The sequence below is a fragment of the Agelaius phoeniceus genome, chromosome 24 (genome assembly GCF_051311805.1).
Source record: "Agelaius phoeniceus isolate bAgePho1 chromosome 24, bAgePho1.hap1, whole genome shotgun sequence".
NCBI classification, from domain to species: domain Eukaryota; kingdom Metazoa; phylum Chordata; class Aves; order Passeriformes; family Icteridae; genus Agelaius; species Agelaius phoeniceus.
In genome coordinates, this window is record NC_135288.1 from 7,555,140 (window position 1) to 7,789,875 (window position 234,736).

Below are 234,736 nucleotides of genomic sequence, written 5' to 3' on the forward strand. Positions count from 1 at the left end.
TCACTGCAGGGACCTTCAGAAGGAGCAAAGTGCCCACAGTGCCCCTCTCCCAGCAGCTCATCACCTCTGCTCTCTGAGTGTAAGAGTGATGATGGGAGCTGAGAGTGTTTCCCATGAGAATGAGGTTGATTTTTAAGGCAGGAAGACAACATGAAGGAAATTTAAATCCTACTGTCTGTGTTGTACCTGTTCTGTGGCAAGAGGATCCTGCTTGATAACTCTTATGCTTTACATAACTATTTTGCACCCATTAAGGAAACAAATTAGTTGGTTTTGGACTACTCTTTTTTTTCCAGGTTATCATTCAAAAAACCCCAATCTTAAACACCAAAAATCAATTCCTAGCTTTCTTTCCCCTTTATAGTGGAATATATTTCAAAGAGAGGGGGAAGACCCTGCTCAGCAAGGAGCCTCAGACACCCTGAGAGAGGCAGTGCAGGACTTGCACTCTGGCCTCCACAGAGAGGATTACTGCATGGTTTCAGCATGGTTTCAGCATGGTTTCAGCATGGTTTCAGCAAGCAGCTGTGGCCTTTGGATCCACTACTCCTGGCAATTAATGTCCAGCTGGTTCTTTCAGTCTCCCTGCAAATCACCATATCAGATCATCAGCTCCTGGGCAATGTTCTGTTGGTATCAGCATGCTGATTCATGCATTGGTTCCCTTCCAAATGGCCATTCCCCGTGCCCTGAGAATGGATGTGGCACTTGTAAATGTAGGTTAGCATTTCCAGTAGTAAAGAATATCCTGCCTGGTCCTGAGTGTCTCCCACAGCCCTGGAGTACTCAGGGAGGCTGATGATGGAGCCACACTGCACAGACCCACACTAACCAGCATGGACTAACCAGTCCTTCCCCACAGCCCTGGAGAAGACAGCATAATGAAGACTGGAAGTTAAGAGCATTAAGCAAGCTGGAAGTGGTGGGGGTTAAGAGCATTAAGAAAGCCATGAGGTCTGTCACCTCCAGCCATTTCACTATTCATGTGCCTAAAGGTGCCTCACTGCAGGGTGAAGCCGGGACACAAAGGCACGGCAGAAAATGGGATGAAAAGTGAGGGAGAAGGATGTAAAGTCAGAGGAGGCTCTGAATGCCTGGAAGAAAACATCTTGAACAGTCATTCCACAATGTAATAGGTACCCAGAAAGAACATCAGTCAGACTCTGCCATTACCTTTTCAATGAACGTTCCTTAAACACACCAGGCTCTGCAGGGTCGATGAAGAGCAGAGTGACAGAGTGCTCCCGTCTGCATCCAGTGGCTTCCCTCTGGAGATCCCAGCTGGACTGGAGTGAGGTGCAAAGCTCCCTGAGATGCAGAGCTGCCCTCCCCAAGGAACCTGCTCAGAACACAGGCAGGCTGGCACTGGCTGCAGTGGAAGGAGCAGGGGAGGGAGGTGCCCACGCAGCCACCCAGGCACATCTTCAGGTGCTCTGGGAGGCACTGGGGGGAAAGAGAAGTCCCAGAGCGTGCAGGAAGTGCTTTCAAGGTGCTCAGAAAGCTCACGCCCTGGAATGTGCCCTGCACTGCTGATGGTTATTAGCACTTGAATGCATCGCAAACAAGTCCTGATCTGTGGTGGTTCTGCTCTGCCTTGGCACCCTCAGCTGCCTGGAGCAGCGATTTCACTCTCTGCAGAGCTCACAGGGCTCCTGTCCGACTGCTCTGAACAGGGCAGGGAAAGGCTGCCCTGGCTGGCTTCTCTGCTCATCAGCCTGTAGCAAGCCACCAAAAAATGAACATTTATCACGCTTCCAATTTTACCTGTAAAGCACAAGGAATGTGAGGCCTCGCAGTGGAGGGATTTTGCTCCTGAGGGTCCTTCTCCATTTCTGGCTGGTGGGTGGGTGCCTGTGAGCCAGGTCTGTGCCGTGGCTTTTCTCCTCTGCTGTGTTAGTGTTCCTGCTGGGAACACTGGCTTTATGTATCCCCAAACACTCTGTCCTGAAACTCTCTGTCCCCAGTGTCCACCCCATTAACCATACGGGCCCCTTCCAAACTGTGAAATATTTTAAGAGTGTACTGAGTATTTGATAAACTGGTAACAAGCTTGGATTCCTAAAGAAACTTAGGCTTCCTAGAAACCTCACAGCCTTGGGGATGCTCTTTAAAGCAAGACAAAAAAAGAAAAATCAGGCAGGATACACGACTGAGCAGCAGCACTTTTAATACCAGCTCTGAGTTTAATTTTAACATGCATGCCACAGTGCGAGTTTAAATCTGCTGATCCAGGAAAAAATTATACCAACACCTGAACAGTGCCAGGCTTGTGCTCATGGATGCCTAAGCACTGCTGCCTGCAACCCCAGCGTCCTGTGTGTGCCTCCTGGGGGTCCTGCTGGGATGGGGAATGCAGGCTCCAGCCCAGGAAATCTGCTTTGTGCTGCCTCTGTGCCCACAAAGGAAGGAGGGTGAGGCAGGGGACAAGTCCTAAACCCCTCCTGAGGAGTTCTGAGGGAGAGCTCAGTGCTCCAGGCAGGGGGGTTTGCTTTAAACCCCACCTCTGTCCCCCACCAGGCCAATTATGACCTTTCAGAAAACGTTTTGTCCCCAAAGAGCACCCTGCTGTACATCAGCCTTTGCTGGCTACTACAGTGTTTAATTTCCCTCAGCCTCAGGCTTTCTTGTGCTCCATTTTCTTTAGCTCATTATGAGACTCGACACCTCTGTGTGATTTTCCTGCATGGCAATAAAGGCACAGATAGTGAAGCATCTCTAATCCAGCAGTTAAAATGCAGCATAAAAATGCAGCTTTAGGATTTCCAGCATCTGGAATGTGTTTTTACAGGGAATGTGCCCTCACACCAGGAAGGGTGAGGCTGCAAGACAAGCCAGTGCTGCCAAGGGGTACAATAGTGCTATAAGGGGTACAATGTGCAGTTTTGGGGGGGGGCTGGCACTCCAAAAAATTATCTACCAGTTTAATTCCAAGGGCTTTAATTCCAAGGGCTTTTCCTGCCCAGTGGTGCCTTATCTCAGCTGGGTAGGACCCAGCAGCATTCCGCCCTGACTGGTGGCTGTGCAGCCACAGGGATGTGCAGGGAAGGCACAAAACCCTCACACAGCGGGCACAGGGGACACAGGGCACTGCCACAAACCAGCCTGGCTGGCACAGGGCTTGTCCCTCTGCTGTCCCAGCCGGGGTCACAGCGGGTCTGAGGGCACTTGCAATGCCTGGGGAAGCTCAGTCCAGCTGACTTCCTTTGTTCTTTATTGGACTTTAAGCTTGTCCCGAGGGGATGTTCTCAGGAAGGAAAGAAAAATGTGCCCAGAAGGTACATCAGGCACAGGCTGGCAGGGCAGGGCGAGGCAGGGCTGAGGAGCACAAACTTCACTGATCTGTGAGCAATAAAAACTTCACTGATCTGTGAGCAATAAAACGGCTTTGTTGGGGCAGTCAGGGTGAACTGGGCACTGTCACATCCTCACAGATGGAACACAGAATGGTTTGGCTTGCTGGGACCTGAAAGCTCAACCCATCCCAGTCCTGCCATGGGCAGGGATACCTTCCACTATCACAGAACTCCGGGCAAAGTTTGTGTTCCTGCTGGCACACTGCTGTGGGGTGTCACAGTCACCATCAGGGCTCCTTCTCCCCCATGCCCCAGGAAATGTGATGGTTATTCACTTCAAAATCAGAGTGAGTATTTATTGCGTTTGGAATTAGCCTTTCCCCGGAACTATTACAAACACACACATCTGTTCCAGCCTTCCTCTTTCCAGGTTTACTCGTTATTCCCACACCCTCTCAGTCTCCCTGGGATGACCCAGGCCCAGCCCTGCCATCTCTCCTCAGCAGGGAGATGCTCCAGCCCCAGCTTTGTGGCCTCCATTGGACCCTCTCCAGTAGCTCCTTGCCTTTCTTGCACTGAAGAGCTCAGAACTGGGCACAATTGTGGGGCAAGGCTGAGGGAATTGGGATTGTTCTGCCTGGAGAGAAGCTCTGGGCAGCCTCCTCACGACCTTCAATGCCTGAGGGGGACTCAGAGGAGAGGTGGGGAGGGACTGCCTACAAGGGCGAGTAGTGACAACTCAAGGGGAATGGGTTCAACCTGACAAGAGGGCAGGTTTAGATTGGATATTAGGAACAAATTCCCTGTGAGGGTGCTGAGGCTCTGGCACAGGGCACTCTGGATGGAGGATAACTCTGAAAGCGTGCAGGGCCAGGATGGACAGGGCTTGGAGCAAGCTGGGGCAGTGGCAGATGTGGCTGCCCACGGCAGGGTTTCGGACCCGGCTGATGCCCAGTGTCCATCCCCAGCCCGGCCGCCCCTCACGCCATGCCTGTCCCTCACGGCTCCCCCCGCGCCCCGCTCCACATGGTCCCGCCCGCATGCGCCGCGCCGGCCCCGCCCCCTCGCACGGGGATTTTCCACGAGGCCCCGGCCCGGCCGCACGTAGCGCACGCACGCGAGCCCGCCGCTGGCGCGAGGCGGCCGCAGCCAATCGGAGCGCGGCCGGGGACGGCGCTGGCCAATGGGCGCGGCCGGGGGGCGGACCCTGTGCGCGAGGGCGGCTATAGGCGGGCGGGCGCGGAGCCGTTGGGTCTCAGTCAGAGCCGGGGCGGCGACAGCGGAGCGCTTGCGGAGCGGGACTGCCGGCACAGCGGTGAGTGCGGCGGCCGCAGCGGGCCCGGAGGCCGCGCCTCCCTTCTCCGGGTAGAGGCCGCGGAGCCCCGGTCGTCCCCTTGGCGAAGGGCCGGGCCGAGGCTCGGTGGTCCCCGGGGTGTGCAGGCCGCTGTGTTCCCGTAGCAGCGGCGGGGAAGGGAGGGTCTGAACCCCGGCAGTGTGCGGGGGTGAGGGTTAAAAACCGGGGATGTGGTGGGTCAGGGCGGGGGCAGAATTGAGGGGATGTGGTGGGTCAAGGCATCCTCAAACGCAGAATTTAACCTTTTTCTTTTAATCATTAACAGTCGCTCTCGGATTGCGTGTGGTGATTTGGACCTTCCCCTCTTTAGTGGATGTCCTTCAGCTTCCCATCTCAAATATTTAACGTTTGCTAGCAATGCGTCTGTGCCTGAGGTCTCTTAGTGGGTATTTAGGTGCCGGTTATCCCAAGGCAGCGCTGGTGGGGAGATGGATGTGCAGGTGTGGATAAGGAGCTGCTGTTATAACCATCTTGCCTCGTGTAGGGCTGCCAGAGAGGATCCTGGGCTCTCTCTTGCTCCGTTACTTGCCTGCTGAGTCACAGGGTAGGGCCATGGCTCGCCGAGCCTGGCAGGAAGTACTGAAGTTTGTCATGCAAACCCACAGGAGATGAGCCAACGCAGTTTCAGGCCTCCATCTTACTAAACACAGAGAGAGAAAGTGGTTGAACGTGTCTGTGATTTGCTCCCTGCCAGGCATCCTTTAGAACCCGTTGGATCATGTTGTAGAGGTGCATTAATACCCCATGGAGTGCAGAGGAGCAGCGATGGAATGTGCCCATTTGTCCAGTTTCTAGGAGTGCTTTGGCAGGGGAATCAATACGTTGGGATCTGATAGAGTGCACTGAAAGGTCTCGGCTTTTTTCAGAGCACTGGTGGTATGAGAGTTAGGGTCATGAGGACCTTTAAGTGTCAGGAGAGGCTTCCACTGATAAATGTGGCAGGCCTGTAATAGGACACTCACTAGGGCAGTTATTTCTATGGCTAAACTTTAGTGTTGCTTTTTAAGTCTCCATTCAGATGCTTGCAGTGCTCAGCCTTAACCCGATATTGATTTTAGAGAAGTGTGGCTGCAGGATAGCTCACAAGGACAGGGTTTGGTGGTAGGGTTGGCTATAAGAAAAAAATCTTTTGATTTAATTGAAATAATTTTCAGTTGGAGTAATCTCCAGTTGAGAGTACTACATTCCCTGTGCAGGGTCAGGTGAGAAATAAGTGGTGATTTCTTAGACCTGAGCTGGTAGTGAGGAAGCTCCTCAGAGCTGGCAGGGGTTGTAACTTACCCTTGGATAGGCCAGGCAAGCTAGAGTATGTGGCTTCCCCTGAAGGGAGACAGTGACCTTGTCAGCAGATTATGCTGCAAAAAAAGGTTTAAGGCAGTGTGCTCGTTAAATACCACCGGGGTGTTTGTGTGCTTGGAGAGGACAAAGGTCTGGGCAGGCAGTGCTCCTGTGACCTCTCTGCCTGCAGTCAGCATTTCTGTGGTTCAACCTGGGCACACAGGGGCTGACCCTTGTGCTCTAGGTGAGCTCACTGATTCCATTGAGGCAGAGTACATCGTGGTGAGCTAAACAGCATCAGTTTTACCCTGTAGCTCAAAGGGAGAGTTGTCCCTTGAGCACAGGAGTGGGGAGTTTGCAAAAGGAGCATCAAGGATTTCTGGGGAGATGCAGTGCTGTGAAATGCCTCTTTCTGCAGGGAAGGGAGGGACTTGTGGTCCTTTGTCAAGGAAGCTCGAGTCATGTCTGACCTGGCAGACATTTCCAGTGCAAGTTCTTGCAGCGTGTGTTCCTGAAGGTCAACAAGCAGCTGCAGCACTGCACTGAGGGGTCCTGGGAACTGGCTGTGCTTTTAAAGAATGAGCCACCTCTAGTTGTGTGGCAAAGCCAAGGTTCTGAAAATGAAAGTAAGGTTTAGCAGGTGCCAGCCTGATAAACTCTGAAAGCTCTTTTTGGATAAGTGGGCATTCTTCCTGTTAGCCATTGCTCTGTGCATTTGCAGAGAGCTGAGTGTTGGTGTGGGTGGGACTGATAAGCAGAGCCTTGCAGGGATTTATTTCTAGCTTGTGTGTTCCCTGATTGAAGCTAGGTAGTGGCAGCATGAAGGTCAGCTTGAAGAAGCTGTCTTGGTTCATATTTTAGTCCTATCGTGTGTCAGTGTGGGGGTCTGACTGAAATCTTAGACAGCGTGCAGGGGCAGGACAGCTGGGAAGGGACACGGGGGAGCAAAGGCTGCCTGTGCCTCTGACCTGGGGAGGGCAGATTGGCTCTGGGGGAGGAACCAGAGCATGCAGCCACCCCCTCACAGACTGTGAACCAGCAGCAGCATTGCTAAGGTCATGTTTTTGTAACTTTGCAGTAACTGTGGAAGGATTCATGACCATTTCTGTAAACAGGGTTGCCACCCACATTGGCTTGCCAAAAAACTGGCTTCCAGATAGTTCTGCTTCTGAGGCTGAGCTTTCTTCTGTGCAGATGGGCTGGGTTTGGTGCCAGTCAATGGCTTACAGGCATGTGTATGACTTGATTTTTAAAATGTAGCTGGGCTTACATAAGAATTCCCTTACTGCAGTTTTCTGAAGTGGATAAATGTGAGAGGGGAGAAAGGAAGTATTTAAAAGACATGGGAGATTTTTATTCCTTTTAAGATGGAAAGTTAAGAGGAAAAACTATTCCTGTAAATGCTCAACAGGGTGTAACTATTAATGCAAGTTTTTAATGAGAGCTGTGGCTGCTTCTCTTTCGTCATTGGTTCCGTTTTGCTCTGAGCAGCTGCTGTGCATACTAAGAGCACTCTGTGCATGCTGAGAGCTGTTGCACTCGGGTCTCTTATCAAAAAGAACTCTTAACTGATAGCAGAGAGTTGCTGTTTTGGGAGCTTTTCGCTGCTCTGACATGATGAGGTGAAGTTCCTTTGGATTTGTCATCTGCTCCTGCTGCTGTCTAGGGTCTGATGATATTGCAGTTTGAGTCATTTGGAATCATCAAGAGATTGTCCCTTGCACATAAGGAAGTGATTTTTATAATAAAAGTCATAGGACACTGGAAGAGCTTGCCCAGAGAAGCTGTGGCTGCCCTATCCCTGAGAATGTTCCAGGCCAGGCTGGATGAGGCTCCTCCAGCAACCTGGTCTGGTGGGAAGTGTCCCTGCTCATGCAGGGCGTGGGATGGATTAAGCTTTATTAAGCTTCCAACCCAAACCATTCAGTGAGTAATTGTAAGCTCCTTTTTTCAGGTACTAAAGATGTCTATCACCAAGATCCATGCCCGTGAAATCTTTGACTCCCGTGGCAATCCCACTGTTGAGGTAGACCTCTACACCAACAAAGGTGAGTCCTCAGCTGCAGGTGTTCATCCCTGGCTTAGAGCTGATAGAACTGGAGCAGGCAGAAGTGTACAGCCACTTCTGTTCTAGCAGTGGAACTGTGCTGAATTCTTCCTCCACACATAAAACTTGTAGGGACTTGCAGAAAAAGCCTCTGCCTCATTCTGTTGGATGAGCTTGCTGAGCTCGAGTTCCTGGCCTGGGCAGTGCAGGGTTTTTTGGCAGGTGCTGCTTCTTACAGCCCAAACTGTGGGAGAGCTGTTCCAAACCTGCCCTCCTTCCCTTGCCCCAGTATAAACTGGGACAGCACCTGGAAACTGTTCTTGAGCAGCTGCTAATGCCCTGGTTGTCAGTGCTCCCCACACTCTGTGTGAGTACACTTGAGGTTTAATTCTCAATTTGTCTGCAGTGCCTTTCTGTAATGACACAGTCTTGTGCTGCACAGTTGAATTTTGGGTAATGGTTTCTCCTCTGCCCAAGTACTCGGGCATGATTGAAGAACATGCCTAATTGGGCTTTTACATGTAACATCTTATATTTTTAATTATTGTAGGACTTTCCCTTGGTTTGTTAGCTGTTCATCCCACATCTGATAGGATCTGACAAAAGCATTGTGCAAGCTCATACCAATGTGGTTTGGTGGAATGAGCAAACACAATGGCTGTAATACACTGACTAAAGAGCTGATCTTTCTGCCTCAAAAGATTAATGCAGTCATTTAATGAGACTGCCCCCACTAAGCTCTTTGATTTAGTGGGATAAGGGAGAGGCTGGAGGCTGAAGTTGGCATCTTGAACCCCAGGCAGAGCAGGCTCCAGTGTGCAGATTGGCTCCAAGTTCAGCATCCTTGGCTGAAGGAATGGGCTGGCTGGGTGGCTCTGCTGTTGCCAGAAGAGCTCAGAACTCCTGTTAACAAAATGGGTCTCTGAATTTAAGAGCTTGCTTTGCCTGAGCTCAAAAGCAGATCCAGTGAATGAAGCAATCCTTTTTGGAAGGGGAATGGATGCCTTCCTTAACTCTTGAAATGCCAGAGCAAGAGGAGGAGTCAGTTTGCTATTGGTCAGTGGGCGTGAGGGAGATGCTGATAAATTGTGATGCTGTAAATGAGCAGAAAGCCCTGGTGGGATCACTGTGTATGTGAGCAGAGGTGTGCTTTGGAGACTCCCTCTGCAGCTGCAGGGCTGGGATGCTGTCTGGCTGGGGATGTTTGGTGTTTGGTGGAGTGTGCTGAGTTGTTTTTTCCTGTTGTGAACAGGTCTGTTCAGAGCTGCTGTTCCCAGCGGTGCCTCAACCGGAATCTACGAGGCTCTGGAGCTCCGTGACAATGACAAAACACGCTACATGGGCAAAGGTACAGCTGGGGCTGGGCACCCAGCGTGCCCTGGGACAGGCACTGGCACTGCTGGGCTCCTGTCCCACTGGCTGTCCTGCACAAGGGAGTGACAGCAGCTCCTGGCAGGCGTGGGCTGAGCTGGGCACAGGCCAAGCAGAGGGGGCAGGGTTGGTTTCCTGGGCATGACCTGCAGGGTGACAGCCTCCAGCTGCCTCGTGCTGCAGGGCAGGGCACCTGCATGGGGCTGGGCACACCCAGCCAGGTGAAAATGTCTCTGGTACAGGGTGTCCAGGTGTACTTTGTTACCCTGCTCCTCTCGTGCTGTGTGTTGGCATGTGGCAGAGTGCTTTACCAGCATGGTAAGGGCATCTGAGCTGCCAGCTGCAAAAGCCTCAGTCATCCTGCACTTAGTCACAAGGGCTTTTCATAGACCACATTTTCCCAGAGCCCTTAAATCTGTCAGCTCTGAGACTGCAGACTCCTTACATCTCCCAGCATGTTGAATCCTGAACCTGAGGTTTTATGCCAGCTCTGTCCATTGAATGTGCAGCTCTGCTGACTTGCCAGTCAGCTGAAAAGAAGCTGAAATATCTTCTGCCTATTAAGAAAGAACAATTAAAGTGGATAGCTGAATTGAACTTGGAGAGCCTTGTCTTAGAAGATTCATGACTGTTAATACCTTAACAGGGAATAAATGCCTGGATGACTGAATGCCCCCAAAACCTGAGGCTCTAATGCTGTTTACCCAGGGCACTTTTCTTGCAAAGAATAAATGTGTATTTACCTCACTGTGCTAAATGTGTGTGTGCTCAGGCCTGTTAAGTCTGATCCTATGGGCAGTTCTTAATGGCATTTAATTAGACTGTGGTTAACAGGCTGTAGCTGAAGGGCTTTGTCAGCTGGGAAATAACAGGAGTTATGAAAAAATAATTATCAAATGGGAAGAGTTGCAGATAGCTGCTAGGCCTTTTGTAATAGAAGTCTGCAGACTTAGACCATTTGGAAAAGCAATTAATATTGTTTAGGATGCTGTCAAATAGCATTCATCTTTCTGAAGCTTAGGCTTTTGAAAGTCTTTAAACACTGCACAGTAAATAAGGTGATGTTCTAGCAGTGTTACAAAATAGTGTCAGGTAGTGAAGTGCCTGAGCTGCTGCCTGTGTAACTGCTGGGGAAACCTTTTCCCTCCCCTTACTCTCCTGGATTCTGTGATTGGGTAGGAGAGCCCATCCTAAGACCTTCCCTAAATGCTGTTGTTCAGGCCCTTGAGGTTTGTGCTGGCAGAGTTACAGAGACCTGGGTGTGGAGCCCAAGCAGAGCCTTGCAGCTTCCTCTGCTCTTTGAGCCCTTTGTCTCTGGTCCAGTGCTCAGTGCCAGGCTCCTGCTGCCTCTTGGTGTCCTCTGCTGCATTCCTGTGGGTTGCTCAGAGTCTTCACCTGTGCCTTGACCCGGGTGTCTGTTTGGCTTCTGTCAGGTGTCTCCAGAGCTGTTAAATATGTTAACGAGTTCCTGGCCACGGCACTGTGCACACAGGTAATGGATGTGCTCCCAGTGCAGCCCTGGCACACTGGGATGAGTCTCTCCAGTGCATGGCCTGGCAGACTAACTGGCATTCCTGGACCAGTCCTAGCCAATGCCTCCTTCATGTGCCTCCCAGTCCAGCCAGGGCCTCTGTGTTCACACCTGGCCATGAGCTGGGGCTGGGGCAGCATGAGGTGGTTTTCCTGGATGTTCCTGAGATCCCCTACTAATCCCTGCATAACCTGTGTGTTGACCAGTGTCTGATTTGCTTGTTCCTTCCAGGTGTCTCAAAAGCTGTTGAGCACGTCAATAAAACGATTGCACCTGCACTGATTAGCAAGGTAGGAGCAATCTGTCTTCTCTTAACATCTCCTACAGCCAGGCAGTGTCCAAACCATCCTCTGGTGGGGTGGCACCTGGGGGTGTCAGCCTGTGTGTTGGGGTGCATGTGAACAAACTGACCACAGCAATGGTTTTACTTAATTTACTTAATGAGTGCACATCTAACACGTAATGGAACCTTCTCCAGCTGTTGTGGTGTGCAGAAACACTTCAGCCCTGGGAGCTGCAGGGGTGCAGCTGGGCTACAACCTGATTCATGCTTCAGAGAGTGCCTGAATGATGAGGAGGGGCCAGGTTTTATCCAAGCAGGGTAATTGGAAGGGAATCTGAGAGGATCTAGAAAAGTCTGCTTGTATGAGATTCCTTTGTGCTTTGTGGGCACCCAGCCCGGCCTACAAAGGCTGGTGCAGAACTGAGTGCTAGTTCTAGGTAAAGTGATGGCACATCAGCTCAGCTATCAGCCCTGGGCTGCTGCTGTGTGATAGTGGCAGGAATTGGTCAGGTCAGCTCTTGGCAGCTGCCCTTGAAGTGTTGGTGCCTCCAGGGCTGTCAGTGCCATGGTGGGCAGGTGAGGGTTTGTGGGCCTGTGCTCGGTGTCAAACAACTGTTTGGTTGCTTCCCTCTGCAGAATGTGAACGTTGTGGAACAAGAGAAGATTGACAAGCTGATGCTGGAAATGGATGGGACAGAGAACAAATGTGAGTGGGCTTTGTGTTGCACTGAGGGGGGGGAAGATAAAGATGGGTCAACAGAATTCTATTTACCAGAACCAAGAGCCAGTGTGTGGCCATGTGCTGTGCACTGCTGTAATTCAAACCATGGGCTGGTATTGCTGAGTCTCTTTATAAAAGGACACTGCTCTAATCAATTTCTTCCCGTTTCAGCCAAATTTGGTGCTAATGCCATCCTGGGTGTGTCCCTGGCTGTGTGCAAAGCCGGTGCTGCTGAGAAGGGCGTTCCCCTGTACCGCCACATCGCCGACCTCGCTGGCAATCCAGAGGTCATTCTGCCAGTTCCTGTAAGTCCCTGGGTGGGGCAGCCTTGCTCTGCCTTTAGCCTGGTGCTCCTGGACCCTAGAGAACGAGCAGTGGGGTGTAAGGGCTGCTACCCTGTTCCAACCTGGCCTCTCCTGCTTCCTCCAAGGCTTTCAACGTGATCAACGGGGGCTCCCACGCTGGCAACAAGCTGGCCATGCAGGAGTTCATGATCCTGCCCGTGGGGGCTGACAGCTTCAAGGACGCCATGCGCGTCGGGGCTGAGGTCTACCACAACCTCAAGAACGTCATCAAGGAGAAGTATGGCAAGGATGCCACCAACGTGGGGGATGAGGGTGGCTTTGCCCCCAACATCCTGGAAAACAAAGAAGGTGAGAAGGAGCCAAGTGTGGGAGAGATGTAACTGAGAGCCTGCCCAATATAATGACAGGCAGGATCAATAGGATCAAAGGTGTAGAACTTCCTGCTTTGTCTGTACTCTGTTTCTTACCCTGGCAGACATCCTAAGATGCTCCACTGATGTGGTCAGGTATTCCCTTGGATATCAGTTTGTGCAGTTGGACAGGATGGTTTTTACTTCAGTGCCTCATTGCTCTCATTCCTGTAGCAGCTTAAGGGAACCTTGTTCCCCTCCAGTTGAAAAGTGGTGTGGGAACTTCTGTGCACTGCAGGTGTTGCAGAAGTCAACATTCAGATATCGGTGGAGTTGTTTTTCTGCAGCCAGAGAGGGAAAACAGTTTGTGCCCTGCCTGGCTGTGTGTGGGAGGGCACAAAGACTGGGAAGCTGAGGCAGTTGCTGCTTCCATGGCCAAACAGTTCTGTTCAGGAACCTGTGGGAGAGGCAATTTGTCTGTGGGAAGCAAAATATCTGCTCCTACAAACACTGCACCAGAGGAGCTTTCTGTGCCTCTCCAGAAGTGGAGCTGCTCACAAGGCAGTAGGACACGAGCTCAGATCAGTTGATTTTTGCTTTACAGTTGGTTGTGTTATTGTGGAGGGGACTGGTGACCTGCTCTGCCTTTTTTGAAGCTCCTGAGACAGCACCAGCAGTTGTGCCATTTCTGAGTCCCAGTGTCACATGCAGCTCTGCTGGGTCTGTGCCCTTGCAGACATCAGTGAAGATGACCTTGAATGACAATTACATTCCAAGGAATTTTTGTTGCTGGCTGCAGCTGCTTTTGCAGTTTGTGCTACATTAGCATCTTACAAAACACAACCAAACTCACTCAAAAAGAACCCAAACAAAAAAAAAAAAACCAACCCAACAAAAGAAAACACTTGGTCTAAGCTTCCTGCTGCAAACAGAGCCCAGCTGCTCCCCTGCAACTCGGGGTCATTGAGACTCTGCCAACAGTAGCACAGTGGGCAGCATCTACAGACTCCTCCTGGGTGGTTCTGTCCCCTCTTGTGCAGGTAAAGGTGCACGTGGAGAGCAGGTGGATGCCCAGGGGGGTGTCCTGTGCAGAGGAAGGAGGCTCTGTCTCCCTGCTGCCAGGGTTTGGATGCTCAGCACTTGCATGGTCAACACCTGCTCTGGAGCTAAAAGGGATTAGAGTGCAGGCACTGCTTCCTGCCCACATGCATGAAGTTGAAAGAGGATGTGGAATCATCTAGTATTAAGCTTTCTGGGCTGACATGTAGTCCTGCCTGAAGAGATTAGGAATCCCATAATGGTGTCTCAAGGGTATTACAAGCTAAAAGCAGTATTAAAGTAATATCTTGTTCCAGTCAGTTCAGGAGTGGGAGAATTTAAGAACCCTTTCCTCTGGGCTTTCTGAAGGGTGAGGGGGATGGTTTGCCCTGTGGGTGTGCTGCTGTTGGGCAGGGGGAGCTGTGGGCTGGGGATCCTGCAGGCCCTCAGCAGCTGCTGTGTGTGTTGCAGCTCTGGAGCTGCTCAAGACAGCCATTGCCAAGGCTGGCTACACTGACAAGGTGGTCATTGGCATGGACGTGGCTGCCTCCGAGTTCTACCGGGATGGCAAATACGACCTGGACTTCAAATCCCCCGATGACCCCAGCAGATACATCACTCCTGACCAGCTGGCTGACCTCTACAAGGGCTTTGTCAAGAACTACCCTGGTGAGTTGCTCATCAGTGGGAGCACAGTGGGGTGGTGAATCAGGGTTGATTGCTGAAGGAGGGAGTTGCTGTGCAGCCCCTCTTACAGGAGAGACCGAGAGCTCCTGCCTTGCTCAGCCTCTTGGGGTCTCAGGAGTGTTCTGGGAAGTGGGTAGCACCTGTCTGCAGCACTTTGGTGCCACTCACTCATCCAAACTGGGCCTTTGTGCTGGCATTGTCCTGAAGCTGCTGTGTCCCTCTGCAGTGGTGTCCATTGAAGACCCCTTTGACCAGGATGACTGGGGTGCCTGGAAGAAGTTCACTGGCAGCGTCAACATCCAGGTGGTTGGTGATGATCTGACTGTGACCAACCCAAAGAGAATTGCCAAGGCTGTGGAGGAGAAGGCCTGCAACTGCCTCCTCCTCAAGGTCAACCAGATTGGCTCTGTGACAGAGTCCCTGCAGGCGTGAGTTCTGCCCTCTGGGCCGGGCCAGGGTGGGGCTGGCTTTACCTGGGGGACATGGAGGTCCAGGGCAGAGCCCTGTGCTGCCCCTGCTTGGCACAGGGCATGCTCTGAGCTGCTTCTCTTGGTCTCTTGCAGCTGCAAGCTGGCCCAGTCCAATGGCTGGGGTGTGATGGTGAGCCACCGCTCTGGAGAGACAGAAGACACCTTCATTGCTGACCTGGTAGTGGGTCTCTGCACTGGCCAGGTTGGTGTCTGCAGCTGCTGCACTCTGGCTCTTTGCTTGATGGGATAATTTGGGGGTGAAGCCAAAGCCATGGTGCACTGCACTGCCTCAGGGGTGCAGGTTTGCTGTGTCTGTTTGCAGGGAGCTGATTTGTTAATGGACTGTGACAAGGGAACACCTTATCTTTTGCAAACTCACCTTTAATCAGCAATGTCAAAGGTCTTGGCTCCAGTGGCTGTACTGGGCTTTCCTGGTCCTGCAGCTGATAGCAAATGCACAACCTCTACTGCTCCCAAGACCTGTTGTGTTTGCTTGGGCAGACACTGAGCCTGGTGCCCAAGCAGAGCTTGTGATGATGCTCATGACCCTGAGCAAGTTTTGTGTTGGCACTCAGAGTTCTTCACTAACTTGGTGATTTCCCTCAGATCAAAACCGGTGCCCCGTGCCGATCCGAGCGTCTGGCCAAGTACAACCAGCTGCTGAGGTGAGCCTGGGCTGGGGAAGGGCCCTCCTTGTGCCTTGTGCTGGGGCTCTGCCCCTCACAAACACCTGCAGCACGTGGCAGAGCAGGGGCTGGGTGGGTGAGGTCCAGAACAGATCACACCAAGCATCCTGTGGTGCTGCACTGAGACTTTGTCCTCTGCACGGGGCCCTTGTCTTGGCAAGCATCTCAGGCATTTGGGTTGAGTTGTGTCAGGTGTGTGGCACTGTGCAGGGGCTTGGTGGGAGCTGCCTTGTAAGGTCTCCAATGCCAGGTGGGTCAGGAGTTTCAGTGCCACATGGAATGGGTGTTTCAGGACCAGGTGGGTCAGGAGTTTCAGGGCCACATGGATTGGGTGTTTCAGGACCAGGTGGGTCAGGAGTTTCAGTGCCACATGAATTGGGTGTTTCAGGACCAGGTGGGCCAGGTGTTCAGTGTGAGGCCTGTGCTAGTGCTGGGGTTCTCTGCTGCCTGCTGACACCCAGTGCTCTCTGTCCTTCACCAGAATTGAGGAGGAGCTCGGCAGCAAGGCTCGCTTTGCTGGGAGGAACTTCAGGAACCCTCGTGTCAACTAAGTGTGGAAGAGTCCCCTCTGTTCTGGTTCAGCACTAGATATTGACTTAGATCACAATTACCTGTACTAGAAAGATAAGGGCAGCTGAAGGAAAAGACCAGTCTGCAGGTCCTCTTATCCTCTAGATGATCCCTTCACCCAGTGTTTTCACCAACTCTGGTCTGTTAATTGTAATGCTCTGCTGCTTCTATAGAACAGTCCCTGGGGGTGTTCTGTGTATTTAACACCCTCAGGGTCATGACATTGTGATTCTGGGCATAAACACTTTAGTTCCCTTCTCTGTCTCATCTTCAACGTTTGGAGCCGTGTGATTTGCAGTGCAGCAAGAGGTACCTGCAGACAGAGACAGTAGTGTTTTTACATGTGATAAATAAAAGCATCAAACAACTCAAATGTGTGTGGCTTGGAAGTATTTGGAGGAGTCTGGGGAGCAGGGATTCCCACCTTAGCATCATGGACTCATGGAATGGTTTATGGTGGGAGGGACCTTGAGGCTCAGCTTGCCCTTTTTCCTGAGGTTTGGCAAAAGTTTTTGGGGTGTCTGTCCCTGGAGTGGTTCTGTTACTGTGTGGGCACTGTCACAGGGAGCACAGTTGTGACCTTAGTCCATTCCCAGACAGGAAAAAACAAATTATTACACAACTGAGCGCGAGGATGTCTGCGCCAGTTCTTGCTGCTTTTTTCCCGTAGTTGCAGATTGGTAGGAAAATCATTAATTTCCCATTCCGTTAATGACTCCTGCGGTGCCCGGTGCTGCCCCCCGGTGGGCGCGCCAGGTCCTGCACGGCACTCGCACAAACCAATTCTTGTCTTGAACGTTCCAAATCCTCCCCCTGGGGCTGGCAGTGCCCGTGCTGCTGCAGGGCCTGTGCCACCTGCTACCTTAAAGAATATTCTCAGTTCTGGAGTGGCAATAACAGGGAAACGACCTTCCCTGGGCTCCTGGCACCTGTGCGTCCTTAGAGGTTTATCTCCTTTGTCAGGCTGCTCTTAAGAAGAGCTTTGCTATAAATACCAAATTTACCAGCCCCAGCTCAGCACCGGGCCAGGGCCTCCTCTCCCACATTTGTCCTTTCCCCAGGCCTTGCTCTGAGCTGGTTGCACTCGTGGCAAATTTGAAGCCCACTGCACTTTTCACACTTAGCTGATCTCTGAATTGGACCTGTTAAATGAATAAACCAGCTAATTACACACAAATCCTATCAAGGGATTTTTCTTCTCTCAAAGAGGCAGCTTCTAATAGCTGCAGAGTGCTTTAGGAAGCTTTTTAGCAGAGCTATGTTCAGGAGCACAAGTAAGGCTGCTCCTCACCTGGCACTTCTGTAAGTGAGGCCAAATGTTCAACCCCTTACCTGGGCCTCGATTTCCACCTGGTCATTTTCTTCTAATAAGCATCAGAAAGCAGAAGGAGCTGGAAAATCAGGTCAGTGGTTGCCATAACTCGAGCAAAGCCCGAAGGGCAGTGAGGCTGTGATGAAATGAGGGACATGAGCAGGGCCTGGCACCGGGGCTGCTGTGCTTGTGTGCAGCCACATCATTGTGGGGAGAGCCAGGCTGGAATCCTGCTCTGCTCAGAGCAAGAGCTCAGTCCCAGCTCTGACAAAACCCCTTCCACTAACACTGCAAGTGAATTCATTATCGTTCCCACCTTGTCAGAGCAAGGCGGAGAGAACACTCACAGGTCAATTACCAGGTGTGTGCTGCCTGAAAATAACCAGGCAATGGCAGGGTTGGAACATTGCTGGGGCTGTACAGCCCCGAGCTGGAGTCAGCTGCCATTGAACCGTGTGTTCTCCTCTCTGTGAATCAATCCTGCCGTGTCAGGTGCTGTGCTCACCTGTCCCATCAAACCCCTCACAGAAAGCTTTCAAGTTCAATCTCTGAGAGTATTTGGGCCAGATCAGCAAGGTGCTTCCAGCTGCAGCGGATTCAGGCTCTCCCTAATGAGGCTGCAGCGTTGAAAGGAGTCCATGCAAAGGAAGAAAAGAGCCCCGAGAGGGGAAGTGCTGGAACGTGGGGCTGGGGGTTGGAGATAAGGATTTTAAACATGTTAGAGAAAAGTGAATGATTGGGAACGCTGTGTGTGTTTGGAGTGAGGGGAATCAGTGAATAGGGAACAAGATTTGATTGCTGAAAATCAAGACCTGAACCTGCAGAGCTGGAGAGGGGGAGCTGTGTCTGCTCCTTAATCAGGGCTCAGCTCCTGCTGCACAGCTCCTCACCTTTCCCTGCTGTCCCCACGGAGTTGGACTCGAAAGGCTGTGCTTTATAACAGAGAGCAAATGTGGCACAGCCAGTGCCTTTATTACTGCAATAATTTGCAGGGATGGCACTCCTTGGAGCAGAGGAGGCATCAGCTTAGCAAACACGAGCTGGGAGGCTGCTCTGAGAGTAGCAGCCAGGCTTAAAAGCAGAGCTGTGGTGACTGATGGGCAGAGGGGAGAGGCAGGAGGTGCTCTGGGAGCTGTTCAGGAGCAGGATTTATAACAGAGTGATGCAAAGGAGTGCAGTGGGAAAGCTCTCCCATTACCCCTGGCTGTGTGTAGGGGTGTGGAGGGACAGAATGTAAGAAAATAAAGATAGTGCAGAAGGCAGTCTCACACCTGAGGAGCTGCAGCTGTACCAATCACCAAAGATTAGGAACAGGCCTGCCCTTCATAGGCCACAGCTGTGTCCAGTAAGAAGCAGAGTGCTACAAAAGAGTGGGGTAGCTGGGTGAGAAGGGAGAGCTGGAGTTTGTTGGCTGTGCTGTGAGGAAGAAAAAGGAGTCAGTGCTGTGAGGAGATGCCCATGAGAAATCCCCGAGAAGGTATGGGAGGTTTACAATGAGATGACAACATAGGGGTGCCTTTTCTGCCTTGTAGCCCAGCCTGCTCTTAGCACTGACTTCCTCACGTTGGTTTCTAGGCCTGCTCCAGGCCCTGTCCCAGTGAGTTTGCTCTGGACAGGAAGGAATGTTGCCATCCCTCAGTGATCTTGAGAAAGCTGATGATTCAGCACTTGGCTTTCCTGTCAGACGTGAGCCCCTGGTGCGAGTGAGGACATCGCTCCTGACCTTCCCTCAGCAGCTGAGGCTGGGCTGGGCTCTGCCAGGACACCCAGGCTGGCTGTGCCACTGGGCCGGGGCTCAGAGCCAGCCCTGCCTGCCCCAGCAGCCCTGGGGCTGTGGCAGCACTGAGAGAGCTGTGCCAGGCACAGGCTTGGGCCAGGGCTCCCCTGGAGAGCTTTGATTGCTGCTCCTTTGTGTGGCAGGGTGAAATGATTTCCCTGCAGATAGGAGCTGTGGGTGGGTGTGAGAATGCAGGAGCCTCCTCTGAGCATGAGGGAATGGGGCCTCTCCCTGCAGCTGCTCCTGGGTCACCAGGCTGGGGCTGGAGCTGGGGCTGGCCCTTTCTGCAGGGAGAGGGACCCAGGTGCCATCAGATCTGGGGCACTTTGCGTGCACTTTGTGCTCCATGGACAGACACCCTCAGAGACTGGGAGTGCGGGTGTGGAGAAGCAGAACAAGGAGAAGAAATAAAGCCAAAGCAGCTGCAGACCTCAGTTCTGCTAGGAAAGCCTGGAGGTGAAAAAAGAAGGAGGAAAAAACCCCACAAAAAACAACAAGGAAGAGAACTGAGGAATGGAGGAAGAAAAGGGGTTGAATAAGAACTCAGATGATAAAATGACAGATACAAAATAAACTATGAGGAAGAAAATAATCACAATGCCCACATGATTTCCTTGTGCCACACTGGAAGTGTGTGGTGAAATCTCAGGCCTGAAGCTCAAGGCACAGCTCAGTCTGGAACCACACAGGTTTAATCATCCAGGTGCCAGTTACAGGCTTCAGTTACAGCAGATAGGAGGAATGCAGGCTAATTCTGCAAAAGAAACCCCTTGGACAGGGGCCAGGCAAGCTGACACCGTGCTGACAGCAGTGTCTGCAGGCAGGAGCATCCTGGGGCCAGCCCCGGGTCAGTGTCCCCCTGCTGATGGGGCTGGCAGCAGCCACGGGGGACTGGGGGTGCCTGTGAGGGGCACAGGGTGTGGGGTTCCCTTGGAAAAGGAGCCAGGGAAGCGCCTGGGCTGGAGCAGCCCCAGAGCAGGGCACCTGCTCCCAAAGGGCAGAGCTCAGCTCTGAGCCCATCCTCAGCCCCCAGGCAGGTCTGTGGTGCTGAACAAACCCTGATGTGCCCTCCTTGCCCAGCTGCTCGGGGTGAAGGGTGTTAGGAACGAGGCTCTGCAGTGGAGAGAGGCCCGTGGGGAGCTGCAGGTGTGAGCCCTGCTCAGCCCCAGCCACGCGCCCAGGCCTGGGCTCTGCTGGGCCATTTCCCTGCTGCTCACCTGTCCCCAGGCACGGGTGACACTTCCCAGGGCGCTGGGGAGGATTCCTCCGTCGGTTTTGTACAGTGATTTGAAGATAACAAGTGCTGAGGGGAAAAAGGACACGGTGCTTGAAATGGAAATGTTCCCATTGCTGCAGCTCTGTTTTCTCTCCCTTCAGAAAAGTCCATTCAGAGGTGCCATCAAAGGCAGCAGTGCTGCAACAGCAGGGAAAGAGCAGCTACAAGGGGGAGGTGGGAGCCAGGCACTTCCTCCTGGAGGAGCAATTTGCAGAGGGAAGGATAAAAATGTAAATCTGAAATCAATCCACCTCTCCCTTGAATGCTCTGGTGATTTATATCAGCTCAAAGCCAAGCGGGTCACTTAGGACAAGAAGCTGGAAATGCATTTGCTGCTCCCTGCACTGGAGGAGTGCATGCAGTGCTGCATTTGCAGGGGCATGCAGGAGGTGCCCAGCTGAGGAGTCAGTCCCACCTCGGCAGGAGAGGGCAGCTGAGCAGTGTCAGCCAAACCTTTGAACAGGCAGGGAGCAGCAGCCCAGCCCTGGCAGCAGCCCCTGCTTTGGGCTCCTTTGCCTCCCCTGGATGTCACATTTGGCTGCTCTGACATCTGCTGCTATGGCGAGGGCTCAGTCGATAATTGATGATGAGCAATCAATTGATATGAACTGTAGGGAATGTGGAAAGGAGCCAGCTCTGTGCTGTGCTTGTGGCTGACAGTGGAATCCCTTTAGCAGAGCCCAGGAGTTTGGAAGTATTGGAAATACCCTCTTTGAGCTGTGTGAGATCCCTCTGGATCTGCACAAGGACCTTGTCCTTGTCCCTGTGCATGGCCTGCTGGGGAACTGCTTTGCTGCTGGAAAGGAGATGGAAAAGCTTTGAGGTCTGGGCTGTGTGGCCAAGGAGCTGGGGGTGAAGGAGCCCCTGGGGCTGTGTGAGTGAATGGGCATGAGCTCAGTGTCCAGTGGCTGCTCAGACACCAGCCTGGGAGGAAAAAGGTACCAAAAACCACACCAGAACCTGCCCCCAAATCCTCCTGTGCTTGGATCCCTTTTCCATCTCCCTGCTTCAAAGGGCTGCTGCCAGTTTGTGATGTTGGTACAATCCAGCTCTGGTTGGGGCTGAAGGCAAGTGAGTGCTATTTAATTTGTTTAGCAGGTTTTATCTGGTATGTAAATCCAGAGAGGGCTCCTGTGCCTGTCCCTGGGTGTAAGCAGGAGCCAGGGCTGAGCATCAAGGGGTGATGCAATTAATCCCACTGCTGAGGAAAGACTCATTAGTCATTTGCAGCTTCAGCCCCGCTGCCTTTCAAGGTGCACAAATCTCTTGTTAGACACGTTTCATGTTCTGCAGATGCCATTTTGTCCCCTCTCCACATGCACTGGAACATGCCCAAGTTTACAGAAATGAGAGGAGCGATTGTTAGGGCTGAAATTTTTTTGTTCCCTTTCAATGGGATTTTTTTCCCTTTGCACGGTGCACATCCTGGGCTTTGATAAATGAGTCTCACCAGACACTGTGGTAAGCCAACCTCTGCTAATATTCATTATGCAGAACCCACTAGGAAATGGTCTGAGTCAGGGAAATTGAAAACCTTTAAAAGATAAAAAGGTTTTAAATTTTTTTTTAATTTAATGAGGAAACTAATTTATAACATTTTACATTTCCAGGATTTAAAATATTCAAAATATGAAACCCAGAAATGTTGTGGTTGTATGTGCTGTGTGTCAGAACCCTGAGAATGGTCACACAGGAAATGGAGCTTTTCCCCCCAAATTCCTGAGCTGTTTGGGAGGTGTGCAGGGACAGTTTGGTGGTGCACAGGGTGGGGTTAATGGTTGGACTGGGTGATGTCAGAGCCTTTTCCACCTCAGTGGTTCTGTGGCCCATGCTTCAAAATTTGCTGGCAAAACAGAAGGACTGAGCCAACACGGAGACTTTGAGGTGGCAGGAAATGCGTTAGGAGGTGGCTGAGGATGGTCAAGGATGTGCAGGGAGCAGCTGATCCCACGGGCTCCTGACCTCGGTCCCAGCCCTGGCAGCGCCCAGAGCTTCTCCCTGTCCCAGAGGGACACCAGGGTGGCTGTGCCATGGTCACCTGCCCACCCAGAGGGACACCAGGGTGGCTGTGCCATGGTCACCTGCCTGCCCAGAGGGACACCAGGGTGGCTGTGCCATGGTCACCAGCCTGCCCAAAGGGACACCAGGGTGGCTGTGCCATGGTCACCTGCAGCCCAGAGCTTCTCCCTGTCCCAGAGGGACACCAGGGTGGTTGTGCCATGGTCACCTGCCTGCCCAGAGGGACACCAGGGTGGCTGTGCCATGGTCACCTGCCTGCCCAAAGGGACACCAGGGTGGCTGTGCCATGGTCACCTGCCAGCCCAGAGGGACACCAGGGTGGCTGTGCCATGGTCACCTGCCAGCCCAGCCTGTCCTGCTGAGAACTTGTTCCTCCAGCCTCAGAGAAGTTGCATCAGCTCAGGGAAGGGTGCTGGGCCTTTTCAGGGCTCTGCTCAGCCCCTGGCACTTGCTGCTCCCTCCAGTGGGTGTGAATATGCCCAGGCTGATTTGAATCTCATTTCCATGACTTCTGCTTTCATTGCAAGCCATACAGCCACTTCTAGGCAGAGATCGCTGTGTCCAGGAGGAGTTCACACATATCCAGAGCACTGGCCTCCAAGTGGGATGAGCCTTCCAAAAATTCCCTGGTAATATCTGTGGAAATGAGATTTTAAATTCCTGAGATTTCTACAGTAAACAAAACAAAGCAGAAAACCCCCCAAAGCAAACAGTTTTCAGCTAAAGGGCTGGTATTCAGCTATGACAAAGGGAAAGAAAGAATATAATCCTTTTTTGTGAGTGGAGTTAGGTCATCTGTAAAAGCCTCTCAGAATATTATCTCCCGAGCTAATCGCTGTATTGACATTTGCCTGTTTCATTAGAGCTGAGTTTTTACTGCATTGCTGAGGTTACAACCTGACTCATCTGTCATGGTCAAGGACTGGTTTGTAATTTCATGACTGGAGAATTAAAAACCAAAAACCCCCTCCATTATTTTAACCAGTTGGGCTGAGATGGTGTTCACAAATTTCTCAGTATTGATGTGGTTTGACTTCATAGTTTCTAGTTAGATTTTTTCCTCGTAGATTTTTGTTTCAATCAGTTGGCAAAATGTCAGTTATTTTAAAAAGAGCCATATTAAAACAGATTTGTAAAGAGGTAATTAAAAAAAGTTAAATACACCACATAGGGATGGATGCCAAATAAAATAGGTGCAAGGGTTGGCAAAGGGAGAAAGAGCCCCCCAGTGGAATTTTGCCCCTGTTTGGTTTTGTTCCCCTGAAATGAAGGAGATGGAATGGTAACAGGTGAAACGTGGTGTGATTTTCCGTGACGACAGCAACACCACCACCACAGTAACAGGAATAATTTGAGGCTGCTGCTGTTTCCTTCCTCAGTGGCTCTGGGGTGCCCAGAAGAGCTGAACCCTGTGAGTGAGGGCCCCAAAGCCCTGGGAGGGTGTGGGAGATGGGGACCCAAGCAGGGGCAGGGAGCCAGGAGAGCTCCAGAGCCAGAACACTCAGCAGAAACTCTGCTGCTCAGATCCTCACAAACATCCCGGGTAAGGAGAGGAATGTGAGGATTAACATTCTGTGTGGGTCCCCCTGTGGCACGCTGGAATTTCGGTGTCTCTGTGGATTTGGCCAATTAGGCTTTCTCTGTGTCAGCAGTTCCCACCTCCTGGGAGTGCTGCGAGACAGAGGCACCAAACACCCAGAGAGTCCCACTCTGCCCTGCCAGGCTCCCCCAGGGACAGCCTGCATGAACATCAGACATTTCACACACACAGAGTGTGCCCACTCCTCCCACCAGTGACCTCTCTGCACGTGGGTGTGAGCCACAGAGATCCCAGTGACCACCCAGAGGAACAAAGGTCTCCCTCAGCACCATCTGGGGGCTCCTTCATCCTCCTTGTGTTGACTGAACCCCGTGGCTTTAGCTGGGAGAAGATTATGGGACAAGCTCTGTGGCTTTGTTTATTATTGTCCACAGGGAGAGCTGCATCTCTGCCAAAGGAAAAAAAAAAAAAAAAAGACAACCCAAAAAAAGCAGCAGCTTCAAGTGCTATTCCTGCAGCAATCCCCTGGCCATGAACCAAACTCATAATTGGATCACTTGGTGGTGGTGTGAGGATGTGGCTTTGCCTGCTAGGACTGGCCAGGGATAATTCTGGGGGGTACAGATGTGTATTACACAACAGAAGAATCCCAGACTGGCTTGGGTTGGAAAGGACCTCAAAGCCCACCCAGTGCCAGCCCTGCCATGGCAGGGACACCTCCCACTGTCCCAGGCTGGCCTTGGGCACTGCCAGGGATCCACAGCTGCTCTGGGCACCAGTGCCAGGCCTGCCCACCCTCCCAGGGAACAATTCCTGCCCAAAATCCCACCAGCCCTGCCCTGTGTCCTTCCAGCCCTTGGAAATCCTCTCTCTCCATCTTCCCTGCAGTTCCTTCAGGTCCTGCAAGGCCACAATGAGGTCACCCCAGAGCTTCTCTTTTCCAGGGTGAGCAACCCCAATTCTCTCGGCCTCTCCCTGTGCCCCATCCCTCTAACCAGGGTGGTGGCCTGCTCTGCACTAGGATACACACGTTATCCATAGATTTGTGAGGCTGTCCACCCCTAGGAGTGCTTGGGTTTGTTTAACAACAAAATCTGGCATCAGAATGTTGTGAGTAAACATTTCTCATCCTTGTGTGGCCACTCCCTCAGCAGGGCAGAGGAGAGGAAAGGGGAAGAGACAGGGGGAGAGGCTGCTGTGGAGAATTTCCCCATCACAGAGAGAGAGACTGGGAAAAGCTGAAGGCAAACCTGCCACCGTGGCAATTCATGGAGATTTTAATGCAGACATCCAGAGGCCAAGGAACATGAAATTGTAATTAGTGCAGAAAATAGGAGAGATGGAATCAGGCTCCATCAAGGATAGCCGAAGTGCAGCTCCGAGATGGCTGTGGCAGCCACTGAGCTGATGTGCATTTCCAGACCCTTATCTAAATGAGTTATTAGAACACAATCTGCTCTGTGTCTCACCCTCTGGTGCTAATGCCCCCGAAGTTATGCTGGGGATAAATTTGTCCTGTGTGTGCAGGGCAGAGAACTGAATTCCTCTGATGTGCCGAGCTCAGATCTCCTTGTGTGTTCCCTTCTCTTCAGTGAAAACAGTTCCCACTTCCCCCTGCTGAAGGCAATAACAGCCTCAAACTTATCTCTGCAGCACCACTGGAATCGACCACGGAGACAGTTTACAGAGACAGCAAACAGTTGGGGTTACACGGGTGTAATTGAGGGCAAAATCTGCCCTGACATATCCGAGTGCCTTTTCAGAGGGAAGATATAATTCCACATGAAAATGCTCAGATGCCCGGGAAGAATGTGACTTTCTTTACAGCCATGTGATTTATTTTGCTGGCCTGTGGAGGAGAGGTGAGGTTAATGTTAAATAACAAGTTTGCTCTATTTTCAGCTCCGGTACCTTCGTGTTATCTTGTCTAAATATGTGATAGCTTGGAGATGAAGAAGCTTAAAAAATCTCCTAAGTGACCAAGTGTTTTATTAATTGCTACTCGGTAATTTGGAATTCTGCTGTTGTGTCAACTTCCTCGCTGCACAGAGCAGCAAGAAGCAGCATCAGCTGTTTATCCAGCAAAGCACTTATGCATAATCTGAACGTTCAGTGCAGGGCCAGCAACAGCAGCTTAATGTGACTGATCCAGAGTGTGAACCTTGGAGGGCTGATGGGCTGTGGAGCTTCTGACAGAGCCACACAATTCTGCACCTCGCCTCCCATTGAAGACACTTCACACACATTTACTCCTAAGGCTGATGACTGTTCACTAATTCATGAGAACGAGCCAGCTCGGGGCAAACAGGCATGTCAGGCACGTCCAGGACAGAGGTACTGAGTACAGCAGGGCTCTCAGCCCGGGGCAATGGGGTCCCCTCAAGGGTTGGCCATCCCTGAGTGTCCCAGGCCACCCTCACTGGGCTGGCTGTCCCTCAGAGTGTCCTGGGCCAGCTTTGGGCACCGGGGTCACCCTCATTGGGTTGACCATAGCTCAGAGCGTCCCAGGCCAGCCCAGGACAGGGGAAGCTGTGGGATGGATGGTTGTAAGATCCTTTGATGACTGTTCACTAATTCATGTCCCTCCAAGCCAAACCATGCAGCGGCTCTGTCCATTCCCACTCCAGCCTCTGTCCATTTCCACTCCAGCCTCTGTCCATTTCCACTCCAGCCTCTATCCATTCCCTCTCCAGCCTCTGTCCATTCCCCCTTCAGCCTCTGTCCATTCCCCCTGCAGCCTCTGTCCATTCCTCTCCAGCCTCTGTCCATTCCCCCTGCAGCTTCTGTCCATTCCTCTCCAGCCTCTGTCCATTTCTACTCCAGCCTCTGTCCATTCCCTCTCCAGCCTCTGTCCATTCCCCCTGCAGCCTCTGTCCATTCCCCCTGCAGCCTCTGTCCATTCCCTCTCCAGCCTCTGTCCATTCACCCTCCAGCCTCTGTCCATTTCCCCTTCAGCCTCTGTCCATTCCCCCTGCAGCCTCTGTCCATTCCCCTCCAGCCTCTGTCCATTCCCCTCCAGCCTCTGTCCATTCCCCCTCCAGCCTCTGTCCATTCCCCCTGCAGCCTCTGTCCATTCCCCCTGCAGCCTCTGTCCATTCCCCCTGTAGCCTCTGTCCATTCCCCCTGTAGCCTCTGTCCATTCCCACTCCAGCCTCTGTCCATTCCCCTCCAGCCTCTGTCCATTTCCACTCCAGCCTCTGTCCATTCCCCCTGCAGCCTCTGTCCATTCCCCCTGCAGCCTCTGTCCATTCCCACTCCAGCCTCTGTCCATTTCTACTCCAGCCTCTGTCCATTCCCCCTCCAGCCTCTGTCCATTCCCACTCCACCGGAGGGCTCAGGTCGGACGTCTGAAGGTCTGGGCTGTCGGGCCGGACCTTTGGACACTCAGGATTCCCTCACGTTAAGGGCGGTCGGACACTGGCAGGGGCTGCCCAGCGGGGTTTGAGCCCCCATGGCCGGAGGTGCCCAGGGAACCATGGAGGGGGCACTCAGCGCTCTGGGTGAGGAGGACACGGTGGGCACGGGCCGTGAGCTGTACTCGATGTCCCACAGCTCTTTTCTAACCTCACCGATATCGCGATTCCACAGCCGGCAGCCGGGCTGGGAGCGGCGGGGGACAAAGACACCTCAAACCATCTCCGTGGCGCTCGGGACAGCGATCATGGAACCGGCCCGCAGAACCGGGGGGAGGGAGGGAAGGAAGGAAGACGGGGAAGGAAGAAGAAGAAGAAGGGGCCAAGCCGCCCGCCCCTCCCTCTCCCTCACAGCCGCCTTTGTGCCCGGCGCCGCCCCCGCCTCCCCTCGCGTTTAAATGCCCTCCATCCCGCGCCGCCATTGGCCGGCGGGTCACGCGGCGCGGCGCGGCGGCCAATGGCGCGCGGCGATACTGGCGGGGCGCGCGGCCGGCGGCGTTGCTGGGTGCCCGCGGTGCGTGCGTGCGCGAGGGCCGGGGCGGGCGGGGGCAGCGCGGGACCGGCGGCCGCTCCTCCTCCTCCTCCTCCTCCTCCTCCTCCTCCGTCCCCTCCTTGTTCCCCGGGAAGATGCCCCTGGGCTGCCGCTGCTGAGGCACCGCACCGCGCGGGGTCCCCGCCGCTCGCTCCCCCCCGCGCCGCCGCCGCCGCCGCTTTGTCCCGGCAGCGCCCCGGAGCCGCCGCGGATGGTGTAGAGCCCGCCGAGGTGGGTGGGCCGCGGTGGCGGGAGAGGCCGCGGGGAGGGAGGAAGGGAGGGAGGGGGCGAGCCCCGCCGGGGCCGCGGGGATGCTCCGGCAGCAGCGGGAGTTGTGCTGCCGGGGCTGGGCTGCGCGTTCCGCGGTTATTTGTTTGCTTCGGCCGCGGCTCTTGGTTTGTTTCTTTATTTTGCTGCTGGTCTGTCGCGTCTGCCTGATGCTCCGTAGGGATAATGTGCTCAGGGAAAGGCTTAACTTGTTAGCCATCCAAATAAAGGGGGTGTACGACTTATATGTGATTTAAATGCGCGCACACGGGTGAACGGCTCGGCTGTTCAAAAGGCTCACTTGCTTTCATGTGTGTAGGTATGGAATCCTGAAATGAAGATTTTATGCAAATTGATTTAATCATAACATTTTCGGTAGCATAGGAAGGGGTGGGGTTTTCTCTTTCTTCTTTTTTTTTTTTTTCTTTCCCTCTTTCGTTTGTTTTGTTTTGTTCCCATTTCTCTTTCTAAAGCGTGAAAAGAAGATGCCCAGAATCAGGAAAGTAGTAGGAGGTAGACAACATTGGAGGTTTCATTGCTGAAACTGACTGCTCAAGAAATTGCTAGGAAGAAAACAATATGATTCATTGTTGAGGTGTCTCTGCCCTTAGATTTATTTTTACAGGCTGCTTGCAGTTATTTTGGTTTGCTGAGTTCTTATGCTGAGTTTTTCCTCGAAGCAGCAGCGTTCTTGGAGATGAGGAGCTCAGAGGGTTTTTATGCAGTCAGCAGGCTGCTGTCTGATGGCTGTTTACTCCTGGCTTACATTGGCCAATTATTGAAATCAAAGGTGTTATTTCACCCGTGCAGCTGAATTGAGGAGCCTCACGCGGTGGTTCACCCTGTTAGAATTCAGTAAAAATGCTTTCTCAGAACAGATCTGAAGTGACAATTCAGGTACTAAAATGTGGGGTTTAACCAGATAAAAATGAGCACTGTGTCAAAAGAAGTAGTTCTTGGTCGTGAAAGGCGCATGTCAAATTTTTGAATAATGTGCAACGTACAACATATTTTTTTGTTGTGCTGGTATTGCCAGGCAAACATTTTGGGGTTTTCTTGGTTTTCTTTTTTTTTTTTTTTTTTTTTTTCCTTTTGATGCCCAGCTCCCTTAGAACTGAGCAATCCATGGTGGTTAAGAGGCGTGGAACCGTTTCTACGATAATAAAAGCACTTGTGCTAAAGCCGTCTCCTGCCGGTTTCCGTGCTGGAGCTGGCCCCAGGGCTGCCGGAGGGGGCTGCTGGCCGTGCCCGGCGTGCCCAGGGCCGGCTTTGGGTGTTGAGGGCGGGCAGAGCGGGAGGCGGCTGCACACAATGCCCGGGCTGCGAGCTCATTGTTCTTGTGCGCCCGCCGCCGCCGCCGCCGGGGCTCCGCTGCTGCACGGCGCCGTGCTCCGGAGCGGGAGCACGGAGCGCAGCCCCGGCGGCGTTCCTGCCCTTGCCTGCCTGCCCAGGACGGCCTTGGGTGCCCGGGAGCGGGAGAAGGGAGCACCGGAGCCCGCGTGTGCGCTGCGCTGCGCGGGGCGGATGGAGCGGGAGCACGCGAGGTGAGGCTGGGAAGTGCAGTGCACTCCATTGAACTTTGCTTCCTCTCCTTTTCCTCTCCTTTTCCTCTCCTTTTCCTCTCCTTTTCCTCTCCTTTTCCTCTCCTTTTCCTCTCCTTTTCCTCTCCTTTTCCTCTCCTTTTCCTCTCCTTTTCCTCTCCTTTTCCTCTCCTTTTCCTCTCCTTTTCCTCTCCTTTTCCTCTCCTTTTCCTCTCCTTTTCCTCTCCCTCGTTCCCTGAACACCCCCCCTGCCTGGCAGCCCCCTGCTCCTTTGGGCTCGCTCCGTGTGCGGGTGAAACTGCTGCCAGGGGAGGGCAGGTCACAGAAAAGCCCGGGGATGACAAAAGCAAGAGGAAGTGCAGAGCTTGACTCTGGTGTACACACGGTTTCCCTTCCTGGTGGTTGTTTCAGGCTTTTGTTTTGCCCGCAGTGTGTGTGGAAAGGCCCAGAGCAGCTGTGGGATTGAGGGGTGTCTGGAGCTGGGGCCAGCCCTGGGGTCAGTGAGTGCAGCCCCTTCCTCTTTGCAGGGCTGGGGATGGAAAGGAGAAGCTGCTGCACAAAGCCTGGAGATTTGGGGTGGTGAGGTCTGGTAAAATCTCAGCGGGCTAGCTGGTGAGGCTGAGGTGTGCAGAAGGGAGTGCAAAATAACGTGGTTGTTGAGCAAAAGTTGCCAGTGCTGGATCCTTTGGAAAACAGGAAACAGTGACTGTCATGGTTTAATCATGAGCTCTCCGAGTTTTGGTTTTGACTCCTTTAGCTGACTTCAGTGTGTAATTGGGGCAAATGACTTAATTTTCCTCACCTGAATGAAATGTGGTGGTTGCCTCTGGCTTGAGGAGACTTTTTGGGTATTTGTCTCCCACTCCCAGCTTTGGTGTGGCCGGAGACTGTGGCTATTGTCTGCATGAATGCTGTGAGGTCAGGGAGGTGCAGGGAAGCACTTGTGCTGCCTCTCTGTGCCTCTGGGGTTCCTGTGCCCTGTGAATTTGTACTCTGCAGGGACTGGGATGGGTAACTCTGCCCCTGGACAAAGCTCCTGTGCAAAACAGGGAGCATTTCCTGGGCAGAAAAGGTGAGTGGGACCAGGACAGGCAGCCCTGCCCTCGCCAGTCATCCCTGTGGCTCAGCAGGCAGTGATTTCTGTGCATCCAGGGTTTGTTTTACCTTGCTGGGGGTTATTAGCAAGCAGTGGTTTCTGTGCATCCAGGGTTTGTTTTACCTTGGTGGGGGTTATTAGCAAGCAGTGATTTCTGTGCATCCAGGGTTTGTTTTACCTTGGTGGGGCTGTTTGCCTGCAGAGTCCTTCCTGTGGAGTTGTGGGTGCAGATTCAGGGCTGCCACAGCAAAGTGAGTAAGTGACAACATTCATGGGTTCGAGGAGATGTGTGTGTGATTTTTGAAGCTGTGAACTTACAAAGCTGTGCTGGGGAAGGTCAGGTTGGATTTCAGGGAAAGGTTTTTCTCCCAGAGGATGCTGGGCACTGCCCAAGGAATGGGCACGGCCCCGAGGCTGCCAGGGATGCCCAGGGTGGGATTTTGGGGTGTCTGGGCAGGGCTGAGAGCTGGACTCTGATCCCCATGGGTCCCTTCCAGCTCAGGAGATTCTGTGATGCTGTAATTGTTAACACCGGTTGCAGCTTAGGTGAGAAAAAGGGCATTTTGATGTTGTGGTTTAATAGCCGACTTTTTAAAATAACGCTCAATCTGTAAATTTATTCTCACAGCTCCAAAATGCATCTTTCTGTGGAAGCCACGCCGGGTGGCTGTGTCAGCCATGAAGAACTTCTTTCACTTTTGGGACAGGAGGGGCCCCAGGTGTGCCGGGCACAGGGAGTGCAGGGTGTGTTGGTGGAGGGGTAATGGCCCTGCAGAAGGTGCCGTGCCCTCCCAGCAGGGCTGTTCACAGCCTGCATTGCCCGAGGGGCTCTGACTTCATGCGAGCTCTGCGAGGGACCCTGTGAGCCCCAGTGCCAGGTTACACTCTGCTCCTGCTGTGTGAACAGTGCCCGGATTGTGCTTCATTTCTAGTCGGCAAAATGATGACAATTGGAAAACAATTAGTTATTATGTGATTCTGAAATGAGATGAGGGAGCAAGGACATAAATTAAAAAGCGGTGGCTGGGGTTGGAGTTAACCATTAAAAAACCCAAACAAACTCAAAACAACCAAGTCTAAGTTTCTAATGAACTGGTATTTGGGGTTTTTTTTAAGTGGCATCCTGGCTAGACTAACTATTTTTAATGTTCAGCTATTTTTCACTCTGGTTTTACTATATGTTACAGTTGTCTCAGCTGCATGAAGTCTAAACAAATCATCCTGCTTCACTTAAAGGGATGCGTGCTCTCTGATTTTAGCTCAGAGCTTAAATTTAAATCAATAGGTTGAAAATGCAGCGTATTTTTAAGTGAAACCTATCTTTGAACCATAACAGAACAAACCCCCTATTGATTGGAAACCTGTTTATTCAATGTGCTTCTTTTTAAAGCTGCCTGAAATGAAGTTTGCAGGTTCCTGCTGAGGAGTTGGTTGGGCCAGGGGTGTGGGGAGGTGCGTGAGGCTGGGGCACTGAGGGACCCCACTTTTGGGGATGGCTTTTCCAGCAAGCCGCTGGGAGAAAACCCCTGCCCTCCTTGGAGTGACAGAGGTGTGGGGAGCAGATCCACAAGGCAGCTTTGTGCTCTGCCTGTGGCTTTGCCAGCACAGGCTTTGCTCATGTTGGTGGCTGTGCCCAAGTGCTCCTTTCAGAGAGGCTGATGGGGGAACAAAGGAGCAAACAAGATATGAATGCTGCACTGGCTCCTTGTGCCTTCAGCCCGCGGGGCAAGGGCTGCCTGGAAGGGACTGAAAAGCACAAGCAGATCGGAATATTGGCCTGGCTGTGCCTGCCTCAATAGGTGTTGTGTGCTTGGCTTCGCGTTTGTTTTTTAATGCAAATGTTTGTTAGTTCACTGAGCGCCCGGAATTGTACACTGACCTGGAGAAAAGTGAAACGAGCCAGGATACAAACATCACATTTCCCTCTGTGCCCAGCGGGGGGAATGGTCACCCGTTTGTGTTTGGGGTTTTTTCCTTTGGAATTCTTAGAAACGTGTGTTTGGAATGCGCTGTGTGGAGGTGCTGGTGTTTCTCTGGGTTCCAGACAGAAAGGGTTCTATTTGCATTTGGCATCTTAATTATGTTAGAAGTGCACTTCTGAAAATGTGGATCACTTTGGGGATCACATAAATTCCACAGATGAAAAAGCAAGTTTTGATGATTGAGTTAGTGAAAAATGGGCTATTCTCTGACTGTGTAGGTTGTCTTTTGTTCTTCCTACAGAACACAAATGAGAGGCCAGTTCACATTATAAGATTCAGGATAAGTGGAAGAAAATGAGTGCTCGTTAATTTTGAGGTCTTAGTTAATCTATGCGTTTAATCTACTTGTCTGTAATAAAAAAAGTTACCGTGGTATTATTAATCCCTGACTGAGAGTCAATTTTGGCCTGTTTCAGATATGTAACAGGATTTCTCTTTTATGGTGATGGGTGTTCATGATCTTTTCTGGTACAGGCAGCGAGGGCTGGAGTGTAAATTTATTTTCCTGATCAGCAGGACTAATGAAGGTTCTGTTTTAGTGTTTCTGCCGAGGTGACAGGAGCTGATAAGTCCTGAAGTTTGCTCCCTCCATCCCTGTTGCCAGTGAAATCCTCTTTTTTCCTCTGTCCTTCCTAGCAGTTGAGTGGGCAATAACATGGCTGTGCCTACGGGCTCCTGGCTGCCAAGCAAAACCCCAAATGCTGCTTTCTGTCTGGCCATGCCTTACTGGGGATGTAATTAATTAGAGAGTTTTTTCCTATCCATCTGCTGGCTTGCACAAAACTTTCAGGAATGTTGGTTATTGCTGAGATGACTGTCGTGGCAGGCTGGTTGGAAATTCATTATGCACTACAAGTTACTGGCATGAAATGAGAGAAGGAGGGAATTGGGGAGGGAGGGAAGGGGGAACTGAGGTGAATTAGGGAAGTTTGTTTTCTCTGAGGAAAGGGGATAAAGAAAGAGAAAGGAAGTTGTCATCCAGTGCTAATAAATATTTCTGTCTGGGTGATGAGCAGTGGCTCCTTTATGTTGGTCCTTTTCATGTGGCCAACTGCTTTGGGCTGGAAGCAGACAAATTATTGGGCACCGGGCCCATCTTCCTGCAGATTTTCCTTCTTATTTTTTTAGAGTTCTTTAGAAGTGCTGTAGTGTCAGCTGGTCTGGGAGCAGGCATCTCCTACGACTGTTGGTAAAATACACAGGGGAAACTTCCTTGTCATGTAGTAAAAATGAGTAAAACCAGTAAGGAGCAGAATTTCTTAGCGGCGAGAAGTCACTGTTTAAACTTTCGGGAAGCCCAGCTTTGGTTTGCTTTGCTGTGTGTGTGTGTTTGTAGCATTTTCCCCACATGCAGCAGGGGGAGGGTGCCCGTTCTCCTGCCCTGAACCACAGGTGACTTCCAGCAGCCCTTCTGTGTCTGTGCTTTAGGAAATGGCTCTGACTCCTGGCATCTCAGCCCTGCACTCAGCAGCCTTTGAGCCCTGCCTGTTCCACAACCACCCGTGGACTGCACAAACTGACACATGCTCTCATTTGAGCTCACGTCTTTAACATTTTAACAAGAACGAAGCCAGAGAGGCCTTTTCTCTGTTGCTGCTGAGGTCACAGTGGTCTGAAGGGAGCTGGTAGGGCTGCCCCATGTTCGGAACCTGAGCACCTGCAGTAATGATGTGGTTGCATTGCAAAGTAAAGCAGGATGATCTAGACTTGAGTGTTTTGGTGTGGTGAAATAGAGAATTAAACCAGAATATTATGGTTTCTGTCAAAGCTTACTGTTTTGGCAACCAGTTTATTCCCTGGTCTAAAGAAAATGGCAAATTCAGTTAATAATTAACTATGCATTATAGGGTGTTAGGGGATCAGCAGCTTTGTGCTAAATATCAAAGCTATTAAATATATGTGTTTAAGGATTATGAATCTTCTTAAACAAGTGCATATATGGCAGTAGTCTGCTGATGCCAGCATCCACAAGGGACTGGAATATGTTTACATGAGAAGTGTCATGAATATGAAAAGAGAAAGTGCTGTAGATCATGGAATTCTGGTGCTTTAAGGGTTGTATTTCCCTGAGAAATACCCAGTAAAAAACCAATGGTGTCAGACAATTGGGACCTTCAGAGGGGCTTTGAATGAAGAAGGAGCACAGGTTCATCAGAGCAGTTGCTCCCTGCTTTCAGTGAAGGAAACACAATTTACCAGTGGCTGTGTGTCCTGTGGTGCCTGGTACTGCCGTGCCAGGGGTGCAGCCTGGCCAAGAAGGAATGCAGTGTCTCCATTAAAGATCCTCTAATGAGGTCGGTGCAGGAGACTTAAACACTTAATCCTCATTTCTACAAACTGGGAGTGAGATGCAGGAAATCTAATTTATGTCTCTAAGGTCATTCATTTTCATGAAACTTAATAGACCTGGCTCTGACTGCTCCTTAAACCACTGAATTATGTTACTTGCCTTCCAACATGAACCCTTCAGATGAGAACCTTTACTCCATCATTCAACAAACCTATTTACCTGGACACTTAAAGATCGCTGTGTGTCAAATGCCCAGCTAGCAACTCCCCAGGAAATCACTGGTTTTATCCCCTTGATGTGCCCCTCCTGTCTGTGGTTGATCAGGGAAACCAGTAAGGATCCAGGTCTGTTCTGCTCTGCTGGAACTGTCCTGGCTGCTGTTGGAATGCTTGATCAGAGTTCTGAGCTATTGGAGGGCAGTAGGTGAGAAGGCAGTGGTGCACAAGGTGTGGTAATCTGAAGGTTGATTTTAATTGTACTAATTCACAGGGAGGTTCTGGATTTCTCAGTTCCTGTATCTCACTTGTCCTTTAGCAGGTCACTAGAAATGTATGTGACTTGTAACATGTTTATTTTGTTCCTCTGCTTAGGTGTTTTTCATGCTTCTGCCCATTTCCCCGCTGTAGACTTTGAGATTCTCCCTGTTCTGCTTTTTGGTGATTAATGTGAGTGTTTGAGGATGTTTCTTTTCCCCTGAGTCTCAGTCCCTGTGACAGCTCACCTTCCAGGGCTGGCTTTGTTAAACAGCCTGTAAACAGCATATCTGCTCATTCTCCTGCCTGGAAAAAGTCATTTGATTCTTATTTCCTGCTTGTCTTCATGCTGAATAGCCTCAGTCCTTCCTTGTTGGGTTTTATTGTGTAAGTGCTTCTCTTTGGAGCGCGAGCAGCGCTGGTTCTCTGGGTGCTCGCTGCTCTCTGCAGCCCTGCCTCAATTAACGGGCTCTTCCCTGCGCTAATTAGTCAGCAAATAACTCCTTCCACGGCTTTTGTCCCAAAGTACGAGTTGGCAAGATGAGGAATGTAATTACTTTTGTGTGTGTTTAGTCAAGGCTTCCGAGTCCCCAGAAGTTCCGTCCGCGCTTTCCTCGCTGTCCTGTCCTGGGGAACATCTGGGGAACATCTGGGCTGTTCCTGAGAGGGGCTGGGAGGGATTCCTGGAGAATCCCTGCTCCAGGAGTTCTGTGTGAACCTGAGCATGTGTCCTGTGGTAGATTCCCAGCTTATTGCACTTGGGTAATATCTTTCATTCCTGGAGGTGATAAAGGGTCGGGTACAAGCAGGCAACAAGAGAGACTGGGGAGATTGCAGGCTGTGAATTCCTGACAAGAATTTAGATGTTGGTGCCACAATATTTGGCTTGTGCTCCAGACACAGAAAAAAGTGGCCAAACCCATTGCATGACCTTGAGCCAAGTAACTCCTTGCAGTTGTGTTCCTCTGCTTACAGGAGGGGTGTGAGGGTGCTTTGTTATCAGGGAGCTTTATAGCTGTTGGGCAATAAGAAAGTGCCAATTTGCTGTGTCTGTTTACTCTGCTAATCTCAAAATGTGTTTAACTTAGTTAAACACCGTGTTTCCTTTTCTCAGTGATTGTAAACCAGGTGGTTAATGAATAAAGAATTTATATATAAATATATGCATATAATGGTATATTTACATCAAAACATCACTGAGCTCAGTTCCATGTCACTGCAGATCACCACGTTCTCAATGTACCTTTGAGTTTAAAGCATTTGCTTTTCTTTTACTTAAAGGCCTAATTCTGATGGCAAGTGTATGTTGTATCTTTGCATTTGTTATTTAGTGTCCCAATGTATCTATTTGGTATTACTTGTCCATAGCAAAGTAGTTTAGGGTTTTGCCACACCAGCAGCTGTAGAGAATATCTAATTCCTTGGTATTGAATGGAAATTATTCTTATTGTTTTTTAAATGCCTCTTCTGTTAGATGCCAGATTTGAGTTATATTATTTTTCTTTTCCTTGAAAGTTTTAGAACAAATTTCTGGTTTGCTGCTTTCCGTGGTTTTCAGAACTTTTGTCTTGCTGTGGATCGAGTTTGCCTTTAAGATAAGCTTTGTAGGGATAATCTTGCCCTTGGTTTAGGTATTTGTGCATTCAGTGGAGCAGAAGGATGAGGCAGGACAGCTCTGGGCGCTCCTGGTGCTGAGTCCTGCCCTTGGTGTCCCTCCTGTTCCTGAGGGGCTCCTGCAGAGAGCCCTTCCCAACCCACGCTGGAAATGCTCCTGAGGAGCCTTCTCTGCCTCCTCAAACTGCAGGGCTTGGGATTTCACTCTCAGGTGCACAAAGGTGAAGTTCTGAATGTTGAATGAGCCTGCCAGGATGGAAGGAGGTGGAGTCACCCCACCGGAGGCTGAGGAAAAGCCAGGGGGATATTTCCTATGTACATGTTTGGTTTTAATAAAAATATGTTCTGCAGAATCCAGTTCAGTAGGAACATAATTTGCACCTCATTTAAATAAGGTTTTTCAATCAGTCTGTGGTCCAGTGGGTGTATGAAGAATCAAATCTGTGTTCTCTCTTCCCTGGGGAGAGGAAGGGCGGGCTCCGGGGAGGAAAATGAGGCAGAAGAGATTAATACTTGCAGTGCAGGAAACACTGATCCCTCTGTGATCTAAAGTTTCTGTTTGAAGTCCAAGCAGGTCTATTCTCTGTGTGCCTGGATGTGTTCTTGAGCTGCTCTGGCCTTTCTGTCTGGGCTGTGATTAGAGAAGTGGTTGTGGTTGTAGTGGGCTGGTGTCACAAGTAAAACCAAAATAGTCCTTAAACTCTACAATAAAACTCAAACAATTATCAGGGAGCATGGCTGGGGTGGGAGGGTTTCCTTCTCTTGTGAGTGTACTTGGGCATGTGCATGAGTTTGCCTCATTTCCTGAATCTGACTTACTGAGTTTCATTGCATTCATTTTCCACCTTATGTTGACACAGAAAGACACCAGACTTAAAAGGTACCTTAAAAGTACCTCTTGGCAGCAGCAAAGCCCTTGTCTTCAGTGCTCAGGCAAATGCCTCAAAAACACTTGCAGTTTTGAGAGGAGTGGATTTTTGTGTGGGCAGAGCCTATTTGAGCAGCATCCTTAAGCATCCCTGGGAGATTGCTGCCTGCTTAGTTCCTTGATGTTCCCAGTTCTCAGGGTCATCAGTTCCTACTTGCAGAAATAGGGCTTCAGGGGCCAGCCATCCGTGGCAGGCTCTGGCTCCTGCAGCTGTGGGGAGATGTTTCTGCAGTTTCAGGAGGCTGCAGATGTTAAGTGTTTGTCAGGAGGAGCTGGAGCGTGCCACGTGCCTGATGTGCCTGCTCTGGTGACTTGATTAGCTCTGGATTTGGGCTGCAGATAAATCGGCTGTCAGCGGGGGCTGCCAGTGTTGTCTCTATAGCACAGCACAATTTTTAGGTGTTTTGGTTTGTTTTGAAAGCCACTGGTATCAAAACAAACCTTGAGTGCTCTGGGGACCGAGCGCTGCCTGAATTGGGAGCTCTCACATTTGTGAAAAACTGAGATGAGGGGAGGGAGCGCTGGAGTCTGGCATTTGGGGGTTCCCTGGGTAGGGACACGCATCCAATCCTTTCAGAGGAGGGAGCTGCTCAATGCTGTCAGAGTGCAGCCTCTCCAGGGCTTGCCCATGTGGAATCCTGAGCCCCAGCACCCTGCAGGAGCTGGGAATCCAGGGGAATTGCGTTTGGCTGCTGCCATCAGTGCAGTGTGCTCCTGAGAGGACAAAGCCTTTGTGTAGTCTGGCTTTTTGATGATCCCGAGCTTGAGGGAACCCACGTTTCTCTGTAGTGGTAACTCATTCAGCTGTGTCTAAAATCTGATTCTCTCTTGTAGGAGGCAAAAATATTTGCTATGCCTTTGGTTCTCAGTGAAGTGTCAGAGCTGAAACACGTTTAAAGGAATCTCTGTTAGATCACAAGGTTTAATTTTGCTTGCTTGTGCACTTTTTTCTCCAGCATGGGATTTCTTGCTATTTTCTTGTTGTGAAAAAGAGCCCTTAGAGTGCCTTTCACCATGGCACAGCCCCATCCAAAAGGAAAACGGAAAAAAAAAGTGGAAAACAGAAGGGACTGGGGAATGTGCTTCTCAAAAAGAATGTGACAGCTCACCTACACATCACTTCATTCTGTGTGTGTCAGGAGAGTTCATCAGACATGGATTTGCTCATCTGTGTTAAAGAGAACTCCTTCTGTGACTGAGCAACTGCAAAGCTCAGAGTTCCACGGCTGGAGGTTGAGGTGAGAAAGTGGTTCAGCTTTGGGCCACAGGTAGGTGCCACTCCAGTGTTTGTGTGGCAGTTTGGCTGCTGGAGCGAGAGTTGGATTTCATTATTCCCAGAGCAGGGAGGAGCTGGGCACATCCTTGGGCACTGACTGGCCCTGGAGTGGCCACTTTGGCCTGCCTGGGCTGGCTGGTGCTTGCCACACATTTCAGGCAAGCAGAAAAAGCTTTCTGGAGGCTCCCAGGCAGCTGGAAACATTCCTGCCTGGGTTTAGGAGAAGGGGAAAGAGCTGTGCAGATGATTATTAGGGGAGCTTGGGAGTGCAAATTGTATTTATTGGAAAGAAGCCAGCTCTTAAAAAGAACTGTAAAGACCCGTGCTCTGATCAGCTTTTGAATGTGGAAAGAGCTCCCCGGTCTGAATTACAGGGCTCTGGTTAAATGATTACATGAGGTATGTTTAAAAATAGCAAATGTCTTTTATGTCCAGTCAAATAAGGTTCTTGGCAGTCAAATGAAATCTATGTTGACTTCCATCTGACAGCCAAGTGACTCAAATTCTGTGTTTCCTAAAGGAAAATGGCTTTTTTATTTTTAGTTTCCGATTAATTCCATTGTAGCCTGGAACAATAAATAATCTTGTACTGGATTTTCTTTATAAAAGTAGGATCCATAACTCTGCAAGCAAGCTTTAGTTCAGCTGTTTGAAACAGGGGGGGGTTTAAATGCTGTGCTAAGGCAAGTTAGAATTTGTGAGGGCTCTTTTTTCAGTGGGAAATGGTCTGTTGAATGCTTCTCTAGCATGTTCCTGTGCACTTCAGCTTGCCAGATTAACAGAGCCATTAGTAATAGCCACTCCTGCTCCTTCAGCCTGAAAGAGTTGGTAAGCATGGAGCTATATGTAGTTTGTATTTTTAATTAAACTTGTACCGGGATTATCTTGTATTACCAGCTACCTTCTAGAAGATTATGTTCATAAAAGGTTCATGAGTTGTTAAGTGGAAGAGATTAAAGTGATTGTTGGCGTGTTAGTAGAATTATTTGTTGCCTACGCAGCATTTGTTCATAGCTTTAATTTGCCAGTAATGGAAGACAAGTAAAATGCAAGCATCTGACTTTTAAAATCTACACTAGCTGACAAAACCAGGCCGTATTTCAGAGTGATTGCCTTTTGTATTATTATTCTTTTAATGTGATGTTTGCTTGCTCAGAAATATCGAGTGCAAGAATATTGTTTTCAGTGTTTTCGGTGCTCTTACATTCTGGTGATGCTCTTAATAGTGTGACCAGAAATGTATTGTATTAAAAAATGGAAAACCACTTAAAGCGTGGAGGGGATAAAGGAGCACAAAGAACTGATGAGCAGATGCTGGAGGAGATGGTTTCTATTATAGTGGACTTGTAAATCCTCGCTGTGTTGGTCATTTAATCAATACAGGAGAGGTGTTGGAGGGATCCTGTGCTTAGGGAGATAATGTCTCTAAACGCAGTGCTTAGGATGATTTCATGCATGCAGACCTGTTTAGAATGAGCTGTGGGATAGGTCGGGCAGCATGAAGAATGCAGCGGGTGTCTGTGCTGTTATCAAACCCCATTAGCGAGTTGTGGCTGCTGAAAGGGTCCCTTTGTGGGGCTGGGGTCCCTCCGGGGCAGGGGGTGCCTGGCCCCCCTGGGCCATGAACGGTGCCTGTGTGCTGCAGCCACAATGCAGGCACAGTGGGAATAAACATCTGCTGCCTTTAATAATGGATGCCAGGCGGCCTGGGCAGCTCCAGGCTGCACTTGGTGTGTTTTACACCCAGCGAGTTCAAACAAACAGGGCAAACTTAGGCTGTGCCATTCTGCTGGGGAAACAGGAGCTGTTCCTGTGGGATGAATTTCTGTGTGCAGGTAGAGTAAACCCAGTTCCCAGTGCCTCCAGTGGTGCTGCAGGGATGTGGTGCATGTTCTGCTCTGGATGTGGTGTAAAATAAGATATTTTCCCCTCTCCTTTTGACAAGCAGCTGCCTTGCAGTTGTTTGTGTCTGTGTGGCTGGTGCCCCTTGGCAGGGCTGTGCCAGAGCTGCAGTCCTGGCTCTGCCCAGCCTGGTCCCCAGCTCTCCGGCGTGGGGATGCTCGAGATGATTAAGAATTCTGATGGTAATTGCTCTTTGCTTGCCAAAAATGTGTTCTGTTAACAATATGTCCAATTTCACTGCCTGTGCCCAGGGTGAGGCTGCTCTGTGCTGGCACTGCCAGCGTGTGCCTGCCTGGTGTAGGGGCCATGTCCAGGGTCTGGGTTTAACTGGAAAGTCACACAGCACTGACCATCCCCAGGCTGCTCTCTGGAACTGGGAAACCACAACTCCTGTCTGGAGCTACCTGCAGACCCAGATTTGCATGGCCAGGCTGGTGAGAAGTGCATTGCTGTGTTTTCAAACCCAGCTCCCTGGATTCCCAGTGCTCCTCCAGCCAGGCAGGATATTCAGGGAGCATCCAGTGTACAGGCCAGTCACCACATGGTGGCAATTTTCTCAGGAAAGGAATCTGTGTGCATAGAAAGCCTGAACTTCCCGTGCTCAAACAGGAAGAATGCGAGTGTGCTTTCAGTTAGGATGTGAACTACATTGATGGCTCTGTTTTGCAGATGTGGTGAGTTTGAGAAGGTCCACAGATCACAGGAGACTAGAGGGAAATTACCATGAGCTCTGCCCTTGAATTTAGTATTTCGTGCATGTCTAGCTGGTAAAATGCTAAATGCAATTTTTTCAATTATAAAGGCTTAGCAAGGCTTAGAGATGATTTTCTGAGATTCTGAAATATGTACTATTTAATACATAATGCAAAAGGAAAAGCTGGTTTCTTAATGTAAGAACATGAAAATGGAACCAGCTGCAACGTTATGCCACCCTGATGCAGCTTTGATGCTCCACTTTTAGCAGTGGATTAAATATTGATACCTCTTTCTGCCCCCTCACCTCCCGTACACTTAAAGCTTTTGCAGTTGTTTTCAAGTGTTTAGAGAAGAGCTGGTCAAGTTTCTGTAGTTTTCCCCACTAGATTTTTGTGAAGTATTAAGGGTTTATGTTTGTAGTTTAGGGGGAGGAATGTATGAGCGATTCTCTTCCATAAATACAGGGGTCTGTTGGTGAGCAGCAGAGCTGCAGGACTTTGTGAGCTCCTGGTTTGTGTGGGCAAGGAGGAGCACGATGTCCCTTGGCTGCAGCAAGATCAGACCCCAGGTCGAGTAAACAGTATATGAAATTAAACTATAAAATGGAAAATAAATGTGTGATTATATCCCAAATGAAAGACAGATGTGAGGAACCCAGGGATTACAGGGCTGGTATGAAAACCATGCAAGAATCTGATGCTTGTTTGAGCTGCATATTAGCTCTCAATGTGAGTTATATCCCTCTGAAACTGCTCAGGATGCTGGGGAAAAGTTCCTGTGCTGCCAGGGATTAGGAACGTGGGGAGGTTAAGAGGAGATTTGTAAGGCTGTTGGAATATTCAGCTTGCAGTGGAAACTCTGAGTTCAGCTGGACAAGGAGCAGGGTTACACCAGGGCCAGTTCTCACCGTGTCACTGGTGCCTCTGAGGCCCCTGGGCTGAGCTCAGTCCATCCCCAAACATCTCAGCATCCATGAGCTAACTTGTGTTCCTGACACAGATTCACTGAAGGAGCTTTCCCTGCTATCAGAGGAGCAGGAATTTCCCCACAGGTAATAGAATCATCTCAGTGAGCTAAAGGTGGCTGCAGCATTAAAGCTGGAGTTGGATCAGGATCACTGAAAATGTTTCTAGGTCCTACTGTAAGCTCTGTAAAATACACTTGGTGTGCTAAATTCTGATGTCTTTATTTAGTCCTTACTCTGGTGGAAATGAAGTCAGTGGCAGATGTTGCAGGACTGGTCCATACTGACCCAAATATCAGCAAGCTAAATTTATTCTTTTTATCCATTTCTGTACATTGCATTGCCTTGTCTTTTTTTCTACGCTGGAAATGGAAATTGTGCCTGACTTCCCTTGCAGGATCACATCATTGACATTCCAGGGAGGGAACACAGTCGATATTCCCTGGTCCTAATAAAATGTGGCAGCTTTGCAGTGACAGCCCAGGATCAGCCTGCAGACTCTCACATTTACAGCCCTGCCGGAAATTCTGACCTTGTTTTCCTGGAGAGCCGTGAGCAGGGCTGTGATGCTGTGGGTGATTCCTGTAGGACAGGTGGTTCCTCTCCTCCTGGCTCCACACTCCTGGGTGTTCCTGCTGGAGCAGTGGGGAGCACTCAGTGCAGGAGTTTGGGTGTTCCCCACAGTCTGGCTGCTTCTTTGCATTGCCTCTCCCGTGTGCTGGGGTGTGTGAGGAAGATTTATCTGTGCCCAGCTCTGCTGGGATGGAGAGGGGTGGTGCTGTGAGAAACCCCTGCTCCAGAGCTGCTCTGGGAGACGGGCAAGGCAATAAAAGTGCAGCTCCACGGCAGAATGCTCTGTTCTGAAAAGCAGCATGAGGAGAGAACAGTCATATTCTGTGACAGCAGAATCAATAGGGCCTCTGTGGAAACAAATGAGAGTTTTATCTCTCCAGGCTATTGTTGAGGGCAGACTGAGGCAAATGTCTAATGGGTTCATGCTTTTGAAATCATTCTGTAACTGTAAGGGAGAGGAACAGGCTTTTAAAAATGGAGTGAGCAATTATGAAAAGGAGGTTAGTCTGCACTCCTGGAAATGGTGTTTAGTCGGGGCTGGGTGTTGGGTGTTTGAAGCAGTCACAGCTGCCCAGAGTGGCTCTGTGTGTTTGTTCAGCCCCGTGTGGGTGGATGGGAGTGAAACCTGGATTCTGTGCTCAGGAGAACCTGTGAGGAGAGGCAGAGCCCCTGGTTTCTTTCCCAGGGAATACCCCTGCCATTCTACCCTCAGAGAAATGGGGTGGTTGGGCAGCATCCCTGTCACCCTTGAGTGCTGGCACTGAGCTTGTGCCCCAGGATGGCTCTGCAGAGGTGCCTGTAAATGTTTGGGAACAGGAATGGGAACAGGGATTGCTCACAGGAACGCTGTGCTCCATGGGAGCAGGGAGGAATGGGCTGTTCTGAGCCTTTCCTGCTGCAAAGCAGAGGAACAAATGATTTGAGAACACAACATTGACGTGCACAAAGTGTTACCATAAGCTGCGCTGGGGTACTGGGAAGCTGTGATGCTTCTGCCAGCTCGTGAAGTTCTTGGGTTGTGGGGTTTTGGATAGAAAACCGGGAACGTGGGGATGCTCTGTGTTTGTTTTTGATAAAATAACTCCATAATGGGGTGTTTTGGCCAGGCACACAGCTCCCTTTAACTTGGGAAGGAAGAGTGAGAAATTCCAGCTGGGATTTCTTGTTTATACAACACATGTGCTGGGGCTCTTGCCTCCTCCTTACATGTGTGTGTGTGTATATATATATCTATATATATAGATAGATATAGATATATATATACACACACATATATATAGCTGTGGTGCTGATTATGCAAACAAGGAGAGATGAGCACTCACTGGATTGCCAGGGTTGTTTGAGCCTCAGCAATTTATTCAAACTTAGTAATTTCATGTGAGATGGGAGATGTTTGCTTTGGCTGCTCGCCAAGTTTGAAACTTACTTGTTTTGTTTTTAAAACACTTGGAGTGCCAAAAGCCTTTGTTACATCCTCACTTCTGTTACTGGAGTGGGAACCAGGAAAGAAAAATGCCTTTTTTTTTTTTTAATGAAAGAATAGCCTGAGTTTCAGAAATACTAAGCAGAAGTGATTTTTTTTCTCCCCCTTTTACCTTGTCAAATTAACATGATTGCATGTTTCACTTTTTATGCTAAGGAGTTTCTGATCTTCAAAGACAATTTTCAAAAAGACATGCTGGTTCAGCCAAGGAGACTAATATTTTAGAAGGAATATTACCAGTAATAAAAAGACAGAGTTATGATAGTTTGCATTAATTTTAATAACTTTTTGTGCAGCTCTCGAGTCGAGATGTGAGAAATTAAAGGGAGGCAGTTCTGGCTTGGCCTGCAGTGCGTTTGTTCCTGCATTGTCTCACTCAGACATGGAAAAGGCTGCAGGGAGCCTGGGGGGGCTCCTGGGGGGTCACCTCAGGATCCCAGGGCAGCAGTGGCACCATCCTGTGTCCCCCTGGGCAGCTCTGCCCTTCAGATGGGACAGCACAAAAATTCTCTTGGACTTGAGGAGCAGCTGGGTTAGCAGAGGGTAAAACAGAATGTGCTCTGTGCTGCCTGAATTGTGTGCTAGTAATTAGCTGTGCAAGTCGATTCCTTTAAAACAATGGGGTCAAAAACACCAGTTCAATATCCACACAGTGGGTGTTTTCCAAAGAGATGTAAAATCAGAAACACTTTAAACGTGGGGTGTAAGTAGAATATCTAATGAGTTCCTGTGAAATGTCAAATCTCATTTATCATGGTAACCATCAATAATGCACCAGATGTTTTGACTGCATTTGGTTTTGTATTAAATTAAACATAGGCAGGGGTGCCTGAAGTTCATCATTAATGCTGCCAAGGCTGCTGCTGTGACAGCCACTCTGTGTTCTGGGGCTTTGGTGCTGCTGGTGGCTCTGGGTGTGATGTGTGTGTTTGGGGGTGCCTTGCTTGGACTAAAGAATGGCTCTGAAATTGGTTCTCTTCATTCAGCTGAGCTCATACTCAAGTTAAAACTGCTTTGAACCGATTTTTTTTTTTCTTCCATCCTGTCAATCAGGTCTTACATTATTAGTTTAGTGAGTAATTACATTCACTGTTTGCATTTTCCTCGCTGAGATGGAGGCAAGGTTCTAAATGGTAATAATTAGATATAATACCTGTGTTGTGAGGTAAGCAGGAAACTTCAGATGCCTGGGATGTTGCAGTTAATGGCACCTGTGTCTGGGATGCAGCCCCTGGGGTTTGTGAGCAGGGAGGGAGGGAGGCACTCACTGATTCTGCTGCTCAGAGCTGGCCCCAGCCCTGCCCTGGCTGCTGGGGGGACAAGGACGTCTGTCCTGCCTCTGAGCCACGTGTGGGAGAACAGGGGAATGAGGATGGCAAACCTTGGAGAGCCAGCATATCCCCTCCCTCTGTCCTTAGAAAATCAGCTACATCACTGAAACAAGGCTTGAAAAGCGTGCTCTGAAGCCAGAATAAACACCCTGAAATTTTTATCATAATGTTGCTTTTAAAAGTCCTAAATGTCCTCTATTTAAAATGAAATTCTTTTGTATTAACCTGCTTTCATATGCTAGCTTTCACCAGACTGCAGAATTGCCTGATTTGACTTTCTAATGGAACTGTAATGAATCTTCTGGGAAATGGAGCGATTGAGTGCATACACTGTGCAACTCCATTGTGAGACACCCTGTTAGATCCGCTGGATTCCTGATTTTATTTTTTCTGAGGGGTGGGGTGTCCCTGTCAGGTATTCAAATCGGAACCAAATGCATTCTCCAGGGCACTTGGGGAGCTCAGGCACTCCAGTGGGGAGCATTGCCTTGATTAAATCTGTTTGCAGCATCACACACACAAATAGGCTGGGTGATGGTTGCACAGTTAGATTAAATTCAAAGGCATGCATTTGGAGAGAAAAGAATAAAGATGAAATTTATTGGCAGATACCCATGTAGCTCCTTTGAATACCTACAGGACAGATTATTTTTAAAAATGTATCAAAGTGCACACAAAACTCTGCACAGGGAGTGTGTTTTTGTGTTAAAATGCTGCCTTATTCTGCAGCTGTACTTGCACAGTGTCTGCCTTGTGAACAAAACGAGCCTTTGAAGAATATTGCATATATGATATGTGAAAGGGAGGGGAGAACCCGAGTATCCAGTGCTCAGCTTGGCACCCAACAGCCATTCCTTTCATACTTTGATTTCAGGGCCAAAATGCCCATTTTTTTGCACTCTTTGCAGCCTGCTCCAGGGAAGGCCATACCCAATTCTCTCGTGTCTTGCTTGTCTTGATACCTTTTAAAGTGGTATATGGAGTCCTGGGGTTTTTAGTTTCTGTTCTTTGGGCTTTCAGTTTCTTTTTGCCATTTCTCCATAGATTTTTCCAAGTTTACAAAAACACTGGGAGTACCATTCAGCTTAGATCTGGTCCTTCAAAAGGCCATCCTTGAGACAAAAACTGTCCAGCCCTTCACACCTGGGGCTTGTTGGCTCTTTCAGGTGTGTGGAAATCCCATTTCCAGGGCACTGCTGGGTGGAATCTCCTGCACATCTCTGTGGTGGCTTTGGGAATGGGGCCAGGATACAGCCTAGAGCAGGGAGGACAGCAAATATTGGCAGCTGGAACTTAAGGTAGCAAAATAATAGAAGAAAATTATCTGTAAGTGCCAACTTCCAGCTCGGTGGCTGATACAGCTTCTCCTGGGAGGTCAGGGCTGCTTAAAGGGGGATTTCCCCACTGCATATTCACCTGATAAGGGCTGATCTGTTCATTCAGAGCAGCTCTGTGCAGTGCCCTTTTCCTGAAAGTAATGGAAATTGCTGTGAATAAAACTAGACACAGTTTATATATCTGTGGGGAAAAAAATCAATATTTTCTTTGGGATCTGATGCTGAGTCCACTTAAATCTGTTTAACTTCAAAATGCAGGTAGTATATTGTAAGATGAAGACAGATAAGTAGAAAGCAGGTTCTCAAGCCTTGGAGAATGTTAAAAATTCTATATTTTTCCTGCAGATAACCTTTTTCTTCTGTCAGCTGAGTTGGGCAATTGAAATAAAGGCTGGAGGTGCACAGAGAAGATGTTCTGTGGGCTTATCTCCAAATTGTGTCAGCGTTTTCTGCTCCCCCCTCTCTCCCCTGCCTGGTTTCCTTCCATATCAAATAATAATTCCTTAAATCCATTGTAGTAGGTGGGTTCACGTGTGTGTGAGAGGAGTTGGGGACAGGATTGGGGACACAGCAGAGCAGGGGCTGCCACCCCGTGTCCCTCCCCATGTCCTGGGTGGCCGGCGTCCCTGGCGTGTGGCTGCCGTTCCCTGCCAGCTGTTGCCATTTTGCATTCTGTTTTTGTAATCAGCCTCTCTAAAATGGCTTTATTGTTGGCTGATCAGGTGTATCCTGCCATAAATAAAACATTGGCAGTAATTGGCTGTGACAGCTCCGCCGCCGCCGCCCCGAGCCCCGGCCCCTCTCCCCGGGGTAATTGGCTTTGACGGGTTCTGGTAGCTGCAATAACACTGATCCATGAGCCTGTGTGAGCTGCATAATGCCTCGAGGATTTTGTACCCATCAATATGTCCTCAGCTTGAATCATTTTTTTCATACTTTTTCCGTGGCAGTTTATTAAAAGGAATGCTTGCTGCATTTACTGTGTGTTTGGTATCTACACAGCCTCAGCTGTCATGGCAGATGAAAACACCATCCTGCAATTCCAAACGCTCCTGTGTGCCTGCTGCTGATACAAAGAAAACCCCCCTGCCATTGCCCAGAGACACTTGCAGCTCGAGTCTCTCCTTTCTGTAGGTACACTGATGCTTTGGAACGATCCCTGATAATAAAACACGATAATCTGTTGGCAAGAGCACAACTGCTTTTGTTTGCAAAACTTAATAAGCTGTGAGACAAACACAGAAATATGCAAAGGCAGAGCTCTACGTGCTAAGTGAGGCCTGACAGTTTCGGTTCTAACCACAGCTGAAGGCGTGCTGACTTGTTTGCTACCTTGGGTAATAACTCAGATTTCTTTTGTGGTGTCTGGTGGAAAAAAAAAAAAAATCAAAATCTTGTATTTGCTGCTATTGGATGACACTTGATCTTATTAGGGCATTCTGAGAAATGTAAATGGCAGCAAATCCAACTCGGTTGGATCCTAATCAGCTGCAGCACCAAAGTTATTGGGTTCTTAACCAGAATTGGCACACAGAGCTGAAATTCATTAAAAGTAGTTCTTAAAGTGGGATTAGTTTTTCTCGGTTACAATTACTGCTGGCTCATCACGGAGAGCAGAATTTCTGTGGGTGAAGTGTGCCCAGAGCAATTCACTATCTCAACAGGAGTCGTGACTCTTTGGGAAGGAAGTTTGTGTAAATATCCCTGGAAACTTTGCTCCCTGACAAGCTTAGGGCTCTCTCCTAGGGAATAATTTCCAAAGGATTCCAGGAATGCTTCAGGAGCCACTCCAGAGCAGAGCATGTCTGCAGTGGCTGAGAGGAAGGTATTACTGCTCCTGAGGAAGGTATTACTGCTCCTGAAGAAGTTTATTTTTTTAAAATGTGCTGATTCTGACATGGGTTATGGGTTTGCAGTCGTGCAGTACCACAGTGCTGATGGCTCTTGTGGGGAAATAGCAGATAACTCCTAGTGGGATGATCTGCATCTTTATTTTTAGAAACAAAGCCCTTCCCAGAGAAACAACCCCTCTGCTTTCGTTATGTCATTGTGGGGACGTCTGGCGAAGTTTTAGCTCCTTGTTTCATGGACTCAGCTGTGTCTTGGTACTGGAAATAAAAGTTGTCTGTTTAATTGTGTGCTGCAGAGAGGAGGTTGTTGATCAATGCCTGTTCTCTTCGGATTCCAGCTTTCTGTGACAACAAATAATGTTTTCTACTCAGCTCATACTTTGTTTTCATAATTGTTTGTGTCTTGAACCTTCAGGCAAAACCCTGAAGCAAAGTGTTCCTCACTCTGTGTTCCTTCCACTGGTGTTTTGGAGGAAAAGGTACTGAAATGTCATTCTTTCCACCAGATGAACTCACAGTGCAAATAAAATTTCAGAATGGGATTTCCTTTATTTTTGGTAGATTATCTCCCCTGAAAATTACAGTAATCACTTGGGTACAAGCTTTTCTGAGGCAGAAAAAAAAAACCAGTTTCAGGAGCTCACTTCTGCATTCAGAAATGTACCTAGAAACCAGAATGTGGCAGGGTAGTGATGGAATCCCTTGTCAGCTTGTGTGCACTGTGAGCACTCGTTCTGTCCCTCTGGCCACTGCAGAGCATCTGCTGTGTTCCAGGTAAACCTGAATTTGAGAGCACAAGGATATTTCCAACCATTCAGCCTCTTCTGTAGTCTGGCATTTTTATCCACCCCATCCCAGGAACCAAAACCAGGGAACATCATCAGTTTGTCAAATATACCCAGCTAAGTCTTAGGAATTAAAAATAGCAAAATGCAATTAAAGGCTAATTGATGAATGTAATTAGATGTAGATTTGACCAAAACTAGGTTCTGCAGCATTAGCAATTTAATTACAAAATGCCTTGTGATTGTAAAACTAGCAAGAAATACTTTGCTGGTAGCTGTAGCTGCTCTTTCACATCCTGTTTTTCACAAAATCAGCTTTAGGAGCCATCGGATGAGCAAGTGAAATATGTGAATTTGCATCAGAGTGAATCTTGCTCTGGAAACTTAAGCACAGAAATTGCTTACCCAATTTAAACTTCAGGAAGGTGTGGCTTTGGTCTCCTCCTCTCACCAGGGCAGCAGTGGCAGTCCCAGGACTTGTTCAGGAGCTGACCCTGCCCAGGTAATTTTTTAAAAGCTGTTTCTAAGCTCATCTTTATTGGCTTAACTAAACCCCTTGGCTTGGAACTCGGATTTCAGCACTGGTGTGGCTGAAGGCCTTTGTACATGGGAGGAGGAGGAGGAGGAGGAGGATGGTGTGTGTGGGTGCAGAGCAGTCCCTGCCCTGTGCTGGCTGGGGGTTTGATTGATTTTGTTTATTGCCAGTATTTTGGAAAGGCCTCGTGAAGCCCCTGTGGGCTTTCAGAAGCTGCCAAAAGTGGCTTTTTGGGGCAGCCTGTGCTTGGTGTGCTGTGAGGGGAGATGCTGCTCTGGCATTGTTATGGGAATAGTGTCAGCAAAGGGCACAGTCCTGCTGAGCCCCTGGGAAAGCCCCACAATCTCGTTAGCAGCCTCTGTGCACCCCAGAGAGGATTACCCTGGTCCATAGGGCATCTTCTCGCTGCTTCCAAAGGAGATTGATTTATTTGTCAGGTGTGGGAATGACAAAACACAAAACTTGAGTGAACTTATTCTCTTAATAAAATGTACATTTCACGTAACACTTGAGATGTGCTCTTCTAAATAACCTCATAATGATCTACAAGCTTGCCTTGCCTTAAGAAGATTAAGGAATTAATGTCAAATTACAGACACAACTGCAAATAGTACTTGCTGTGTTCAGTGTGCAGGAGGGGTAGACACTTGATAAACATGAAAGATATTTTTAAATTTTTTGCTTTCTTCGAGGAAGAATGCCAGGTGTTAGGATAATTTCCTGCTGTGAGTGTGTGAGGGGAGGAGATGCCCTGGCCAGTGGCACTGTTGTGTTCTGAGGGGTTTGGCTGAGGATCCAGGCAGAGCTGCCCAGCAGCTGAAGGTGTCAGCTCAGCTCTGCATCAGGCAGCCCCTGTGTGTGTCAGCTGTGGGATCACAGCCCCACAGTCAGTGCTCGTGTGTGCAGGGCCAGTTTTGAGTGAGACAATGACAAAAATGCCTAAGAAGATTGTCTGTGTTACATAATGCTAATGGAATTATGGCTGGATAAACACATTAATATAAGGGAGGGAGGAAATGCCCAGACTTTAGCTGTGGGAGGCATAAATGTTGCTGCTGAAAGCCATGGCATAATTTCTGGAAATGGTTTTAAGTTCGGTGTAGCTGGTTAAAAATAACATGTAATAAGTTTTCCTTTTCCGAGCTGTAAATGGCTTACCTTAATCTTTCTATTTTGGTCAAGTGAAAGGGAAATGAGGTCTGAAGAATTGCTCTTTAGCAAAAGATGTGAGAGGCACCGAGATTGCTGCTCTGTCAGTGGAATTGCAGGTAATTTTTGTTAGGTGCACGTTCAGAATCACAGCAGGGTGGTTACAGAGAATGGGTTCTGCTAGAGCAGGGGCTGCACATTGATCCTTTTGGGGAAGAGGCTGTACTGAGGTTTGGAGCTGTCAGAGGCTCTGTGTTTGCCTTTCAATAGACGAGGTTTTAGCTACTGTTCTTAATTCTTGCTGATGTTCCAAGGTAAAGAAACTTGTGAGAAGGCTTCAGCTTAAAACTTCACATTGCTTCTTGCACTGAGTGTTGTAGAACTGCAGATTCTGTGAGCAGGAAGGCTGGGAGATACCTTGGCTGGCTGTGACACTTAATTTGGCCTTAAAAGCTGTGATTCTCCTGCAGCAAGTATCTCTGAGGAAGGCAGTGTGTGGTGGAAGTGTGCTGTATCCTTTTTGTACATCAGTCTTTCCGCCTGTTTGTGTTGCCAAGAATTTTTCTGACCTTTTCCAAATCTCTGTTTTCCTGGCAGTGACTTTGTGTTGAAGAGACAAATTATTTTCTTCTGCCTCTTTGGCTTTATGTTGAACTTGTTTAAATATTAAATCATTTTCTTTGAGCTCCTCATTTTCCCTGTGATTTACTTTAAAGGAATGGCTGTTTGGAGGTAGCCCTGAGCTCTCAGAGCTCTGAGTCCAGAGGAGATCCTCAGGAGATGCCTCTGAGTCCCCTCGGGTGAGGGATGAGTGTCCTCACAATTCTCCTCATCAGATGAGAAGGATAATTGTAGATTTTCTGAAGCACAGGTTCAGGTCTGAGGGGTGAGCTGACCTTGTGTGTTCCCCTGCCTTCCCGTGGCCCTGAGTGAGGATGAGGGTGGTGGGATGAAGGAACAACATTGCCCCTTGTTCCAGGATTGCCTGCACAGCTCCCTGGGAGCTGCTGGGCTTGTGTAACTTGTTCTGTGTCAGCCCTTGGAGTCTGCCTGATTTGGGGGATAAAACCAAAAAGACATCATTACATTCTGCACTCTGGGTGTTCTGTGGTCCTTCTCCTCCTAAGGGCTCGATTTGGAAGAAATGAATGCCTAATAATTGAATTGATTAATAGTTCCTGATTAGAGGCTCTCCGCACAGCTCCTCCTGTCACTGTTATCTTTTAGATGTACCTGCTTGAAGCAAAAAGTTTACAGTCAGTGAGTGACAACTTAATGGCACATTTGCAGTTACCCTCATTTGAGGCTGCAATGGGTCTTTTGGTCATAGTTTGATAACTAAGTGCGTGTTAATTAACAGAAATCCTATGCCTTCTTTCACTTGCAAATGATAATTAAAACCTCCAGTTCAAGGATGGCTCGTGCAATCCATACTCTGCCTGATATAAAAAACCTGGGAAACAGAAAAGCTTCTTTATTCACTTCAGGGAAAGGTGAAGTCTTGGGAAACAAAGCTGAGTCTTTATTCGGGGTGAGGTGGTTGATTCTCCTCCAGCTGAGAAACAGTGCCTTATTTCTAACAGCTTAGCACTTTGATCAGAGGTGGTGTCTAATTTTGTTACCAGCACACGGATGGGACTTTAGGGAGAGCAGAGATGAATGTAGCCCGGGTGTAGATGTAGAAAATGCATTTATTCCCTGAAGCATGCCGAGTGCTGCTGAGTTTCCCCATGTGCAAAGGTAAAATATTGCTGATTCCAGAGCCCTGCAGGGAGCAGGGCTGGGCTGGCTGCGAGGGGACCCCGGTGGTGTCAGGGATGAGGAGTTGGCTCTAGAGGGTGCTCTGAGCCAAGGCAGCGTCTCCTTCCCCTCTTGAACAGCCACTGGTGACGTTTTGCTGAAGGAAAACAATAAAAATGGCTCTGCCTCCCTCCTGCCCTCCTCCCCGAGCACATGGGCTCACACTTTATTGGAAACCTGAATATTACTTTGGCCTGGAGAGTTTTTCTGCAAGATGCTGCTTAATTATTTAGCTCTAGGGGGATTCCTGCACTGTGAGCTCCAACATCCTTCGTGTGTTCTCGTGCTGATTTAAATAATTTGGATGTTTAAGTATCTTTGGAGGTCGTTAGAGAGCATAAATAAAAGGATGAATGGTTCAGACTTGATGGCATTTTCTCCATTTCTTGGACAGGAGGTGAATCACTGCATTTTTGCCTCAATATATTAATAGAGAAAGAAGCAGTGTCTTGACCTGCTGTGATTTTTAATATCCCTTTCTAGCAGCCAGTAATAACTGGTAGTAAAACATGTAATAACAGACAAATTCCACAGTGAGGTTTCACACAGGGTGTTTTTTTTTTTTTTTCCTGTTGGCTGTAAGTGTCTGTGTGACACTTTCATCTTTTCCTTTCATTTTCCAGCCCTGTGACCCTGCCCCAGACGTCCTTGGGAGGGAATTTCCTGGGCTCTGTAAAAGCCTCCAGGTGCTGATGGTGCTCAGGGCTGCCTCCAGCACAGGCTGACGCCCAGGTCTCTAATTTAGCTTGAGTTTTAATTGATTTTTTCCTCCAAGCATGGCAATTGTTTCCTTGATGCCAAGAAAAAGTTTAAAGCTGGAGTTTTTGGCCAGGGAATATTTACACCTGCAAGTGTCACGTCTGTGCAGATCTCTTGTCTCTGTGCTGGTTTTTGGCTGTTGCTGTTCTTTCCTAGCTTAAAAAAGCCTTGAGTGCCAGCAGTGGCCATTGTGGCACATTAAAAACTGGGCACTGTGGTTGTTTGGGCTCCCCTTTTCTGTTCCACTGATGGGTTCTTTGTGTTTTTCCTCTGGAAGAACGTAACTGTTTCCCCTGAATATGCAGTTGGGTAATAGAAATCTCGTAATTTTTACCTCTGACTTGAGTGGTTATGAGGACAGTAATTGTTTCAGCCTGATGGAGATTAAAACTTGTCTCCCATGTCAGTTATTAAATGTGGAAATAGCTGCAGGGTGTGGAATAAAATATTTGATTTACAGTGCAACCCTGTGAAAGGCTGTAACACAAGAACTGTATGGATTTGTTTGGTATAAAAGCTTCATTTGAGAGGAGAAGCAGCAGCCTCTGACCGTTTCTGGTTGTGATTTCTATTTTAGTAGGTGGGAGCCCGGCGTGGTGATTTGTGTGGTGGGATGATGGTAATTCTGAGCTGGAAGATGAGTTGTCTGTAATTCTGAGCCTCTCAGCGCTCCAGCTTCGTATCAGCAGAGTTAACTGGGGCTGAGCTGTCTGTAATTCATGGAGTTTTCCTGTTCCTGAGTTAAAGGTTAAAGTTATTACAAGCATGTGTGTGAGCTGCTGCTGGCATTGCACAGTGCTCTGGATGCTTGCACATTATTGCTGTGGACATATTTTTCTACTTAACATGGTGAGCAGTTGTTTAATTGGAAAAGCTGTTACTTCTCTTGATCCTGAGCATAGTAAAAATCAATGTCTTCTCTGCAGTCTGAACTAATAGGAATCAAACTCATTGAAGGATGAAAATGGTTTAATCAACAGAGGGATGTCTTAAAGGTTATTTAAAAAACAAAAGCAACCACCAAGCCCACAAACAAACCACAGAGCCCAGCCCAGGTCTGGAACTAATGAGGAAAACACAGTGCTTGCCACCTTCAGCTGGACTGGCAAGGGAAGGGAGGAGAGTTTCCATCTGCCCTGGATGGAGGGATGTTCTTGGGAGCCATTTGATTTCAAAGGCTTTTCTTTTAAACACCTCTTGTCTGTATCTTCAGCCTTCGTGTGAACTGACAAAAATGAGCTCTAATGATGGGTTTCTTTGTAGTGGGAGCCATGAAAGGGACTTTGTCTTTTCATTCCAAGAACTGAATCTAAGGCCATTGTCAGCCTTGTTCTTGACCTCATTTGTCCAGCGAGCTCTGCTTATTTCAGATGCATTTCAAATTCAGTCTCCTGGCTGGCTCCTGGTACCCCAGAGGGGAGATTGCCTTGGGAAGGGATAGAGAGGAGTGACAGCTGCATGTTTACCTGCATGTGAATTACACAGCTGCATGTGAAGTTACACAGCTGCATGTGAAGTTACACTGCTGCATGTGTACCTGCATGTGAAGTTACACAGCTGCATGTGAAGTTACACAGCTGCATGTTCACCTGCATGTGAAGTTACACAGACGTGTTCTGCAGCAGAGAAGTGATTTCAGAGTTTCCTCCTGGAACTTACTTGATGGCTGAAGGTAATAAAGAATGAAATGGATAACCTGGCATGTGTTCTGTGACTGCTCAGTGCTGATTCTGTGAAACTGGAACAAAGTGTAACCTTTAAATGGTGTTTTTACCTCTTGATGTGCCACACCAGCATGTTCAGATCCTAAAAAGCAAAGCAGCAGATCTCATTTCAGGAGGAAGTTGCCTGCCAAGCTTTACTACAGGTCTTAGGAATGGATTGTTAACAAGCTCATGATGTGACATGTATACTTCTTTCTGATAAAACATTAGCATGGAAATCGAGCAGTTCCTGTCATTCACGTCTCCAAACCCTGACAGGGAGAGCTCAGAAAGGGAGGGAGCAGACTCAGAACGGGAAGGTGCTCGTGGTTTGCTCTGGGAATCACAAGTTGGGATCTGCCTGAGCCCCCCTCTGGGTTCCTGAGGTTCCTGAGCCCCTCTGAGCCCCCCTCTGGGTTCCTGATCCTCCCTCTGGGTTCTTGTGCCCTTTCCATGCTGGCTCAGTTGTTTCCTGGTCCATGGCTCAGTCCATGGGGGCACTGGCAGCCGGGCACACTCAGGGGTTTCCTGGGATGTGCTTTGTGGGTTTCTGTGCTTTGTGGGTTTCTGTGCTTTGTGGGTTTCTGTGCTTTGTGGACTCTCCCCAGTGCTCTCAGTGGGGCTCCCAGCAGCACTGACATTGCATTTCCAGTTGCATTTCCAGTTGCAATGTCCTGGTGCCTCCGTGCAGCCCGGGCACAGCTCGGGCCCCTCTTGTTCAAAGGGTTTGCAGTGCCTGCTGCCTCTGAAGCTGGTTGTTGTTAGGTGGGGAATTGTCTCACGTCCTCTGGAGCTCCCGCGTTCCTCTGCTCCAGGAGGGTTTGTTTTTCCTGTGGGGTTCATGCAGGATTCCTTAAGGAGTGTTTGTTTTCTGGAGTGGCCCTGTGTGAGCGTTTCAGGGTTTGCAGTCTGCAGGAGGGGATTTCTTCCCAGCTGTAGTGCCTGGGACGTGGGTTGCACTGGGGGAATGGCACTCAGGGATTTCACAGCTTCCTGCAGGGACTTCCAGGGAAATTCCACAGAATCCTCTCACACATCCTCACTGCGAGGATGCCTTGGATTATTTGGTTGCCTCATGCTGGTGGGGGTTATGTATTTGAAGTTTTTGCTGTTTTATCTCCATATCACAAGAAGCTAAATAGAACACCTGGGATGCCTTTTGTGTTGAATTCTTTAATAGGCCACTGAAGGAACCGTGTAAAGGAAGAACTGATGTGTTGCAGGTTTAGCCTTCCTAAAAATACTGAATTTAAGCATTCTGTAGTAGCTGAGGTACACATGAAACCAACATAAACGGAGTTAAGACCATTGTGTGTTTTACTTGGGAATTTGAAGGAAGTTCAGAGTCAGAACACAGCCATGAGAATGGGATTCTTAAGCCTTCAGAGTGATTCTGTTGTTTTGTGTTGGGTACTGACATAAAACGTGCATTGTGTTGACAGGCAGCACAGAGCTGATTTCTGCTGAGATATACAGCAGGATCCTTTGCTTCTGAGAGTGTTTGCTGAGCTGGTGTAAGCCCTGCTTAGCTGTTGCCACCTCCTCATCTCCAGCGTGAGCAACATTGTGAAACTCGTTTTGAAAAGCTTTTTTGGCTGTTAATTGGTTGATAGCAGCTATCAAAAATCTGCTGCTTCCTTTCAGTTGACTCAAAGTTCCTGTGTAGGTGGTTGCAGACTGAGTGCTGTGTGAAACACAGCCCTGCACCAGTAAATCCCTGTCTGCTGGAGAAAAAACAAATCAAAACGAGTCCAGCAAACTGCTAAAATAATAATGCTTCCTGTGGGAGTGGAGCTGGCTTGTCTGCTTACTCTTGGAAGCTGTGGAGGGAAGAGAAGAGGGATAAAATGAGAATTATTCCATGACTGGGGGTTCTGGGAGGTGTGGAGGAGCAGTGCTGGGTTGGTGCCCTGTGCTGTGACTTTGGGAGGTGAAGAGTTCCTTCCTCCTGGGACTGAATGGGACCCGAGTGCTTTCAGGCTGTTGATATTGTCTCCAGATTACACTGGAAACTTCCTGTTTTGAGAGCTTATCTCCCTGTCTGGAGGGAGAGGTTATTCTAGGTACGGTCACATCCTGTGGTTGTTGTCACTTGTAAAGAAAAACAAAAAAATCTTTTGACTTTTCAGAGGCCTTTGAATGTGTGAGTGATTACTGCTCCAAAAACCGAGCTGCAGCCTCAGTTCCCATCCCCTGTGTGATCTCAATAAAAGGCTGCAAATCCATTGCAAATGTTCCATCTCTGTGTGGAGGAAATCCCCCGGTGGAGGCTCAGTCTGGCTCTGGAAGGGAGATTGCAGAGGAAGCATTTGGGAGTCATTTCCTTCAGTGAGTACGAGCTCGCTTTATGCTGCCACGGTTTAAACATTCCACAGGCTCTCGATGGAGGTAGCAAGTTTTCCATTCCCAGAGTTACTCTTAGTCTAAACTGGAGGGAAGAGCAGGCAAACTCCCATTGTTTTACAGCTGCTTTGATAGAGCTGGGAAAGATGCATGTGCTTAGTTCTTCCTTCCCTCCTTTGGCTTCACCCCTCCCACACACATTTAACTATTGAGAATTTTATTTTGTTTACTTTTTTATATTCATCTGAGAACAAAGAGCTTCTTGTTTGTTTTAATCCATTTGTTACATTTTCAAGTATGTAAATTTTTCCTTTTAAATGACTTTTTTGGACAAATATTTGGATTTTTTTTTTTTTGTTCTATGTAAGATAATACGTTCTAAAAGGACTTGTGTGCATTCCTTTGTGTTAAATTCAAGAAGCTGCTGAACAGGTTGGTGTCTTGCCCTAAGTACCACAAAATCTGGCAGACACACTGCATTTTGTTTTAATATTCTTGGCTTACAGTTTACCATTCTGTAATCTGGAATTTCCCAGGGCAGGGATTTTTTTACAGAAACACTTTTGAATTTAAGTGTTGGTCCCTACAGAGAAGAGGAAACAAACCAGATGAGAAGAACCAGAACAAAAAAAAAAGGTTTTTTTCCCCTTCTGTCTTCCCAGAAAAAGCATCCTGTACTTCTAGCTGAATTTTACCCTTTTTGAGGTGCAGTTATTTGAGATCATTGCCCTAGAACTGGGTTTTAACCCTGCTGTGCCTCAGGTTGCTTCTGCTTGGCCACGGGGGCTGCAATCAGGGGTTCCTGTCCTGGCAGAATTCAGGAGGGTTTGGGCTCAGGGTTTTAGGATGATTTGGGGTTTCTGTCCTGGTAGAATTTGGTGTTCAGAAGGGTTTGGGCTGAGGGTTTTAGGCTGATTTGGGGTCTGGGGTTTCCATCCTGGCAAGGTTGGGTGTTCAGGGGGGTTTTGAGTTTCTGTCCTGATAGAATTCGGAGTTCAGGAGGGTTTGGGCTCAGGGTTTTAGGATGATTTGGGGTCTGGGGTTTCCATCCTGGCAAGGTTGGGTGTTCAGGGGGGTTTTGAGTTTCTGTCCTGGTAGAATTCGGTGTTCAGAAGGGTTTGGGCTCAGGGTTTTAGGATGATTTGGGGTCTGGGGTTCCTGTCCTGGCAGAGTTGGGTGTTCAGGGGGGTTTGGGGTTCCTGTCCTGGCAGAGTTGGGTGTTCAGGGGGGTTTGGGGTTCCTGTCCTGGCAGAGTTGGGTGCTCAGGGGGGTTTGGGGTTCCTGTCCTGGCAGAGTTGGGTGCTCAGGGGGGTTTGGGGTTCCTGTCCTCGCAGAGTTGGGTGCTCAGGGGGGTTTGGGGTTCCTGTCCTCGCAGAGTTGGGTGCTCAGGGGGGTTTGGGGTTCCTGTCCTGGCAGAGTTGGGTGCTCAGGGGGGTTTGGGGTTCCTGTCCTGGCAGAGTTGGGTGCTCAGGGGGCAGAGCAGGCAGCAGGGGCTGGGCTGGCACTGCTGGCAGCATTCATTTCATTGTATGGGCACCTGGAGTCAACTCTGACAGGGCTGGGCTCTTTCTTGTTGGGCTGTGGTTGGTTGGTTGGGCTTTTTCTGGTATTTTTGGTTTGTTTGTTTTCCCCGACACTTCCTAAGCCAGGCCTTCCTGTAAACCCTGCTTTTCTCACTGTCATCATGTGAATTGCCTGGTGTTCACAGCTCCCCGGGGAGCCGCCGTTGCTGTTTGATGCCTGCTGTGGCAGAAAGGCAGCGAGCAGCCAGGATGCTCACACAGCCCAGGGCTTTCTCCCAGCACACCCGGAGTGCAGGGAGGCGCCCCTGCCATCCTGCCCTGCTCTGCCTGTGGGTATCCTGGGATATCCTGCATCCTGGGATGCTCTGCCTGTGCCACGGGCACTCTGGGGCTGTGTCCCAGCTCCCAGGCTCAGGGCCAGGCAGTCCCAGGCAGCTTTTCCCTCCTCACAAGCAGCAGCAGCAGTGGGCACAGGTGTTGGCACTGAGCTGGGTTCATTCTGTGGCAGCCTTTGGTTTGTGCCCGTGTGCTCAGCTGGGCTCTGTCAGGGGTGGCCCCTGGGCAGTTGGTGGCAGTTGCTGGTGGCAGTTACAGGAGGGCTTTGCCTGCAATCCTGGGGCCAGGGGTCGTTAAGAAGAGGCTGAAGTTGCTCAGATGTTCTGTGCCTGGGAGGGCTCTGTGAGCCCAGAGTGCTGCTCTGCTGCTGGAGTTTAACAGGACCTGGGGGGACTTAGAGCTTGGCCAGAGTCACTGGAACATCCTGAGCACCAGGTGGGTACAGGGAGGGAGCCTCAGTCCCTGAGCCATAAAATGTGTGACAGTGCTGGTAATTCTGTTTAACAGGGGAAACCTCACCCCAGCCCAACAAAACCTAACCCAGCAAACAGAAACAAACCTCTGAAGGGCCATGGTCTGTAAAGGTGCAGGTTCCTTTTGGGGAATGAGAGAGGCAAAGAGATGGCTCATGCCAATGCCAGCAGTTTCACTGGAAATGGCATTAACCCTTGGCACGCTGGTTTGTGAGAGGTGCTCTGTGTGTCACTGTGGTGCAGTGGAAGGGGCTGTGGCTGTTCAGCTGTGAGCTGAGTTTACAGATGAATTTAAAGCAGTTTGCAGCAGAGTTTACAGCAGTTCACAGCCTCCCTGGGCTGGGAGTGCAGCACCAAGTGGCCTTTGGGTTGTGCTGGGGCAGGAGCAGCAGTGCCCTGGCTCTGCTCCTCTCGCAGGCTGTGTTCAGCAGTGTGGAGGAGCAGCCTGCTGTAACTGTGGAGCAGGAGCTGCTTGGTGCTGTGGCTGCCACAGCTCAGAGCAGGTTTCCTGTGGGTGTCACAGATCTGCAAGTGCAGGCACGGCTCCTGCTGCGAGCGGATTTGAAGCCGTGTGTGTGTAGACAGCAGTAAGTGTCTTGTCAGGAGCTGGGATCAGTTCCTCTTGCTGTTTGCGCCAAGAAAACTGCATTATTTACAGGAACAGAGCCTCACCTCTCACCTGACCAAAGGTTTTGTGTCTAGATAGAGCCAGGTGCTTTGATGTCCAAGTGCAAACAGTCAGAAATGGGTTACAGACACTCAGTGCTGCTGTGGGAGCAGAGGGAGGTGACCTTTCCTGCTGGCAGCCCAGCCTGCCATTCCTCTCCCCTGCTGAGAGATCTCCAGGTGACCCCTGGAATTCTCCAGCTCACTTGCAGTTTAAGCTGCCTCTGTGTCAGGTTTTGTTTTACTGGAGGTACCGTGGGGGTTTTGGCTGGGGTTACACCCCTGGCCCAGACTGGGAAACTTGTGGTGAGCACTGGAACTGATGACACACAAGGAAACGCGGTTGGGACAACATTAACCTGTAAGTTTGTTCTCCATCAACCCCCTCCCTTCCTCTTCCCCCTGGCTAAGGCCAGATCCGAGGGGAGAGCTTGATTTAGTGGAGCTCTGAAGGCAGTGTTGTGTCTCCTTTTAAAAATAGGTCCAGCTTAGCAGGGGGTTAGCGCTGGACAGGGAGGTTGTGTTGGATTGGCTTTTAGGAAGCACTTGTATTGGTGTGTCCATGTGCTCTCAGAAGGAGTTTAAGGCTCCTTTGTGTTCATTCAGTCTGTGTGAGCCACTGGTGCTCTGAACCTGACTGTGGGTGAGCTGCTCCAAGTGCTTGTGGCACCTCTTTGTCATCAGCGTCTCTTGGAAAAAAACAACTTAATGGACCCGTTTAATCTGTATCATCTCATTAAGGCTGTTCAGGGCTAGTTTGTGCTCCAAGTGTTTGCATACCTGGGAGAGCAGGAATGGCTCCTTTGGGGCTGTTTTTCCAGGGGTGGAATGTTTGTGTGCGCTCCACGGCTCATTCTGTCAGAAGTGGGGAATGCTGCTGATTGATGGGTCTTGTGTCTTGGAGAGATTACATCTTTATTTAATATTCCTCCAATTTGTGCGTCTGTGTTTAATATTCTTCCAATCGGGTCGGAGTGGTGTGAAGTTATGAATTATTCGCGTTTGTTATGAGTCGTGTGTCTCGAAAGCAGCGCATTTTCCAGCCCTTTGAAGATACACTGTCTGTCACTTCTCAGTGCTCAATCTTTCATGAGCTGAAGTGCGTGGGTACAGGATACAAAGTGTTAGAGCGTTCGGGGAAGCGCTGAGAGCCGAAGCTGTGAGTTTAACAGGTGCTTCCCAGATTTTAGCTGCCACAGGAGAAGGTGTGCAGGGCTGGATGTGCGCTCGCCTTTGAGCGGTGTCAGGAGTTACTGACAGCAAGTCAAAGCCTTATTTCTTCACATTTCCAGCTTCTGTTGTTTATTGTCACGACCTTAATGTTTCTTCAGCTAGGTGTTCTATTTAATTATGATGTTTATAGTAAATATCAGCTCCCTTGGCTGTGTGCTCAGGCCTGTAGCATGCGGAGTGCTTTGCTTGTAACTGCATCCCTTGTCTCAGTTCATTATCTGTTAATGGTACTCGACATGACAGGCTTGTTTTGATAAATGGAGCCTGCCAAGAAAGCTGGGATGGATTTTGCAGGCGGTGGAGTCGAGCTTTGTTTCATTGTGCAACACCAGAGGACTGATGCACGCTGGACCAAACACCACAGAGTGCACTCAGAGCTCTCTGGGCACTGGTTCCAGCCCTGCCCATCCACCCAAGGTCTCCTCTTGCCAGAGTGTTTTCCTGACCTGTGTGGAAGCAGATTTTTGCCTGGTCTTGATGGGCTTTGTGAATGTGTAACTCAAATTTCCCCCCCCACCCTTTTTCAGATATCCAGCTTTCAGAAGGGATACAAAAAGAAATGCTGTTGTAAGTTTATAATGCTGTGGCTAGCAAAGATGGTTTTCATGGCCAGGAAAAGATCTTTTCTAGTCCATTTTCAAAAGACCAGATCAAAAGTCCCTATTGCAAAATGGAGCTCGAGGCTGTACTCTGTGCATGTTTTTTATTTTAGTCTCTGAAATGGGGGCAGATCTCCATATCTCCTAGGAAAGCCAATTAGTGAAAGTTGAGTTGTCTCTGATGTCGGTGATTGAGTGCTGTGGCTGTTTTGCTCACTCAAGGATCTCCAGAATGCTGTATACAAACAGATGGGACTCGAGATGATTTCTCTGCCATCTCCCACACTGCTGAATTGGGAAGTTGGTTTGTGTTGGATTTGCAAGACAGTGTCTGAGATTCAAGACTAGGCTCCAGTTCTGTTGCTGTGCTCAGACTGCCAGCTCTGTGCTCTGCACTGTTTGGACAACTTTCATCCTAACGGGATACAAAGAAATCCATGCATTTTGAAATTATTATTATTATTATTATTATTATTATTATCTGAATGCCTTTCCCCAATATATACTGACTTTAGGGATTTGTGATCCCAGCTGCCTGAGTCACCTGCCCCAGAGGGATAAGGTATTTCTGAACAACAACCATCAAACAGGGTATTTTTCAAGTGATGAAACCAGGCCTGAATTAACTTCCTGCTGGAAAGCTCTTTTGGAAGTCATTAGGAACAAAGCTGATTTAAATACACTCTGGAGCAGTGAGTTCCCTTCTGCATGTGCCAGGTGTTGGGCCAGGTTTGATGAGGAGATGGAGGAGTGAGGCCGAAGGCGCTGCGGTCGCTTTGTGCTGACTGGAGCACCGAGCTCCAGCTCTGGCAGGTTTGGGGCTATCACACAAAGTGTGTTTTGCACCAGCTCTGGCCAAAGCAGGCTCCAGTTGAGGAGAAGCTGTGCCATGAATATTGCAGGAGTGCAGCTCGTGCTGCACCGCCTCAATTTGTATTGATCACAGCAGCCCTGCGACGCTGGAATTAATCAGCTTTTAGGCAGCTATTTCTAGAAAGTACAGGATAAATTTCAAACTTAGATCTTTGTCTGCTGAAGGACTCCTAGGCTCTAGTATGAAAATGGTGGAAATGGGTATGGATAAATAGCAGGAAGATACACAACTACAAATAATTAGCAGCCTCTGGAAAGATGAAGTTGGCAGGCAGTACTTGAGGGTGTTGCTCTAATTAACCGGGTCTGTGAACCTTAATGATTATCATTTTTTCCCTATTTTTTTAAACTTGGCTTTGTAAAACTAGCTCAGAGGTGGTGTAGTCCCACATTTATTTTATAGGTAAAATATTACTGTACAGCTAGGAAATGGATTTGCTCGGCAGGGATAAAGTGTATGTTGCCCCAAGGTAATGGATTACACAGATGACTTGTTTTGCATGTTATTCTGCAAGGGAAATAGCAGGGCTTTGCTCGAAAATTAAGGTGGTACCAACAACTGAAAGGTCATGGTTGTGGTGTAGAGGAACAACACAAGAGATTGGGAGATGAGTTACAGGTTTGTGTGGAGATGCACAGTAAGACAAATACTCCTTCTTTATAAAAAATCCAATTAAAAGCAGATAAATTTCTGCTCCTAATGGGGGGAAGGAAGGCGTTGCAGGGAAGATTTTGAACAAAATGGCTCACTAATTGAAGGCAGGGCAGCCAAATCCCTGTGCAGAGTGTGTCACAGCATGGCCCTGGCCAGGATGGCTCCCTGGCTGTGCCCGGTGTGCATTTCCCACCCTGAACTGCCCCATGTGCATTTCCCACCCTGAACTGCCCCATGTGCATTTCCCCCCGAGCTGCCCCCTGTGCATTTCCCACCCTGAACTGCCCCCTGTGCATTTCCCACCCTGAACTGCCCCCTGTGCATTTCCCACCCTGAACTGCCCCATGTGCATTTCCCACCCTGGCCGTGCCCCATGTGCATTTCCCACCCTGAATTGCCCCATGTGCATTTCCCACCCTGGCCATGCCCCCATGTGCATTTCCCACCCTGAACTGCCCCCTGTGCATTTCCCACCCTGGACAGCCCCCTGTGCATTTCCCACCCTGGCCATGCCCCATGTGCATTTCCCACCCTGAACAGCCCCCTGTGCATTTCCCACCCCGAACTGCCCCATGTGCATTTCCCACCCTGAACTGCCCCCTGTGCATTTCCCCCCCTGAACTGCCCCATGTGCATTTCCCACCCCGAACAGCCCCATGTGCATTTCCCACCCCGAACAGCCCCATGTGCATTTCCCACCCCGAACAGCCCCATGTGCATTTCCCACCCTGAACTGCCCCCTGTGCATTTCCCCCCCTGAACTGCCCCATGTGCATTTCCCACCCTGAACTGCCCCATGTGCATTTCCCCCCCCGAACTGCCCCCTGTGCATTTCCCCCCCTGAACTGCCCCATGTGCATTTCCCACCCTGGCCATGCCCCATGTGCATTTCCCACCCCAAACTGCCCCCTGTGCATTTCCCCCCGAGCTGCCCGGCCCGGGCGATGCTCCCCGCTCCGCTCTCTCTCGGATCGCGCTGTTCCAGCGCTGCCATCAATCACGGGGCTCCCGGTTCCGGCGGGAGGCGGAGCGGGGCCGGCCGGGAGCCGGTGCCGAGCCGGTGCCGAGCCCGCCGGAGCAGCGGGGCCGGCCGGGGGCCCGGGACGCTCCGCTGGGCTCCGGCCGCAGCTGCTCGGCGGCGGAGGGGCCTCCTTTTGTTCAGCAGCTGCGCTGCCGGCCCCGCTTCCTCCGTGCCTGCCCTTCCCGGAGCCCTCCTCCTCCTCCTCCTCCTCCTGCTGCTGCCGCCGCCGCTCCTCCCGCCGGGCTCCGCCGCCGGAGCGGGGCCGGGCTCGGGCTCGGGGCTCGGGGCTCGGCCGCAGCCGGAGCGCGGTGAGTGCCCCCCGTGCCCCCCGAGCCTTGCAGTTCTATTCCCGGCAGGAGAATTAAGGCTGCTCTGCAAGTTGATTAATTGTTACCTGACTAACGATATAGCTGCCTGGATGGAGGAAAGGCTTGGCTTAATTCTCTTTTCCGCTTTGGGTTGCTCCAGTTTTTTGGCTTTTTTTTTTTTTTTTTTCCCAGAAAAAGTTGGATCGACTTGGTATTGGTAGGTGAGGCGTGCGTAGGTTGTTATTGGCCTGGGAAGTTCAGAACGCTCTAAAGGCTGCAGGGTTGTTGGTTTTGTTTGGTTTGGTTTTTTTTCTTTTTCCATAACAAATGCTTTACCTCCCTGTTCTAAGTATAAACAGTTGGGGTAACCGGACTGCTGTGTTTAATTCTGCTTTTTAAAAGCGAATGAGATGAGGAGATAAGGATTGCATTTTCCTTATCCTGGAAGAAAGTACTTTTTCATTACGCTCGGTACAATGGAATGCCTTTGAAGCACTAATTGGGACAGTGTGTGGTGTAACTCTTTAAACGACGTTTAATGGTGTTTTAAGATAGTGACAGGAGACCTGCTCGGCCACTTTGTTTCCTGAGGAAGAAACCAGCTCTGCTTTGTTTTGCAGTTGGATTTAAGCTCGTCTGGGTCCATGCGGCTTTGCCCTGCGTGGGGCATTGTGTGCCTGGACGGCTCCTCCAGCCATATGGGGCTGCTTTAATTGTCGGGGAGTGGAAATGGCGCTTGACAAGGCCACTTAATTCCTTTCTTTGTTGGTTTAAACTTAACGTGACTGCCGGGCATGAAGCAGAAGGCAGTGGCGATCGCAGCCCGGCGAGTGCAGTTTCAGATGCTGCCCAGATTTGTTTTTTCTGGGAGCCCGGTTCGGATCCGCCGGGTTCCAGCCCCACAGACAGCGCAGTTCCATGCACAGCCCTTAATCTGCAGGCAATTAGTTCCAGACGTGCAGCCCAGCCCGCATTTGCTCAGTTTTTGTTCTTGCAGGCGTTGCTGAGTCCCTGTGCCCAGTGACCATCGGCAGACAGACTGACAGCAAGCTGCGAACGGTGCAGGAGCAGCATTTCCAAGCTTCTATTTGTTTTTTTCCAACGCTGTAATTTGGTAGTGTTTAAACTATTTTCTAAAGATCTGTGGGAGCAGTGAAAGGTGGTTTTCAGTCCCGAGCACTTGAGCGCTCATTGTGCTCTGGCAGGCTGGGTGCTTGGCAGGCACTTCTGGAAATGTTATTTGATCTGGCAGCGCGATAGAATTCACTTGGATTACACAATTTTTTTCACCCCCCGGTCGCTGTTTGAAAGTGATGCATCAGCGAGTGTTGTTCGAGAGCGTATTTTAAGACCCGAACTGCGTGTATTGGCTTTAAACAGGATTCCAGAGAGAGGCAGCTCAGAATTTGTCTTGTTTTGTGGTTAGGATTTATGAATTGAGGCGAGGGCTGACGTAATCTATCCGACCACTTCCTTTGTGTGTGTTTTAGAGTTGATAGTGCTTTGTTTTGCTTAAAATAGCCAGGACTGCTTCTTGAATACTTTTCTATCTCCTTTCTGCTGTGGCCTTCAGTGTAAGCAGGGAACTTGTTCCAGTTGTGTGCGATTGTGTCCCTTTGAGGAAATGGTGCCTTCCTTTTGTCGCTAAGGTTCAGTGAATTGCTTGTATGCTAAGTAGATGAGACTTTAATTTTAATTAACATAATGATGTGTACAGCTGTTGTGTCAGAACTGTCTTTGCAGTTTTCCTACAGGTTTGGAGAATCCCGTGATGTGCCCCTCAAACCCTCTTTTGCTCACTGTTGTTTGTATGAAGGTGACAAAGATGGGGCTTTGTCTCCTGATGAGTGGTTAACAGCTCCCTGCCACAGCCTGGGTTTGATTTTTGGGTGTGGGGAAGGAAATAAGCTGTTTATCACTGACCTAATCCTAAACTCCTTGTCTTTCTTCATGCTACCTATTGTTCTGCTTCAGAGCAGGCAGAAGTCACCTCTACATTTCTTACTGTTTAATTCTTTAATGGCTCTACAGCTTTAAAGAGCTGGCTCTGAGTGTTAGGTCAGTGTGCACGTGTTAATTGTTAATTGTTCTGGGACTTGAGGAGATGTCGGGGGGTTCTGCTGATCTGGTGTGTGTTGGATTGGAAGGCACACACTGTTTAGTTTTAAAACAGTGCAGATCAGCACTTTGGAACTTGTTGATATATGTGGCTACCAGGATATTTCTGAGAGCCGGTGGCTGGTGAGAAAAGCAGCTGTGAATGAAGGCCGGGGGCAGAAATAGGTGCAGATCACTCGGATTGGGTTTTGTGAGCTCTAATGGTCTGGCCAAGATACCTATTCCCGCTCTAAAGTAACTTTTCTTTTCGCTTGAACCTTGTGTAGTTGAAGTGCCAGACTCAGTAAATGACACATGAGAGCACTGAGTAGTTCTGGTTTGTGTTTTAAAGGTGAATAAAATGAGAAGTGGTTTCTAAAGCAGGTAGTCCTGACCAGCAGGCGCCCTGATGCTCTGCCGGGGTGGATAGAAACATCCAGGAGCCTTACCTGGAGCGACCAGCAGCCCCTGACAGCAGATTAATGTGCAAATCTTCATCAATGTGTGTAAAATCGTGTCAGGAGGGGACCGGGGGAGCAGGGCTGTGCCAGCAGAGCTGGATAATCCAAATTCGTGTCACCTGGACCTTGCTTAGCCTCGCTCCTTGTTTGGCTGCTGCTCCAGATCGTCAGAACACAGCACGAATTTCTCTGTACTGCAGGCTGGAAAAGCCTTTAATGATGTATCACTCCCAGATAAATAAAGGACCCATGAAATGCACACTATCAGAACAACGCCATGAAAAATAATGTCAGGCACCTTGGAATGAATCAGAGGGAAACCTGGTTTGTCATACTTCAGCTTTCTTAGCAGAAGTGAAACTCTTCTAAAAGAGTGGACAAAAATAGTATTTATTCCAAAGTTTGCCTGGGGTAGTGAGTTCTGACCTTTGGATACAAAGTGAGAACAAATAGTGTTGAAAAATGTAAATGATTAAAACAAGCTGGCCTTCCCTAGGAAACATTTGTGTCAAGTTTATCCAAGAAAAGGGCTTGGTAATTGGATTAATGTTTTACTAGTGGAATAGATAGTGTTTGATTGTGATGTGTAGGTTCTCTCATAGTGTTTTTTTTGTGTGTAATTGGTGTGTTTGGAATTCAGGCACTTTCTAATGTTAGCAGAAGTACAGAAGAAGTGGAGGCTGTAAATTCAGCATTAACGATGTAGCTGTGCTCTTCTCTGGGGAAGGAATGGCAAATTTTGAAAGGAAACTTGGTTTAATTAGTCTTCTGTGAATGGATATCACTTTCATTTTTGTAAGATGACAATACAGTGTGAAATAACAAATCTGGAATGTGGTAGTACTGGGACCTAAAAGTTTAGATACTTGCAGGTTTTTCATCCCTTATTTCCCCCTTTTTTTTAAAGTGAGCTGACTGTAAAAAGCTGTGATTAGGTAAACCTTTTACTGAAAGCAACCAATTTTGGTGTGGATAATTGCTGCGTCTGTAACACCAATTTTGTACATGAAATACGTTTTGTCTTAAATGCTGATTTGAATTTTCTTGAGACTAGCAAGAAAAATTGCCTTGGTTTTGGCAGTGTTTCCTTGGTGGATTTGCTTATTTGTAGAGATCAGAATTACTCGTTCTTTTGAAATAAAACTGAATTTTTGCTAATAGGCAGTAAGTGTTCCAGCAGCATCTGCAGTTCTGCCCTTGCTGTGGAAAGTTCTCTTGCATTTCTGGTCCTGCCCACAGCAGGCTTTAAAGCCAGGCACAAATTGAACCTGTGGTTTTTGCTGTTGAGAAGTTTCCTGGCTTTGCTCAGTGCCTGATGAGCACGGTGAGATCAGTGTGGGGATGACTGAGCCATAACATGAGTCAATACAATTCAAGCACTTAAGGCTGGGGACTTTTTTCCCCGAGTTTGACATAGTAACAGATCCCTGCAGAATTTATTCTTCCAAGCAGTCAAAACACTCTGTATTTGCTCCTTTTCCTATTGAAATCTAACAAAGAAGCCAAAAATCAGATTTCCATTTCCTGGTAATAAAGCTATTCCTTCGAGATTAGAGCTGGGGATGGATTTTATATGTATATGGCAGTTCCTGCTTCATAATTGAATGTTCTTTGGTGTCTTGTGTGCTGATGTGTGAGAGTATCTGAGACAGAGCTGTGTTTAATATCAGACTTAAACTGGAGCCGCAGCCCGGGCTTGTAGTTGAAGCTGGTATTAAAGAGTTAAGAGCAGCCCGGGGTTATCAGGCTGTTGGGAAAGCGATTGCCCTTTCCCAGTGCAATAAAGCGGAGTGTGGAGATGGGTGCGGGCTGTTTGCACGTTCTGGTGCCTCTGGAGCGGGCATTGCATTGTCCCCTTTGTGCTGAGCTCGTCCTTTGCACCTTCAGAGCATCTTCAGCGCCTGCCCCTCGCAGCTGGAGCGGTGCCGTCTGTTTGTGTGGGGCTTTTCCCATTCCGGGTTTCACCTGGGTCTGCTGCCCTGCCCAGGGAGTGCTCTGGGTTAAACTGAAGGCATGGAGGAGCTGCAGGGCTTTCACAGCATCGCCCCTTGGCGTTTCTGTGCTCTGACAGAAGCTAAAGCGGGGTTTGGAAAAAACCCAGTGCTGATGCTCAGTTTGTAACTCAGACAGCAAGTGACCAATGCTCCTGTGAAGTTTTTAAGATAAAAATAAAAATTAGGTTTTAGTCTTTAGTGCAAAAAATGAGATGTGTGGTTTGAATTACTGTAGTTTGTGACTGTAATAATGTAAAAATAAATATAGCTGTGATTTTAAATCAAACTAGGCCTGATTTACCCTGGGGTTGGAGTTGCACTGGAATTCAGGAGGGTTGGGACCCCCTGTGTCAGGTCAGGTTTGTCCTCTGGTGCCTCTATTTGCCCTATGTACAAAATGTACAACCTCCATGGGCTGGTAAAAGCTGCTCCTGTGCATTATTAGGGCATGGAGTCAGCAGCATAAATGGGAATGCAGCTAAGCATGCACATGCTGAACTTTAGACTGGGGCTTTTTTACCAAACACTGCTGGATAATGTTCTGTTCTGGCACAAAACCTGATTGGATCCATGGTTGTGGCTGGGCTCTTCTCTTCTCAGGGCTTGCTGTAGCATCTGAGGTGCAAAAGGTAAATATAAAAAATATAAAAAAAATAAATATAAAAATATATAAAATATAAAAAATAAAAATATAAGAAATATAAAAAATATAAAAATATAAAAATGTAACCCTTGTTCTGATCCCTCATGGGGGACTCCACAGTGGTTTAGGATTTCAGGAGGTGACAGAGCCCTGACAGGGAAATTGTTCAGTGCACATCCCAGTCTGAGTGCAGAGAGTTGCTGGGGATGGATTTCAAGTGCTGTGTGTCAGGTTAATAAAATTCAGGGCTTTTTCTGCTCCGTGGAGCCTCCCTGGGATGGATGTGGATCTGCTCTCATGGGACAGCCCTTCCATGGAAGTTAAAATGTTCTGCCTGTTCTTTTTGGGCACATAAACAAGTGCTTCAGCCCCGGAGAGATCAGGAGTAAAATAAATAATAAAAACTTCCTCGTGGTTATCCTATGGAGAGGGTTGAAATTTCCCTGCCTCTTCCAGCCTAAACGGTGCTTATGACAATTTCAGTTTATTTCTGTTTTGAAGCATGATGTGTGAGGAAGATAGTGGTTATGTTAGGGGATTTTTTTTTGGTCTAGATTTATATGGGGATTTTTTCTTAGAACTCTTGCTGTGGTTTTTGCTTTGTTTGGGGTTTTTGCTTTGATGTGTTGTTTTCTGGAGGTTTTGGTTTGGTGGGTTATTTTTTTGTCCCCTCTCCAAAAAGACTCTTATGGGAGGGTTTTGTTAAAACTGAGCAGCAAGTGTGGAGTTATCCCTGTCTGGGATAATACAGAAATAATACACACAGCACTAGTGGGAAAGAATGGAAAAGTTTCTCACTTGGCTGTTGGGCTGAGAGCTTGAGAAATACCCTTCTAAAAGTTTCTCTTTTCTTGGTCTTATCCACACCATTAGATACTAAAATGCTCTACATTACTTCTTATTTCATGTTTTGAATAAAAACCAGTAGATAACTCTGAGAACAGTTTTGAAATGTCACTTCCAGCCAAGTTCACTCTGATTCAAAGGCCAGCTCAGCATATGTGAGGAGCAGTCAGCAAGTAATAAATGTGAGCAGAGCCGTGTGTGTTATCTCAGGGGAGAGGCTGGAGGAGGCAGGAGCAAACTGCCTTAATCCCTCAAGTGCTGCCTGCATTTAATTAGCTCCCAGTTGCTTGGGCAACTGGCACCCAGTGAATTTTGCTGCAGTGTTTTGGAAGTAGCTCTGGGCTGGGGTTTGTGTTTCAGAACCCACTGCCTGCCAGGACATCCTCACTGCTCTTCTTCCCCTGCTCCTGCTCACGTGCAGGGATGGGAACTTCACAGGCAGGAGCCTTCAAAGCTGAGCTTTTACAGGGGAAAAAAAAAAAAAACTTCAGTGCATCACATCCCTAATAAATCATGTAATTTGTTTTGCTGTCTTTGGCTGCTGAGGGATCACAGGTTTTCATTTGGAAGAACAAGGAGATATGGTAACCCCAGTTTGTTATTGTGGGAAGAAAAGAAGGTCTTGAAAGGCTTTCCTTGGCCAGAGGTGGATCAAACACTGCTCTGAACAGTTCATGGTGCTCTGCTCAGTCTGGTGTCTCCTCCACTACAGGCTGCAGGTTGCTTTATTAAACATTTCATGTTGTTTCAGAGCTGTTAGTGGTGTCTAACCTTAAAGCTTCACCTTGAAAATACAGTCAGGAGTTTCATATGGCTTCATTTCAGGAAAATAGCCTCCATTTGGAGACATGGCTTCTGTGATCTTCATTTGCATGTCATGGAGTATTAGTGTGTCATTATGAGAACTGGGAAGGTTTTCCTTTTTTTTTTTTTTCCCAATTTTATTTATATTTATTATGTGTGCAAGACCACAAACCCAAACTGCTGCCCGAGGAGCTGTGCCATGTCCTGGTTTTGCTGGTGCCAAGTGATGGGGTGTGGTGGTACCACAGCACGAACAAGGCCACCCATTTCCCGTGTAGCTTAGTGCTTATTTGCATTGGTTACTCTGTGCTTAATGGCTTAAGCTCTTACTCTGCAGCCTTGTTCTCTCAGCAGCTTACAAGATCAGCCCCAAATGCAGGATCCAGCTCGTGCTGCCCCAGCAGCTCCTGCCTGAGCCACCCTGCAGTTCAGAGCCCTGCCAGCAGAAATGATATTAATGTCTGAAGCGTGACCACAGCCAGAAGTTATTTCATGCAGTGTTAAAGTATTTCCTCTTGGTGTAGATTAGAAGCAGATTAATCACTCGGAGCATTTCTTAATATATTTTTTTTCCCCTCTTCTCATGGAAGATGGGGCCAGTGGTGAAGGCCCTTGCAGTGGGTAGTGAGCACTGATGGGGTCACTGCTGTAGCAGAGGTGTTGCTGTTTGAACCTAATTTTATAGAGTTGAAACACCCAATCTGTGAGAGCTGACAGCTGGCCCTTTTTAAAAAAATACTCTTAATACTTAATATGAAAAAATAGTGCTTAAAATGTGCTCAGGAAGTGGTCTGGTTGTAGCCCAGGAGCAGTGATGTGGCTGCAAAGAAGGTGAATTTGTCAGTTGTCTTTGAAACCATGTTCTCTTTTTTTAGAAGGAACCTTTGTGACTTCCAGAAAAGCAAACCAGACTGAGGGGAAAAGGCTGTGAAAGTCAGTGCAGTGAGCAGCCACTGGGGGCCCTGGGGCACTGGAAATTGGGGTTGGTGGGGTTGGGCAGCGTGGGCTCCTTTGGGAAGCTCACCTCGGGCAGAGCGATGTGTGAGAGACTCTGAGATGCAGCTCTGGGGTGAAAATATGTTGGAAGTCAAAGGCTGACATTGACAGCTTTGGTTTCTCTCACTTAAGGTCATGCAGGAGCTCATATGATCCCTGGAAACACAGACCCTCTTTGCAAATACCTTTTAACACGTGTTTGGAGCCCTTCAGCAGGAGCCTGGGGGATGAGGAGCTCTTGGGTAGGGCTGCTGCTGGCCAACTGCTTTTTCAGGGGGACTCCTTTGGCTGACAAGTTTGTGCTTACTCCTCCTCCTTGCACAGGACAGTGTCTGTTTGCTTTTCAAATCATTTTCCTGCTGCCTCATGGCAGAACCTGCTCGTGCAGCAGAGATTACAGATCAGAGGTCAGCCTTGCCCCAGCCAGGTTTTACTGCTTTAAATACTGGATATTTCTGTGTCTGAGGTTTTACTGCTTGAAATTCTGGGTGTTTCTGTGTTTGAGGATTTACTGCTCTAAATGCTGGGTATTTGTGTTTTCTGTGCGTGCAGGAAAGGAAGCCAGGTGTAATTGAATCCATCTCAGTTGTTAAGGCTCTGAGCTGATGAGGAACAGGCTGCAGCCAGGCTCTAATGTGAGACAGGGCTCAGGCCTGCATTTCACACATGAATAAGCACACTTAATCTCCTGATTAGAGCAGCCAGGCTCTGCCCTGGGCTGGGCAGCAGCTCTGACGTCTGCTCTGTCATTAACCAAAATAAGCTGCTCCTTGGAGAAATGAGACCAATGGCTGAAATTAAAGGCAGCTTCTCCAGACAGAAATATCATCTGTCTTCATGCTTATGCATCAAGTGTTTTAAAACAGTGGGCAAGAAAAAGCGTCCTCTTAATATCTCTTGCTCATCCTGATAACCTTGTGCCATCCTCTGCCCTTTGGCTGGGAGCAGGATTGCTCTGTTTCCTCTGGTAGGGAATTTTATGGAGCATTTCAGTGGCACAGCTTTAGTCTTACAGATAGGCTCTAAATCTCAGGATGCTGCTTTCTTTAGAGAGAAATAGCTTTAATTATAGGCACATTTCCCTGGGAGTGTCTGGCCAGGCAGCTCGTGGTGGAGCCCACCCTGCAGTTACTCTTCCCTTTTGAGAAGCTCAGATGCACAAGTGTGTCTGCAGTTAAATAAAACAGCTCATGTGGCTGAAGAGCAGAGGTTTTGCCTTTCCTGCTCAAAGGGGTTTTCCAAAAATAACCTGATCTAGTTCTCTTTGGGGTGATTTAAATAACTATAGTTTGAAGCTTTCTGGAGGATGAAAGGATTGCGGGGGGACAGCTGAGTGTTCAGCCATTTAAAAATGAAACATCCAGTGGGGGAAAGCTCAGCTAAAAACATGCAGGGAGGGACAGTTTGGTAGATATTTGTAGACATGTTCCAGAGATGGAGGCACCAAAATAAAATTTAGAATGGAAACTGGAATGAGTTGAGAGCTGGAGATGGGTCGCACTTGCAGGGCAGCAATGGGCTGGTTCTATAAACACACACAAAAGTGAGTGTGGTCAGTATCGTGCAGAATTCACTTTTGTCTTAAAATGAGTGACCTGCAGGCAGCAAAGGGTGATATCCTGGTGGCTTCAGTAACCAGGCATGCCATAAAACCAGGGCTGTTCTAAGAGGGACACGTGGTCCTGTTCCATGGAGGGATTCTTTCCTGTTACCATTGGCTTGGCTGTTACTGTGTGCCAGGAATTTCTCTTTATGCTTTGATTTCTTTGTTGGTATTTCCCAGATCTGAATTTACAGCACTTTGGAGTGTTTTTATTTCACCTATTTTAGTAACAATACTGCAGACTTCTCTTTTTTTGCCACAGACTTGCCTGTCAGGAAATCCATCTGCATGCTTTTTCAGGGTTTACCCTTGTTGCTTCTCAAAGTCTGTCTATCTGTTCAAAATAATCTGCTGTGTACAACAACAAGTTTTTGTTCGACTTTTTTTCCCCCCTGTTTTAAATGTTAAGCAACCTCATAATGCAGATGTTTTCATGGTTCCAAATGACTTCAGGTTCCCCAGAGAATTGTTTTTGTTTTAACAGCAGCTTCTGCAGGTCCTATGGGTCTGTTCTCCCCTAACAGGGGAGTTATCCTGCAGTATAGGAGGGAGTTATCCCACATTATCTGGTCATTTTTTAAAGTTCTGGTTTTTAATGGTGTGATGGGATGGCTGCTCCACAATGCTCAGCCCTGTGTTGTGGTAATCACTTCCATTAAGGCTGAATGACTTCAGAGCAGGGTAAATACACTGCTCATATTTATTGTCTGTTTGCTGCCATGTGTTGTGAGTACAGAGGCCATTAGAGCAGCTCTGGAATGACAGGAGGAGCTCGGAGCAGCCCCTTCAGGGCACGGATCAGTGCAGTGGGCTGGGAGTGAGGGCTGTGCCGCCCTCCTGCCCCTGCAGCTGGGCTCTCTCTGCTCCTGGGTCACCCCAGAGCCCCCTTGGGGATGGGCAGGAGCTGGGAAGGGTTTGGGGTGCTGTGTGTGTGTGTGTCACAGCCGGGTGACACCTGAGCAGCAGCCCCGTCCCTGTCCCTGTCCCAGTGAGTGTGCAGGCTGCCCTGCTGCTCCTGCCCTCCTCACCAGGCACTAATGGCACAGAAAGCCTGGCCAATTGATCTGCTCGTTTTGGCAGCGCAGAAACTTTCTAAGGCTGCATTGATTTTATGTTGCTGCTCTTGAGCCAGTGTGGAGAGAGAATGTGGCTTATTTGGGATGGCATTCCTTTCATGGCAGCCTGTGTGTGAAACTGTCTGAAGGCAGGTGGTGGCACTTCACTGCTGTGGATGTGGTGCAGAAAGTGCCCATCCATTTCTGGAGGAGGCAGGAGCTGATCTGTTCACTCCAACCCTCACTCCCAGCCCTTCAGTCTGCTCTGTGCTCAGAGCTGACTCCTGCAGAATTTCACTCCCAGTCCTCACTGAATTCCTGACCTCTCACAAATAGAAAGTTGTTCTGCTTGTCCTCCCTATGCCCATTAGAATAACACAAAGGGAGATGTTAATTCGCTGTCTTGGGTCCTTAAAAATCCTCAGGATTGCCTGGTATTCCCTGGCAGTTTCCTCCTGAGAGGTGGCTGCAGACACAGCAATAACCTGGCCCTGTTCTCTCCTAAGTGCTGGGGTGTTTGTGCAGTGGGAAATCTTGCTTTGCCTGTTCCTTTGAGCTGTGCAGCATCAGGGTTGTGTTGAATAGAGAGCCTTAGGATCCTCTTTGAGGTGTCAGCCTGCCTGTCTGGAGTGTCCCTGGAGTGTCTCACAGCCCCTGGCCCTGGTGATGCCACCATGCCCAGCCAGGGCTGCGGCAGCGTGGCTGGAATGTGCAGGGGAGCTGAGCCCTGGCTCAGAAACGTGAGATCTGCTGTTGGCTGTGCTCGGGTCAGGCTGGGTAAACAGCAGAGGGGCAGGGGAGGTCAGTGCCTGTCACGGGAAACACCTGGGGCTGAGTGCCTGCAGTGGCAGAGACCTCCCAGCCCCGAGGGCTGGTGGAGCAGGGCTGCCCCTGCCCTGGGGACGGTGGGCACACAGCACAAGGGAGCAAACCCCCTTCAATTCATGCACTGGCAGGGCTCACAGGGCTGGGGAATGGAAAATGGAACTCACCCTGAGCAGTGCTGGCCACAGCCTGCCAGGGCTGGGTTTGTGTTATGAACTCCAAACAGGAGATAAGGGAAACACCTGATAAGAGGCACATCAATCACCAGAGAGACTCCTCAGGGCTTTTTAAGACTTGAAGCAAATCTTTTTTCCCAGGAGGGTCCCAGACTTGTCCCATTCCAGAATAGGCAGTGGGACCCCTTCAGCACCCACTGGGCACCAGTAGGATTGGCACAGAGCAGGAAAATGAACATTTTTACTGACTGGGGCATTCATGTTCTGGGGAAAATTCTGTGTGTGTGTCTGTGTACTGCTGGCAGGGAGAGATCTGTGTTCTGGCTCTGTGTGTGGTGGTTGGTTGGAAAATTCTGTAGGTAAACCCAGCAGGATCTGGATTTTCAACGTTGGGGTGAGTGTCTTTAGTACAATCTCACCCCAACAGTGAAAAATTGTCTAAGAACCGTGGGGTAAAACTCTTACTGTATTTCCTCTTCCTTTTTTCTTACTTTTGCCCCCTTTTCCCTGCCCTCCTCTGCTGGTGTCTGAGCCTGCCCTCAGCCTGCCCTGCTGGGTGTGCTGCTGGGAGATGATGATGGACCCTGGAGTGGGGAATATTCTGAGGGATGTCCCACATGAGCTCCTCATGCACTTGGTCCCTCTGAGTATCTGCAGCTCCCATTTGCCGTGGCGAGCAGGAGATAGGGGAGGAATGTGGGAGGAAGTTGATAACAGATGTTCCCAGTCTCCCCTGAGAGCTGGAGGTTAAAGGTGTGTGGCTGCCCCGCAGCTAATGAGCTTTAGCAGGGTGGAAATGCCCAAATTCCCCTGCTCTGAGCTGGGTGTGAGGGCCTGAGCTCCTGGATTCCTGGGGTTCAGCTCTGCTTCCATTCTAATTTGTGTCATTTTCCACAAATTATCTCAGGGCTTTTCTTAAAGGAGTTCTTAAAACCTTATAAATATATGGGGAAACCTTTATGGGCTGTTTTCTCTGTTTCCTTTTTGTTTTTGGTTTTATTTTTTGGGTTTTAATCCCTTGCACTTAAACTGAGTTAAAATTCTCCCTTGACATCAAAATTAGAAAAAGCTCTGTGGCAGGAACTCTAGCAGTGGCAGCACATAGTTCCTTTAATCTGGCATTTGCTGAAAACAGTGCCTTTTTATCTGGCAATATGAGACTAAAGGCTTACAGAAGAATGGTCCTGTTGTGTTTATTAAGACTGGTAACACATGACCAAACAAATCCTGTTAAAAGATTTATCTGTCTAGCTTAAATAAGAAAAAAGAACTCTTCTCCATATTTTTAGCTGCCCTGCATTCTGAGATGCCTTCCTGTTACAGTCCCGTAGCATTTCTGGTGGAGTTGCTTTCACGTTGTCTTTAAAACCTGACTCTTTAATTCTGGTTAAGAGGTTTAAGTGCTTAACGTGCAGAGTGGTGCTCTATGTGCCTTTTGCTCTGGCAGGGGTTTCCAGGTGTGTGACCTGCTGTGGAGCAGGTCACTTGTGGGGGCAGCAATGTCCTCCTCTCCAGGCTGGGACTGGAGTGTGACAAGGGTTTTGTGGCTGTAAAAAGAGTCGAAACTTTAATTGGAACTAGATTGAAAATGCTGGGGGGTGGGTGTGGGGAAATGAACCAGGTGAATATGGGGTAATGATCAGTTGAAAATAATGGTTATGAACTTCTGCACTTGAGATTATTAGATGAAGTTAAAAGTTAAATCGTGCCTGCTGGATTTCTCCAAAATCCTGGTGGGAAATTCTTGCTTCCTCATCACTGGAAACCTGAGCATTTTAACAGGAATATCAACATCTGAATATGATGGGATGTGGTCAGTATCTGCATTTTCTGCTCCAAAGCAGAGAACAGGAGACTTTAGTGAGTAACTCTGCAAACACATTTTTGGCTCGTGTTTGATCTCTGAACAATTCAGGATAAAAAAGACCTTGCAAGTCTGACAGCAGAGTGGGTGGAGATCAAGAAAGTTATCCCAGAGTGCATTTAATAAACTTATTGAAATGGCCAGATCCTGAGGCTCCAGTTAGAAAACAACACCAAAAAGGTCTTGGGGTGTGATTGCAGTGAAATAAACTGCAGTCTTTCCTCAGGTTTTTCAACTTGCATTGAGCAAATAAAGGACAGGGGCTGTTCTCCCTCTTCTTTGTATGGCACACTGAGCTGTTGTGATGTGATGGTTCCCTTTGAGCTTCCATGGCTTGTTCCTGGGATGGATTCCCCGTGGGGGAGAGCGAATTACCCAAGGCAGTGATTGCCCTGCAGCCCCTGGTGCTGTGCCCAGGCTGGGCTGGGGCGAGGGAGAGGAGCAGCTGCTTGGAGAACCAGCAGCTGCCAGGGAAAATGCCCAGAAAGCCAAGGGCCAGAGCTTGGCCAGCCCCACTGCAGATTTTAGCACTGCCCTAATCCCAAATCCAGCATCTGTGTGATTGCTGCCCAGGGGTGTGTGAGCCCAGGCTACTGCAGGGAGCAGAGAAAGCTCCCAGTGCTTCTGTGGTTTCTGGCATGGTGCTTTGGGCTCCTTTGTCCATTCCTCATTGCACAGAGAGTGGCACAAATGCTCATTCCTCATTGCACAGAGAGTGGCACAAGTGTTCCATTCCTCTTTGCACACAGAGAGTGGCACAAATGCTCATTCCTCGTTGCACAGAGAGTGGCACAAATGCTCATTCCTCATTGCACAGAGAGTGGCACAAATGCTCATTCCCCATTGCACAGAGAGTGGCACAAATGCTCATTCCTCTTTGCACACAGAGAGTGGCACAAATGCTCATTCCTCGTTGCACAGAGAGTGGCACAAATGCTCATTCCTCGTTGCACAGAGAGTGGCACAAGTGTTCCATTCCTCATTGCACAGAGAGTGGCACAAGTGCTCAGCCCACTCAGCAGCTGGAATGGTGAGTGGTGTTGAGTCAGCAGAGGAGTTTTCCTAGGGCTCACATTTTGGTAAAGAGTGATCAGGCAGCTTCCTGTTCTGTGGTGGGTGACGAAGGAATGTGTGAGATGTGGATTTTTCCTGGTACAGCTCACTCTGAAAGTTGTGGAGTGCTTTATTCCTAGACAAAAGTAGTCAGTGCTTCATGGTGATGTTAGTTTAATCCTGCCAAATCTTTTGAAGTTGAGTATTTGGAGTGAAATCGACTTGGAAATGTGATATATTTATGTAGGAGAGCAGTGGCTGTGAAAATTATTTTTTATGGGATCCCTGAAATGGGAGCTGGGAGGAAAGTGGCCATTGGAGTGGAAATTTCACAGCTGAACAGGCTGAGCAAAGTGTGGCACACACTGCCTCTTGCACAGCCTTCCAGTAAATGAAATAATCTGAACGTGGTGTTTGTTTATTCAGCATTACTCCTCTGTGCAGAACCGTGTTGTGCAAAGAAAATAAACCCAGGAAAAGGATCCCCATAGCAATTGTAATGCAAGCACTGCAGGCTGGTGTGGAGTGCTTCACCCAGCAGGCTCCCAGGGTCTGCTGTGCTGGCAGCCTCAGGACAGGCCCCACTGCTGCAAACTGCTGCACTTGGCATTTGCTTTCTAATGAAAGTTTAGCAAGGAGCAGCCTGCTCTGGAATTGGGGCTTTCTCAGAGCTGTTTGCACAGCTCTGGCTCCTTGAGACTTACACAGTACGAGGTGGAGCTCAGAGTGTTTCAGATGCAGGTAAAATAGGGATGCATTATCTGTCAGCTACTAATCAACTTTTTTATTTGTCCTTAAGACAGGAACTTTAAAATCATTTTTCCTTGAAGCTTAGAGGTGTGGGGAAGTTGCCACCTTCTTAGCTCTTCATCCTGAGGCTTCAAGGAGAAGCCCTGGAGCTGGCCAGGTTTTAAACTTGCTCCTTCTGTCATTTACTACCCATCCTCAATAATGAAATGGTGACTGATGGGGATTTTTTAAACTGGAGGTGATTTAAAGGAAAAAAAAAATGGACATTTTGCACTTGCCAGTCCAAGGAAGGTGCTTGTGCTGCAGCTGTGCCACAAGAGGGGTGTGATCCTTTCACTGAGGTGATCTTTGTATGAGCAGCAATAGGAAAAACCCCAAGCTTTGCTGCTGGGGAATTCCCTCCCCTCTGGAACTGTAGGAGTTTTGTCCCTGAATCCCTGCAGGCTCTCAGCATTCCCTGGCAGGTCTCTGAGGTGTTCTCCCCTGCCATCAGTTCCATCACATGCCCTGGGAGCTGTCAGAGCTGCTGGGGGCACAGCAAACAGCATCATTTCCTCCCCTGCCTTCACTTCCTCCCCTGCCTTCACTTCCTCCCCTGCCTCCACTTCCTCCCCTGCCTTCACTTCCTCCCCTGCCTTCACTTCCTCCCCTGCCCTCATTTCCTTTCTGAGGCCAGGCACAGCCTCACAGCAGCAGCAGCAATTTGTCTCTTCTGTTTGTCCCTCTTTTCTGTTTGTCCCTCTCTTCTGTTTGTCTCCTCTGCTGCTCCCTCTGCTCCAGGAGCAGCAGGGACAGGAACACTGAGGGCTGAGATCTCTGTAGGACTGAAGGAATTTCCAGTGCACAGGATCAGGGACTCCTCAGCTGACTTCTCAAAAATCAAACCAGCCTTTTCCCCTCTCTGATGTGGTTTCAAAAGCCTAATGCATGAGCAATCAATGTTCTCAGGTCCCTGCCTTTCAGACACCCTACACCGTGGGCTCATTCTGAGTTGCACCATGTAGTAGCTTCCTGGAAACTGAGGAACTGGATGTGGGCAGATTCAGCATTATTGGTGAATTAGGGGAAAAAAAAGATAATTTACCTTTTGTGAGTTGAATGCCTCCTTTTTGAAATATCCTCCTTTCATGAAAGGTCCTGTTTTTATATATGGAAAAGCAGATTTTGTTAGTGCTGTTGTAACTCCTGTGGTTTGGTTCGATTTCAATTAATTAATTCCTGTAATCTGTGGATTACAGGTTAGCTCTATTTTTGGCAAAGCAGGATAGGGGCAGGACTTGCTAACAGATTGCCCTGGCCGTGGCAGATGGCATCCCTTACCCTGCACCAGCTTTGTAGGGCATGGCTTGTGAGTGGTGCTGAGATGTGAAACAACGCTGCCATTTGCTCAACTCCCTCATTTGCTTCCAGAGGAGAGCTGGGGACTCTTCCTCTTTGCACTTGTCCTCTCTTCAGTGTTTGATGGGATTTGTTTTTGGCACTGGCATGCTCCCTGTTAGCTCCAGCTGTAAAGTGGTACCTGTTCTCAGTGGGCACTGCCCATCCCAGAAGTTATGATGTGTTTGCAGCCAGCTGAAGAATTTTTTTAAGGAATTGAGGGATCTTTTTTGAGGATGGAGCAGGCTTCAAACATTTCACAGAAATGGTAACTTCAGTGTCTGGAAGTCTTCAAAAGGCCTCTTTGTATTTTACTGCTTGTGCTTTCCACACCGAATTGCTTTAGGATGTGGGGTTTTGTTGGGTTTAAATTTTTATCTTAAGGAATTGAAGGAATTTGGAATACTAACATGGGCTTTTTCCCTCTTTTCTCTCCCCTCACCTCCTCAAGAACCTTTTTAAAACGCCGGGGTTGCTGGAGTGGTTGAATTTTTCCTGGCTTTGCGTGAGAAATTCAGAAGACTGAAGCCCAGGCTCACTGTCTACCTTTCACGGAGGCCCAGCCGTGAGAGGACAGAAGAAGGCACGTGGCGAATCATGACGGCGGACAAGGAGAAGGACAAAGAGAAGGAGAAGGACAGGGACAGGGACCGGGAGCGGGACAAGGAGCGCGACAAGCGGGACAAGGCGCGCGAGAGCGAGAGCTCGCGGCCCCGGCGCAGCTGCACCCTGGAGGGAGGCGCCAAGAACTACGCGGAGAGCGAGCACAGCGAGGACGAGGACAACGACAACAACAGTGCCACCACCGAGGAGTTGGCCAAGAAGAGCAAGAAGAAACCCCCCAAGAAGAAGTCGCGCTACGAGAGAACCGACAACGGCGAGATCACGTCCTTCATCACCGAGGATGACGTGGTGTACAGGCCTGGAGGTAAGGGGCAGCCTGAGGTGACATCATGCTCCAATGGCATCATCCTAAAGCTGCATTGTCCTAAAGTGACATCATGCTTAAATGGCATCATCCTAAAGCTGCATTGTCCTAAAGTGACATCATGCTTAAATGACATCATTTTCAAATTGCATTGGTCTCATTTGGTGCTGGCTCTGGTGGCCCAGGGCTGCTCAGGGTGCTCCTGGGAGCTGGAGTTATCCCTGTCCAGGGGACTCAGGGTGCTTATCCCTGTCCAGGGCTGCTCAGTGTGCTCCTGGGAGTTTGGAATTATCCCATCCTGGGGGTCTCAGTGTGCTCCTGGGAGCTGGAGTTATCCCTGTCCAGGGGACTCAGGGTGCTTATCCCTGTCCAGGGCTGCTCAGTGTGCTCCTGGGAGCTGGAATCACCCCTGTCCTGGGTGCTGCTCTTGGGAGCTGGAATCACCCCTGTCCTGGGTGCTGCTCTTGGGAGCTGGAATTACCCCATTCTGGGGGGCTGGCTCAGTGTGCTCCTGGGAACTGGAATCACCCCTGTCTTGGGTGCTGCTCCTGGGAGCTGGAATTACCCCATCCTGGTGGGCTCAGTGTGCTCCTGGGAGCTGGAATCACCCCTGTCCTGCGTGCTACCCCTGGGAGTTTGGAATTACCCCTTTTCTGGTGGCTCAGTGTGCTCCTGGGGACTGGAATTAGCCCATCCTGGGGAGGCTGCAGCCTTGCCCTTGCAGACACATGTGGGTGTGCAGGGAGAGCTCCTGGCTGCATCAGCATGCACTGAGTGCCATCCTCCTCCTCCCACAGGAGCCCTGGGCACTCTGGTTTGCTCTTAGCTGGACCAGTGTTAGTCAGAACAGCTTCTCTCTGAAATGCCTCAGCTTCAGTTTCAGCTGATTTCATCCATCACTGCAAAGGAGCTGCTTTTGCCATGGTGTCAGGAATATTTGTTTTCCAGCAGGGGCAGCTGGGAGCCTGCGGAAGCGTCAGCTTTGGTGGCAATCTTATTTTCAGTGTCAGAGGAAGAAAAATAATTCAGAATCTGTTGAGAACAGCTGTTGTGTGGGCCCAGGAGTACAATGTGATACACTGGCTTTATTGCAAAAAGGTTTTGCTTAAAATGAAGATGGGAAATCAGTTTGTGGTGTCAATTTTATTCTGTAGGAGGATGGGGCAGTGGCTGTGGCTGATCCAGGGAAAGAGCAAGGAGATCCATACTGTTGGTGATAGTGGGGATATTTTGTAGCTGTTCTGTAACTTAAACCCCTGCTTATGAAATTTTACATTTTGTTAATAGTAATCAGCAGAAGAGATGTACCCTGGCATTGAAACTTTTCTGTTGTGTTGGCTCTATGTGCTGTTGGAAAACTTGTCTTGGAAACTGCTGAGAGTGAAGAGAACAAACATGAGCTCAGCCCTGGAGGGACCTGAGCATGGCTGGGACCTGAACTGAATATACCCATTTTTAAATTAGATTTTAAAGGGAATTTCTTGTCAGGAGTGAGATCTTGACTCCACATCCCTGTGCTGGGGCTGTTCTAAACCAATGTGAGCATCCATTGCAGAAGGAGCTCTTCCAGCTCCTTGCATACAGGGAGATGTATTTGTGGTTAAGGGTGAAAATTACAGAAATTCTAAGAGGGATTAGAGAGTTTAAATTAATGAGACACAGCAAGGATTACAGAGATGAAAATTAAAGGTGTGTGCAGAAGGGATAGCCATCTTCAGCTTCCATCTTCTGGGCTTTAAGGAGGGGAAATCCTTTCCAATCATTTGATTCTTTCTCTTAAGTGCTCTCGTCTGACGTGGATGAAAGTTCAAGGTCTGCATTTCTTGGTTAAAATCTCATTCAGTGTTTACCCCATTGCTGTAGAGTACTTAATCCAGCACTTAATTCTGCTTTTTTTCCTGTGCTGAGCTCAGCAGCTGTATGGGAGTAATAGCAAATAAACTGTAAATAAACAGATAATCAAGATCATTGAATTTTTTTCGAGGGAAAGGTTTCACTGTATTGTTACCATGTAAATACTGCTCTTATTAATTTGCATAGATATAATGAATGCTGCACAGCTTTAAATAATGTATTAAAAAGAATTGAGCAGGGCTTAGACAACACTATGCAATTAATCTTCTCTACTTTGCTGGAAATCACACAGGCCTAGCCTAAAAGCTTGTTGGCCCAGTTCCCCATCTGTCCTCTCAGTTTCCACACCCTCCCTCCCATTTCCTTCCAAATCTGCTCTCTGGGGTTTTCCTTCTTCTTTCCCTTGCAGTTCTCACCTTGCTGTTGTCACTTTGCCTGTTGGAGTAGCATTAATTTCTGTTGCACAGTGTGTATTCAAATTTGCTTTAGGCTTCCTTAGCCCAGGGAGATGGCAATGAAAGAGAGTTGTGCTAAAACTGAGAGTTGTTTTTTTTTTCTCCTCTTGGATTTCACTTAGATCATTTAATGCTGATTTTCCTTCCATTTCCCACGCAGACTGATCCCTTCTATGTCCCTGGCTTCTGCCAAAATCCACCTGAGGAAGGGCTGTGATTGAATTAAGGCCACAGGATCGGTGCTGAGGATATTGTGGTGATATTGCTAAGGATATTGTGGTGCTGTGGTGGCACCGGGAGCGCTGGGTTAGATCTGCCTTGGTTTGGCAGAGCAGGTGACTGTCACCTGCAGCTGGGGACAGCATTGCTTGCTCTGCCTTGCAGAGCCATTTAAAAGGATCTGCAGGAATTCAAGGATTTGTGGGGCTCTGTTTCTGCAGGGACATCAGTGGCTGCACAAGCAGCAGGAGCTGAGGCAGGGGAAAGCAGCAACCCCTGGGGCTGGGCTCTGCTCATCAGTGGCACAGCTGATCTCCCTCCCCTGGACACCTCTGTGTGCTGGGCTCTGCTCATCAGTGGCACAGCTGATCTTCCTCCCCTGGACACCTCTGTGTGCTGGGCTCTGCTCATCAGTGGCACAGCTGAGCTCCCTCCCCTGGACACGTCCCTGTGCTGGGCTCTGCTCATCAGTGGCACAGCTGAGCTCCCTCCCCTGGACACGTCCCTGTGCTGGGCTCTGCTCATCAGTGGCACAGCTGAGCTCCCTCCCCTGGACCCTCTGTGTGCTGGGCTCTGCTCATCAGTGGCACAGCTGAGCTCCCTCCCCTGGACACCTCTGTGTGCTGGGCTCTGCTCATCAGTGGCACAGCTGAGCTCCCTCCCCTGGACACCTCCGTGTGCTGGGCTCTGCTCTCTGTCTGACCAGCAAGGGCACGGGAGGGGTCACTAGCAGGGAAATGGGGAATGCTGATGGTTTGTTTGCTTGAGGGTACACAATAAAGCCCATGCCCATGCTGATGAGGCACTGTGTGGGTCACGCTTTAGGGCAGTTAAGGAGCCCCACTTGGTGTCTGTGGTGGGCTTGGGAGCAGCAGAGCTGTCTCTGAGCTCTCTTGGTGTGCTTGAGGCTGTTCAGAATAAATCAACGAGGTCCTGCAGTCCTGTGGTGCAGTTCTGGTGCTGTTTGTCCATGAAGAGCTTTGGGAGAGGTGGGATTTCACACGGGCATTTGTGAGACATCACTGAGGAGCACTGGGACAAGTCTGGCAAAGTTTCCTGTGGCCCTAAAAGGGCAGGGAAAGCCTGTTAGGAGTGGCACACGTGCAGCAAAGCTTATCTGTGCTAGAGGAGGAGTTTCAGACTATCTGGTTATTGAATGAATTTCTTTTATCAGCCTGGATTCTTGTTCCCACCCCTCCTCCCTTTTCATGTGTTTAATTGAAAAAACAACTCCAAGGCAGGAGGAGCCCCTGGCAGGAGGTGGGGCTGAGCAGCCACGGGGTCTTTGCTGGCTGTGTGGCATTTCTGGGGACACAACTTGGTGTAAAAAGGTGTTTGCATTGTACAGATCTGTTAATGAAGCATGTGTGGGTGCACCTTACAAGGAGAACTGTGCAGTGTTGTGGACATGCTTGAAAAGTGCAGGAAAATAATTGGTGTGGGAAATGATGTAGCTGGGGGCCTGAGCTGCAGAACAGTTGCTTTTATGAAATTGGGAACTGCAGAGTACAATTAGCTGTCATTAATTTTGTTGAATAGAAATATGTTCCATTTATTGTACAATCAGGAGCCAGGCTTGAATGAGTTTAAATAGATGAAATCTAAATTATACTGACAGTCCATTAAACAGCAGCAAAACCCCTTAAAGAAAATGGATTCACTATGATACCGGTTTATAATAAAATCATTTGCCAAATAAGAACTACAGTCCAGGCACTGGGAATACTCCTGTGAGCTTCAAATGAACACAGTAAATTGGTTGAGCCATTTATTGCAGAGAGGGCTCCAGCTCCTGTTCCCTGACAAGGAGCCAGCAGTGCTGCCTGAAATCTGCTCAGCAGGAAGTGCCCCTGAAAGATCAGCCTGGCAATTTGTGTGTTGTGAGGCACGTGGGGAGGAGAGGCTGGCACAGCCCCTGCCTGTGAGGGGGGATAAACATCTACCTGTGAGTGGGGATAAACATCTCCTGCCTGTGAGTGGGGATAAACATCTACCTGTGAGTGGGGATAAACATCTACCTGTGAGTGGGGATAAACATCTACCTGTGAGTGGGGATAAACATCTACCTGTGAGTGGGGATAAACATCTACCTGTGAGTGGGGACAGACAGCCCCTGGCTGTGAGTGGGGATAAACATCTACCTGTGAGTGGGGATAAACATCTACCTGTGAGTGGGGACAGACATCTCCTGCCTGTGAGTGGGGACAGACAGCCCCTGCCTGTGAGTGGGGACAGACAGCCCCTGGCTGTGGGTGCCCAGCCCCTGGCTGTGGGTGCCCAGCCCCTGGCTGTGGGTGCCCAGCCCCTGGCTGTGGGTGGGGACAGACAGCCCCTGCCTGTGAGTAGGGACAGACAGCCCCTGCCTGTGAGTGGGGACAGACAGCCCCTGGCTGTGAGTGGGGACAGACAGCCCCTGCCTGTGGGTGGGGATAAACATCTACCTGTGAGTGGGGATAAACATCTACCTGTGAGTGGGGACAGACAGCCCCTGGCTGTGAGTGGGGACAGACAGCCCCTGCCTGTGAGTGGGGACAGACAGCCCCTGCCTGTGAGTGGGGACAGACAGCTCCTCCCTGCCTGTGGGTGCCCAGCCCCTGCCTGTGGGTGCCCAGCCCCTGCCTGTGGGTGCCCAGCCCCTGCCTGTGGGTGCCCAGCCCCTGCTGTGGGTGCCCAGCCCCTGCCTGTGGGTGCCCAGCCCCTGCCTGTCCGTGGGGACGCTGCTGGAGCCCCAGCCTGTGTTTGGCACTGCCACCCCCCTGGCTGCCCTGTGGGTTTGTCACTGAGCCCCTTCCCAATGCATTGCTGCTGCTGCTGCTGCTGCTGCAGGTTTGTCTCCATCCAGTGCTGACCTTTGTGTGCAAGGGTTTGGCTCTTCTCCTGAGCCTGGGGTGCAGGCAAGTTCACAGTTCAGCCTTTAAACCCACCGAGTGCTGGAAATGTTGATTCTGATCCTTTGGGAGGTACCTCTTGCTCATTAATGATCTGTGACTGCTGGCACCCTGCTCCTGATCCCATTTAACTGTTCTGGGGGGGCTGGCATTTAACCCTATTCACATTTAACTGTTCGGGGGGGGCTGGCATTTAACCCTGTTCACATTTAACTGTTCTGGGGGTGCTGAGGGGGGCTGGCATTTAACCCTATTCACATTTAACTGTTCTGGGGGGGCTGGCATTTAACCCTATTCACATTTAACTGTTCTGGGGGGGCTGGCATTTAACCCTATTCACATTTAACTGTTCTGGGGGTGCTCAGGGGGGCTGGCATTTAACCTGGAGCACCCAGGAGGGTCCTGGGCCTCCCACCAGCTCTGTCTCAGAGCAGTTTCTGCAGAAAGGGCCAGGTCAGGGACTGGCACAGGGCTCTGGGACCACTGAGCCTTTTCATTTCAGGCACCAGGATGGAGGAATGTAAATATGCCTTAGTTCAGGAGTGTAAATATCCTTCCACTGCTGCTCCCACTGCTTGAGCTCAGGGTTTATCCATGTCTGTACACACATGCAGAGAGTGAGCTGTGGCTGTAAATATTCCTTAATTCAGGAGTGTAAATGTCCTTCCCCTGCTGGTCCCACAGCCTGATTTCAGGGTTTATCCATGTCTGTACACACGTGCAGAGGGAGCTGTGGCTGGTGAGGCCTGATGGGGAGGGATTGTGGAGAATTCCTTGACAAAGGCTTTCCAGGAATATCCTCCCTGTGGAAGCGTGTGCTGTGCACAGAGCCCGTGGCTTTGTTCCTTGGATGATGGAAGTGTTGACTCATTAGGTGAAACATGAAAGGATTTAATTGTGAGGATGGCTGCTACAAAAACTGCAGCGTTTAGGCTGCTAAAGGTTCAGAAAATGGGGCTGGTTGGGGTGGTTTTCCAGGAGAATTTTTACATCCGTGCATTGAAGCTCTAATTTAAAAGCAGCTTTTAGTGTGGGAATATTAATGTAACCCTTCAGAAGTAGGGCACATCTGGTGAGGATCACAAGCCCAAAGGCAGAATGACTCTGTGCCATGTGTCAGGGAAATGCTTCATCTCCAGTGGGACGTTTGACACGAGATAGGGAAGTGAGCAATGCACTCCTGGCTCAGGCTGGCAGGGAATGCAGGGGCTCTGCAGGGCACTCAGCATTTCCTTACTCTGTTCTGCAAAGCTTATGGAAAACCTTTTAAATTTTATTTTTAAATTTTATTTTTATTTTTAATTTTATTTTTATTTTATTTTTTATTTTTATTTTTAATTTTATTTTTATTTTATTTTTTATTTTTAATTTTATTTTTAATTTTATTTTTAATTTTATTTTTAATTTTATTTTTATTTTTATTTTTATTTTTTATTTTTTATTTTTATTTTTTATTTTTTATTTTTTATTTTTTATTTTTATTTTTTATTTTTATTTTTGTTAATTTCCTTGCAGAGCACTTGCTGGTTTGTCATTGCTAAACTCAGTGGTTGAACACATCAGATGTTGAACTTGTCCGAGTTTTGGGTGGCTGATGTGAGTGCCTCTGTAAATATTCTCCTTTTCTGGGGGGCATCTTCCGAGTTCCTGCCATCCCCAGCATTGCTGTGCACCTGGATAAACTTGTTTTTATTATCTGCCTGGCCTCTGGTGCTTTGGAGCCTTGTAAGTGGATGTCATCATCGTTTTGGGCTTGGCAGGCAGCCAGCAGTGCCTCCCTCGGTGCAACCCAGAGTGAGATTTTATCCACAGGAGATGCCACAGCCCCTCACTCTGTGCCAGCCATTTCACAGGGATGCTGGCTCTGCCTGATCAGCCTCTGGAAAATGAGGCTTGCACAGCCCACATACCAAGGGGAAAAAATAAAATAAAGATCTTGCAAGTTGTGGTGCTCTGTGTGTGTGTGTGTGTGTGTGTGTGTGGAATCTCACTCGCTCCTGGAGGAGCAGAACGTGCATGGATGGTCCAGCTGGTCCTGAGCAGGCACTGCAGCCTTGGCCAGGAAATCTGGGATAACCAGGGCTGTGGGAATGCTGGGCTGTGCTGGAATTGCTGGATTAATTCCTGATCACCAGGCAATCTGGGATAACCAGGCTGTGGGAATGCTGGGATGTGGAGGAATTGCTGGATTAATTCCTGATCACCAGGAAATCTGGGATAACCAGGGCTGTGGGAATGCTGGGCTGTGCTGGAATTGCTGGATTAATTCCTGATCACCAGGAAATCTGGGATAACCAGGGCTGTGGAGGAATTGCTGGATTAATTCCTGATCACCAGGCAATCTGGGATAACCAGGGCTGTGGGAATGCTGGGCTGTGCTGGAATTGCTGGAGCTCTCAAATGAGCTGGATTTGAAATGTGTCTTCTAAAAGTCAGAGATTTTGGAGGTTTTCTGTGGAAATCCAGAAAAGCCCATGGAAAATCCCTCCCAGGACAGTGGTGTTTGTTGTCCCTGCTGTGTTTTGAGCAGCAGCTCCTTATCTGTGTGTCACAGGGGTCACCAGGACGTTCCCTTCAATATTTGCTCGGCTTTGGGGCTGGCATCTCTCTGTTTAGTGAGCTGTGTGTGAGCCTGCTGAGCTCCAAGGTCAGGATCATTAATCAGGCACTTCTCTCCCATCCGTGCTGTGTTTTCATTCCGAGGGCACTGCTTTTGTTGTAGTTATTGCCAAGACTGTTTTGAACACAACAGACCTTATGTTACAGCAGCCTTGGAGAGCGCAGTTGTCAAAAGCAAACAAAAATAATTACTGTGTTTCTGTCTTGTCAAATGTAACTCGAGAAAGCGCAGGCCTTCCCTGAGGTAAATCTAATTTAAGTTTGCTGTGTTTCATCTGTGATTGGTTGCCTTGGTTTTCTTCACAATTAGAAGAGAAAATATGTTAGTGCTCGGTTCTTGATGGTGAGCTGACCACGAACAATCTGATTACTTTCCTCTCTTATTTTGGTCTGGTTCACAGGCTGTGACCTGGTCATTGTTATTAACTCAATCCAGAGTGGTCTTTAAATTCCTTTCTTTTTGTTTTCCTAGCAAAATGTCTATTCAAATCAAAGTTAATTTTTATGCAGTTAATTCCCTTATTTATCATCATAAATAGTTTCTATTTTTAGATCACACTCAGAATAAATTACACAATATGCAAATGCAATGGTGGTTCTTTCAAAGTTTAAGCTGTATTTGAATTTATCCTGTTGTTATGCTCTTTCTTGGAGGCACAGAAGTTAATGCCCATTATTGTAAAATCTTGTGTTTTTAAAGATTGCGTTTATATCGAAAGCCGCCGGCCGAACACGCCCTATTTCATCTGCAGCATTCAAGACTTCAAACTGGTAAGGAACATTTTCAGCTCTCCTCCTTTCCCCTGCCCCAGGCTCCGGGGGGGATGTTTCTTAGCCTGGATCCCTTCCTGCAGCTCCTCTGAGTGAAGCTTTACCTGTGAGCCAGGAGCCGGTTCTGGTTAAACCCCAGCTCTGTCTCTGGGGCAGCCTCAGGAGCTCAGGCTGAGATCCCTGGCGTGTTCAGCTCTACAGAAACCTGAGCTTTGAGTTGTGTTGTGGGGAACTTGGGGCTCAGGAAGGTCAGTTTGGCTGTGCCTTGTCCAGCACAGCTGTGGGATGAGGCAGAGCCCTGGCAGCCCGTGCTGGCCATGGGCAGGGGGACACCCACCAGGACGGCCACTTCAATGGGGAGAAACAGAAACTAACACTGAAGGACTGTTAGCACTTCATTCTCTAGCAGTGAGAGTCAGGGAGCTGAGCAGGAACGATCAGAGCAGGGTTTGGAGGCTCATTCTGCCCCCCTGTCCCCCCTGGCTGCAGCAGGAGCTGCTCACAGCCAGGGCATGGGGTTGGCACCTGGCAGAGCTCTGTGAGCAGGGGATTTGGGCACCTCTGGGAGTTTGTTTCTGCTGCTCCTTATTGCTGTATTGAGTCCTGAGCAGGTCATAAACTCCCCTTGTAAATGTATTGTCCACAGCCATAGATCACCCAGGTGCTGCTATCAGAATAAACCTTCCTTCATTCCTCCCAAGCTTTTCCAATCATTCTGTGAGGAGCACAGAGATGTTCCTCAGTGCTGCTGTCCCTGCTGGTGCTTGGCACCTGTGGGTTTGTTCCCTCTTTGCTCCCCCTGGGTTTGCAGTGCCCTGGGCCCCTCCTGCCCATCAGCAGGGTCTGCTTTGGGTCTGCCTGGGTTCAGTTCCTGTGGGTGCTGCTGAGCTGCAGGAATTGCTCAGGAGATGAACAAAAGCTGCAGCCTCTGGGGCTGGGCTGCTCATTTCAGCTCAGGGAATTGCAGCTTTAGTACCTCTGGATGGTTTTGAAGTGGTTTCTCTTCACTTGTGTTTCCAGCACACAAAGGACTTGGCACCAGGGCTGCTGGCAATTCTGCATAATTTTTGACATGGAAACAGTGTCTCTGTTCTATGTTTACTTTTGCCTGCTCAGAGTCTCGAATTTCTCTGTTAATTTAATTTTTCTTACTGACATAATGCATAAAAGGAACTTGTATAAATGACAAAACCAAAACCCTCTTGATGCTGATTATACCAGCAGAACTAAATCCCCAGTGTGTGTGTGGCTGTTGATTTTCCTGTTGGGGAAAGGGAGGATGAGCAGTGGAAAGGACACTTGATTTCTCTTCTAGTGTGAGATACCAACAGGAAAACAGCCTTGTTTTGCCTTCAGCTAAATATGTCAAGTGAAGCAGGAAAGTTAAAGTCAACAGCTTTGAAATGTCGCCCACTAATTAAATACGTTATGTGTTGGTTGTCACAAAATAAAAGTTTTTGGCTGAATGTGTGAGCCTTACCTTATGCTTCCCCTGGTTCTAGGTGCAGTCTGGGGGCAGGAGTTGATGGGGGTGTTTCACTGATGAAAACAGGAACATCAAGTTATATTTAATAAAATGAGAGGGAGTTAGAGATGAGCCACTGAAAAGCAGGATGTCCTTGCTGGACCAGGATCACTGTGGTGGTTTGGGTTTGTTTGGAATTTTGCAGAACTTTGAGCAGTTCTCTGGGAATCCAGTGGTTTATTTTTGCTCTCCAGCACTGAAATGTGTGAGTGTTGGCTGGTTCAAGTGCAGCTTCCTTTTCCTCTCCTCACAGGAGGATGGGGTGGCAGGGCAGGTGAGAAGGTGTCATATCCATAAATGCTTTTCTTTGTTGGCTTCGCTTCACCAGTTTGAATTATTGAGCTTAAAACATTTTAAGAGTGAAATTGCTGTTGTCTCTCAGAAGAGAATGAGATAGTTGTCTGTATTTAAAAAAAAGGCAGTGGAGGATTTTTTTTCTCTACTGATTGGGTTATTCTGTGCTGTCTGTGTCCCAGAACATTTTATTAATCTCTTTTTGGTGCTAGTTCATTTTCTTTGGATTAATGCTATCCTCTTTCAGGATTCAAGACCAGATTATTCTTGAGGACTTTGATTAGGAGCAAGCTGTGGTGAGGCAGGATTCAATCTGAGTTTGCTCTCTTGCCTTACATGTTTTTATTGGTTATCAGCTCCCCCTTCATTGCTCATATTCAATATTTGCTCTCCCTCCTCTCGGGGCAGCTGAGCCAGTGCTTGGGTTCAAGTGGTCTCCTGGAAATCTGGATTATGCAAGGTCCAGATTGGCTTTAAAGCAACTTTTTTCACCTTGTTTTTCCCTTGGGGAGCACTTCTTTCCCCAGTTTCAGCCTGTCCTATCCAGCTTATGATGTCAGTTACTTTAAAAATGTTGTTTTTAAAAAAAGGAAACAGCACAGTGTAATTGGGAAGCTGGAAGGTGGAGAAAGCCTGTGAAGGGGCAGAGAAATGTGGCTTTAATACTTTCCTGGCATTGCCTGCTGAGCAGCTTTAAGGAGGAAAATGTTGTTTTCAGGATGGTGAAAGTGGGATCCTTAACTTGGGATTCAGGCTTTGCTTGCTCTGGGTGTTTTTGTTCCAGAACAATCTTACAGCTTGGGGTTTAAATTACACAGGCAAATCAATAAAATGGAAGCAGTAAATGCTCTGCTGCATTAAAAAAACATAAGTTTCTCTGATTATTTTTTTCTGTGGAAAACGTTCAGGTTGTTTACATCAGGAATTGTCTCCTGGATGTCAATCTGCTCTTTTCCCTTCATTCTGCAGCAGCACCAGGGCGTTTTTAACAGTGCAGTTGTTCCCACAGCAGGCTGCTGCTGTCAGAAATCCCCATTTCCTATTCATCAGCAAGTTAGGGAAGCATGCTTCTCCTTCATTTTCATTTGGCACGAGTCAAACACGTTCAAAATCCACAGGCTTGACCAAGTGTTCCTTAAATGCTGTGTGGTGCTCCAAAAGCCTGCTCAAAGCCCAGGCAGCAGAGCGGGGCTGGCTGAGCCCTGGGTGAGCTGGGAATTGGCTGCAGCTCTGGGGAGAGGGGGTCCAGTGCTGCTTCCCCTCCCCTCCGAGTTCATTTTCCCCAAATTGATCCCAGCTCCACTCGTTCCATGTCCTTCAGCCTGGCTGCAGCTGCTGGTCCTGCTCTTGTGGGCTCTGGGCTCTGCTGGGGATTCATCAAACCCGGCCCAAGAAGGGCACCTGGAATTCCTGGGGGAAATGGCCAAGGGTCTGCTCAGCCAGCCCTGAGTGCCCTTCACACCCAGCACCTTCTGCTGCTCCCTTGCACCCACTGCCCCCCAAAAGGGAACAGGTCCTTCTGTCAAAAAATTACTTTGAATTGGACAGTGCTGGGTATTCAAAGTGGAAATTCATTGAGAATTTCATTGAGAAATTCATTGAGAATGGCCTTTCAGATCAGGCCATTGGAAAAAACCAGATTTGTATTTTCTTCAGGCTGAGGGTATGGCTTCAGAGCTAAAGGGGTTTTTTTTAATCAAATAGTAGTATTTAATGTGTTTCTTTTGTAGTTTACAGTGATTGTAATACAAAGAATTATAAACAGTGAAATTTCCTTTTATCTCTTTGTTTGTGGTTTACCAGTCCTAAAATTCTGTCCATTCTCTTTATCTTAATTAAAATGTTGATTGTGATTACTTCTGGCTGATGAAAACACACAATTAAAACTCAGCCGAGTGACTTGTGTGAGAAAATCCAATAAATGTGCAGAAATTCAGTTCCTGTGTGCACCCAGTGGGTTAAGGGACATTTTATAACCCCACACCCAGATACAGAAATTAAACCTGATTAAGGGAGGGCTCTGACATGCTGTGATGGAAAATCCAACAGGAATCTCCCTGTGAGTCCTTCAGGATCTCAGCAAAGCTCTCTCATTGTTTTATCCCCATCAAAGTGTCTTCCTCACCTGAATAGCCAGCTGTTGGCTTTAAATATATGATGCAACAGCAGTAATTACATTTCAGATATGAATATATTAATTATGTAGTGCCTGTAAACCCATGCGGATCCAGCTTTGATTAAGGCTCAATTTAAATATCAAAAGTAGTGCAGAGCCATGTCTGTGGGAAAAAAAAGGGCTTTATCTGCTGCAGAGATCAGAGTGGGAGAAGTTCACTGAATTTTGGTGTTTGGGAGAGGGGCAGGAGCACAAGGTGGGATTGCCTGAGAGCTGAGCTGGGCCAGGGAGGCTCTGCTGGTTTGGGAATGGCCCCAGAGTGGCTCAGGTGAGCTCTGTGCTGGTTTGGGAAGGGTTTGGGACTGTCCTGGAGCTCAGGTGAGCTCTGTGCTGCTTTGGGAATGTCCTGGAGCAGCTTGGGTGAGCTCTGTGCTGGTTTGGGAATGTCCTGGAGCAGCTCAGGTGAGCTCTGTGCTGCTTTGGGACTGTCCTGGAGCTCAGGTGAGCTCTGTGCTGGTTTGGGAAGGGTCCTGGAGCAGCTCATGTGAGCTCTTCTGGCTCTGCTGGTTTGGGAATGTCCTGGAGCAGCTCGGGTGAGCTCTGTGCTGGTTTGGGAATGGTTTGGGAATGTCCTGGAGCTCAGGTGAGCTCTGTGCTGCTTTGGGAATGTCCTGGAGCAGCTCAGGTGAGCTCTGTGCTGCTTTGGGAATGTCCTGGAGTTCAGGTGAGCTCTTCTGGTTTGGGAATGGCCCCAGAGCGGCTCAGGTGAGCTCTGTGCTGGTTTGGGAATGTCCTGGAGCGGCTCAGGTGAGCTCTGTGCTGCTTTGGGAATGGTTTGGGAATGTCCTGGAGCAGCTCAGGTGAGCTCTGTGCTGGTTTGGGAATGTCCTGGAGCAGCTCAGGTGAGCTCTGTGCTGGTTTGGGAATGGTTTGGGACTGTCCTGGAGCTCAGGTGAGCTCTGTGCTGGTTTGGGAATGTCCTGGAGCAGCTCAGGTGAGCTCTGTGCTGGTTTGGGAATGGTTTGGGACTGTCCTGGAGCTCAGGTGAGCTCTGTGCTGGTTTGGGAATGTCCTGGAGTTCAGGTGAGCTCTGTGCTGGTTTGGGAATGGCCCCAGAGCGGCTCAGGTGAGCTCTGCTGGCACCAGCAGCTCCAGCTCAGCCAGGAGGGGAAGGGGACTGAGGCACAGGGCACTGGCACTCTCACCCAAGGGGCTGCTGTGCATTTTCCCTGGGACAGCAGGTGCAGGTGAAGGCAGAGGTGGAGAAGGAGGCAGCAGAGGCACGGGGTGAGCGAGGAGTGCCAGAGCAGAGGCAGCTGCTGAAGGCTCTGTGGGAGCTGGGAGCAGCTCATTGCTGCAATTACACTCATTTATTTCTGCATTCCTACGAACACAGCAGAGCTGGCAGACCTGCCCTCCCATCCTGCCGTTCAGACCTTTCCTGGTGCGAATTTCCAGCTTGGATAAATGAGTCCAAATTGCCTTTTTAAGGTTTTCCTGTGTTCCAGAGGGACCCAGAACACCACCAGCAGATGGATTTCAGCAGCCTGTTTGTGCTTTCTGCATCCTGCCTTAATTTGATGTCACATTTAAAATGCTAATGGCCACACTCTGAATGGGAGCATCAGAGGGAAACTTTACACCGGGAAAACGCTGAATTTGCCACACAAAAGGAAACGTTATTAATTGTGATGCAGTTGCCCTTTGTGCCTGTGTGTTTACTTGATTGAAGCATCTTGACTGTGGAGCTTTCTCCTTGAAGCCTGATTTGAATGGAGTGTACAGCTGGATTGCCCCAGGGCCTTGTAACAATTTATAGTCTGCATGGAAAGGCAGAAGTGCATAAAAAGACAGTTGTGAAATGCTGCTAGTGCCCTGTAATAGAAAATCTGGCTGTGATGACCTTGGCTGCCTGGGCCCCTGGGATGGCTTTGCTCCCATCCCAAGGATTAAAAAATGGAAAGGATTGCACCTCACCTGCAATAAAGGAGGGGGAAAATCACAAGAAATTTGTTTTTTTTCCAAATTATGCAGTTCATGCTTCCTCTCCTTTGCATTCCTCCTGCATATGGCCTTGCATTTTAGCAAACATGTTAAATTTACATCTGTTATTCTCTGCACTGTTACAGGAGCTGGGGTTTTTGCATGCAAATATCTGGGTGAGGTTTCTGTAGCCACAAGCATTTATGTATTTAAAAGCCTCATTCTGTTTGCAGATGAATTGATGTTCTGTTCCTGAACTGCAGCTGAATTAATTTGTGGCAAATTTTTCCTGGCCAGTTCCGAGGCAGCGTGACCTTTCCTTTTTGGTGTGGAAAAAATGCTGATTAATACAGATTTTTTTATTTTTTTTCCTGCTCCTCCACATCCATCGCTCTTTCTAGGGCCAAAAAAAGGCAAAAAAGGATTTTCTGCTTCCTCCAGATCACTGCTAAACCTTTCCAAGGCGAGGTTGGACAGAGCTTGGAGCAGCTCACAGTGCCATGAAGGGCCAGAGCAGCCTTGCTAACGGGAGCCAGACAAATGAGGCCTTTGAAGGGACACTGAATAATTTAAAATCAAAAATTTAGCCTGCAAATGAGATTGGCTTTTATGTGTGCTGTGCAGCAGATGGGAGCGCTGCTGTGGCTGCAGTGGGGCAGGGCAGGGTGGGGATGGGGATGGGAGCATGGGCGCAGGCTCTGCAGGCAGGGATGGAGGCAGAGGTGACACTTTAGGGATGGCAGGGCAGGGGCTGCTCAGTGATTAAATCCTCTGATGCTGTCACTGAGCCGTGAGGCTGCAGATAACATTCTCTGCCTGAGCTGAAAACAAGAATCAATACAAACTCCTTGACAGGGGCTAAATTATTAAATAGAGCCTTCCTTACAATGTTTCATTATCTGGGATTTACCTCAGCTGGTGATTTGTCAGCAGCACAGGGAGATTTGCTGGGTGTTTTGTATTAAAATCATTCCAGATGCATATGAATCCATTTTGATAATTCCCCTCCTTTTTACAATGCCTCTCTGTGTATTTTTTTTTTTTTTGGTTGCTATTACCCAGATGCCACTTTGAATTCTCACACAGATCCTAAGCTGTGCTGCACAGTGAGGTTTGGGCTTGTCACATCTGTGTAAAAATAAATCCTTTTTGTATGGCAGGCTGTTCTCTAAGTGCTGCTTTCAGGCTGTTAAATTAGCAGGGGATTTGCAGTGTCTCTCAGGTGAGCCTCAGAGCTGAGGCACGAGGCTGCTCTGAGGATTTATGGGCACTGGAGTTTCACTGGACTCGGCTGAAATATAGAGCAACATTCTTTTATTCTGTTGTACATCTTGGGAAGGAAGCAGGAGCAGGATCCATCCATTCTAAGCTGCTAACCCAGCATATTTTGCATTCCCAGGGTGCTCAGGGCTGTGTGGAGATGCTGTGTTAAGACCTGGCTCAGTTGTGTCATTTCATCAGCGCCATTATTTTGTCAATTAACCAATGTTTCACATTTTTGTGGGGTTTTGGGGTTGTTTTTCTGAGTAGCCTTGACAGGGTAATGCAGCAGTGCAGGTGAATGAATTCCTCCAGAGCTGCAGAGCTGTGTCACAATTGCACCATGGTCCTTTGGAGAGGCAGTGTTCATGTTTGGGGGTGTAAAGCAGATGGCAGCATTGCTCACAGTGAGGATTAACAGCTGGAACTTAAGGCTCTATGTGTGTTTTGGAGAGCTCAAATCCAGCTCTGCCTCCTTTCCTCCCATATGGCCTGGATCTCTGCAATCCAGCCCTTACAATTTAGGGGCTACATTAAAAAAACCCCAAACAAATACACAAAACACTAAAACAAACAAAAAACCCCCACAGAATCATCCACAGGGGGTTGTTTTGATTTTTTTTTTTTCCTTTTTAATGTGATTGCCCTGTTTGTTTTTGCCCCACTTGGCATCCAGCAGTTGGAATTCTCATGGCTGGCTTGTTGGCACAGGAGCACTGGAGGATTATTCCCCCAGGAAAGGCTCCTGGGCTGTTTCCCTGGGCTGATATTTATAATTTCATGAAGCCCTTTGTCATGGCAGCGTGTCTTCACCACCCTTAGCTTTCTATTTTACCTTTCTCCTGCCTCATTTCCTCCCCCTTAGCCAAGGTAAACCTGTTTCCTACACCTGTGCTGAGATAATTGAGTGCTAAATAAATCATTGTGTGCCAGCTGGAAAATACCCAGAAAAAAAAATGTTATCTCTGGCTTTTAGGGGGAAAAAAAAAGGTATCAAATTGTACATTAGCTGGGTTTTATGTAGCAAGAGAAAATGGAGTTAGGATAAATGTAGCCATGTCCTCTGGTGTTGAATAGTGGGAGCATCTGTCATGTTTAATAATGCTTCTGACCTTTAGGATTATTGAAGTCGAAATTTTCTCTCTGGTCATTTGGGGCTACTTGAGCACTGTCAGATTTCTTGTGGCTCTGCTCAGCCTCCAAAGGCACATTGTTATGCTTGGTGAGCTGCTGAGGATAATTCATTAAAGGAATTTGTTTTCCTGCTTTCCAGAGGGTTTCCTTGAGGGATGTGAAATGTCACTGAATTCCAGAGAGTGTCCCAGCCCCGGGGATGTGCTTGGGATTGCTCTGGGGGGTGGAGGTGATGCTTTTAGTGCTGCTGTGGAATAAAGGCACAGCCTGAGAGGGACAGAGGAGCACGGAGGGAAAAGGTGTGGATGCTCTCTGAACACCTCTTCTGTGCCTGAGGGGCAGGAAAGGCAGAATTTCCCTTTTTTGAGTACCTGAGTGGCAGGAAAGGTAAAATCTCCCTTTTTTGAGTACCTGTTCTGTGCCTGAGGGGCAGGAAAGGCAAAATCTTCTTTTTTGAGTACCTGTTCTGTATCTCAGTGTCAGGAAAGGCAGAATCTCCCTTTTTTGAGTACCTGAGTGGCAGGAAAGGGAAAATCTCCTTTTTTGAGTACCTGTTCCGTATCTCAGTGTCAAGAAAGGCAGAATCTCCCTTTTTTGAGTACCTGAGTGGCAGGAAAGGCAGAATCTCCCTTTTTTGAGTACCTGAGTGGCAGGAAAGGCAGAATTTCCCTTTTTTGAGTACCTGTTCTGTGCCTGAGGGGCAGGAAAGGCAGAATTTCCCTTTTTTGAGTACCTGTTCTGTGCCTGAGTGTCAAGAGAGGCAAAATCTTCTTTTTTTTGAGTACCTGTTCTGTGCCTGAGTGTCAAGAGAGGCAAAATCTCCTTTTTTTGGGTACCTGTTCTGTATCTCAGTGTCAGGAAAAGCAAAATCTCCCTTTTTTGAGTACCTGTTCTGTGCCTGAGTGTCAAGAGAGGCAAAATCTCCTTTTTTTGAGTACCTGTTCTGTATCTCAGTGGCAGGAAAGGCAGAATCTCCCTTTTACTGAGCAGGGACTGATGGAGCCCCTTAGGAAAACCCCTCAAGTCAGCTCCACCTTGTGCCTGGCAGAGCTTCAGATGCTCTCAGGCTGGGTTTTGTCCCCTGGTGCCAGCTCTGGGGACGGGTCCCTGCCTGGCACTCACAGCCAGGGATGTGATGGATCTGCATTTTTGACACTGCAATCACTGAACACCAATCCATGGAGAATTTGGACTTGTAGTTTTGATTAAAATGATTGATTTTTAAAGCGGCCTCAGTTCGTTTTGGGCCATTAGAGGGTATTTGAAAGGAAAATAACTCTTTAATTAAATTAGTAGTGTGTAAGCATCCTGCTCTGCTTTCTAAGCAGAACTTCTGGGGCTTTTTAAATCATATTCCCTTCAGTTGGTTGTTGGCACATTTTAAGGTTAAAAGCGATGCAAAATTAAGACCAACAAAGCCATACTGAGGGTTTAACTCTTAAACTCTTAAACTTCCAATCAAGTTTTTCCTTTGGGAAAACACCCAAGTTGTGTTGTTGTGTAAAGCAATTCTTGTCCCCCCACCTGGATGTGATATATTAATGTACCCCACGGAAGGAATGCTGTGTAAACAGCAAAGTGCTTCCCTTTTATTTGTAAAACATCCTTTTCAGACTACAAACACGTCTAAAAGGTTCAGTTTATGGAGAGAATCACATAAGTGAGATAAAAGAATGTGTATGTTTCAGTGCTGTGCAATAGAAGGAGATAATTTATGCTCTGTATCTGCGATTAGTGACCCGAGGCTGTTGAACTTCCTCTTTATGGATTGGGAAAATGCTGTGACAGTTTTCAAGGGAATTGCTCTCTTTGAGTTTAAAGAGATGAAAATGGGTCTGCTAACAAGGACCAGCTTCAGCGGGTGCTTTCATATTCCTCGTGTTTAAAAAAAAAAAAAAGGGAGGCAAGAAAAGCAAAGGCAATTGGGTGCTTTGATATGTGTGACCCCAGAGGCTGCAGGCAGCAGCAGCAGCAGCTGGGGATGGCAGCCAGGGCTGCAGGAGCTGTCCTGGGGGATTTGTGCAGTGCCTGTGGCTGGGAGGAGGCAGAAGGGTGTTCTGAGGAGGGGAGCTGCCCTTTGGTGCTGGTTTTCCTGCTCTCAGGGGTTGTGGTGTTTCCCATATTGATATTCCCAAACCTGGGAATTCCCTCTGCCTGTGCTGGGCTCTTGATCCAGGGTGGTGAGCACCAGCCTGGGCCGGGATTTAGAGCTGCCCTCCCTCAGCTGGGGCAAATCTGGGAGGAAATACCTGAAAAGTGCCTCCTGATTCAGGTGTGGCTTTGCTGCACCCTCAGAACACGATCTCTGGGAGGTTTGAGCTGCTTTGGGCCTTTCAGCTGCAAAATTCCATTTACTGTGGTGAAATATCCTCAGCAATCTCTGATCTGGAGGTGATTAAACCAAGGGGCTGTTTGTTACTAAAGACTGGGCCAGGAAAACAAACAGCTGGGAGCACATCTGGAGCATGGCTGCCTTTGCAGCAGGCACAGTAAATATTGAAATTGGAGCTAATGCTGCCTCCTATTGCAGATGAATTTCTCATGTGCTCCTTGGGAAGCACTTGTGGGACGAGTGCTGCAGTTTACACCAGTTCAAGTGCTGGGAAATGCCTTTGGATTTGTCAGTGTTGCTGGTGCCAGTGCATGAATATTTGATTTCACTTTTCCAAGGTACTCGGGGAGCTCCGGGGCTTTTTGGGGCAGGTTCCCAGGGAGATGGCACAGCCAGAACTGCAGACAACTGCCCAGGCAGCTGAAATGTGGGCCTCAGTATGGATCCAAAGGCCTCTCCCCTAACTTGTGTGTCACACAGAGCTCCTCATTTGATTACACAATCCCTAACACTCCCATTTCCCCAAAGACGGGCAGCTTGCACAACCAAGTCCATGGAAGTGTTAAAACCTTCCTGGGAAGATTCTCTTGGGTGAAAGGAAGCTGATGTAAATCATGAGCTCTCACTAAACTATCACACCAAGTTTTATACAAATTCCCTGAATGACTTCTGGTCATTTTGTGTTTTGGAAGGGTCCCTGCATTTCTGGTAGCTCAGAGAATCCTCCTGTTTGCAGTGGGTCTGGAGGGAACTGGGCTGTGCTGCTTCCCTTGGGGTGAATCCTTGTGCCCAGGCCAGGGGAGAGGCATCAGCCCTCATCATCATCATCATCATCATAATCCTCATCCTCAGGAGGCTTCTGGAGTCAGAGCCTTTTGAGTCTGGCACTGGTGGGTTCCATCCAGTGCCTGCAGTAATAGAGGAAATTAATTTGGGTTCTGCACGAGGGCTGAGTGCTTTCTGCTGCTTGGGCTCTGAGCTTTCTGCTGCTGGACCTGGCAGTGAATTAACACCTTGACTTCTTTAATAGAAGTTATTAGTGGCTTCATTTGTTGGAGTTGTAATGCTGTGCTGATTATATGGCCCAAGACAAACGATTAACTTTGGAATTGTGCATTAGCTTGGCTGGCTGTGTTCACTGCAATTCAAAGCAGAGTGCACATGGTGGCCATGGGATGTGCTGGAGGTTTAAAAACCACATTTCTCTATTTCAGAACTGCTTTTCTTGTGCCCCATCCCAGTTGTCTGTATGTTCACACTTCCAGCACCCAAGAAAAGTTGGGTTTTTTTTTCCTTTGTATCTCTCTCCCAGCTTTTCCTTTGAGATTTTTTTTTTCTCTTTCAGCAGGTAAATGCATCCCGTTTATTCTCAGTGTAGTTATTTCTGATTTTAGTGTTTTCAATATCTGGCTATTTCCAGCTGAATGGAGAGCATCTTTGCAATCTTTCTGTTCAGATTAGATTGCAGCCTGTGGAGCTGCTTTGGGCTATGTTTATTTAGTCCTGATTTACATACAAACACAAAGAAAAACTCTAAAGCCCGGTGTTGCTAATTCAGCTATTGACACCAGGGCAGGCAGCACCAATCTGTGTTAGAAATTCCCTGTGTGCTGAGATAGAGCCCTGTCTCCTGCACATTGACATTTTTAAGATTGCTGCTTTGTTTCCTTGATGAGCTCTTGGGTGTTAATTATGGGCACGGTTTTGGTGGGGCTGTGTCTGGCCCTGTGTGCCCGCCCTGCTGAATTCTGTGTGAAAGAAAAGCTGATTTTGCCCTGGTCCCAGCCATCAGCTGGTCAGTGGCACACATGCTAGAGGTAAACATTTCAGTGAGTGACCATTTAGCAGTGAATGGCATCCTCTGGGGAGCTGCACAAGGAAACATTCACTTCCCAGGCATTCATTTCCCAGCACACTTTGTTTCCTCCCAGGAGCAGCGTTTGCTTTTGTGGTGAAGCAGCCAAGTCTCAGGCTCTGGCTGCTCAGTTTATTTTCTTTCTTTTACTTTTTGTAATTTCCAACCCCAGCCTGTTGGCAAAGTGCTTCAGTTTTTTCCTGTTGTAAATTCCCTGCCCATGAGGTGATATTTTAGCAGGCAGTGACTGTTCAAACTCGGGGCTGGGTTTGCAGAGCAAACTCCTGCTTGTTTTATCCTCCAGCTCTTGGTGTGTCTTTGTTCAAAGGTAAACCCCTCGGTGAGATGGTAAAGAAAATGTGGCCTCTTGATATTTAAAAGGTGAGAAATCTATTTAAACTGTGGATGATGGCTTTGAATAGCCCCACTGCTGAGTGCTGCTTGTTTTAATAGAAGTGATAAATACTGTGGCTGGTGCTGCTCTGCAATTAGATCTGAGCTATGTGCTATAAATGACATTTAATGGCAAATGTCAGGCGGGGCCCGAGTGCTATCTTCATTTCAGTGTTGCACTTCTTTGGCACAACGCTAAAAAAACCTTAATGGAATTTAATTAGCAGAGCATCCATTCAGTGCTCAGTGAAAGGCATTTGTGATGCCATGAGGTGGTGCTGGCTGCTGGCTCCTGGTGCTGAGCTGGGCAGGGGATGCTCAGGAGGGTCCAGGGCACTTCTGGCTCAGCAGCTCCCTCAAATCTGCTCCTGGAAAAGGCAAAATCGGTGGAAATCTGTGAGCAGGGTGGGCTGGGAGAGGCAGCCAGCAGGAGCAGGGATGCTGTGGCCAGAGCCAGAGCTGATTTCTCTCTCAGGGGTGTTAATCACAGCCCGTTAATGACTCCGGGGTGTTGGTGCAGTTACAGCAGAGCCGTGGCACCCCCAGGCCTCACTGGGTTTGTGAGTTTATGTGAAATTGGTGAGTTTGTTGTGCGGGGGATTTGGGTGGTCCCTGGGGAGGCACTGATGGAGGGGCAGCAGCTCTGGGGGCTGGCAGCACCTTCACTGCACAACCTGGATGGGAAAAAGGAAACAGAGCAGAAAGAGACCACAAAGGGATTAAATGAGGTAGTAAGCAATGACCCATAACCTTCATGGAACATCTTATCATAGCTTTATTTTAAGCCAGTCAGTTTTTAAGCATAACTGCTTTTTTTTTTTTTTTTTTAACAAGATGAAATTATCTTTTGTCGTTTAGGATCACAGTGAGATTTTAAGGATATTTTGTACCTAAGTGTATTTCACTTAAATGAGAGCAGGTAACTTGCTGCTTCTCAGCACAGTGAGCAGCTTTGTTTTGGTAAAGCTGGAAAGCTGATGGGATAAACAGTAGAGTTTATTTTAAATACAGACATCTCTCATGGCCATTACCTGAAATGAATCATGTTCTTTGTCTCCTCTAAAACCCTGGATGAGGCTGGCTGTGCTCGAGGTGAGACGTGAGAGTGACACTAAATGAAATCAAGGGCTGACACTTGCTCCACATCAGTCAGCATTTGTAAAACCTGCTGGCTTTGCTGAACTTCCTTAGAGCTGCACTGTGCTTGGAGCACTGGGAGCTCCAGTGCTGCTCCTGCTGGGGTGGCTCTCACTGCTGGCTTCACCAGAATCAGTTCAGTGCATTTCATTTTATTGCATTTCCTGTGAGGTGGGTCTCATTGCTGGGTTCACCAGGCTCAGTTCATTGCATTTCCTTTTATTACATTTCCTTTTATTGCATTTCCTGGTGAGGTGGATCTCAGGATCTCCCTGCTGGGTTCACCAGGCTCAGTTCATTGCATTTCCTTTCATTGCATTTCCTTTTATTGCATTTCCTTTTATTGCATTTCCTGGTGAGGTGGATCTCAGGATCTCCCTGCTGGGTTCACCAGGCTCAGTTCATTGCATTTCCTTTCATTGCATTTCCTGGTGAGGTGGATCTCCCTGCTGCCTTCACCAGAGTCAGTTTGGTGCTGCCCATTGCATTTCTCGTGGGATGGGTCTCACTGCTGGGCTCCCCAGGCTCACTTTGGTGCCTTTGGTTGCCTTTCCTGACGGGTCTGTCCTGCTGCAGAGCTGCCACAGCTCCCCTGTCCCAGCGGAACACGCCGTGCTCAGGGCTGTGCTCTCAGGGCTGTGCTGAGCTCAGGGCTGTGCTCTCAGGGCTGTGCTGAGCTCAGGGCTGTGCTGAGCTGTGTTTTTCAGCAAGTCTGGCAGCTCCAGTGCCAAACTCCCACGCTGGGAGACAGCAGATGGCATCTCCTGGGCACTGACTGCAGGGAGGGCGGGCCCCAGCGCTCTGCAGAGCTCCAGCCTGGGCACTGGGGCTGCCTCACGGGCACAAACAGCCCTGAGATGATGGGGTGCCCTGCTGGAAGAGTGGGTTTGGGCACACTGTGCAGCTTTTAAAGGTGTGCACAGGCTGCTGGTTGGTACTGGGGTGGCTCAGTAGGCTCAGGTGTGTTCTGGGGCTCTGGTGCCCCAAATGCCCTGTGTGTGATGTTTGCAGCCAGTGCTGCCTCACATCCTGTAGGTGCAGAGCAAACACTTGTGAGCAGTGTCCCTGAGTGTGCCTCCATCCCCTGGGCTGGGCCAGCTGCGTCCCTGCAGGTGCTCTGAGAGCCTGGAATTCAGGGCAAGGTGAGTGTGAGGAGCGTTTTATATCTCAGTGTGTGTGAGGAATTCAGGGCAAGGTGAGTGTGAGGAGCGTTTTATATCTCAGTGTGTGTGAGGAATTCAGGGCAAGGTGAGTGTGAGGAGCGTTTTATATCTCAGTGTGTGTGAGGAATTCAGGGCAAGGTGAGTGTGAGGAGTGTTTTATATCTCAGTGTGTGTGAGGAATTCAGGGCAAGGTGAGTGTGAGGAGTGTTTTATATCTCACTGTGAGGAATTCAGGGCAAGGTGAGTGTGAGGAGCGTTTTGTATCTCAGTGTGTGTGAGGAATTCAGGGCAAGGTGAGTGTGAGGAGCGTTTTATATCTCACTGTGAGGAATTCAGGGCAAGGTGAGTGTGAGGAGCGTTTTATATCTCAGTGTGAGGAATTCAGGGCAAGGTGAGTGTGAGGAGCGTTTTATATCTCAGTGTGTGTGAGGAATTCAGGGCAAGGTGAGTGTGAGGAGTGCTCTCCACCTCAGAGCTCCTCCTACACCAGGCTGAATCCATTCCCAGCATGCTGAGGTGACTCAGTGGATTCCAAAAGGAGTTTTGTTGGTGAATAAAAAGGACATGTGAAAAATTCTTGCTGTAAACAGTCAGCAAAAGTCAGTTGTGAAAAAATCCGATATTGTTTTGTCAATAAATTACGCTGTGCCCTGCATAGATCACAGGAATGGGCCTTTGCCCTGCAAACAGCAATATTTGCTCCCCCAGCAGCTCATTCCCAGCTCAGCTCACACTCAGTGCATCCTCTGATCGATTATCACAGCTTTCCCAGGGCTTCTCATTTCCTGCCTCCATCAGTGCCCTCCATCAGCCCCAGCCTCTGTGCCAGACCAGCCATCCAGGCACGTTTCCATCAGGAAATCCCTGGAGATGGAGCATTAGATACCAGCAGCAGCTTTAGGGCTGCAGGCTCTGCCTTGGCTGGGGTGAGGGCACAGCCCTGCCCTGGGCAGGGGCACAGAGGGTTAATGTGCATGTGCCCACATCTCTGCTTTTATTTCACATTTGTGTTTCTTGCTGAACACTGACAATGCTGCTCTGTTTGCAAGGAGTAATTATGTGTTGCTATGCAGGCATCTGAATTAAATAATCAAGCTGCAAAAATAACATTCATTTGTAGTAATAACCTCTGCATTTCCAGGCTGGGTTTGCTTGGCTTACAAACAGCTGATCAGTTTTCTTAATTAATTAGCAAACAGCCTACAAAAAGATACCCTGAGAACATTGGATTACACGTGCTGCTGTGGAGAAGGAAGAGAAAGAATCCTTGCTGTGTCTCCTTAGCTCCTGATTTCCAGATAGGTTCATTTGTCCCCCCTCTGGGGGGAAAAAACCCCAACAAAACAGTGAATTTGAGTGGTGTTTATTGTTCCTTTTCTCTCTTGGACTGTTAGCAAATGTCAGAATGGACTGAGAGTGAGGAGGAGTGAGGTTTCATGTGGCAAACAGGTTGGGAAGGGAGATGTTCTGTTCCTTGTCCCGTTTGTTTCTCTGGGATTGCTGCCAGTCTGTGCCCATCTGGCATCCCCAGCCCTTGGCACGCTGTTGCCAAAGCTGGCTGGGCTTGAGCCTGGCTCCAAAGAGGGCAGGGTGTGGTTGTTCCTGCCCTCAGAGATTGTTCCCCCTGGGAGGAGCTGCAGGACATCTGTGCTGATGCACACTTGGGCTCTCAGCCCTGATGGAGAACCAGGGAACTCTGTCCTGAACCTCTGTTTCCCCAGGGAAAAGAGGCACCTTGGAACTGTCACAAATGCTGTGAAATCAGGACATCCCTGCTTTTTCAAGAGAACTTGCAGCATTATTTTTTTCCCCTTCAAGGCAGAGGCTCATTTTAAATAGAAGTTGACCAGATGCCTGTGAACTGAGATGCTTTAATCCATTTACAGATCCCATCTAATTCTTGTTCAATGTCCAAAACTGATTCATGCTGTTTAAAAGGAACGAAACCCAAAATGTCAGCGAGAATAAAACCCCCAAATGAGCACTTTGTGAGCGCTGCAGCAAAAGACAATATTTTCATTAAAGGGGAGAATGTGGTTTTGCAGCACAGGGAATCGTTCTGAGCTGACACAAAGACACTTGAAATTTCAAGCTCTTGCCATGGCTGCACTTTCTGCAAGCCTGGATTTGGCATGTGACTGTCTGCAGCTTTTCACATGTGAAGGTGTAAAAAAGGAAAATAAAGAAGTCACACTTTTAGGAGGGAGGGGAACACTTCCTTTGTGTGCACATGGTTTGGAAATAAAGAGTCTGCCACAGGAGTGGGTGCCTTGACACCTCTGAGTGCAGCCTGCTTTATAAATGACATGAGTATTTAGGAATTTGGCTGGCAAAAGAGCATGTCTAGGAATTTCTGTGCCATGAGGGATGGAAATGTGAAAAGGGAGACTCTGACAGACGTTTTGTATTTTTAGCAAGATTGAAGCTTCAGGTTAAACCCCACAAAATGCTCTGTGCTGGAGAGTGGGCACAGAGGAAGGGTTGTCAGGGTGCAGCTGTTAAATGAATTGGACCAAAATGACCAATGGTGGTAAAAAAAGGTATTTAGGAAGGAGATGAGCTCATCTTCCCCCCAAAGAGCACCCAGAGAATTTGCAGAGAGATGCTGGGTTGATGTTTCCCATCATTGCTGCAAGCTCCACTGAGGGAATTTATGAACTCTTAGCGAGAGGGTAACAGATTATTTACTTGGACTTTTTAGTCTCCAGAATTCAGAGAAACTGCCCATAAAAGCTGTGGTGCACAGAGCATTATTTCAGCAGAACAGCTGAGCCTGCAGCCCCAATTTCTGAGCAGCAGGCAGCAGAAATCAGAGCCTCTCACTCACTGTCCCTTTGATTTTTCCTGTTGGCTCTGATTGCAGCTGTGATGTTTGAAAGGCTCCAGCCCTGGGATGCTCAGAGGCTCTGGGGATGGGGATGTGGAGGTGGCTGAGCTGGGGATGCTCAGCCAGGGATGCTCAGAGGTTCTGGGATGTGGATGTGGAGGTGGCTGAGCTGAGGATGCTCAGCCCGGGATGCTCAGAGGTTCTGGGATGTGGATGTGGAGGTGGCTGAGCTGGGGATGCTCAGAGGCTCTGGGGATGGGGATGGTGGAGGTGGCTGAGCTGGGGATGCTCAGCCCGGGATGCTCAGAGGCTTTGGGATGTGGATGTGGCTCAGCCCGGGATGCTCAGAGGCTCTGGGGATGTGGATGTGGCTCAGCCCGGGATGCTCAGAGGCTCTGGGGATGGGGATGTGGAGGTGGCTGAGCTGGTGATGCTCAGCCCTGGGATGCTCAGAGGCTCTGGGATGTGGATGTGGAGGTGGCTGAGCTGAGGATGCTCAGCCCGGGATGTTCAGAGGCTTTGGGATGTGGATGTGGCTCAGCCCAGGATGCTCAGAGGCTCTGGGGATGGGGATGGTGGAAGTGGCTCGGTCCCAGCTTTCCTGGCACAATGCTGCCACTGGCAGTGGCCTGCCGGTATTACACAGCTCTGCTCAGGAAATGCCTTTCCCGGGAAGGTTTGGCTGTTGTTTATTCAGCAGAAAAGCTCTGACACCAGGCTGCTGCTGCTGCTGCTGCTGCAGGGGAGCCAGCAGAACCTGCCCACAGCCCAGTGACCTGCGAGGGAGACCCAAATGGGTTTAGGAGCTCAGGAGCAGTCTTAGACCAGCCTAGGGGATTGCAGCCCAGAGGAAAACAAGGCTGCAGTTGCCTCATGCCAGAAGAATGTTCCCTTCCCTTCAGGCCTTTGTTGTTCTCTGTTTTGGAGCAGCAGGGAGAATTGCAGACCAGGGGGTTTGGAGATGAACTGAGCAGAGTCTGGAGTGACTCGATCTCAAAGTTCTCTTTAAGTGGTGTTTATGCTTCAGGTTCCTTCTAAGAAGGAACAAATTGGTGGCTGGAGCCTCAATGAAAAAAGAGCATTTGGGGAAGACAGTTTTGTGTAAATTTTGCTGTGAGGTTGATGAGCAGTCAGAGCCTGTAATTATTGTGATTGAAGTGCAGTATCCTATTCTTTTGTGTAATAAAGAACATCTATGATTATGTCTGGATCCATCTGTCCTTGGGGGAAAAAAACTATTATCTCTTGGTTCCCACTGCTCAGAATGCTTGCACTGAGTGGTGTTACTGTGGATATTCTTTTTTGCGTGTTTGGCCATAAATACTTCTTATTTGTGGAAATCAGCAGCCTGCATGAGGCCAAAAATTGCAATCTTTTTCTGATCCCTGCCTCTTCCCTTGGGTTAATTAACATGAGTCAGTAGATGGGGGTTTGCTGGTCAGATGCAGAGACACAACTGATGCAGGAGGGTCTCCCTGCCTTTGTCTGGGCTGGAAATCAATCTGTCACCAGCACAGGCTGCAGAAATGCTCTCCTCCCTCTGGGTCTGGCCTGGGGGCTTTCCTGCTGAGGGCTGTGGGGCTGTGGCTGATTTCCCTGTCAGTAACACCCCGGGGTTGTTTTTCAGAGCAAGAGGGACCATCTGCTGATGAACGTGAAGTGGTACTACCGCCAGTCCGAGGTGCCCGACTCGGTGTACCAGCACCTGGTGCAGGACAGGCACAACGAGAACGGTGAGTGGGGTCAGCCTGGCCTGATCCTGGCTTTACAGGGCCAGCCTGGCCTGATCCCGGCTTTAACAGGGCCAGCCTGGCCTGTCCCAGTCCCAGTCCCAGCTTTAACAGAACACTTCTGCACAGGGGTGTGGAACCAGGACATGGTGTTAAACAAGGCCTGGTGGTTCCTTACCTGCCTGCTGTCACTGCTCTGTGTCCTGTTCCTGTCATCAGGGCCATTCCAGGTGTGCTGGAAGTGCTGGGCTGCACTATTAATAATAATTAACAACAACAGCAACAACATTAAAAATAGCATGACAAAATTATTATCGTTATTACGAGTATGATGATGATGATTATTATTACTATTATCTCCTTGAAGGAGAATAGAAAAGCAAGATCACCCTGGATCCTTGGTAGGCCTCTGGCCACTGTGCTGATGATGAACTGAGCACCAAATTATCTGCAGATATTGGGGATCTCCTCTGGTTTTTGTGGCTCTGCCATGAACAACGCCATGAGAACTCTGTCTCTCAGTCGTGCTCCCTTGCAGTGAATATTCACTGTGATTAATATTGCAGTGAGGGATGGAACTGAAGCACTTGGAGCTGAGTTTCCCCTTTTCTCTTTGCAAAAACAAGTGTGATCTTGGCTTGCATAGAAGCAGAAGGAACTTTAGTACATATCCCAGTGTCATTTATCTCCTGCCTCCAGGGAAGACATAACATTTGCTTCTGTTCTTACCAGGAAATTTCCTTGAGGCAACTGTTAAAAATTCTGAAGATACTCCAAGGTGAACCGTGCTGATAAAAGTTGATGATTGAAATGTGAAATGCAGCAACTTTCTGGTGCCTGACAGAACAAAGTTGAGCACACGCTCCCCTTATAAAGGACATCCTGTGTGTGCTTTTAGCAAGAGCTCCACAAATCTAACATTTCTGTTATTAATTTATTTGAAGCTTCTAACAATGAGATTACAGGCACAGTGTCAAAGAGTATTTTTGATAGCCTGGCTGCTTTTAATGCAGTCTCCTGTGTGTGGAGAAGTATTTTTGTGTCTTCCTCAAAGGTATTAGAAAGAAGCCATGGAAAAAGTTGTCTTCCAGTTCTTTTGTTAACACTCAGAATTTCCTGTGTTTGAACATGAATGTCAATATTTACCTCAAAGCCAGAGCACAATGCAGTTACCACTGTCAGGATTTTGTTGAAGATTTGACATTAAATATGCACAGGAGCCCACACCTTATCCTGGAAACCAAACAGATTCATTTCCTTGGTTCCTCCCACCCGGGAGTGGCTGCTCCCAGTGGTCGGGATGAGTCCCAGTGCCCTTAGAAGGTTTTTCCCTTCAGAAGTGCTGGGAGAATTGATGGATGAGAATAGAAGTGATGTTCTTCCACATTCATTCCTGCAGCCCACACGAGCAGTGTTTGTCACCTCAGAGTGCATCTGAGGAGCCCCCTGGGGCTGTGCCCTGGTGGCCCTGGTGGCCCTGGTGGCCCAGCTGCTGTGTCAGGGCTGTGCTGCTGTTTGTCTCTGCAGACTCAGGACGGGAGCTGGTGATCACAGACCCCGTGATCAAAAACCGGGAGCTCTTCATCTCCGACTACGTGGACACGTACCACGCTGCTGCCCTGAGGTGGGGACACCTGGGGGTGGCCTGGGGACACCTGGGCATGGGGGACAGCCTGGGGACAGCCTGGGTCTGTGGGGATGGGCTGGGGACACCTGGGGACAGCCTGGGGACAGCCTGGGGACAGCCTGGGTCTGTGGGGATGGACTGGGGACACCTGGGGACAGCCTGGGGTCAGCCTGGGTCTGGGGAACAGCCTGGGGACAGCCTGGGTCTGTGGGGATGGGCTGGGGACACCTGGAGACAGCCTGGGGTCACTTGGGGCTGGGGACACCTGGGGACAGCCTGGGGTCACCTGGGGCTGGGGACACCTGGGGCTGGGGGAACAGCCTGGGGACAGCCTGGGGGATGCCCTGGGGTGGGACAGACGTGTCAGGGGCTCTGTGGGGACAGCCAGGGGGGACAGAGGTTGCTGGGGTCACTGCCCCAGCCCAGCTGTGTCCCCTCCCTGCAGTGCTGTGTGCCCTGGTGCCCAGCAGGAGCTGTTTTGCCATCCCTGGCAGCCCAGGGCATGCAGCACTGCCCTTCCCTCAGAGCCCCTCGTGCAGCACTGGCTCCCTGCTAGGCTGCATTAAAGGCTTGTTCTGGGTGCTGTCCCTGCTCACAGCTCAGCCCAGGCTGAGGGAGATCCCTGGTGTGTGCCCCACTCTGCCCTGCCACCCTCCAGGCTTCTGGAGCTGCCCATGCTGGGGGGACACCCTCCCTTGAGATGTTCTCAGGCCCCAGCAGCCAGGCATTATTTGTCAGCTGATTTTCAGCATGCCAAACATGCATGGATATTGTCAAGATGCAAATTGAATAATCTCCCTGATAATGGAGCTCAGATGGTGTTTCACCACAGCCATCTGGAGACATTTTTTGTTCAGAGTCACTTTGCTGAAGCCACTTACTTCAAGACAAACTGGCTTCTGTTCTGGTGGGGGAAAGCCTTTGATTTACATATTAAACCTTTCTTATAAACTCAGAGCATTGCAGGGTGTGCTGGGAGCCCCTGGGACTCCCAGTGTTACACCAGGAGCCAGGCTGGAAACCTGGAGATCAAGCACACAAACTCAGCTCTGTGGCTGCAGGTTCCCTGGGACTGCTCTAACTCCCCTGCCACATCCTCTCAGTTCTTTTTCCCTTAAAAGAAAAGATAGGAACAGAAAGATAAAAATGGAATTTCCGTGTGTGCCAAACAAACTTGGGAAATAACCTGGGAGTGCAGAGGATGAGCAGAAGGATAATTGCACATGGTGTTCCTGCAGAGAGCATGGGGGAGGCACAGTGTGTCGTGATGCATGAAAGGTTAACATGAGATTCTAATTTATTATAATGCCAGATTATTTCTCTGCCTTCTGCAAACAAATGGCTCTGGACACACAGTGGATTGATGACAAACTGGAGAATAAAAACCAGTGCTTGTAACCAGCAATATTCTGCTCTAAACAGTGGAAAAATTTAACCAGAGGGTAGTTGTAGATCTCTGTGGAGGTGTGTAACAAACATGATGTGCTTTTTACCTGGTGAGATGCAGAACTCCTGGTCTGGAGTGCTGGGAACAGGAGGTGCTGCTGCCATCCACAGAGACAACGCAGCTTAGCTGCAAAATGCCAATTAGCTGCCAGGTGAATTATTGAAAGGAAGCCAAACCTCTTTCCCTAAAATACTTTAAAAATGTGAAATATCAAAAGAAACCCCCCCCCTGCTCATTTTCAGTCTCTCTAAGTGACCAAACTTGGAAAGCAGGGTCAGCCTGCAGGGAGGAAATGAGTGTGAGAGAGCAAGGCTGGCACTCAGGGTGTGCTGGGGCCTCAGACCTTGGACAGGGGAATTTTGGAGGCTGTGACTGTGCCTGTAACAGCTCTGCACGTTGGAGACTGTCAGCATTGCATTTTGGGCTCTTGTTGGGCTGAGGGTGTTTGGGCTCCTCAGGACTGTGCTGGCTGGAGCAGAATTAATGAGAGTTTGGGAGGAGAATTAATGAGAGTTTGCAGAGCAGCATCTGAGCCACTGTGACTGCATCGCCTTCCCCTGGCACCGTGGGAAGAGCCCACACTTCTGTTAAAGCATTTTTGTGAAAGGATTTTTGTATTTATGGTGCTTTGGACATTTATGAGAGCAGGGATGCCTGTGGCTTCTCCCCAGATTGCAGTGGCACTTAATTCAAGTAGCTGTTACTCAAGCTAGAATTCTAATGCCATTTTCTCCTCTTTCTTCCTTGCAGAGGGAAGTGCAACATCTCCCATTTCTCTGACATATTTGCTGCTAGAGAGTTCAAGGCACGAGTGGATTCATTTTTCTACATCCTGGGCTATAATCCAGAGACAAGGTAAGTGAAAATGGCTTTTAAACTCCACTTCACCACTGACCTGAGCTGGTGTTCACTCAAAGGTTGGGCTCGATGATCCTGGACGTCTTTCCCAACCTTAATTCTATGAAAATCACTCAGGGGAAGAAAGGTTCACATCCAGCTGGCAGGAGGCTGGGCTGGAAGGGATGCCAGGGACAAGCTGCAGATTTCTGAGTGTGTGTTTATACAGGAGAAAAATAAGAGCAGAAAATAAAATTATGCAGGGAGTCCTGATATCCAGGTGCATCTCTGGGTAAATAATGTGCTGCTTCTCAACAGCTTCTTGGAAACATGGAAGTTTTTCAAAACTTGCAGACTTCAGCAGGAATTCTTGGCTGTACACTCCTGAAAATATTTTAAAAATCATTTGCATATTCTAGTCAGCAAAGTTGAAATTTAGACACTTCTAAGAAAACAAATTGAAAGTTTTAACATGTGGAAATTGCTGCTTTCATGTGTAAATAATTGTCCAGAGCCCCTATCAGGAGTTCCTGGTTTATGCCTTGCTGGCCTAGAACCAAGAGAGGCACAGGAAGGATATTTTTGGGATCAGCTCATATTTGAGGAAGGTGTGTCCATGCTCTTCAGTCTGCCTGGGGTTTGTTCAGCCAGCCTTGGGCAGCTCTGGTGGCAAAGCTCAGTCCAGGCTGTGGCTTGGTTATTTCCTGCATTTATGGGATTTTCTAGCACAGAAAATGCCCCACAAATGCCCAGCCTTGAGCAGTTTGCTGTGCAGGGGGGTATTCCCATGGGTGAGAGATGAAGAATTTGGCTCAGGTCTGTGCCCACTGAAGGCAATTGTTCACTGAACACAATCAGCTGTGCACCTTGATTTCCAGAGATACCCTGGAGAAAAGTCTCATTTGAACTGGGGGTTAGATAAGCATGTAAATAATAAAGATTTGACTCGTTCTGTGGTGGATTTACTGTGTCTAAAGCAGATCTGGATCTCTGTGCTCCAGGGCATTGCCAGCCACTGGGTGCCTGCAGTTAGGAGGAGCTCCCTGAGTGCTGTTTATTATGAAATTGCCTATTAATGAGGCTTCCTTGCCTCACTCTGAGCTGTCCCAGGCTGTCTTGGTGGGCTGGACTGCTGAAACTCCCTCCCTCAGGCACTTCCCTGTCTCTGGGAATTCATGGTGCTGAGCCCTGGGGATATCCCAAATCCAAACACCCAAAATACCCTAAAATGCTTCTGGAACATCACTGGTGTCTTCTTCTGAGTGGTCCACGAGGCAAGACCTGGGGAGGTTTTCATGGGTGGGATTTTCCTGGTTGGAGTTTTCACTGGGGAGGTTTTCATGGATGAGGTTTTAATTGCTAAGGGTTTCATCATGAGGTTTTCATGGATGAGGTTTTCATGGATGAGGTTTTACTTGGTAAGGGTTTCATGGGAGAGGTTTTCATGGGAGAGGTTTTCATGGGGGAGGTTTTCATGGATGAGGTTTTAATTGATAAGGTTTTCATGGATGAGGTTTTACTTGGTAAGGGTTTCATCATGAGGTTTTCATGGATGAAGTTTTCATGGATGAGGTTTTACTTGGTAAGGGTTTCATGGATGAGGTTTTCATGGATGAGGTTTTACTTGGTAAGGGTTTCATGATGAGGTTTTCATGGATGAGGTTTTAATTGGTAAGGGTTTCATGATGAGGTTTTCATGGTGCCCCTCTCTGGTGTTCAGCACCCTCCCTGACCCCTGTGCTTGTCACTGTGCTTCAGTTTGGGCTTGGAGTGTCGGTGTTGGTGCCTAAGGGATGATTTCTCCTTGAAATGGCATTTTTGGCGCTGTCTGTGTGGTTTTAAACCTCCTTTCTGGGTAGAGGTACCTGTTAATTCTTCCACGTGTTAGAGGATGACTGAGCCTGAAAGGATCAATGAAAGGGCAGAGCAGAGCACTTAGTGATCAGCTAATTACTCCAATTAGCCAGCTCTGCAAGGTCTCTTTTTCTTGGTTTGTTTGCAGCCAGGTTTCTTTTTCTAAGTCAGGCCTGTATTTTGTGTTGGAGCAGGGGAGGTTCAGAGACAGGAGCCGCAGGGCCTTGGTTGGTGATTTTTGAGCTGTGTTTTGGTGCTCGTGGCTGGCTGTGAGTTTCTGCTGCCGCATTTCCTCTGCTGTGGGAAGTGAAAGTGTTTGGGGCACATTTCAGGGCAGCTGCTGGGGTTTGTCCGTTCCATCTTCCCCTCGATCTGAAAGTGTTTTGGGTGCATTTCAGGGCAGGCTCTGGGGGTTTGTCCGTTCCATCTTCCCCTTGCTCTGCTTTCCTAAAGAGGTGTTTTGGTTCCATGGAGGGTGAGAAACGCCCCTGGTTGTGTGAAATTGGTGTAAGAAAGGCTCTGAAGGCTGCAGTGAGCCCTGCTGGGGCAATGTGGGGTGGGACCCCAACAATCCCGAGCTGGGCACTGTGTGTGCAAGGGATTTGTGCCTGAGACATCGTGGGCTCACCATGGGAGGCTCAGAAACTTCTGCAGCACTCTCAGATGCAGCTCAGCGTGTTTGGGATCTATTCTAGCATGTTTATATGTTTGCAAAGAAGCTATTTTTGTGTGTTTGTATTTGCAAAATAATTGAAGAAAACCCAGACTGCAGAAACATCCCCAGCACTGGGGAGGATGTGTAGGATGAGGCCCTTTTGTTGTTGGAGGACGCAGAGCTCCAGGAAAGGTTGTTTTGTCCTTTCTGTGCCCTTTGAAACTTGTGAAACACAAGGAAATTGTGTATTTAGCTCTGCTACAATGAACATTCCCCACTGGATTGTTACAAGAAAATGAAGGATCCTTCTGGGGCCTGATCTGTTTTGCTTACTGTGTCTTTCAAAATACAATATTTGGGGAACTTTTTATCCTTCTTTAGCCTCATGGTAGGTGGAGGCATCTCAGAAACTGGAAACCAGAGGGATGTGTCCCAATTAAAGCCGTATGTGCTGGAGGGGACATTGCCCTCATGTAAATGGGTACCTAAGAGCATGTTTGGAATCACCCAATAAATAGAAGGGTCAGAGATGCAGGCTGAATATTCCTTAAATGGGAGAATACTGTGTGCCTCGCAGATCCTGGCTGAATTTATCAGTGGATCCCTGGCTCTATTCCTGGATCCCCTCTGCATTTATTGGCAGATCCCCAGTGTACCAGTGGATCCTGCCTGCATTTATCAGAGGATCCCCAGTGTACCAGCAGATCCCTGGCTGTATTTATTGGCATATCCCCAGCTATATTTATTTACAGATCCCCAGCTATATTTATTTACAGATCCCCAGCTATATTTATTTATAGATCCCCACTGTATTTATTCACGGATCTCCAGCTGTATTATTTTGCGGATCCCTGGCTATATTTATCAGCAGATCCCCAGCTGTTTTTACAGATCCCTGCTGTATTTATCAGCAGATCCCCAGCTGTATTTATTCACAGATCCCCGGCTGTTTTTGTGGATCCCCACTGCATTTATTTACAGATCCCGGCTGTTTTTATGGGCGGATCCTGGCTGTATTTATCAGCAGATCCCCGGCTGTATTTGTGGATCCCCTCTGTATTTATTCACGGATCCCCGCTGTATTTATTCACGGATCCCCGTCTGGTTTTGCGGATCCCCGGCTGTATTTATTGACGGATCCCGGCTGTATTTATTGACGGATCCCGGCTGTATTTATCAGCCGATCCCCGCAGTATTTATTGAGGGATCCCCGCTGTATGTACGGACCCCGCCGTACTCGCTGCCGGAGCGGCGGCGGCGCGCGGAGCCGTTCCGGAGGGAGGAGGAGGAAGGAGGGAGGAGGAGGAGGAGGAAGGAGGGAGGAGGATGAGGGAGGGTCACAGCACATGCTCAGTGCCGCCGGTCCGAGGGCGAAGTTTGTGCGTTCTGCGTGCGGGCTTAGGTCACAGCACAAGCTCAGTGCAGGCTCGGCAGCTCGGGCAGCCCGCATGTGCCTCCATTTTGAGCTGCGAGAGGGCAAAAGGCGCAGCTCGGGCCGGGAGCGGCGGGCTCAGCGATCCTCCCCGGCCCCGGGCGCCTGGCACAGCCATGGACGATCCCCTCGGGCCCTGCAGGTAGGCAGCGGCAGCCCGGGCACTGCCGCTGGTCCCCGCGGGGCTGGGGCATCGCCCCGGGGCTCCTGCCGGCCCTGCCAGCCCTGCCAGCACGGCAGCGGGCACTGCCGGGGGCACGGCGGGCACCGGCGGGGCTGGGGGCTGCAGGGCAGCCGTGGGCACGCAGCCGTGGGCATGCAGCGCCCTGCGGCTCAGGGATGCTGTGACAGGAGGGGGATGCAGCAGGATGGGGCTCCTGCATGGGTGGTACCTGCTGATGGAGGGCACTGAGCCTGGCACTGAGCCTGGCACTGAGCAGGTGTGAGGAGCAGCGGCTGCTGTGGCTGTGCTGGCCTGTCCTGCCCGTGCAGGTGGCACTGGTGCGTCTGAATGGCAGCAGCTGTGCAGGGCAGCATCACTGCCCTGTGCAGGACTGCAGCTCAGGACAGCTGTGCAGGACAGCATCACTGCCCTGTGCATGTCAGCAGCAGTGCAGGGCAGCAGCAGTGCAGGGCAGCTGTGCAGGACAGCATCACTGCCCTGTGCATGTCAGCAGCAGTGCATGTCAGCAGCTCAGGGCAGCTGTGCAGCACCGCAAGGCTCAGCAGGCACAGGGTCAGGCTGCTGGGATGAAGGGCAGGGCTCTGGTCCCTGTGGGACAGCCAGCAGTGTCCCTCTGGATGGAAATGGGGGTCAGGGGACCTGGGGGCTGTGCTTGGCTCACACCTGTGTGTGTGTGTGTGCTCTCATTGCCAGGGTCTGTCCCTGTGTCTGTCCCCCCTGTCCTGCAGAGCTGGGCTCACTCAGGGCCTTGTTCTGGAGCTGGGCAGGCTGTGGGTGGAAAGGGGACAGGACTGTGAGTGCTGCTCACGGTGACACTTGGAGCAAGGGTGGCCCTTAGCCCTGCACACATTGTCACTCACCTGGCAGGGCTGGGCTGGCCTGGGCACGGGGGGACACACAGGGGAGCAGCTTCAGACTAACAGAGCAGAGATTGGGATGAGAAGAGAGGAAGAAATTCTCCCCTGTGAGGGTGGGCAGGCCTGGCACAGGTGCCCAGAGCAGCTGTGGATCCCTGGCAGTGCCCAAGGCCAGGCTGGACAGGGCTGGGAGCAGCCTGGGACAGTGGGAGGTGTCCCTGCCATGGCAGGGGTGGCACTGGATGGACTTTAAGGTCCCTTCCAACACAAACCAGCCTGAGATTCTTGTCAGAAGCTGAGGAATGAGTGATGGATAAACCTGCAGAATTCTGCCCATGTCAGTGCCACGTCCATGTCTGTGTCCTGCCCCAAGTGTCATTCCTGTAACCATCTCCTTTTATACCTGCAGAGCATAAAAAAATCAAGGGCACCTCTTTGATGTGGATCACTTTGGCCATTGGCTGAACAAAGTCCTGCCAATGATGACAGAGCTCAGCCTGGCAGGACCTCCTCATGGTTAGAGAGGAGTCTCCATAGGCCTGAGCTTTGGACACATTCTTATTCCTAATAAAGGAGCTCCCTGAGTGTGTGCAGGCATCCCCCAGTGCTCTGCAGGAATACAGGGAGGTGGCAGCTTGTGTCCTTAGCACTGGTTTTAAATGTTCCCTTCTGGACAGAAGAGAAGGGCCTGGGCAGCCAGGTCATCAGCAAGCAGCTCCTCAGGTTTGTGTGAATTGGGTTTAAAAAACAAAACCAAACAGCAAAACCAGGAACCCAACAGGGAAAGCCCCCAGAGCCCCAGCCCTGGGGGGCAGTGGGGCCAGGCTGGGGGTGCAGGAGCTGCAGAGGCTCTGAGCTGCCCTGGGCAGTGCAGCTGGGCTCTGCAGCCATTCCCCTCTTCCCCTGGGACAGCTTTGTCCTGGCTGCGTGCCCAGCAGGTGCTCCCAGCTCAGGCACTGCTGCTGGGTGGTCTGGTGAGTTAGTGCCACTCCAAACAGCTGTTAGAAATTGCTGATATATCATGGGAAGTGCTTGAATATTGGCCTTTGCATGAGGAATAGTCTCTTCCCTTTGTTCTGCCTTCATTTCAGCTTTTTTTTTTCCAGGCATAAATCAGCAGGATTACCTCTTTCCCCTTCCTTCCAATTCTTCAGGATGTAATTTGTTTTAATTAGAGCTTGTTTCCAGGTGCATGGTGGAACTAGGGATACCTCCCAGCTCCTTTCATGCCTCCCATTCTTCATGCTTATCACCTGTGACACCTGTGAGCTGCTGCCTGTGCCCCGGGTGCTGCAGGTTTGTGTTCTCAGGCAGGTTCAGAGCCCAGGGCTGGAGCACTGCCCCTGATCTGATGGAGCTCCATGGACAAGGCCCCGCTGGCCTGCACAGGAGCTGGGGCTGTGCTGCTGCTGGGGAGCTCAGGCTGGTTCAGCAGTGGATATTTGGCAATATGGGGAGTGCAGAGGCACGGCCTGGCTGCTTTAGGAACTGTACAGGACCAACACTTGAGCAGCACCAGCCCATGCTGAACTCATTCACACATCACTCCCCAGTGCCAGTGCAGCCTGTAAACAACACTCTGGTTCTGTTCAAATCAGTGTGAGCAGATAAAAACCTTGCATTGTGCAGTGGTTCCCAGTAATTCATTTATTTGAACTTTTTGATCAAAATGCAAAAAGGAGTGAGTCTGCCTTATCTGGAGGTGAGCAGGTGTCAGAGAGGTGCCCATGGCACCTGCCAGCCAAACATTCCCCTCCCAGGTAATTCCTGTGTGAGCAGAACATTTCCTTCCTTTGGCTGAACCTGGCTGAATTTCTGTCACCTCCATCCACCTTTGGGTAGGGGACAGCACTGGGGACTCTGTGTAGGCTTTTTTCCCCTTCCTCCTCCATAACCACGATGAAAGAACAACTAGATGCAGAGAAAGCTTTTCCTGTGTGTGTCTCTGTGCAAGAGCTTCCTGCTGCAGGCAGCCCAGGGCACAGAGCAGCCTCCAGTCCCTGCCTGCAGCAGGAGCAGGCTGGGGCTCGCTCTGCAGCGCAGGAGTTGGGGCACGTCTGCTGCCATGGCTGCTCTGGGGAGCAGGCACTCACAGCCTGCCCTGGGAAGCTCATCTGCTGGAGGACAGGCTGGATTTGTCACCCACCAGGCAAAATTGCTTCTGCTTTTTTCTTTTTTTTTTCCTTCTTTTTTTAAATTATTGCAACACGCAGTTACGGCAGGTTTTAAATGAAGTTAAAGCATATAAGGGGCAAGGGTATTTTCTGAGCATTTGGATACTATTCCTGTAAAATGAAATTTAAAATCTTGCTTTAAAGATGAAGGTTTAGGACACAGGTGAATTCAGGGACTTGCTTCTCTTGTTTCTCTGATTTAACTCAGGTTTGAGGCAGTGGTGGAGTTTTTTGGTTAAAGGTGGTGCAGCCTGAATGTGTTTGTCCCTGTTGTATTTTGGAGTGTGCAGTGTTTGAACATGACATAAGATAATTTGGGGTTAAAATGACAGATCCCCTTGGCTCAGTCTCCTGCCTCCCAGCAGTGACCATAAACAGATGCTCTTGGCTGCAGTGCCAGCCACTCTCAGCCCTGATAAACTGCTTTTTAATCTGCTCAAGTTGGAGCGCAGTCATTTTGTTCTCCCCCGTTTTGTCCCTCCAAGATGGAACAAAATGATCCTTGCCAGATGTTTTTAGAGCTGCCTCTGAAAAGCAGGAGTCCTTTCTTTCATCTTGGGTATTGGACTCTTCAAATTAAAGGATTCTTTTTTTAAGAAAAAGCCTTTTCCTGGGACTTCCTTGGGAGTTTCTCTGAATTTTGCAGAAATCACAAGTATCTAGGAGTTGCTTTGCTGTGTCCCACTCTCAGTGGATGTAACTGATTGTCTGGCCATTCATAGTGGCTGGTTGGTCAGTGCCCAGTGTGGGACTGCAGTTTGTAATTATTCTATAACACACGTGTCTAACTTGGGCCTGCTTTATTCACTAAAGCCACTGGTGTTGGTACCAGGCTTCACACAGAATCCCAGATCTCCTGAGATTCATTGTTCAGCCTTTCCTCTTTTCATCTTTGGCTATATAGAAATAGTGACCTTTTCAGCTGGTTTTGGACACCTCCTTAGCCTTTGAGGGGAGGTTTGTGGCTGAGTGAAGTGGCTGGTTTAAAAACCTTCTTCTGTTGAGGCATCCCTGTAATTTAATTTGGGATCACCTCAGTCTGCAGAATCAGGGAGGGATGCCCAGGGTGGTTCTGTGGGTGGCACAGAATGCTGTCCTGTGTGTGATGTGGGGTTCTGGTTTTGCTTTGGGGTTGGTTTGGGTGGTTTTTAACCTGAATGACAGCACTGAATTATCTGTGGGGCTGGAGCTGTTCCTGGATGGCTCCAGAGGATGGCAGAGAGCACTGAGGGCAGGGTGGCCACAGCAGCACCAATAAACCCAGGCAGCTGCAGAGGGTGAAAAATGTGCCTGGCACTGGCACCAGGGACCTGCCTGGCACTGGCACCAGGGACTGCCTGGGACTGGCACCAGGGACTGCCTGGCACTGGCACCAGGGACTGCCTGGCACTGGCACCAGGGACAGGGCTGTGCCCAAGCCCCCAGGGCCCTCGTGCCATGGCCCCAGCCTGGGGAGAGCCCTGCTGTCAGCCCCCAGCCCTGCCTCCTGCCCAGCTCTGGGTGTTCTGGAGCAGAGTCCTGAGCCCAGCTGCTCCCCAGAGCTGTTCTGCTGTGCTTGGGGCACCTCTGGTGGCCTTGTCCCTGTCCTTGGTGGCACTGTGTGCATGGACAGGGCTGCCAGCTGTGCCAGCCTTGGGGAGCTGCTCAGTGGTGGGGACAAGGCAGGTGGCAAACTGAGGGTGAAGCTGATTTTTGTGTGGAAATTGTGCAGGCTCTGCTGTGCCAGCCTTGGTGAGTGGTGGGGACAACAAGGCAGGTGACAAAGAGAGGGTGAAGGTGGTTTCTGTGTTGAAATTGTGCAGAACTGCTGTGCCAGCCTTGGTGAGTGGTGAGTGGTGGGGACAGGAGGGCAGGTGACAGGGAATGAATGCAGCCCATTTCTGTGCTGGGAGTTGTGCAGGCTCTGCTGTGCCAGCCTTGGTGAGTGGTGGGGACAGGAGGGCAGGTGACATGGAATGAATGCAGCCCATTTCTGTGCTGGGAGTTGTGCAGGCTCTGCCGTGCCAGCTTCCTGCCTTTCTCATTGCCAGGCTGGGAGAGCAGAGCTGTGCCCCAGGCTGGGAGAGCAGAGCTGTGCCCCAGGCTGTGCCCTCCCTGCTCTGCCCTGTCTCAGTGCCCTGCAGGCTGCCCTGCTGGCTCAGGAGGGGCAGACAGGGGCAGCTGGCCCTGCTCCCTGCCCTGCTGGGGCTCTGGGCACTGCCCTGGCCCAGGATGTGCTGCTTGCCCTGCTCCCCTCCTGCCTCTTTGATATTCCAGCTCTGGCTCCCAGCTCCTTTCTGACCAGCCCCTGTTTACTTTGCAGAACACAACGTTGCCATGGCAACAGGTTACTTTTCAAAGGGAACATCTTGTCATTATATTTAATCCACTGCAGCTGAGGAGGACTGAAATATTAAGTTGTTGTTGCTATGGATACTGCTTTGTTACAGCAGTTTCTTTTGTGTCACATTTCATATCCAGCCTTGGCTCCTTTTTTCCCTTTCCCATGGAATAAACAAGGGTGCCATTCCATTCTTGCTGTAATTGCCCTCACCAATATGATTTAGCTTCAAATCTGCGCTGCATTTTAGTTTCCATAGCAAGAATTTTCCTCTCCATTTGAAAGCCAGGGCTGGGGCTGTGGAAGCAGCAGCAATCACAGATTGCTGTGTCCTTGAGCAGCCAGGGGCTCTGTGTGTGCCCTGTTAACATCAGGGGGGAAATGGAGCAGCTGAGCCCAGCCCTCCCCTCCTGGGCAGGGCAGGGAGCCCCTCGAGGTGGGGATGCCCCCAGGCAGTGGGGATTGCTGGGGGAAGGACACACAGAAATGTTTCTGTCCGTGCTGCATGGGGAGTGGCTGGGGAGCCCCACTGGGGTCCCACAGAGGCAGCTGGGGGCAGAAGTCCCATCCCAAACTTTGATTTTAACTTTGCAATCACAGGATGCTCCAGGTTTGGTTCTTAGAGGTCTGTTTGTCCTATTGAGTGTGGTGCAGCTGAAGACATTGGGGTCTGGGGCATGTTTGGCTCCTCCTGGCTGAGCTGAAACCAGCTCAGGGTGGGCACAAGCCCTGCACTGAGAGCAGGGATGTGCATGGCCTCAAAATGAATTCTGGGAGGCAAGGAAGAGCATCAGCATTTTCTGTTGTCAGCTTCCCCTTTGCTGCTCACAGGGAAGGATTCTGACACCTTGTAGGAACCTGGTATTTAATGTATGACTTTGTAAATAGAAAATTGATTTCCTAGTTCAGTCATTTCCTTGCATAGCCTGAAAACAAGAAAACAGTGTCAGGTTGTCTTGCACAAATATGCATTGGGGGAAGACATTTTGACGTGTTCTGGTTGTTTCCTGGGGGCTTTTGGCTCACGTTTGGAGTGGATTTGTTTCCTGGAGGGTGGCACTGCCCCACAGGTGGAAGGGTCACCTGCCCAGCTTGCTCAGCACACCTGAGCACATCCCCTCCTGTTCTCTCAATGCTGTTTAATTTCTGCTCCTGCTCCATTTGTATCAGAAATGCAATGACAGAAAAGAGCATCATCCTGAATTTCATTAATTGCAATTCTTTCTCATTGCTGTTTGTTTTGTACCTTAGGAGGCTGAACAGTACCCAAGGTGAAATCAGAGTGGGACCCAGCCACCAGGTAAGGGCTTTGTTTGTGTTCAGTGTCCAGGGATGCTCTGGCCTCTGGATGTGTGCAGTTGTTTAAATTGCTGTGCTCAGACATGGGCAGGGGTTTTAGATCCTCTTTAGGTGACTCACTTGAGTGAGTTCTTCAGCCTTGCTCAGCTCACTTACTGAGCTTTCTCTGTGTCACATGTTGGTATGTTCATGATTTTCTGCAGTTGGGTTAATGCCTGAGTAAGATTGAGGGAATGTGAGTAACTTCTGGAAGTTCAAGAAGGGCTTTATGTCATTGGGATTGTTAAAACAGAAATTGAGGGAGCTGCTGAGTGTGTTCACACACTGGGAAGCAGAATAAGGTTAAGACTCTAGATGTTCCTGGTATGTTAATTCTAATTTGAGAGAAATCCTTCATAAGCATTGGAAATAATCTGTTCTTAAAGAGCATTAGCATACAGCTTGTTCTGGTTCATAGGGCCAGATCTGTCCCTGGCAGCTGGGGCCTCTCCTTTTCCTGAGGAATTGACTTTGTAGTGTCCAAGTGCTGGAGTTTGCATCCAAGTGATGAATATTCATTCAGACCCTCTTAAAAATCCTGTTTAAGAACTAGTGAAAGTAAATATTTATGGAACCTGATGTCACATTCTTGAGGATGTTTTGCCTTCAGAGGAAAAAAGTCCTTGTCAATTAAACCTGTAGTGTTCTTTTCAGTAGTCATAACAAGAGTACAGTAAATGATACCTTCAAAACAACTTTCATCTCAAATTGTCATCCAATATTTTGGCAGGCATTAGTCACCCTGCTCTGAGGTGTAATTACCACGTGCATTTATGGATGGGGAGGAAGAAGGTCCATGGATTTAGAATCCTGTTAATTCTTGCTTGAGACTTGCACTGCTCCCTGCCTCATCCTTGGTTCTGACCAACCACCACTGGCACCCTCAGTGGGCAGCAGAAGGCAGAGCCTGAGCTCCCTGCAGGGGCTGTGCTGCCTCTGGAGCCCTCCTTGTGCCCCAGCCGTGCCCGGGGCATCCTCAGAGCTCTGATCCCCACACTCCTGCCCACAGCCAGGGGACACGGCAGGAGCCACACGTGTGTGCCATGCGTGTGTTCTGTGGGACTGCAGGGGTCTGGGAACTCACCTCCCTCCTCTGAGTGTGCCCCTGGGGCAGCCAGGGGGGTTTGGGGTGCTCCAGATCACAGCCAGGGAGGTTTGGGGTGCCCTTGGGACAGCCAGGGAGGTTTGGGGTGTTCCAGATCACAGCCAGGGAGGTTTGGGGTGCCCTTGGGACAGCCAGGGAGGTTTGGGGTGCCCTTGGGACAGCCAGGGAGGTTTGGGATGCTCCAGATGACAGCCAGGGAGGTTTGGGGTGCTCCTGGGACAGCCAGGGAGGTTTGGGGTGCTCCAGATCACAGCCAGGGAGGTTTGGGTGCCCTTGGGACAGCCAGGGAGGTTTGGGGTGTTCCAGATGACAGCCAGGGAGGTTTGGGGTGCCCAGGCCTGCGGGAGGCACTCGGTGCTCTGGGCTGGGGACACTGGCCACAGTCACAGCTTGGTTATCCTGGGGATCCCCTGCAGCCTCAGTGGTGCTGTGGGGAGGAGGAGGAGGAGGAAGCTGCTCCTGGGGTGTCATTGAACAGTCCAAGGGTACAGGGGGCTGAGGCTGGGCTGGTGCAGCCCCTGCTTGCTGCAGTGGCTCTCACAGAAATCCCAGGGCTGCCTTAGCCCCAGCCAGAAGGGAACTTCAATGCCATACCCATTTTCCCAGGCAAGAAGTAAAATAAAGTACAGATTAAAGAGCAGAACATGAAAGACATCTGAACCTGTGACTTGTAATTACTGGTTATGTATAAATGTTGCCTCTCAAATACGTTTGGCGTTGTGAGCATAGGAGGTAATTATAGGGCTTAAAAGCTGTTTCTGAAGAGGCTCTCAGCTATCTCATCTCGGAGCAGGAGATGACTAAAGATGCTAATTGGGTCTCTGGATAGAGTGTAATACTTATTTAGAGGCAGTGTTCATTTTGCTGAGCTATCTCCCTTTCAGGAAATGTCTTTGTTTCCCTTCAGAGTCCCAGTGATTTACCCAGCATTTAATTTTAAACTTGGTGTCAGATCTGTGGGGTTTCTTGCTGGTTTCAAATGGGACCCATCTGGTAGCTGCCTTCTTGCCTTGCTCCATGTGTGCTCTGGGAGGGTTTCAGGCAGCAGCTGGATCAGCATCCCTGTGCTAATGCAGCTGCTGTGTCTGAGGGGACTTGTCCAGCAGCTCTGCAGCTCCAGACCAGGGCTGTGCATGCCAAGTGCTTTCCTTCCCCTCTCTGCTGCTGCTGCTGTGTCCAGAAGGGCTCCTCTGGCAGGGGCTGAGGTGGTGCTAGCCCAGAGTTATCAGCAGGAAAGTCCCTGCCCCTCTGAGGAAGCAGTGCTGGATGGAGGGGATGGCTTGGGCTCCATGCCTCAGCATCCCCCGAGTTCTGAAACTGGGAACCAATCCTTCAGCAGCTGTTGGAGCACCTTCCCCCTGCCAGCTGCCAGCACTGCAGACAATTCCAGGGCTGAGAGTGCTCCTGAGCCAGGAACAGCTGCTCTGTGTGTGTGACATGTGTGTGTGTGTATGTGCCCTGTGTGTGTGTGCCGTGTGTGTGTGTGTGTGTGCCGTGTGTGGGTGTATGTGCCCTGTGTGTGTGTGTGTGTGTGTGTGTGTGCCATGTGTGTGTGTGTGTGCCCTGTGTGTGTGTGTGACATGTCCCATGCATGTGCCACGTGTGTTCCCTGTTTGCAGGCCAAGCTCCCAGAGCTGCAGTACCATGTGTGTGTATGTGTGCCATGTGTGTCCCATGTGTGTGCCATGCATGTGCCACGTGTGTTCCCTGTTTGCAGGCCAAGCTCCCGGAGCTGCAGCCCAGTGCCGTGTATGTGTATGTGTCCCATGTGTGTCCCATGCGTGTGCCATGTGTGTGCCACGTGTGTTCCCTGTTTGCAGGCCAAGCTCCCGGAGCTGCAGCCCAGTGCCATGTGTGTGTATGTGTGCCATGCGTGTCCCATGTGTGTGCCATGCATGTGCCACGTGTGTTCCCTGTTTGCAGGCCAAGCTCCCGGAGCTGCAGCCGTTCCCGTCCCCAGACGGGGACACAGTGACCCAGCACGAGGAGCTGGTGTGGATGCCAGGAGTCAATGACTGTGACCTGCTGATGTACCTGAGGGCAGCCAGGTGAGCTCTGCCCCTTCCTGCTGTGCTCTGGGCTGGTGCCTGCAGCCCCTCCTTCCCTGGGGATGTGTGTGTGTGCTGGGGGCATCAGCTGAGACCTGGGGTTTGAGAGAGCCCAGCAAGAGAACCAACAAAGGAACTCTGAGATTTGGCCAGCACAGCATCTCCCATCCTCTGTGGCTCTGGAGATGCAGTGCAAGGGCAGCAGGGTGGGATGGGATGGGATGGGATGGGATGGGATGGGATGGGATGGGATGGGATGGGATGGGATGGGATGGGATGGGATGGGATGGGTGGGTGTGAGGGAGGAGCTGCTCTGGGTGCAGCAGCAGAGCATCCCTGCACGGAGTCAGTGCCCTGGGAGCTCAGTTTGCACCTCAGCTCTTCCCTGGTGGGTGCAGCAAGCCACTGGTGGGCTTCACAGAAATCCAGAGGCTCAGTGAGTTACTTGTAGCTTGCAGGAATCCAGAGGCTGGGGAATGTGCAGTTTCAGTCAGTTTTCTGACATATTAAAACCAAGATGACAGCACAAAGTTTGCTGTCTGCTGAGACTGTTCTGTCTGCAGGTTTCAGCTTCTGTAATCCTGCTCAGGCTCTGCTGCTTTGGCAGTGCAGACTTGTGGCTGATGAAAGCAAATGAGATTGGATTGTAATGCTGGATTTGCTGTATGTGCTGGGGTGACTCAGCTTTGCAGCTCTGTGCTGCCTTATTTGATGCACAGTGGCACAAGGCCCTAAAATCCAGGATTTGGGGTGTGAGCCCAGTGTGTGTGTGGGGGGGCCCTGTGCACCTCAAAATGCAGGATTCGGGGTGTGAATCCAGTGTGTGTGTGTAGGGCACTGTGCACCTCAAAATGCAGGATTTGGGGTGTGAATCCAGTGTGTGTGTGGGGCACTGTGCACCTCAAAATGCAGGATTTGGGGTGTGAATCCAGTGTGTGTGTGTGTGGGGCCCTGTACACCTCAAAATCCACAATTGAGGGTGTGAGCCCAGTGTGTGTGTGGGGCCCTGTGCACCTCAAAATGCAGGATTTGGGGTGTGAGCCCAGTGTGTGTGTGGGGCCCTGTGCACCTCAAAATGCACAGTTTGGGGTGTGAGCCCAGTGTGTCTGTGGGGCCCTGTGGGTGCCCCCAGCCCAGCTGAGCTGTGTCCCTGTGCCCTGGCTTTGCAGGAGCATGGCAGCCTTTGCAGGGATGTGCGATGGGGGCTCCACAGAGGATGGATGCGTGGCTGCCTCGCGGGACGACACCACCCTGAACGCGCTGAACACGGTGAGTGCCCTGGGGGACACGGCCCTCCTGCCCCTCCTGGGCTCCCCAGCAGGCAGGGAGGGCACCCAGGCTCCAGCCAGGCTTTGGGGGCACCTTTCTTGTCTCAAATGCCCGGTGGTTTTTGGAGCTCTGGGCTGCAGAAATTCGGCGATGAGCTCGTGGGTGGTGCCTCGAGGGTGACCCCAGTGGGTGTTTTTGGGAGGCTGCTCAGCTCAGGGCCACCAGCTGGAGCTGGGACTGGCTCAGCTGCCCCTGAGCTGGCTCTTGGGGCCTAGGCTGGGTTTTAGCTGCAGTTGAGATGCCTGCATTCTGCTCCCTGTGCTCCTTTCCCTGGGATGGAGGCCCCTGAGTGCCTCGCCCCTCTGCACTTGGCTGAGCACTTCCCTGGCTCCCTTCTCAGAGACTCACATTTCTGTTGAGGTCAATAATCATTAAAGAGCTTTTGGAATTGGAATTTCTTTGCCCTTATCTAGAATAATAGCCTAATGCAGAAAATTCATTTAACTTCACTGCTTCTCTATCTACTTTAATTACTCCCTTTAATCGCTTGGCAGCCCCAGGATCTGCAGTTGCACTTGTGGAGTTCTTGCTTCTGAAATGAGATTAGTCCCAAAATATTTTGGTTTTGTTCTTCTGGTTCTTTTCTCTTTGTGTTTCTATTGCATGTCTATTTTAGGAAATGCTTTAAATGCTTTCCTTGTCCACTTTGAATTTTTCTAGAAAAGAGTTTCCTTATAAATAATAGTTCTGTCAGGGATATTTTAAGAAACTTTGACTTATTTCTGAGACCCTGCTTTTTTGACTCGACACAGTTTAGATAGCTCACCTGTTGTCCTGACAAAATGGCACATCTTTTGTCTTTCAGCTCACCACCAATTTAAAAGAGATCAGATTTATCTGATAAATGATTTGTGAGCCTCTTAACCTGCACTAAGTTGTGTCTTTGTTTAGAAATTACCATATGCAACCCAGAAGATGAATGTAAAAGAAAATGGTGTGCTATGATTTCTTATTATGGAAATCCAATAAACTTCAGGGCAGCACTTCACATAAATCAGTCTTGACAAGCTCCTTTGCTGCTGTTTTATTTATGTAATAACAGGTGCTGTAAGCCCCCAGAATGATTTATTGTTAATTATGCCAGATAGAAATGAAGATCATGGAAGGCACAATGCAACACACAGACATCACATACATGCATTTATGTCTCAGCTCACTGCAAGCTTGTTCACTCAGCACTCCAGGTGAGCTCCAGCTCCTGGTCCTGTTTGGCTGTTGCTGCCACATTTGTCTCTGCAACCCTTAGGAGGGAAATTGAGTTTTCCTTTGGGGTTTGCTGCCCTCCTGACGGTGCCCCTGTGGGACTGGGAGGGCTGGGGTGGCACACAGCAGCTCCTGCAAGTCTTTCCCATCCTAATGGTGAGGAAATGATCCCAGAAAGCTCCTCCTGCCCGGGGGGAAGGTGGTGCCAGGTCTGGGAATGCAGGGAAGGAGGGAACCAGGTGAATATTGAGCACAGACCTTGCTGTGCTGGGGAGGCAGAGCTGGGGGAGGTTTGGGAGTGGTTCCCTCCCTCCTCTTTGCCCTCCAGACTCTGATTTAGCCCCAGATGTGGTTTAAGATCCTTTCTGTGTCCACAGCAGTGCAGAGGCAGGAACTCATGACCTCTTTCCTCCTTCTGACCCGTGCCTGCTGCTCAGGGGCTCTGCAGTGCTGCTCCCAGGCCAAGCAGGGATCCCTTCCCTGCTTTGTGCTCAGATTGGACAGGGCTGCAGGGGCAGAATTCATTCCCAGGGGTCAGCCTTGCCTGGGGTTGTGTGCAACCCCAAAGCCTGGAGCAGACCCTGGGGCAGGCAGGCTGCAGGCTCAGTGTGGAGCTCAGAATCTCTGGGGTTTGGTTCGTGTTTCTGCTGGGGAAATCACAGCCAGCCACTCCTATTTATCCTCAGCAGATGAAAAAATAGCACCATTAAGCTCATGTAGTGGCACATGGAGGAGAGCCCAAACAATGATATGCTAATATTGTGTAAATCTCTCTTTACTAATAGTGTTGTTGTGCCTTCTCATGGCTCTGCTGCATGGGAACGTGTCATTATGAGTGACAAACATGACAGGCTAATCTCAGTGCAAGGAAATTCACTTCTAACTAAGATGTCACCCAGACAAATTACTCCCTGTTTTAACTTGCCCTTAGACCAGATTTTCTTGTTCATTAACTACAGACGAGGTTGAAAGCATAAAAAAAAAATTGTATTTAAATATATGTTAGCATTTCTCCTTGTGACTGGTTTTGCTGGTGGGTGATGTTAATGAGCAGCTGCTCTCCTGGTTCACACAGGCAGGGCCAGGCTCCCTGCCCAGGCCTGTCCCAGTGCAGGAGACAATTCTGCCTTGGAGCTTCCATTCATCCTCATCCTCACTCTTACAGGCAGCTCAGAGAGGCCCAAACCCCACTGCTGTGATTGCTGATAGAATTCTGGGAGAATATGCAAAATAGTGCTGGTTTTGAAGGTGTTTTTAAAGTGCTGTGGTGAGTTTTGCAGGTAATTGGCATTTCTTGCCCTGGCCCTGCCTGCAGTGCCCCACAGCTGTTCTGCAGCTGCATTTGGGCTGTTTGGCACAACAAAGTGGCTGCATCACGAACATCAGGCTTTGGAATCTTGAGCAGCAGCTCTTTAGGTGCCTAAAATAGATTAGAGCTGGGGGAAAGAGATGGAAGTTGGGTTTTTTTTTGTTTGATTTTGTCTGATACCCAAATTATACCCTAAAGGGCTCCTGTCTTGCTGGGCTTTAGAAATGATAACAGTTAAAAGGAGCATATTCCATTTTCACAGTGGGGCAAGATGATGTCCATAGCTGTACAGAACATCCACAGCCACTGAAATTTGTCAGCTCTGCTACTGAAAGAAGTGGCCTGACTTACATTTTGTATTAGATCAGGTATTGGGTTGGAGTTAGCACAGCCAGAGATGGAGCTGCTCATGGCACTAATGCCCATCCTGCTCCTCATTTTCCTTCTCCCTCACCTGGGGGTGTGGGCCAGGTCACCCTCCCATGGCAGAGCCAGGAACTGGGGAACTCTGGAGTTCAGGGCTGTCCCAGCAGTGCTGGGGGTGCTGCAGCCCCATTAAAGTGGCTTTGGCTGAACAATCCCCCAGGCTGGGCCTCTGCTTCTGAGGCAGTTCAGTCAAACTCCCATGAGATTGCAGCAATTTTTCCTTGGAGGAAAAGGCTCTGGGATCTCAGTGCTCCTAATGGAGTGCAATTATTTAATGCTGAGCCCTGGATGCAGCCTGCCTGAGCTGGGCTTTGCAAGGCACAGCATAATGGCTGTAATTGCCAGAGGAAGCCTTGCTGGAGCAGGAGCTGCCAGATGCAATGGCACTCTGCTCTAAAAAGGTCACAGGAAAGGGACATTTAAATTAAGTTATAAATTACAATTGAAGAACAATATTTTGATGAGCAAGCCCAGAGATGTCAGAGCTGCAAGATGTAATTCATGGGTTCATTACAGACTGGAGGTGCCTGACAGCTGAGCCATGCCAAAGGAGAATTTATTTGAGGCATCACCCAGACAGCCATGGCAGCTCTGCTCAGAGGCTGCAGTGGGAACTGGAACCTTGTGGAATGTGCAGCCTTGATGTGAAATCCCTTCCCTGGCTTTCTGTAGAGCAATGAATGTAAAGGAGCCTTTTGGGCACGTGCACATCCACAATTGTGCTTTAATCCTGCCCTGTGGTGCAGAAGTTGCTGTATTTTCTGTTCCAAGGTACATTTGTGGTGGCTCCCTTTGTTGCAGTTGTTCACAGATCAAATCTCGCTGTGGTGCCAAATTTGGATGCAGAGTTAATGCTAAAAATGGAGATTCTCTGGCTGGCTGGACAATGATGCAGTGTTTATAGAAATACCTGCAGAAGTTCAAGCAGAAGTTAATGAAAGCAGAGGCAGTCATCATTAGCTGTTATTTATACTCTGGATCTTGCCAATAAAGTGCTCAGCAACACTAAATGGCTGAAAGTAGAGAGCAGAGAAGGAGCCAGACTGGAACATGTAAATTTAACTCCAGCACTTAGAGAAAATATTTTTCCTTTCTGCTGCATTATTCTACTCCTGGCATTTATAAAACATTGTTTTTCCACTCCCACCTGCTAAAATTGACATTTTTCAGGAGACTCTCAGCTTGTATCATGTTTTCACAGGGGTCTTCCCTGCCCCATGGCCCTTCTCATGTCTGTGCTGATGGGGTCTGGGGTTGTTATTAATGAATTACTTGCTCAGACGTTCACCCCATACACTCTGTGGCTGGTCTGGGGCAGCCTTGCTGGCCTGTAAACTTCTCTTTTTCTGGAGTAGCTGCCTGTCAGCCCAGGCTGTTCTTTCTGGGCTTGTCTGGTTTATTTTCCTTGCAGATTGAGCTGCTGGGGCACTGGGGCTGCCAGGGAAAAGCACGTGTTGTCCTTGAGCAGAATAAAGGTGCCCTCCAAGCCACAAAGAGCTCTGGCATTGCTGCTGCTGCTGGGGAGGGAGACAGGGGCCCCATTCTCCTCAGCACTGCCACATCTCCCCAGTGAAAAATCCTCTAGGTAGTGGCATGCACAGGAAAGAGGCATTGCAAGGTGAGCTGGCAAAGCAAACAGTGCTTTTTGCTTTGAGATGGATTTGTTCCCAGTGCTGGAGTGCAAACAGGGAGGAAAATTAATGTGTGCCCAGCAGAAAAGGCAACATCTTATTTTCATGCTTGTAAGTAGGCATTGCATTCCACGGGAGCCTTAGAACTATTTTGTTTTAAGTTTGTTTTTGTTTTTTTTTTAATTTTTTAAATTTAAATTTTTTAATTTTTAAAAATTTTTAAAATTTTTTTAATTTTTTAAATTTTTAAATTTAATTTTTTTTCTCCTGCTGACGACAGGGACTGGAGCCAAGCTGTGTGAAGTGTCACCCATCCTGTAGTAATTTTTATTTTGTCGTGGCTGACATCACACTGAGCCCTGTGAGTGGGAGGGAGCAGTGGGACTTTGGGGTGAGCATTACCTGGGGCAGGTGGAGGAAGGAGGGGGATCCCTGCTTGGTTTGGTGCTGCTGCTTCCCCTCAGAAGCCTCAGTTCCCCCTCAGGTTGTTTACACTCACCTCATACATCAACAGGAACAATAATTAGGCACAGAACATCTCATGTGGGCTCCCTGAAGTGGTTTTTTTTCCCCTCCAATATCAGATCACTGCTAATTCCTTGGGATGATCTATTTGTCTCCTTTCTTTTCAGCTCCATGAAAGCAACTACGATGCTGGGAAAGCCCTGCAGCGCCTGGTGAAGAAACCTGTGCCAAAGCTGATTGAGAAGTGTTGGACTGAAGATGAAGTGGTAGGAAATGATTTATCTCCTCCAGCCTTTATGGTTCACCTTGCTGCTCTTGCTTTTTTATGTTTTTGGGTTTTTTTTCTTTCCTAAAGAGGTTTTCTTTATGAGCAGGAAGAGGGTGGGTGTGTAAATAAAAATACACATGCATGGGGTATAAATGAAAGAACCTGATCCAGTGCATGACAGAATCAATTACTCATGGAAAAGTGGCAGCAGAAAAGTTTGGATGATTTTTTTTTTTTTTTTGCCTTGAGTGGGTCAATTTTGAAGCTGGTTAATTGGCGAAGTGTTTAAAGAAGTAAACAAAAATAAAAATGTGATCTTGTTAAGCTACTCATAAAGCTGGCATTGGTGTTAGGAAATAGAACTGATTAATGGAGGAAACTCTCACGTTCTCTTAGTGGCTTTAATTATTCAGGCAGTGTCTGGAGAGGTTTCTTGAGCTGTAGCTGCAGTGTGTGCTCTGCTCTCTCCTCATTCCAACCTTGCTGGAGAGGCTGGGCCAGCCCAGAGCCCTGTTTGGGGCTGGCTCCAGCCCAGCAAAGACCCTTTGTGGCTGCCTGGGGATGGAGGGAGGATGGCAGGGCCTGGGGCTCTCTCCCTGCTCAGGTCTGCTCTGCTCCCACCCCAGAAGGGAGCTCTGTGTGGGACTGGCCCTGCTGGCCCCAGCTCTTGCAGGGCTCTGCCCTGGCCTTGCTGAGCCTGGGCTGAGGTGGCTCCAGCCTGTGCTCTCTGCACACATCAGGGCCCCATCTGCCAGCCCCTCTCTTCTTCTCCCTCTGTAGCTTTTTCTCCTTTTTTGCCATCAGCTGCCCTGAGCTGTGAGCGCTGGAGCTGCTGCACTCAGGGCTTTGGGTGACCCACGTTAAACGAGAGAGAATTGAGCCTTACCAATGGAAAAAACCAAAGTTTATTGAAAAGTGAAGCATTACTGCAGGAGTGCAGCCTGTGAGCACAGAGTAATGATCACTGACTCCATAAATCATTGTCAGCCCCAGCTCATTTTATCATATTTGTTCTTGTTCTGCTCCATCCAAGTTTCCAGAAACATTTGGCAGCCCTCCAGGCTGGGCAGAGCCAAAGATCAAGCTGTGCTCTTATTTATAGACAGCAGAGCTCCACCTGCACAGCCTCAGAGCCTCCTGCTCCCTGCAGCTCCAGCCCAAAGCAGCTCTGCTGCATTTTGGGGCATTTGGGAGCATTTGGGAGCCTTGCAGGAGAGGTTTCCCTATTGCAGCCCTGGGAAACGGAGAGGACTCTGACCCACAGGGAGCTAAAGCTGCAGAGGAATTCTGCAGGGAAGTGTTGGTCACAAAACACTGAGGTGTCAAAGCCTCATCTGGCCCAAGCAGTGGAACTCTGTGTGTGCATTAACTCTGTGTGTGCATTAACAGCATTAACTCTGTGTGTGCCTTCATCTCAGGGGGCAGGGACGTGCTGGGGACAATCCCAGAGAGTTCTGAGGGAAATGCAGACCCAGGTCCAACCCCTGTCCTTATTTGGGCTGGACTTGTAATAAATCTCTCCTGTCAGCCCAGCAGATGTGGCTTATTTAAATTTAAATACTGAGATTTAAGTTTGCAGTTGGATGAATAAGCAGATCCCACACCTGATACAGAGCTTTGGTCAGTTAACCTGAATAATAATGATAATAATGATAATAATAATGGCAGCACATTTAGAACTTTTTGTGGGCTCTCAGCTGGCCAAAGCCTTTGTTTTCCATTAGAGCAGCTCTGCTGCCTGTGTCCAAACTGGGAGGCAGGAGCTGCTTGGCAGTGTCAGACCTGACTGAAACAAAGGATGGGAGTTGTGTTATTTTTCCTGCTGCTGATGTGGTTGCAGATGTTTAGATGGAATTAAACAGAGGATAAAATTGGCCTCTGATTGAGTTACATGGGGGCTGTGTAAATATGAGGGCTGGGCTCTGTTGTTTCCCTCTGAACCTGTGGCTGTTTTTAAAGCTCTTTTTGTCCCAGAATGTAAATGCAGGGGCCCAGGGTGAGAGCCAGCCTTGCCCCCAGCCTGTGAGAGTGGCCAGGGCAGCTCCAGCTCTGCTGTTTGCTGTTTTGAGGGCTCCTTCCCCACCTGGCAGCATCCATTTCCAGCAGAGCTTCCATGGGCAGGGCTTGGTGTCCCTGGCAATGCTCAAGAATTCCCTCCTGTGGGCAGGGTGCAGCAATTGCCACATTTCATGCCTGGCTGAGACCTCCTGAGCACACCCAACCCCAGCAGCATCTCCTGGTGCCCAGGGGCTGCAGTTCCACGGGCAGCAGGATGAGGAGGGCAGCAAAGCTGTCCTGGTTTGTAAATCTCCTCTCAGAGCCAGCCCAGGGGCTCAGAGCTGTGAGTTCTGCTCTGCACCTCGTGGTGTCCCCTGGAAATGCCCCTGTCAGTCTTTGGCAGGTGTGGGATGCAGTGGGGCTGCAGTGGGGCTGCTCTGCTCCTCCCCACTGGGCAATCAATCCCTGCTGGCTGCTGTGCCAGGGGTTTGGAGCCTGAGCTGGGTCTGGCACTGCCTCTGCTCCTCCCCTGCCTGCCCTGGTGGTGGAGTTGAGGTCCCAAACCTGGAGCTGGGCTCAGGTTAAATGAACCCCCCCATTCCATTCCCTGCTGTGCTTCCAGTGGGAACATCTCCCAAGATAAACTGTCCTTAAAAAATTACCATGAAAAACCCTGGGAGCAAATCTTCCCTGCAGAATGGCTTTTGTACCTCAGTGGTGTCAGTGCAGTTCTGAGCCTGCTCCAGGTGCAGAAGGGAGCTCCCATGTGAGATCAATGACCTATCAAAGGGTCTGTGGGATCAATAACCTGTCAAAGGGTGTGTGGGATCAATAACCTGTCAAAGGGTGTGTGGGATCAGGAACCTGTCAAAGGGATCAGTAACCTGTCAAAGGGATCAATAACCTATCAAAGGGTTTGTGGGATCAATGACCTGTCAAAGGGTTTGTGGGATCAATAACCTGTCAAAGGGATCAATAACCTATCAAAGGGTGTGTGGGATCAATAACCTGTCAAAGGGTGTGATGGACCCAGGGTACAGTGAGCATCTCTGGTTTGGGGACCCTGCTGGGAAGGTTTCTGTTCTGCTGGGAAGGTTTCTGTTCTGCTGGGAAGGTTTCTGTTCTGGAGAGCTCCATGTGTGAGGTGTGAAGGAGGGGACCTGGCTCTGGCTGCTGCTCACCCCACAGCCCGGGTCCAGCTCACGCTTCTGTCTCTTCATTCACAATGTGCTTTTTTCTCTCTTTAGCAAAAGTTCTGATGGAATCAATAGGGCTTTCAGCAGAGAGAAATCCGAATCAGAACTGCAGGAACCTGCAGTTTATTAGGTTTTTAATTAAACATGATGAACACATTTTAAATACCACAAAGGCCTGGGGCTGAGCTGCATCTAATGGAAACAGATTAAGTCACCCGTCCACACTTGGGTAGTTATTAATTCTGTTTATTTATGCATGCTTGCTGCAGGCAGAGCTTGCTGCTGCTCTGCTGCAGTTTATTGCACAGGGATGCTCTCCTGCATGGAGCTGTGCTCCTCATTAGCATTTCGGTGTTGATTATGAAGACCTGGTGAGGTTTAATTGCAGCACCTTTGGAACTGGGTGCTGTGCCTTCCCGAGCTGAAGGAGGCCTGGCTGAAGCAGAGCTTGAGCTTCCTTTGCTGGGCAGCTCCTCCCTTCTGCTCTAAGCTTTGCTCCATCCACATCAAATTCTCCAGAGGAAGCTGCCAAGTGTTCTTAGGAAGGTTCTGTGTGCACCCCTGTGCAGAGCTGGCAGTGCCACCCCTGCCATCCCTGGTGTCTGCCTTTTATCTTGAAATATTCTGCCTTTTAAATATTTTACGTGGCTCTTGATGTTGAGTAGTTGAGGTAAACAGCCTCCATTCAAACAAGCTCCCCCATTTATGTGCAGGGCTGGTTAATCCTGGCTGCTGCTAAATCCTAATTGGCCGTGTACATCGATTTACAAGTTCATAAATTTTCAAATATCCACACCTGGCTTCAGCTTAAACTCGTTTATCATAAAGCACAAGTGGAGATGCTTCTGCCAGAAAGGACAAGATACAGCAAACTCCTTTCCTAATATGTTTGCAAGTATTTGTAATCCAGTGTGGCAGGTCAAGGAATTACTTATGCAAAACCCACAGACTTATTTGCTTGGCTTCTTTGCCTGGAATCATCCTCAAAGGTCTCATCCACCCTTTTTGGAGCGTGTGCTGATGAAAACACTGTTCTCATGTTCTCCTTTGAAACCAGGGCTCTTCAGAGCTGCTTACTGGGGCAAAAGCACCATGGATTTTATTTACTGTTTATGTGGCAGCTACAGAAATTCAGAGCCAGATTGAAACAGGGCCTCTGGAGTGGAGGAGTGGAAAGCAATCACAAAGGGGTATTGGAAAAGCTGAGCACATTGCAGGGCTGACTCCTGGAGTGGGCTTGGAAGGTTGACACCAGTGGCTGCTCAGTGCCATTGCTCTACCCACAAAAACAAACAGAGTCCCACTAAATGAACATTGGCTGGGATTTAGTGATGCAGCCACGTCTGTGATAATCAGGATCAACTGAAACTTAGCTGAGCACTGAGATAAAAAACCACCAGACTCAGATTGCTGTGGCCTTGTAGGAGCTGTGTTTGAAGAATAAATCAGATTTTAGTTTAAGCACGTGTGGGAAGGTCTTGTCTGTGTCTCATTCTAAGGGCTCAGAGTGGAAAAGAACCATCAGCCCTCGCAGTCAAAAGTGACCAGTGAAGGATGAAATTATTCTGCTTGGGGGGAAAAGTTGTTATTTAAAGGTTGCATAAAATTATAGTTACTGAGTAGCTGGCAGGTTTACAAAATGCTGAGGTGCAGTACAGCTGGAAAATACAAGGTGTAGTACAGCTGAAAAAGGGGAATTTGGTTTAAATACAGGTTCCAGGATGAAAGATAACAATCTTTTGTTTGTGATTAACTTGCATCAGTCTTTGATCCAAGCCCTTGTTGAGAGGGATCAATACTGCACATACAGCACCGAGTTTATTGTCAAGTCCTTTTGGAAATAAGGCAGTGAATTAAAAATCAATTATACGTGCAGAAAAGTTTGTGTAGGGCAATCAATTCTGTCCTTTTAGTTTGCCAAAAGATTCCATTGTTTAACCAGCTGTGAAAAGGAATGAATTTTAAAGGCCTCCAGCAAATGAGGGAGCCCAAAGGGGCGGGGGGAGAGATTAAAAAAAATTATTTCAGCATTTCATGTTCAGCAAAGGCTCTTGAGGGATAAATCCATAAATCCTGTCAGTGACCTTGGCTGCAGAGTGGGTGATTTCAGTGCTTTCCCTGATGCTGATCTTTGCCCAGCTGCCAGAGCAGTTGCTGTTCCCTTCACAATATCATTTTGGGGTTTGCTGAGCTGTGTGTGCTCCTTGATCTGCCATCTCCCTGCCCTCATGTGGAATATTCTTATCTGTGGAGCATTTCCCACGCTGCTGATCCCAAAATCACCAGCCCAGCCCCTTGGCCTGGCCAGGAGCTGTGTCTGGGTGGGAAGGGGGAGAAACTCCAAATTCCAGCTCCAGCACAGCCCAAACCATCCTGGCTTCCTCCAGGAGCTGCTCTGGTGTGTTCCAGAACAGGGTTTGCACTCAGGAGTTCCTGGTGTGTTTTTCAGGGCAGGGTTTGCACTCAGGAGTTCCTGGTGTGTTCCAGAGCAGGGTTTGCACTCAGGGTTTGCTCTCAGGAGTTCCTGGTGTGTTTTTCAGAGCAGAGTTTGCACTCAGGGTTTGCACTCAGGAGCTCTTGGTGTGTTCTAGAGCAGGGTTTGCACTCAGGGTTTGCACTCAGGAGTTCCTGGTGTGTTTCAGAGCAGGGTTTGCACTCAGGGTTTGCTCTCAGGAGTTCCTGGTGTGTTTTTCAGAGCAGGGTTTGCACTCCCAGCCCCTGAGCTCCCTGTTGCCAAGGGGAGGGATGTGCTGCCTGCAGGATTAATAAACACCACAGAGGTTGGTTGTCAGAATTTTCCAGCTCATTTTCAAGGGCATCTCAAGAATGGAGCTCCCTGGCACTCTCCATCATCCCTGGGTGTGCATTTCAGATGGGAGCCACTGCTGGGGGCTGTGGGGCTGCCTTTGTCCTCCCTCAGGGCACAGGGGTGGTTTGATAAACAGAGAGAGCCCAAGGAGCTGTTGTTGCTCAGCCCAGGGTCAGTTTGGTGTCCGTGGGTCTGTCCCAGCCCAAGAGCAGAGCCCTGGGCTGGGCTCAGAGCCTTGTCCTGGGCTCAGAACAGCCCCAGACTCCTGCCTGGGCCCAGCTCCTGCCTGCTGCTCCCTGACCTTTTATCCTTTTTATTTTAGCAGATTTTATCTGCTCAGGGATAGATCCGGAGTCTGGGTTATATTTACCCTCCTGCTGTATCCTGTGCTGCTCCAGAAGGAAACTGAGTCATGGCATTCTGAGGAGCAGCTGGGGAGTGCAGGGATCAGCACAAGGGGGATTTTCTGAGCTCAGTGCCTCTGGCATGGCTGGAGAAGCGAGGGAGGGGCAGTAACTCACCTCTGGTGCTTGTGGTGAAAGTGCAATTGAAAGAGAGGAATAAATAACGAAGTGCTTTGGTATTTTTCTGGGTTTAGTGTGTGATAGAAATCTGCAGCTTCTTTCCAAGTGATTTTGGCTTAGTCCAAGTTGATATAGGTAAAAGCATCTCCTTTTCAACTGCTTATGTTGGAATTACACTTTATTAAACTCACAGAGCCCAGAAATGGATTAGTTGACGTGGCAAATGTCTGTTTTATTTTGGAGGAGTTGTTTGCTGTCTGAATGGCAATTTGCTGTTCCTAACAAGATTGCTTTACAAACACAAGAACCCCAACCCCTAAAACAAAGTGAGTGCAGACAGATGACAGCGTTGTCTGCTACTTGACAAGATGAAATTGGATTTTTGGATTTTTTTCCCTGCTAGTTTGGGTCTCTGTCTGAGTCTTGACTTTGATTCTTTGTTTGAACACCGAGGCTGACAGCCCCAAGCCCCCAAACTTCCTGAATGTCACTGGATTCTCTGTGTTCTGCCCAACAGCTTAGCTGGGAATTATTTACTCTGGCCCAGTGGCCATTGCAGCAGCAAATGACAAAATGCTCTTCAAATGGGTGTAGTGACATAATTCCTATTGAAGAAATGTTGATTACTGTCACAATGTGGATGCTCTGTGTGCTTTAGTGCTCAGGGCTTATCTTTCTTGCACAACATAAGCAGTATGAATGCCAAAATACACCTCATTTGCAAGTGCTGTTTGCATGATAAATTTTATTTTTCTAATCTCCCCTATCAACAGAACCAATTTTTTTTTAATCTTTCTGATGACATAAAAATGCATTTTAATGAAGCAAATTACCAAGCTTTGTCTCCTCAGCGCACGAGCGGGGCGGCCACGTTCAATTAGGCTGAGAAATGATCATTTGTTCCATTGCAGGCTGTAACACAGCCCCTGCTCAGCCACCATCCATCACCAGTTGCTCAGCTTCGTGTTCCTTAAATCACTTGCCATCCTGTCAGGGCTGGGAATCCTCCACGGGAGCCATTATTTAATTTAAGTTTGTAAAGGTGTCACTTGTTTGATAATAGGCTGCTTCTGTAGTGGATGAATAGGGACTAAATATTCATCATTTTGTGCGTGCATCCCAGATCCCTAATGAGTTGCAAGGGTGGCAGTGCCAGCAGAGCTGATGGTGCTGGGGCCGTGGCAGGGATTTGGCAGCAGGGAGGACGCAGGGGAAGCTCCACAGTGGCAAAGGCAGAGGGAGGTGGGCACTGAGGGGCTCCCAGGGCACTGCCCCAGGCTCAGGGAGGGACTGTCCTGGGCAGGGTGGGAGCTGGATCAGTGCTCCTGTGGGGATTCCAGCTCGGGATGGTCCAGGGCTCTGTGAGTTCTGCTGGAGCTGCAGAGCCTTCCTTTGTGACCCCAACGAGAGGGGCTCCCTGTGGGCTGCAAGGAAACTCAGATTTGGGGTGGAAATGGCCCTGGGAGGGGTTTGGGCTCCATCCCTGGCCATGGAGGAGCTTCACCCTGAACTGTGGCTGGCCCAGAGCAGCTCCTGGAGCCCCCAGCTCCTCTCTGCTCACGGGGAGCTGCCCTGGGCTGTCCCTGTGCTGTGCCCTGTGCCATCCCTGTGCCATCCCCGTGCCCTGTGCTGTCCCCGTGCTGTCCCCCTGCCATGTGCTATCCCTGTGCTGGCTCACAGGTGTTGATCTCTGTTAATCAGGGTGCAATTGAGACAAACAGAAAGGCTCCTTGTTTAGACAGAATTGATTTTTTTTAAATTTATTTATTTTATTTTATTTTTCTGCTGGTTTGTTTTCTCTTTCCCATTGGGCTTCCCCCAGACACAGGCTGCAGTTGAAATCCTGCTGCTCTGCCCAGAGTTGTTTCTGTGCTTTGTGCCTCGTGGTTGTGACTGTTTTGTGGTGAGGGTTTGTGGTTGTGTTTCAGCTTTCACAGAGCCTGCCCTGCTCCCCCCGAGCCTGTTCCACCCTGGGTTTCCCCAGCCTTTTGTTCTTGTGGCCCTGCTGGCCCAGCCCTCTGGCTGCATCCCTCAGATTTATATGGCTTTTAGGCCGTGGGGAGATTGATCAGCCAGGCCTTATGCATTTAGAGGAGCTGATAAATGGCCCAGCAGCACATTCCCCTCCACTGCTCTGGAATAACTTCAGCCCTCAAATCAAACATCCCATTTGCCACAAATTGGGGAAGGCAAAGAGGGCACCTCTGCTTTATTAGGGTGCATATTTCATGTATCTGTTATGGGAGGTATTGTCCAGTTCTACGTGTCTGGGGAGGCAATTCCACAGCCTCAGCCCCCTCCCCCTGCCCCTCCACAATATCCACCTTCAAGGTTCCCTTTGCAGCCTTCACCTTTGTTACAGCTGCATTTCATTTTCAAATCTTTAATCATTTCCTCTCTTATTTGTGGTTCCTTTTTCCCTGCTGGCCCCATTCTCCCCCTCACTGAGGATGTGTCCCTCAGCCTGGGATTTGATTTTGCCATCCCCAGAATTTCATTCGTGGAGCTTTGCATGCTCGGGTGTCCCCTCACTCCACTGCAGCCGGTGGCAGCCTTGCTCTGAGAGGAATTTAGGGAGTTTCCAGAGGTTGCCTGGTGTCATTTTGGCAAGGGTCAAAACCTGGAATTTGTATCTGAGTGCCTGAATTCCACCCTGGGCATGGCTGCAGTCACAGCCCCTCTGTTAATGATTTACCTGGGAGGGCACTCCAGAAATACCTGCCTCTGAGAGGGATAATCCCATTTTGTCTCATTATTCTTGGATTTGTTCATTGCTCCAAAGTCTGGAGGCTCTTGAAGTGCTTTTATTTGTTTCCTTCTGCCATTTGCATAAAAATCCCTGTTTGACTGCAGAAGCTGTCTCCAGAATAATTGACAATAATGGTTGAAGTCCCAAGGGAACAACATTTCTGTAGTAGGGAACTTCACTGGAAATGCTGTGTGAGCCTTGAAGGATGACACAAGATATTTCAGGTAGTCCTTGAAAAGGAACATGTCCAGCTCCTTCTGTTCACTTGCTCTTTGGTTTTGAGCTACAAGAAGGCTTTTTGTATACCAGCATTTTAACAGCAGCTTAAGATAACAACCAGAAATGAATCTCATTGTTGAAAAGGCAATCTGAAGTATAATCAAAAGCTTTCTGTTGTCTCTTGTCAGCAGCACATTGTTTTGCTTTTCTGGGTCACAAATGTGCCAGACCTTTGTCCTGTTTAACTCTTGAAAGGCGCCTTTAAAAAATCATTTATGTAAAAAACACACTCAAATCATTTCAGCTCTGTTAGCAGCACCGAGGAGCTGTCGATTGCAGGAGACAGAGGATGCTGGATAAACACAAAGCTCTTTTTGGGCAGGCCCAGGACTTGTTGCTGCCTTTGGAGGATCCTCCTGCCCTCAGCCCTCTGTGCCTTGGTTTGGAAAGGGGCAGAGAAGAGGAAACTGCAAAGTGAGCAGCCTTAAACAAGAGGGGGTTCATGTCTGCCTCCCCTTCATCCCCTGCTGAAACGTGGCACCATTAGTGAGGTCACCAGGGCTGAAATGCCTGGAATGATGCAGGAGCTGTTCTTCCCACAGTGGAGGCTGCTTTTACCCAACAGCCCTTCCAGAGCTGCAGGAAAGGAAAGTCAGGTTTCATTTCTCCTGCTGCTGATGCTGCTTTAATGCCCAGGGCAGGGTTTGATCTGAGCATCAGCTGCTGCAGCTCTGCTTGGGCTGGGCTGGCTCAGGTTTCTGATTTTATCTCCTTTAGGGGATCACATTGCTGCTGCCACTGGCTGTGGGATCTCTGTGGGATCTCTGTGGGATCTCTGTGGGATCTCTGTGGGATCTCTGTGGGATCTCTGTGGGATCTCTGGATGATCTGTGGGATCTCTGTGGGGTCTCTGCCTCCCACAGCTCAGCAGCAGTCAGGAATGGAGCAAGGAGCAGGTGTTGCTCACAGGAGCCTTTGGAGCTTTGGGTTTTACAGCCATGCCTGAGGAGGGGTGGGGAGGCACCAGTCTGGTGGTGCAGCCCCTTGGCTGTTTGTCAGCAGCTCCCCTCCATCTGTCTGTCCATCCCTGCATCCATCCCTGCGTCCCTGCATCCATCCCTGCATCCCTCCGTCCATCCCTGCATCCATCCATCCATCCATGGATCCATCCATCCATGGATCCATCCATCCATGGATCCATCCATCCCTGTGTCCCTGCATCCATCCCTGTGTCCATCCCTGCATCCATCCCTGCATCCCTCCTGCTCAGGTTGCCTGGCAACCTGGCCCGGTGCCTCCCAGCACCGGGGATGATTTATTGGGGATGATTTATGGTGGGGCTTTTAACAGGAGGGGCCTGGGGCTGAGGGCTTGGGAGCATTTGATCCCAGAGCTGATAATCAGGGTGCAATTAGGGCAAACAGAAAGGCTCCTCGTTTAGACAGAATTGATTTTTTAAAATTTATTTATTTTATTTTATTTTTCTGCTGTTTTGTTTTCTCTTTCCCATCGGGCCTCCCCCAGACACAGGTACAGCACAGAGTGGGAATCAAAGCTTTGCCTGGTGCTTGGGGTGAACCTGTAATCTTTCTCTTTGTAAAAATAGCTCTGGTTAAAATCCTGATGGGAAAATACAGCTGGGGTCAGCACAAAAGGTTAGCAACACCCTGACAGCTCCAGGCCCAGGCTGAAGGAAGAGCTGAATTCTCCTGCAGCTCTGGAAATGCCTGAGAGCTGTTGTGTCACCTTCAATATCGTGTTGCCTTTCGTGCAGACTCTTGCATTGATCCCTGGCATTAAACAGAGCAGGGGAAGAGGAGGTTTGTGAACTGGCATTTGGGGATGGCTCATGCTGTGCTCACCAGGACACATCCCCTTCATTGAGGCACTGGGAGGAACCTGGGGCAGCCTTTGGGCTGAGCACCTCATTCAGCCCCTGCTGGCTGCAGCCCTCGCCCAGCCTGGCTGTGAGGAGGGCTGGGCAATCCATGACAGGAGCATTTCTGTGTGCCTCAGAGGCAAAGGGGAGAAAAAGGATGATGAATCCACCCTGACCTCCTGAATGGCAATATAAATACTTTATTGAAAATCCTAAATAAATGTGTTTGTAACCAGTAATCCTGCTCTGCATGCAATCTCATTTAGCCAACTGGGTATGCAAATGTGCTATTAATGTGTTTGCATCCAGTATAAATACACAAATCTAATCTGTTTATATGTGTCATTTACACACAGCTGTGCTCACGCTCACTTAATACCAATATTTCCAGCCAGCCAGAGGTACCATGGGAGCTCCATTGTTCCCAACAAAAGCAGCTCCGTGGAAGGGGGGTCATTATCATCCAGGATCTCTTGGCATTCCCTCGAGGGAGCTGTTACTGGCTGGGCTGTGGCTGCTCTGGGGACTCAGCCGGGCTGGAGGTGCCTCTCCCGCAGAGCCTGGGGTTCAGTCCCTGCACTGTGGGGCCAGGCTCTCCTTGTTCAGGATAATTTTTCAGGAAGACAAAGCGATGCAGTCGGGAGGGAGAGAGCAAATTGTCGGGCACCTCGAAGGCTTTCAGCTGATGTATTCCTTGTCAGTTTGTTTAGAGAGGACACTTGATCTCCCGGGCAGATGGCCTGGGGAGTGTAGGGCTTGTGTGGGTGACCAGGGCTGCACTCTGCACAGGGCTTTGAATTTCCAGGGGGAGCATCCCTGCCTTGTCATACAGACTGGGATCTCATGAACACCACCAAAACGTTTTGGTTTTCTGTGTCTTCGCGTGAGAGAACCGGGTGAAAACGTGATTTTCCTTCCAAGTATCTCTAAATGTGCTGCACGCTGAACAGAAGTTTTGCAGCTTGTGAAGATCAAGAAGTAAAGATGCTTTCATGTATTTACTGTTTATCTGCTGTTAATGGAAACCTCATAAATTTTCCTACCATATTTATTATAAAACTTTAAAATGCATATTAAATATGGAAGGTAGTGACAACTTCCATTGGCATCTGCCTGGAAAGCCTGGCCTTTCCAGACATGCACTGAACTTATTGCTTTCATAACAGCAAAATCTCCCATTTTATTTGCTTAGAATTAAGGAAAAGGTTGAGAGAAGAACTCACTGTTCTTGGACATAGTCTAAAGAGGTGATTTGATTTCGTTTTTTATTAGAAAGATTGAGAAATAAAATCCTCATTTCCTGGATTGAGAAAGATCAGAAGAGGCCCTGTGTGTAAATGTTTTGCGTTACACAATGCTCTTCACTCATTAACCAGGTGGGAATCATAGGGAGGGAATGAAGCAGCACGTGGAATTTCTTAGAGAAAACAATGAGCTCTGAACTGGATTGCAGCCCCACGTCAGAAGGGACACCTTAACAGCAGTGATGAATCTGCAGGTTCATCAGAGTTGTGCTGCCTCTCTGGAGGTTTCAGGTGGAAATCTTCAGGTGGGAGTTGACTGAGCAGGTTGGTGGTTGTTTTTGCAGTGGATGTTACTGGTGCACCCTTTCAGCAGCAGCTTCATTTGGAGTTCTTGGGGTGGAGGAGCACACGGGGTGCAGGGTTTGCAGCAGGCAGCTCCTCCTGCCAGGCTGTGACCTGGGCACGATGGAAAGGCAGGAGCTCAGGCTGGCACTGCCAAACGTGCCAAACGTGCCAGCTGAGCTCTGTCAGGCACAGAATGGGTCTGTGGGTCCTGTCAGGAGGGATGAAACAGGGGCCCTGCAGGGCTCTGTGGGTCCTGTCAGGAGGGATGAAACAGGGACCTGCAGGGCTCTGTGGGTCCTGCCAGGAGGGATGAAACAGGGGCCCTGCAGGGCTCTGTGGATCGTTCAGGAGGGATGAAACAGGGGATCTGCAGGGCTCTGTGGCTCTCTCAGGAGGGATGAAACAGGGGATCTGCAGGGCTCTGTGGATCTCTCAGGAGGGATGAAACAGGGACCTGCAGGGCTCTGTGGGTCCTGTCAGGAGGGATGAAACAGGGACCTGCAGGGCTAGGGATGAAACAGGGGATCTGCAGGGCTCTGTGGCTCTTTCAGGAGGTTTGTTCCTCTGGGTGACACAGGGGACCTGCAAGGATCTTTCAGGAGGTTTGTTCCTCAGGGTGAAGCAGGGGACCTGCAGGGCTCTGTGGATCTTCCAGGAGGTTTGTTCCTCTGGGTGAAGCAGGACCTGCAGGGCTCTGTGGATCCTGTCAGGAGGTTTGTTCCTCTGGGTGAAGCAGGACCTGCATGGCTCTGTGGCTCTCTCAGGAGGTTTGTTCCTCTGGGTGACACAGGGGATCTGCATGGCTCTGTGGATCCTGTCAGGAGGTTTGTTCCTCAGGATGAAGCAGGGGACCTGCAGGGCTCTGTGGCTCTCTCAGGAGGTTTGTTCCTCAGGATGAAGCAGGGGACCTGCAGGCTCTGTGGTTTGTTCCTCAGGATGAAGCAGGGGACCTGCAGGCTCTGTGGTTTGTTCCTCTGGGTGACACAGGGCACCTGCCAGCAGCAGCAGGCAGACATTAACACGCTTGTTCCTTGTTCTGCCCTGGTTATTTATAGCTCCTGTGACACGCAGGATGCTGCAGCATCTGATGCATTTCATCAAATTATCAAATGGCAGGAGGAGGCCTCGTGCTGGGGCTGGGCAATAGCCATGGAAACCACCCCATAAAACTGAGCTGTGTCTGTCAGCACCGCCTGCCCCACAGGCCCTGGGATTTCCTAAAGCTGCTCCATTACCCACAGCACTTCTTTAATTGTGGCACAGTTTGTCTTCAGTGAGTGGCACAAACAATAATGCTGACAGAATCCTGTCATAAGCAATCTTTTAAAGCTAAACAGAAGTGCTGAAATTGAAATGTTTGTCCTAAAAATCCAAATTACGTACTTGTAAAAATGAAACCATTGTGCTCCAGAGCCACTTCCACTTCTTACCCAAACTCATCCACGGGCCTGAGCCTCAGCCCTGTGTTTGAGGCTATTTTAGCTTGGCAGCTGTCGCTCTCAGATGCCTCCTGCGAGCAGTGCAGCATCTCCTGCAGCACTGGTGCATGTCATTGTGCAGGGGAGAGCAAATTCAATCAGTGTCAGGCACTCTGCTTTGTGAGACACCAGGGAGCAACAGGTCACCTCTGATTTGGTGTGCAGCTATTCTGTTCTGTTGTGTTTAAAGCCATTTTGAGGTCTGTGTTGGGCGTGACTTGGAGAAAAGTCCTGTTCTTGCTGCAGGGAGAATGGGCCATGCTGCCTGAATTAATGGACGTCTAGAATAGGAAGGAAAATCTGAAAATGGTTTGTTAAAAAGTATTATTAAGCTTTAGAATTTCTGTCTGAGTTTCTGAAATGATTTTTGGTGTGCTTTGTTGTTATTTGTACATTAAGAAGTGTCTCTCTCTTGCCTTTCCAAGAGGCACAAAGCTCCTTTAGAGTTGGGTGTCTCTCAGTGCCCAGGGATAGGTCTGTACACCAATAAAGGTGACAGCAGAATTGGCCAGAAGGATTGACTTCATTCCTACTTGCAAATTTGGAGCAGCATTCAAGGTCCCTCCAATTCTGTTATTCTGATGGGCTCCATGCTAGGCTTGCATTTCCAGCAGGAACTTCTGGCATCCCATGGGGTCAAAGGAAAACAGTTTGTCACAGGTTTTATTAATAGAGTTGAATCACAACACAACCCAAATATAACATAGTTTGGTTAAAAGGAATCTTAAAAAATAAATTAAATGGTTGCCCAAGAATTCAAGCGCACCATAGTAAGTCTTGGGCAAAATAAGGAACAGGAATTGGGTGTTCTCATTTTATGCAGTGCCTGCCTTTCCATGTTTCCCCATTTAGCTGTTGGATTCCTGCAGACAGGGATTGCTCTGCTCTCTGGGATGCTGGGAGTGGTGCTGGGCTGTGTTTGTCACTGCTGCTGCCACCTTCTCCTGCCCAGAGCACCCGCCAGAGCTTTGTGGTGCCAGGGGAGGGATCCACCCCCCCAGCCCAGCATTAATGACAAAAATGAGAGTGGGAGCAGCTGTGGGCACTCAGCATCCTGCTCTGCAGGTACCTGGTGGCTTCTGCCTGTGTCTGGGGGCAGACAGTAAAACCTCCCATGTTCGGGAGCTCAGGCAGCCCTGGAACGCTGCACTCCGGGGCGCTGTGTGGGCTGTGGGCATGGAGCAGGTGGGTATGAGTAAATCTCACACTGTAATCTCCAAGCCTTTACAAGCGCTGGTTAATTCCCGTCTCCGTGGCCCCGGGCACGTTCCTGGCGAACTCTGCAGTCTTGCTGGTTCTGAGGGTCAGGGTTAGGTGAGGATAGATCCCTGTGCAAGCAAACCTGCAGGATCCTGGAGGCTCCAGACAGGCTCTTCCTGCATCCAGGGCTGTGCTGGGAGCCGGGAGCTCCGTTTGAGCAGAGAATTCACCTTTTTGGGAGTCCTCATGCCCTCCATGGAAGCCTCCGATCCCTGCCCACCTCCTTCCAGCAGATGTTTGCAAAAAGATGTGATCCAAAATACATTAAGCCAACTTGAGGCTCGTTTCTCTCTCAGGGATTTTAAAATCTCATCTCCCTCCCTTCCCTGGAATAGTAGGGCCCACGTACTCAGCATCCATTATCTTTTTTGCAGACAGGATTTGTTATTTGCTCGTTGTTTATAGCTGTACACAGTGTTTATAGCAAAGGAAAAGGCCTTTTATATTTTTTTTTTTTTGCTTGTTTCTTTTTAGGGAATTAGGAATTGTCATTTCCCTCCTTTCCCTGGAATAGTAGGGCCCACATACTCACCATCCCCTATCGGTTTTGCAGGCAGAAATTTCCTATTTGCTTGTTGTTAAAACCTGCATACGGTGTTGATAGGAAAGGAAAAAGCCTTTTTATTCCGGTGTGCACAGGGAAGGAAGAAGTCCTTCTCTAGAATAGAGAGAGGCACTTTGTTCAGCCTTACATCGCTGCTGGCTCCTGTGGGGATGTGCCGGGAGAGGCCGCGGGCAGGGCTGGAGCCCCGGGCCGCGGCTGGAGCGGGGAAGGGGCCGGGAGAGGACGAGGACGAGCGGGAGGGAGAGAGGACGAGCAGGAGCGAGCAGGGAGCGGTGCCGCGGCCGCTCGGCGCTGGCGGCTGCCGGGCCCGGGGCCGGGCGGCGGCCGCTGCCGGGGCTGCCGGGGGCGGCGTCGGGGCCGAGCCCGGCGGGCGGAGGAGGCGGCGGCGGTGCCGGGGCCGGGCCCGGGCCCGCGGCTGAGGGGGGCCGGCGATCCAGGCCGCCTTTTGCGGCGCGCCCCGCGGAGCCGCCCGCCCAGCCCCGCCGCCATCACACGCTGGGCGCCGCCGCCTCCGCCCGGCCCTGCGCGGCTGCTCCGGGGCTCGGCTCCGCTCCGCGCCCGGCCCCGCTGCCCGGCCCCGGCCCGAGCGAGCCCCGCCGAGGAACGCGGGGGCTGCGAGCCTTTAACCCCTGCGGCACCTGCCCCGAGCCCTGCGCCGCGCTCTGCCCGCGCTGCCCGGCCCCGGCTCCGGCAGCGGCCGCGGCCCCGAGCGGCTCCGAGCGGCTCCGAGCGGCCCCGGCTCCGGCGGAGCTCCGAGCGCTGAACTTGCCGGCGGAAGGAGGGGATGCGGCTGGGGATTTTCGGTGTCTTTCCCGAGCCCTTTCCCCCGTTCGCAGCCCTGTAGGTGCGTTCGCTTCCCCGGGCTCCCGGCGCCGATTCACCGCCGCCGTTTGGGGGATTTTTTTCAATCTTTTTTTTTTTTTAACATTTTTTTTTTTTTGCTGCTGCTGCTGACACGCTGTTTTTGTTATCTTTTATCGCAGAAACGGTTTATTAAGGGGTTGAGGCAGTACGGCAAGAACTTCTTCAGAATCCGAAAGGAGTTGCTTCCCAATAAGGAGACCGTAAGTACATTTGGACTTTATGTAATTCGCTTTTTCTCTCGCTGCTTCGCTGTTTGATCTTGCGAAACTCTTTCCTTTTTACCCCGAATTCTCCTCAGATAAACGGAAGAGAAATCCTCAGCCAGCCAAGGCAGCTGCTGGTTTTTAGTGCAGTTTTTAGGTCTTGGGCTGTGAAAGATGTTACATAAAATAATCGTCATGGCTGGACGGAGCCACTGAGCCTGGCTGAAGTGTATTTATGGAGAGCGAATCTAATTTTAAATTCTGACATTACGACGGGATAATACATTTTGTGTCACCCGGCGGGGCTCGAGTGGCAGCGGGTAAATAGAGAAAACCTAAACCAAAGCAGCATCTGATGGGATCGGGGTCTGCCGTGACCCGCACCGCGCCGGGCTCTGCTTAACCCTTCCCGTGCCTGGCCCCGCCGTGCCCCGGTGTTCTCGGGGTTATGTAACCCTGTCCCTGCACCCCAAACCCTGCACAGGACATGGGGATGCCTCGGGAAGCCGCGGTCCCTTTGCCGTTTGCCCCAGAAGAGCCTCGGGCTGTGTCCTGCAGGTGTCCTCGAGCCTTTGGGAGAGTGCTTTCGTTTTTGTTCTGGGTTTAGCAGGGAGGCAGCTCCGTGCAAATGGAGCTCTGGACTGTTTTCTAGCAGCGTGTCAGGGATTTGAAGCGTCACAGAGCGCTCAGACTTGTGTAGGTGTGCAGGCTGGATGTGCGCTGGGGAAGAGCGTGGCTGTAATGATATTTAAAAAGCTCTCAGTTTCTGTGGGATGGTTCCATTCTCCTCCCCGAGGTTCCTGTGAGACAGTGCTGTGATAACACAAATCTCGGGGTGGTAAATAGTAACACTGTGTGAGTTAGAAAGGAAGGGGAGGATGAGACAATTACGAGTTCGCTCATCCTGCTGAGAAAGGAAGCTCAGATTGCTGCTCAGGTCTTGGTGGACTCGAGGATCCTGTTGGATTGTGAGGTGTGGAGCTCTGGAAAGGTGACAGCTGGGAGGGAATGCTGGAATAGGATGGATCTTATCAGCATCTAGCAAACCTACACGTACCGTGCCTTTCCTCTTTGCTCCAGAATATCTCCTAGAAAGGGTCTAGAACAAATCAGTGCTTGCTTCTAGAAATGGATTCTGCTGATTGGTAAACTTGCTGAGGGGCAAAAAGTCCTCTTCAGAGCTTACAGGAGCTCTGAAGTATATTGTGTCTTTATAAATTGAAATTTATATTTTCAATATGAAATGTGGGTTTGTTTTTTTTTTTTTTTTTTTTTGTGATGGAGAAAAACATTTTGCAGGGGGGAGGAAAAAAAAAAGCCCTGAAAAATGGAGAGTTTGGGCAGGTGCCTGCCCCTGTTTGTGCTGCTTAACTTCTCACATTGGAGCTTGGCCTTGGGGTTTCTGTAAAAGTTTTGCAAGTGGTGTTAAACCTCACAGAAGCTCTCATTTTTCAAGTGTGATATTTTTGTTTCATTAGGTCTAATTTTTTACTGCAGAGGAGACTAAATACGAAGTCTGAGCTGTGGGAAGTATCATGTTGATGGCTTTGGGCTCAGGGGTTTTTTTAGCCCCTGTGGTAACTGATCTACAAATAACCTTTGACCTACCACGGGTTGTTTATAATCTCTGCTTCCTATTTTTGCCCACAGGCCTCACTTCTGCTTTCTTTAATTCCCAATCTTTTCCAGCCAAAATTTACAGCCTTTCTGCTGTAGGAAGAGATTGCAGCATAAAGGCTGCAGTAAATATTTGACTGTACAGTTTTGCTCCTGTTCCTTAAAGTGGAATAATGAGTAATGTAAATGACAAGGCTTTGGGATTAATCTGTCTGCATTTTTTCATCACCAGAATAATTTCAGATACTTTGCCTGCCATTTTTCTGTTGCAGTGTGAAGTAACCGTGTAGCAATTCCAGAAACACCAGATAAAGGCTTTATTCTCATGTTCAGCCTCCATATTAATATGAGTGAAACTCTAAAAAGTTGTCCAATGGATACTAATGGATAATTAATAACTAATAAAACTGTAAAAAGTTGTTATATGGATACTAAAGCAACTTGCAGGTGCTTAAAGATGTGTCAGGGGCATTCTTGCAGTGACTTGCCCCAGTGGCTCTTGGACATTTGGTTTATTCAGAGTTTTCCTTCTGGTCACTGAGGGTTTGGGGAGGGGACCCAAGGGGTTTTGCCTCAGCAATCCCCACTGAAAGTTAAATCTCATTATTACCACGATTTCTGTAAAATGTGTCCTTTCCTAGAACCTTCCCTGGGGAAAATTCTCCCCAATGTCACCCTGGACCTGGAGCATGGAAACAGTGGGAGGAAAGGAAATACAACAGAAACAGGGAATTCTTGCAGAGACCAGGCCTGTTTCATGTTATTTCATGTTAAACCAAGCTGAGGCTGCTGTGCAGGAAACCAGGATGTGAACATGAGGTTGTATTTCTTGTCTGCTTTGGGAAGGGTGAGATGAGAATCAGGCCATGCTGAGCTTGCACAAGTGTGCTAAGGAATGTCCCATTTCACTTGTGCCTTGGCTTTTCCCCTCCACAGTTAGTGTGCAACATCTTTTGAGAAAACCCTGTATTCATCAATGTGTGTCTTAACTAGTTTAACATAGTTTTTCAACAAATTTTTAAAATTATTTATTCTAAGTGATAATCCTCAAGGGAAAAAAAAGCTTTATGAAAGAGAATGTGTATTCCATATCAAAGGTGTGTTTGTTGGGTCTCCACTCTGCTGGTTTATTTATTTCACATTTCCAGTTGATTTCCGTGTTTCTGTCCAGGAGGGGTTCCCAGTGGAGTGAAGGACTGCAATGGGTCAAGGCAGGTGCTGCTTTCATGTAGGATCAGTGCTGACCTGGAGGAAAAGTGCCTCCATGTACCTGAGCCATGAGATTTTAAATGAAACTCCTGAGACTTCCTTGGGTTTCCACTGACCTGTCTGAAAGGCCCCTTCTCCTCTATTCCCATGCAGCTTTTTCCCTTTTGTCTTCCCCTGGGTGGTTTCCCCTTGGCTGCAGGGATGAACTGCCCTGTTCCCCTTTGGTTCCTGCTTAGCTGCACTTCTGGTTGCTCTTCATGGGAAGGAGTGGATTTGGGAGGCTTTTCAGTGGCATGAACAGTTTTCAATAATTACTTTCATTTAAATTCCCATGTTGTGAGAATGAAAGGTGCACAGCTGGCAACAGTTTCCTTAACTGTCTGCTTTGGCTTTAAACGTGGTTTTATTCCCCTCCCATCCACCCATTTTGGGATAATTTGCTAAAACTTGGTGATAATACAGGATTTTCAGAGTATTTAACATTCTGCTCTGAATTCTTTAGATGATTACACTGAGCTACTTGAATTGGAGAGTTTTAGAAGCACCAGCATTGTGATAGGCCTGAGATAAAGGTACTTAAATGCCTCCAAGGTTGGGGATTGCCTTCCTGTGTTCCTGGGAGCAGCTTAACTCTGTTGGCTTGGTGCAGGAGGCAAATGCAAGCAGGGAATGGAGCAGGAGGGTGCCAGCTCCTGGTGTCACCTTGCTGGGACCCAGGGCTGGCTCCTGCTGCCCAGCCTGTCCTCAGCTCAGGCTGCCCTTGCAGTTTGGCTGAGCTGTCCCAGCAGGATCAGGGTTGTTCTCCTGGGGCTCCTGCAGCCTGCTCTGGGCAGGGGAATTGTCTGAGCAGTGCCCCAGAAGTGGGGATGTGTGTGACTGTCCCTCCCTAGGGGCAGCAGGGGTGTCCTGTTACCCATGGCCACGCTGCCATGGCCTGGGCTGCAGCTGAACGGGGATTCTGGAGCCACCTGGTGCCTCCTGGGGATGTCCTGAGCACTCTGGGCTCTCCTGGGAGCAGGGGTGACAGCTCTGGGGAGGTTCTGGGGCTCTGCAGAGGCTCCTGTGCTGCCCAGGGACAGTTCCTGGCACAGGGCTCTGGGCAAGGTCCCCGTGCCCCTCTCTGCTCCTCGCTGGCCCTGCAGGGAGCCCAGGGCAGGACAGTGGCTCTTTGTGCAGGCACACAGACTCCAGGCTAATTTTGGGTTGAATTTCCCTGCTGAGCACATAGGTATCTGTGGGGTGTGTGATTCTGGGTTTGGCTGCTGAGCAAGAGATGACAGAGTGCAATCCAGAGATCTTGCCTCTGGGTGGATGCTCCTTTATTTAGCTCTGAAGCACAGTGTAAACAGGAGTTATGAATATTGGCTGTTTCCTGACACTGAAATACCTGCAGTGTGCTGTATTTATGCACAGAAGAGCTAAATATGCATCATTTCTTTAGGAAAAATGGTCTCTCTTCTGATAGTAAAATCTTCCTCTTCAAATTAAATGCTGCTGGGACTTACCTCAGAGACTAAATAAGCTGTGCTCTGTTAGTGTTAGGAGGCAGAATGAGTGCAGTGTGAGCTTTCAGCATAAACTTCTGTTTAATTTTAGATTGGGGTTTAGATAAACAATTTTATTCTTGCCTCATTAATGCTTAATCTCGTGTTACATAATACACAATATTGGCTTCCTGAGTAGCACTTAAATATAGTGCAAACATGGAGTAGCTGAAAGGTCAGTGCAGTTGCCATATGTGCAGGCTGGCAAGGTGTCTGTCCCCTCCCCTGGCACTCCTGATGGCAGCCAGCAGCCCCAGGAATATTTGTGCAAGGCTCTCCTGAGCATCTGAGAGGTAGAGCTGCTCCCTCGACACAATTGTTCAAATAGCAGAGTGCCTTTGATCAAAGCAGGGGGATAATTAGATGAATATCTCTTGGTCTGTTGCTATAAAGTGATTACTTAGCCCTGCATTGGCTTTTTAATATTTGCATTTAGTGGTGAGCCTTGTTTGTAGCAGGAGCTGTGGCGTGGGCTTTATCCCCGCCTGCTCTCCCCAAGGAAATCTGCTTTATTTGAGGCCATATTCCCCCAATGATGGAATATTAATACACTGCAGTCAAGGCACATTATTTCCTGCTTGTCTTTGCTGTTCAGAGAGGGACAAGCCGTGGAAGCCTTTTCTGTTTGAGAGCTGAACCTTTTTCTTTAATAACTTGTTCTAGCCTGGATGCAGTCAGAGCTGAAATTTTCCATTAGAGTTTGAAGCGACTGCCAACATAAACAGCCACTGCTTCTTTTCATTTCATCTGCTCTCTGCTGCTGCTGCTGCTTCCAGAGCTGCCACTGCAGGCACAGGGCTCTGCTCTGCTCACTCAGGGGCTCGTGGCTTCACCTTCCCCAGATTATTTCAGATGAGAGCCTGAGACTTCTCTCCGTGTCACAGCAAAAATCCTCCTGGGCTTCAGTCCAGGTAGCAAAAGGGGCAGAGGCAGCAGCTGCTTTTCCTGTGTAAGTGAAACCACCGAGTCATTTGCATAACAAACTCTTCTGGAGGGAGCCTGCTGCCTTTTTTATTTTTTTATTTTCCTGTTTTTGTGAGCAGTCCCAGCTGAGGGAGGAGGAGGAGCTCTGGGTTGGTGTTTGGCTCCAGGTGAGGCAGGGTGCTGAGGCAGGCCCTTGGTGCTGCTCACCAGGAATGTAAGGACCTGCTGAGCTCAGATGGAGACATTCCTGGAGTGGCTCTGAGCTGAAGGCTGTTTGCAGAGGGATGTTCAGTGTGTGTGTTCCCTGTGCTCTGCTTTGTTTTCAGAAGTTTTAACTGTTAAACCTATTGCAAATGTCATAACTTTATTGGATGATAAACCAGGAGGTTTGGAAAGGCCTTTAAAGAGACGTAAAGGTTTCACTCACACCCAGCATGGTGTCTGTCTTCATCTCTGAAGGGATTGCAGGTGTTCAGGTGAGCTCAGCTCCTGGCAGGCAGAACTGCCAGCTCCTGGAGGTGCTCACACACCTGTGTTCCCTTAGTCCAGTTCCCTGAGTGTATCCTGTATTCCCAATCCTGTGAATTCCCAGCTCCTGGAGGTGCTCACACACCTGTGTTCCCTTAGTCCAGTTCCCTGAGTGTATCCTGTATTCCCAATCTGTGAATTCCCATCTCCTGGAGGTGCTCACACACCTGTGTTCCTTTATTTCAGTTCCCTGAGTGTATCCTGTATTCCCAATCCTGTGAATCCCCAGCTCCTGGAGGTGCCCATACACCTGTGTTCCCTTAGTCCAGTTCCCTGAGTGTATCCTGTATTCCCAATCCTGTGAATTCCCAGCTCCTGGAGGTGCCCATACACCTGTGTTCCTTTATTTCAGTTCCCTGAGTGTATCCTGCATTCCCAATCTGTGAATCCCCATCTCCCAGAGGTGCCCATACAGGTGTGTTCCTTTATTTCAGTTCCCTGAGTGTATCCTGTATTCCCAGTCCTGTGAATCCCCATCTCCTGGAGGTGCTCACACACCTGTGTTCCTTTATTTCAGTTCCCTGAGTGTATCCTGAGTGTATCCTGCATTCTCAGTCCTGTGAATCCCCATCTCCCAGAGGTGCTCACACACCTGTTGTGTTCCTTTATTTCAGTTCCCTGAGTGGGTGAGTTCCCATCTCCTGGAGCTGCATCTGCCCAGCTCTCAGCAGCCCTTTCCCCTGGCCTGTGCCACGTGTGTGCTCATTGATTAATCATTGATTAAGGACTGGCTCCAGCTTCCAAAGACCAAAATACCCTTTCCCAAACCTGCCTGTCTCAGTTCCAGCTGAAGCAGACAAAACCAAAGAAAGGAAGTACCTAAAATGTGCTTTGTTTTTATTGTTTTTGTTCTAAATCTCTTAAGCATTCTCCTAAGACAATAAGAGGATTAATTTTCAATTGTATCGTTTTACTTTTGTATGCCAAAGGTAATTTACAGCGTCATCAGCTCAAAAAATGAGCTGCTTATTTGACTTTCTTCCTAAGAAACCCTCATAGATGGAGAGCATTAAAGCAGAAGGTGTGTTCACTGTGCCAGCTGGACTCTAGAATTGACTTTAGCACGGGCAATAAATCAGCTCTGCACTCCAGTGGCTTTTTTTTTATTATTTTACATTACAAGATTGGATCTCATTGTTTATTTTTCTCTGAAGGTTTAGAGGTAGGTAGGAGTAAAATATTGTTGCAAGTAAAAGAGGGCCATTAGGCAATTGCATTGAGCTCTGTCAGGGAGCCAGGAAGGACAATTTCTGCTTTGTAGGGAAAAGTCTGTAGTCAGAGATACAAGCCAAGATTATTTGGGTAATTGATACAATATTGTCTGAGCCTTCCTCAGCAACTGAGAGAACACAATGCTGCTCCTCAGAGTTCTGTTCCACTGCATTTTCCTTACTTTCTGTTTATAATTCACCATCCTAAGGAATTTCAGTTTGTTTATTTTCCTATTGTGAATTCTCTCTTGCATCTGTGCTGAAGGGTATGTGTGACTCCGGTTAAAATGCTTTCGTTCATCAACAGCTGTATATTTATTTATTCTGTATTTTCTTTCCCTGTGAGAAAAACCAGCAGCTTTTTTTTCTTGCCTGGCAGTTGTCAGATTGTATCAAATACTCAGACATCAACCCCGAGGTCCTGTGAATTGCAGGTACATAAAATAGGTGTCTGGAAAAGGGTTTGTGCAGTTTATTTTCATGGTTGAGTGTCCCAGCCTGGTAAGACTTTTCCATCAAAGCCTTGGTGGTGTTTGCTCCCCATGCAGTCACTGACTGAAGATGAGCTCTAAAGCTGGAAAATGGCTTTCAGAAAGGCAGAAATGAAGCAGTGCTGATGGTGGGACATCCTGTGCCAGAGCAGTGCTAATGTTTGAAAATGCAGGTAACTCCTGGAGGAAATGCATCTGTGTAATCCTGCCTGGGGGCTGGCTTTGGAAAGGGCTGGGAGGGGACCCTCTGCAGGTGAGGCTGTGTGTGCTGCTCTCCGTGGGTGTTTGCAGTGTGTGGGACACAGATCACAGCTCCAAGAGCTGCTGCTGCTGCTGCAGAGTCTGCTCTGAGTTTGGAGTTGAAGGAGTGAATGAACAGCAGCGGCTCAGACGTGTGGGGAGCTGTGTCCCAGGGCAGCCAGAGCAGAGTTTGGCTCCTCAGACACCCAGGGAGCTGTGCCTGGCCCATGGGGGTCACAGCTGGGGCAGAGGGTTGTGCACAGGAGAAACCTCGGTGGGCACAGGATGAGGTGCAGTGAGTGAGCCTCAGTGCCACAGAGCACAGAACGAGATTTGTTCTTCCTCAGGAGATCCCTGGGCTCAGGCATCACCTCCTGCCCCTGATGGCCCTGTAAGAACAGCACCCACTGCCTTCCCCTGGCCCCACAGCAGCCCCAGCACTTCAGCCACTCCTAAATATCCTCGAGTGTGCTGCTGGAGCTGGGAGAAAAGACAAGAACAACTCCAGGAGACAGATGCACTCATTTTGTCAGTTTTGTTTCCAGCCAGCTGTAAAAAAGAAGCAGTGCTTGATTACTGGGGGTTGTTTTGCTGCTTGGTTTTTTTTTCATGCCAAGGAAGGCTCCCAGGAATGACAGAGATGGTGGAATAAAGTGAGAATGGGGAGCTGGAATAGATAGAGGCTGTGCCATAGAGGAGGTGAAGCACTTTGTGGGTAGAACTGACTCTGTAAGCAGAAGAAACATTTAACATCACACATTGAAATCTGCTGCATTTGCTTTTGCTTTGTTTTCCCTTTCCAGTCTGTATCTGAAGGGAGAACACTGAGGAGTGTGATGGAATTCAGATTGTCAGCACATAGAGATGCTGGTGATTACTTCTAGGTGAGGGTGATGTCGTTTTGGGTGAACTTCTCCTGTTGCTGTTCTGCAGGGTGCCAGGAGGGCTGTAAGTGTCATCCACAGCCCTGCACACCTGCCCCAGGCTGGATTTATGGGCACGTGGGATGTGAGGGGCTCCTTTCCCTGCCAGAAGGTGCATTAATGTCTCCTGTATGTGGAACAGCTGTGAAATGCTCAGGCTTTGGGTTTCCTACTCCTGCTCGTGAGGAATGAGGATCCTGCAGGGCTGGGATCCCCTGTTTGTGGTGTTTGGAGGAGCTGCATCCTGCAGGACAGAATTCCAGCCTTCCCCCCCTTCCTGCTTCAGGCTGCCCAAGAGGGTGCAGGGGATGCTGAGTGAGCAGAGCAGGCTCCACAGAGAACCTCCTGCTTCTTGCATCTCTGTTTTTGAAATCCCAGCACGGTGGCAGGGGTGTTTCCTTCTGATTCAGACCCTCCAAGGTTGAGTTTGTGCATTGCCCTTTTCCTTGCACGCTTGGTGAGCTGGGGAGCTGGAAGTGAAGGAGCTGCTCTCAGGGTGATTGCTGTATTTGAGAGCTTGGGGCTTTAACAAACACACAGAGTGTTACAGGAACGATGACAAAAGCCCGGCTGCTGACGTCCTGGTGGTTGGGAAATCTTCCTGACTCTGCTCACCTGGGGTGAGCAGCACTGCCAGGGAGGATTGTTGGCTGTACACTACCAGACTCCTGTGCAGTGAGGAGAGGGTCCTGCTCAGTGCTTTTATTGCCATGGTGAAAGGGTTTGTTCTTGGCTGGGAAAGCTGGGCTGATCCTTCCCCACCCCCAGACACTTTGTGGGCTCCCTTTTCCCCTGCAGTGCCCCTGACACAAACAGTGATTTTGTAGGATGCCTCAGACCCTTCAAAGGGAGGAGAGCACATTCCAGGTTGTAAACCAGCTCCTGCTCCTGCAATCTGAGAACTCCTCCCTGGTGCTCAACCCGGGGCCTGCTCTGTGCCTCTTGTGTAAAGCACCAGGACATCCCACAGGAACTCTTGATTTATTTTGCTAGCTCTGCCCTTCTCTGTGGTTCACAAACCTCTAATGGGCTGTGAAGCTCCAAGATTTCTGAGTCGAACAGTAGAAGTTTTAAGAACCTCCTCTACTACATGAAAGACTTAACACTTTCCACATGCTGGGTTTTTGGATCATGAAAAGCTGATCTCCTACAAATAGTTTGTAAAGCTGAGGCATCCTGGGCCAGGGCTGCTTAATGCTCTTGTGAAATTGGGGGGAAGGAAAAAAATGTAATGAAAACTCTGGGCTTTGGGCCAGCAAGGAAGATCTGATACAGTGAACGTGTTTCTGCTGCCCTTTGTTACTGTTGAGTTTGATTAGCTTTGTTTCTGGTAAGTTTAATTACAGTTCTCTTTTATTTTTATGGCTGAGGAGGGGATCTTTGCCAAAGCCCAAGTCTTTCATTACCTCAGCTGCAATGAGAGGGAACTGGAGAAGTAAATCATGCCACCTCCCCAACAAACAAGCCAAAGTAAAACCAAAAGAAGCCCCACTGAGCTATAAACGCAGCCCTTTTCTCTCTCCCTGCCCTGTTCCTGCAGTCTGCTGCTTCCCATCTGTTATTTTCCCTTTCCAAAGTCGCTTTCAGGGTTGAGGGTGAGTTTGCTTTGTGCTGTAAGTTGTGTTCTGCCTGCTCACCTGTGGTGGTTGTGCCTCCCTGGAGCTTGGCTGGTTCCTCTGCAGCCCTGTGCCACAGACAGAGTTCCTCCATGGGTTCCTGCGCTGCACTGCAGGAACACAGCTGGAAAATGGGAGAGCAGAATGGACAGAAACAGGAGGGCTTGGTTTGGGCCCTGGGTTTGCTCTGCAGAACCTTCCCCATCGAGCTGTGATGGCAAATATGCCCCATAAACCTTGCACAGCCTGGGCTCTAAAGGAAAAGCTCCTTTCCCTGATCCCAGTGCTGAGGGGCAGCTCTGGGCTGTGTGACTGGACCTTCACCTTGCTGTGGGGAAGGGACAAAGGCCTCCCTCCCTCAGTGCTCTGCTAAAGTTGTATTGATTTAACAATTCCACCTCGTGTTCTTGCTCTGTGCCATTTGATGGGAGAGATTTTTTTTCTTCTTGTTGTTGCCAGGCTTTAGAAAAACATTGCTTTTAGAGCTTCTGAAAAGAAATTGTCTGCTCACTATGGGCATAAAACTGCCCTTCCTATCTGCCACCTATTTATTTTATATTAAGGTTCATAATGGTTTTGGTTCAGACAAATCTCTGTGTCTTAAATTTGTAAGACTTCAAAAATGATGCAGATGATTTTCAGCTAAAGGATGAAGAGGAGGGAGGTCTGGATTTGAGTAACCGCAAGTTGTAGCCCAGCACTGCCCAGGAGATATTTGGAAATCCTGCATTAGGCTCTGAGAAGGTTTTATTTAATAGGAACGTGGCTGCTGTAGAGAAACGGGGACATTGTGAGCTGCTGGTTGTGGTCGGGATGAGCCCACCTGCCCCTCTCCGGCTGCTTTTCCATGGAGCTCATGAGCAGAGAGAGATCCAGGGGCTGCTCCTGTGTCAGTGCCTGTCCCCTGTGGCTCCTTCGTGGCCCTCCTCCCCTGTTTACAGCCCTGAGTCACAGCAGCTCTGCCCTGCTGGCACTTACAGATTGCAACTGCACGAGTTTTCGTGGCTGCAGCAATTAAGGAGCATGAACAGATGCTGTGAATCACCTCGGAATTGCTGGCTTAGCTCTTTGTGCCGGCGCTAAGGTTTCACGTTTCTTGGAGCTGCTGAAGTTCTGCTTTGACCTTTTCAGGGGAACTTAAATAGCAAAGGTATGAGAAACGTTTAAAAGTGAGCCTGGCATTATGTTTGGCTGCTTTAGTTGTCATCTCTGAGCTGAAGTTGTGGGTGGAATCCTGCAGGCTGTGGATAAACAGCATTTCTGGGGCACTGCTCAGTCTGGGTTTGCCATTCCATAAAGGTCACGTCAAAGTGAGGGGAAAACCCCAAAACAAATCAGCAACAACGGCACAAAACCCCAACCCAAACTCACACTAACAGGGACTTCATATTTTAGGAATTAGAAGTTCTGATTTTTCAGGTATTTCTGCTTCAGTCTCTCCCCAGCCACTGCAAGAGCTTAACTGTTCTAATTCAGTTATGTGTGATACTCGCAGACCTTTTCCCACTTTTAATGTGGTTTTGAAAACTTGAATTTTTGTGGGTGCTGTGGGAACTTCTGCCTGTTTGAGCTCTGGTTGTTGGGTGTTTGCCTGCTCAAGGTGACTGCTGTGACTGACTGTGAGGAAATAATTTGTATTAGTTGCATGTTTGTTGGGGTTTTTTGTTTGGTTTTTATTTGCAAAGGGTGTTTCTCTGCATTTGCAAAACATCTCCTACGCTTTTTTAAATGTTACAGTACTTGTCTAGCTTCAGCATACCCATTTCACTGGAGTGTGAGGGTTTGCAGTGCTGCCCTCCTCAGCTCCATCAGGATTTACACAGGAGCTGCTCCCTGATTTTCTCTCCAGTGTTGTACATGGGAGGGTTCAGGCTCCTGGGTTACTCTGCTCCCCCAAACTCCTCTTTTCTCCGGGGGTGCTGCTCAGCTCTGCCATCACTGATGCTCCAGAGCTGCCCAATTCTTCCTCCCTGCCAAGTCCCAGGCCTGCCTGCACGGGCTGGGGAAGGCCTGGAATTCCCAGGATCTGGGGGAGGGAATTGCACACGCTGCAAATGAAACCCTCCAGGAATCCTCACATGCCTGGGCTGCCTGGCAGGTGATTGTGGAGCCCCTTGGGTGTTTGTGTATGAAAGATCCACGGGGCATTTTAAAGAGGTGGCAGTGCTGCTGTGAGAAATAGCACTGGAAAAGTTCCACTCACATTCCAGGGGTTTAGTGCATCTTCTCCAATGTTTTCCTTTTTAGTTTTATCATAGGTCCTTTTGCATGAAAACATGGCTCTTGATTTGCAGCTTTTGTTTCATTTCCCCCCAAAGATGTCACTTTTTGCCCTGTTTGCTGGGTAGCAGTTGCTGACAGCAGTGTCAGCAGCACAGGGAATCCTGGTTACCCTCACATCCTGTGGGAATGGGCTGAATTCCAGACTGATTTCACATCTGAGGCCTGAGCAACAGAACTAATTAGAAAAATTGCCTGTTTACCTTACAAACAACACCTGCAAGGATGGACCAAAACCAGATTGTGTGTCTTAGCAGTGTTAGTGTGCTGAGTTTAATGAGGGGGAAAGCAGGAGAGGTGGAATTACTTGTGGAATGATACATGAGACACTCACAACTTCCCCTGTGCTTACATGTGGGCAGATCAAGCACAGTAAAGTGGGTTTTCTAAGGAGAAAATAGCTCTTGTGGTGTGTCTCTCACGTGGCACAGGGTTTCCTTCCCAGAGCTGTGGAATGTCTCCCATCCCTGTTGCTGCAGACCCGGGCCGTGCTTGTGGCAGCTGCTGCCTGGATGTGTTTGCCATTGAACAGAACTGGCATCTTGGGGCTGGGTTTTTGGCTGAGGCTGTGAAATGTGGGGTTCGTGGAGAGTAGAAGCAGCTTGGGAGGAGCTTTGGGAGGAGCAGGGCGGGTGGGGACAGGCAGGAGGGTTTGTCCCAGTGTCCCCGCTGCTCCTGCAGGCTGGGTGTGCAGGGGCAGACAGACAAAGCCTTCCAGGGGTTCAGGTGTTCTGTGTGCAGCAAATGCTCCTTGTGCCCTGCCTGAGTACTGAGCTTGGCCACCAGCACCGTGTCAAGCACTGCTCTTGTTTCACAAATGGAAATCTTCCTCAGCCAGAAGGGAAAATCAGAATGTGTCCATCGCCCCCCCAAATCCACTTTTATCACTCAATTTCCGTGCATGCACATCAGCACCCTGAGCTTCCATGTCAAGCTTTTTTCCAGCACTCAGCTGTGCCTCTGGGTCACTGCATCTTTCTGAAGAATTTATTTAGGGTGTGATATTTTGCTGTAGTCAGTGAAATCCAGAATGAAATGAGACTTTGTAACAGATGAAAGCTGCTGTGCTTTGTCTGGAACCACAGGATGGTTGGCTTGTTTGCAGGGGAAGCAAACCTGTTCCAGAAAAACAAAGTTTAAAGAGAAGAATGCAGTGGGGAATTGTGGCTATCAGGGGTGAAGCAGAGCAGGATGTTTCTGTGTGCAGTTTTGTTTGCAGACAGTGCAGGGGTTGGAGATTAGTATTGCAGCACTTGGAGAAGCTCTGGGGCTGCAGCTTATCAGGTAACAGCACTTTGTCCTTCCAAGGGCCACATCAGTGGAACATCAGCAGGCTCCGGGGGACGAGGCCAGCAGCTGTTGGTGTAACATGCTGGGGTGAAGTTCCCCCTTCTGGGGGCTTCCCTCCTGGTTTCTGACCCCTCAGAGCTGTAACTGCCCTGATCCCTCCTGCCGGGCTGGGCAGCAGGCAGGGGTGTCACAGCCTGCCCAGAGTGGCCGTCCCTGTCCCCAGGGCTGCTGCCACGGCCTGGCTGCCACAGGGGAGATCCCTGGGTTCCTGCACGGGGCAGAGCCTGCAGGGCTTGGCTGAGGGATGGGCAGGGGCTCTGGGCTGAGCTGCACTCACTGTCCCACTGTCCCTGTCCCCAGTTCTGGGCTGAGCTGCAGTTCCTGTCCCTCTGTCCCTGTCCCCAGCTCTGGCCTGAGCTGCAGTTCCTGCCCCACTGTCCCTGTCCCCAGCTCTGGGCTGAGCTGCAGTTCCTGCCCCACTGTCCCTGTCCCCAGCTCTGGGCTGAGCTGCAGTTCCTGTTCCTGTCCCTGTCCCCAGGGCTGAGCTGCAGTTCCTGCCCCTCTGTCCCTGTCCCCAGGGCTGAGCTGCAGTTCCTGCCCCACTGTCCCTGTCCCCAGGGCTGAGCTGCAGTTCCTGCCCCACTGTCCCTGTCCCCAGCTCTGGGCTGAGCTGCAGTCCCTGCCCCACTGTCCCTGTCCCCAGCTCTGGGCTGAGCTGCAGTTCCTGTCCCACTGTCCCTGTCCCCAGCTCTGGGCTGAGCTGCAGTTCCTGTCCCTGTCCCCAGCTCTGGGCTGGGCTGCAGTTCCATTTGCAGCACCTCAGGAGTCAGAGCACTGAGCCATGCCCCACACTCCTGCTGCCCTTTTCCTCTACCCTGATTGTGGGGATCAGATTCTGAGAGATTCTGATCTCAGATTAATGTTTGCTGGAGACACCAGGGTGGACCAGGACTGGAAAGAATTGGTAATTCTTTCACTTCGGAGCTCACTGTATAGGTATTATAGTGAGCTACAATGAATTGCTCTTCCTAATGCTGCTTTACAACTCTTAGCTTTGTCTTCTAGTTACATTTTGCTTGCTAAGGATTTTTCCTGACAGAAAGAATTTGAGACTGGAGGGAAGCAACAATAAGTGAGGGATAAGCAGCTTACGTGGCAGTTCTTTGTGGTTTGGGGGTGGGGGGTTGCTTGATGTCCTGCTTCAATATTCCTCTTTTCTTACATTGCTCTGATAAACAGGAAAACACTGAAATACCCCTCAACCTTCCACACTTAATCTAGAAAATCTACTGCTTTAGGGAGCTGTTCTTGGAGAGCAGTAAAAGGAAAACAGCTGTTCAGGGAGCAGATCTGAGAGAACAGAGTCTGTTTAAAATCAGGCTTTAATGGCAGGGACTGTGCTGAGAGTTGTGTTTGCTGTGTCCATAACTCAGGGCAGGAGCCATCCTCCCTCTCCCTCTGTGCCATGGTGGCTTTGCAGGGATAAGCTCCTGGTTCCTCTGAGCTCACTTGATGCTTTCCAGGTGTCAGGGGATGGGATTCTTCCTCCATCTGGCCTGCTCAGATGTTGGACATCCTGTGCTCGTGATTTTTATCAAGAGGTCACATTGTGTCTGTCTTCAGCATGGAATCAGAGGGGCTGATAGTTTACATGCTGAAATAACCAGGTGTGAGGACTTTCCAAATTGTTGTTTCCAGGAGATTAAATCTTGCCATTCCTCATTAGCAGTGGGGATAATTTCACCGAGTTTGTCTCGTGTGTGTAGTGATCAGTATCCTCTGATTGCTGCTGTGTTTGCAATAAACGCTCAAACCCCAGCAGCTCCCCCGGGTCAGGAGCTGGGACAGGAGGCAGCTGTGTCAGGGAGGGGAGTGTGCACGTTTGACAGGCCAGGCTTTGTGTGATTCGGCACAGATGTGTTTGGAAAACCTGAAACATCTGGAGCGGGGAGGTGCGGAATGCAGGTCAGTGCTCAGACACATCAGGGGCTCAGGCAGTGCTGCTGCTGGCACAGCTGCACTGCTGGGGGACCTTCAGCCCTGATTGCTGTACTTAAATAAAAGCACTTGCAGAATGGGACATTTGGGAAACAAGTGGCTGGTTCTTCCTCACCTCTCAGCTCTCTCCTTGCCCTATTGAAAATGGAAGATTTCAGATTCTGTATTTTTTGTTTATTTCAGTGGGTTTGTTTCCTTGGTTTTGTGGTATGTTATCTTCTCAGAGTCCAGCACCTGGTGATACAGAACTGCCAATATACTGGATTCTGACCTCACCTGGGCAGGCCAGGAGCTTCCTACAAGGCAGCAAACAGAAGCAGCAGCTCCAGGGAACGGGCAGGAGGTCCTTGGTGGCCCAGAAATGCTGCAGGATTTAATGTGGCAGTTCCAGAGAGGCTGTAGCAGCCTGGGGAGCGGAGCATTGCCCACACAGGGACCAGTGGGTGACTTAGACTGGGCTTGGCAGGTGACTGGGAGCTGCTGTGTTCAGTGCCAGAGGCTGCCCAGGTGAGGAGCAGGGAGGGCCAGGAGGGGCATGGCCCCTGGAAATGCTCTCCTCCCATCAGCAGGATGTAATCTACCTCACCTGGGGATCCCTTGAGCTGGGGAGGCTGCTGTGGGCTGGGTGTGGGGTTATGGTATTGTCCCTCCAGGGACACTGAGCTGCAGTCAGTGTTTGCCCTCAGCCCTGCAGCCAGGGCTGCTCTGGTGACAGTCTTGATCCCAAGTGACACTTCTGGCAAGGGGTTGGTTCAAACACCAACTGGAATTATTGCTGTGAAGTACTCACCCAGCAGCAAAAAAGCTCACGGTTACAGCTCAGGAAAGGTTTTGGTAATTATAGTTTGATTCTATTTGTAAAACTGGCATGATGAAATAATGAAAATATTTTTGAGGTAGTAAAACTTTCTTAATCATTCCAAGCCTAATTTCAGTTGTTGGGAAACAAATAAGCATCTGTACACCTTCCTGAGATGCAGGGGGATTAAGTTCCCCTCTGAATAGCAGAATTAAATTTTTAATACTTTGTTTGAACAGGAATTATGAAAGTAGACAATGCTCTGTCCTTGTGTTCGGAGTGTCCCTTTCTCATGCACATGCACAAATTGGCCTTTCACTTAAATTAATTAAAGCTGACATGCAAGCCACAGCAGCAGGCGGCCTGGGTGGCAGCTGAAATGACCAAAATCTGTCGATATTTGTTTATTGGCTTGAGTAGTGGTGGTGCTGGATGTGGTTCTGTAAACCCAGGGAGCAGAGGAGCTGTTCCCATTTCCTGGCAGCCATTCCATGCTGCCAGCACTAAACCAGCTCTTTCTTAACAGCCCTTTCCTAGGCTCAGAAATGGATTTTCCTCCCAGCCACTGTCATTCAATTATCACCTCAGGAAATGCACAGATATAACTGATGATCCCTTTCAAGCATCCTGCGGTTTCCCTCTCCTCCCATCCTTCATTTCCCTGCCTGCTCCAGTCATTAGCTGCAGCATTCCCATGTATATTTTATGGGTGACCCTGACGGCTGTCGCTTTGAGGATGTGCAGGGATAATAAGATTGTGCATGTAATGAAGGGCAGATAAATAGAGAAATGTTTACAGGGTGGAGTGTGGTGGTTGGAAGTGCTTTATGGCTCTGTGACACCCCCAGGAACCAGGCTCCCTTGGGCTTGGAGTGGAAATGGGCTCAGTCCTGGGCTCTGGAAAGGGAAATGGGGTTGGTTCCTCAGCCTGAGCTCCAGCCATGCCCAATCAAGAAACTTAATTATGGAGCTGGTGCAAAGAGAGAGTGCAGTAAAAGGGATAATTGGCACCTCCATTGAGCAGATCCTGTTCTGGGCATTGTGCTGCTAAATTCCCATTGTCGGTCTCAGTATTGATGGGGAGGTGGAAGTGCAGTGGGAGAGGCACAGTCCAGTGCAGACAATGCCCCGAGAGCTTTCCTCAATAAATTTATCTGGGTATTTATCCCAGTCCCTCTCAGATCTGGAGAGCTGGTCCTGAGCGAGGGCTGGCAGGGAGAGGCTGCCTGAGCATCCATAATTTATATATAATTTATATATAAATTATATATTTATATATATAATTTATAAACAAAATTTGTATATATATACATATATATAAAATTTAAATAAATAAAAATAAAATTGATAAAAGTAAAAAATATATACAAAATGCAATATAAAATAAATACATTTAAATAAATATATATAATTATATATAATAATATGTTGTATATTATTTTATAATTTATATATAAATATATTATTTTTATATAAATATATATTTGTAATATTTAAATATACTATTTATATATAAGTATATATTTGTAATATTTAAATATATTATTTATATATAAGTATATATTTGTAATAAACAATAAACACAGTAGAAAATCAACAAATGTGTGTAAGGCTGAGGTCCTGAGCTGTCCCTGTTTTGATAACCCCGTGGTGGCTCCAGCCCCAGGGGTGGCCCTGGGATGTTCCTGGTGACCCTGGCAGGGCTGCACAGGCCTGGGAGCCACCACTGCTAAGGACAGGCTCTGATAATTAATAATGGATGCAGCCAACAGTGTGTGAGTTCCTGTGGGGATTGGGAACTCTGTTGATTAACAAAGAGGAGTCTCTGGAGGAAGAAGCCTTAATTACAAAAGCTTTCTTCCCATTCTGGCCTGATGCAGAGAGGGGTGGCAGCTTTTAACTGGGGCTCAGCCTTAAAACAATGCCCCAGTGTGCTCTGCATTTGTTTGGCAGAACTGCTGAAGCTGGTACTTAAATCCCTAAAAATGGAGGGGAAAAAAGAGTTGTTTGCATAGCCAGGGTAAGTTCCATAAAATGTTAATTATCTTATTTGCTGCCAGTTTGTGCAACCTTAATTACAAACACTGGAAGAGATGAGCAAATGAACTGCATGGAGATGGCGAGTTCAGTGTGGCACACAGAGAGGTTACTGGTGGTTTTTGGGGATAATTTCAATTTCTCTGGTTTCCCAAAGCCACGCAGGCAGGAGTGAAGCAGGGATTCCAGCTGTCAGAAGGAGCAGCTCGTGCTGAGGGCACAAGGAGATGCTGAGCCCTCAGCCAGACCTTTCCAAGGATGGGGAGCCCTGTCCAGCAGGCCTGGGCTGGAATTCTGAGGGAGTTTCAGGGGCTCTCAGTGCTGGAGCTGCTCCCAGAGCTGGAGGTCAATCAGCACAATTGTCCTTCCCACTCAGGATTGATCTCGGCCAATTTATAAATCTTCTGTCTCTTTGTTTCCCCACACCATAAAACTTCAAAAGGACGTGCTGGCACTTCATTTGTAAAACTTCATTGACTTTGTCATCAAGTGAAGATGCTGCACAGTGCTGGAGTGTTGCTGTGCTGCTGCAGATAATGTTTGTTTTGAAGGAGAGATTACTTACATCCAGCTCATGTTCTCCTTTCCTTTTTCCCCCTGACTCTGCAGCCCTGCACTGACTCTCTCCTCTGACAGTGATTTCATTCCTCTGACAGTGATTTCATTCCTCCAATAGTGATTTCATTCTTCTAATAGTGATTTCATTCTTCTAACAGTGATTTCATTCCTCTAATAGTGATTCTTCTAATAGTGATTTCATTCCTCTGACAGTGATTTCATTTCTCTAATAGTGATTCCTCTAACAGTGATTTCATTCCTCCAATAGTGATTTCGTTCCTCTGACAGTGATTTCATTTCTCTAATAGTGATTCCTCTAACAGTGATTCCATTCCTCTAACAGGGATTCCATTCCTCTGGCAGTGATTCCATCACTCACCCATTTTGTGGCACAATCAGTAGGAGCTCAGAAGGGCAAACACGTTCTGCTGGGGCAGTTACAGAAGTGTCACCTGTTTGGGTGTTTAGGTGACATGCACAGTGAGATTATTCTGGTCTCTTCACTGCTTGAGGAACTTGGGGGTGAAATCCTGAGGTCCCAAGCTTATTTTGGCACTCTGAGGAGTTCTCTGAGGACCTGTGGCAGCCCTTCAGACAGAGCCCTCATTTGTGGGGGTGAGGTGAGTGAGGGCTGAGCAGGGTACCAGCCCTCATTTAGCAGAAACAATTAGGAAGCATAAAGCTCTGTGTGACTGCAGGATTTTTCCACAACAAAATGAAACCCAGAAGATGCAGATGGAGCCTCGGCTGGGTTCCCAGGAAATGCTGTGGCTGTTCCTGTGCTGGGAGTAAATTGGAGAGCATAAAACCCAAGGAGTCAGCCTGGGTTTGTTACACACCTGTCTCCTCTTTGGCTTGCCACTTGCTCAGCCTGTTTGCCAGGAGTTTCCCACACAATAATGAACCCAGGGGGTTGAACCTCTCTGTGTGCAGGGCAGGGGGCAGTGGGGGCAGCCAATCTCCCAAAGCTGGAGTGCAGCTCCCAGCAGGGGCCATGGAGCCAGGGCTGTGCTGCTGTCCAGGAGATGACAAATGGCCAGAGCAAGGTAAAGTGGCTGTACTTGTACTTCTGAAACCTGCCAGAGAGCCCAGACCTGCTGGGGATTCCTCAGAGAGCATCCCACGACTTTTAATGGGGTTTTCTGTAGGGTTAAGTAAAATATTGCTTGATTTTTAAAAGCCTCTCTTAAAGCCTCATTGATGTGTTGGAATATGCAGGATTCCTGTGCACCCAAGGTGGACATTAATCAGTGCTACTGAGCAAGCTGCTGAGACTTAGTGCTTAATTAGAGCATGTGCAAAGCTATTTGTCATGGCTGGCAGAGGCATGGAGCGAGCCTCTCACTGCAGAAATGGCCAAGTGCAGCTCCTGGGGCTCTCACAGCTGCTCCTCTCACCCTGCAGCTTGTTCAGGGGTTCACCTTTTCTCTCTCTGGCTGTGGATTCACCAGAAGCAGCAGCCACGGAGTCACCAAGGCTGGAAAAGCCCTCCAGGATCATGGAGTCCAGGCTTGAACCCAGCCCTGCCGTGGTGCCCAGGTGCCACCTGCCCCTGTTTGGTGGTGGTTCCCCCTGCCCTGGCTGTGGGGTGGCAGGGATGGGCATTTGCAGTGCAGGGCAATGCCCTGGGCTGGTTGTGACCCTGCCCAGGCTCCGTGTGTTCCACTGATCACTGCCATGAGCCAGACCCGTGTTCTGCTCCTGCCCTGGAGCAGATGCTGGGAGCAGCCTGTGCCAGGGGATCAGGGGAAGCACTGGGGACTGTTCTTACTGCAGGACTGTATAGGAGTATTGGCTAAATTGAGTTGACTCAATAAAATCTTGAAGCATTCCAGAAAGATTGTGAATTCATTAAGGCCACAGCTGGACAGTCTGTTCCCTGTGCTCTGCCCTGGCTCTTTCAGCCACTCAGGAGTGCTGTCATTTACCTTTTCTCTTTCATTACTGCAAAGCTATTCCCCTCCTCCATGATTTTTTTATTTTTTTTTTCCCTGTCAGAGCTTGGCTCTGGGGAAATTAAACAGCAATTATTGTGTTTGCTCACTGTGTTCTACCCTAACAGATACTCGCAGGGAAGTTGGTGTGTGTGTGATTGGCTTGCACAGGAGCTGTCAGAGCCCTCCTGTCCAGGGGTGCACACCCAGCCCTAACCCTTTGTGTGCCAGGCAGGACTGAGCACAAATAGCTGAGGCTGTGGCTTTTACATTGGATAATTGCTGGTCAGAAATGCAAAACCAGGGCTTGCTGAGGCAGAGGGGCTGCTCTGGTGGGGGTGACGTGCTGGGGGAAGGATGGAGCTGGCAGAACACCCAGGTGAGAGTGACAGGAGTGGGACAGGCAGGGGAGAGGTGGCCCCTGGCAAGGACAATCCCTGCTGGGGCAGGTGAGGGCTGGGAGCACTCCAGGTGTCAGCTCAGGCCTGCAGAGAAACCTCCCTGCTGGAGGGCTCTGAGCCACATCTTCCTGTGCAGAAATAATCTGCAGAGCACAGCTGAAAGGAGATGAAGTGTGACTTTTCTATATGCACCTACTCGGAGGGGTGAGATGGCCTTGGCAGGAGCAGGCAGGAGTCGTGAGCTCTGCCTGCATTTCAGAGCTGCTGAAAGCTGAACTGGTGTTTTTAGTGAGGAACATAATCCCCTCTGCCTTGTGAAACTTGGGAATGTAGGTGTTGTCAGGGAAATGTGCCGTTAAAAGCCTGAATAATGCTTCTCATTTTGCTTTCTGTGTGCTGGGGACAGTTAATCAGATGTTAACATGGAAACACGGAGCTGTGTGTGCAGGAAAGAAGAGGTGCTGGTGGATGGAGGGAAGGTGAGGCTGCAGGACCAGGAGGGGAGCCCTGAACCCTGGAAGGGAGAGGAATCTGCTGCCCACAGCACTGGGAAAGAGAAAGCTGGGCCTTGGGGATGGTTTGGGAGGGCATTGGCAGCATCTTCAGGGATGTGGCACATCCAGTCACCCTAGAGGTTTCACCCTCCTAATTAAGGAATAAATCACAGCTCGTTAGAGGGGTGTCACTGCCCCTGAGCTGGGCCAGTCTGGGGGTGACAGAGGGGTGGCTCAAGATGCTCTGCCTTGGTTCTGCTGTGCTGCAGCCATGGCCAGCCAGGCCATTGCTCTGTGCCTTGGCTTTACTGTGTGCTGCAGCCATGGCCAGCCAGGCCACTGCTCTGCTTTGCCTTTACTGTGCTGCAGCCATGGCCAGCCTGCCCAGAGCACCCACAGGACAAGGACACTGTGTTTGCAGGCTGGCACGACAGGCTGGCCCTGCTCGTGGCCTGGGAGCCACAAAAAGATCTTTGGAGCAGCTGCCCAGCGCTGCCAGGCTGGCACAGCTCAGGGATGTGGGATGTGCTGACTTGGAGCCCTTGTGGTGAGCTGAGGTGAGATCACTGGGAACAAAATGATCATTACAGGCCATTCATGTCAGAGCGTTCATGGCTCTGTGTTTGCTTGCAAGCAAAACCAGCAGCTAATTTGCAAGGCAGCCTTTTGTCCCAGGGCCTTTGATCAATGCTGGCCTGTGTTAATGTTTCAGGAGGCTATTGATTTCTGCAGCAGCTTTTGTTCCTGAATTTATGTGCCCTGGCTTTCAGCAGCACGCACCGTGCATGTTTGATTAAAGCTCATTTGACTTCTTGCAGTGAGGCTGGAAGCTGTTTTTGCTCCCTGTTTGGGGAACCAGAGCTTGCCTGACTCAGCCCTTTGTGCTCCAGCCTGTGCCACCCATGCAGGCAGCAGGATGGGGGTGATGCTGCCAGGCTGGACCCTCAGCAGTCAATCCCTGGGCACACAGTGGCAGCAGGATGGGGGTGAAGCTGCCAGGCTGAACCCCAGCAGTCAATCCCTGGGCACACAGTGGCAGCAGGATGGGGGTGATGCTGCCAGGCTGGACCCTCAGCAGTCAATCCCTGGGCACACAGTGGCAGCAGGATGGGGGTGATGCTGCCAGGCTGATGCAGCCCTGGGCACACAGTGGCATTAGGATGGGCAGCAGGATGGGGGTGATGCTGCCAGGCTGAGCCCCAGCAGTCAATGCACACAGTGGCAGCAGATGGGGGTGATGCTGCCAGGCTGAGCCCCAGCAGTCAATCCCTGGGCACACAGTGGCAGCAGGATGGGGGTGAAGCTGCCAGGCTGATGCAGCCCTGGGCACACAGTGGCAGCAGGATGGGAGTGATGCTGCCAGGCTGATGCAGCCCTGGGCACACAGTGGCAGCAGGATGGGGGTGATGCTGCCAGGCTGGACCCCAGCAGTCAATGCACACAATGGCAGCAGGATGGGGGTGAAGCTGCCAGGCTGATGCAGCCCTGGGCACACAGTGGCAGCAGGATGGGGGTGATGCTGCCAGGCTGATGCAGCCCTGGGCACACAGTGGCAGCAGGATGGGGGTGAAGCTGCCAGGCTGATGCAGCCCTGGGCACACAGTGGTGTCCTGGGCAGCCAGGTGGCCCCGGGGATCCTGCAGGGAGTTCTCTCAGTGGGTGCCTGTGTAACCCTGCATTCTGTGTGTGCTCCCCTCTGACTGCTCTCCTGCTCCCTGAGCCCTTTGCTGAGTGCTGCATTGTGCAGTGTGAGCAGGACCTGCAGATACAGAGCATTCTTTAGTCCTTTCATCTGTGCATTGTAGCTGGGGTAAAACTGGTGGTTGAATAAATAGACTTTGACTTCATCTTTATCCCTGTGCAGTTGTGACTGCACTTCTGAGCCAGTCTCGGGGGGAAAAAGCATTATGGTCACGAGGCTGGCATTTTCTATAAATATCCACAGTTTCTTTTTTAAACTTTGGTTTATGATCTGCATGTATAAGTTGTTACACTTCCCTCGGGACCTGATGGCTTTGCAATGTGTAAATGGAGCTCTAATAGGTTCCCATTCCCTATTTTATGATGGGAGGACAACAGATTGGCTCCCACTCTGCTGTTGCCATGTGTCAGAGGACACATTAATTCACTGACATAAAGACATGGGATTTACTGACTTGCTCCTTGGTGCTGACACCTCAGATTTGATACAAATGAATTTATAGGTAAAAAACGACTGGTTTCATTTGCAGGAGACTTTCAGGCTGTGCAGAGCATTGCAAAAGCCTCCCTGCAGAGCCCAGCCTGGCTCCTGGCACAGGCACAGCCCGAGTGGACAAACAGCTGGCCTGGGTGGACTTTGAGCCACTTAATGGGCTCAGGGAAATGGCATTTCTAAAGCAAACACGTGCAGGGGCAGAGCAGGGTGCTGGGCTCAGAGCTGCTGTTCTGCCCGGTTTGCCATGAGCTCAACACCAGGCAGCTTCAGATCCTCTGCAGGAAACACATTATTAATAGTTTTAGTAGGGCTTTAGTCCTTCAGAATCAAGAATTGTAGGTAACGTGTTTCCCACCTGCTCCTCCTCCCCAGCCATCACTCTGAATATTGGTTATTTTAATACATGATACACAGACATAGTTCCATGGTGAGGATCAGCAGCATCATCCCAGTCTGTGGCAGCACAGATTAAAAATGATCTCTTCTGCCTGTTGCCAGAATGTGGTCGTGTTCTTTCTGCTGGGGTTTCTATTTTTAAATTAGGCACTGGTAAAATTCTTAAGTGTCTTAAATGTCAGCAGTTAATGTCTAGAACAACATCCTCCCTTTGTCTTGGGAGTGTTTCAGTGGTGCAGGTATTGGTTGTGGCTGTAATTGCTCGTTTGGGGCCCTGGGGAGGGTTTGCATTCAGGCAGGGTCGTTATTGGAGTTAACTCCTGCTCTGCCCGGAGCAGGGGCTGCAGGATTTCCCCACGGAGGCAGCAGGCTGAGGTTATTTGATCACATAAAACACGGTTCAAAGAAACCCTTTTTGTGGGCAGTTCAGGTATGTTTGTTCTGATGTTGATTTTTTCAAGGGGCTGGTTAGAACTTCTCCGTTTTTCTCTTGCAACTTGAAAGCAACAACACCTTTTACCTTAGAGGCAGACAAGTCGCCAGGAAATGATGGGGTTTCAAAGTAAGAGAAAAGAGATTAAAACCACATGCTGTTCTTTGGTTCAGCCTTGCAAACCCAGGTTTGAATGGCAGCTGCTGCACTTCCTGAATGTAAGCCAGATTCATTATGCTGTGAAATTATCACTCATTTCTCTAGGTGTGCTCTTTTAACTGCTTAATTAATTTAGATGTGGGTATATATATTCAAATTAAAACACGATTTAGTGTGGTGGGGTTGTGTTACGGTTACAGACTTGTTGTTGAGCATGTTTGTACTCAAACTTTGAGCTCCTTGCACAGAATGTTGAACAATGGCTGACAAAATGGCAGAGTGTGTTTGGGCTGAGCCTTGTTCTGTCTGTGGACAGCAGGAACTGGGGCAGGTTTGGGGTGGCTGTCGTCAGGTTTGGGGTGGCTGTTGTCAGGTTTGGGGTGGCTGTGGGGTTTGGGGTGGCTGTTGTCGGGTTTGGGGTGGCTGTTGTCGGGTTTGGGGTGGCTGTTGTCAGGTCTGGGGTGGCTGTGGGGTTTGGGGTGGCTGTTGTTGGGTTTGGGGTGGCTGTTGTCAGGTCTGGGGTGATTGTCTGGTTTGGGGTGGCTGTTGTTGGGTTTGGGGTGGCTGTTGTCAGGTTTGGGGTGGCTGTTGTCAGCTTTGGGGTGGCTGTGGGGTTTGGGGTGGCTGTTGTTGGGTTTGGGGTGGCTGTTGTCAGGTCTGGGGTGATTGTCTGGTTTGGGGTGGCTGTTGTTGGGTTTGGGGTGGCTGTTGTCAGGTTTGGGGTGGCTGTTGTCAGGTCTGGGGTGATTGTCTGGTTTGGGGTGGCTGTTGTTGGGTTTGGGGTGGCTGTTGTCGGGTTTGGGGTGGCTGTTGTCGGGTTTGGGGTGGCTGTTGTCGGGTTTGGGGTGGCTGTTGGGTTTGGGGTGGCTGTTGTTGGGTTTGGGGTGGCTGTTGTTGGGTTTGGGGTGACTGTCGGGTTTGGGGTGGCTGTCATGTTTGGGGTGCCAGGGGATGCTGACAGTGACACAAGGGCACCCTCTTCTGAGGCATCCAGGTGCAGGCTGGCTCCTGGTGCTTCCCAGCCTCTTTCCTTTCCTAGGGGAGGAGTGAAAAAGCATTTATTTACTCATTTTCCTCCTCTGCAAAAGCAGGCAAAAGCAATGAGGGTTTTTTGTACCTATTACCCGAACAGTTCTTTTTTTGTGGCTGAAATCCCTCATGATTCTCCTGGAGAAATCCCTGCGAGCCCGGGGAGGCAGGGAGCTGGCAGCCAGGCGTGCAGGTCCCCTGACCCCGTGTGTTTGTGCTTGCAGGGGGAGCTGATCACCTTCTATTACTACTGGAAGAAGACCCCCGAGGCCGCGAGCTCGCGCGCGCACCGGCGGCACCGGCGCCAGGCCGTGTTCCGCAGGATCAAAACCCGCACGGCCTCCACGCCCGTCAACACCCCCTCCAGGCCCCCCTCCAGCGAGTTCTGTGAGTGCAGCCCCGGCTGGGCACTGCTCTGGGCAGGGAGCAGCGGGAACGGTGCCACAAATCCCAGGGGACAGCGGGGAAATGGAGCTGGGGCAGCCGCCCTCCCTGCTCCTCCTGCACCTTGCTGCTGGAAGGTGCCTCTGATCAGGCCTCAAACATGAAAGCATCCTGTGAGGATGGAAGTGCTGCCCTGGGGTTGGGTTTCCCTACTCTTTCTCTTGGTGCTGTGTTGTATTTTCTCCAGGCTTGTTACAGTAAATGGGGATTGGAGAGCCCAGAAGGAGGGAAGTGCTCCCTGCCTTTGGAAGGAAGCCCCTTCCATCCTTCTGGGTGACCCCTACCCTCTGTGGAGCTCAGGCTGTGCTGCAGCCAGGCTTGGAGGAGCAGTGGCCTGGCCTGGAACAGAAGTGTCCAACCCAAAGCAATCCCCAGAGCAGTGCCTGCTGCCTTGCACAGGGTCCCTGCAGGGACAGAAACCTTTGTCCCTTTGGGAAGGGTTTGTTACCCTGGGAGGTTTAAATCTTTCTAAACCCACAGAGAGAAAAGGGGCTGTGGAAGGCAGATTGGCAGATGTAAAAATGAACGTGGGCAGGTGGAGGATGTGGTGAGCAGGCTGGACACAGAATTCCATCCTGGGCAGAAGTGAGGAGGGAGCAGGAAAGGGCTGGGAGCTTTTCCCTCCTGAACTGGTGGCATTTACTGGGATTTACAACCTCTGTGTGCACAAGGAGTGAGGATCTGGACTGCACAGCTCAATCCCAGATACCCAGCATGGGAGAGCTTGTGGCTGGGAGGACCCATCCCTACAGATCTGACTGCAGCATGAGAATCTGAATTCATCTGGCAAAAGAGAGCGAGTGCTAGCCTGGGGTCAGCTCTGCAGTCAGGGTCTGAGCACCTGCAAGTATTAATGTAGGAATCAGGGCAGTGGTAGCTATTAAATGTAACCCTGTGTTAATTTGAAGGGTAATGAGTTGCTGACAAATGCTGATGGCAAGTGCTGGAGAATCTGTAAGCTTTAATCCATACACTGTAACCTGCATGTACAAAACATCCTCTTGGAGCCTTTAGAAAAACACTGTTCCTGTATCAAGGACTTCTCTTCTAATTAAAGATTAGAACAGAAGAAGCCTGAGGGCTTCCTGCTTGTGCCAAATTATAGCCCTGTTATGTTGTGAATTTATAGTGGTGGGACTAGAAAAATGCAGTGCTCTCAAAAGGGAAATATTTACTCCTGAGGTGTTTAGAAGGTAAGATACAGCTTTTGTGATGTCTGCATATTTTAAGTGGTTCAGATGCTGCTTTTGAGCTCATAGATGTGTAATCAGCTTATTTCCCACAAAGGAAAGGGACCCTTTGCACATTCTCCTCTTCTTCAGAGCATGACAGTTTTGCAATGTGAGTTTGCCATAGGTTAAAACTTTGAGTCCTGCATTAAGGACAGGAAAGCTGGTGTTAGTTATCCTTTAGTGCCTCTCATCCAGAAGGATCTGAACATGTTTTTCAAACAGGTCCATGGTATGTAAGCATTGATTCCTCCACCCACAAACACCTCTACTGCTGGGTAACAAAATAAAAACCAGAAAAGCCGCTACAGGGACCTGTTCATGGAATCTTGTAGGATTTAAATATAGAATATTTTATTTCAAATTTGACCAGATTCTAGAGATAAATGCCTTTTCTCTTGAAAATTGTGGGTTTGGAACACAGCCTCTTGAACTCCCCATGGATGGTATTTGAATGACAACTTACCTGGAAATATAGCACATGCTGAATCAGAGGTTCCAGGAGCTGTATCCCTTGGCACATTCCTGGGATCCTCCTTAACCTGCAGCATGATGAGATCTGGCTTTGCTCAGTGTGAAAAATCAGAAATAATCAGAAATAATGGCCATGCAAGGCAGGGTGGGCGTGGGGAGTCACGATCTATTCCACTTCATGCTTATTTTAGCCAAGTAGGAGGAAACAGAAAATCCTGCTGAGTGTTTATTTTCCGTTTTCCTCTCTCTCCCACCCTCAGTGGACCTGAGCTCGGCCAGTGAAGATGACTTTGACAGCGAGGACAGCGAGCAGGAGCTGAAGGGCTACGCCTGCCGCCACTGCTTCACCACCAGTATGTGCCAGTGCCAGCCCCTGCTGGGGCTCCCCTCTGCTGCTGCTGGGGCTGCCTTCAGCCAGCAGGAGCAGCTCCTGAGCTGCTACAGCTGTTCTCAGCAGCCTGGGGGTCAATCAGCTGAAATATGCAGCGTTCCTAACAGAGTTAATCAGGCTTTGCCATTGCAGATTAATACTGCGGTGACAAAGGAGAAGCCTGAGGTAGACATTCAGACAGGAATAAATCTGCATAATCCATAATCTAAGTAATCAATTGGTGACATAATGAGTCAGTGTTGGGCTGTGGCTGTCACACACAAAACTTCCTGGTGCTGCACCAAATCTCCTGTGCATCAGCCCCCTTGCTGTGGCTGCTCCCAAAGGTTGCTCGATGTTGGGGCATTTGCAGCTGAAAGTGGAAGCCCCAGAATGGGGAAGGAAATCAGAGGTTCAGAGCTCACTTCTCTTGTAGAAACCACAGCTTTGAAGAACAACAGCTGCTTGTTAACTCCCAGGTAGAGCAGATAAGGTTTCTTTCTGTGCCTCAAAGCTGTAGTTTCTTAAGCAAGCAGCCATAGTTTGTGAAAATTGAACATTGAGGGTGTGCGCTGGGACAGGACAAACTTTTCCAGAAACGTATCCAGCTCTGTTACCCATAGAGAAGCAGCTGTACTTTTGTAGCTGTACTTCTTTAACAATTGCCTGTGTTTGTGCTGGGCTGGGTGCTCTGTGAGGTGCTGAGCTGTTGCTTTCCCTGCCCCAAGCCTCCAAGGACTGGCACCACGGGGGCCGGGAGAACATCCTGCTGTGCACGGACTGCCGCATCCACTTCAAGAAGTACGGGGAGCTGCCGCCCATCGAGAAGCCCGTGGACCCCCCGCCCTTTATGTTCAAGCCTGTGAAGGAGGAAGATGATGGCCTCAGTGGGAAGCATAGCATGAGGACACGGCGCAGTCGAGGCTCGGTGCGTTTCACCCTCTTCACTGCAGGGGTAAAAGGAGCCGGAGCCCTGAACTGATTTGCCATGGGCTGTGCTGCTCCTGCTGCCTGTGTGTGCCAGGGGGAGCTTTGCTGAGGCTGGGCTGTCTCTGGAAAAGGGGGATGGAATGTCCCTGCAAGCTGTGTTATTTCTCTGTCATGACTGGCAGTGGGCTGTCGCCATAAGGGGGCATTGACAGTGCACTGCAGATCCTGTGCTAGTACATGTCCTCCTTCCAGCTGCATCCTGTCAGAGGTGTGCCCTTGGGAGGAGTTAAAAAAAGTTAGATGGTGTTCATGTGGTGTCCTCATGTTACTGGAGTTAAAGCCTCTTCCCTCCAGGGAGCTCTGTTTGCCTCTGTGGTTGGTGTGCTCTGAGTTGTGACTCAGGTGGGGCACCAGGAGCCTTCCTGGGAGCAGCTCTGGGTGATTTATCTTGGAGTTGGGTTTAGCTGAGGGAAAGCAGCAGATAGATTTCTTTTCTTGCCCTCCCCTGTCTGTCTTTCTGAAGAGGATGATGTGACCATTGGCTCTAAATACCTTGGGAGGCTCCACTCTTGGGGAGTGTTGGCTTTCATAGCCAGTCCTCCAAAAAACTGCCAAACTGGCAGGGAAGCAGCATTAATTATTGAAATGTACTCTCCTGCTCCCTTAGTGATAGAGTAGATAATCAGATAGAGCTTTGTGCTTTCTAAAGCTGGAACTGGGGGTTTGGACCTTGGCCTTGACTGCCAGCAGATGGAGCATTTTTCATGCAACACGGGGGTTCTCTCCTGCCTCAGGCACCCTTGTGTGTGTGCTGTGTATGGGAACAGAACATCTTCCTAAATGCCATTTCTAACAGACACTGCTGATTAAATAATCAGCACTTAATGCTTGTGAGTAGACAGATTAAGGATTCGCCTCCTTTTACATTGGAGTCCGGCTGGGCTTTGAAGGACAAAGTGCAGGTTTTGCTGCCAGGGCTGTGCTCCCCGTGGCCCTGCTGGGGCAGAGCACCCTGAGCAGCCTCTCAGTGCTGAGCTGACCGGGCTCTTGTCCCCAGATGTCGACGCTACGCAGTGGCAGGAAGAAGCAGGCAGCCAGCCCCGATGGCCGCGCCTCGCCCATCGCCGAGGACGTGCGCTCCAGCGGCCGCAACTCGCCCAGCGCCGCCAGCACCTCCAGCAATGACAGCAAGGCTGAGTCCGTCAAGAAATCCACCAAGGTAACCCCACAGCCGGGCTCTCCCAAACAGGAGGGGCCTCTTGGGCAGGTAACCCCACAGCTGGGCTGCCTCGGGCAGGTAACCCTTCCCCTGGGCTCTCACAGGTAACCCTTCCCCTGGCCTCTCACAGGTAACCCTTCCCCTGGGCTCTCACAGGTAACCCTTCCCCTGGCCTCTCACAGGTAACCCTTCCCCTGAGCTCTCACACAGGTAACCCTTCCCCTGGGCTCTCACACAGGTAACCCTTCCCCTGGGCTCTCACACAGGTAACCCTTCCCCTGGGCTCTCACAGGTAACCCTTCCCCTGGCCTCTCACAGGTAACCCTTCCCCTGGGCTCTCACAGGTAACCCTTCCCCTGGCCTCTCACAGGTAACCCTTCCCCTGGGCTCTCACACAGGTAACCCTTCCCCTGGGCTGCACACCTGAGGCCTCTTAGGCAGGTAACCCTTCCCCTGGGCTCCCTCAGGCAGGTAACCCTTTGTTGCTATAGGACACAAAAGAACACACGCTCACACTGTTCTCAAGTGACAGAGAAAAAAGGGCTGTTTATTTTCTGACTCCAACATTTATAGTTTTCCAAAAGTGACAGTGGATTGGAGGGTGACAGTGGCACCTCTCCAATGCCACTGGTTAAACTAACAGTCTATCAACTCTCTCTTCTTCCATAAAGGAATGCAAAACAATGAGTTATTTACAGAAAGTGTGTGAGAAAATTCACTACAAGAATGTCAACATCAGAAGGCTTAGAAAATCTTAAAAAACCAGGGTGACAACCCTTCCCCTGGGCTCTCCTGGGCAGGTATCCCTTCCCCTGGCCTCTCAGGTAACCCTTCCCCTGGACTGCACACCTGAGGTCTCTCGGGCAGGTAACCCTTCCCCTGGGCTCCCTCAGGCAGGTATCCCCTTCCCCTGGGCTCTCCCAGCCAGGGCTGCACACCTGAGCCCCCTCAGGCAGGTACAGGAGGCTGAGGAATCTCTCCATGACCCAAAACCCCTGTGAGTGTGGATCAGGCTGAGTGTGGGGCAGCCTGGAGCTGACCAGGGAGGGATGGGAGTGATCCAACCTCTCCAGTAGCCCCACATCCCCTCACTGCTCTCACAGTAAAGTAATCCCTCCACTTCAGATGCAAATGCAAGCATTAAGCTCAGGGGAGTAATGCAGATCAGAAATGCTGAATTTAAGACTAGTAGACAGTTTTGGGGATTTTTTGTAAGCAGTACTTAATCTTTGTTTACAAAGGAGTATGAACATTCAGTAATTGAGTCTGCTTCTGTTACTGTTTTCTGGAGGTGTATTTGCTTGATTGTTCAGAGCAAGCTGACAGTTGAGTCTGTTCAAATGAATTGAGAACCTTTCCAAGAGAGTTGTAAAGAAACAAAGCCACATGAAGCTGAAGGCTTACCATTAAGCAGTATGAATTGAGAAGTAGCAAGTTAAAAATAAATATTACACAGATTAAAAAAAAGTCAAAATGAGCATGGAGTAAGTTTTCACATTATAAAACTGAAAACTTGGCAGAATTTAAAGTTAGGTAATTATGTGATGCACAGAGCTTTTCCAGGCCATGGGAGAAGGTAGTAATCTCAGAATAGCTATTCACTGTTGGCCCTGTATTTGAGGGGTTCTAAAAATATTCCTCTCAAAATATCAAGAGTAGAGCAAGATTTTTCATGTAGCAGAAGGAGGTTTATCCTGTTTCCCGCAGAAATTCTGGCTCTGTCTTGCACCAGTTAAAAACTGGTGTTGGTCTGTGTTGGAAGGGTCACCTGGGTCTGCTGTGAGTTCCTGATGGACTTGGTCCTGCCCAGCTCTCTTTAAAATATCCCTTCATATGAGGAATGCTTTGTGCACTTTGCCTTTTTCCTGCTAGTTTGATGTGCATTGGAGTGCTCTTAAATACTGACTGTGCCAACTCCTGAGTTCTGCTGCTCCCTGATTTGTGTTAATAGGGTGGCACTGGCCTACACTTACTTTTGCATTTACAGCACTGGTAAGTGTTGTGTTCTGTTTCCTTTGTGGCAGAAGATAAAGGAAGAGGTATCTTCTCCTCTCAAGAACTCCAAGAGGCAGCGGGAAAAGGCAGCATCTGACACGGAAGAACCTGACAGGTCCAATGCCAAAAAATCCAAAACTCAAGTGAGTCCCACAGAGGAGTATTTCCTCTTAGGAGAATGCTTTGAGATGGGGAGGGATGCAAATCTGGTAACAAACCAAAAACATTAAATCAATTTAAGCCACAGCAAATTGTAACTTAATCTGTGGCTGGAAAGCAACCAATGTTATAATGTGTTCCTCCTGCTGGAAACAGTGGAGTGATATGGGGTAAGTCCAGAAGTTGGGTTTTTTCTTTGATTTAATATTGAAATCAGCCGTATAGGAGTGCACTGGATTGTTCTCCACTGCTTTCCTCCAATTTTGTAGATTTAAATTTGGGGGTTTGTCTTTTCTGACAAGTTAGAAGACCACCACTGGAGTTGTGACAAATCTTTTCCATTGCTGGTCACTCATAGTGAAGGAGTGTTTTGCTATGTTTAGCAGGACCCCTCCTGAATTTCAGTTTGTTCCTATTGCCCCTGGGCACTGTGGGAGGGTCCTGGTTCTGCTGTCTTTGCACGTCCCTTGGGTGTTTGTGTTCCTGTGCTGGTTTGGGTGCTGTGAGGTCCAAAGGGCGCCTGTGTCTGCACAGTGTGACAGACCCCGTCCTGTGGCACCCCTGGAGGGTCCCGGTGTGTGTGTCCCAGGCTCAGTGGTCGCTGCTGCCTCTCCCCACAGGAGATCAGCAGGCCCAACTCCCCCTCGGAGGGAGAGGGCGAGGGCGAGAGCTCCGACAGCCGCAGCGTCAACGACGAGGGGAGCAGCGACCCCAAGGACATCGACCAGGACAACCGCAGCACGTCCCCCAGCATCCCCAGCCCCCAGGACAACGAGAGCGACTCGGACTCCTCTGCTCAGCAGCAAGTGCTGCAGGCGCAGCCCCAGGTGCTGCAGGCCCCGAGCGCCTCTGCCCAGGCTGCAGCAGCTCCCACGCCGCCGGTGCCGGCCCCGCTGCCGGCGCCGCCGCCCGCGTCCAGCGCCGTCCCGGCGCCCGCGCAGCCGTCACCGCCCGCGGCCCAGCCCTCGGGCCAGCCCCAGCCCTCTGCTCCCCCTGCTCCCCACTCGCACATCCAGCAGGCCCCCGCGCTGCACCCGCAGAGGATCCCGTCACCCCACCCTCCCCTGCAGCCCCTGAGCGCGTCCCAGAGCCAGCCCGCGCCTGCCCCGGCGCAGCCCCCGCTGCACGGCCAGCCCCAGCCCGCCCCGCACGGCCTGCAGGCGCAGCCGCTGCTGCCCCACGGCCCCGGGCCTGCCCAGCCCTTCTCCCTGCCCGCCCAGCCCGCTCAGTCTCAGGTGCCCCTCCAGACACAGGCCCCGTCCCACTCGCACTCGGGGCTGCAGGCGGCGCAGCCCGTGCTGCCCGGCACGGCCTCGCTGCAGCCGGCGCAGCCTCCCCGTGAGCAGCCTCTGCCGCCCGCCCCCATGGCCATGCCTCACATCAAACCTCCCCCCACCACCCCCATCCCACAGCTGCCCACTGCCCCGGCCCACAAGCACCCTCCCCATCTCTCGGGGCCGTCTCCGTTCTCCATGAACTCCAACTTGCCCCCGCCGCCCGCCCTGAAGCCGCTAAGCTCGCTGTCCACTCACCACCCTCCGTCGGCGCACCCTCCTCCCCTGCAGCTGATGCCTCAGAGCCAACCTCTGCAGTCCTCTCAGGCCCAGCCTCCCGTCCTGACCCAGAGCCAGAGCCTTCCCCCTCCTGCCAGCCACCCCCCCTCCGGACTCCACCAGGTCTCCTCACAGCCCCCCTTCTCTCAGCACCCCTTTGTGCCCGGGGGCCCCCCTTCCATCACGCCTCCGTCGTGCCCCTCCACCTCCACGCCGCCCACCGTGCCTGGCATCCCTCTGCAGACCCCCATCTCCACGTCAGCAGCTTCGAGTGGGACAGTGCCCGTGGTGACAGCCTGCACGCTGCCACCCATCCAGATCAAGGAGGAGGTCCCCGATGAGGCTGAGGAGCCGGAGAGCCCTCCACCTCCTCCCCGGAGCCCATCCCCAGAGCCCACGGTGGTGGACATCCCCAGCCACGCCAGCCAGTCAGCCAGGTATGGAGCTTTCATCAGTGCTCTGCTTTCCCTGCTTTACCCTCCACTCTCTGTGTGTATAAAACCAGTACGGTACAGGTAATTTTCTCCTGGCTTTCTGGCAAGATGGTAGTGTTTGGTCTAAGTGTAGAATGATATTTTTTAGTTTGGACATACAGCTCTCAAGTCCCATGCTCTTGCACCTTTCCCAGGGCTGAGCTCTTCTCTCTTGTGTTCCTTTCAGGTTCTATAAACACCTGGACCGTGGCTACAATTCATGCTCCAGGGCAGACCTGTACTTCATGCCTCTGGCAGGATCCAAACTGGCCAAGAAGAGAGAAGAGGCCATCGAAAAGGCCAAAAGGGAAGCAGAGCAGAAAGCCAGGGAAGAGAGGGAAAGAGAAAAAGAAAAAGAGAAGGAAAGAGAGCGGGAGCGGGAGCGTGAGAGAGAAGCGGAAAGAGCTGCGGTAGGTGCAGCTCTGGCTCAGAGCTGGGTGAGGGAATTGATGGCTGGGTCTGACCTGGGTGATGGCTGCAGGGTGCAGATCCCCAGGAGCACTTTAACCCTCTCAGGGGTCTCTGAGCATGGAGCTGTGTGTATGGACCAAAATCCAGCCTGCTCTGAGCACCTCTGGCCTGGGACTGTCTTCTCCTTAAAGGAAAGGGAGAGTTTCTGCCCCAGGTCTGGTTCTGTGGGAAGCCAGAGCAGCTGGGCAGAAGGAGGCCAATTGTTGGCATTGACCTTGCAGCAGGAGAGCACTGTGCAAACACAGTGAATGCCCTGTGTCCTGTGCAGGCACACGAGTGCTCTCTCCTGGAGGAGGGGCTGGCGGTGCAGGGGAGGTGTGTGTTTGTGTTTGTGTTTGTGTGTGTGTGGCTGAGTGCTCCACGGCAGCTGTGCTGACCTCAGGCTGTTTCCCCGCTGTGTGCAGCAGAAGGTGTCCAGCTCCTCCCACGAGGGCCGCCTGGGCGAGTCGCAGCTCAGCGGGCCGGCCCACATGAGGCCTTCCTTCGAGCCGCCGCCGACCACCATCGCGGCCGTGCCCCCGTACATCGGGCCGGACACGCCGGCGCTGCGGACGCTCAGCGAGTACGCGCGGCCCCACGTCATGTCCCCGACCAACCGCAACCACCCCTTCTTCGTGCCCCTGAACCCCACGGACCCGCTGCTGGCCTACCACATGCCCGGCCTGTACAACGTGGACCCCGGCATCCGCGAGCGGGAGCTGCGCGAGCGCGAGATCCGCGAGCGCGAGATCCGCGAGCGGGAGCTGCGCGAGAGGATGAAGCCCGGCTTCGAGGTGAAGCCCCCGGAGCTGGACGCGCTGCACCCGGCCACCAACCCCATGGAGCACTTCGCCAGGCACGGGGCGCTGACCATCCCGCCCGCGGCGGGGCCGCACCCCTTCGCCTCCTTCCACCCGGGGCTGAACCCGCTGGAGAGGGAGAGACTGGCGCTGGCGGGGCCGCAGCTGCGGCCGGAGATGAGCTACCCGGACAGGCTGGCGGCCGAGCGCATCCACGCCGAGCGCATGGCCTCGCTCACCAACGACCCCCTGGCGCGGCTGCAGATGTTCAACGTCACCCCCCACCACCACCAGCACTCGCACATACACTCGCATCTACACCTACACCAGCAGGACCCCCTACACCAAGGTGAGCCCTGGCAGCTGGGCACTGCCCTGGGGTGTGGCTCAGAATGGGCCCAGTGTGACCCTGGAACTCAAATAGCAAAATCCCCGAGCCTTAGGAGCTGGGCACTGCCCTGGGAGCAGCTCAGAATGAGCCCAGTGTGACCCTGGAACTCAAATAGCAAAATCCCTGAGCCCCAAGAGCTGGGCACTGCCCCTGGGAGCAGCTCAGAATGGGCCCAGTCTGACCCTGGAACTCAAATAGCAAAATCCCTGAGCCCCAAGAGCTGGGCACTGCCCCTGGGAGCAGCTCAGAATGGGCCCAGTCTGACCCTGGAACTCAAATAGCAAAATCCCTGAGCCCCAAGAGCTGGGCACTGCCCCTGGGAGCAGCTCAGAATGGGCCCAGTGTGACCCTGGAACTCAAACACCAAAATCCCTGTTGTCATGTCCGTGCTGTGGTTCTGTGCTGTGGAAGGTTGTGGTAACTAAAATGCAGTTACTTTTTGTAGGGTGATGGTAACACCACAGTGATCTTCCTTCCTTCAGACTCTCACTGTGAAAGGTTTGCTGGTTTGTTGTGGGTTGGTTTTTTTGTGTACTGCTGTCCTAGAGCAGCACCTTGCAGTTGGAATAATTAATAGGCTCAGAAATGGATCTGTGCCTTGCCCATTTCTGTAGCAAGATGCGTGGTTACTGCTCCAGGGGTCTGGAGCCCTGGAGATGAGGCACTCAGCAGGAATTTTCACATTTTCTGGTGACAGACTGGAGAGGACATGGCAGGCCAGGCACCAGGTGCTGCAGCTGCCAGGTGAGGGGAGGGGAAAATCAGAGTAAAATGCAGGTTCTGGTGTCTGGCTGCCAGTGCAGTGTTTGTGCAAGCAGATGTAGAATTCTTTGCCCTGGAGCATTAAATGTCCATTAAATGTGCTGGGATGCCCACTGTTGGAGTTAGAGGGAATGTGAGTGCTGCTGCAGAAGCCAGGTTGTACCACAAGGAAAGCTGCAGGGTGGTGTGGGTTCCTGAGGGCTGGGGGGCTGCAGGCAGGAGATGGCAGTGCTGGGTACCAGCATTCCTGAAGCTGCTGAGGCTCACTGCAGAAACCCCAGATGGGCTCAGGTGAGGCAGTCACTGAGCACCTCTGTGCAGGTGAGTCTGGGTGCTCCCCAGGTGCTTGTTCTGGACAAAACCACGGCTTGTGCATTGTCCCTCCCAGTGCAGAGAGAGGCTGCTGCAGACACAGCCAAGCCAAGGCTCTGTGTGTGTGTTGGAGCCAGATTTGCCTTTGTGCTCTGCCAGGTTCAAGCACAGTGAGGGGCTCTTGGTTCTTGCCCCAGGTGGCTCCAGTGGTGCTCGAGGCTTTACAGCCCCTGTGTCTCCTCAGAGTGGGGATGAACAGAGGGTAGAATGACCCCACACTTGTGCTGTGCACCAGCTGAGGGAATGGTTCTGCCTCTGTGTTCCTTTTTCCCCTCTGGAAACGCTTTCTCTCCTTCTCTCTCAGGCTCAGCAGGACCTGTCCATCCCCTGGTGGATCCTTTAGCAGCTGGACCCCACCTGGCACGTTTTCCCTACCCACCTGGGACCATCCCCAACCCATTGCTAGGGCAGCCACCTCACGAGCATGAAATGCTCCGGCATCCAGTCTTTGGTGAGAGCAATTTTTTGGTCCTTTGCAGGGCTGGGCTTTGATCTGCAGTGTTCTCTCTTATCATGGGGTTCAACGTTTCCCAGTGGGGGGAGTCAGGCTGTGACTTTGGGTGCTTGTGGTGGCTTTTTGGGGCGAACAAGAAGCAAAGCAGCGTGTGAAAGCGGTGCCTGTCCCCCTAGGTACCCCCTACCCTCGGGACCTGCCTGGGGCCATCCCCCCTCCCATGTCAGCAGCCCACCAGCTGCAGGCCATGCACGCGCAGTCGGCAGAGCTGCAGAGGCTGGCGATGGAGCAGCAGTGGCTGCACGGCCACCCCCACATGCACGGCGGGCACCTACCCAGTCAGGAAGATTATTACAGGTGAGCCTGCACGGAGGGCTTTGGGCACCTGGGCATCCCGTGCGATTTCTCCACATTCCTTCCTTTTGCCTGGGAGTTTTCTCCTCTCTTGCTGTGTGCTGAGCCCTGGTGTCTGAGCTGTGCTCAGGCCTGCTTTGGGCAGGTGGGAAGTGAAATCCAGATTTCTGGCACAGCTGAGAGCAGTTGAGTCTGTGTCCTACTGCAGCATCCCCAGTCATGTCCCACCTGCACAGCTGGCACTGGTGACCATGCCCACCTGTGGGGTTCCCTGTGCCAGGGCACTGCCCAGGGTGCTGCTCTGTGGAATTTGCAGGCAACCCCAGCAAGGGAAGAGATGAGAATCTTGATTCCATGTTTCAGAAGGCTGATTTATTATTTTGTGATGTATTAAAAGAAAATGATCTATTAAAACTATACTAAAAGAAGAGGAGAAAAGGATTTCATCAGAAGGCTAGCAAAGAAGGGAAGGAATGATAATAAAATCTTGCATCTGCTCACAGCCTCAACACTGGTGGCTGTCATTGGTCATGAAGTCAAAACAATTTCACATGCTGGGTAAACAGTTCTGCAAATCACATTCCAAAGCAGCAAAACATGGAGAAGCTGAAGCTTCTCAGGAGAAAAGATCCTAACAAAAGGATTTTCATAAAATATGTCTGTGACAGTGCTCAGAGCTCAAAACCTGCAGCCTCTGCTCCCTGCAGGGGTGACAGGGGGCAGAGCAGTCTCCTGTGTCTCACACCTCTGTGTTGTGCTAAAATGAGTTTTCTTTCTCTTGCAGTCGACTGAAAAAAGAAGGCGACAAACAGTTGTAATAAATTATTTATTTGTAACGCTGGCTATGGAAACCCCAGTCCTTGGGAAGGAGTGGAACATTTTTACATACGAGAAGAGCTACAAAAGGAAAAGAATATCTTATAAAGATTTCTTTATATATTTAAAACAGAAGCAACCACCCAACAAGTAGAGACTTATCAGCATAGTGTTCATTTGTAGAGAAGATTTCTCAAGACTGGTGTGGGTCTCCCTGCATGAAAACGTATTCAGAAGCCTCTTGGAAATACAGGACTGTGTGGAGCATTCAGAGAACTTCCTGCAATCTTGGTTTTTTTTTTTTTTTTTCTTTTCTTTTCTTACTAGTTTGTTTTCAGTAGGTGCTAGAATCAGGTTCACAACACAAGTCACTGTGCGTGAAGGGACACTCAATGCATCTATAGGTAACTAAAAAAAAAAACAAGGATTGCAAGTAGGTGACGTAACAAGCTCTGAATCCAAGTGCTATAATAATAAAAAAAATCTACTTTTATTTTAATACATTGTAGGAAATCTTCATAATTTTAAAAGAGAGCTCAGTTCTGCAGCATGGCTTTTTAAGTCTGTAAATAACTTTTTTTGGGTAGAGGGGAGAAACAAAACAAAAAAAACTCCAGAAACGTTTATCTTGATTTTCAGTAACATCACAAAAATTGTGAATTCCTACCTGGTATTGACAGAATACAGAGTTGATTTTTTAATAAAATATATATATATAATTATCCCTTTAATTAAAGGGAATGATGGGTATCAATAATTTCAAATGGGTAAAAGCTTGACATTTGGTTTGATATCAACAATAAGCATTAAAGGGATTTGCAGGGATAATGTTGCAAATGACTGTTTCTGTTCTTGGTTCTTTGGTTGGTTTGGTTGTTTGGGGGTTTTTGTTGGTGTTCCATCTCTCTGTTCTGCAGCTGGTTTCGTTGAGTTGGGTTTCTCAGCAGCTCAGATGTCCCTTGGACCCCGCTGGCCCTTCTGGTGCCACCTTCAACGGTTCCATTTTTGTGTGGCCATCAAACACTTCATTTTCCTGTGAGGTTTGAAACTTAACCTAGCTCCATTGGGTTTGCCTTTAGGCAGAAGGTTCAGAGAAAGAATCTGTTGTAGAAATCTCTTTTTGGAGCTGTCCATGGCTCAGACCAGTGCAGCCACAGTGGTGTGTGCAGTGCATACCTGGGGGGGACGTGCTTCTCCTGCCTCCTGCTGCACGAGTTCCTAAGGAAAGTGGACTTGGCAGTTGTTTTCATTAGGTTGTGTTGCAAAGACCAGTCTGTTTTTCTCTTTGACTGTTTGGGTTTGGGTTTTATATAAGCAGAAACTGCTTAAGTGCCCCCAGAGCAGTGTCCCTGAGGAGCCGAGCGCTCTGGGACAGTGGCACTGCCTCCAGCCCCACAGTCCTGCAGGGCAGCTCCTCTTGTGCTTCCCACCAGGCTGGGGAGAGGAGAGGAGCCCACAGGGAGCATTAAAGGAGACACCTCTCCTTGTCAGGCAGATTTTAGAAGTTTTTTTCCCCAGTTTTTCTTGCTGGAGCAGAGGGTGATGCGACCAATGGACATCTGAACCTGCTGCTCGTTTTGTTCTGCTGGTGCACAGCTGCCCCCATGCTCTCTCTCCACTCCCGAGTGCTCTCTGCTGTGTAGCCTGTCCAGTGTGATGGTTGTGTCCTAGGCCTGTCCTGAGCCCCTCTGGTGAAGTTGTAGTTACTCAGCTGCAGGCCCAGTGCTCGTCCCCCTCTGCTGCTCAGCCCGCAGGAGCGATGCTCCAGGCCCTCTAAGGCAAGGGTGCAGGGGAGAGCGGGGATTTTCCTGCTGGAATTCCCTCTTGCTGTGCCCCAGTGCTGAGGGGCTGATCAGTGCTGCTGTGTTGGCCCTGGCTGCAGTGTTGGGAGGGACAGGCTCTGTTCCACCAGCTCAGGCCAGAGCACAGGGAGGGAGGGGAGTCCTTGGCCCAGCTCTGGGCAGTGCTGGGGTGAAAAGGGAGCTGGGATTATTCCTGCTCAGGGCTGAGCAGCCACCAGGATGGGCCTGCTCAGCAGAGAGTGCCTCACTTTTGGTTTGAGTGCTTTAAAGGTCTCATCAGGCACAGTTCAGTTCAGTTTCTCCCCTCCTTTTGTTTTACTGTGTGGAACTGGGGAGTTTGGGAGAGTTTGGCCACTTCAGCCATTTCTTCTGACCCTTCTCCTGCTGTTTTTTAGCCATAGTTCTTCAGGAAAAGCTAATTCCCTCCAGTGGTCCTCTCTGTGTTCCTTATTTCTCAGCTGAAGTTGCTGTCTGTTCTAAAGCTGTTCATTGATTTTATTTTTTTTTTCCTCCCAGAAGAGCATTCTAATAATTTTATGGGAGCTTTTTTGTTCACGTGATTCACAATTAAGCACTGAAATCGCTCAGTTTTAGCCAGTGATTAACTACAACTTTACCTGCAGTGGCTTCTGAAGCCATCTCGGTGTTCGATGCCCTGTTAAAAAAAACAACCCAGACCTTTTGATTTCCTTTCAAGAAATCTCTCTTTATTTTTCCTCTGTTCCAAAAGTTTATTTTAAGATTTTGCTTTAGTGTTTTTGAACCGTCTCTCTTGTTCTATGTCGTCATGGTTGAGCTTGTTTCACTGCACCGTTGAGCAGAGTGTACATTCTGACTGCTACATTTATATATATCTTGAAGCTTAATGTATATATGAGTAGTTTGCCATGGGATAACACAGTGTAAACAGAGTAGAAACCCAGAAATCGTGACTTCTGTGTTCTCTCCATTTGAGTATTTTGTAATTTTTTTGAAATATTTGTGGACATAAATAAAACCAAGCTACACTACAGCAGCCAGGTTTTGCCTGCAAGTGAAATGTGTCTCGTGATTGTTGTTGGTGGGAGAGGAGCTGCTCTCACCTGGGGTGATGTGGGTGCTGCCCTGGCCACTTTGTCTGCTTCAAACCTGTCCCTTTTTGGCTTTGTTTATTCCCTCTTTGAGATAATTTTGGTTTTAATGCCCAGTACACAAACACCAGCATCATGTCCAGTTCCAGTTGTGCATCCTCGAGTCCCATTGCTGCTCTGCTGCTCAGTTTCCAGTGCAATGCCCTGGGGATACCCCAGCTGCTGCATTTTTGGGAATTGCTTTTCCTGGGAGAAGAAACTGGAAACAGATTTTTCCTCATTTGTGCCAGTGTTGAGCACAGCTGACCCTGAGCTGCCCTCCCCAGGGGAAATTGCAGAGAGGGAGGTGCACAGTAACTCCCTGAAAAGCTGAAATTCCCCTTCAGTTCCATCAATTGGTGGCTCCCAGGGGCTGCCCGTGTGGCAGGTGAGGATCAGCACAGTCACTCCATGTTCCCTCCCTGAAAAGCTGAAATTTGCCTTCAATTCCATGAATTCCTGGTTCCCCCAGGGGCTGCCCGTGTGACAGGTGAGGATCAGCACAGTCAGTGTTCCCTCCCTGAAAAGCTGAAATCTGCCTTGAATTCCATGAATTGTGGTTCCCCCAGGGGCTGCCCGTGTGACAGGTGAGGATCAGCACAGTCACTCAGTGTTCCCTCCCTGAAAAGCTGAAATTTGCCTTCAATTCCATGAATTCCTGATTCCCCCAGGGGCTGCAGGTGAGGATCAGCACCTGCAGATGCCAGGGGAGCCCTGGGCTGGCACGGGGAGCTTTGCAGAGCAGTGTTGGGAGGTGGGGAGGTTCCTCCCTGCTCTGGGGTTTATCGGGGATATCAGAACCCTCTGGAATTTGGGCCCCAGGGCAGGGTGGTTGTGGCTCTGAGCACACAGAGCTGTGAGCTGGAGAGGGCTCCATGGCAAAGGGCATCAGAGGCTGCTCTGTTTGTACCCCTGGCATTTTATGAGGGGAAGGTCAGCTCTTGTCTGCTGGGAATAGCTTCTGAAAGTGCTTTTCCCGAGCCTCTGCTATTTATTTTGACATTTCTTTTTTTAATTCCTTGTGCTCCGTGTAGAACTTGAGGGGGCTCAGGCTGCCCTGTCCTGCTGAACACGTCCTGAGCTTCCCGATGTCAAATGATGAATTCCACGGGGACAGGGCTGGGGAGGACTTCTACCCCTGCATAAATTGAACGGGTGCAGGTATTAAATTGTGGTTCTGTGTAAATGGGCTTGTGCTGTGGCAGGGTGAGAGCTGGAACCATCAGCTGTGTGCCTTTGTCACCTGCACCTTGGCAGGGCTCCTGTGAGGCTCCAACAGTACAGGTGGGATTGGATAAAACACATAAAATACCCCTGGGGGGGTTTTCCTTCCTCTGAGTTGTTTTAGTGTCATCCAGCTGTCGCTTTTATCCTTCTCTCCAGTTCACTCCTTCACAGCTTCATGCTCTTTATGGACCGGCAAATAATGAAAGGGGCATCAGCAGCAGGGTCTGAAATGCAATGGGCATCAGCAGCAGGGTTTGAAATAAAATGGGCATCAGCAGCAGTGTTTTGAATGAAAGGGACATCAGCAGCAGGGTTTTGGATGAAATGGAGTCAGCAGCAGTGTTAGAAATGCAATGGACATCAGCAGCAGGGTTTTTAAGTGAAATGGGCATCAGCAGCAGGGTTTGAAATGCAATGGGCATCAGCAGCAGTGTTTTGAATGCAATGGGCATCAGCAGCAGTGTTGGAAATGCAATGGCCATCAGCAGCAGTGTTTTGGATGAAATGGAGTCAGCAGCAGTGTTTGAGGCAGTGCCAGGGCACCCTCAGGGGTAGAGAGAGGAGCACTCTGTGGTGTCACCACTGTGCTTTCACATTCCTTTGCTGCAGGTTGTGATTCCAGACTACAACATGCAGAGCATTGCAGAAACAAATTCTCCCTTTCCCCTCTGTGTTATTTAAAGCCAGGCTCCTTGGCTTCGCTGATTTCTTCTGGAGAGTTTCGGGGCCAGAAAGTGCTGGGAGGTGCTGTGACAGAAATGCCTTCATCTAAATGTAAATGCTGCTGCCCTGCCTCGGGTAGCCTTTGAGAGGCTTTTTCTGTAGCAAGCAGCTCCAAAGGAATGGCCCCAATCAATTTATTGGTGTCAATAAAAGCTCTTTTTTATGTTCATTTGAAATGTATTCTGGGCTGCTGGGACCGTGTTTGTTTTTGAGCAGGTGGAGCAGAGATAAAGGAGGAGGAGGAGGAGGAGGAACCTGCGGGTCTGGCTGGGAGGAGCCACAGTTTGGGGTTTTGAGGGGGACACAAGGAAGGTGCCTCAATAGTGGGGACACAGGGAAATAGGGGACAACTCCTGGTGCTCCCCCAGAGCCTGGGACAGCCTCAGGCTGGGCTGGGTGGAGTGAAGGAGCTCAGCACAAGGTCCCTGACACAAACAGGGATTTTCTGAGTCACCCCAGTGCAGAAACGTCTGGACAAAGTCGGTTTGACATTCTCTGACCCCACCCTGAAAAGGGAAAGCAGGTAAGAGGGGCCACACCAAACTCCAACACCAACTTTTTAAAGAGTTCTTTCAAAAGAGCTGTGGACAAATGGATTCCCACTATTGATGCAACAGAGAAGGAAGAGAACTTAGTAAAGGCTTTGAGAGCTTTGAATCCTCACGGCTCCGGGGTTTGTAACTGCAGTGCCACAGTTTCAGCCTGGCTGGGGTTATTTACACCCTCTGTCTGCTCTGTCCCGTGCTTCTGTGCAGCTGGAGCAGGGGATGCTGCTCCCCTGCCCCTGCCCTGCTCCCTGCCCTGCAGCTGCTCCGTGTGTCCGGCTGGATTTACCTGGATTTACCTGGATTTACCTGGAGAGCAGCGCTCACAGCATCCCCTGCAGGTGAGAGCTGTGGCAGGAGCTGTTTGTACCCGGATTTACCTGGATTTACCTGGAGTGAGGAGAGCAGCGCTCTCAGCATCCCCTGCAGGTGGGAGCTGTGACAGGAGCTGTTTGTACCTGGATTTACCTGGATTTACCTGGAGAGCAGCGCTCTCAGCATCCCCTGCAGGTGAGAGCTGAGAGAGGAGCTCTTTGTACCTGGATTTACCTGGATTTACCTGGAGTGAGGAGAGCAGCGCTTTCAGCATCCCCTGCAGGTGAGAGCTGTGGCAGGAGCTGTTTGTACCTGGATTTATCTGGATTTACCTGGAGAGCAGCGCTCTCAGCATCCCCTGCAGGTGAGAGCTGTGACAGGAGCTGTTTGTACCTGGATTTACCTGGATTTACCTGGCGTGAGGAGAGCAGCGCTCTCAGCATCCCCTGCAGGTGAGAGCTGTGGCCGGAGCTGCCTTTCCCTGGGCTGCTGTCCCCGGGTGCCACGGCAGGATTTGCCACGGGATGGCAGCAGATCCTCGGGAATCGGGAATTCGGGAATTCAGGACTTGCAGCCCGGAGCGTCTGTGCCGTGCTGGGGAAAGCAGAGACCTCCACAGACGGAGAAATTCGGGGAGAGCCCAGTGGGATCAGAGGGCATTTCCCAGCTGATTCCTGCTCTTCCCCTCCCGGGCGGGCACCTTTGGCTCTGCCTGGTTGTACGGAGTGGTGCCAGTTCTGTTTCACTGGGCTTGTCCCACGCCAGGGGCTGGCCCAGAGAGCCCCCTTTGGAATCCTTTGGTCCCCTTTGGCCTCCTTTGGCCCCCTTTGGTCCCCTTTGGCCTCCTTTGGAATCCTTTGGCCCCCTTTGGCCTCCTTTGGTCCCCTTTGGCCCCCTTTGGCCTCCTTTGGCCCCCTTTGGCCCTCTTTGGCCCCCTTTGGCCCCCTTTGGCCTCCTTTGGCCCCTTTGGCCCCCATGTGTCCCCCCAGCCAGGTTGTTGTCCCAGAGCCCCTCCATGCGCAGCTTCTTCTGGTTAAATTTCATTTCTTGCCTTCTTGCTGTGTCCATGCACAAAACCACCCAGGAAATGCCCCCTTTGAGTTGCCCCCCTTGCACTGACAGGGGTGGCCAAGCTGTTCTTGCCTTTTTTAATGGCTGAGGAACGGCTGCTGTTAATTCCCTGTGATGCCTGAGCTCCCCGGGTGAGGTGCAGCTCTCTGCTCACCTGGCTGAGCTCTCTGCCCTGTAAATACTTTTCTCAGGATGAAATTCCCTTCTGCTCTTCCTGATGTCCCTGCTCCAATGGCGATATTGATTTCTTATACGCAGTGAAGAGGATTTACTGCTGATTTTCTGGAGACGTTTCCTTGGACTCCACTCCATCATTCTTGCTCCCAGAGCTGCCCTTCCATTTAACTTCTCCTGCAAGGCCCCCAGCCCCTTCTGCACTCACAGCTTCCCCTCATCTCCACTTTGGCTCAAAGGCACAGAAAAGAGAACCAGCCATGAATTCCCTGAGAAGGAAACCCAAAGCCTGGGATTGCAGCTGGGTGAACTTCTTGCCAGTTTCAAAGGGAGGGAGAAAACTTTGGGATCAACAAGGTCCAACCCCAGAGATGAAAATCTGGGTTTGGAGAGGGACCAGAGGAACAATTCCCCCAGGTCTCTTCCTTTGTATTGCTTTTTCTGTGTCAACATCCAGGCTTGGCCAGGCTCTTGCCACCCTGTGCTCCCAGTGAAATGCAGGAATTGTTCTGCTGCTCCCTGCACTGGTGAGTAAAATCCACCTGCAGCATTCTGTGGGCCTGGGCAGTCCACAGGGACAGGGATGGTGCTGGGGCTGGCAGAGCCCATCCCTGCCCTCCTGGCCCCTGCAGCCTCAGCCATGCAGTGGCACCCAGCTCCCTGCCAGGTGAGGCTGCAATCAATGAAACATCAGCCAGGGCAGGTGGGCGAGCCCAGGGATGCACCCAGGGCTGTGCAGGAAGGGATTTTAGGAAGAAAGGCCCCGGTGAAGGCAAGGCTGTCAAACATGCCCACAATCATCCATTTGCTGCCTGCCTGCTGGAATGCTGGGATCATGCAGGGCTGGGCTGGTGGGAAATCAATCCCAGCACAGGACTGAGCCTCTCCTCTCCCATGGCAAGGAAGGATCTCAGCACATGGTGGGGAGGGACGTGAGGAGCTTCCCTAAGTGCCTCGTGCTCCAGCATCCCTGCCATCCATTACAGGAGCCCTAAAGGCGCTGCTGGAGCCGCTGATGGCTCAGAGCACTGCAGGATTCTGTGGGGAGCTTTATCTGCCACTGCTGGCCCTGCCTCTCTCAGTGCCCCAGCTCCTCCACGCAGCCCTGGGAATGCTCTGAGGTCTGCACAGCCCTGGGTTTTCCCTCTGCACAGCCCTGGGAGTGCTCTGAGGTTTGCACAGCCCTGGTTCCTTGCACAGCCCTGGCAGTGCTCTGAGGTTTGCACAGCCCTGGCAGTGCTCTGAGGTCTGCACAGCCCTGGGTTTTCCCTCTGCACAGCCCTGGCAGTGCTCTGAGGTCTGCACAGCCCTGGCAGTGCTCTGAGGTTTGCACAGCCCTGGTTTTTCCCTCTGCACAGCCCTGGCTCCTTGCACAGCCCCTGTTCCTCTGCCCAGGTCCCAGCCCTGTGTGCAGGTGACAAATGACAACAGAAACATTGGTGTGGGCACAGCCAGTCCAAGGTTTGTGTGTGTGTCTGTGCTCACAGCTGTGAACATGGGAGAGATCAGAAACTCCCCCAGTGAGCAAGAGGGGACGGACAGACGGACAGACAGACAGGGAGGGTGTGATGGGCAGGGCAGGGCTCAGGGAAGCTTTTCCAGGGCAAAGAGAACAGAATCCACCAGGCCTGGGGCAGTGCACAGCAGCTCTGAGGAAATGGGACAGAGCTTCAGCCTCACCTCTGGCTGAGCTCAGCATAATGAGGCCGCAGCCAGGCCGGGCTCATTAGCCATGCTGCTGCCCAATTAGGCTGGGAGCTAATTGCTCATTAATGAGAGCATACCTGCTGAGGCAGCTGGGCTTCCCTGGCACCGGCTGGGGAACAGCAGAGAGGATTGAAGGCAGGGAAATGGAAATCTGGGAAGAGCAGAGAGAAATGAAGGCAGGGAAATGGAAATCTGGGAACAGCAGAGAGAAATGAAGGCAGGGAAATGGAAATCTGGGAACAGCAGATTGCTGTGCCACAGCTGGAATTTCTGTGCCAGCAGCTGGAATCACTGTGCCACAGCTGGAATTACCATAGCAGCTGGGATCGCTGTGCCACAGCTGGAATTTCCGTGCCACAGCTGGAATTGCTGGAGCAGAAGGGACAGGGTGCCCCAGCCCTGGCACCAGTGAGCCAGGAAGGAGCTCAGCACTGGGAGCATCCCCTCCCTGGGCTCTCTGGAGGCTTGGCAGGAAAACAGATCTGGAAATACCCCGGGTGCAGCCCCTTTGGGAGCAGGAGGGCTGTGTTTGGGAGGGCTGTGTTGTTCGGGAGGGCTGTGTTGTTCGGGAGGGCTGTGTTGTTCGGCAGGGCTGTGTTGTTCGGCAGGGCTGTGTTGTTCGGCAGGGCTGTGTTGTTTGGTAGGGCTGTGGTGTTCGGCAGGGCTGTGTTCGGGGATGTGCCGGAGCCCGGGCAGGCTGGTGGCACCCGCCGGTGACCCCAGGGCCGTGTGTCCCCGCAGGAATCCCGGCTGCTGCGGCCGGGGGAGCCGGGCAGGCGCCACAGCGGGGCCGGGCTGTGAAACCCGAGCCGGTGTCCCCTGAGTGCGGCATCCCCAGCGCACGGAGCCCGGCATGAGCCCTGGCAGCTGCTGGGCGGGCCGGGACCTCGCTCCTGAGCCGGGACATCGAGCCTGGACATCGCCTCTCTGCAGCCCCGGGCTCTGGCAAACATCGGGTGCTCCCAGGATGGTGAATGCGGCTGCTGCTGCTGGCCTGGCTGCGGCCAGACCCGGCCCAGCCTGACCCTGCTCCATGCTGGGATCAGCCAGACCCGGCCCAGCCCTGATCCCGCTCCATGCTGGGATCAGCCAGACCCGGCCCAGCCTGACCCTGCTCCATGCTGGGATCAGCCAGACCCGGCCCAGCCCGACCCTGCTCCATGCTGGGATCCTCAGCCAGACCCGGCTCAGCCCTGATCCTGCTCCATGCTGGGATCAGCCAGACCCGGCCCAGCCCGACCCTGCTCCATGCTGGGATCCTCAGCCAGACCCGGCCCAGCCCGACCCTGCTCCATGCTGGGATCCTCCCTTCTCTCCTCAACCATCCTGCGTTCCATGGCTGGAAATCCACGGATCCTGCCCTTTCTGCTGGCTTCCACCCCTCTCTGCTGTGTCTCATGGCTGGGAATGCACTGATCCCTGCTTTCTCCTGGGTTCTAGCCAGACCCAGCTCAGCCCTGATCCTGCTCCGTGCTGGGATCCTCCCTTTCCTGCTGTGTTTCATGGCTGGGAATGCACTGATCCCTGCTCCGTGCTGGGATCCTCAGCCAGACCCGGCTCAGCCCTGATCCCACCCTCTGCTCTCCCTTCCCTCCTGGCACATCCTGTGTCTCATGGCTGGGAATGCACCGATCCCTGCTCCAGGCTGGGCTCAGCCAGACCCAGCTCAGCTCCTGCTCTGTGCTGGGTAAATAATAAATAATAATAAAATAAAGAATAAATCTGTGGCGCAGCTCCCGTGGATGGCCAGACTGGCTCTGAGCCTGCAGCAAGGGGTGGTTCTAAACCAAATCCGGGGAAAGGGGAGCAGCCTTCCAAAATATGGAACACCTCATAAAGCTGGGGAGGTGGGAACAGGCTGAGCAGCCCCAGCCGTGGCTCAGACCCTCAGGATGTGCAGTACATAAAGCCCAGGGAGCCAGCTCAGGATGCCAACTAATGAGCTTTTTAATTAGCTGCAATTGCAGGCAAGGTTTAAACCCAAAGAAGTAAGTAAATTAAAGATTTAAAGGACTGAACGGAATCGATGAGGGGTCAGCACTTAAAATATTAAAATGCCAAAGCAGTTGGCTTTAAGGGAAGTTTGCAGTGCTGCAGGAGGCTCTGGGCTTCTGGTCCAGAGCCCTGTGGTGGAACCTGGCACCTGCAGAGATCCATAAATCACCTGCATGGGCAGCTCTGCAGCCTCTGCAGCCCTGCAGGTGTTCTGGCCCTGCCTGCAGGGTGCTCTCTGCAGCTCCTCTGGGCAGGGTTTTGTCACCCTGCCCTGCTCTGGGGGCAGGATTTTGGCAGCCCTGGCTGTGCTGGCAGTGCCAGAGCAGGATGTGTTTGGGCATTGCTGGCTCCAAAGTGCCCCTGCATCGCCTCAGAGCCACCAGGATGTCCCTTCCCTGCAGGGCTGATGCTGCTGGCTGCCCTCAGGGCTGCTGGACAAGCTCAGCCCCACCAGCCCCAGGATTTGGGATTTGGGCAAGGCCAGGCTGGCCCTGGCTCCGTCTCTGAGCAGCAAGAATGACCTGCAGGTGTTTGGGAGGGGAAGGGAAGGTGTCTGTGATCACCAGGCTTTGTCAAACCTTCTGTGTGAGGATCCCAAAGAGCCTCTCCATCAGCTAAATCAGCTGGTTTGGCTTAGCTGGCACCTCCAGCAGGATCAATCCTCCTGTCCTGGGGCAGCTGAGAGCTCTGGGTGCTCCTGTCCTGCCCCAGAGGCAGAACGAGGTCGGTGCTGTGTGGAATGGACACGTTTTGCTCTGGTTTTCTCAGCTGTGGTTTATATTTGCCATCTCCCCCTTTCCTGCATTCCCACCCTTGAGCCTGCCCCGAGGAGAAGCAGCCCCTGGCCCAGCTCTGGGTCAAGCTTTGGGCTTGATAAACCCATGGGGACTCAGAATCTGAGCCCAGACTCTGGCAAACTCCTTCTTTTCCTTCTCATTTCCTTTTCTCTCAGTGACACACGAATTCAAAGTGTTCCAGCCTGGCTGTGTGACCCACGTTGTGCACAGGGTTTGTTCAGATGAAGATTTACTGTGTAAAATCAGGGGAGGAGAGGAACCAGAGGGTGGGAGGCAAGGCAGGGCCCAGCCCCCAGTGGCCTTGAAAGCAATCTGCCCGTGAGTGCTGTCCCCAGCTGATGGATTTGCTGTCACCTCTGCTGGCACGGGGAGACAGATCTGTGCTGGGATGGAGGCAGAGCCAGCAGCCATCCATCACTGCAGGACAGACGGACAGCGGGACAGACAGCGGGACAGACAGCGGGACAGGCAGCAGGACAGACAGCGGGACAGACAGCGGGACAGACAGCGGGACAGGCAGCGGGACAGGCAGCGGGACAGACAGCGGGACAGACAGCGGGACAGACAGCGGGACAGGCAGCGGGACAGACAGCGGGACAGACAGCGGGACAGGCAGCGGGACAGGCAGCGGGACAGACAGCGGGACAGACAGCGGGACAGACAGCGGGACAGGCAGCGGGACAGACAGAGGGACAGACAGCGGGACAGGCAGCGGGACAGACAGCGGGACAGACAGCGGGACAGGCAGCGGGACAGACAGCGGGACAGACAGCGGGACAGACAGCGGGACAGACAGCGGGACAGACAGCGGGACAGGCAGCGGGACAGGCAGCGGGACAGACAGCGGGACAGGCAGCGGGACAGACAGCGGGACAGACAGCGGGACAGACAGCAGGACAGACAGACAGCGGGACAGACAGCGGGACAGACAGCAGGACAGACAGACAGCGGGACAGGCAGCGGGACAGACAGCGGGACAGACAGCAGGACAGACAGCGGGACAGACAGCAGGACAGGCACGGGGGGCAGCAAACCTGGCAAAACAGCATCCCCAGCCTGGCAAAACAACAACCCCAGCCTGGCAAAACAGCATCCCCAGGCTGCCTCCTGTCAGGGCTGGGCTGGGGGAATGGGGTCGTGCAGGCACACTCTGGCCTGGGGGTGCTGTGAGGATGGAGGGGTTTGGGCACCTCCTGCCCAGATGCAGGGGCTGGGGCACCCCTGTGATGGGGTAAACCCAGCACTGGTGGCTCAGGGCACAAAGGGGGAGTGGGAGGAGAGGCTCCTCTGTGCTTCAGGGAGCACAGACCTGGGTCAGAAATCCAGGTTACCTTGGGTGATCCTGCCCCTTGTGGGGCTTTCCCTGCTGAAATCGCTGCCCCTTCCAGGTCCCCACTGTGTCCTGCTCTGCTTTCCCCACTCCTTTGTCACGTGCAATAAACAGCAATGGGGTCTGGAGTGAGGATTTTGCTTCTGGAGAAAATCTAGATACTTCTCTGTGTGGCTGATAAATGAGAGAATAGGCCAGAAATGTGGAATATTCCTGCATGCTGAACAATCCCCTAAAGCCAAAAGCAGGCAGGCACTTCCTTCATTCCAATGTTCTTCTAAATGCTGCCCAGCATGTTTCTCAGCCCTTTGTAACCTAAAGAACAGGGGAAGTCTGGCCCAAAAAAATCTCTGTGTAGAGCATTTATTTCTAAGCTATTTTATTCCTTAACTTCTTTCTAAACTACTCTTACAAAGAGCTAAAAGGGGAAAAAAAAAAACAAACCCAGAGTTAAAGGAGCACAGGATGCTGCTGGGAGCTGAATTAGCATGCACAGAGCCTGGGCTGCTCCAGCTCTGCTGCTCCCAGGCCTCAGACCCTGCATCTGCTTTTTCCTTTCCAGCAGGCTGATGTGCTGTGACACTGCTCCCCTCTGGGAGGCTGCTGACAGGCACTGTCGATATTTCCTTCTGAGAACCCCCAAGGTGGGGCTGTTCAGCTCCAAATGCTGCAGCTCCACCTGCACAGAAGGTTCCCAGCCCAGCCCCTGCATTTCCTGCATCCCTGGGGCTCATTTTTTTTGGTGGTTGTATTTTCCTTCTGCTCCTCAGGAAAACAAAAAGAGCGCAGGAATGTGAGCATTCCCTGTCATTTCTGGCAGCTGCTGGGCTGGGCTGATGTCTGGGCCTGGCTGTGGTGCTGGCAGCTGGAAGGGCTCCAATATGCAGGAGTCAGGCACCCAAAAGCTGGAGCTGGCAGCAGAGTCAGGAAGGGGAAACGCTCGGGGGAGCGCTCCCTTCACTGTTGGGGCTGTGGTGCTGTTCCTCCCCTGCACTCTGACATTCCAACAGTTCTGCTCTCAAATCTTCCTCCAATGCCAAAGGCCAGGGTCTCTCCTGGAGAGTGAGGAAGGTGCAGGTCTCAGCCACAAGCGCTGGCTCCAGGGTTTCTCTTGGAGAAACCCCCTGAATATCCAAAGCTCTGGCTATAAATCACCAGTGCTGACAGCAGCTGAGGTGTGCTTTCTCTCTGGGAAGGTGGAACTCACACCATGCTTCTCCAGCTGGACAACTCTGCCCATGGAAGGAAAATGAGGATGCAAAGGAGACGTCCCAGCCCTCCCTGGGGGCTCTGCTCCTGTCAGCACTGCTTCCTTGGCTGTTGGAATTTTGGAATATATATATTTATGTTTATATATATAATACATTAAAAATATATAATATATAAATATATATAATATATATTATAATATATTATAATATATAATCTAGAATATATTTATATAATATACATAAAATATTATATAAAATATAAATATATAATATATATTATATAAAATATAATATATGTTATAATATATTATTATATAATATACTGTATTTATATATAGTATATAAATATATATTATAATTTATATTATTATATATTGTTATAGCTAATATATATTCCAATTATATATATTAAATATATATTATTGGAATATTCCTTGGGATTCACTGGGCTCCCATGACCCCAGACAGGTGAGCCAGCCCCAAGCACAGCCCTCAGCAGCCTCACTCATTTTCCTTGGCTGTGCAAGGGTTGTGCCCCTTGAATCCATCCTGCATCAGCCCAGTGTTTTCTCCCACAATTGTAATTTCTGCTGAACAGAAGGGAACCCCCTGTGCTGCAGCAGACACGAGCAGGAGCACGAACCCTGCAGGTTCCTCTCTGGCAGGAGCAGCCAAGCCCTGCCCTGGCATCTGCAGCAGGAATTCCTGCTGGAAAGGGAGAGAGTGCCTGCTGGAGAGGGGGCCCCGGCAGGGTAATTAGCTAATTACCCGGAGCAGGTTAATGACCCTGGCGGCCGCGGTGGCTCCGGGGCTGCCCAGCTCCTCTGGGGCTGCCTGGGACGTTTCTGTTCGGACGGGCTCTGCCGTCCCCCTTGGTGTGCCAGCACCGCAGGGACGCTGCATTAATTGCCCTCCACTGCCATTTCACGGCTCTTTAATGGTCACGGCTGGGGCGCTGAGGCACAGAGCAATGGGGACAGTGCCAGGGTCACCCTCCGGGGGCTCCAGCAGCGCCTGGCAATGGGGCTGGGCTGGGAGCGCCGGCTGAGCCTCAGCGCCTTCTCTGGGCTCTGGGGGATGTTCAGCTCCCCACAGCTCTGGGCTCATCCGGAGCCTTTTGGACAAGCCCCGGCTGTGGCACCACGGCTCTGCTCAAATGCAGGGATGAGATTGGAGGTGAAGTTTCAGCCCCGAGCTCGTCCCCAGGCAGGACAGAAAATAGAACCCAGTGAGGTCTCTGGGCTTTTCCCCAGCCTGGAGATGCTCTGTTGGCCACAATGTCATTTCTGATTTTGTTTGTGCTGCTCTCCTGTGTCATTAACCCCTTGTGTCCCCGGCTGCACCCAGCTCTGCCCTGCAGCCCCCGTGGCTGCTGGGGAACTTCTCTGCCTCTCTGAGCTGCCACCCTCAATGTGTGGGTGCTGCTCCTCTCTCCTCTCCATCCTTCCCCTGTTGTTATTTACATTTTAATGTAAATAACATCAACATTATTGCAAATAACATTAATGTAAATAACAGCCATCTTTGCTGGCTCTCCTCTCCCACAGCACCCCAGTCTCTGCCATCCCTGCCCCTGCTCACACCAAATGTTCCCCCTTGCTGTCCCAGCCTGCTTTTATTATTTTATTTATTATTTTATTATTTAAATTTTATTATTATATAATTTTAACTGTTTTGTGGCTCTCCATTCCCACAGCACCCCAGTCTCTGCCATCCCTGCCCCTGCTCACACCAAATATTCCTCAAAGTGCACAAAGGCAGCCCCAGGTGCCCTGAGCCAGGCTGAGCCCTGTTGGTGCCATGGGGACACAAAGGGGACACAGGGTGACAGTGGCTGCCCTCTGTGCCCCCTGTCCTGCATCCCCTCAAGCCCTCAGCTCCCCCTGCCTTAGCACCTGGCCATGCTTGTTAAAACCAACAGCCTCATTGAGCCTTCCAGCATCTCAGGTGCTGGGAGCAGGAACCCATTCGTGAACTTCAGGAGGGGAAAAACCAAAACCCAGATGGAAACTCAGCCTTGCCCTACCCCACCCCATAAACACCCCCCAGTAAGCACAGCCAGGAAAAACCAAAACCTAAATGGAAACTCAGCCTTGCCCTACCCCATAACCCCCCAGTAAGCACAGCCAGGGTGTCTGGGGTGTCTGCTCACCCCACAGCACACAGGGCACTGCTCTGCCTCTCAGGGCTGGCTAAAACCAGCCAAGAAAGCCCAGAGGAAGCAGGTGATGGTGCAGAGCAGGGCCAGGCGGGCTCAGGGCTGCAGGGATGGGGTTCCTCTGAGCAGGGAAACGCTGAGACAGACAGAGAGCAGAGAGCACCCGTGTGGGGGCGGCAGCTGGGGTTACCCAGCCTGGCTGAGCCCTCCCCGGGGGCAAGAGGCAAAGTCTGTGACTGAAACTGAGAGTGTTGAGGGCAGGGCAGGTGCAAAACACCTCCCTGGGCTCCTTCCTGCTGTGCCTCACTGCCCTGGGAGCTTCAGAGATCTTACAGACAGATGTGCCATAGATATCTTATATTGTAGATACCTTACAGATAGATATCTTACAGATATACCATAGATATCTTATAGATATACCATAGATATGTTACAGATAAATATACTATAGATATCTTACAGATATATTATAGATATCTTACAGATAGATATGCCATAGATATCTTATAGATATATTGTAGATATCTTACAGATAGATAGACTACAGGTATCTTACAAATATATTATAGATGTCTTACAGATATACCATAGATATCTTATAGATATACCATAGATATGTTACAGATAAGTGTACTATAGATATCTTATAGATATACTATAAATATCTTACAGATAGATATATTGTAGATATCTTACAGATAGATATACCATAGATATCTTACAGATAGATGTACCATGGATATCTTACAGATATACTGTAGATATCTTACAGATATACCATAGATATCTTATAGATAGATGTACCATAGATATCTTACAAATAGATATACCATAGATATCTTATAGATAGATGTACCATAGATATCTTACAGATATACTATAGATATCTTACAGATAGATGTACCATAGATATCTTACAGATTAGCTCTGCTAAACCTGAGCTAAACCTCAGCTCCTGAGCTAAACCTGAGCTCTGCTGGACCTGAGCTGGGGGCTGAGGCAGGGGGGCTCGTTCTGAGGGTGTGCTCTGCCTGTTCCATCCCTCCTTTCCACCTGCCAGGGGTGTTCCATGCACAAAGCTCCTTCCGTGGCCAGGGAGGCTGGGCTGAAGCCTGAGGAATTGCAGCTGCAACCCTTCCCAGCATCCAGCAAGGGGAGCTGAGCAGCTTTTCCCTCCCCTGTGCATCCCAGGTGAGGGGAGCTGCTCTGGCAGCTCCAGGGCTGATCCTGCATCCTCTGCTGGGCTGGGCGGGGATCAGAGCCCGGCCTGATGTGCACCACAGCCGCAGCTCCACAGCCACACCTCGGGCTTCTGCTTCCTGGGACTCCGGGATCTTTGCAGAAATTACAATTTTAATGACTTGGACAGTGCTGGGGTGGCAGAGCTCCCCTTTCCCTCTGAAAGGTCCTCTGAGGACCTTCCATCCTGGTCCCTCTGAAAGGTGAGGAGCACCAGGATGCGATGAGCATAGAACTGAAGGGCTCAGGGTGCAGACAGAGCTGCAGGGACAGACAGACAATGACCCCAGTGCCCCAGCAGGGCAGGGCAGGGCTGGTGGCAGCAGCTCTGCTGTCCCTGGGCCCCCCTGCCCATCACTGCCCTTCCCACCACACACCCTGAGCTCCAGGGCAGCCTGCAGAGAATTCCATGTATTCATTCATTCATTCATTCATGCCAAACCCCCAGGGCAATGCCCCAAACTGGGGGGACTTGCTCCTCCCCTTCCTTTCCCTCCATGCTTTGATTTAAAATATAATATTTTTTTTAAAAGAGGTTTTCCTGCCTCCCAGCTGCACTGTGGAGGCCTTTGCTGGCCAAGCCCTGTGGCTGTGGTGCAGGGAGTGCACATGTGGGCAGAGAGGGGACAGAGCTGCTGCCATAAGGATTTTTCTTCCCTCTCCTTGCCAACATAATCAAAATAACTCACTTGCACCTAATAAAATAAAATCAGAATCCAAAAGCCTTCCTTCCCTCCAGCAGTCTGTCTGGATCCCATTCCTTGAAGCTGGGCTGAGAGTGCTGGGGGGGCTTTATTTTGGTTTTGTTGTTAACTTCTCCAGAATGAAAAACATCAGCAGTGGGTCAGGAGGTGCAGCTCATTCCCGACACAGATGGAAGCTGAGTGTTCCTAAAGCTGCTCCTTTATGGGGCCACAGTTGATCCCAGTGTTTTTCCTTTCCTTGCTCCTTTTCTCCCCTTTCTCTCTGTTTAATTTGGTTTCTGCTTGCTGAGGGCAGGTGGGGTTTATCCCCTCCTTCTCTCTCTAAATACATGGAATAATGTGTGTGCTTAAATACATAGAATAATGTGTGCTTAAATACATGGAATAACATGTGTGCTTAAATACATGGAATAACGTGTGTGCTTAAGTACATGGAATAATGTGTGCTTAAATACATGGAATAGTGTGTGCTTAAATACATAGAATAACACGTGTGCTTAAATACATGGAATAATGTGTGCTTAAATACATAGACTAGTGTGTGCTTAAATACATGGAATAACATGTGCTTAAATACATGGAACAGTGTGTGTTTAAATACATGGAATAATGTGTGCTTAAATACATAAAGTGTGCTTAAATACATAGACTAGTGTGTGCTTAAATACATGGAATAACGTGTGTGCTTAAGTACATGGAATAATGTGTGCTTAAATACATGGAATAGTGTGTGCTTAAATACATAGAATAATGTGTGCTTAAATACATAGAATAGTGTGTACTTAAATACATAAAGTGTGCTTAAATACATAAAGTGTGCTTTAATACATGGAATAACATGTGCTTAAATACATGGAATAACGTGTGCTTTAATACATGGAATAACATGTGTTTTTCCAACCAGCCCTGCTGTGCCCTCCCCTCTGCTCCAATTTCCATTTTACGAACTCTGGGCAGGGAATGTGGAAGCACCAGCCCTCAGGGTGTGCCAGGAATGGCCGGAGATGAGGCACCCAAAGGAGCTCAGAAATCAAATACAGCAGAAAGGTGAGGAATTCCAGAGGTGTGCTGGCAATCCCGTGCATTCATTAACTCTTTTGCATCTCCTGCATATGTAAATTTGGACTGCTCCTCTGGTCAATTTAAAAACACACACACGCACACACGCACACACGCATATATATATAATGTTTTTTTAATATATGTGTGTGTTTTATATATATTAAATAGATATGTAAATATGTATTTATATATAAATATATATTAAAATATATATTTATATATACGTGTATGTGTTTTATAGATAAATATATTAAAAATATATAAAAATATATGTATATACATAAAAGCCCACTCAGATTGATAGACAAATTTAAGAAATAAAGGACCACGATGCTCTGTGGTGGAAGGCAGAGGAGCAAGCCCCATGTGCCTGCCCTGCAACCCCCAATCATTCAAAGAGGCAGCTGCAAAATAAGTGGGAAAATTAAGAGCCCTGATCAGTCACAAACCCGGCTCTTTTTAGATCAGTGCAGTGTGAAACATCCTTGAGTGAAACAGAGTTCTCATCCAAACCTGTAATTTCCAGGTAATCACTGAGTTTGGAGTGTTGTCTGTGAGCAAGGCAGTAACCAGCCTTGGGGAGGAGGCAGCAGAGAGATCTATTAATGCAATCAGAAATATTTCCATCAGTGGCGTGGTTAGAAGCTCACTCAGCCCTCCTGAATCCCCCTCTGCAGCAGCAGAGTGTGGCAAAGGAGGGGAAAATCTGAGCATCAAACACTGGAGACGTGGTGGGAGAGTCACAGTGCAGAAATTTGCACGTTGGGATGGAAAAACATCAATGCTGACTTCTGTTATATTTATATTTATATTTATATTTATATTTATATTTATATTTATATTTATATTTATATTTATATTTATATTTATTTATGTATTTATATATTTATCTTTATCTTTATATATTTATGTATTTTATATGTATATATTTTATATTTATATTTTTATATTTATATTTTTATATATTATTTATATATTTATATCTTTATATTTATATTTATATTTATATTTATATTTATATTTATATTTATATTTATATATTTCTCTAACAGAACTGGGGCTGCAGGCTGGGCCCTGGCAGGACACAGGGCACACACCCAGCATGGAGCAGGGACTCTGGATGATGCCACCCAGCCAGTTAATGCACCAGCCAAAAACTGCTTTTATACCCTGAAGAGATTAGTGTCTGTCACTGGGGCTTTTACTTTGGAGCCTAATAGCTGGAGATTTAATCCCTCATTCAGAGCAGTAATTATTGCTCACATAGCCAGGGCTGGTGGAGTCAGTGAGCTGGGCTCCCTGAGGACAGGAACAGCCACTTTTACCAACCCAAGTCCCCACTGTGCTGTGCACTGCCTGGAGCACTCGCTGCCTGGAGGAATGGTGGAATATTTCCCACTTTCTCCGTGGAAAAGCGTGGAAACTTTGGGTGCTGAGCATGGATGGACGGATGGCACACGGGGAATGTGCTCCCCAGCCAGCAGCTCCTCAAGGAAAGATGCTCTTCTTCCCTTTGGGACCTGGGGCAGACCATGGGCACGGCATGGCACAGTGGCCCTGCCTGCAGAGCAGCTCCTAAAATGGGGACAAGCCATAAAAATGTGGTTTTTGGAAGGGGGAATTTGCTGCAGCTGTCGGTTTGAATTGGATTTCATTGACGGAGCTGCTGAAGGGCCCCAGCAGGTTCCCAGCCATGGTGGAGCCCATCCCAGCCCCAGAGAGGCACAGAAACACAGCCCAGCCACGGCTGCAGCGCTCAGGAGGTGCAGGCTGGGCTGGATTAATATGCAAAGTGTGCCTGCCTTCCCAATTAAATGGAAAATGCTATGATTAAAGGCAGTCAGAAGATATTAGATGGATAGTGCTGAACCATGGGCTTTATTTCCTGCACGCAGGAGCCCCACAGGAGCACAGGGGGAGGAATGAGCTGGGAAAGGGGACATGCCTGAATGCCAGGAAGGGGGGAAGGAGGAAGCTGTTGGCAGGAGGGGCCTCATCCTGGGCTCTCAGACATGAGCTGCTCACAGCAGCCCAATTCTGGCCCCTCATTTTGGGGCAGGAGGGCTGGATCACAGCAGAAATGCCACAATTCAGAGCTGCAGAGCCCTGAGGCAGAGCTCAGACCTTTCCTAAGCCCCCTTGTCCTTGTAGCATCAGCATTTTCTCTTTTCCCACCTGCCTGGGCTGGGAGAAGGGAACACGGGGAGAGGTGCAGCGTGCTGGATAATTTACAATGAAAGCCCTGGAGATGAGGAGATAAACCAGGAAATGTGAATGCCCTGAGTGCAGGGTTCCCTCTGCCTGGGCTGCTCTCAACCTTAGCCCCCTTTAAGCCCTGCTCTGAGCCCAGCCCAGGCTGGCATTCCCCTCTCCCTGCTGCTGCTGCCTCTGAGCTCTGCTGTCACAGGGCCCTCCCTGCCCCTGCTTCATGCCTTGCATTTAATTAAAAGGGCTGGCAAAACCAGGTCTATTTATGGGGCTTTGATGCTCACGCTGCCATTGCCAGGTGCCGTGGGTTTCCTTCCAGCCCCAGCTGGGATAAAGCCCAATTCAGTAAATAAATAAAATAAATAAATAAAATAAATCAATTCCTTTCCCTTTCCCTTTCCTTTTTCCTTTCCTTTTCCCTTTCCCTTCCCTTTCCTTTTCCTTTTCCCTTTCCTTTCCCCTTTTCCTCTCCTTTCCCTATGATGTTAGCAGGAGTTAACATCCCTCAACTCCCAGCTTTCCACCTTCTGCCTTTGTGTCTAATGCTCACCTTATTTAAAGTCACCTTGTTATTTATTTTTTTTTCCTCTGTGAATTTCACGATGGGTTTCTTATTTCCCTCCATTTTTTTAAGGAATGGTTTATTAAGAAAAGCTGAGTGCCCTCCCCAGCACTGATGAATAAACCCCCCCTCAGAGGAGACAGTTTTATTCTGTTGGTCGGAAGTCTGCCAGCCCAATTTATGGTTGGACATAAGATCTCCAAATGTGGATTTATGTGTTGTAGTATAACGACAGGTCAATGAGATTAAAACTATGTTCATGAGAGAGCTGTGAGGCAATTTGAGTTTCATGGTTCTGTGGTGATTGGGCATTCAGTCTAAGAAAACCTGCCTTAATAAAACACTCCCAGGCCCGGGAACAATCTGCACATTATTCATTATTGCAGCCTCCCCAGCACCCCCTGACCATAAACCAGGGCAGGGGGAGCAGCTCTCCCTCCTCCTCCTCCCTGCAGATGAAGCCATCAGGGAGATGGTGCCACTGATAACAAATGGGCTGAATTAACAATGGGAACACTTTTCTCCCTTATCATATGGTTCACATAATCAAAACAGGGCAGGGGAGTGCGAGGGGAGAGGAGAAGTCTCAGCCTCTCAGGAGTCTCCTCCACCAGCTGAGAAACACAGGGAGTGCAGCTGCTGGTCCCATCCAGAGGATTCCCATCCTCCAGGTTCCTGTTTGGTGAGGAAACATCACCCTGCAAACCTTGGCCAGGGGGCTGAGAGGGGCTGAGCCAGGGGCCTGGGCTGGCAGAGCTCACCTGGGGAATCAGAACCAGGGGCCTGGGCTGGCAGAGCTCACCTGGGCTGGCAGAGCTCACCTGGGGGAGTCAGAGCTCACCTGGGCTGGCAGAGCTCACCTGGGGAATCAGGGCCAGGGGCCTGGGCAGCCAAAGCTCACCTGGGCTGGCAGAGCTCATCTGGGGGAGTCAGAGCTCACCTGGGCTGGCAGAGCTCACCTGGGGAATCAGGGCCAGGAGCTTGGGCTGGCAGAGCTCACCTGGGCTGGCAGAGCTCACCTGGGGGAGTCAGAGCTCACCTGGGCTGGCAGAGCTCACCTGGGGAATCAGAGCCAGGGGCCTGGGCTGGCAGAGCTCACCTGGGGGAGTCAGAGCCAGGGGCCTGGGCTGGCAGAGCTCACCTGGGCTGGCAGAGCTCACCTGGGGAATCAGGGCCAGGAGCTTGGGCTGGCAGAGCTCACCTGGGCTGGCAGAACCAGGGGCCTGGGCTGGCAGAGCTCACCTGGGGGAGTCAGAGCTCACCTGGGCTGGCAGAGCTCACCTGGAGCACAGCACACCTGGGGAATCAGAGCCAGGGGCTCCCAGGGCCAGCAGCCTCCGGTCCACATCCCAGCCTGAGGCTTTTCTGGGCTTTTCTTTTTCTGGGCTGTCACAGGCAGGGCCTTTCTCTTCAGGATGTCTCATTTTCATCGGTGCTTCTTTTCTTCATCGTCCTAATAAAGGTTGTCACTCAGCAGAGATCACAGGACGCACTGCAGGGCTAGGGAGGTGTTCCATGCTGTGTTTCCAGGTAAATGAAGCAGCTCCTCGTGCTCCTTTCCCCATGGTACAAGGGCCAAGTTCCCCTTGGCCTGAGGATCCCCGGTTCCAGTGCAGCTGGTGATTGCTGGAGGTGCTCAGCACTTCTGAGTATGGAGCAAAAATGCTGAAAAAACAGAGCAGGAGCACAGGGAATGCAACAGCAGCAGCCCAAGGGCAAAGGAAGGACGTGCAGAGAGGAGCCTGGAGCAGACCAGGGCCCAGAGGTGTAGGGGGATACAGTGTGGGTAAATGAAGATGGCATAGAGTGGAATCTTATCCCCCAAGGAGTTGCAGCTGGACCAATTACTAAAGATCAGGAGCAGGCCAGACCTTAACAGACCATACCTGTAGCCAATAAGAGCAAGGGGTGTAGAAGAGTGGATTGGGGGACCTGGAGTCGGATGCTGACAGCTGCAAGGAGCAGGAGCAGTCCTTAGTGTTAGTGAGGAGCAAGTCCTTAACAGTGCTGAGAGGAGCTGCCTGTGAGGTGTGGAGCTCTGCTGATATGAAATCCTCGCACTGTGATGGTAATAGAACATTTGATATAAAAAACAACACAGAGGAGACGCTGGGAGCTGTCATTTGTGCTCTTCTCTGACTGTTCCAGTTGTCCTGCACTGGAGACCCAGAGCAGGACCCCGTGCACCTACAGAGCTGCTGCTGCTGGAGGGGCAGAAATGCCCGTGGAGCAAATCCCCCTGAGACAGGAGAGGGATACCAGAACCCTGTTCAATCTGCACCCTTGTCAGGCAGGGCACTGGGCCGGGGCCTCAGCGTCAGGGGCTGCAGGATTTACACAAATGAAGGGAGAGGCAGGCGAGGAGCGCCGGCAGCACCAACCTGATTACAGAGTCATTTATTTCCTGGTCGTTAATAATTTGTGCAATAAAAGATTGCGTGCCTTTCTGAGTTAGTAGGAGTTATTGGCATGAATTTCCCTCCACGCTGGTGTGAGGCTGTGCTTGGAACATAAATTATTAGTTTCTTATCGCGCTCCTCCTCATTTTTCATGCTGCCACAGCCGGATCGCCGGCAGCCAGCCCCTCAGCCTCGCTCTTATTTCATGCTGCACGGCAAGGATGGCTTTTCCATCTTTAATTACACTGCTCCCTCCTGCTCTCCTCCCTGCCAGGGTCCCCAGCTGGGCTGGGCCGTGCCTCCTGTGTGGTTTGCCAGCGAGGTTTTGGGTGAAAACCTCGTTTTTGAGGCAGTGACAGCCCCAGCAGCCTGCCAGCTCCTGTCACTGAGCTGCTGGAAGCAAATCGCATGTGTGGAGCTCAGCACGAGGAGGCTGGAGCTCAGAGCATCCTGGGGAGAGGAGGAGGGAAGCCCTGGCAGGCAGACAGGCCCTGCACAGGGTGGCTGCTGCTCCAGTGGAAGATTGAGAAGTTTGAGGCCTGGCTGTGGATGCTTGGGAAGCAGAGGCTGGGAACAGGGCTGAGCAGGAAGGTTGCTGGCAGCACAAAGAGCCAGAGATCAGGAGGAAACGGAGCCACCAGGTTCTAACCCAGATCAGCTGAGAAGGGGACCCAAAATCACCACATTTGGAACAAAGGTCCCAAAATGACACCAAATTTATTGTGACTCCTTGGGGTAGGCAAATGTCTATCCTTGGAGAGGAAAATACTGAAAAGAGAAAGGAAAACAAACTTAACTGAAATCTTAGGCTTTCATCAGGCCCCCAGATGAAACATTTGATGCATTGGAGGACAGTCCCCAAGTGCTCCAACAAACACATCTTCACTCTTCCTGCGATCCAACAGCTCCAAGATATTTATCGCTGCTTTTTCCACTTCCCAGGAGAACTCCCTTTATCACAACCTATTCCACATTTGTTTTGCTGCCATCAACACCTGCCAGGGCCGTGCTTTCTGCAGAACAAGCTGGAGCTGTGCCACGGGCAGGATGTGTCAAACAGGGTCTGCACCACTGCCCGTGGGTGATCCCCACCTGGGGACAATTCCACGCCCTCCCAATCCCTCCATCCCATTCCTTACATTTGATATTTGACTCCAGGGTTTCCAGAAGGGGAACTGTTCCCCCCATGCCTAAACACCTTCAGGATGCCCTTCCTGCAGCCCCTTGGGGTAAAGGCTCTCTTTTAATCTCTGTGCTGACTACACACAGAAAACAGGGGGAAAATAACTAAATAAAATAAAAAATCCATGCTACGGAGGCAGAACATCTCCAGGTGTGTCTCTGGCAGGGTGTGGGAATCCACGAGGAGACAAAACAATGCGGCATTGTACTTCCCGCGTAGGCTGTGCATCAGGGGGGCTTTGCGAGTAATCCGATTATCTCCTCTCCGGAATCAAAGCAGCGAGGGAAGAGGTTTTCCCCTAATCCTAGCGCCATCTCTGGGAACGCTCCACCGTGCAGAATTACTTTCACAGTGGGGACGGGAATTAGGGGAGAATTTTCTGCTGCCCGGCATCGGCGGCTCGGGGGGCTCCCCCCGGCTCCCCCCGCCGGGGCGGCATCCCGGAGGCAGGACAGAGTCCCGGAGCCATCCCGGGGCCATCCCGGAGGCAGGGCAGAGTCCCGGGGCCAGGGCAGAGTCCCGGGGCCAGGGCAGAGTCCCGGAGCCAGGGCAGCATCTCGGGTCCATCCCAGAGCCACCCGGGTCCATCCCGGGACCATCCCGGAGCCCGGGCAGCATCCGGGGTCACTCCGGAGCCATCCCGGGACCATTCCAGAGCCCTCCCGGAGCCCTCCCGGCCCCATCCCTGAGCCCTCCCGGGCCCATCCCGGCCCCATCCCGGGCCCATCCCGGCGGGATGCGGGGCGGGCGGGCAGCCTCGGCCCCGGGGCTGGGCCGGGGGCCGGCCCGGGCTGGCGCCGCTCGGTCCCCCCGGGCGCTGCCGCCGCCGCCGCCGCGGTCGGAGCGCAGCGGAGCCGCCGCCACGGCTCAATTAACGCGGCGGCCCCGGCGCTGCCTCCCCCGGGCGCTGCGGGCACCGCCCGCCCCGCTCCGCTCCGCTCCGATCCGATCCGATCCGATCCGATCCCATCCGATCCGATCCCATCCGATCCGATCCCATCCGATCCCATCCGATCCCATCCGATCCGATCCGATCCCATCCGATCCCATCCCATCCGCTCCGATCCGATCCGATCCGATCCGATCCGATCCGATCCGATCCGATCCGATCCGATCCCCGAGGGGCCCGGGGGGCTGCGAGGGGAACACAGCCCTGCCGAGAACCGAGGGGAACGCAGCCCTGAGAGGGGGACACAGCCCTGAGAGGGGAACACAGCCCTGAGAGGGGAACGCAGCCCTGAGAGGGGAACACAGCCCTGAGAGGGGAACGCAGCCCTGAGAGGGGAACGCAGCCCCGAGAGGGGAACGCAGCCCCGAGAGGGGAACACAGCCCTGAGAGGGGAACGCAGCCCTGAGAGGGGGACACAGCCCTGAGAGGGGAACGCAGCCCTGAGAGGGGGACACAGCCCTGAGAGGGGGACACAGCCCCGAGAGGGGGACACAGCCGGCACCGGGCGGGACACGGGGACACCGGCACCAGGCAGAGCTCGCGGGGACCGAACCCAGCCCCGGGGAAAGTGTTCCAGGCTGGAGAACCGGACAAAGCCTGCAAGAAACGAACCCAGCCCGAGACCATCCCGGGCTCAGACATGGGCAGAGCCCGCGGGGACCGAAGCTGCCCTGAAACCATCCCGGGCTCAGACACGGGCAGAGCCCACGGGGACCGAAGCTGCCCTGAGTGAGACCGGCCCGGGCAGAGCCCGCAGGGACCGAGCCCAGCCCGAGCCCATCCCGGGGTGGACGCGGGCAGAGCCCTCGGGAACTGACCCCGAGCAGGAAAGCTCTCCAGGAAAGGTGGAGGTAACTTTACCTGGGCACATCCTCGAGTCAGGACCTGCTGGCCAGGGACGGGATGCCAAAACAGGTGAATAAAAGGAGACCATGAGATAAGGGTGGAGAATTTCAGTCCCAGCAAGCAGAAGGGAGCAGGACTAAGCTAACCCTGGGGCTGATTTGGAAAAGGTCTCTGTAGCTCTTTGAGGTCAAAAAAGGCTCTTGAGGAACACACACGCCTTGAGGCACAGTGGGGCTGGTTCCTGTCACCAGGAGAGGATTGTGTGTCCTGTCCTCAGGGACGGCACAGGCCACAGAATTTTGGAGGGGGAGCAGTAAATGAGGTTCTAGCTATAAAAATTAATCTGATGTTTTTCCATCGCTCTGAAAATACAGCTCAAAAACCAAAACAGAGACAGATCTGCTGCAAGGATTTTCCTTCCTGATCTGTCACTGCTCCCGCAGTGTCAGGAGTCCTCGTCATTCCTGTTTTTCTGGTCTAGTAAGAGCTATGTCATTGCATCTCTGGCCTGACCTACAGTTCCCTGCAGACTTCATAATTACAGCCTTCTTCAAAACAGACATCACTTACCATGCCAGGAATTGTCACAGTGTGGAGAAGTAGATCAAAATCCATTAGGGAACAAGAGGTGGCCAGATTAATTTCCACCTGAAATTTCAATTAAGCTTTTCAGGGTAGAATTAGCGTGTAAGCCAAGCCTAGACATGATGACTCTGGGGTTTGAATTTTAGAATTGGTCTGCTAGGGAGAAATAGGAGTTTTCTCTCGAGCCTGTGGCACTGCTGCCGGCAGCCGAGCGGGGCCATGCACGGCCCTGAATATTTCAGAGGCTGAAAGCCACAAGTATGTGGAGGTTCTCCTCGTGTTAATGTGGCTGATGGGTTTAAAAGCCCAAGATCCCCCTGGAAACAAGGCAGAGCAGATCCTCGGGCCCTGCTGCTTCAGCTGGAGCCCCAGTGCTCTCTGGGCAGGCACTGAACTGTCCCTGAGGTAATTCCAGTGCACGTGGAGCTGGTGATGTCTGGGTCCCTGAAGGGTCCAGGAGGGTGTGCAGGGGCTCAGGGGTGGATCTGTGCATTGCTGGAGCATCCAGGAGGGTGTGCAGGGCTCAGGGGTGGATCTGTGCATTGCTGGGCCCTTCTCAACCCTTTCTGCTCATGGCTTTGGAGACATTTCCTGCAGAGGGGCCAGGGCTCGCCTGGTGCTGCTTTCCCTGCCCGGCTTTGGGGAAGGACCAGAGGCGCTCCAGGCATTGCTGCAGCCCCAGGCAGCCCCAGCAGGGCCTGTGCTGCTGCACAGGGTCCAAACCAGCCCTCAAGGGCTCCTGCCTGCTGCAAAGGCTTGGCTGGCCCTGGATTTCTGTTCTTGCTGAAGCACCATGGCCCTGGATTTCTGTTCTTGCTGAAGCACCAGAGCTGGCAGTCACTGGAGGACAGTCACACAAAGTGGAGGAGTTTCTCATCCTGAATGGACACAAAAGAAAGAAGCTTTGTAGACTTTGGTAATTTATTTTTTTTTTCATAACTTACGGTAGAATTGTGAGTTTTAACCCCCAAAGCACAAGGGGGATATTTTGAATCCTATTTTTTTTTTTTTAATTTGGCAGAATTAGTCCCCAACTTCTGCAGGGCACATTTTCCCAACGTCTCCTCCCAGCCCATCAGTGTGTGTGTACAAAATGACATCAGTGCATATTCAGTGTGCACACAGACCCACACAAACTTTGTGTATTTGTGTGTCTGTGCCTTTCACACACTCTCAGTCCCAGGGGCAGCCTTGGGGGTCCCCAGAGGACGCTTTCCTTGCATTTGTGTTGTGTCACCCTCATTCCTGAGCTCTCACAGGCACTCCCCTCTCCCTGGCTCTCCTCAGCCCTGGATCTATTTCCTTTTATTATCCTGGCAGGAGCTGAGCTTCATTAGGGAAGTGGAGTCTCTACCAAGGATGGGGAATGGCAACAACAAAAGGATGCAGCAATATAAAGTTATGTCAAAAAACCTTTACAAGAAAAACGGCTGACATTAGAAACAAGGGCCATTAAAAATTCAGCAGGGTTGGGAGGGGGGGCCAGGACTGGGGAGAGAGAAACAAATAAATACCCAGGCTCTAAACTAATAAATCCTTTTATTTGGGAAATGCATCAAACCCTGCATGCTATTAGAACTGGTTTTATTTCTATTACTGTTAATAACAATGATAAATACATTTTTTTCTGGGGTCTCGGTGTGGGCTATCAGCATTTTAAATACACATTTAACCAGAGAGGCAATCTTCCCCCGGTGCTGCTTCTGCTGCTGAGGTTCAGTGCTTGGGAAGCCGTTTCCTCCTGCCCAGAATGGAACTGCCCTGCTCAGCCAGCAGATAATTCTGGATGGGCCCTTGACCAGTAGCCCAAATTTGGTCAGTTCAGTGTAACTGAATACTGTAAGTTACACCAGCCCTGCTGCTTGGCTAATCAGAGATCCTGGAATCTCGTGAGCCCTGAGCTCTTCCAGGCAGGCTCTGGTGGAGAAGCTGTTGACCCAAACACACAAAACCCCCAAATGTGGCTGATCTGCAGGCAGGGATGAATCAATTGGTGTGGGGAGCTGAGCAGGCCAGCTCTCCCTGGGAGGAGGAGGAGGAGGATGTGGAACTTGGATTCCTGTGCTCTCCAAGCACTGGGGACTGACTTCAGCTGCTCTTTGTGTCCAGCCCTGAAGATCTCAAGCCAGGATTCATTTCCCTCCCTTGCTGCACATGGACACACACAGGGGGAGCCTGGGGTGCTGATCCAGGGCTGCAATCAGCAGAATTGGGCATTAGACCTTGCCCTCCATGCCTGCCTCCTCGGAGGGCTGCAGAGGCTGGCAGGAGCAGGGTCCCTGTCCCATCACTGGGACAGGCAGGACAGGGGGGGCTCATTTGCAGCTTGGCAGAGGGGAAGCTTTGAGTGCAGGCAGCCCAGGGGCTGGGGGGTTTCAATGCTCTGTGATTGCTCCTGGCACCCCCTGAGCACTGAAACCCCTGCACAGGGCAGGAAGGGGTGCAGGAACAGGAACAGGAACAGGAACAGGCACCTCTGCTGCCTCTGTTTGCACAGCTCTGTGTGTGTGTGTGTGTGTGTGTGCAGGGCTCTCACACAATTCTCCCCTTAATATTATTCATCCTTATTACGTATCATTATTCTTTATTATGATTTATATGCCGTGCCATGGCTTTATGATGATTTATACCCCCATCCCCAGAAGAGCTTATGGAAGGCATCACACAGCAAGAAGACAGCAGCCCTGGTCAGGGGAAGAAACATGGCTTTGTCCCCCAGCTGCAGCTCCAAGGCTCCTCCTCAGCCATTAGGAACCTCATTCCTGGGCTCCCACAAAAGGATTTGGGTGTAGCTGTACCAAGGCTTCAAGTCAAGCTTTTATCTAAACTCGTGGTCTCCAGTTCCTCTGCTGCTGTCCTTCCTTCTCCTGCTCCTTGCAGGTCTTCATTTTCATCTTGCCTATTAAAAGATTATTTTAATGATTGCCCTTGAAGCAATCTTTGTTGTGTTTGGGGAGGAACTTCCTTGGCTGCTTTAGGGCAGCTTCACCCAGTGCCACTCTGAGAATCAGTCACAGCTGAGGGACATTTGCAAGGCTCAAAACAAGAGTGGGAGCTTTCCACCTGGGTCCTGGTGTGTAAATAACAGTGATCAAGTGCAAAATGCTTTCTGAGTTGCCAGAAACGTTTCAGTGTTTGCCTGGAGGAACCTCAGCCTGTAAGTGACAGGTTTTGAGCCAAAAGGTCCTGTTTGGGTAACAGGGTAACTCAGCTGGAAGAAGGAGCTTGCTCTGAAGGTAAGGGCAGAATATTTAAAGAAATGTAAAGGAGGCAGAATATTTAAAGAAATGTAAAGGAGGCTGAAGCTCCTTCCCCCCAGATTCCATCCTCTGCCAGAGTCATGCTCCCCTCAGCCTCCTCCTCTCTCTCCCCATCCACTGCTGTGCTTTGAGGACTTTCCCTGGAGGCACAGGGGCAGAGGCAGAGCTGCCAGGAACCAGGGATTTCCCAGAGCTGCTCATGGCAGGGAGGCTCAGGGTTTGTGAGCTATGGCAAAGCCATGACAACCATGAAAACAGCCCCACCCCAGGCTCCAGTCCCTCGTGGGCATGGTGGTGGACACAGCCAGGGACAATCTGCACTGGGGAAAGGGGCTGAGACCCTTCCTGGGGCTGGGAATGCAGCAGTGAGGGGGGAGAGGTGTGGCTGAGGCCAGGGCAGCTCAGTTTTCGTGGGCTGGGCAGTGTGAGGAGGCCCCAGGCCCCTGTGCTGGGTGTTCAGCCCTGGCCGTGCAGCCAGAGGGGCTCATGGAGCCAAACCCTTCCAAGGCAGCCCCTTCCCCTGGGGCAGAGCAAAGGAGACAAACTCTGGGCTTCGGTTTCTGTGCTGAGGTTGGGGTTTTTGATCTGGCATCCAGCTTGGATGCCAGGAGTTTCTAAAGCTGGCCCGGGTGGATCTGATCCTGCTGGAAACCTTGGCACAGCTCACGTGGAATCCAGCGAGGCAAAGGAAGAGCAGAGCAGCTGGGTGGGACAGGGGCTGCTCCTGCTCCTTGCACAGCCTGGGACAGCCTGGCCCTGGGTGGAAGAGAAATGCAAATGATAAATTATGTTCAGGAGTTGATCAAGCACACACGGGTGCTGCCTGTCTGTGTGTGTGAGTAAGTGTCAGAATTAGGGAGCAGCAAGTATTTAATCACAATAAACAGCCACATTGTCTTCCCTTTCCCGAGGAGCTGCTCGAGCATCCAGCTATTTTATTTATTTATTAAATATCACTGGAGATGGTTCAGCAGCAGGGGAGTGCTGCTCTGTCTCCCAAACGACGGCTGCCATCAGGCTGGAGAAATCAGTCATTTCTGGCAAGGAAAAAACCCCTCTTTGGTGGGTTAATGATGCAGGCTAAATCCTGACAGTGGCCAGTGGTCTGAGCACTTGAGACATGACCTGAGGGAATCGTAGATTCTGGGGGGGCTGTTGCTGCTGCTCCTCTGTAATGGGATTGCTGCTTTATAATGGCTTCAACTTCTTCTCCTTTCCCCCCTTTATCATTATTGACCAAGGAGCACCAGTAAGGCTGGAGAATAAATAGTTCCCTGATGGTTAACAACGGGCCCTCCACCGATTGGAATTCAAGCTGTGCTCCCTGTTATATTCTTTATAATCACACTTTATTGCATGGGGCGGAAAATAAAGCATCTCTCTCTCCATCCCCCCCTTTCCCTCCTCGCCACCCCTGGGAAATTGGGTGCTGCCTTCTCCTGGGGCAGGTGAGGAGGCTCCGGGGCTGAGCACCCACCAGGCGATGGGGGGACAGCAGGAATGTCCCCATTCCCAATAGGGACAGCACCGTTCCCAATAGGGACAGCACTGTTCCCTGCAGGAATGTCCCCATTCCCAATAGGGACAGCACTGTTCCGTGCAGGAATGTCCCCATTCCCAATAGGGACAGCACCATTCCCAATAGGGACAGCACTGTTCCCTGCAGGAATGTCCCCATTCCCAATAGGGACAGCACTGTTCCGTGCAGGAATGTCCCCATTCCCAATAGGGACAGCACCGTTCCCAGCAGGAATGTCCCCGTTCCCAATAGGGACAGCACCATTCCCAACAGGAATGTCCCCGTTCCCAATAGGGACAGCACTGTTCCCAACAGGAATGTCCCCGTTCCCAACAGGAATATCCCCATTCCCAATAGGGACAGCACCGTTCCCAATAGGGACAGCACCATTCCCAACAGGAATATCCCCATTCCCAATAGGGACAGCACCGTTCCCAATAGGGACAGCACCATTCCCAACAGGAATGTCCCCATTCCCAATAGGGACAGCACCGTTCCCAACAGGAATGTCCCCATTCCCAATAGGGACAGCACTGTTCCCTGCAGGAATATCCCCATTCCCAGCTGGAACAGCACCATTCCCAACAGGAACATCCCCGTTCCCAGCAGGGACAGCGGGAACATTCCCAACAGGAACAACCCCATTTCCAACAGGAATATCCCCTTTCCCAGCAAGAACAGCACCATTCCCCGCAGGGACATGCCCATTCCCGGCAGGAACAGAACCATTTCTAGCAGGAATGTCCCCATTCCCAACAGGAACATCCCTGTTCCCAATAGGGACAGCAGGAACATTCCCAACAGGAATATCCCCTTTCCCAGCTAAACCAGCACCGTTCCCAACGGGAACAGCACCATTCTCCGCAGGGACATCCCCGTTCCTGGCAGGAACAGAACCATTTCTAGCAGGAATGTCCCCATTCCAAACAGGAACATCCCCATTCCCAACAGGAACATCCCCGTTCCCAATAGGGACAGCAGGAACATTCCCAACAGGAATATCCCCATTCCCAGCAAGAACAGCACCATTCCCAGCAGGGACATCCCCGTTCCCGGCAGGAACAGAACCATTTCTAGCAGGAATGTCCCCGTTCCCGGCAGGAACAGAACCATTTCTAGCAGGAACAGAACCATTTCTAGCAGGAATGTCCCCATTCCCAGCAGGAACAGAACCATTTCTAGCAGGAATGTCCCCGTTCCCAGCAGGAACATCCCCATCCGTCCCCGCCGCTGTGCGGGACGGTCCCGCCCGCTCCCCGCGCCCCAGCCCGGCGGAGGCGAGGCAGGATCCCGCTCTGTGTGTCTGTCTGTCCATGTCTGTCTGTCTGTGTGTGCTGCATCCCCATCCCCTCCCGGATCCCCATCGCGGCCCCGCCCGGCCCCGCGGCCGCCCCCGCTGCCGCCACCCCCGGCGGCGCGGCCGGACGGGCCCGGCTGGCTCCGCCGCCCCCCGCCTGGGGCCGGCCCGGGGCTGGCTCCAGGCTCCCGGGGGCGGGAGGTGATGATTTTCCAGTGGGTATTTGTCAGGTCAGAGTCTGCGCCGCCCGCCGGGCTCCGCGCCGCGCTCCCCGGGTTATTTATTACCTCTCTCCCCGGCGGCAGCGCTGCGGCTCCGGGGCCGCTGCCAGCAACCCGCGGCGGCTCCGGGGACCGGCCGGGGGGTTCCCGAGCAGCGACGGGCGGGCAGCGCCGCTCCGAGCCTGGCAGGGCCGCTCCGAGCCCGGCCGAGCCGTTCCGAGCCGTTCCGAGCCCGGCCGAGCCGTTCCGAGCCGTTCCGAGCCGCTCCGAGCCCGGCCGTGCCCCGTCCCTGTCCCCGCTCGGCACCGGCCCGTGGCGCTCTCGCTGTCCCGGAGCATTCCCGGGGCATTCCCGGAGCGTTCCCGGCCCGTGGCGCTCTCGCTGTCCCGGGGCACTCCCGGAGCATTCCCGGGGCATTCCCGGCCCGTGGCGCTCTCGCTGTCCCGGGGCACTCCCGGAGCATTCCCGGCCCCTGGTTCCCCCCCTGTCCCGGGACATTCCCGGAGCATTCCCGGCCCCCGGTTCCGTTCCCCCCTGTCCCGGGACATTCCCGGAGCATTCCCGGCCCCTGGTTCCCCCCCGTCCCGGAGCATTCCCGGAGCATTCCCGACCCCCGGTTCCCCCCTGTCCCGGAGCATTCCCGGAGCATTCCCGACCCCCGGTTCCCCCCTGTCCCGGGGCACTCCCGGAGCATTCCCGGCCCCTGGTTCCCCCCCGTCCCGGAGCATTCCCGGAGCATTCCCGACCCCCGGTTCCCCCCTGTCCCGGAGCATTCCCGGAGCATTCCCGGGCCCCGGTTCCCCCCTGTCCCGGGGCATTCCCGGAGCATTCACGGGACATTCCCGGAGCATTCCCGACCCCCGGTTCCCCCCTGTCCCGGGGCATTCCCGGAGCGCTCCCGGCGCCGCTCAGAACGGGACAGGCAGCAGGGAAAGGCTTTTCTGCAGGCTGATGTTGAAAAGCTCTGAGTTAGGGCAAGGGGAGTTTGGTGCCTCCGTGCCCGTGGTTTGGGTCGGTGCTGCTGCAGGCAGAGTTCCAGCAGAGCATCCCAGGGGCTCGCTGGGCTGGGACTCCCGGCTCCCCAAATGCACTCTGCCAGCCCAGTTAATCACCAGAAATGTGGGTTTGCAGGCTCGCAGGGAGGGCGGCCGGGCCAGGCTGGCAGAGCCTGCGCTCCCTGGGTTTCCAGCTCTGGGAGCTGGGCTGCAGAGCAGGGGCTGGAGCTCGCTCTGGCTCCTGCTCATACCCCAGATCAGATGGTAAAAGTGAGGCCCTGCTTTGCCTGGGACAGCTCTGGGGGCTCTGCTTGCCTGCTTGGGCTCTGGGGTCAGAGCTGTGGCATCCTGCCTGCCAGGCCTGATGAAAAACGACTCAAAATCCACAGGGCAGCACTGTTACACGATTTACATTTGTGGCATTTCTGTTGAGTCACCGTATGCAAAGTTGGATTTTTAGATAAAACTGGATGCAGTCCCCAGGCTGACCTTATCTGCTGTCACAGGCTGTGTTGTGTTCCTAGGATACCTCTAATCCAAGGATTTCCCAGTGCTTTCCAGACGTTCATTAACATTTCAGCCTCATTGCAGCCCGCCTGATTCCTCGCATGCAAATTCCTTGTGAGCCCCATCAGTGTGGTTCCCCTGGCAGTAGCCAGTGTGTCCTCCCCTGGATTTTGTCCCTGGGACTGCGGCACGAGCCTGCTCCAGGTGTTGGGACAGGGACATCAGGGTAAGGCCTGATTTGTTGGCTGGAAATTCCCCCATTTTTGGGGGAAATGCTTCTGTTTGTGATGGGGATTCCAGGCTGAGGTTTCCCTTCTGCACCTTCTGGCCTGGTCTGTCCCTTGGATGGAGGAGAGTTCCTGGGAAAGCACAGACAACCCTGCTCCTCTGAGACAGCTCCAGGGTCCCCACAGGTGACAGAGAGCCCACCCCATTTCCTCTGCAAGGACAAGGAACTCATAATTCAGCCTCGCTCCTGACAGCTGAGCCCCGTGATCAGTAAGGTGCCTTTCAGACCTGACACTCCTGTGCTGCTTGCAGGGCATTACCCAGGTGAAAAAGAGGGGGAACACCTCTCCCATCCTGACCAGAGCTCCTGGGACACAAGGGAAAGCAGGCAGCAATGGAAACGTTACTTTGCTGTTGTTTAGCTGGATATTGTTTATTATTTGTTTCTGTCTTGGTGTCCCCTGATTGTTGCCATGCCCAGGCTCCCCAGGGCTCCTGAACTCTTGTCTCTCTCCCTCCTGTCCCCACTCCCAGGCAGTGAAACCAAGTCCCAAAATACTCAGGGGTGACTCTGGGGCTGGGGCAGGGCAGAGGAGGGGACCTGGAGCTGGGAATTGCTAAGGAGGGAAAGGTGCTCATTGGCACTCAGGGCTGCTAATTACCACTGCTAATTACCAATCACCCCCCACTCTGCTCATCCTCGGGAGGGCAGGGAGCTCTCCCTTTGATCCTCCATCTGTAATTGGATGGGGGCTGCAGAGGTTGCTGCTGGGGGTTTGGGAGCTGAGGGAAGGAGGAGTCCTGGATCCAGGGGCAATCCCAGAGGCGTTTCCCGTGCTCTGCTGAAGGAAGGCTTGGGACCCCACTCACCTCCCAGTCCCTGCTGAGGCATTGCTGAGATTCATTCCTGGTTTCTCTTGAATGGCCTCTTCTTTGTCACCTACATCCTTACAGTTTCCCTTTGCTTGTGTGCAAACACAGATCTCTCCCAGCAAACACAGCACACTGGTGCTGCTCTGGATCTGGTTAATCCAGACTGGGACTCGATTTCCATTTTCACTCAGCCAGAGCTGATCCAGTCCTTGGGGTTCTGACAGAAGTACTGGATGGGTTGGAGCACCGGGCATTCCTGCAGTCAAACACAGAGAATTCCCTGGTGAGTTGTGCTGGGGCTGCTCTCCCAGGTATCAGCAGGAGGCAGGGGGAGAATCCTGTGCTCAATAATTCATGGATCCATAAAGATTTTATATTTTTTTTTGAGCAAGCAATAATTCTTTGGAAATTAAGGCTAATTAAAAGCAATCCCATCCTTACAAATGCAGTTACTTGCTTAGGACAATTTTATATCTGCTTCCTGTGCTGCTCCCATGTGCACCCTAATCAGTGTTTTGCTGTAAATTGTGAGTACAGACCATAGCAGAGAGACAGACTCCTGAAAAACTGGGCTGTAATAGGCTTGAGGGTCTCCTGGATATTTACAGTGCTTTAGGCTCTTTTATTTTGGGGTCAGTGCAGCTTTAACCCCTGAGCAGTGGTTTATGGCTGCAGAGAAGTGGCTGCTGCTTGCTGGACTGAAACGGGACAACAGGAACTCCTAAAGGTCTCCTTCCTCTGCTCCTCATCCTCAGGGATTGGCCTCACCTTCATCCCCAGCCTTTCCAGGTAATCAGGCAGGAAATGTGAGCTGGAAATCAGGGGATTGCAGCAGTTTTGGCTAAAGGAGGACGTGTGACAAACAAAACCCTTCCCTCCTGCTGAGGACAAAACAGTGATTTGTGTTTGCCAGAGAGCTTAGATAATAATTTTAGGCATCAGGCATTAAAATGATCTGTAAGCAGCTTGCTCTGACATTTCTGTTACTGCTCACAACTCCCTGGTTTTGCTCGGTGGTTGAGTTATTGAACTTGGGAGAAACAGAGCTCTGCAAATCCCCAGGATGGGCTGGAAACGCCTCAGGAGTTTTACAGAGATGTTTGCTCCCGGGCTGGGGAGTGAAGCACCTGAGTCTGGAGTCCCCAGGTGCTGCTGCAGTCCCACAGTGAAGCAGAACAGGCAGAGGTTGGAATGCCCGACTCCCCACATAGAAAAGATCCCTCTTGGAAGTCTGACAACAAATAAAACTCAGTGGTAAGCAGCTGCAGCAGCAGCTTTTCCCTGCACTGGCTGTGAGGGAGCAGAGAAGTTGCTCCTCTTCTGAGAAACTCAAATCACCACGAGAAGATCCAAATATGCAAATGCCTATTTACATGTTTTTTGAAATTCCCTTTGTTTTGTTTTGGTTGCCCCTTCCTTATCTCTTATCTAAGTTTCTGTTTGATTGAAGCCCTCTGTTGTAGTCATGGCAAGAGGTTTGTGCCCAGCAGACTGTTTTTATTGGATTGCAGGATTTAAAAGAAAATGGAGCCAAACAAGAGGAGCCCTGGTGTGGTCCTGCCCCAGGAGCTCCTCAGTGACGAGCTGTGAGTGAGGGCTGAGTACAAAGTTCTGGAATTGTGTTTGTGGGGATGGTTGTGGTGGGTCTTGTTCCAACATAACGAATGTGCAGAAGGGACCACGGTGCTCCACTTCCACCCCAACAAAAGGCAGCGTTCTGCAGCAGCAGGATTAAAGGGGAAGGGCCCAGCTCTGCATTTGTTATAGCAAAGCCCTTCCCAGTGCCCTCCCTGCCCTGAAGTGCCACCTGTGCCCTCCCTGGCGCTGGGCTGTCAGAACAGCTCTGCTAATGAAGCACTCTGGCCTGGGGCTGCTCCTGCTGCCATCCCCATCCCTGGCAGGACAAAATCCAGGGAATTCTGGCTGCGGCACAGCCCCGGTGTCCCCGAGGCTGGGGACAGCCTGAGGGATGGCTCTGGCTGCCTCACGAGGTGCTGGGCTGGCTCCTTGCTCTCCTCCCTGTCCTTTGGTCGGGAGAGGATTGGGGAGTGGATGGGATCGGTTTGTGGATCTGTTTATGGATCTGTTTGTGGACAGGATCTGTTTGTGGATCTGTTTGTGGATGGGATCTGTTTGTGGATGGGATCTGTTTGTGGATGGGATCTGTTTGTGGATGGGTTTATGGATGGATCCAGGGAGCTCTGGATGGAATCTGTGCTGGATCCCTGCACAAACAGGAGCTCTGGATGGAATCTGTGCTGGATCCCTGCACAAACAGGAGCTCTGGATGGAATCTGTGCTGGATCCTGCAGGGACAGGAGCTCTGGATGGAATCTGTGCTGGATCCCTGCACAAACAGGAGCTCTGGATGGAATCTGTGCTGGATCCTGCACAAACAGGAGCTCTGGGTGGAATCTGTGCTGGATCCCTGCAGGGACAGGAGCTCTGGATGGAATCTGTGCTGGATCCTGCAGGGACAGGAGCTCTGGATGGAATCTGTGCTGGATCCTGCAGGGACAGGAGCTCTGGGTGGAATCTGTGCTGGATCCCTGCAGGACAGGAGCTCTGGATGGAATCTGTGCTGGATCCTGCACAAACAGGAGCTCTGGGTCCCTTTCTGGGCTCAGGTTGCTCATCTGACAGGTAGCTGGGTTTCTCTCTCCTCCCAGCCTCAACCTGTCTTTCCTGTATCTGCAATGAGGGCCTGCATCTGCAATCAGGTTTTAAAACAGCTCAAAGGACCTTTGATGTGAGTTAGAAACTCGGAGGTTTGCTGAAACACATGTAAATAAATCACATCTAGGGAGTTTTCCCTTCTTTTATTGGTTGAATAGTGGAGGAATGTCCAGGATAAGGAATTTGTCCCTGAAACTGGTGATAGGATGTGGAGGAAAATCTTTCTTCCTTAAGTCTAAGAGCTGTGCTTGGAGCATTATCTCCACTTAGAAAGCACTTTCTGGCCCAGGTAACTCCTGGCAGTTGTTGACACATTTGACCTGAGAGAGAACGGTTTTGTTTCACTCCCAGGTGATGCATCCCAGAGGTGGGGAACTGAATGCTGAGGAATGATCACCATTTGCTCTGTTTGCAGCGCTCTGTGAGCAAATCAAGACTCATGCTCTCACTTTGGCTGGAGCCCTGCAAACACACACAGCAAAAAGCCTCAGAGAGAGATTCCTGCCCCAGACTGGGAAACCTGTTCCAGTTTGGGGAGTGTGCAGAGCAAACCTGGCTCCCCTCTCTCCACATGTGCGTGGATTTGCCTGCTGCTCCCTGATCTGCTCTCCAGTGGGGAATCTGTTTACACTAATCCCAAAAGCTCTGCTATTAGAGGCTGGAGCTGAACAGCTCCAGGCTTTGCTGTGAGCTCAAGAGCCAGAGCTCTCCCTGCCCTGCAGGCAGGACCCCTCAGTGACCCCAGTGCTCGGGACAGGGACGGGATCAGTCTCAGCCTGCGCCTCTTGCACCTCCCAAACTTCCCTGAGATCTGCCAGAGCATCTTCCTCGTGTGGGAAAGGCTCCTGGAGGACGGAGGCCACCCCTGTCCTGCTCTCCTGTGACCTCTCCTGGGGCAAACACGGGGCCTTCCCTTGGAGGAGGCTGTGGCCGAGCTGCCCCTGCCCTCTGGAATGGAGGTGGAAGAGTAACAGCCCTGATGGCTGCAAAGGAAAGAAGCTTTGAGAAAAAAATCCCCACTCCTTTAAAAAAGCGCAAGGAAGTCAGGCCCAGGAAGCCAAGTTCCAAAGGAGATGGAGTCAAGGGAAGGCTGGGGAAGAACCCAAAGCTCTCAAGAGCCCAGTGCAGTTGGATGTGCAAGAATGAAGGTTTCTGGGAGCTAAGAGTGAGCCCCTCTCAGCACACAGCCCCTCTGCCCTCCTCCATCCAGGATCCTCTGCCTGCCACAGAAATGTCTGCGTCTCCCACGGCCTCTTCCAAGCATTCTCCTTGGATCATTAGGTGATAATAGAAAGTGATTTTTCCCCTGTCATCTCGAGCAATCAGGAGCATTAAGAATAAGAGCCTAAGCCTGAAAGCCTCAATGAGAGGGTTTGATGGGTCTGTGGATCTGCCTCCTTCATTAGAGCCAGAAGCAAAAACGGATCCCAGAGCTGGAGCTCTTTGAGAATAAAATGGCACAAAACAAGGACTGTGTCAGGTGGCTCAGCAATGACCCTGCCAGCTCTGCCAGGGGCTCAGGTCACACAGCAAAGCCACTTCTCACTGCCTGCAAGGCAAGGTCAATCTGCCCCCAGCCCACCCTGCATGGAGGAGAGTCAGGGGACACGGCCTGGGACA

At 50.4% G+C, this 234,736-nt stretch overlaps 2 protein-coding genes across 6 annotated transcripts; both read left to right on the forward strand.

The window, feature by feature from the left end:
• Positions 1 to 4,460: 4,460 nt before the first annotated feature.
• ENO1 (enolase 1) lies at positions 4,461 to 16,357 on the forward strand. Its single transcript, XM_054647675.2, has 12 exons — positions 4,461 to 4,608; positions 7,880 to 7,973; positions 9,225 to 9,320; positions 11,106 to 11,164; positions 11,794 to 11,863; positions 12,050 to 12,183; positions 12,309 to 12,531; positions 14,043 to 14,240; positions 14,485 to 14,686; positions 14,822 to 14,930; positions 15,335 to 15,393; positions 15,896 to 16,357. The coding sequence occupies exons 1-12, from the start codon at positions 4,477 to 4,479 to the stop codon at positions 15,963 to 15,965; spliced, it is 1,446 nt and encodes a 481-aa protein (XP_054503650.2). The 5' UTR covers positions 4,461 to 4,476; the 3' UTR covers positions 15,966 to 16,357.
• A 13,291-nt stretch (positions 16,358 to 29,648) lies between these two features.
• RERE (arginine-glutamic acid dipeptide repeats) lies at positions 29,649 to 196,474 on the forward strand. Of its 5 annotated transcripts, none has more exons than XM_077190089.1 (22): positions 29,649 to 29,664; positions 83,213 to 83,689; positions 92,425 to 92,495; positions 112,142 to 112,247; positions 113,772 to 113,868; positions 116,069 to 116,173; positions 126,883 to 126,931; positions 129,998 to 130,122; positions 131,292 to 131,391; positions 136,653 to 136,751; positions 154,003 to 154,083; positions 180,619 to 180,781; positions 182,802 to 182,894; positions 183,640 to 183,839; positions 184,899 to 185,060; positions 187,085 to 187,198; positions 187,835 to 189,204; positions 189,428 to 189,650; positions 190,116 to 190,839; positions 192,320 to 192,466; positions 192,646 to 192,826; positions 193,608 to 196,474. In XM_077190089.1, the coding sequence occupies exons 2-22, from the start codon at positions 83,359 to 83,361 to the stop codon at positions 193,639 to 193,641; spliced, it is 4,575 nt and encodes a 1,524-aa protein (XP_077046204.1). In that variant the 5' UTR covers positions 29,649 to 29,664; positions 83,213 to 83,358; the 3' UTR covers positions 193,642 to 196,474. The 5 variants fall into 5 exon arrangements, with proteins under 5 accessions (XP_077046204.1, XP_077046206.1, XP_077046205.1 ...); XM_077190091.1 differs by lacking the exon at positions 29,649 to 29,664 and adding an exon at positions 66,006 to 66,217 and having other exon boundaries at positions 187,088 to 187,198; XM_077190090.1 differs by lacking the exon at positions 29,649 to 29,664 and adding an exon at positions 66,015 to 66,217 and having other exon boundaries at positions 190,119 to 190,839.
• Positions 196,475 to 234,736: the final 38,262 nt, after the last annotated feature.

Coding starts and splice junctions, on each gene's coding strand:
- ENO1 (XM_054647675.2), top strand. CDS start 4,477: ATGGGCGCGGCCGGGGGGCGGACCCTGTGCGCGAGGGCGGCTATAGGC. Junction 11,864..12,049: donor GGATGGGACAGAGAACAAAT/GTGAGTGGGCTT, acceptor TTCCCGTTTCAG/CCAAATTTGGTGCTAATGCC. Junction 14,687..14,821: donor GTGACAGAGTCCCTGCAGGC/GTGAGTTCTGCC, acceptor GGTCTCTTGCAG/CTGCAAGCTGGCCCAGTCCA.
- RERE (XM_077190089.1), top strand. CDS start 83,359: ATGACGGCGGACAAGGAGAAGGACAAAGAGAAGGAGAAGGACAGGGAC. Junction 130,123..131,291: donor ATGTACCTGAGGGCAGCCAG/GTGAGCTCTGCC, acceptor CTGGCTTTGCAG/GAGCATGGCAGCCTTTGCAG. Junction 185,061..187,084: donor CCGTCAAGAAATCCACCAAG/GTAACCCCACAG, acceptor CCTTTGTGGCAG/AAGATAAAGGAAGAGGTATC.